The following is a 258,775-nucleotide window of genomic DNA, read 5'->3' as shown; positions in this document are numbered from 1 at the left end:
TGTGATATAGCGTTCTTCTTGGGTTTTGAGTGATGTCATGGTTAAAAGTATCAACTACACCAGCAATATCTATGTCACTCCGGCTCCCTTTGGGAATCGATCTCCTCAGATAAGAGAGGAAACTAGTTTGCACACTGTTTCCTAGTCTATCTGCCTAACTAGTCTCAATAGGGTGTGCCATCCAATTATACCAGAGGTTATATTTACTTAGACCCAACAGACATGGTGATTCAGCAAACTGATTAAAGTTCATTTAAAATTAAAAGTAGATGCAACAGAAGCCAGGAGAATCTTGTTATCACTTTATAAAGAGTGAATTAATATTAATTAGACAAGAGTCAGTTCTCAGCAGTTCATGCGGACTCTAACCCTCTTGCTGTTAATTCATTTTCACTTTGGGGCTGGAAGAAGATATAATATTGCTCTTCAAGCAAATTGTGACCTTCTACTATTTAATGGCATTTCATGGATCTCAGTAAAATACTATTATTTCAGCACTTGGACCAACTGCAGGTAATAATTTTTTTTTAATCCAGTATAAGTCCAACCCAACTTTTACTGACAGTATGCCAATCTGCCAAGGGGACTTATTCATTTTCATGGGAAAATGCATTTCATGGGATTTTTGAGCGAAACTGAATTTGTACCAAGACTGTTTTAAGTATATGTAAGTAAACTCAAATGCTTGTGTAATTCACACATTTCTATTTACCTTCCATTTTGGGAATTTCTGTGAGTTTTTCTGTCCCATGACACTCCATTCAGCTATCCCAGACATGGAAACTTTCTAAAATTACCGTTTCCCTCTGCTTATTGGCTTCCTCAGGAAGCTTTTGGCAACCTGCCAAAATAATAGCTAAACACAAATATTCAAAGGTCAGGTTTACACCTGTCTAAATTTGAGACTATTCATGGAACCCTGTCTTCAAGCACCCTCTAAAACCATTTCTCTGGTCAGAGAGAATGGTCTTGGACACTGAGCTGTCTCCTTATCCTTATCCTTTCAGATGGAGGGCTGAAGCTGATTAGCCAGTCAAAATTCAAAAGCTCACACTGACTCTGCATATTTTTTCCATTCAGCAAATTTCTATAACCACTGTATTCAAAAGAGAAAATTGAAATCTGACTCAGAATCTAATACGTTATGGGGCTTCTGTTGGAGATTACTTGTAATTCATTCATCTTTCCCCAATGCCATTTTTGAGAAAGATGCTACAACCATAAGTATTTTGGGCAAGTATGAAGATATCACTTTCTCTGTCAAGTGCAGGAATAATAGGGAATGCCTTGCAACTGTTATCCCTGGTTTTAGGTTGCGATTTCACAGTAAACTAAGATACCTTTCCCCACACCCAGAAAGCAGTAAAAGCATCTTACTAATGTGCATAAACCAGGAGACAGGGAAACATGATCCTTCTTGGTCTGTTTTCTTAAAGACACTATACTAGCTAAAGGGTTACAAGAATTTAAAAAATGAAGGCAGATCCATATCAAAAGACAAAATAGTGGACAATAGCACATATAAAATAATGCAGTATTTAAAGCACAGAAATACCACACAATGCAGTTGGCCTTCAAACAGCAATTTGGTCCCCAAATGTGATCCTCTGTCTTCTTCACAAGGATTAAAGAAAAAAAAAAAACTCAACATTTTATCACTTGCTTGGAAAGAGACATGGCAAAAGCTGAACTCATTCCATCTGCAGGAGTGCTATAATCCAAATGTTTTAGGACCATTGTGGCTAAAATATTTTGCCAAAACCAGACTGCCTATGGGCCTTTTTTCACTCAAGGCAGGAGAAGACCAAGGTTTTATTTCAGGGGAAAACAGATTTGGGCTAATTTTACATAAGAGATGATCAAAAGAGACTAAGAGAATCAGATGTCCTATCCTCATTGATAATGAATAACACTTGGGTGCTTAACTTATGTAGGCGCTCTTAACATTTCCACCCTAAAATCAAGGACTATAACCCAAGGGCACGTAATTATTTCAGCTGGAGGGCCACTTATCAAGTTTTGGCAAACTGTCGAGGGCTGCATGGATAGCCTCACCCCTTAAAAGTACTCTGCCCCTGGTTGCCATCTTGGGACCGTAAGTCCTGCCCCCTAACCCCTGACTTTTGCCACCAGAAGTTCCTCCCCTCGTACCTAGAAGTACTCCTTTCAGCAAGGGGGTTTGCCATCTCAGAACCAGAAAAATATCAAATTATATTCTAAAATCAGACATCTACTACAACATTCATTAGCTTGATTTCAAAAAATATTTTTGTCCTGATCTACTTGTGTTTGTGTAGTGTACATTGAGGTGACTGTATAATAGCTTAAAATCAAGTCTTATTCTTGTATATTATGGGTGGGAATAGGTTTGTGAGGGGCTGTGGGTGTTTGAGTATGTGGGTATGTGGTATGTAGGGGAGCGTGTGGGCTGTGAGGGGTAGATAGGTGTGTGCAGTATGTGGGATTTGTGAGGGAGTGAATAGGTGTGGGAGTGTGGGGGTTTATGTGGTTTGGAGATATGTGGGTATTTATATGTGGGGTGGGGGAGCATATGGTGTATGTGTGGATATGTGGGGTGTGGGTGGGTATGGGGTTTGTGGGGAGAAGTGAGTGTGTGTGGGGAAGATGGCTGGGGGAGGATGTGGCATATGTGGAGGAGAAGGGTAGCTGGAGTGTGTGAGGGGGTGTGGGGTGTTCATGGGGGCAGCCCATCACCAGCGGCAGCAGAAAGCCATGAGGCCTCAGGACGCTCAGGGCCTGCTGCAGGCAGAGCCCCTACTAGAGCTCTTGCCAGCCTGGGCTCAGTACTCCTGCCACTTCTCTTCTCAAGTTTGTCAGACACTCTCTACTCCCCACCAAAATAAAATCTCTATCTCTGGAATGTGTGAGAACTGTCTTATTAGAAAGCTGCTCCCCTGGTATGCCATGAGAGCTTGATTTTTCTTTTTAGCACATGAATTAGCCACACTTACATTAAAAATATATTGAATAGTAAGCAATAAGCACTAAGTATAAAAATTTGAAATTTTAGCCATCACCTAAGACTATTCAATAATAGTGTCACTGCTGTGTAACACAAATACTAGAACAGTAGGCCTGTTTTTCCATTCCTCTATTAAGAAGGGGGGGTTGTGTCTTTGTATATAGGCTTGACTAGCATTTTCAGCTATAAAGGATACACATAAGCTTTTTATTTTTTGAGAAGTTTTCTCACCTCTATTGTTTGCAGCTGCCTTTAGACATTCAGCTAGGAGAAAGTCTTCAGGCCTTGGAAGTACTCTAAAATTCCATTCAGGTTTTCCAAAGATACAGTTAGATTGCCACTTCCCTTCTCTAACTTGCATTTCTTAGCATAGGCTCTTCCCACACCCCATGGCCAACTGTTTATGCGGTTTCTCTTAGGATGATTTATTCAAATTAATTATTTTGCATCCATTCTAACATCTTGCATACAAGCTCCTAGTTTTGTTTATGGACAAGAAATGCTCTAGCAAAAAAAATGGGCATCTGATTCTTTTCCATCTGAAGTAAAAGGATAAGACATATAGGTGGGGCCATGTTGAGCTTTCATATCACTCCTAACCAAAACCACTGATGACTCAATACACCTTCCTACCTACAGAGAAAGCAGGAGTAGAGTGACCACCCATCCCTAAATGGGTGGGACAGTCCCAAAATGTAAACTTCAAATCCTGGTCCTGGTCTGAATAACTCCAGGGCAGCATTTGCCCTGCATTCCCCTCAACACAGTTTCTATGTGTGACTCCCCCGCCCAAGCTCTGGGGCTCTGTCCTCCTGGCTCCATGTCACATTCAGAGATAGAATCACAGAAAGTTAGAGCTGGAAGGGACCTCAGGAGGTCATCTAGTTCAACCCCCTGCTCAAAGCAGGACCATCCCCAACTACATCATCCCAGCCAAAGCTTTGTCTGGCCAGGTTTTGAAAACCTCCAAGGATGAAACTTCCACAACCTCTCTGGGTAACCTGTTCCAGTGTTTTACTACCATGCTAGTGAGAAAATTCTTCCTACTATCTAACCTAAATTTCCCCTGCTGCAACTTGTGACCACTGCTCCTTGTTCTGTCATCTGCCACCACTGAGAACTGTCTAGTTCTAGCTCTATCCTCTTTTGAACTCCTCTTCAGGCAGTTAAAGGCTGCTATTAAATCCCCTCCCAGTCTTCTCTTCTCTAGACTAAATAAGCCCAGTTCCCTTAGCCTTTCCTCATAAGCCATGTCTCACAACCTCCTCACCATTTTTGTTGCCCTCCACTGGACTCTCTCCAATTTGTCCACATCCTTTCTGTAGTGATGTCACAAGGACCATGACCTCACCGCCCAGCATACTTCAGAAGGATGAACCCACCCTTAAAATGTCTCCCCCCAGGGAAAGCAGCACTCACCTCTCCCCACCATGCGTACATACACAGGGCTGGGGGGAGGACCCCTCCCACATTCCTCAAGCCACCCCCCCCACCAGTGCTCTATGCCATCCCCACTTCGCTTCTTGCTTTAGAGATCCTCTAGTGATGCTAGGGGTACAATACCTGCCTCGCCTGTTTTTTTTTTTAAATGGCATGTTTCCTACTTTACATTTTGAAAAGGTGGTCACCCTAAGTAGGAGAGATGTAAACATGTAAGTCAGAGCAGGCCAGGCCAACTTTCCCCAGATACCTGCATCTCCCCCACTCTATCACATTGCCAGATATTATAGTTAGTTCTCTACATGGTAGAATATTATTTAGATCACAGAGTAAGGCTGTCCTAAGTCAGGAATCTCCATATTTATGGTCGCCTGTGCAGCATGCATAGCACAGCCAAAGTGGGGGGCTACATCCCCCTTGCTCCATTTCTGGACTTGTAATGGAACCTAAATGCCAACACTTCTGAGCTCTGGGAAGTTTAGATCTATGTTCATAATCTGCAGTTCAGGTCACCTCTTCTCCAAAAGGATTTAGAGAGTTTATCTTACAAAACAGTGCAACAAAGTCTTCCCTCAACACCCTCCTCACACCCCCGTACCATTTGTTTAAAGAAAGAAAAAAATACAGTTTGGCAAAAAAATGCACCTCATTGTGAAGAAGGAATTATATCCTACTACCTCTCTCCTATTTTACTTATTCAGGTATTGAAAGACAAAGGCCTGGGGGATTTGTCCTTTGTGTGTCTACTTTTACTCAATTATATTAGAACTAAGGCTTCACATTTTGGCATTAATTGAAAAAGACTCACCCTTTCAAAGGCTTCAGGGCAGGCAGTTTTGCTGTTCTCCACATTCTTCATCTTTTTTATTTTATTTGACTTTACAGAAGAGAAATCAAATCCTTATCACAAGAGACCACAATGTGAAGAACAAACTCTTCATCAAGGATTATGTGCATTTAAGTGTGATAAAGAAAGAGAGCTATTTCTGAGTTGCATAATACATCTAGCTGCTGGAATAGCTCTGTACATTTTGTAGGGAGTATAAAGTAGCATATATGCAAGTATACTGGCAACTAATGAGTGTTTGTGTGTCTTGATTAACAATCACATGAGAAAAATTAATGAATAGTGAGGAACTGAGGGGGGAAAAAAAAACCAATTGCTTCACCACCATTCATCCAACCTATCTGAGGAAGACTTACAAATAAATAATGTGTACAGATTTGTGAAAAAGACACTAAAAAGAGCTAAATCTGTGATCAATATTATCCCCAGTAAACAGAGGTTAATTCTGTTATATAGTCACTGCTTGCACAGCTTTGCCTTCAGAAGCTTTAGGGGAAATGTAGGATATGGAGGCAGAACAGGGCTTTCTACTAGCTTTGCTCTTCCACCTCTACATACAATACTAAATCAACCAGAAAATGATTTCTTCTGGCAGCATGGCTGCATCCAAATGAAAAGGGGAAGAGGTTTACTGGCAGAGCTGGACTAGTGCAGAGTTTCCCAACCACCAGGCCGCAGCCTGGCACTAGGCCGTGGCAGATTGGTTGCTGGGTTGTGGCATGAGCCCCCCACTCAGACCCGCATTTCTCCACCCAGGCGAACAGCTTTCAGGGAAGCTGAGCTTCTAGGGTTAAAGCTGCATGGCAGGGCAGCCCTGGGAGGGAGGCAGCTAGCTCTGCATGCCCCATCCTGCTCCCATTGGGCCACAGTATAAGAAAGACTGGGAACCACTAGAGTAGTGGATGTGATCTCTCCATATCCTCCAGCTGAAATAGCTCTGACCTCAGAACTTGGTAGTGTAGACCAATCCTACCTTGATCAACACTCTTAATTCAAGCTAGTACTAACACGGATCAACATTTGGGCAGCTCATAGTGCAGCATGTAACAAGGCCCTTAATTTCACCTGTCCCTTCTAAAAAAAAATCTCAAAGGGTAAAAAAAGGGAAATGATTGAAGGATGAAGGAAAAAAAATTATGCTCCAACAATCCTATGTGCCATACTTATTACATCTGACTGAATCATATCCTCTCTTTTTGAAAAAGAATTTTGCCCTTGCTGGTACCCAAGAAATGCTCCAATGTCTCCACAGCCAATTTTTCCTAGGAAGAGTAAGATGCATCTTACACACTTTGATGATTTGTCAACATATAGTAAGCATCCTGCGGCAGTTGGACAGTGAGACAAGTTTCCTTCCATCTGTTTGCCAGGTCAGTTTATTCAAAACATCCAATCCTGTTTTGTTTCTCTCCAAAGTGTAATTTTTTAACACACTGTTTTTCTCAGTTAGCATTTCAAATGCAGAAAACTTCCTCCATCATTGTAACTCTTTGTCCAGTCATGAGGAATAATTTTGTAAATCCACATTGCTTTTATCTCCTCATGGGAGGTATATTTTTAGATGATAATGCCTCTCTCTCACTTGAGATTTGATACTTTTAAAAGAGTAGGTTGTGTTACACATATTTTAGTCTCTTGCAAGGAGCTTTAGTTAGAAATATATTGCCTAGGTTGCAACACCACATGCTATAATGAATTTGAGCTGACACAGATGTTTATACTGCACTGCATATTATTCTCTTTTTTCATTGACTGAAAGCTGGGCCAGTAAGGCTACAGTCTTCTGTAAAGACTGTATAATGAATTCAGAACAGAAATTCACAGATGCTGATGTAAAGAGAGATGTCTGGAAGCCAAATGTTCAAAGAAGCCAATAAAACTTCCCCAAGTTCCTCATGCTTTAAGTCAAAATGAATGAGGAGAAGCAAGATTTCCTTGCCCAACTGAGACACAGATTCCTAGCTAGACCTATCAAGCCAAAGGGTTTCTCCAGAAATAGCACTGAGGAAAGTTTCCTTAGTTTTGATGTTGAGGGAGTGAGCCATGACTGCAGAAACAAAAGGGAATCTGAACTTTCCTTTAAAAAATAGAAAAGAAATGAAAAGAATAAAGTAAGGACTTAGCCCTTATGGCTCCTGAAAAAAAAATCATGTAAAAAACTGGCCTATTAAAGCTCAAAAGTCAGAAGGCAAATAAAGAACTTCATGCTCATTTTAAAAATCTCGAGATATTTTCTTTTAACAAGTCATCATTTTTGAACATTTGGATTTCACTGTACTGGATTCCAGCCACTGCCTCTACTGGAATTGGAAATCAACTGAGGAGGAGGACAACACAGAAGGAGACACAGAAACAGGGAAATGTAAGTGAGCAGATAGCACTCCTCTGTAAAAGGGACCTTGTTCTTTCCCTGTCTTAGTCTGGAAGAACTCAATAGCTGATAAAGCAAGGACACAGCAGGAAGGGGACTCTGAACTTGGCAGTAGCCCCCTTGCTGATCCGAGCTCTGGACATCTGGGGCCTTTCCAGTCTTCCTGAGAAGTCCTACAAAGACATAATGGGCTTTTGCTGAGTTTAAAACCTCCTAAAGACAAGACTCAGCATTGGCCATTTCACAGTTTTTCACAAAAAGGCACTCTGGGCCATCACATCAATGCAATTTCTCCATATCGGTCCCCTTTTGATTTCCAAGTTTAGACTGAACGAACGTCATGGCTGAAAGTCATTGCTACTCGATGGTCTTTGCTAAATGAGTAAGCAACATTAGCGAGTGTTCCCAGGAGACAGCTGTTCACATGACAACTACTCGGTATCTTAGCAAAAAGCCCAGGGCTGATTGGGAGTTCAGACTGGAATATCCTTCTGTGTGAATACACCTATGCCACCATGACACCTCCAGTAGCTGTCCTCTGGCTACACAGAGATCCTGAGTTCCTAAGCAGTGTCATTTCAGCATCTTCTACTGAATTCATGCATAAAAAGCTATTTCTTTTTTTTAAAAGGAATTGTGTTTAACTAGCCACGTCTTCCTCATTTTCTCATCCATTTTCTTTAGCATACGTGTGCCAGCACAGCATTTCCATTCATATTTTACAACACCTACCTCAGTCAGACAATTTACATAAAGTTATTCAGTCAGAATCCACATATTCAGAGACAAAGAAGCAAATCTTTTCTTCAGAAGCAAGGGTGACTGGGGAAAAATGACAATACATACATAAAATCAGTCATATATATTTTTTCTATACAGTGAGTCCTACAGCCTTTTTTTGTCTTTTTTTTTTAAAGGGGAGGAGTCCGTGTAGTATTTGTAATCTGGTAAACCCTACAGCGTAACTGCTGTATCAGCATCAGAGCAAGAACAGCAGAATCTTGAATCAGTGATGCAGGGGGAATTGACAATGTGAAAGAAGAGATAAAATTAACATTTTGTTCAAGGCCTTAAAAAAAAACCCTACTATCATTAGAAAAGCAAACACATTAAAGCACTCACCAAAACAAACCATTCTTACGTCTGATCTCCACAGACATTGCTGTCAATTAGAAAAATGGAAAAAGACAAACCTGAATGTTTTGTTTTCCTCCTCCTCAATTATAGATAGACTGGTTGTCCAACCCTATTTTTTCTCAAAAGGCATAGTCAGGTCTGTGGCTCCCTCTAAGGGCTAGAATAAACTGTGCTTCAAAGCAATTTGCAACACTGCTTAACAGCACACTGAAGAATTTGCAGGAGGAATCAGAACCATAAATGTACATAAAATAATGAAAAGTAAAAATTTGGTTTAGACGTTTTGTCATTATTTTTTCCATAGGAATACTGGTATTTATGCAAGTCACCAGTCTTGAAACCAAGCAGATTTATGCAGGCTTTCTTTTTGTTCAGTGATTTCTTGTATATGTGTATGCTGGTGGTCCCTGTAAAATGCAGACAACTATGCTATCTCTTGTTCAGAAGAACTATGTAATATACAATAAAAAGGGGAAGTTTCAGAGTCCCATCAATGCCTTTGCTTGAAGAATCCACTAATTCTGCAGTGATTCCCCTGTTGGTATTCTGTCCTATTTTTCTCTGACTACTACAATTTAATAATTCACTGTGGGTGAACAAGACAATTGGTTTAAACTGTAGCAAAGCAGATTTACATTAAATCTGAGAGGGGAAAAATCCTTCTTAACTGTAAGAACAGTAAGACAATGAAGAAAAAGCTTCTTAAGCAAGCTGTAGGTTTTCCTTTGCTGAATGCTATGAAGAAGCTGGATAGCATGGATTTGACATGGTGTAGGAACAGCAAATCCTGCTTTGGTGCAGGTTGGTTAGACTAATTGACCCTTGAAGTCCCTGTCAATGCTGCGATCCTATGATTTATGATTCTATGAATTTGTTCAGACTATGCACTTAGTTCAGTTGTTTAATGCTGCAGTTCAGAAATCCTAAGTCAGTATTTCCAGAAGGGCCCCTTTCCTTGCTTTGGTGCCACGCCAGTTTATTAACAAAGGAAATTAAGTCTTTGTTATAGCTGTTTGGTTATGTAGTGCATTCTATCTTTCCCTGGATTGCACAGAAGATACTGTATAGTCTAGGACAGGGATGTCAAACTCATCCCAAATCTGGACTGTGAGGCTGTTCATGGGCCAGATCTGGCTTTGGTTACAGAGCAGATGCAGCAGAGGCAGTAGGGCCAGTGGCTGTCTACTATGGCTGTGCCAAGTGGCTGCACAGCTGCAAGGCATATGTCAGCACTTCCCTCGATCATCTTCCTGTTGCTGAGGCCCAGGTATACAGGGTGTAAAGGCTCCAAATTTATGCAGCAGGCCATGCCCCCAGATTCCCTTGCCCATGAGGCCAAATAACAGTTCCATAGGTCATAAGTGTAATGCCCCTGATCTAGGACACAGAAGCAATTGCTAACAATCCTTCACCTGGAAAAGAGGTCCTGTTACAACCAGCTGATGGTGACAGAAGGTAAATGTATTTGTTTGTGTTGAGGAAGGATTTCTGGTTAATATTTCTGAGTAGTTATAGGGACATTAGTCAGGTTGTAAAATCGTTTCGGGGAGAGACTAACTTTTTATTCTGTGTATTCCCCCTTGTACAATGGGGTCCTGGCCCAGACTGGCATCCTTTAGGCACTCTCACAATACAAAGAAACAACATAAAAGCTTCACAGAGCAAAATAGGTACCAAGTTGCACTTATTCAAAACCCTCTCATCCATAAATAAATGGAATCTGATATAATAAATTCAAATACATTGGTTAGTAAAGATGTATGGTACAAACTGTACACTGCTCTCATTTACATTGCTGTAATTCAGGAATTGTAGCCTGAGGACATGAATTTTAAAGTAGCCACCCTACTTTACAATAGCCAAGGAATGGGGTCAACAGAATTACACAGGTATAAAGCAGATGTACAATAGAAAAGTTGGTCCCTATGTTGGTATATTTAACAGAGGTACAAAATAAACTCTATAACACAATTCTGACACTCTGATTAAAAACTGAACCTTTGCATAACTGCAAAATACAATCCTGAAACCTGGCTGCTAAATTCATTTGGAAGAGCTCTGATACCAAGTTCAATGCATATATCACCACAACTAAAGACAACCTTTAAAATGTACTTTTCATTATTAATGCTTTGTAATTTTATAGGAACTTTCCCCCAAGCATTTCAAAGAACTTCAGACATAAAGCCACCCAATGACAACATGAAGCAGGCACAATTTATTTAGCCCATGGTACAAATTAGCAGACACACAAAAGTCAAAAGTTAAAAGACCTTCCCACCTCATTACAGATGTAGACATGGGAACAGGACCAAGGACCAGGCTAACACCAAACCACCACCTTTAAACTCTACATTCGAATTGATAAGAAAATAAATGCATTCCTTTTCCAGGGTGGAAGACAGGAGACAACCCAAACCTTCATCCCATATTTTTAACCCATAAAGGAAGTATCGGTATATCTGTGCAGTGGGAAAGCATCCAGATGGCAGTAGTAAAAGATGGGAAATTAATTGAACTGGAAGAGTCAACCACCTGACCGCATCCCAAAAATGGTTAATACACCAAAGTTATATTTATTTTTTTAATTCTTTCTAAAAAGATAGATAATATTGTTAGTAGGAAAAATAAACTTAACAGAATTCATTTTTTAAAAGGTTGGGGGGAGTTATTTAGAGTACAGGCTTGCAGACAATATTGTGATTTTTAATTATCTACTAAGATAACGGAAGATTTTAGGTTAATTTAGTGTAGCATTGCTTGCTTTTAAGGAAGAAATCTGGTCAGCAATAGTTTTACCTAGCAGCATGGCAATTCCACCATGCAAGATGCCTTTAGATCTTGTCCCTTTGTGTCCCCTGCCACTGCTGTTGTATATGATTACTTGGAGCCTGTAGACCTCTGCAGAGGTCAGCAACATTTGTCAAAGCTTTGACAACTTGGTCAGAAAGGGCAACACTCAAATTTCTGTTCCAACTGGTAGTGGGCATTTGAAATTCTGACCTACATTACGAACGGCTGAGGTTAATACAAGTTCATCAACTGTCCTAGCTGTAGTTTACAGAGTTGTTGTACTTTCCCTCCCTTTATAATATATAGGGAATCAGCCTGAACATTATACTCATTGTTCATGCAGTGCTATTTACTGTGCTCACTTGTACAAAGGCAAGGATACAGCTGCAGTTAACATTTTTCCAGGCATAATATTAAATGTATATTTTTACCTCCACTTATTTTATTGCAAGGGTAAAGGAAATTAAAAAACAAAAAATAAAAGACAAACAAACTCAAGTCATGACTGTACAAGAGAAGGAGTGCAGCACGTGGCCCTGCAGGCTGCCTCTGAATTGTATGTGGTATGACAGCTGACTTCAGCAGAATTCAAGAAACTTAAAGGCATGGTTCACATGGGAAAAAATGTCAACATGGTTTACTAGAACACAGCTCCCTTGTACCAGAGGGCTCTGAACCACTTTCTCCTCTAATTTATATTCTGTAATTCTGTTGATTTCTCTTCAGTTATTCCTCATTTACAAATGAGCAATTAAGCTCTTTGGACCAAATCCTCTGTTAAGTATATCAGTATAGCACTGCCACAGCAGGAAGCACCAGCTCCACCGCAGCCCAGGGACCACTCTCCCTGCCGACAGATCCCCCTCCCCTTGCCACCGCTGGAGAGGCAGTTAAGTCAGCAGGGTGTTTTCACGACAGGGGGGTTTAATGGGACCTAAACTGAAGCGCTGTTTTTAAAAACCCACCGCTTCAGTTTAGGGCCCCTGTTTTGCCTACACACACCCTTAGACAGCATGTGTATGCTGAAGCCTAATACTCTGCAATAACACTGGCCGGGACAAAATACAGCAGTTTAGCAAAAGAGGTCACTGTAGAGTAGGGTTAGGAAGCTAAATCAATATAACACTAAAGCAGAATGGCTTAACACTAGGGAGCCTTTTTTCTTCTCCCCTCATGTTTTCCCTTGAATGGAAATGTCAGTCAAGAAAAAAGCAGCATATAAAAACTGTTGCTCATTTTAGAATATCAGATCAGGAACCCCCAACATGAATTTGAAGACCCCAGGTGCCAGCTTAATCACAGTCTGTCCATCCCTGGAAATAATTCAGCCTTCTGCAGCTCTAAAAGAGGAGGATTTCTCCTTCAGAAGAGTTAATAGTTTTGTGCATCTGTGGAACCCAGGAGACCTTTGGAGTCCATGTAGTACTTACCAGAGAAGCAAATCCCTTTAGGATCAAATGCAGTTTCAGTGAAATTCACTGTTTTCTATTAATAACATTAATTTCCTTTTATTTATATATACTAGCTTAGTAAAATACTGAGTAAGTTCACTTTTTTCCATATCCCTGTAAATGTATCAAAATGTATCATGTGAAAGCTGATTTTCTTCAATATACTCCCTGGTACAATTTAGCTGAATTATGTATAATACAGCAGTCATATAATATTAACTTCACATCATATTAGAAATTGTATTATAGCACCTAAATTGATTATGGGTGTAATTGAAGGCCACCAACAGGAAAGTTGTTAATCAACAAAATGACTCATTGGTTTCATCCACAAAGTTCCTGGAATTAGTCACGTTGTACAGCTGATTCTTTTTTAGTGTATAGCATTTTTTCACCTAAACTACTCCTGTCCTTATCAGTGTACTGCAGAATGAAGTTCTACAGGCATGTCTGCACTGTCTCTATGCCAAGACTGAGAGCTCTGCCAAGAAACCCAGCCTTCCCAGTCACTCATGCTCAACACACGATAAATTTCAGAAATATGGCCTTTGTGTAAATCTCAGTCCCAGTTATGAATCTTACTGTTACTCTTAGGTTTTCTTTTGGGCATGCTCTCTCATGTGCTCACAGCTGCTCTAAGACAGCTATATTGCTGCATTTACAGGATTTCATGTGTGCTAAGCCAAAAAAAACAGATGGGGCACACTTCTTTGTGGGCTCCCAGGCTCAGCATATTTCTGCTGAGGGACATGCAAAGAATCACCCTCATCCTGACATCACTGAGCTGCTCAGAAGGCTTTCATTGCAAATTGGGCCTAATATGATTTTGAAACCAGGCACTTTGAGCCCACAGTGTTTTTAGGGCACACCTGCTGGCTCAGTGTCTTGCACTCTTCACAGAAAGAAAGGGTATGGAAAAAACAGATGCTGATAGAAAATGCTTATACATATTAGCCTAATGCTTAGCATTCTAACCCCAGGGATAACCAGTATGTGTTCTCAGTGGGCATCTCTCAATCTTTCCTGTTTCATTTTGCATAAAATTTTCATTGGAGCAAAGACTAAAGCCCAGGTCTCCCGGGTGAGTGCATTAACATGAGTTTATACTTTAATTTTTCTATGAATATCTATAAATATTCTACAGCAAAGGACAAAGCAATTCCATACTAAATGTATACAAGAGACAAGTCTGCATTCAAATCATTGCTCCAAACTGGACAAAGGTGAAGGTATCTGAATTTAGGATTTCCATATCATAGGTAACTGTTTTCCTGTTTGGTTTACTGGGTGCAAAGGATGGGGAGGGATCCATCACCACCACCCCTTCCATTTTTCATGAAAAAATATTGACCTGGCATAGGTACCTCACTCCAAGAGAAGGTTAACAGCTGTGCATTCCAAGTGGAGGGGCACACCTTCTTCCAACCCAGTTAGGTACCTGATTCTCCGAGGCACTCCCCTGAGTTCCTTGCTTTCTGGATTCTAGGAATCCTATTCTTTGGTGGCCTACTCTTCCCATGATTGGATATGGAGCTTAGGTGCCTAAGTTGAGGCTATGGAACCCACTAAGTAGCTGGGCTTCTAAAAAATTAGAGCTAGCAGCACTCACACTCATTTGATTACCCCCTCTCTTCACTCAAGTCCCTCCCAGACTAACCTGTTGCACACTCTAATCATACGTGGATAGGACTGTATTGGATTTTCTCCAACTGCAGTGAAAAGCAAGATGATCTCAAGCCACTGGTGTTTGTAACAGTGCCACTTTGCTTGCCAGCATAGAATATATTGTGGTCATAAAAGAATACATTTATTTCATCACAAACAGCAATTTTAAGAAGAAAAGGTCTAACCTTGGATTCCCATAAGCACATTCAAATATCCCACATACCTCCAATCCAAGAAAAAGAAAAGTGAGACTGATGTATAATTTTTATCATTTGGAAGATGATGGGAGTTTGCCACCTTCTCTACCTTTCCACAGTGTTCTCTCCCTCCTCCAGGATCTTTTCCTGGCTCCAGCTGTCCATCTGAGAGAAGCAGAGTGTGCCAGGGGCACAGGATAGGGAAGAAGGGAAGCCTTACCCAGAGGCAAAACCCCAACCAGGGAAAAGAAAGGGAAAAATAATGACTTACCTGTTCCAGGGGCTGAGAGGAGTGAAGAAGCTCGGGGTGGGAAACCGCCCATGTGGTTTGTAAGCTGCGCCCATATACAGCTGGGGCCAGGTGACGTCATGAGGAGATGCCACCCGGCAGAGATTAAAGGGGACCACGAATGCGCAGGAAGGCTGCCAAGGGCCAGAGAACCAGCAGGAACACACCAGTCAGGAGGGGACAAGCCACGGCGGATGGCAGACAGCAGCAGCAACAGCGAGAGCAGCAATGGCAGCTGTGGAAGCGACAGGGGATCCCTGACCTGGGAAAAACCGGCGGGGATCAAGGACGCCGGCTGAGAGGCTGGCAAAGGCAGCAGCAGCTGCGGTGGCGCCAGCAGCAGCAGCGAGAGTGGCAACAGCGACTGCAGAAGCAGCAGGGGATCCCTGACCTAGGGAAGACCAGTAGGGATCAAAGACACCAGCGGAGAGGCCAGCAAAGGCAGCAGCAGCAGAGACCACAGCGTCGGGAGCAGCAGGAGCGGTGGGAGATCCCCGAACCTAGGATCAGCAGGGATTGAAGACGTCAGCAAAGAAGCCAACACAGAAGCCGGCAGTGGTAGCCACAATGTCGGACGCAGGAGCGGCAGGGAACCCTGAGCTGGAGAAGCCCAGCAAGAGCTGAAGGAGCCAGCAGAGGGACCCATGGTAACTCCATGGAGAACCAGCAGCCAAGCCTAAATATAGGCACTGGGGCCATAGCCCTGAGTGGAAGCAGGGCCTGGAAAGGGAAGGAGAGGGACCCCAGCTGGGGCTAAGGCATGGGTCCTGACCCGTAGGTTGCCTAAGGCCTAGGGCATCGAGGGTGCTAAGGGTGTACAATGCTCACTGTGGATTTGTTCATTTGGTGTCACGACGGGTGTTTCAGGGAAGAGGGATTTGGGGTCCAGGCAGTGGTAGTGGTCCCCTGTAGGGCCCATTTATTGCCATCTCCTTTTGTGAGGGTAAGTGGGCGAAGTCGTCAGCACTAAGCGAGGCTGGCCAGGACCTTGTGAAAGAGAAGAGAGAGAGAGGCGGTGCAGGAACACACTGGGAGCAGGCGCTAAGGGCACCAGAGAAGACAGGCCCAAAAACCGAAGGTCTCCAGGCCCACCCACCGGAATTCGGCCGGGGCCCAGGCTGGCCACCATCGTGATGCGACATAGAGGCCACAGAAGACACCTGTGGGGGCTAACCACAAACTAGACTTGGAGGTCTGTCTCACACAGGTGGCACTTGGCCGGTGTGTAGGGGAGGTTGGAGCCCCGTGAGCACCTGCTGAGATGCGTGACGGCCCTGGAGGCAGCTCCAAAGGGGACCCCCTCCACTGAAGAGTCATTCAGAGTCAAGGCAGGTGAGTTAGGGGGTCTCCTGGAGAGCAACCAATGCATCCTCTGGGGGCCACACGTGGGACCCTGGCAAACAAGATTGACTGCCAGGGCTAAAGCGGCATGGGAGCGTACAGTAGAGCAGAGACGGGCACACAGAGTTCTATAGCCAATGCATACATTGACAGACTCAGTAGGTACCCTTGTTTCATCCCAGAATTTAGAGACGCTGGCCTTATACCCTGTCACTTATCAACCAGCACTCGAATACCAAGTGTGCAGACACCAAATAAGAATCTGAGGAATTCCATAATTTTGTAGCTTAGTTTATAAATGTGTGTGTGCTGTAGTATCAAAAGTTTTGCTTTGATCGCTATAAAAAATCTGAAACAGAGCAAGCAGCAGTTTCAGATACAGGTGACAGAAACAAATCCTCCAAAAACAGCTCATTTATCACTCTCAGTGAGAGCACAAGGCTAGAAAAAAATTGGAACACCATTCCCAGTTCACCTCTCTTCTACCCCACCAAAGTAAGACCTTGCCAGGCACTGACTCATCTTGTAGGCTCTGACTGTTTTCACCATCCTCCAGTTCCAACCCACAAAGCCTGAATTCAGCCTGCTGACTCACTGTCACAGTACCAGCCTTTTGCTACTTTGTCAAGCATAGACCCTAGTCAGTCTCCTAGGCTTCCATTTTCTCCAATCAAATTCTCAGATAAATCCTTTGACAAGCAGGAGATTAAGTGGCAGAAATACAATAGGAAAAAAGGGCCCACCGAGCCAGGTCAGAGTCCTGCAAGATAGACACTTTCTCCATCTCTATTACTGTTGACAGGAATGAGAGAAAAAAACCCTCTTCCTTCACTGCCCCACTTTCCCTTGCCAAATATAGCAGCATAATCCCTGTCCAAAATGTTATTGCTTGACCTCTTCCATTCCAACCCAAGAGACACCGTTATCTCCTAATATCTTCTCCTTTAACTGTAGCCCATTGTTGTGGCACTTCTTGAGGCAATCTGTTTTGATCTTATATATTTTTCGCCAAGAATTCCCATCTCCTTTAGAAGGGGACCATCTCCAGACTGTTTTCTCTTACCTCTACTCATTGCAATAGGGGGTGGTGACATCACTGTAGTACTATTCCCCTTCCTTTATCTTCCCTCTTGTTCTCAGATTCCACCCCCTTCTCCCCACACCACATATCCACCAACAAGACATGCTTTCTCCCTGTTCCCCCAGCTCCCATATTGTGAGCAACTGTGATACCATGACCACCACTATTTGACCAAAGTGCCTACATAAGTACAAACTGTACAAAAGGCAAATTGTACAAAAAGCAAATTAGTATGAAAAAACTACATTGGGCAAAAGGCAAATTAGTATGAAGCCCATGCTTATACTGAAGTAACTGTAGGAACCCTATTTTTCCACTACCACAAACAGGGCCAGGCAAATGCAAATCCAATGGTTGTACCTCTGAACTGCATTGTGAACATACATTCCCCTAGAAAAACCCTACTATACCCTAGTTTCTCTCACCAGAACCAAAACTGTCACATGTGTGTTTAGCCAATCTACAATGTGTTTGTCAGGTGGCTATACAACATAACACTGACTTCTTGATATCTGGTCTCAGCAACAAAACCATGACCACCTGTCAGTCTGCTTTTCTTCATATCTGGCACATGCTCTCCAGAAAGTTACTGTCTTTGACCAAAGTTTCTGGATCACTGCAAACAGGTCTACTGAAAACCCTTCAATGTCAGAGAACTCACCAATATATTATTAGTGATCACAGTTACATTCCACAATTGCATCATAAATTTCTCTGCCCATTTCTACCCTACATGTATCCTTTGTTTACTTCCAGTCTCTCTTGACTCTCTTATCTTCCACATCATTTCCAAATCCTGAACTTCCTAGGTAACCATCTCCTCTTGCATTGCCATTCACAGCAGATGCAAAAGAATACAAAACTATCAGCCAATGCTGGTTGACCTTCTAAGTTAGAAAGCACCGGTTTTGTCTTGTGCTGCCAGATGTGCAGCCAACAGGTTCTACTGTTTCTGAGGTTGTTGTCTAAGCAGCATCTCAGCGCTAGTGCTGGTACCAGTGAGGACTTCACATTCCCAGGAGATGTCTGTATCCCAGGAGATTCTTGTTTTGCATTGCAGGAAAGCTCATCTCCAAGCCTCTCCTACTGTATCCAATTTTCTGTTAGTTGACTCAAGCCACCCACTCTCCTCTCCTCATTCCTCATGCTCAAAGTTTCAAAATGTGAAGAAATAGCCTAAGGTTATCCATTCCCTGTCCTCATACTCCCATGCCATCTCTCAAGCACAGGAGCATGCACTAGGAGTCCCCCTTATTATTCCTTTCCACCTTGTGTAGGGAGGTTCTTCTACTCCTGTGTCAGAAACAGCTGGGCTCTTACCACTTCTTAATACTGACTTTCCTCAGGTTTTGGGAAATGGCTCTACATTGGTAAGAGGATGACTCAGTACTTTCTCTACCTCCTGTTCCATGTTAGCTGTCTTCACCAGACAGCTTGTAAGACCCATCACTCATCCAGAACCTCTCTCATCCTGAGATGAAACCAACTGGTACAAGCTCCAGCCTCACTAGAGGGTGGCCACTGTGGATGTTCTAGTTTCCATTTGCTCTACAGTCACTAATCCACATTATGTTATGGCTGTCTGTAGGGCTGCAGAGTTCTACCTCTGTACTACCCCTAGCATGGGTAATCCATTCACTACTTCTGGCTGAGCTTGTGGAGCTGAGGCTGAAAGTCACCTGCTTCTCGCGATAGCCAGTAAATGTCAGCTGAGTGAGTGAGGAAGTTTCTGCCTAACTTGGAACTTAGAACCAGGATTTAGGTTAGAATCGAGGGCATGGTCCTTGTCAGAACAGCATCCCTTTCTTTGAATGGTACTACAAAAAAGCCAGAGGCTTATGCAGGAGTCCAAGTCTCAGAAAAAGAACCAAAAAGGGAGCCAAGATTACTTGATGTGTAGGGGGCAGCAAAAGCCTTCAGAGGCAGAGGTCTTAGGAAGAACTAGTGGGCAGGACAGTTTACCTCACTTTGATTAATGAAAGTTTATACAGTTTACCCCATTTTGAGTGGCCTTTTGTTTGACCAATACAGGTAATGAAAAAATAATGCTGCTTCAGGTAGCCCACTAGATGGTGAGTCTACCTCCCAGCTTTGATTTATGGGAACAGAGGAAAACAGCAAAGCTTTGGGCTCTGACAGCAGCAGCTTCACAGGGCAGATGCTGCTTTTGGATAAATGATCTCAGCCCTTAAATGGTCAAGCAAAGGTACTGCTACATGGCCCTGTTCAGAGCTTGACTCTGCTACTGTGGAATCAGGAGAGCAGGAGATATTCTCATGGTGCTTTGCTGAGAATGAGAGACTTGGTTCACATATTCAGAATAAACTATATGTATTTATCACCTGAAACAAATGCCATGGGAACATTCAGACACACCTTTTCAGACGAGATAATTTGAGGTGGCTAACTGGCAAATTGGTTAAGGCTAGCTGTTAAGAGGGGGGAAGAAACCCCACTTTCTTCTCTTATAAGAAGCTCTTTCATTTAATCTCTCTCCTATATGTAAGTCTACAAATGACAGTAGCTCAGAGCAATCTTCTATTAAGACTCAGGGAGACAACTTACCCACTTCCAAGCCATATGTTAACTAGAATATCTCTCACACATATTGGTAGCCTCTTGCTAGGACTTGTGTGGAAGAGTAAGTATGGCTGCAGTGAAAGGACCTGGAGAATGCTGCTTCTAGAGTCGATGCCAAATAAGCCTAGAAGCTCTGAGATCGGAGTGCGGCAGCGGCAGCAGCGGCGGAAAGGGAGCCGCAACAAGAGAAAAGGAGAGAGGAAAGAGGAGAGAAAAAGAGAGGAAAGAGGATCCACAGGGGATCAGTAACTTACCTGAGGATCTCTCATGGCGTCAGCAGGAGAAACAAAGCTCTGGGAGCAAGCGGCAGATCCGGGAGTAGATAAACACCATGGGAAATGCGTATTGCACTGCCAACCTAGAAAGACAGCAAAGGAAAAGAAAAGAGAAATTGACACATGATTATTCAGCTGTGGAGGCAGTGTCTGAGTGCCCATCAAAAGGACCTGAGGCATCAGACACACGTTAAAAAAAAAGGAATAGACTTATCAGCCAGCGAAGTAAAGAGAGAGTATATAGTGGGGTTTGAAGATAAAAACCCATGAAAAGGACAGAAATGCAATATGGACAAATAAGAAGGAGACTTTGTTTATTAACACTAGGTTCTGGTCAGTCAAATTGATAGTAAGAGCATAAGAACAGTATATAAATAGAATCACCAAGTTGATATAAATAAATAAATAAATACGAGTTTTGATCTGAATCAGACTATGATTATCTATACCGTTGACTGTGTGTGAATATACAGAGGAGTGAAGGAGATAACTTACTGATAGTACCCATGAAACCCTAAGAGAGATACCAAAAAAAGAGAAAAAAACTTTTTAAACAACCCTCCTGACTAGTGACATCAAAAAATTCGAACATAAGATAATAACATCCAAGATGTGGCAGGCAGGAAAGTCAGGGTACCGATGGGTCATTGGGTGACTATAGAGAGTGGTAAAAGGAGACATCCTAAGTGCAACCACCACAACTTGAATCACAGAAGAGGTGGGTATTGAATGTGGCTGACATACAAGTGAAGTTTTCACAAATAAACTTGTCTTTGACTCTCATGGTTTTAAAGCATAGGGAACTTTCTATTACCGCGTGAATCAAACAGCATACAGATCTATAATAGTCAGATGGTGTCAAGCAGCATAAGTCCATCGACTTCAGTGACTTATCTAACTTCCAGCAGTTGTGAAACCAGCCCACTAAATGTGTCCAAGTATGTGTGTGTCCAAAAATAATTAAAATCAAAATTGGCTGGATTTTTTAAAGGTATGCTTCAGCTCAGTTAACATTTATTGAAGGGACATATCAATGGCAAAGTCTATACAAAATGTATTGTTTCTTAAGTATGATGTTTCCTTGTTTCTAATGGTTAAAGTGGCCTGCCAAAAATCAAATATACATAAAGTAAAATATTTATAACATTGTCCTTTTGCATGACATTTTAGACAAAAATGTGTGGAATACATCAATACTTTAAACTATTTTATTATTGCTAATTTCTGAATACCATGTGGCCCGTCATTCATTATAGAAGTATTGTTTTTAACCATACAACAAGCAAACAGGCACTACAGTAATTTGTCATTATAATAGGGTGGCCTTCTCATCAGGTCTTTGCCAGCCACCCTGCTCCTGGGGTAACCATCTGCTTCGCTCACCTGCCGTGCCTTGATGGAAAAATATGAGAGTTGTTACTAAGGAGGGAGGCTAGGCTACCCATTACTCACTCCACTGACAAGGGCCTTAATACCCACTTCAACCTCCCCTCCATAGGTCCCGTGCCTGACAGATGTTACTCTGGTATTACTTTTCTGGCCTATGGCTGGAACAAACTGGGCACACAGTTGTAGCTCTTTTATACATTGCCGGAGGGCCACTCACACGTGAGCCCTCTCTCACCAGAGTCCCACTCACTCCACTGGCTTTCACCCAGCCCCTTTCATACTACCCTCTCTCAGGGGCCACACTCATACCACCCAGCCTCACCTGGCTTCAGGCTTAAGTCTCCTGGCTTCGGTCAGTCCCAGTGCAGTCTGTTGAGTGATTCTCACTACCCTCTCCCAAACGTTGACTGAGCAATTCTACGACTGTAGGCCTATTTCGCTCCTAGCCCCTCACCAGGCCTCTATGCCTCCACTGGGCCTCCTCACTCACCCACACTCATGGGACCACTCTGTTCATCACCCCTCTTGCCCAGGGTTTCTCTTACTTATCACCCCTCTCGCTCAGGGTCTCTCTCGCACCCCAGGCTTTCCCCTGCTGCCTGGGTGCGGCCCTAGATCCCTCCTCTGGCCTGAGCTCTGTCTCAGGGCTCCTTAACAAGCCCTGGGATCCCCCTGCTCACTAAACACCACCAGGGATGTGGGGCTGGGGTTTAGACACCCAGACCCACCTTTCACTGGGGAAGCAACTGGCCTGCATTTCCTGGGGGCTCCCACACCACTAGGAGCCCCACCAAACCACGCTCCTCTGGCAGGGTGCAGTTTTACGTCTTACGCAGAACAAAGGGGTCACCTCCACGTGATAGCCCCTGCCCTTACCTCCTGACTTGCCAGAGCAGCCTCTCAGCCTGATGTTACCTCCTTCCTCCTGCAACAAACTGCAGCCCAGCTTATATCCCTGGTCCAAAATCACTGCCCTCATCAGGCTGCTGCCTGTTTCAGCTTTTAAAGTAATCAACCAACCTTTTAAGCAAACAGTCAAACCAATCTTTCCAGTACTTTAACTATCATCACCCCATCTATTGCTACTTATTAAATTTTCCCTGCAAATTATTTTCATTCAGAAAACTGGCTGAGTATCATGTTTGGCATTTCCTGAATGTTTCTATAAACTCCTGTTCCTTTCACCTGGGCACCTGGTTCATCTGTATCTTCCTGCTGAGTCTATCTTGTTCAAAGCTAAGAACACTACTGATTGTTTTGGGTCCCAGTTCCACAAAGCCATTAAGCTTGTGCTTAATTGCACTGAGCATTTGATTATGTGTTTTGATGAATCAGACCCTGAAGTCAGAGCTTTTAAGGAGCCACAGACACTTCAGGTTTGAAAAGTGTTATTTAAAATCAACAGTGCTTCCACAACATGTCAGATCTGAAGATATGTTTTCTGTTATTATATATAGCCCCAATTTTGCAAACAATTATGCCTGTGCACATGAGTAATCTTTCTGAAATCGGTATGACTTCAAGCTGGTTGCAGGTGTATTCAGTTTTATAAATCAGTATTTCAGAGATAATTGGATGAAAGGGTAAAGTCTGACATGTGATTCACAGGCAGATGACCTTATTGCTGTTTCTGGCCTTACACTCTGTGAATCTATAACATTAACTCATCCAGAAGTGAGACAGACTGTTCCCAAACAGATATGTCACTGAACAGCACACGGAGGCTGGTATTTAAACACGGTAACTGCCAGAAGGCATTGAGATAATGCAATAGTCTTGGGCTGGTAATTTTATTTAGTCTTCATTGTGATTCAACAAAATAATCTTTCTAACCATAACAACTGTTACAGAAATGAAATCAAAGCATCCTTTTATCTTTCTTTAGGATTGATTGGATTTGCTTGTAGATTTGTCATCTCCACTGAATTCAGGTCCTGCTGCAAAAGGACACCCAGCAATCCTAAGGCTTTTCTGACTTACACATGGGCCAGTCCACGATCGCAACAATAGAGGTCCTGCTACATACCCTTTGGCAGTATGGCACAGGCTCAGTCAAGGGAGCTTATTGCACATGCATAGTTGAAAGGGTTATGGCTGCCTACCTTTTGCTGGGATTCTGGATGTTGGTGAACTCTCAGGTCAGGTACAGACATTACACTTTTACTTGTATAAGCAATCAAAAACTGGTCTATACCCATAACAGAACAGAAGTTCAGCCCACATAGACAGGTTTAAAAATGGCAGAACCAGTTCTAAGATTTGTGCATCCCCCCCAGGACAAATATGTGTTCTGTTTGGTACCAATCTAAACTATGCCATTTATTAAAAAACACATCATTTAGATCGATTCTGCTTGGGGCTTTTTAAACGTCAGGACCTAGCCGCAGAGCTTACCAGCATGTCAGTGGATCTCCTGCTGGGAGCTTTGTAAGCTCACCAGCTACTCACCATGGGATCTTCCCAGAGTCCCTGCTTTCAAGCAGCTCCAGAGCCCAGGGGTGAGTGCTGCTACTGTTTGTTCATCCCCTTCCTCCTCCCCCCACACTGGAATTCAGCATCAGGGAAAAAGCAGGTGCCTCATGTTACAGCAGGCCCCTTGTCTCTTTTCCCCGGTACATGCTTACCATGCATACAGTGCATAGTCCAGTGGGGGACTGTTCTGCCACACCTGCTCTGCATCCATCGCTGGAACTGACCTAAGCTACTCCAGCTACAGCTGGAAAAGAATCTTAAAGTCAACTTTGCCTCTTCTCCCTCACTGCTCTAGTCCTGCAGCAAACACAGGTTGGCTTGACTAAAGACTGGCTAATCAGTTTCCATTTACTTTCCTTTCTCCTTCTTATTTTTTCTTCTTTTCATATTGTTGTTATATAAATATTCTGAGATCATATTTCTTGTGAGCAGCTTTATGCATGTTGTTCTGTTCCCCAAATACTACATTATAACCTTTTATTTTCTGAAAATAAAATCTGTTGCACAGCAAAATAAATAACGTTTGCATTTTCACAGAGAAATGCCACAGACATTAAGACTAAATAGACTCTGTCCCTAGAAACAATCTAACTGCAGGAGGATGCAGATGGTTGATTTGAAGTCTTTTTAAATTCAGAGCTACGTGTTCTTAAAAAATGGACAGATTGAAAAAAGTTGTTGAGGGAGGAAAATCTCATTGCTGAAAGTGAAACCCATCCTATTTCAATTCCAAATATTTCAGTATGGTACAAATAATTGCATAAGACGCAAATCATTCTTAGTTAATGTAAAACTAGTAGTTCTCAGCACAGCTACCTGGTAAGGGTTTCAAACCCGCCTTCATGGTACTGTCAGGTTTCTCTAGACCAGTAGTCTCCAAACTTTTTTGATCGTGCACCCCTATCAGTAAAAAATTTTTGAGCACGCACCCCCAATATATATATATTTGTTGGGGGTGCCACTGAGGGTGCCACTGTCAACCCCTCCACGTTGTGGACCTCCCACTCTTCCCTCAGGATACCTGGCGTACTGTAGTGACACGTGACCGTCGGATGTACGGACCAAGTGAGGGTGCCAGTGTCATTCTTATTTTTTTAGATAAAAATAAATATAAATAGAAGTTCTAATATTTTCTTCCTGCACCCCAATGGATCGTCTTGCACACCCCCTGGGGTGCGCGCACCCCACTTTGGAGACCACTGCTCTAGACCAGACACTTCATAGTCTTTGCATTTTTTTGTATCATGTGACTATGCTTGCATAACACACAGTCAAATTTTCTCCTGTCATTGCACATCCATAGCCATCATTAAAATCAATGGAAATGTGCAGCTATTATTTGAATTGAAAGTCAGTATTACACCTGATATTCATGTGATCTTCTGTGCTAGTGGTGCCCAAACTCTGAGACTTGTTGGCCAGATAAGAGGCGCAGGATCAACCTGCAGACTGGATTACATGCAGCCAGCTAGTCTATGGGTGGGGTCCAGCATCCTGACCCAGCCCTGCATGCCTGATCCAACCACATGCCATCCCAGCCTCATGCACTGTATCATACTGCATGCTGGCCTGACCCTGCATACTGGATCATGCCATGTCTCAGTCTGAGGCTACATGCCATATCATGCCACATGCCAGCCCAACCACATGTACCTGATCCAGCTACAGAGTGACCCCACATGCCAGCTCAACTGCACACTAGCACAATCTAACACTCAAGGCTATGTTTTCTGGCCCAGGAATCTAGAAATTTGGCAGGAGGGGAGAGGCAACTTACACTGTTACCACTCCTCTGCCACCAAATTTCCAGACCTGTAGGGAGCCCCATGGGCCAGATGATACATCTCTGTGGGACAGATCTGGCCTGTGTGACCCAGGGGTTGAGCATAACTATTCTGGGCCATTAATGTAATCTGCTTGACATAGAAATTAAGCTCCCATCTTGGGAAGCTTCAAAATTCAGAATCTACCTCTTGCTTTATCCTCTGACGCAAACAGCAGAGTAGAAGGAGTGTCATGAACAGATGGTATTAAAATATATTTTAAAGTAAAGCTTATTTCTAACTTCCCATTACACATTGGCTTATGGATGCATAAAGTGCAAAGTTATCAATCTTCATAAAGTCAAATGTTTCAAAAGTGTTTTCTCTCTCCATGTTTGTACCACCTAATGCATTTAAGTTGCCATTGCATACTGTATAGTTCTTGGCTATAGGACTTGTAGCACGCTCACCTTTCAGAGTTTGGGTTGAGTCCCAGGCTTGAGATCCTGCTGTTTTGATTGGTGGAGCCCATCCACCAATCAGGAGGCAGAAGGAGAAATCAAGTCACGCCCCTTTCCTGAGGGGAGGGAGAGAAGAGCTTCCCTGGACCTGATTGAAGATTGTAAATTGTCAGGTCCAGAAGATTTCAGGAGTGGAGCCCTGGAGCGTTTAAAAGGAGCTGCGTGCCCAGCACGAGGGGCAGATGCAGCAAGGGACTCAAAAGGAGTAGAATCAAGACAAGCTGGGGAGCTCTCCCACATCAGGCAAGAGGCCCAAGGTTCCTGAAGCTGCCACTAGAGAAGCAGCCTTGGTAGTGGTGTGAGAAAGCTTGGGCTGTTGATGGCGCACAGGGATGATGCATGGAGACCTGGCCCTGGAAGTCATGTGAGACTGCTCAGGCCCATCACGGTGCACAGTTCAATGCATGGAGCCCAGCCTTTGGGAGCCGCAAGTGGCAGCTCAAGCCTGCAACCCCAGCAGGGCCAGCGGGCCACACAGTGTGTGGGGCAGCGCATGGGGCAAAGGCCTGCAGTGAGGCAGCTCAGACCCCATCTCCCGGCAAGTGGCCAGGTCCCACAATGCGCAGAGCAGCACACAGGGCCTGAGCCTTGGGAGGCAGGGAGCATTGGAGGCTGCTTGGGTTAGCCACCCAGCATGAGGATGGACAGCCAGAGCCTGAAGGGCCTGTGCTAAGAGAGCCTTCAGTGCCAAGCCAGAGCACAGGGAAATGGTAGTGCTGCAGCATGAGGCCCAGCACCTGAGAGCCAGCAGCAGTGGTAGAGGAGCTGAGCCCTCAGTGCCTAAAGCGGGACATAGGGTGGGGAGGAGCCCATTAGTGCAGGACCTCTCCACCTCTGGAGAGGTGGTCCAGCAGAGGAGACCCCATTGAGCTGCACTCTGATCACAGCCACCTGAGGGAGTGTGAGTCATTGGGCCCTTGGGTCCCACAGGGGAAAGATGTCTGGGGTGGGCAAATCCAGAGAAGGGGCTGGGTGAGCAGCCCCCTGCCTAGTGAAGGTCCCTGGTGCTTTTTGGACAAGTGACCCCACTGGAAGGAGGGCTGTCTTGCCATGGGTCATGGACTATATTAAGGAATAGATGTTATTAAGATTGTTCATGTTTGTGCCTTATATTTTGTAATTGAAATGTTGTATTGTGATGTTGTAAATAGTGTTATTTAGGCTTTGACCTTGGTTATTGGTTAGTGTTCACTGTGTAAATGTATGTATATGCTATGTAGTTTTATGTTTAAGTATATTATAACTTAATAAATTGTATATAGTTAAGAACTTTGGGATTGGGCTAACTCTACAGGCAAAAGAAGGATCTGCTTGAAATTCTGGCATCCCCCTCACAGCACCCCCTCCTGCCTACCCATCCCATTCAGTTGAGAATAAGGCACACCCTTGGGTGTACCTGGGTTACAGGACTAATCCCCCTATGATCATCAGGAAAGTTGATATGCTAACGTACTTCTCAGTTAAAGCATAGAAAAATCTCACCCTTTAAATGAGAAAAATGCCTCAAACAAAGTAGTCCTTATCCCAAACCTTCATAAAAAGCTTGAACCAGCCCATAACTTAAAGATCTGAGAAGCTATTTTAAAAAGAAATAATATTTCATGTTTTTTTTCCATCTGCATGTTCCTGATGTAGGTGGAGCAGAGGCAGGAACCCAGGTGCTGGTTGCCGGGACAACCGGTTAAGGAGAGAATTGGCCGCACCTGCACCTGGTCAGCTGACCAGAAGAGGCAGGGCCTGGCTCCCACATAAATCCCAGGCCTGAGGTCAGGAGGGCAGTTCCCTGCTGGCAGCCAAGGGGGAAGGGAGCTCTGCCAGAGAAAGCAAAGGGCCACAGAGAGCCCAAGCACCAGTGAAGGCACAGTACCAGACAGAGCCGCAGAGATCCCAAGCACCAGGAAGGCACAGAGAAAAACAGAGCGAGATAGGGCTGTGGAAAGTCCAGGGAGGACAAGGGGAGGACCAAATTACAACAAGGCCCAGATCAAACCATGTCAGTATCATCTGAGAGGCTTGGGCTGCAGTGTAGGGGAGGAAAAGGAGCCACAGATAGTGCCCCCTGGCACTGGGGCAATAAATGGGCAGCTTCCCACTAATTAACATCCAGTAATTAATTAAGATCAAGGCATGGCAGGAGAGAAGGCAGGTGGTTGGCCCATAACAGGAGGACGGGGTCACCGACGGGCAGACTCCAGAAGAGGCACTCCTGTCACAGTTACATATCAAAACCATTTTAAGTGCCTGTAATCGTTCCATCAGTGTTGCCTCAGGAAGATCCTTCACCTTAGATGGGAAGCCCACTACACCAATGCCAGCATCCTCTCTGCAGCTAACGTAATCAGCATTGAGGCAAAGATCATGAAACATCAAATCCACTAGGGTGACCACTGTGTGCAGATGCCTGACACTCATCTCCCAAAGCAAGTCCTCTTCTTCCAACTTATTCATGGTAAGTGGACCTGTGGAGGACAGTGCATTACAAGAAAAGCATACTTTAAGAAGGCTTGCATCAACCCAAGAAATTAGGAAGTGCTGCCTGGTAACAGGTCTCAATGGCACCACACCAAGCTACAGCCCACTTCAAGCTACATCAAGCTACAGCCTACTTCATAGCAAACCTTCTTGCTCGGGAAGCCAAGAAACAACAGAGGAGGAAGGAAGATCTCGCTTAACTGAGACCCTATGGGTCAAGGTCCAAGGAGGGCAAGGGGAGAGGGATCTGGTGGTAGGAGTTTACTACAGGCCACCACATCAGGAGGAAGGGCTGGATCTGGAACTCTCCAGGCAGCTGGGGGGGGCCATGTATGCAAAGGATATTGTGGTCATGGGTGATGTGAATTACCCTGACATCAACTGGGAGGAGCAGTCAGCCAGGTCTGCCACCTTGTGCAGGACATACTCGTCCCCACTAGGGGAAATGCCATATTGGATCTGGTGTTAGCCTCTGGGGATGACCTGGTGGGGGAGGTGCTAGTACAAGAGAGGCTAGGGGACAGTGATCATGAAATAATCCAGTTTGCTATTCAGAGAAAGGGGGGGAGGGTAACTAGCACAGTGCAAATGCTTGACTTTAGGAAAGCCAACTTCGATGTGCTCAGGGCAGTAGTCAGGGAGGCACTCGGAGCCCAGGGGTACCTAGTATGGGGGTCCAGGAAAGGTGGTCCTTCCTCAAGGAGGCTATCCTTGGGGCGCAGGAAGGCAGGAAAAGGGTCCAAGAAAACTTCATGGCTGAGCATGGATATCCAGGCTGGCCTGAGGGCAAAGAAAAAGCATATTGGCGGTGGAAGCAGGGGACAGGGACAAAGGAGGAGTACACCTCCCTGACCCGAGCTTGTAGGGATTTGGTGAGGAAGGTGAAAGCAGCACTGGAGTTTAGATTAGCTTCTGGGATTAAGGATAACAAAAAGTCCTTTTTCAAGTATATAGGTAGCAAGAAGAAGTCTCGGGGTAACATTGGACACCTACGAGGCAGGGCACAGCAGTTGGTGACGGACGCTCAAGAGAAGGCAGAACTCTTCAACAAGTTCTTTGCCTCCATGTTCCTGTCCGCTGACAATGGGGTGCTCTTGGGTGATAGCGTAGAGAGGCCCGGGAAGGATGCGAGTCCCCTGACTGTTAGTTCAGACCTAGTTAAGGACTACCTGGAGGGCTTAGATGTGTCCAAGTCAGTGGGCCCAGATGACCTTCATCCGCGGATGCTGATGGCTGGTGTCATCACGGAGCCATTGGCACAGCTGTTCGAGGACTCCTGGTGCTCGGGCCAAGTCCGTGAGGACTGGAAAAGGGCCAATGTGGTCCCTATTTTCAAGAAGGGGAGGAAGGAACAGCCTGGCAACTACAGGCCAGTCAGCCTCACTTCTATCCTGGGGAAGGTCTTGGAAAAAATTATCAAGGGCCACATTTGTGAAAGCCCTGCAGGGGAAGTGATGTTGAGGGGTAACCAGCATGGGTTCGTGCAAAGCTGATCCTGCCTGACTAACCTGGTCTCTTTCTAAGACCACGTAACAAAGAGCTTAGATGGGAAGGAGGAAGTCGATGTCATCTTCTTGGACTTCTAGAAGGCGTTCGACACACTGTCCCACCCAATTCTGGTGGGCAAGCTGAGGGACTGCGGCACTGACAAATGCACGGTCACATGGGTGGCAAACTGGCTCCAGGGGCGAACCCAGAGGGTGGTGGTGGACGGGTTGATGTTGACCGGGGAGGGTGTGGGCAGCGGAGTCCCCCAGGGCTCGGTCCTTGGGCCGGTGCTGTTCAACATCTTCATTAGCAACCTGGATAAGGGTGTAGAGAGCACCCTGTTCAAGTTCACTGATGACACCAAGCTGTGGGGTAAAGTGAATACACCAGCAGCCAGGGACCACATCCAGGGAGACCTGGATAGGTTGGAGAAGTGGGCGGATCTGAACAGGATGCGGTTCAACAAGGGCAAGTGCAGGGTGCTGCACCTGGGGAGAGGGAACCAGCATTAAGGTTATAGGTTAGGGGCTGACCCTCTCGGCAGCACAAAGGCAGAGAGGGATCTTGGAGTCAGGATTGACTTCAGGATGAATATGAGTTGCCAATGAGATGAAGCAATAGGCAGAGCCAACCGCACCCTGTCATACATCAACAGGGGCATCACTAACAGATCCAGAGAGGTCTTGCTCCCCCTCTATGTGGCGCTGGTCAGGCCGCAGCTGGAGTACTGTGTCCAGTTCTGGGTGCCACACTTCAAGAAGGACGTGGAGAACCTGGAGAGGGTCCAGAGGAGGGCCATTTGTATGGTTGAGGGCCTCCATGGCCAGCCCTATGAGGAGAGGCTAAGGGACCTGAATCTCTTCAGTCTCCGCAAGAGGAGACTGAGGGGGGATCTTGTGGCTGCCTACAACTTTATCAGGGGCCACCAGCAGGGACTCGGGGAAAGTCTGTTCACCAGAGCCCCCCTTGGAGTGACCCAGAAGAATGGCCACAAGCTGAGGGAGGATAGGTTTAGGTTAGATATTAGAATATTACTTCATGGTAAGGGTGGCCAGAGCCTGGAATAGGCTTCCCAGAGAGGTGGTGCTCTCACCTTCCCTGGAGATCTCAAGAGGAGACTGGATAGGCACCTGGCTGGGGTCTTATGACCCCTGCCACCCCCAGTGCTTCTTCCTGCCCATGGTAGGGGGTCAGACTAGATGATCTGGCTAGGTTCCTTCTGACTCATTGATTCTATGATTCTATGAAAGCGCACAACATCCTGGCCAACAGCTGTGCCCTGCTCTGCCTTTCCTCCAGGCACCATCAGTCATATCTGTGGAAATACTTGAAGAGCATGGCTTGGACTCCTCAGCCACCTTAAAACTTACCCCCCCTCCCCCCAGCAGATAATATCCTCATATAGAGGGATAGCCAAAGGGAGGTTCTGGAGGCAAAACCCAATCTTCAACCAAAGGATGAATGGGTGTGGAAAACTCCACAGTGAGCTCCTTGGAGAGATTTGTTTTCCAAACACAACCTCCTTTGAGATCTGCCATTGGTTGAACCAATCCTCTCCAGCTGGAGAATAGGGCTGTGCGAAGCTTCGGTAGCCAATTCAATTCTGATGAGATTCAGCCTTATTCAGTGGCTGAATCTCTAAACCCAGATAGAATCAGGAGACCCATTAAAATGTTCAAATCAATTTGGAAGCCTCTGAATCAATTTGGAGAGTTTTCGAGGTTTGGCCATAGACTATACAGCCAGCAGTCCTTGATGACGCTGGACACAGCTGCCTCCAGCTAGTAAGTCTGTTGTGGTGGGTGGAGGGGGAGGAAAGGGGGCTGGTGGGGAGTCCTCCACAGAAAGGAGGGATTGGGGCTGGGGCTGGGGCTGGGGCTGAGACAAAATGCCCATCTGGGGTGGGGGGGCATGGGACTCACGGAAGCAGGATCCCACCACTATACATCACTGGTCCAGAAGTTCCTCTTCCAGTGGCTCCTCTGGTGGTTCTCACCACTGGTCTGGGAGGGCTATAGGACCGGGCTTGTGCCCCCAGATCTATGTGAGGCTGGGCTGGGCTGGGCTGGGCTGGGCTGTGCTCCAGATAGGCAGTAGCAGGCACTGGGAGTGGGGTCTATATGCCCTCCCACCACTCACCCAGCGAGGGCAGGGAGGTGCAAGACAGTACCACTGCGCTACCTTGGACAAGCGGTGCACAGCGACGGAAGCCAGTCCAAACTCCCTGCGCCTCCCGGATAAGCTGTGACTTCAACCTGCCCTGCCTCAGCTAAGCAAGCAGCTGCAGGGCATGGGATGGGTGTATGCACCTGGATATGGGAGGGGCTGGCAGCAGGGGCTATTGGGAGTTTTAGGGTGGCTGCAGCCCTACCATAGCCCCTACTCCACTGCACTGTGTGGGGCAGGTAGAGCCAGGCCTGCGCTCCAGGCAGCAAGTCTCCACTGCTGGACTGCGCCAGCCGCAGCCCAGAGCACAGCCCTGGCTCCACCCATCCCTCAAAGTGCAGCATGGCAGCAGGTGGCTGGGGCTAGCCTCCAAAAATGAAGTGTGGCCTAGCCTACCCTGCCCCAATCCAGGTGCACACACCACCCCCATGCTCTGCCACTGCTTGCCCAGCCAGGGCAGAGCAGGGTGAACCTGCATCTTGTCCAGGAGGCTGGGAGGTTTAAGTGGCTTCCAGCACTGAGCGCTGCCTGTCTGAGGCAGTGCAGTGGCACCATCCCATGCCTCCCCGCCACAGCTGGGTGAGCGGTGGGGAGGCATAGCCCCCGCTCCCAACACCTCCCTCTGCTCGTCCGGAGCACACCCTGGCCCAGTCCACCCTGTGCAGATCCTTGGGCACACCTCCACTCCCATGCCCTCCCAGACCAGCAGTGACAGCTGCCAGAGAAACCACCAGAAGAGCAGCTCCCAGACCAGTGGTACACAGAGGGAAGCCCCCCTCTCCATGTCCCATGCCCCACCACTCCAGCTGGGCAGCTTGTCCCAGCCCCAGCCCAAATCCCTCCCTAGCTGTGGCGGTATTGATCTACCCCCCTCACCATGCCCCTTCCTTCCCCCTCCACCCACCACAACAGACTTACCAACTGAAGGCAGCTGGATCCAGAGTCACTAAGGACTGCTGCCTGTAGTCTATGGCTGAATCTCCAAATCAGCACCAAGTGTCCGGATCCAAATTGGCCAAATCAAATCACCGGTGATTTGAACCACTGTCCTTCCAAATCGGCTGAATCTGAATCTGAAGTGAATAATTGCTCCTTCGCAGAGGCCTACTGGAGAACCTATATGCACGTGTAGATTCAGTATTATGAAAAAATGGGCACAGGAGAAGTGGTGCACCACTGTATAACATGTACACATTTTTTCTCCAGTTAAAAAGAAATTAGAAGCTTTACTAATATTCCATAGTCATAAGGACCCAAGCAAAAACAAAGACAAACGTAACTGGATTTTGCAGGAAGGGGACTACCAGCTCCAGGACAAAGCATCTCAAGGGAGTGCAGCTGTTACTCCCCAAGCCTGCCCATGGACAGAACTGCTGCCTCCACACTTGGGTCCCCCAGACATTCCACCATGGCCACAAAGTGCTCCCCATTGCCTTTCATGTATTACCCTTGCCTCCTCCAATATCCCTTGGCTGCACTCTGTTTCATCCCCATGATCAGCCCCATTCCACTGAGCTCCAACCTCCATCAGACCCTATCATCCCCCTCACATCCCACTGAGTCTTAGCCTGCCCCCCACACTGCACAGATCCACCCCCATCTCACCCCAGGACCCTAGCCCCTCACGATCCTCCTCACACTGTGCCACCACACAGCTCAGCCTGCTTTCAATATTACCCCTCACCATCTCTGATGTCTCTGATTTGTTGTGAATTTGCATCCACTAAGAACAAAGCTACCCAAGTACAGGTTCTTAGGTAGCACACCTTTACTGGATACGTTGGGAAGTGAGCAAAGAAACATTATCAAAAGTAGATAACAGATAGGATAAACCGCTGAAGTCACAGTTCCTTCAATACTTAGAGATCCAAGGACAAATGTGGTTAATTCATGCTCACAAACACTTTCACTGCTTTGCTACTATACCCTATCAAAATGAGGGTATGCGTGTATTAGTATACCTTCTTAAATCCTATGGGGTGCAAATATAAGAACAATAGATATGTTGGTGACAGTGTCTTGTCTTAAAAAAGAAATTCTTAAGAATTTAATAGTTTTGCAAAGGTTCAGTCATTACTAAGCTAGAAAAGGCCCATCATGGATTTGAAAAGGCATCTTGTTCTGTTCAGGACTGACAAGCCTCAACATCACAAATACCTGCAACCTTTTTTCTTTTTTTTTCTGTTTTGTTTTGTTTTGTTTTTTGTAAAGACCTTTATGACTTTTCAAATTGTGTTGAAATTATATCCCATTGTGACAAGAGCGATAAATATTTCTTCTGGCTTTAAAAAAAACTCCAGACACAGGTCTTTTAATACCTTTAAAAATCTTCAGTTTAAGCTATTTCTATTATTCTGTATGTGCTCTTTGAAAGCAAGAGCAAATAGAGTACAAATTTTCACGCAGGATTAAAATCCTATATGCAAAACACAGCCAATGTTTTTTATTAAGAAGACAAGTTAGCTGATTGCTTTGTGGTACAGAATTCTATCAGGTAAATAAACATAGATGTTCTTTGTTTCCTAGAGGAATCCGAATATTTCTTCACCTCACATGGTGAAGTTTGGGGTTTTCTTATCTGCCAACTTAGACCATTACTGATTCTCTACACCTTAGGACAGAGATTAGTTTAACCAAGCCACTTCTGACATGGCCATCTGTTTTCCTCCTATGATGCTAAAGCCATCATGATCACTTTGGGCAGACAGCCAGCATTTGGGGTCTGTTCATAAGTCCTGGGAAATCAACAGTGCTTCTCCTTTCTTCAGAGGTCTTTGCATCCACTCCTTGGACCCTCAGTATTAACAAGTAAAGGATAAGGACTGCTGCTGTTAAACACACTAAGGTTATTAATAACGTCAAGAAGGAGAGACACTAAACTGGAACTAAAGAAAAGATATGATACTAAAAAAATTGCTTTGGTAGTGCAAAACGCTGCTGATTTCCCTTTGAAAACAAAAAACCTGCATGAAGAGAACAGGCAGGATACTTTTTAAAATGTAATTAATAAATTACCTACAAGACACTAAATATCTTGGTAGCACTTTTCAAGTAATGCTGTAATAAATTGTATCTGACACTCAAACGCTTGGAATGTGACTCCACAGAACCTGATAGAGATAAATTGCAAACAATTGAATCTGATGCTCTCTTTTAAACCTTTCCCTAGAGCAATAAACATAGTAATTGTAGAAAGCAGGATGTTTCTTCTTTTTTTTCTGTGTTCTACATGCTGGCGCACAGAGATGTGATGAGAGCTGATCTGAACATCTTCACTAAATGAAATTTCATGGACCTGAAATGTTGCATGGGACTTACGGGTTTTGACAAAACTGTCATCAGGAAGGTTTGTGGACTGAAACTCATTTATATTCTTTAACCTGGTGATAGGGCAGCCAGGATGCGAGAGATATAGGTTCAAGTCCCTACTCTGTCTCATTCAAAGTGATTTCAGATGAAAATCTGCAGTGAATCAGGGAGAACAGGGACATAGGATCATAGAAAAGTAAGGCTAGAAGGGACCTTATGAGGTTATCTAGTCCAGTCCCCTGGACAAGGAGGGATCATCCCTGACTAAACAATCCTAGCCAAATATCTATCCAACCTGCTCTTATTTCTAGGTTAGACAGACCTTTGGCTGGAATGGTTTAGCTAGGGATGATCCTGCCTTGAGCAATGGGCTGGACTAGATGACCTCATAAGATCTCTTCCAGCCATATTTTCTTATGTCTCTGTTCTGTCTGATTCATAGCAGATTTTCATCTGAAATCACTCTGAATGAGGCAGAGTAGGGACTTGAATCTGGATATTTCACATCCTGGCTGCCCAATCACCAACCAAGTCTCTCTTACACCTTTACCCCAAACACAAGATGAGAAAGTGAGAAGGACCTTTTCAAATCAAAAACTAAAGTGTTGCTCCAAAAACCAGACATTTCAACACAATTCCATTTTTGTGAAAACATTGCAATAGAATCAAAATCTTTAAATGTGGGACAAAGCCAAATTTAATTATCTTGGGAGTTGCCATGGAGCAGAACTGGTATCCTCCAGCAAGCTTCAACTGTGATATAGCATATCTGGAAAATTATCCCTCCACTGAACCAGAAAGTAAGGTGCATGTAGTATACAGTGAATTTAATATCTATTCTATGCACACCACACACACAGTTATTTTCAAATGTAAATAGTGGTGCACCACTTTTACTGATAAAAGAGCTTGTACTATATGTTTCAGGAGTATCACTAATTGCAGGAACCAAATATTCCTGGTACAGAATATCTTAGAGAAGGAAACTGAAAAACTTGGTGAAATTCTTTCTGGGGAGTTTTGTTTGTTTGTTGTTTTGTTTTTGTTTTTTAAACATCCATTCAGGTGGAAAGCGTTTTCAAAACATTAATTTGGCAAAGAGGTGAAATCTTCCTACAAATCTATAGAAGGAAACATCTCTCCTGTTTTATTCAATAAAATACTGCAATGATTCCACACCCTAGAATTTTGCTGTTGACTGTTGTCAGTATGCTGGACTGCATGGCCACTAAAACCTTGCAACAGGAGTAGGGAATAGAAATGTGATCCTTTTGCATCATATAAAAGGAAACTATGACTTGAAATAAAGGAGAAACAGCTCTCTCAGTAGTTAATAATAAGGGACATGCAACATTCAAACAAGAAACATTTATTCACTGAGTAGAAACCCAGGCTAGTTCACACCCCTGTAGCAACTTTCATCTGATGATTTCCAAATGATCTGCATACTATAAACAATTAACTCCCCCAGTGATCCAGTGATGCAGGTAAGTATTGCTCCTATTATAAAAATGGGTAAGTCAAAGCACAGAGTAGGAAAATGCTTTTTTTCCAGGGTCATGCAACAAATCAAAGGAGGAGCTGAAAAAAGAAAGCACGTAATGAATATTCTTTTAATAAGCCTGAAGACATATATACTCTGCTCCTTCAAGAAAACTACCAAAGCCTTTATAATAAAAATGACTTAATAAAGGCTAATATTGCCATAATACTATACAGCTTCTTTCATTACACAACCTATTTTACAGGTTACATTCATATATGTGTGGCTTCTGGATTAAATACCCATTGTGGATTACAGATAGTGGATGATGTTCCATCTATACTACAATCATCTTCCCATGGACTTCCTCCAGCATCATATGGCTGGAACCATAGGAATCATTCTGACTCGAAATAATTTTATATCTAGTTCCATTACCAGGGCAAGGGCAGATCCAGAGGGTACATGATGGCACCCCCCATTCTGGACCACACTGCCAGAACAGCACCTGGGAACTTTTTTTAAGACACTTTCCCCAAATAAGCCTGTCTCCCCTTCAGTCCAGCTGGGGTGAGACAGGCATGGCTCTGGAGTTTCTTGCACCCTTCGTCATAAAGAATAGAGGTAGTGGCAGTGGCAGTGGCAGTGGCAGGTGCAGTGGCAGGTGAGGGAAGGCACATGACACTAAGCACAGAAGGAAGGATTTTACCTGATTTTGGGCCTTAAGAAAAGTTTCCAGCTTCTGCTTCTGGATGGGTGGTCTGCCCATCCCGGGTTGCTTGCGGGGGAGACAGATGGGAGAGGCTGGAGGGAAGATATAGCCCATACATGCAGCCCTGGGCACTGCTCCTGCACCTCCCTTTACAAAAGTCTGGATCTGCCTATGTATCAGGGCAACATAGTCTACTGTCAGAGGAATTTGGTCAGCATGCTGAGACTAATGATGCTTATGGCTTCACCAGAGCTGCTTTGAGCTCTTTTGCTGACATTGCTGGAGTACTATCCGATGCGCCTGGGAATAATGTTATGACAACTATGAGAAATGTTAGCATGTAAGCCTTGTAAAAATGATTCATGCAGGATAGGAGAATGGCACAGCTACCTCCAGCTTGGATATTCACGTAGAAGCTTCCTAATGAGAGCTAAAACCAAAATATTACACATTCCTATTAGTCAGTTATTTGCCTTCCAAGCTCTTTTTTTAGTGGTATGATGACGATTCTTCTTCTGCATCTTTTTTAAAAAAAGAACTTTCTTATTGGTCTAAAATATCATAGTTTTCAACTCCTCCAGACCTCTGCCTTTTGCCTTAAAATTCCAGGTAAGCTTCTTATGAATTTCTCTAACAGCTTATAAAAAGGGTGAGTCAAGGAATAGGGAGGATTGTTTCTGATGTTGAGGAAGCTAGATAGCAAACACTTTATTTTTCTTTTTTTTAAATACACTCACCCATTTTTCTTGGCATTTTTATTGTATGATAACAGTATCAAAATCAGTTTATGTACATTTTTATCAGAGTAGAAGTGCACTAAATTCATATGACAACTAAATAGGGAGGAAAATGTATTGTTTTAATGGCTGCAGTAAAGGAGATTGAAACACACAAACAGTTGGGGGGGAAAAGGCAGGGAAGTACATATTTTCAAGTGTTTTTCAAAGCTTACATGCAACCTCAATAGAGAAAAGATGGAACAGGAAACAAGGTACAGAGAAGTTAGGTACGGAGAGATGCCTTCATTAACATCATATAATAAGTAAGTGACAAAGTCTAGAGAAGGAATTAGGTTTTTTGACTCCCAATCGAATCCTATTGTCAATATACTCCAATGCCTTTTGTTGCTCTAGTCGACAGTTTCATTTGTGGCACATTCTCAAGATGTGCTTGATAATCCAGTCTCCTCTCTTTAAAAAGGCAGCTGGACTGGTTTATCATTCACCAACTGCTGATAAGGAGTTTTTCTTATGTAGCATCCTCCACTGTTTAATTTAATATAATTTGCTTGACCGTCTGTAGACATTATTCCATAGATGATGCATAAGGGGTGGGGGGCACTTCTCCGCACTCCCACTGCCACCCGCACTACTGCCAGGTGCTGGCCCTGTGCCCTGCCACTAGGACAGACATCTATGGAGGCACATGCCCCCATCCCCAATCCCTTCCCCTCACCCCCACATGTTGCCTATGCACTGTTCTAAACTGACTGCATTTGAACTGATTCAAAAGGGTACATGAATGCTCTTATTTCAGAGTAATACTGGTTTGTTTTTGCTTTAGTTTAAGTTAATTAACCATATAAGCGAAATGAAAATGATCCAATCTAACCAAAATAAGCGTTTACATAGGAGTTCAAATACCTTAATATCTAATTTTCATTAAACAGAACAATTTCATAATGTAAACAAACCAAGCTGTCCAAGATACCTTTTAGACCTGTGTTTTCTTCTCATCCTTTGTCTTGTGTATGGAGTACTTCAGGATAGGACTAGAGCAGTTCCTATGGAACAACATGAAACAAGCCCCCTTTTAATTTTACATGATTCGTATGTCTATATCCTTAAATAATAACCGGAACATTAGATCTGTAAGCACACAATTATGCTAATTTAGACTCTCAAGACATGTCTACACTTCCACTGGAGCATGCTAGGAAGTGGTTGCTACTTGCAAGCTAAACAGAGACCTTACTGCATCTTTGGGCACAGGCCAATAACCTTTGTCCTACACAGCCTCATTGGTGCACACGCAAAACTGCTGGGAGGCAGCTGCACTGCATTGGTTCCCAGGCTCAACACACCTGTACCATGCCTCACTGCAGCACTACCCACTGTGAGCCAGAGGTATCCCTAATCTAAATCAATGGAAATTCTACCACTGATTTCAGCAGAACCGAAAGTTCACTTCTAGTGTATCACCTTTTAATTCAATTTCCCTTTTAACTGAATCTATTTAAGCATTATCATGAGTCCTAGTTCTAGCCTCCATATTCTTACCTTCTGATCTAATTCCTCCACCTTCTCTTTGTTTTGATTTATTTTAAAACTCAAGGTACAGAGCAAGCTGACAATGGTTTCCTTTCATTTTCCCAAAAAACCCCTTTCATTTAAGTACTTCCATCTACTAGAGCCACAAACAAGATTTAAATATATTTTCATCCATATTCTAAGGAGAAAAATACATCATTTGAGGAGCTATTGTACCCTTCACAGTAGAAGAGACCTTATGTAACTTTCTTTCTTTCCTAGTTTTTACTTTTCATATTTAGACAGGTTCAAAGTTGATCTGAAATGGAGCCATTTTATTTATAATCATAAAATTGAAAATTTACCCTTTCCCTTTAAAAAAAAATCCTGAGGAGTAAACTAAACTGTAGGAGCTATTCCCAAAGCAAAATATTAGACTAATTTAAACATAACTAATCAAATTATTCTTCCAACTGGAAAAGAAAAACTGTTTTGCTGTGTACATCAAACAGTCCTTTATCTTCCTTTAATGGGAACACAGTCTCTATCTTGTTTGCTACTAGTAGTTTTAGATAATGGGCCATATTAGTGGACAATGTGGCCTAGTCAAAATGGTACTGAAGAGGAAGTCAGCATATTGAGTTTCATTCCTGATTCTTTGTGACAAGTCATTTCTGTTTATGCTTCTGTTTCACTTTGCACCCTTTGCCTCTAACTTAGCAGAGACGGTCTCTCACTTTGTTTATAGTGCCTCAGAAAATGGGGCTCTGATATCAGAGCCTTAAAGTTCTACTGGTATATGACATCTCCATGATGAAAAGCTTAGAAAAACTTGACAAATGGGTAATTCTGGATTCCCATCCTCTCTTATTTTTCAGCAATCTTTATAGCTGGTTAGCTTACATATAAAACGATCGTTCATCTGGCACAGGATTTCCATACCTGGCTGCTTTTCAGTGCTTAGCACAATATTATGAGCTGCCTGTTTTCCCATTGGTATTCACTGCACCTACATGATGTATGATACTGAAGATGAGTTCATTAGATGAGCTTTCCTCTTTGATTGCAGCTATGTTCCACATATCTTTCTTTGCTGCCTACATTCTTTTGCAAAAGTAATTCCTGTATTTTTGCACATATCCCTGGACCTGATACAATGATCTTTGAAGCCCATGAAAAGATGCCCACAGATTTCAGTGGACATTGGATCATGTCCCTTCCCCTCCTCCCCCAATATAGGCTGGATGTTTCTGGCTGCTTAGTGTCACAATAACACCACCTGCTCCTCTGTCTCTAAGCTCATTTGGTACATTGTATTTTGCCGGTCTTTGGACCATATCGTTTATTAAGTCTGCCTGCAAAATGCCAACATTTATCCCCTCCTGGATTTCTCCACACATGTTTACAGCATGTGGCAATTCTAGTTTGGACTCTCTTGGCATCCAAAATAGAATGACTGTGCCTTTGATGCCCAGTACTAACCAGTAGAAGTTCACATTTTAAGGTCATTGTGCAAACTCTTGAATTTGTGCATAGAAGTAGGCACTCTGCATTTTGTAAATACTTGTCTTTATACCTAATTTTCCCTAGTCTCTTTTAAAACACATGCCCTTTTTAAGTATATTCTTCCTGAAAACTTTTCTGCAGTGTTTTGATGTCTGTGAAACACACTGTTTTTTTCTATTCAGTGGTGCAGGCTGCTGATAACTATGTAAGAATCTTTCCATATTCTTGAATGTAATGAGGCAATCCTTACCTAAGGACTTTTATTTTCCAGTACATTTGCAGCTTCCCATGACTTAAACATAATATCCAGTTTAGAAGTTGACATGCTCTCACAAACCACAGGGAATGGAACAGAGGAGTTGACATTATAACCTTTTTTATTTATCGATTAAGCTGTCTTGCCTGCTGCTTGGGGGATAAAATATGTATTCTCAGTAGAAGCTAGGGATATATAAATAATGTAAACTTCACTCAGTGCACCTGATACCATGATTCAGTAAAAGTTTTAGAATATCAGCAAACAGCACAGTGCTAACTGCTTGTGCAATGGTGAACAAGAGCTTCTAAGCAACCTGTCATGAGCATTGATATGAAGAAGATCAGGTAAATCATAGAGAATGAAATTGGGTGAGATATTGCAGCTCTGTTTGCCTAGACATTTGTATCACAGTGCTTTCTAAGAGCCTATCTAATATATCACAGGTTCTACACAGGACCTATTCTAGCAACAACAGGTATAGCACTGAATCACAGAAAAGTGGGTTAGTCTAACCTGTTCTTAAAAACTTCCAATAACCACTACCGCTCTAGGCAATCTGCTCCAGGGTTTAACCACCCCCATTGTTAGTAAGTTCTTCCTAGTATCCAACCTAAATTTTCCTTGTTACAATTTAAGATCATTACTTCTTGTCCTGACCCCCAATTTGCTCTTCTGCAGAATAAATAATTCAGTAGCGATGAGTTCATACCTGCTACATTGCCATAGCAATGAGCTACACTGCTATAGCGATGAGCTATGGTGAGGTAATGTCTTGTATAGACGCATCCAGTGCTCTGTAGGAATACTCAACACTGAAAATACTGCAGTTATGTTAGTACGATACTACCTCAGCTCTCTCTCCCAGGACTACATTTTGTCATGTAATGTCTGCTCCTGGGTGGATCCAAGACTGCAGCAACTAGGGTGTGGTGCAAGTCCAGTGAAGAAAAGGAAAGTGCAGGGAAAAAAGGAGATGGAACAAGCAGAGCAGAGACGGGGAAATCTCTGGAGTTGCTCTTTCCCTCCTTTCCCTGCTGCTGGGAGGAAAGGGAAGAGCAAAGACCATCAGACTCCAGCCAGAGCCTGCGCCAACCAAAAGTGCTCTCTGCCTGAGCTGTGTTGAAGTACCAGTGAGCTTACCGTGCATGTGGCAGCACAACCAAAAGGGATCCACACAGCCCCTGGATCCACCCCTATATCTGTTAAGTAGCATCACACAGTGGAACCCAATCTACCATCTCCTGCAATTTTTTAAGAGCATCAACTGTCATACAATTATTCCTTATGGTTTTGTAGTTGATCACACCAGTCTAGTGACACAAATTAACAGTTAGATACTTGACCCTTGAAATAAAGGCAAGCCATTGAAAAAATGCAGTCCATGTGAAGTGTATTTTTCAAAGACAATTTAGAAGAAAAAATACATATTTTAAAGCATTTTTACAAATAAGAGAATAAAGGGAGTTTGTACCTAGCTTCAAGTTTTAAAACATTCATTATGAAAGAAAACCCTGTATTTTCTAGAGTGAATATGCAGGGGAAACTGAATAGAAGTCCCAGGCTTTCTAAAGAACTTAGTAGCCAACCATGTTTTCTCATTTGGCCACAAAGTACACTGGTCAGATTTTTTAAAGTTGCCCTTGGGGACTAATTATTATTTGAAACTGGCCCAAACATATAAGACCTATATAAGATCTGGACTCTTTTGAAAACTAGGCCCTTGTTTAGCTCAATAGCTACTAATCTAAGGACAGCAGAGGCAAATTCAATCGAAATTATTTTGAAGTTCGTAAAGGTGCTTCCTGGCATGATAATTACTGTGTTCCCATTTCTGTTAATGACATCTAAGAACTAGAAACACAAGCAGTGGTAGGAGATTAAGTAATTATGGAGTATTAGATACCTTTAAAGACCAGGGTCACAGAGAGAGAGGGAGCTGCCAGTTTGCCTATAAGCTAGAAAATATTCTCTTTATTCACAGCTTGGTAGCTGCAAAGGACAGAGCTTCACATTACGGATTGCCTATTCTTTCCTTTGTTTGTGGATCTGCAGCCTCATGGGTGAGTAATGCTAATGTTAAATATAAAGAGGAAGATATTTAATACATGATTAATTTCTTCTACTAGGAATAACAGAACTATTTGATTTTTTTTACCCACATAAATAATTATGTGAATATTACACACACACACACAAAATATTATTGCTTTAGGATTCTTCAGTTATGCATAACTAATTCTCCAGTACACGCATTACTATGATGACCTGAAATCTGTGTCTGTTTTCAAACATGCATGGATTAAAGTGTATCCCTAAAACCAAATGTAAATGATAAAATGTGCTTATAAATTTTTTTAAAGGTGTGAGAAGGGCAATATAAAATTCAAACTTTATATACACAAAGTCAACTAATGTGATTTGCAAGAACAAAAATGAAAATAAAAAGGTGACAACCACAGCACATACATTGAAGGAGATATTAATTGGATCATTGCCTATTGGATGAGGCAAAACATCTTACATACGGCTCTGGGCATTTACTGCACTTTGTCTAGGAAACAGAGTTATGAGAAAAAGCTGGGAGAACTGGGATTTCTTAGTCTAGAGAAGAGAAGACTGAGGGGTATTTGGTAACAGTCTTCAAATACATGAAGGGTGGTTATAGAATGGATGGTAATAAATCATTCTCTACCACTGCATTGAACAGGACAAATAATAACAATCTAAATGTGCAATAAAGGAAATACATAGGTTGGATATTAAGAAGAACTTTGTGTGAGGGTGCTTAGGCACAAAAAACACTACCCAATGAAACTGTGAAACCTTAATTTTTGGAAATTTTTAAGAGCAGATCAGACGCTTGTTTGTCTGGGATGATTTAGACAGGGATGATACTGCCTCAAGCATTCTAGTATCCTTCTGAGGTTCCTTCCAGCCTTATATTTTTTTAATTTAATTGTCAATAGCCACTAAAAAGAACAAAGCCAAATTTAAATGTTCTGTAGCCTTTGCATTTGATTCATCATGTCTCAAAAATTAAGCTAGGAAAGGATGGAGAGTCAGCTTTAACTGTGAATAGTTTTGTCTTATAAAATGGCTCACATTCATACTAGATCTGAAATACACTTATGAGATTTTAATTCTTAAAGATACCATGAAGGATCAATTATTAAGGGATAAATTCTGCCACCTTCATTTACATTATATCAGCCAATTCAAAAGTTAATTCCAATGACATGAAAAGTGACAGATCTCAGAAATACTCAAAATGCACAAAGGTGATATAATCTTTCCCTAAATGAGTCTGCCAACTGAGCAGCATTTATAACAATGTATATCATTAGCAAGTAAAAAATTTATATATATGGATATAATATAATTTAAAGCTTTTTTTTTACTAATGATATAATTTTGTGTGTGTGGGCGTGCAGACACACACACACACTTATATATGGGACACATTAAAATACAATTAAAAGCATAATGACCAGCATAAGATGCAGAAGCAATAAAATACTACATGCTGGCTAAACTACGGTTGCACAAGCTGTCGGAGGGCGGGGGGTGAACTGGATCTGGCCTAAAGGTAAAATGCCAGAGAAAGATTTTTTTTCTTTTGTTTTATTCATGATTCATGTGAACCAGTCCTGATTTCTGCATTCTGAATTCAGAAAATAGTCCAAAAGAAAAAGCTTTAAAATGATGCGTTGTTTGCAAAATGTTTACTTCCCTTCTTTCATAATTGTTATTCACAACCCACATTTATCTGCATGGCATTGTTTCCACTCTCCTATTATGAAACTTTGAACAAGAGAATAACAAATGACAAATGGCAAATAATGCATGTCTAAGATGGATTTGCAAGATTCCTTTTTGAAAGAAACATTTATCCTTGTGAAACAGTTTAATGTTCATATTACACCTCAGCAATATGAAAACTAACCTAAACAATATTGGGAATGCTTTGCATGTATGGTGCTCATATTCCACAGCTTCTTACAGTACACTGTTTAGTTCTTCAACAACATTACACATCCATACCGGAGGGAAATACAAAGGCTGCTGACTGGTACAAGATTTTTTCATAGATTTGAAAACAGTGTGTCAGTTGTACTTAATAAATTGGAGTCAAAAAAGCTTGTGGCTTGCTGATGTATAAGGGGAATTCATTCGGTCACTCTTGTTTTACAGAATTAGAACCACAGCTTACACACGAGTCAATAAAGCTTTGCTGACTTACACCAGCTAAGAATCTGACAAATAGGCCCGCAACATGTCATGGTTTAGAGGAACCCCGTACTTTCCTGCAAGCAACCTCACTTCCTACTAACCTCAGCAGCACGGTGCAAATGTGCAGCACCTTATAGGATTTGGCTTTTAGACCTGTGTAATTATATTTGTTAAGGATCCAGGCTCTCACTCCCTTGTTCTCATGCAATTTAATTTTTCAGTGGGTTATCTTGTATCACACGTTCACTGATAACAGCGGAAAAACCCTTATCTTTTCTGCTCTGTGCTGATCAAAGTTGTCTTCATCTTCCTTTCACATTAAATACAGTTCTTACACTTTACTCATGAGTGAATGGCAATTGTTTAAAAAAAAGAGAGCGAAACAGCGTGCTTCGTAGATATTCTTTATGGACCATGTTGCCTTAACTCTTTGCTGCTTAGAGAGACCCTAATATCAGGTAATATTTTAGATAGGCCCTTTAATAATGAGCAGCAAATTGCAAACTATATATTCCCATATGAATCACTTTATCCAGGAGCCAGCCAAACAAAACAGGTAAGCATGTGTTTAACTATAGACATGTGAATAGCCCTTTTGGTTTCAAGTAATTTGCTAGACTGCAGCACCACACTCAGTATATTATTTGGATTAAAAACACAAATTCTACTCAGCTAGATTGGTGTAAATCTCAATAAGCTCCATTCACATAACAAAAGACAGCTCATTTGACATAACCAGAAACGCAGCTATTGCAACAAAATAAGCATGTGTCAAAAAGCTTCAAGCATCAAGGACAATAAAAAGTCCTTTTTCAGATATGTGGGGAGCCAGAGGAAAAGCAAAGGCAACATTGGACCCCTGCTGAACCAGATGAGACAGCTGACAACTGATGCCCAGGAAAAAGCCAGCCTATTAAATGGGTACCTTGTGTTGCTTTTCCATCAGTCACATAGGATGCCCATGCCCACCATGGGACATCTGGGTGAGGGAGATCCCCTGCCCTCCATTAATGCTGACCTCGTGAAGGAACACCTTGAGAGGCTGGATATCTTCAAGTCAGCCAGACCTGACAATCTACACCCCAGGGTACTCAAGGAGTTGCCTAGCATTATAGACCACCCTCTGGCACAGTTCTTTGAAAACTCTTGGTGGTCTGGTATAGTGCCCGAAGACTGGAAGAAGGCCAATGTGGTGCCTATTTTCAAGAAAGGGAGAAAAGTGAATCCAGCTAACTATAGGCCCATCAGCCTGACTTCTATCCCAGGGAAGGTCTTTAAAAAGTTTATTAAAGAGGCCATCCTTAATAGACTTGAAGATGTTAACATCCTGAGGGATAGCCAGCATGGGTGTGTTGTGGGTAGGTCTTGCTTGACCAATCCCATTACCCTCTACGACCAGGTGACCTATCACCTGGACAAGGGAGAAGAGATTGATGTCATATATCTTGACTTCAAAAAAGCCTTCAATCTGGTATCCCATGATCACCTCTTGGCAAAACTGGCCAATTGTGGCCTTGGGTCCACCACGATCCACTGGCTGGAGAACTGGGTCCATGGTTGGACCCAGGGCGTGGTAATTGATCCAAGTCAGTCGTCATGGTGTCCTGTGACCAGTGGGGTCCCCCAAGGCTCTGTCCTTGGACCCATATTGTTCAACATCTTTATTAATGATGTGGACATTGGAGTCAGAAGGGGACTGGCCAAGTTCGCCGATTTTCATAGATTTTCATAGATTTCATAGACATTAGGGCTGGAAGGGACCTCGGGAGATCATCGAGTCCAGCCCCCTGCCCAAAGGGCAGGAAGTCAGCTGGGGTCATAGGATCCCAGCAAGATAAGCATCCAATTTACTCTTGAAGGTGTTCAATGTAGGTGCTTGAACCACCTCCGCTGGCAGATTGTTCCAGACCTTGGGGGCTCGGACAGTAAAGAAATTCTTCCTTATGTCCAGCCTGAAACGGTCTTGCAGGAGTTTGTGACCATTTGACCTCGTCATCCCTTGGGGCGCTCTGGTGAACAAACGTTCCCCCAGATCCTAGTGGTCACCCCTGATAAACTTATAGGTGGCCATCAGATCACCCCTGAGCCTACGCTTTTCCAGGTGATAAAACCAACCTTTGGGGCAAAGCATCCACACCAGAAGACAGGAGGGCGATCCAGGCTGACCTGGACAGGCTCAGCAAATTGGTGGACAAGAACCTGATGGTGTTTAACACTGAAAAATGCAAGGTTCTCCACCTTGGGAGGAAAAACCTGCAGCATATTTATAGGTTCATCAGTGCTACACTGGCTAGCACTATGGAAGAAAGACTTGGGGGTCATCATTGACCACAAGATGAACATGAGCCCGCAATGCAATGCTGCAGCTACTAAAGTGACCAAAATGCAGCCTTGCATCCATAGATGCTTCTCAGGCAAATCCTGGGACGTCATTCTCCCCTTGTACTCGGCCTTGGTGAGACCGCAGCTGGAGTACTGCATCCAGTTTTGGGCTCCATAATTCAAAAAGGATGTGGAGAAGCTTGAGAGAATCCAGCGAAGAGCCACGCGCATCATCAGAGCTCAGGAAAACAGACCTTATGATGACAGGCTGAGATCTATGGGGCTCTTTAGTCTGGAAAAGCACAGGCTCAGGGGTGATCTGATGGCCACCTATAAGTTTATCAGGGTGACCACCAGGATCTGGGGGAACATTTGTTCACCAGAGCGCCCCAAAGGATGATGAGATCGAATGGTCATAAACTACTGTGAGACCATTTCAGGCTGGACATAAGGAAGAATTTCTTTACTGTCCAAGCCCCCAAGGTCTGGAACAGCCTGCCATCAGAGGTCTTTCAAGCACCTACATTAAATACCTTCAAGAGCAAATTGGATGCTTATCTTGCTGGGATCCTGTGTCCCCAGCTGACTTCCTGCCCTTTGGGCAAGGGGCTGGACTCGATGATCTTCTGAGGTCCCTTCCAGCCCTAATGTCTATGAAATCTATGAAAAAGTGACGTATCTATTGTATCTATAGTGGATGTTAATACATAGTTCCTTTGGCTTTCACTAATGTAAGAGATTAGAAATTAACTGAGTTCTCATTTAGATAAATCTCAAAATGCGTTTTAAGTTGTTGAAAATAGCATGAATGCCAGAATCCCTTTTGTCTCCCTTCAGAATGCAAATGCTCAGGAAAGTATGTGGCAAATGTTTTACTGAACAGCGAAACATGTAACAGGTTATTTTATTTAAATACATAAAGCCAAAGAATCTAGTTTTTTTTATTTGTCTCATTGTATTCTATTGTTAAATATCATCTTTCCCTATTCTACTAAAAACTCCTACCAAATGCCAGATGTCCATTACGGCAAGTAATCCTTATTTACCAGAAAGACAGTTTCTGGACAACCGAAGAAAGGTGGCCTCAGAATCTCATGTATGCGATTGGTTAGTGCAACAGCTTTGCACAGCTTTATATAAAATATAGGTGTCTAAAAAGCTCCAGTCTTCTTATAAACAGAAAAAGGCTACATCAGTATTTACCTAAGAGAAATAAAATGAAAGAGAATCATGTGATCAATTGGGTAATTTCTGTCTTAAGTACTTTTACACAGGCTGGTACTCTTGTAGTTATTAATTGTACCTGAAAATATCCTACAGCCGAATGTGTATAAACTGTCTACCATGCAGAAATGAAACATTTTTCAATATAAGATATCTAGACCAGACGTTTAAAGGCATAGAGGCATCTACAGGCAAATGTAGGTACAGTTAAGAGACCCCCTACCTTTTTTAAAATCCTATTAGCGGTGTATTTGTATCTATAGACACCTAAATACCTTTGAAAATACTGTCTTACATGTTCTGTCAAGAATAACACAGTCAATGTACAGTAACTGACTGACAATAACATAGTCACTAAGCACTCTGGTAAATTAACGAGGCTTTGGTGTAAAATTCTGTTAGAGATGTCATATATTAGAGCAATAAAAAGTCAGCTGTACTATGCATGTAGATGTTTAAATGGAGTTCAGTAAATGTTTTTTAAAAGTCTCTCAAAATTAAGACAGTCAATTAGTAAGATCTTCAAAAGGATGACAGATGCAGTTAATTGTGTCAGTCTGAAGTCAGGCAAAAGGCAGTGTAGATTTGCACCTTTTATAAACTACCAAAATCAACGAAGTATAACATCAGCTTTCATAAGAAGAAGGCTTACTTCATCAGATGGTCATAGAAATACACAATATAATCAAATAATATAGCTGTATGCTAGAGCTTTTCTTCCATAACTTTTATTAGAGTAGTATGTACTCATTGGCCAGGTACAGATGTTACACTTTTACTAGTATAAGTGATTGGAAACCAGCCTATAACCATAACAGAATAGAAGCTTTGTACACAAAACTGGTCTATACCCAGAACTGAACAGAAGTTTGGCACTCAAACTGGTTTAAAAATGCTGTCATTTTTAACCTGGTCTAAGATTTGCTCCCCAACACACACATTAAAGGGCAAATGCATGTTCTGTTTGCTACTAATCTAAACTATTCCACTTAGAGAAAACCACTTCACTTAGATCAATTGTGCCTTGGACTTTTTGAATGTCTGTTCCTAGCCTCTGAGTTCACTATGGCTAAGTACAGGCATTCATAAAGCCTGAGGTGGGAGCACTCTAATTTTCAAGCTTTACTCTAAACACTCAAGGTTAAGTGGGCAGCAAGCAGAACACGTTAAATTTTTTTGTACACATGTACTCTTGCAGGATGCCTGGGTTCTGTGTGTGTGTGTGTGTGTGTCCCAGATGCCTGTATTCTGTGTGTGCCCATGTGTGGAGGAGGGGTGTATGTCCTAGATGTCTGTAATCCCCCGCCCCAGCCAATGTTGGTGGCTCAAGCCCTGAACATTGACAAGTAGTCCAGATCTGTGAAGCTCTGGTTTTTCATCCACATAAACTAGGAGCTCTTCCTGAATCAGTACAGCAGGAGGACTTTGAGTGCCCCCACCAGGCCATAGGTCTCCATCCATGGGGTCCTTTGGCCCTGCATCACAGGCACTGCTGCCCACAACCCAGGCTGGCCGGACACGATCCCCTTTCCCCTCTTCCTCCTTAATCCCTGCAGGGACACACAATGGAGAATGCAACCCTAGGAAGAGACTTGCCTCAGTTTAATCATATGTTGTAGTGGCCAAACTTTGAATGTTTATTAAACAAAACCTGTGGAATGTTGCCCGCTCCAGAAGTGGGAACCTTCTTAGTTAACAAGAGAGTGAGAAAAGAACCTAGCTGCACCAGGATGTTATGACATTGAGCGGGCAGAGAAGGTTCAACTTAACAAACACAAAATCTTGGGGCAGCAGGGGGCATGCCACATATAAAACTAATGCCTCTCAGTTTAATTAAATGTTGCAGCTGCCAAACTTTTCATGTGCATAATAAATAAAAACTTTGGAATATTGCCCACTCCAGCTCTTGGACCCGAGCCTAGGGACTGCCTATCCTCACAAAGGCTGCACCACTGTGGGATCTGGACCCAGAGTGGTCTGGTCCTGTAGGCTCCACTCCTCCCAGTTCTGAGGACTCCTGTGTCCTTCTGGGACTGACCTAGAACCTCTTTGGGACCTCATGCCTATGGCAGTGACAACCTGTGGCTGGGAGTAGCAAGTTGGCCCTAGAAGATCGGCTGAGTCACTGCTGGCCCTGGCATTGGGTCTCAGGCAGCCTGGTCCCCACTCCTCTCCGACACTGCTGCTCCCCAGAGTGGGCCCCACCAAATGACTTCCTGGCTCCTTGAACCATGGATCAGCAGTTCCCATGCATACTTTGGAGCATTCCCTCTTGGCTGTCAGTCAAGGCTTGCCATCCATGGGACCTCAATTCCTGTCACCCCAGGAAAAAATCCCTGGAGCAGGGCTCTCTATGCCAGGGAAGGCTGAGCAGCAGCCTGTTCAACCACTCCTGCCCAAGAGAGCTATGGTCTCTCTGTGGAGGGGAGAGAGGGGAGCACCACTCAGGGATGTCATAGCTAGATCCCAAGCAGTCTTTGATCCTATGCATAAACTCCTTAACCTGGCAGTGAGACTCTCTCTGCTCCATAGCAGCATGGGTGGCCTCCCTCAGACAGTGGGTAGCTATCTGTAGACCCCATTCTTGGACCTGCACAGCACATTCCTGGCCCTAGAAAGTTCATTCAAGTGCTGCAGCAGCAAGGGTATAAACAGTCACCAACCTGTCCATTCAAATTCCCACATCAAGGGTCCTATTTGGTCCTCATTTTGCTGGCCATCTAACCATGTGTCTCCAGTGCTCTGCAGGTGTCTGGCTAACTATCCTAGATCCAGTATCTTGGACTTCACAACCAGGCCTCCCACACACAGATGTGGAGTCTGAAGACAAGGGAGACAGAAGGATATATAGTATGTTCCCTGTGCAAACTCTCCTCTGCCTGGGGCAGGAAGCCATGCAGGTGCTCACCATGCAGCACACTGACCACACCATGAAAGTCTGCATTCCACCTCCCACCTGGAAAAACCCAGATGCCTGAGTCTATCTCCCTATCTCCCTCTTGTGGGAGCCGGGAGGGCTGGGATAAGCCTTCTTCAGTAGGAGAAGTAGGAAGGGGTGGGGGTTGCTGGGGGAAATTTTTCCTGTTTCCATTGTGCCTTACCTGTAGTAGTACTCATTTATAGCTGCTCTGCCAAATGTTACCTGAAGGCAGGCCAGCAAAAACCCACAGCTGCAATTGTTGGTTACACCTCAGCTGTGGGGCTCAAAATAGCTTTCAGTGTCTTTCAGGATGTGTTTGCTAGGGCTGTGAAAAATTTCAGCAGCCATTTCATTTCACAGGTGTTTTGGCTCATTTTGGTGCCTGAAACACCGAATCTGAAATAAAATGGAAGGCTCTGGAACATCTCCGAAATGAAACAAAACCATCCAAAATGTTTCAGATGTTTTGGTTCAGGGCTTGCAGGGAAACAGAAACTAAGAAGAGGGAGGGGCAAGAAGGGCAGAAGGACTACTCTGATATTGACATCTATAGCTGGCCAGTGTCTGCGAGCTGTCCCTGAGGTCTCGTCCAATCCCAGTGCTCTGGGGGAGGGATGGCAGCCTGCTGTCATCCTGCATGCAGATCTGGGGGCCCGCACCCCCCAGCAGGAGTCTGGCAGAGGCCCGCAGCCCTTCTGGGGGGGGGGTGCAGGCCACTGGATCTGCATGTAGGATGATAGCATGCTGCTGGCTGGGGCCAGTCCCAGCGCCCCACTCTGCTCAGCACAGCCCGCGCTGAGAACAGCTGGGAGAAAAACAGGAGAAACCCTTATGGCTGCCTGGCCCAGCCTCCTGGCACTTTGAAAAAAAAAAAAGACCCACACTCACTGGCTGCAGGAGGGGCTGTGGAGGCTCTGGAGCCTCCTGGAAAAGCCCCCCCACCATGCAGCCCCTTCCCCTCCACACCTCCCAGCCCCAGCATCCCAGCACTTTAAAAAGAAAAGAAGCCCCACATTCACTGGCTGCAGGAGTAGCAATTAGGGCCTCTGGGTGCTCTTGGCAAAGCCCCTCCATGCAGCAAGGGGCAAAGCAGGGCAGCAGGGATTCACCCTCCCCCCCCCGCTTGGCACCCATGCAGCAGCTGCCCCATGGTGCGGGTGCAACGTGCTTTGGCAGGGCATTGTGCACTGTCTGGGAGCTGGGGTGGCTCCAGCAGTCAGCCCAAGCCTGGCACTGCTTCAGTCCCAGTGGCCCCAGCTCCCAGACAGCATGCAGCACCCTGCCAAGCCACACTGTACTTGTGCCATGGGGAAGCTTCTGCACAGGTGCCAGGCAGGAGGTTGATCCCTGCTGCCCCCACTGCCCCACACTGCATAAGGAGGCTCTGCCATGAGCACCCAGAAGCCCCAATCGCCACTTCTGCAGCCAGTGAGTGTGGCACTTTTTCTTTTTTTTTTTTTTTTTAAAGTGCCAGGATTAGGCTAGGGCTGGAGCTGGGGCTGGGGCTGGGGCCAGGCAGGGCAGCTATGGGGGCTTCTCCCGCAGCTCCCCTTCCCAGAGCAGTGGCAGGAACAGCTGAAGGAGCTGCAGGAGAAGCCCCCATGGCTGTCTGGGAGCTGGAGTAGCCCCCACAGTCACCCAGATCCCAGCACCACTCAGCACCAGCAGTCCCACCTTCCAGACAATGTGCAGTGCCTTGCTGAGCCATGCTGCACCTGTGCCATGGGGCAACTGCCATACGGGTGGTAGATGGGGGCAGTGATCCCCACTGCCCTGTGCTGTGAGGCGGAGCTCTGTCATAAGCACCCAGAATCTCCAATCACTGCTTCTGCAGCTGGTGAGTGTATGTTTTTTTTTCTTTGTAAGTGCTGGGACAAGGCTGGGGTCATGTGGGGGATGGGGATGGGGATGGGTAGGGCAGCCATGGGGGCTTCTCCCATGGCTTCCCCTGCCTGGGGAGAGGCAGGCACAGCTGGAGGAGTTGCAGGAGAACATGCAGCCGCCCATCTGTGCCTGTCTCTCCCAGTCTGATCTGAATCTCAGAAACAGCATCAAAACTCCACAACAGATTCAGCTGAATCAAAATGGAGCAGTGATCCGAAACATCAAAACGAATCGCTGTCCTCCAAAATGGCCAAATCTGAAATCGAAAGGAGACATAGCCATTTCACACAGCCCTAGTGTTAGCATGCTGGTTTGCATTAGGCAGGTCAGTGTCAACTCAGGAAAGCAATGTGGCCATAAAGGATGGGGCAGCCAGTTGTCAAGTAACCAAATGTATGGTCCCACTCAATGTAACACAGACTGATAAGTCCCAACAACAGCTTTATTCCAGGCCAATGGCACAGGTGTTGGGCAGGTGGAAGGAGAAGGGGAATTTGAAAGGCAAGAGGTCGGTGGGGAGCATCAGTAAATCAGTACCATCAGTCTTCCACCTGCACGATCATCGAGCCAAGAGTATGCTGAATATCAGAGTAGGCAACCACATCCTTCCCCATAAGCATACCCAAACTTTACCAAGGGGTCACGTTAGACCATACCTATAAACTTACCATACCTCCCTCCCTCACCTATAAATGTCACATTCAGAAGGTTCAGCCGTACAATGTCTCCATATGTATCTGCCTTAAGATGTTTAGGCCAGCATGACATGGTGTGCCAACTTCAGAGTGCTCAGAACCACCACTCTTTTAACAGTATACACCCCAGCAAATTACTGTGCTCCTGTATGGTCCAGAAGTTTGACACTGTACTTAACAGTGCACAGAGATTCATAACAGGCTGCATAACTTGCACATACACTAATGTATTCGCTGCAGTCCAGGACATTAGGCCAACTGACATAAGAAAACAGACCCTAACCACTCCCCTGTTGCCAAATTTCTAGGGCCATGGAGAGCCTGGCAGGCTGGGTACTGTAGCTTTGTGTATTGCACTAAATTTAGGTAAGGGGCAGGGTAAATAGAAATTAAATGGTAATTCAGAATAGTCTGGTCTGAAATCTCTTCCTACAGTGTTTTATACTAATACCAAATGAGTCCTCCCATTGGGCACAACCTTGACAGAGGAGCATGGGTCAAGCTGAACAAACTGAGACCTGGATACAGACACATCAAAACAACACTGTACAAGGTGAACATCTTGGACAGCCCCCTGTGTGAGTGTGGTGGCTACAATCAGCACAGCACTTAATCAAAACCATCAATCTTTATAAATGCCAAGATGAAGTAGAATTAAATCTGCACACAGAGCGATAATACCAGACAGTGGCTCATAGCTGGCTGGAGAGAAAAAGGGTGGGGGAGCAGCTTTGGGAACAGGGGTTTTACTGCCTCGGGTCACTGAGGAAGAGATGAGATCTGGCCTAAGCTAGACAACCACCTCGTGAGGGGATAAGCCGGGTGCTGAAATGCTTCATGGGATGTCAATAGAATGTGGCCTACCATGAGTCATGATGGGATGTGGTACAGATGCTCTAACCTACAGCACTAAAGTCTGATACCACATTCACCCAGAGTTATCTTAGAGCAGGATGCACCATTTTTACAGCACACTATGTGCCCTGTCTGCTCAGTTACAGCTATAGAGAGCTTTCTGCTCATTTACCATGCTGGCCAATGTACTAGAAGAAAAATGATCAAATGATCAAAGTGCCATTGAAACGGTCACTGTCATTTCAAATCAGTAGTTGTCAGTAGTAACATACCATTACTGCAAATAGAAATGTAGAGGACAACAAGGGGAAAATATTCCAGAGGCTTCTGAAATGGTGAAAGTCTTACTTTTGTACTCATAATTGAATGTCCATATCAGTCAAATCCTCTAGTAGTGAAACAGAGAGAAATTCCATCAAAGAGGTAGGAGGTGCACTTTGCACCACAGCAAATTTGCCCAAGATTCCAACTTCAGTTTGGATGTGTGCTTCTAAAAAACTGTCTTCTATCCAAGGATCTTTCTATTCCTTGACCGACTGAAAATAAATCATAGAATCAAGTAACATATTAGAAACACAATTACAAATTAAAAATCACTTTCCATTAATATTGTTTAATATTTATTTGAAAATTGGTTATGTTAATGAACTTTCCTATCATTAGATTTGTGCAACAAATAATTTGCAGAAAGTCAATTTAAAAAGAGAGAAAAGGTTAAATTAAATGGTTTTGATAAAATGAGAATGAATGTTAATATTTTTTTTTACCAGATCTACTCAAGTCTCAATGTCCTAAGCCTCAGTTTGCTTAGTAATGAATGCCAACTGCAATTTTAGGGCCAGCCTGTAATTCCAGTTACCCTGAATAACACTTTACTTTACAAGTAGTAGACTTTAATAGATACAATGAGGTTGGGATTTTCCAAAAGAACCAATAGAAATTAAAAGTATCTAACTCTTATTGAAATGTAATGGAACTTGTATGTCTATTTTTCTTGCTTCTGGAAATCCTGCCCTTAATAAATGATAAATTACAATGCATTATCTTTCCAGAGAATGTGGCTATTATATTGATTAGTTATTCAAGTCTGTGTTAAAATTTCAAAATAGAATCATTTAACTTTAGCATATAACTTCCTGATGTAGGAACTAACATCACTCCTAGAAAAATACATTTTTATTGTTGTTTTAACAATAGCTACAAAGAGTAAGAGTGCATTTTTGTGGGGGGGTTGTTTGAGCTTTTTGTTAATGTTTTTGTTGTTTGGAGGGGAGGGAAGGGGAGGGTCCCCAGTCCTTTTGCTCACTCTATAGTACTTAGAAATACTCCTTTTTTGTCTAATATTTTTGTCACAGAGCTCCAAAGCAAGGTGTCAATTTTGAATTACTATTTTAAGAATCCAAAATACTGATAATGTGAAACCCAGCAGAATTTCAAAATTTATATTTAGTGCTTAAATATTATAAAATCACAGAGTACAGAATGCTAAATTACTTGCATATTTCTATTAAAAATAGATTTTGCTTATGATTTTAGTTTGATTCCTTGATGATGGAGTAGTGAATAAACACAGTGGCAAGTTTTCTGCCAGATGTAATACCATCACCCTCAATGAATAGGACTTTACTCTCTAAATAGCCCAACTGAAATTAATAGGATTATTCAAGGAGTAACAGACTGCTCAGCTTGAATAAGGTTACTACGGACTGGCTCTTAACAGAGAAAACAAATTCACTAGCCAAAAAGCCTTCATTGAAAGAATAAAAAGGTTATGATACAACCTTAGTAACTATTAAAGACTACAGGATTTCTAATTACACTCCAAAACTAGAACAGTGAGGAACCACTTGACCCTCTTGCCATAATATGCTTCACTGAATATTTGATAGCATGAAATGTATTTCAACATGAACTAATTTGTGTCCTTTTTCTATATATTGGCTTCATAATTTAACATGTTCCTACTTTTTCTTGGGAAAATTAAACTCAAATGTCATGTAAATAACCTGAGTTAAAAAAATTTAGGCATGTTAAATTAACAAGGATCAAACGCTGTGGTGTGTACAAATGCCCATGAAAATCTAGCAATACAGAGATGCAACTAGACAGTTGAGTTTCTCAAAACTGTGTGTGAACTCCAAAACAAAATCTTAAAAAGAAAGTGATTTTGTAAAAAGTTGTACCCCTCCAAGCTAATATACTGGACAAATCATAAATGAAGGAAGCCTAAAAGGTTTTAATTTATCAGTGCAGGATTATACTTTAAGTCCTGTCTTCTGTTTTGAGGGCAGTATCAGGAAGATGAACAGGAAGTTCTACAGTCACCATTCTCTGATGTTGTACAGCACGTCCATCCAGTTTCATCCTCCCTCCCCTGCCACTAATTTTCATTCTCTGTCATTCCACTTTCTTCACATGACATGGAACCTATTCTGAATGCAAAGCAAATAACAAACAATATAAGGTTGTGAACTCTCTCACAAAACCAAGAAAAATTCACTATCAGACTCAAGTCTCTTTGAAGTCCCCTCCCTGAAAGCATAGGTTATTAATGAAAACATAGACATGCAAAATGATAGACAGTAAAGCTACTCCCCTGGCCAAAACAAGCATCAATGGTTCTTTGAACCATTCTCTTCCCTGGAAAAAGATATACCCATTCATTTTGTGTAATGTGAATAGTGGGGCCCTCTATTTTACCTTACCAGGAAGAACATCCTGAGAACACATTGTAGTAGGCATTTTTAGTCATTTTAATTGGTAACCTTCCTCTCTTTTTCTTTGCTCTAACATGTTACATCATACAGTAGGGCAGACAAGCAGTTGAGCTGGCACTTCATGTCAGTATCAGGCATAAATTATCAGTTAGAAGATGCTCTAAGGAAGGCAATACATATCATCCTTCACTGAAGGTTGGCTGTTTTTTATCAAGTATAGTGACAGACCAGAATCAAAACATTCAGATTTTATATTCAGCCTCAAAATGAACTCTGAGCATGGAGCACTGGCATGAAAAGTTTCAGATATGTCCAGTAGAGAGAGATACAGGTCTCAAAATGTTGGGTCTACATCTGAGTCCAAACTGACCTAAATTTCAGATTTATACATTAATGTGATCTGATGGATTTCGTTTAGGAGAGGAGTTACTTTCTGATTAAGGAGTGAAACTGATTCAGTCTGTTACTTTCTGATTAAGAACATTTTAAATAAATGTTCCTGTGAGGTACAACTTTACATGTGACCAAGGTAGCAGATCACACACAAACCCACAAAAATATTGCAGTAGTCAAACACTTTATGACTTCTATCCTGCCTGTGTCCAGACTTCCTCAGCAGAACAAAAGGATTTAAGCATTTAAATTGAGCATGTAGATCCTCACCATGTCCATTAAACTGCAGCCTAAATCTGGAGCTGCCTGCCCATAAATACTTGGATTTTTAGAAACAGTAAAGTTCCTAAAACTTATGAAATTTTGTTCTGGGCATGTGCAGAATCAGCTCAAAGCTAGATCTGAGAATTGTGGCTTCAGACTTCTAGGCCCCTGATTACCATAGCAAAATCCACAGATTTGAGCTGGCTATCAGGGATCCTATAAAATGCATGGCAAAGTAAGGAAACTGAAAATGGGGTCTAGTTGGTCTGACAACCAAGCTAGCCAATAGGAAATGCCAAGAATACTACAGTGCTCCTCCATACTGAGGTGCAGTTCAAGTTCCATGTGCCAAGCTCCAATGTCTGCCATATTGCTTAGTATGTGTGCTAGTAGTTACTATGGTGGTTAGGGCTCCTCTGTTGGGCTTTCTGCTGGTTGTTGCCATAGATTTAACCTTGCCTTGGCTAATTTTGTAGCCCCAAGTCATGGCTGAATTTGGGCCTGCTCCTTCACCTCAATTATGTGATGCCGCTGAGCCAGCCAATGAGCCCCAGGGCTAACCAGGTGGTTTGCAACCAATCCCCTCTCCCCACCTGGGCTGGACAGTACTACCACTGAGGAATGAAACCCTTTTCCATCAGTGCAAAAACAGGAGAGCAGATAGAAAGTAGGATTAGTATTTCTTTTCAGTTGTCTAGCCAATCAGGGGTCTGTAGCCAGCCATCATCTCTGCCCACTACAAAGGCCATTTCACATTGCAGCCATGCTCATGTGCAATTTGGAATCCAAGCAAAGTTAAGTCTCAGTCGATATTGTATATCCATGGTACATCCCCACTCTATACAAACTGTTCAGTGTTGACATTTAGGGTCTGATGCACTAAGCTCAGAGAGAGGGTTTAGCTTTTTTTTTTTCCCCACAGCTGTTCTTTTACTTGACTGAACAAAACCCTTGCAGTAGTTGTCAGCCGAACAAAAATTAGTGATTTCTCTGCTATGGATTCTAATTAGTTTTTTCTCCACTGACAGCCATTCAAGTTAAATTTAAGGAACCAAGGAAATTAGATTGAAAGTTTCTTGGCTGAGTCTAGGGCTTGCCATCTAATGACCAAAGAGGGTTCCTTCATTTGACTCTACATAACAAGACTGGAATATCAGCAGATGCCAAGTCTACATCTAAAAGGCAGCTTTCTTAAAAAGTTTTACTGTTGACAATATTAACTTTACACAGACCAATGCTAAATATGAGAAATGCAAAAAGTAGGTCGTGGGCTAATGGAGATAGGTTACACATGGGCACTTCACTGATTTCCACAGATGTATGTCAGTCACAGCCCAGCTGTCACAATTCATGCCAGTTCTTATCAGTTCCCATTTACAGAGTTCTGGAACCAGCACATGAAGTTGCCAAATCTCCCAGTTTTATCATGAGTCTCATACTTAGTGTTATAATTAAAGTTTAATCTCCTGGAATCACATAAGTATAGAAGGATCTGGGTCCTTTTTCTTTTATTTTTTTAAAGCATCTACTAAGTTTCTTATGGATGGAAAAAAACCCTTGAAAATGTGGTCAAGATGTAACTAAAAAGAGAATATTTTTTTCCTTAGGTGCCTTTCTTTAAAATGTCTGATTCATGATTTTGGAGTATTTAAGGTTGGCATGTGTGACTATACATCTTTTGTAGCTATTCATGTAGGACTTTTGTTGTAAAACACCGTGCCCTCATTTGTATGCAAAATTATAGCAGTTGCACACACAAGCCAATATTTACACATACTACAAGAGAGGAACATGCACTTGTAAAAAAATGAATACAGATTTTGTACATAATGTTATGGTAATAGTACATACAAATTAGGTACACAGTTACACAAAAAAAGCAGTATTAGATGCACTTCTTTACATCAACAGCCTAAGTAGCTTTCCTATCCCAAGAGTAAACAGGATAAATTTAGTAATATAAGCCTTAGTGGCTTTTTATATCTGGGTTTATTCTCTTCATCACCTCAACACACGCGTTCTCTCTGACTCTGCACTCAGATGGCTTTCTTCTGACTTATCTTGCTGATCCGTTCCAGGTTATCCTAAGATAATCGTCTTTTTCCTCTTATTGGTTTTTGGTCAGGGCTCTACTTTTAGGCCCAGCTCTTTTTTTTCCTATGCTTGCACTCTTTCTGACATTATAAGACGTTGGGTGATACTACTTTCAGCGTCACAGAGTGCCTAGATAGACTGATCTCTGCTCACAGTTTACACTGCCTTTAAAAGCCTGGTGAGAACTGAATTTCTTTATGCCTTTCTTGTCCCACCCCAGACAATATATCTAGAATCTGTGTCTGCTTGTCTTGTCTCCATTGTCTCTCAAATGAAAGACATCTACCCTAAAAAAAACATGACCATGATGAAAAAGTTTTCTTCTGTCTATACTACAGTTCTCCTCCATGTCTTTTGCTGTCTGCTTTTCTTGCTATTTCCAGCAGACTCACTGGCACTGCCATAATTTTTGACCAGCAACATTTTTTTTTAATCTTTCAGCCCAAGCTTCTTCTCTTGTCAGTATCATCTTTTTTGCATCCTAATATGATACAGCTGGAGCCCTGATTCACACTCTTGCAATCTTGTACATCAGTCATTGCAGTGTACAACACTCCAAAATCCTTGGTTTTAGTCACGCCCAAGCTTTACAACACATCTTTGCTTTACCTTGTGATTCACATCTCCCTGCTCCTTTTCCACTTTGCTGGTTTCCTATGCCAGCTGAAATTATACCTAAGTTAATACCCTTTTGCTTTTAATGTTGTTACCTGATCCACCACTTGACATTTGGTTGCGGAGTCGTTTTGCCCCACACATCACATGGGGCTCATCCCCCGGCACACATCACATGTGATTAACTACTTAATCATGTCTTAAGTTGTTATGAGGCTAAACCACAAAGTTACTACAGAAAAAATGTGTAATAACTTTGAGTCTGGCTCGTATTACACCACTAACTGAATGTGTGTCGAAGCAGGAGCTCTCACAGCTGGAAGCCCCAGTAGCTGATGGGGCTTACAGCTGCAGGAGCTTGCTATTTGCCAGGGCAGGAGGAGCCCAGGATCATGATCCCAGACTTCCCCTGCACTGGCAATAAGGCATGATGGGATCTGATGCTCAGTCCTACAATCTCACCTCCTGCCATGCACATGAGGCATGACAAGAAGCGTGTTTGTGGAATCCCACACATCTTTACTTGCACGTCTGCCAGGGACTTAAGGATCATAGACTGGAAGGGTCTCCTGGTCCATCAAGTCCATCCCCCTGTTGGCAGGCAACAAGTATCCAAAAAGGCCCACAAGAATAAGCTTTTCACACCACCACCAAGTACACATTTAAAAAATCTATAATATTCTACAAGTAAGAAGCAGGGCGTGGGGAGGGGAGGGGAGGATATTGCCAATGCCTTGCCACACCAGTGGTAGGAAATTAGTTTTTTGAAAATATATTTAGACAGTCTTAGAACCACCCCCCTTCATGGTACAGAGGAAGTAAAAAACTGGTCCATGGCAATCCAGGGAAAACTAGCTTCCTGGCATGAATTTGGCAATCAGTTTCACACTGAATTTATAAGCTAGACCCATCAGATAGACCCTTGAAAAGTATATGTACCTCTAGGAGAGCAGCATACTCCAGCCAAACTTCCACTTCTAGCTCTGGCCAGTGTTCACAGCTTTTTTGCATTTGCAGACCCCCAAAAATGAATCAAGATGCAGACCCTTTTGAACTGTACAGGTGAGTATTAACATACATTTAATCAATTATAGTCATCTTTCAAGGACCCCTTCAACAGTCTGAGGACTCCCAGGGGTCCACAGGCCACAAATTGAAAACCACTGCTTTAGAGGAGGGCAAAATAAAAGAGGCCACTAATACCTCCATGGCGACAGAAGACAGGAGCATCTACTTAGTCCTTACAGGAAACCAACACAAGCCCTCAACTATGGGCTTTCCAGACACCTCCTACTGAGAGATTAAATTTCCTTTCAGCCCCTTTACAAGGCTACCAAATCCTCAAATGTTCTGTCTCTTTATTATGAAGCAACTTTCCTTCTCAGACTGAATCACATTTTAAGACTTCTTTTTCCTCCTTAAAGCACTACCCCTTTAAAAGCACCAACATTTGGTTTCCAAGAAGGTGACACATTTTCCTCTCTCATTTTATTGCTATGACTTTCTATTATCCTTCACCCAATGTTGTGGCTCAAAGGTTCTGTAAAAAAATATCACAGGCAAGCACCTCAGTCAGAGAAGCAAAATCTGTGACTGTCCTTGCTGATGTATGACAATTAAACAAATCTTGAATAGTGATTATAAGAGACTGTTCAAGGTTCTTTGCAGTTTATAGGGGACATTTTTGTATTTGCTAGTACCTGTGGCTTGAATTCCTGCTTCCATCATTCTCTCTCTCTTTGGCCAGCAAAACAGTTTTAGCTGCAGCTGCAAAGAAGTCGCATCCTCATGCTGTTGTCCTAACTGCCCCTTAATATCTAAAGATACACTGAGTGCACAGGAGCCCTCAGGAGTACAGAACTGTAGTATAATAGGAGAGCTTTCTGGCTCAGTGCACCTACTGAAAAAGTATGTTTTTTCTGGATCCCAAATATATAGTTCATTTCCCTTTGTTTTTATTATTCAAATACTGAGACTTCTTTTTTTTTTAGAAGGCTATTTATACTCTTATGGTCTATCACTGCTAAATGTAGAGAAAAATATGTGGAAGGCCCCTTTCACTACTTGTGCAGTGGATTTAAATTTTGACAGTAAAAAGTGAACTTAGCTAGTTTGTGGGCACCCAAGGGCCTTGCCTGCATATACTTATATCTGCCTCAGCAGATTGGCAGAAACTGCTTGTTTGTCAACTCACAAGAATATAAAGAAATCTGTAGCAGAGGCACAGCAAGTTCTTTCAGTGCCCAAGGCAGAGGTTGGAGTGGGAGGAATTATGCTGACCAGTAGAGAGCATGCAGGAAGAGGGGGGGGGAGAGGAGTCTTACCTCCCAAGCTCTCCTCAGTCCAGTAGAAGCTGCTACTGCTGGAGGACAGGCAGTAATGTGGGCTCACAGAGGGATGCTCCTGGTACGTCATTCTCTCCCTCCTTCAAGGTCCAGGGCTGTGCCTCTAGTGGCAAAGCCTCCTAGGGAGGTATCATTCCACAGCTGCCCCCCGATACATTACTTGTCATGGGACAGTGCCTGCCTGGCTCCTATAGTTGGGTCGCACAGAGCTGCCCCTACCACTGTAAAGATTTCTGGAGAGAGAGGGGCATACTAATGCCCCTCTAAGTCAGTATCTGGGGGCAGTGGCGAACCAATGGGAGGGGGGGAGGTAGGGGGCCATGGCCTCCAGGCACCGGCCTTGGGGGGGGCATCTGCGGGAGAGCCTCCCACATTTGCTGTGTGGCCTACCCACCCCCCCAGCAGGTTGTGGGCTTGCTCTGATGTTCCAGCTGGAAATTCTGGCCAGTGCCCCTCCCCCCCGGCGGCTGGTGTGCCACGCTGGTAATTCCCCCGCAGACGTGCCATGGGGCAGGAGGTGAAGCCCCGCAAGGGCTGATTTGTCTCAGCCCCACACACTGCTCAGATCATCCCAGGCAGAGAGGGGAGCACAAATGGAGACATTGGGCCCCAGGCACTGGGGACCCTCGGTATTCCACTGCCTGGGGCTGGTGCCCCATTTGCCCCCACCAGTTACACTACTGAAATGAAGTTAGTCAGTTTGAACCTACCCTACTTTTCTGGACAGAGAGCAGGAGAGGCCACATCCTAGCTTCATCCTCTTATGTTAGCCAATACTAGTCACCCACATCCACAGGCCTTTCCCTCAGAGGGCATTCCTGAGTGTATTTAGAGAGATAACACAACATGTCCAAGTAATTTCCATTTAGCAGTGTGGTCTCTAGTGGTCTGTTCAAGCTCAAGAACAGCCTCCAGTTTGACTGCCAGTCAGGCTTAGAATCAATGGAAAAGGGATCTGTCATTTTCCCTCCCTATCTAACCATCTGGGCATGCACTGACCTACCCAGGACCTTGATGAGCATATTTAGCTACAAGATTACAATTTAGGGACCCTATATCTTAAAGACAGTTACAATATTTTCTGAGTATTACAAATAAGTTTTTTAATAAGTTCATTAAATCCCACATATTAAATCTGTGCTAACCTTCAATACAATAGATCTCTCCAGGAAGACGGTAATTTTTTTAATGCCTTTAACTCTGAAACAAAGCAGTCACTCCTAAGGGGAAAAAAATCTTTTTCCACCTCTATTCGTTAACATGGATGATAAGAGAGAGAGTAGCAAGAATTTGCTTGCTTTGTATAATCCTGAAAATTTACTTCCATTTTCAATTTCTTTTATGGCTATAGATTAGACATGAGTAACCTGAAACACTTTTCACAGAAACTATAAAAAGAAAGATCTAGTGAAAAATTGTTTATAATTATGTGCCTGTGGTCTTTTGGATACCAATTTTAAATCCCTTCCTGAGTGCCTTGTTAATCTGCAGCTATTTTTTTTTAGAAATCTACTCACCCCTACATAAAACAGCAGAGACACAAGACATATTTTCTAACATGACTGTAAGTGGCTTTTCACAAAGACAGAAATAATGGCTTACCTGATTTATGGAACATTTTTTCTAGCTATGGCTTTGATAGTCTGAAGAGATGGAGAATTTGTTCCTTCTTTACTGTACTTTATGTGCCTAGATAAGAGACTTCTGTTGGAAACAATGTGTGTCAGCTAGTTCTGAGACATTCTAATGCCTCTGGGAAAAAAATGCGAGAGGCAAGGATTTCTTAGGGTGATATTTTTTATTGGACCAGCTGTTAAGCTGGGATAGAGTTAGACAAGCTTTTCAATGCAAGACATTCTTCATCAGGTCTAGTTTGCAAAAAAAGGAATGTAATCATTCACTGTAAGAGAAAGTCTAATACCTTTCCTCACGTTTACTTCTCAAATAGACCACTGAAGTCAAAGAGCAGATTCTGCCACCCTTGATTTCAATGGGACCATACAGAGAAGAATGATATTTGCCTTATCATGAGTAAAGCTTGGGGAATCTGGCCCTTACTGCACATATGCCCTTCATTCAGACCCTCATCCAGCTTCCTTCATATCAAACTAGTCCTTTCCCATTTCTTTACCAAATAAATACCTGAAATACCAAATAAATACCTCTTCTCTAGGGGAGAAGGACTGAACCATTGCAGTTCTTCTGTGAAGTTTTGAGACAGCTATTATGGAATTACAAAGGAGATTTAGGTGACTGCTAGTCATTTCTTAAGGAAATGTGTTTAGTTCCAAAATCCCCAAAATAATCCTAAGAGGTTAAAATTCATTTTTAACATGCTTTATTTTATTTTTCCTTATAGAAATGGTGCATTCCTATTTTCTGTGCTGGAAAGTTTGGTTACTTAAGGACTTACATATCTTCTGAATAATCCTGACCTCAAAAACTCCTGTAAAATGATCAGCAGAGAGTCTCTCCTCATGCCTTCCATGAAGCATGTTGTTTATATGAGCCACAGAGAGTCATGAATTCACAGTTTAAGTCACAAGGTAAATTTGGAGTAGATTTCTCCATAGGACAAGATGGGTAGGCAGGCCTTCAAAAAGAGATCTGGAAAAAGAATTCCCTAACTTGTGAATTTAGGAATAGTACTAATATTAATAGAAAATCTTTTCAGAAATAAATTACCAATGAACAAAAAGGGGGAGGAGGGAGGTTGTGTGTGTAAAATTACTAAAGAAAAAGGTCAGAAAGAGGCTAGCTAAATAAGGCTAAACTAGTGTAAATTGGTTTAAGTCTGTTGAAGCCAATGGGTCATGCCAATTGACATGAGCTGAGGATCCAACCAATTGACTTAAATGGCCAACGAAATATACTTGCAAAGTGTTCCTTACATTTACGGCATTTAAAATCCATGTCCTACTCATGTTTCCTGCAAGGCCTTACAAAATCAGTAAATTGAACCTGAAACTAGCAAAAAAAAAAATTGTTCATTTTAACAAGAATTAAAATATATATACAGGCAATCCTCGTCTTACAGTGTTTCGAGTTACAATATTTCACACCTACAACATTTATAAATTGACACCCTGTTTCAACTTTATGATGTCAGTTTCAACTTTACAACGCTTGATCTGATGTGATGCCACACCAGCAAACAGGTTTTCTGCATTACTCATCTCCCTGGAGAACATCTGTCCAAACTTCCTTGGATACTTTCTTTAAGAAAGCAGACAAGACTTCAGAAAAACCTGCAGCCAAGACTCCTGAAAAACTCCAGCCAAGAACCCTTCAAAAAGTCCAACCAAAAGCCTTTCAGAAAGTCCAGCAAAGTCACCTCAAACAAGTCCTTCCAAATCAATATGATTGCTATTTACAATATAAATACATTAATGTAGCTGTATTACTCATCTATAATTGATTACTAAATTCTGGGGTATTTTTGGTGATAATAGGGTATCGGGCCTTGATTCAGGAACCAGTCCCCCACTTATGACATTGTTTCTTATGAGAAAATTGGTTCAGCATTACAAGGTTTCACCTAAAGACGTGGTTTTCAGGAACCATAAGCCCGAGGACTGCCTGTATATTGGAATGATTTTAAGGGGTGTTGTGTTTTCTCCCTCACCTGAAGTCTTCATATCACGATTGGACATCTGTCTATGGGAAGAAACAGATAGTGCCTGATGTCATTTTTTGCCACCATAAAAATGTTTAAGGCAGCCTAATTGGCTGAGCAAATAGATATCCCTACCCCTAGTCACACCACATAAGTAGCTCAAAAGGTAATGTTAAATAGTGCTCCTTTACTATGGCAGACATCTATTGCTCTGTAGATGTACTACGTAGGTACTCTGGGGGCTGAGTGGCCCAGTCCTGTGCACTGGGGGAATTGCTGCACAGAACTGGGTCCCCCATACTGCTGAAACACATGTCCAGCAGGGAGATAAGGGGTAGAGTGGGACCCAGGGAATTTGGAATGTCTTGTGCCTCCATACTAGGATCTGCACTGACCCATGCCTTCATGTGAAGCATTGACCAGCATGGGCATCAGTCCCAGCAAGGAGGCACTGGGCAGCGGGGGATATGAGGCATTCCTAGGCAAGGGGGACAAATTGCCCACATCAGACATTGCCCAGTGTGGGACAATGGGTACATGGGGTTTGCCTCGTAAAAGGAGATCAGCTATGGTAGGATGCATCCCACCCTCACTTAATCCACTTCATTTGGCAGAGTCTGTTTTGGCCCTAAAACGTATGCTGCAGTTCAAAGAGAAGCTATAGGCTTGTTGCAGGAGACTCTCGATTACTGAAGCTAGGATGAACTACACATTGCACTAACACAGTGTGGGTTCTTGTTCCCATTCTACTGATGGCTAAAAGTGTCTTTGTTCAGCCAGGGGAGACTCCCACCATTACAGAGGTCCCAAGTTCAATCCCTATATATCAGTCCTGATAGAGTTAATCAGAGCTTTCTCCCATAACCTATTTATCCCCATGTGCAGTCAGAATGAGCTGGGCAAACATTTTCTGTCACAACCATTTTTGATCAGAAAACATTGATCCAACAGAGTCAAAACATTCAGTAGGAACATGTCTTTTCAGTTGCAACTTTCAACAGGAAGCAGGTGGGTACACGGGCTTGCTAACTGGCCAGTCTGACTGACTTTCTGCCAACCTAGCCCCAACCTGGTTGATGAGCAGGCCATCGGCCAGCTGCCAAGTCCCTGGCTTCCACACTGGCAGACAGGTGTGCAGGTTTGTGAATGCCAAAACAAATAGTTCCATTTTTTGCCATAAATATCACAATGTTAACCTTTTGTTCATATGTAGAGCAATCTGCCAACAACCTTCAATTCCATACAATACAGAAATTTCCTCTTTAGAACAACTCCACTCATAGGCTGTATTTGTGCCATTGTGATCGCTGACTGCAGTGTTATAAACTCAGCCTCCCGACTGCTTCAAGATCTCACTCTGGAAAGTGATACCATTCAGGGACCAGTTTTATGTTGTTTAAGTTTTGGTATGTAGCAAACAGTGAAGAAAAATGGATGCTGGACAAAAGCATCCAAGAAAAGCATTCAAAGCTTTAAGATGGATTTATTTGTAATATTGCTTTTGTAAGTCTTTCTTGAACCTAGCTTTTTATTCAATCACTTATTTATTATCCTCCTTGTAGCATTTGATTTAATTCTGTAACACAATAGACTCCGACTAGATTGAATATTTTCAAGGACTTTGACTGTCATTATGCATATGGTGTTATTCCACTGATCTAGTCTCTAGAGGAATAACAAAGCACCTGGATTTTTAATTACCTGAATACCAATCTAATGAGTGACCCAGGGTAATGTTGATTCTTCTCCCTGCTATTTGTAAAACAACCTTCTCTGAGTCAGAAGGTTTTTCTGCCTGTTTTGCTGCCGTTTTCTCCTCTAAACATTAGATATTTAGTTTAGAAAGTCCTAATATGGTTAAGATGTTATTGCTGTAACTCAAGAGTAGAGAACTACAGATGAAACACAGTGCCATATGCTGACAGTTCTGGGGTCTGGTAATATTGAATGTGTCCAACCATTCACTCTTACTGAACCCCAGTCTCTATATCGCTCTATAACTTTTTAGCTATGGAGCACTTCCTGTTAGCTCCAATTTTTTAAAAAAAAATAAGACTCTCCAGGGCTGCTCTTTTGGCATTCTTGAAGGAAACTGTATTTAAGATTCACTTAACCTAAACTTTTGTTAGTTATGTCACCATGACCCTACAGAAACAGAAGTTTGTGATTCAAAATGCTTTTATTACAGAAAGTCTGACACAGTGACTCTTCTTACATGCTTCTCTATTTCAACAGTTCTTGCCATGTTGAAAATTTTAAAACAGCTACAAATTGCTTCTCTTCACCTATTAGTTGTGTGTCCACTTGTCCTTGGCCTGCAATTCTGTGGAAGCTAGAAAGGTAGACAAACATTATAAGACTTTTAGCTACAAAGCCTCTCCAAAATAGATCAATACCCACAGCCTCAGTTTCTTACTCAGAATAGATTAGGAATATTGAACAGAAACACTAATTCCGGAGGGATTTCTTCCCCGATGAGCCAGGCCGTTTTTCATAGCATGTCAATTACTATAACAAGAGCAATGATTGTCACTGTTCATAATCAGCTGGTTTGATTTTTTTTTTCATTTCAGTCAAAAGATAATCCCCATCTCCCTACTCTCCCCTGTCCCATTCCTCCCAAGCATAACAGCTTTTAAAACTACCCCACTCCTTTTTTTATAACCCAGCTCACCACTCCTGTTCTTCTACTGTAGAAAACAGCTCCTGTACAGCAGAGAATATTTGAAAACCATCACTTACCAAAATCTCAGCTGAATTAGACAGAAAATAGTGAAAATGTCATGCATTTGTTGACAACAAAATGGAAATGAGTTAGCATTTTTAGGAAAATTCTGAGGAAATTCAGGGGCCAAAACTATCAGAGATTTTTGTTTTTTAATGAACATCTCAAGGTTTGTGGTGAATGGCTTGTGGTGGAAAAAACTAGAATTTACTGCAGCTTTGGCAACACTGGCTTTGCACATTCCAGCATAAGTTCTCTGGCTCAGTCTACCATCTACAAAGCAAGTACCATTAGGGCTTAGCTGAATTCCCACCAATATTATCTGTGTGTTGTGACTGTGTACCAGTGCCCATCCTTTTCCAGATAAGGTGTAGTCCTAATGGACTCTGCACAATCCAGGACCTGCTCCTTCACTTGCAGTTTCCCCACCTGAAGCATCCAGGCTGAGGAGTCCTATAGCTCTCAGCCTCTCATCATTGGGTCTGTTTTCCTGCCCTCTGATCATGTGTGTGGCTCGCCTCTGGACTCTCTCAAGGTTCTCCATATCCTTTTTAAATTGTGGAGCCCAGAATTGGATTCAGTACTCCAGCTGCGGCCTCACTAGGGCCAAATACAGTGGGAGGATGACATCCTGGGATTCGCTAGAGAAGCATCTATGGATGCAAGCCAGAGTTTTGCTCACTTTGCTGGCTGCAATGTCACATTGGTGGCTCATATTCATCTTGTGGTCAGTCATGACCCCCAAGTCCCTTTCAGCTGTGGTACTAGCAAGTATAGCACTGCCAAGCCTATAAGCATGCTGTGGGTTTTTCTTCCAAAGGTGGAATACGTAGCATTTTTCAGTGTTGAAGGCCATCAGGTTTTTGTCCGCCCATTTTCTGAGCCTGTCAAGGTCAGCCTGGATCACCATCGTGTCCTCGGGTGTGGATGCTTTACCCCTAATTTTGGTGTCATCAGTGAACTTGGTCAGTTCACTTCTGACACCAATGTCCACATCATTAATGAAGATGTGAAGATGTTGAAAAGACCAGGCCCAAGGACAGAGCCTTGGGGGGCTCCACTGGTCACGGTGCACCACAATGATTGACTTCCATCAACTACCACTCTCTGGGTCTGACCACAGAGCCAATTCCCCAGCCAGCAGACTGTGATGTAGCCAAGGCTGCAGTCGGCCAGTTTTTCTATGAGATGATCATGGGAAACCAGATTGAAAGCTTTTTTAAAATCAAAATATATGAAGTCAAACTCTTCTCCCCTGTCCAGGTGATAATGAAGGGAGATCCTGGTGTTAATAAAATCTGTTTCTGGAAAAAGCAGGGTGGTGCACGTGGTGGTAGCATGCACCGCCAAAAACTGGAGCCTGGCTGACTGGAGCTGCTGGCCAGGATCCACACACTGGATCACAGCTGCTGGAGCACCAGGATGCCCCAAGGATCCCAGAAGCCAGCCCAGGTACTGGCTCTAGCCTCCCCATAACCCCCTGGGGCAACTTGCTGTCTGCCACAGCATGCACGCATAAACATTCCCAGGGGACAACTATGTGTTGCTGCTGTTTGTCCCGAGGGAAATGTATGTGCGTCCTCATCTGATCACGCCCCTTGTGTACAGTCTCCTATCGCTTCTTAACAGCCAGCTTCCCCTTGCAATGTCACTTTGGGTTTTTTATCAGTCCTCTCTGGACTTGTTCCATTCCCTCACCCCCACTCAGTCTCTGCTGTGTCCTTCCCAGCACCAGCCTTTCCCTTAGGCTCTTTCCAATCCTTTTCATAAGCTTTCACTTGTTCCAGTTTCCCTTCTGGCCCACATGGTGTTAATCCAGTTTCTTTCCATTTTGGTTTTTCCTGCAGCCTGCTTATGGTGTCTACATCCAGGATCCAATCTCCTGCTGCAGGAACTGAACTCTGCTCCTCTCTGCCACTGGAATGCTTGTACCCTTTGCTGCCAGGTCCCTCTTTTCATATTCTGTATCCCAGTGGACACATCAACACAAGATGTTTACTGTGGAGCTGTCTACTTAGCTCTGCAGTAAAATGTCACCGTCTACACATGTGGCACTACTGGGACAGAGCAAACTAATTAACCCCACGGTAGGTTAGTATTTGTAAACCCAAGTGCTATCCTATGGCAGAGTTTACTCCTCAGCACAGCACATGTAGATACTGATGTAGCTGGCTGGAGCATAAGGGTGATTCAGTGCCGGGGTTGCCTGTTGTCTCGCCCCACAATGAAACACAGGTTTGCTACACTCAGCCCCTCCACCGTACTTTGAACTAGATTGGGGCAGCCCTGGGCCTGCAGGCTGACTACCTGGGCCGCCTGCCAGCTGAGGCTACTCTGACCCAGCTCAACGTGCTACAGTCCCAGGCGCACACTCAAACATGGTGCCTGGGAGCAATAAACTCCAGTGCAAACTGCACTGAAGCTTATTGATGCAAATGAATAGCACATGTAGATGCATCCACTCTGTGATGCCTCTCTAAAAAGGCTTTTTTCTTTGTAATGGGGACCAGAGAAGGCTCTGCTATAATGTGGCATAAGTTCTTTAGGAACTGGTGAGACTAGAGATCAGGCTTATTCATTGCATTCATAGATAAACAGGTCTAAATGAAGTTGACAAAAACAAATCCTCACAAATCAAAATGTGACACCTGCCTTTTGGACCAAATGAGTTATTCAGTGAAAGTGTTTATTAAATTGGAATATCTGGTCTTCCCATGATATGGAGGCCTAGAAATATGTCAATTTGAGCTGAAGATAAGCACCAGAGCAGCTCTATTTTTTTTCTCCCCCATGCAGGCCCAGATTTACATTTGTGCATGAACACTGTTTCCCTTGATGTTTTCTTTTTTCAAACAGAGTCCCTAAAAAAACACCTGGAATGCCTCAAACTCTGTGGAGATGAAACTGAATCTCACAATCAAATCCTTGAAAGCCTGAATGGGGTTCTGCTGGCTCTTGCTGAAGACAGTTAAGTATCCAAACCATTTTCTGACTTCCCAAATCAAGGCAACCTTTCGCTAACAGAAGGCTGAATTAACACAGCTCAGTCTTAAGGCAGGATAGAGGCAGTGGTTGCTAGATATTCTGCCAGATAGTGCCAGATACTCTGTTGGATGGTGCATTCCAGTGCAAAATTTACACAAAGCTTTGCAAAGTTACATAAACTTCCATTTTTGTGTGCTTGGTGGGCCAGATAAAATATCTGTAGGTTTCCCTCCCTTGGCCTAGAACACCAAACAATTCCTTGGAGAACAGGTTACATATTCTTTTGGAGTACATAGTCATCATGATCCCTCTGGTCTTTGTTTTGCTCTTATGCTGCATTAAATTTAAATAAAATTGAACTGTGGTACTCCAGCAGATTGAGGGAGGCAGTATGAAAACACTATATGCCTCCTCAGTAATGGGGTGATAAATTCAATCCTAAAGGTCTGCAGATATCCTTCCTTTCTGATGCCAACCCACATTCACCAGTAGAAATCCAGCAGATGGGTTTCAGTGGGGTTCTGAAGGAGTTGAGTGAACAGGTATTCCAGGCTTACTGCTGAGACAGGTTATGGGAGGGGATGCTCCAGGTTTGAGCTTCCTAGTGGAGATTTCCTACCAGAGCTTGAAACTAAAATAAATAAATAAAAATCAGGCTAATTCCTTAAAATGAGGCTGCCTCACAGTTTTAGTAATAGCTATTTTGGAAGTTAGTACCTACATGAAGGTGATTAATGATGCTTTTAAAGTTCACATAACTCATAACTTTTTGACAGCACATGGGGTGGAATAGAAACTAAATGCCTGAAAATACCACCAGCCCCTTCCAAAAGTTAGCAGACCAGGATGTGCTTCTAATCTTTTTGCTTCTTGGTCAGCAGGAGCTGGAAGCTCTTCAGGGTGCTTTATCGACATTGACCTCTTAAGCCAATCAACTAGTCAACTATAAGCATTGATGGGATTTACTTCCATTTCCATTTACTTCCAGGTTGTCATAGGATAAAAAAAAAAAGGGATGGGGGTAGAAGATGATGACAACTGAATGACTTTTAGAATAAATGAAAACGAAAGAGATGCCTAACACGGCAGAAATTGGGGCACCCTTAATTTCAAACTACTGTATTACTCCTAGGAAGAGTTAAGGGTAAAGTGATCATATCTAAGTGGGTTGCTTAGCCTGATGGCTTTGGCAAGCAGGTTTGCTCCCAAAGGAACTCTTCAGCCACTACTCCCAAACATGGTCTATAAAGTTCAAACATAGAGGCAAATAAGCAAACAAAAAACAAACCCTGATGTTCTGTCACAGGCACTTGGAGGGATACCCCCTGGGCTCTGGCCCTCAGCATCGCAGCCCAGCCCCTCCATGTAGAGCTGCTCTATTCACAGCTAGCTCCTACCTTCCAAACTGTTTCCTCACACCATTTGCCCCTTTCCGCTCTCCTATCTAGATTTTAAGCTCCCAGTGAGTCATTCCCTTATCTCTCCCACAGTTGCAGCTATGCAACAAGCCTGTATGCCCCATCCTCAGGGGATAGACCACCCTATTATAATCTGCTAGTACAGACCTATAGAAATCAGCAATAGGCACCATGGGAAAAAAGTCCTTGCATTTAAGCTGCTGCCATCCTCACTATTCCATGAAATAAAAATATCAGCTCTGAATAAGTTCTGTGATCCAGAAATACAGAAGCAGATGGAGCTATGTCAAAATTTAAAATGTAAGGGTATCCTCAGACTGATTATGAGCAGATGAATTTCATGATCACAAAAATCTGGAGTTGTAAAAAAGCCTTTAGATTCAATTTTATCCTTATTAAAAATACACCTGAATCCTAGCAGCTGGTTTTATTAGCAGCTAGCTGTAATCAAGTACTCAGCTAAGTTGTAGGTTAGATATCAATTAAAATACTAGGATATAATTTGAGGTGTATGACTGAAAATTAAATAAAGCCTTTAATATTAAAACTGAAAAAAACCTGTCCTTGTACTAATATAGGGAAGAAATTGTCTCCCCCAAATTTCTGATCCTTAAAATGATAGTATAGCAGTATTAAGTTTTATTTTAAGAAAACACACAATTTTTTATCATTTCACATGGGGAGGGCAACCTTAGATCTTTAAAAATTGTCATTGTTTTATTACTGGAAAAATATTCAGCTTATAGTTTGTTCACTTTATCATTATTAATTGATCATTGTATGCAATTGGTCACAAGATGTTGTTTCTACTCCTTGTTTGGATGACTGAACTATTTAAACAGGAAAATAATACATAACAAGATTTTGGTAGGAATTTTCACATGAATATACTCGTGCTAAAATTCTTGAAACATCTTCAGGAATACATTATGCTCACCCAAACTCTTGAGCATATAACCCCAAAAAACTTTCAACACAGCCAACTTGCTGTTTTAAATTTAAAAAGCCAATAATTTTCCTATTTGACTGCTCTGCCAATACCATAACAATAATATTCTTACATCTCATCTGCATTCCTCTGTCCACTCCCTTTGCAGGCCCCTGCAAAAGGAGAAGATGATTATCTATGTGGTAAATAAACCTGTGCTTATAAAGATTAGTATGAGAGAAGAGTTATAAAATCTTTCATATTTGAACCAACTTTTCAGCAGGAAACAAACTTTTCAGCCCTCTCACCCATTTATCATAAAGGGATCAAATTTATACTCACTTGACCAGGGGCTTAAATATTAAAGCCAGTGACGGTGACAGCCATCTGTACCTCACAAACTAGACCTTGCTTTCCATTCACCAAATCATTGTCAGTCCATTCGTGTTATTCCCAGGCAGACTGACAAATCTGGCAGCCCTATTTTTTGCCAAAGCATTTTTACCTTTTCCAAACATGTTTCCTACAACATCATCTAAACTAAAATCAAGTACCTTGAGGGCTGAGTAGGAGCCCTGACTTACAGCTAATTGCTTGTTAATTGTAGCTTCAGTTGTGCTTTATCAAGGTGGGATGTTTTACCTGTCAGCAGTGACTTGGCAGCAGTTCAGAACATGGAGATTTATCCAGTTGCTATAGCAATGTGGTCAGTGCTTGAAGGTTAGACATGTGCTTTATATAATATGCCCATCCTTAACAGCTCTTGAAATTCACAGATTCATAGATTGTCAGGCCAGATAGGACCTCGGAAGATCATCGGGTCTAGCACCCTGCACCAAACAGGGAAGATAAGTAGGGGTCAGGTGACCTCAGCAAGGTGACTGTCCAGTCTCCTCTTGAAGATTTCCAGGGCAGGTGATTGCACCACCTTTGAAGGGAGCTTATTCCACAGTCTGGACACCCTGACTGTGAAGAAGTTTTTCCTAATGTTGAGCCTGAATTGATCTTCTAGGAGTTTGTGGCCATTACTCCTGGTTTCCCCCTCAGGTGCCCTGGTGAACAGTTGCTCACCAAGCCCTTGATGTACTTTCCTTAGTGTAGCGGTAAGCTGCTACCAGGTCCCCTCTCCGCCTTCTTTTCCTCAGGCTAAAGAGTCCCAGATCCCTCAACCATTCTTTGTATGGCTTGCTGTGTGAGACTCTGATCATATGGGTGGCTCTTCTTTGGACTCTCTCAAGCTTGTCCATGTCCTTGTTAAAGTGTGGTGCCCAGTGCTGAGCAGAGCAGAAGAATCACCTCCTGCTGGAGGTGGTTTTGCTGGAGATGCATCAATCGATGCCTGCCAGAGTATTATTTGCCCTACTGGCTACGGCATTGCAGTAAAACCACTAATCATGTTTAAAACCGTCAAAATGCTGTAAAACCACTAATCACAAATAAAACCACTAATCACATTTTCCAAACTTTATCCTACCACCTTATTTCATTAATTTAGATTCGGGCACTTGCAGAACTGTAAGAAGAGATATTTCAAGTGGCTTTAAGAAATGCCTTAGGCCTTTCCTCTTCACATCAGCCATGCTTCTTAAGATACCCAGGCCGGATGACCTAACAGCTCTTATGACTGTTCACTGACATCCAAGAATGTTATACCAAAGGGAACTTTACTGCAAACCATATGTTCTGCCTGCTCACAAGTAAAACATATAAGTATGCTTATACTCAGGGATGTCCCTAGGGTATGGTGAATCAAGGTGAGTGCCCACAGCCCCTCCCGGCTGGAGCTGGTGGCTTAGCCCTGCACTGTGGAAGAAGCATAGAGACCTCCCCCCCCCCACACACACACACACAAACCTTTGCGAGGGTACCACGACCCTGTGCAGTGTTAAGCATGCCACGCACAGGCTGATTTGCCCCAGACCCCACTCCCCACTAGGGTCAGCGCTGCTTATACTTATAAAATCCGTGAGAGATTTTTGGAAGACTTTCCTGCATAGAAAAGGCATTGTACAGTCACATCACATTTGTTATTTTCTATAGATTGGAGCTTTAGGACAAAAAAAAATAGAAGATAACCGATTTAAAGGTTCAAGTATATTGGGAAAATTGCACTGGGAAGACTCCAATCTAAAAGTATTAGCTTAACTTTTAGTGAGTGATTAGGTACTGAAAGTGTTACCCAAAGACTGATTAACATGTAGTCATGTATATTAGCAAGAGTTCAACCTCTTGTTATAAATCTTATTTTTAATTCCTAAGAAAAAATCTTTAGTTCTGTTCGAAATTCTATATGTGCTATAATAGTTAGCAAATATTATTGGCCATTTTTAACCAAAATTTTACACTTAATGCAGGCTATTATTTATTGAGGTTCATTAGAAGGAGTTGCACTTTTAACAAATGCATGTATAAAATTCAGATTTGTTTCTCAGCAAATCAACAGGTGTATCATTCAAAAACTTTAAAGCAAATAGAAACATCTGTTGGACGCAAAAGAGGTTAATCTTATAATCATAATGACTAGTGGAATACTGTATTAATATCCCTGTAGTTGCTGCACTAATTACACTTGGGTTGTCTAACAAGATTTTGTTCAGTCTTTGAATGGAACTGTTATACGATAACAGCCTCTTTGCTGTGAATCTGAACAAAGCAAAACATAGCTTGGTGGTCAAGACATGAAGACTGTTGGGTTTTGGGTGACCGGTTGTTTTGTTGCTCCCTGATCTATATGGAATGCTGGAATTGATCCAGGATTGATCAAGAAAATAGGTTTAGTGTTTGCAGGATGAAAGTGTGTGTGATTGGCCATAAAGAAAAGCAACCAGTCACTGTAGGAAAAAATAGTCTTTATAATGAGTTTAGTCCTTTCTTTGCTGTCAAAGGTTTAGCTTCCTACAGCCAGCAAAGTACAAAAAAAGCATCAGCCAAAGATTAAAACAGAAACACGCGTTTCTTGAATTCAAATTCCCTGATCAAAAGCTTTACTCCAAGCTCCCCACACATTCTGCCCTAGCTGACACCAATCTGTGTTTGTTTCACCATCTTCCAAGATACTCATAAGCCTGATGCCAATTAAGTACAATGAGGCAGTAGGAATTTCTTTGAGGAAGACTACTGCCACTCCTAATTACTAGGGCCACTGTAGGGCTACCTAAGGATTTTGACCAAATCTTAACCTTTGACTTGCCAGGAATTTTCAGGATTTGTTCCTCACAGATGGAAGTGTTTCCCTTTTGGCTCTTACACCTGGCCCCAGTTTAGTAAGGCACTTAAGACACTGCTTGACCTAAGCAAATGAATAGTCCAGCTTAGATGTTTGCTTAGTTAGGCAGATTTGTTACTCCATTACTCATTCAGGATCTTGGATTCCAACCCTGGCTAGACCTCCACAGAAACTTTTAAAATGAATGCAGGAAATAAAGCAAATTCAAATTCATTGCTATTATTGCTAATGCTATCATTGTAGTGCACAGATGTTCCAGCCTACTCAGAGACAGTGGGATTTTCCCAGCTTTGGCTAGAATTCTGGAACGCAATCCAAGATGCGCAGTGAAGGCAGCCCAAGTACTTGCTGAAATAGCTAAAAATGGTATGTAGTCCATACTGTATAATTTACAAGTAATGTTACTGCTTGTATGTTTCTATTCTATTGATCTGTCTTACAGACACTAATTATGGGCCCTGAAAATTATAATAGTTTTATTTTAACAAGCTCATAATCCCCACTCCTCTGTGTTTGCAGAGGAAATGAAGAAGCTATGTATCGAAGCAGATTTGGTTTTCATCTTGGTAGCTCAGCTGAAAAGCACAGATGAAGAGATGTTGCTTCATACTGGAAGAGCCATTGGCCGCATCTGTTATGAAAAAAGTAAGAGTTATTCAGTAAACACTAAAGGAATTCTATGCTTCCTGGCTAATGTTACAATTTTTGTTCCTCCACCTTTCTATTTAGATTGAGCCAAAAGTGCTTTACATACAGCGCTTTGTAGTAAACTAGATTTAATAGTTTCATCTTCATTTATTTCTGCAATTTGCATATGTTAGAGTTATCAGGCTAAAAGTACCTCTAACACCTCCTCTCTCCAAGAACACCTTGCCTAGGTCTCAGACTTCAGAGTAACCCCTTTTTTTGAAACTCAATTCCCCACTCTCTCAGATCTGATGGTGGATAGTGGTGCACTCATATCTCAGTAGGAATCCCTTTAGCAGGTCTGGATTCAGTCCAGACTTTGAAATTACATTCCCTCAATGACAGTGACAGGAGTAATTAATAACAAAAGAGCTTCCATTGCTTATTCAGAAGAAAAAGTGTTTGTGTTAAAACACAATAAAGAACACTACACATATGTCTGATTCTTCCCTAAGGATCAATCTCTTAATCTAGAAGACCTGTTCCCTTGAGTCTTCTCCACAAGTCTGTCTCCATTGCCTCAGATAGACTTTGGTATCTTTCTCTCTCTCGCTCTTTCTTTTTTAATCTTCAGTTCTCAGCATGGCAAAACAAGGTTTTTGACAGCCGGTCATAGGCAAAAAGATGGATCTTTAAAGTAAGCAGATTATTTCCCTGGTTCTTCTAGTGTATACCTAGGTATTCTTGTCTGGAAAGTGATTGCATTGTCTTCCAACCATTCCAAAAAATACAAGCATTATAATAAATACTCCAATAACTCCAGTACATACACACATAAATTCAATTATAAAAAAATAAACCTCTCTTTACTGACTAGGTCACATGAAGTGCTCATACTATTACTGCATGTCAATAGCCCTAGATTAATACATAGCTAGGAAAGGTATTAAGGGATGAATTGTGTAGGAATAGCCATTGCACTTTTCTTCCAGTACCATATACACCATAGTATTTGCCAAAAGGAGAAAATAATTAAAGCAGGGGTGATTTTAGCAATGATGAGCCAAACTATTAAAGCTCCACTAAACGTGAGCTGCTACCTGTGACCCAGCTGCCACCACAGCTTTCCCTGCTCCTTCCCCAGCTACCTCCACTTTTGCCTGCCACCAATTTCCCCGCAGCTACCAAATTGCAATCAATATCTGAGCTTTGTTGGCCAGATAAAACCGCTTGGTGGGCCAAATCCAGTTAGCAGGCCACAGGTAAAAGCAACCCCTGGCTTAAAATGTAGATTTACTTTATTATAAATACAGTGGGTTGATGCCAACCACCAGCTAAATTTTCTTTGGTGCCTGCCACTTTAAGAGCAGCAAACAGGCAGGAGCCAGGTGCCTGATGAGAGGCAACCATTTTGGCCCAGGGATATAAGCTGGGCTGCAGTTTGCTGCAGGAAGGAAGAAAGAAAGAACTATCAGGTTGAGAGGCTACTCCAGCCAGAGTCAGCAGGGCAGGGGCTATGGGGAGGAGGTGACCCCTTTTCCTGGGTAAGATGTAAAACTGCACCCTGCTGGGAAAGGGTGGTCTGGTGGGGCTCCTAGTGGTGTGGGAGCCCCCAGGAAACACCCGGCCAGTTACCTCCCCAGTGAAAGGTAAGTCTGGGTGCCTTAATAACCCTAGCCCCACATCCCTAGTGGTGCTCTAGCGAGCAGGGGGAGCCCAGGGCTTGGTTAAAGAGCCCTGAGACAGAACTCAGGCTGGAGGAGGGATCTGGGGCTGCATCTAGGCAGCAGAGGAAAGCCTGGGCGTGTGAGTCAGTCCCTGTGTGAGAGGGGTGACAAACGGAGCAGCCCACGCATGAGCAAGTAAGGAGACCGAGTGGGGCATAGTGGTCTGGTGAGGGGCTAGGAGTAAAATAGGCCTACAGTCATACATTGCTCAGTCAACACTCAGGTGAGTGTAGCAGGAGATAGCCCCGGTGCAGCCTGTTGGGTGACTGAGACAAGGAGAGCTAAGCCCAAAGCTCGTGCTGGGCAGCATGTGTGTGGCTCCTGAGAGAGGGGAGTATGAAAGAGGCTGGGTGAGTGCCAGTGGAGTGAGTGGGACCCCGGTGAAGGAGGGGTAGCATGTGAGTGGCTCTCTGGGGCTCTAGAAAAGAGCTAGAACTGTGTGCTTGGTTTGCTATGGCCATAGACCAGAGCAGTAACATCTGCAAGTTATGGCAGACGAGTGAAGCGGGTGGTTACTCTAGGAGCAGGGCGGCCAGAAAAGACCTGATGAGGAGGCTACCCTGTTACATATAGCTTATATTAATAGCATGTTTTATTCAACTGTCCTAAACAACCCTAACTAAATTGCAACTCATATCTATATTACAGTCATGTCTAGAAATCCTTGCTGAGCTAAGCGTTGTACATACCTATAGAACCCAAAGAAGTTACAGCCCAAACAGAAGGGACAAAGGGTAGGAAGGGAAACCAAGGCAAACTACTTAAGTTCATGCAGGAAATCGATGTCAGCAAATGCAGGTCTCCTTTCTTCTAGTCTAGTGCCTCTTATGTAGAATTATAGTGTCACTCACAGGGCACTGACGGACATCTAGCTCCCTGCTCTATCTCATGGCACTTCACAGAAAATGTCATGAGTTGGAGCAACTCCCTCCCCTTCCCCATGACCCAAAAGTCATTTGCTGTTTGGTTGGGGGGGGGGGGTAGGGAAAAATCAAGCTCCGCTTTGGAGCCAATTCAGCTGAGGAGCTGCCTGCCTGCATGCTCTCCCCCAGACCCACCCCCCCAAATCAGCTCTGTTGAGGTCTGGGAACAGGGAAGGGAAGAGAGATGAGGGAGGAGCAGCACACTGTGAGCTGGGATTTGCTCAGAGTAGTGCAGGAGCCTATGTGTTTTCTGAAATCTTTACTCTCATGTAGGTATCTTAAAAACATAACCATGGTTATTTCAGAACACGAAAAGCCAAGGTCCTGCTGCAGCAGCACAAAGCCCACATAAAGAGCGGGTATACCTGGAACCAGATTGCAGCACACTGGTCCACTAATTCTTAACCCTGCTTTGTAGGAGAAGTTATCTGCACGAGGCATACATCCATCACAGCAGGTCAGCTACATTGACTGACTTTAGGGACTGAACCAAGATTCTACCTGTTGCCTACCTCTTTCATTCTTTCTCCATTCATTTGCACTGGGACAAGTAATGGTTCAGAGGAGTTTCTTCATGTTAACTAGCCACAATATGTGGAAGGAGGTAGAGCCTTATTTTCCTTTTCTGTAGAGCTTTTGACCATCCAGCCATAATATGGTAAGCATTCAATTTAAAATAACCCCCTCTAAGAACACAGAAACCCTACATCTTCTCTCAGTTTTCAGTGTATCTTCTCCTCTGCTAGGCTATTGTATCATCTCTGCAACGCATGCTAAATGGAATTACAAGTGCTTTATCAGGTCTATAATGGCCAAATTACTTAGCTTGCAAACCTCTTATGATGATTGTGATGTAGTGTTTAAGTATGTAACTCTCTTCCTGTAGTGAGCCAACAGTACTCCTGACTCCAGAACCTCTGTCTGACACACTAAATGAAATTTGCAAGACAAAAATCCTACCAGTTTGGAAAGCTTAAAGCAGTTGAAATCCACCTAGACTCTATTGCAGCAAGTTCTGTCTTCATACTTTCTTTAGGATTGCCTCCTCTGAATCATTGTAATTACTATGATAGTTCAAAGTTTCATGAGAGATTAATTTCTTCTTTCCTCTAATTCTTATGCTTGTTACTTCCAGGAGACCTTCAGGAAGAGCTGGTGAAATTAGGAGTGATCACATCACTGGTCCGTATATTAACTGAGTACCCAGAGAATGAGGCACTTATTCGTGTTGACCTGTTGGCCTTATGCAATCTCGCAGATCTAGGTGAGCAGGAGAACACTCCTAAATTTGCAATGGTACTATGTTCTTATCTCAGAGCAAATTGTCATGAGCTGTTGTCATTTGCCTGTTCTAAAGAAGTGTTACCGCAGTAGGTGTGGTTTCGCTAGGCAAATACTTTACCATTGGAAAAGTGACTGCAATTCTTTGTAGCAGTTGCTAGTTTTCTAGACAAAAAGCATTCAAATTCAATACATGTCCCAGCCTCTTTCAAGAAACAATAAATGGGACACGTCTCAGCTAGTGTAAATTTATGTAGCTCCACTGACTCCGACTACAGGTTATATAATACTACTTTTTATTTAGAATGTATTACTATTTCATTTAATTAGATATTGCATTATTTCATTTTGTTAAGTGTCTCTACAGGACAGGGGATAATAGAAGACGCTGATGTACGTTGTCTCTAACATTGATCCTTTTATCTGTCATAATAGAATGATTCAGTTCTCTTCTCAGATATACCATTTTTCAATGAGTGTAGCTCTATTGACTTCAATTGGCTTTTATTCCTGCTGTATACTGATATTGGTGAGAAAAGGATACAACTTGATATCTTTTTAATTTATCTTGGTATAGAAAGTTCCTCATACCTATAATCAGTTTAATTATCACTCTCAGAACTGCCAGCTCTCATAGTGTTATTGTGCATCTCATGCTACGAGTTGGGGCGTTGGGGAAAAAAATAGCTAATGTGTTTGACAACTTCAGCATCTATGTAGAAAAAATTAATTTCTAGTCTTATTCATTTCTGAAGAAGTCTGAAAGACTCATAAAACAGAAGACAAATAAAACTCAAGGAACTGAATATACTATAATGTAATATATTGTTCTCATTTAAAAAGGAAAAAAAATCAGAAATGTTAAGCCATGATTTCTCAGAAGCAGCTGAGTCTTGACACATGAATGCTTTCTGTACACATTGCTTTATTGCCAAAAACCCTCATCTACCTAGCCATGTGCTGTATTGCATGACATTCTTCTATATATTGTATAATCCAAGGGAAAGTTCTTGAAAGACTGAAGACGTAATTCTTACGAGAGCACCTCTGTAACAGGTGAGGTGCCTGAGGTTTCTGTGATGTCTCCAACTGGCTGTCTCAATCCTGACTGGCTTTTGTCCTCACCTCCCAGGATCCCCACCCTAGTTCCTTCCCTGCCGTGTTTGTTGTAAAGCTGCCCTCAGAGGCTGGTGAGCCTGGCGTGCGCGCTCTTGTCTCTCAGCCCTCACTCTCTTAGGCCCTTCTTGTCTTAAGGGCTAAATCCATGGCCTCCTTCCGCCCCTACAGCCACACCTATGCCTCACAGATATTACACAGTTCTGTCCATAGTAGAGGCCTAAGCCCTCTTGACTGTCCCTTCCTTTCTTCTGGCTACAGACTTCCAGTCCTTGTCTACTGATTTGGGCCCAGCTCTCTCACTCTGGGTCCCTAGCCCCTGTGTGTCTTGCTCTGGGCCCCCTGGGCTCAGCTGCTTGCCTCTCTAGCCCTTAGCCCTCTGACCCTTAGGCTAGGCTGCCTAATGCCACATGCCCTACCAATCACCCCTCCACAGCCTCCAGACCACCTCCACAGCCACAACCTGGTCCTCTAAAGCCTAATTAGCCACATAAACGCCCCTGTTTTACAACAAAGAAATCTACCCAGCTCTGAGTTATTGCCTCACTGCAGGGCCATCAGCTCTCTTTAGTTTCCTCTGGGCAGTTCCAGGGAACAATTCAGGTGCCTGCTAGTCCATCCACTGGAGGCATCTCCCTCAGAAGTTCCTTACCCTTCAGCTTGCAGGGCCAAACTGTCTGCGGTTCAGGCCGTGGGTTTACATGCCTGGAAGCCATGCCTGCTTTTGCTCACATACCTTCTCCAGCCTTGCACAGGGTTTTCTCTGTCAATCAAAGGTCCACCTGCCCTCCTGCATCTGTGGCCCTGCACAGCCATCTCAGCCTGCTGCATCTTCTCTCAGCTCCCTGCCACAATTCCCTCCCCTCCCCTTCCCTTCACCCAAGTAACAGGGTCTGGGTCCTCTGTTAGAACCTCCTTCAGAGGTTTCTCTGATGTTCATGTTGAGATCCTTTCTTTTGGGTATAAAATATTCTGCAGTGGCAAACTGGAGGATGTTTTCATACTACCTACTTGCTGAATTCATCCCTGATTATAAACCCATTAAATGAATTTAGACTAAGAAATAAACTTGACTGTTATTACCATAAAAGTGCAGATTTGGAGGATTTGCCTGAAACTGTGACAGATATTAAAAGAAAAATAAAAGAGTTTGCGGTGGGAGGTCATGGTTGGGCTCCATGTCATTGATGTGGTCAGAAATTAATTGTACAGAAACAATATAGCAAGGCAGCTAGAATCAAAGCAGCATCTATTCACTTAAGATTAATGAGAGAGATTTTAATTGCATCATATTTAATCAAATACATATAAAACCATGACACTGTCTTCTACCCAGATTCTGCTAAGGAAGCTTTAAGCAAGACAAATGTTGCTGAACTTCTGGTGAAACAGCTGAGAAGAGCAGAGAAACATGACAGACTTGAACTCATCATTGAGGTCCTACAAGCACTAGTGCAGAATGGTAAGGTCTTTTTATATGGAATAATGGTATTCCAATTAAAGTGATCCTGTGTTTTTGCTGGAATTTCAATACTGAATACAGAGATGCAAACCCTTTCTGGGTGAAATCCTGGTTCCTGATTTAAATCAATTGCAAAATTCCAAGCATCAGGATTTTACACCCTGTATTTGAAAAGGGAAATTTTGAGAACAGCAGACAAGTGGTGAGGGAAGAACATAAGCTTGATAAAAATGGATGGTGAAGGAATAGTGTCAAAAGATATCCCTTGCATAATACAAGCAGCCTACTTAGTGTATGGAAATGCAAAATTAACTATCATCTCGGAAAGGTAATCATCTTTTGTGCTCTCCATACTCAGGATTGAAGATGGGCAGTAGAGTGACTAGGAGCACCTGTAAACAAGTGTGGAGGCTGCTCCAAAATGCAGTAATTGCCACACTGACGCATCTTGTGATAGGGGTGCTTTATCTAATGAGCTTTAGTTCAAGCATCCCCCACTGCCATTTTGAAGCATAGGGATGCTGATACATAGATACTGTGGCACTTTAATTACAGCAGCTCTCAGAGCCACTCTAATTAAAGCACTACCTGCCCTAGGCATCAAGTTTGAGAGCATACCAGGATCCCACCTACTGGAAGCTTTTGCCACAGCTAGGGAGGCTCTGTTGCCTCTGCCCAGCCACAAGAGCTGGGTAGAGCAGCCCCACGCCAAACTATGCATGTGGGGATGGGGGGGGGCGGGGCAAGTGGGGTAAGCAGAATGGTGGTCTCGTCCTTGACCCAGGTGTTCTGTTCCATGAGTGCCCTGTACCACCTTTTCACAGAAAGACCCAGCAAATCCTGAAACAGGGCAGCTTTTCATTCCATCTTTCAAAATGTTTTTAAAAGCTTGTTTGACACCTGTTGTTATATTTGGAAGAACTTGTTACATGTTTCCCAGGAACCAAATCTAGCAAGAGGCATGTTTAAATATGGTGACTTGTGTTTGGAGTGAGCACAGTCTAGTTCCAAACTAACATAAAAAAATTCTCTCTCAAAAGAACTGTTAACTGTACCAGGAAAAAAATTTCCCACAGAATAACAGGGCCATAACTGCTGAACTGGAAGCTGGTGACACCAGCACAAACCTGTGAAAAAAGACATTTATATTTCACACTTCTTAATAAATCTCATTCTGAGAACATCCCATGACTGGATTCTGAAAGTAATGCTACTCGCTGCACCTAACAGAGTATTGAGATGGCAAATACAGTTTTTTAAAATATGAAACATCATAAACATCAACCCAAAAATTCTCCACTGACTAAAAAGATGTCATAATGGTCTTTGTTACTACAGTTTATTTTATTTTCCAGTGTCCACATACCTATTATTAACCATGGTCCTTTAAACTATTGCCTATGAAAAGATTCTGTCTTGAATTCAAGGATTTAACCTTTTTACTTTACCATTTTTGCAATGATTCATTAAAAAGCTGTTAATATGCATGTTATCCTCACCTCTGCAGATGCTCTGAAAATGCAGTTGGTAGAGACAGGTGTACATGAAGCACTGTCAGAGATCCTGCTGAGGCTCCAAGGCAGTTTGCGAGCTGAAGATACGCTCATTGTGAAGGCTGCATCAGATCTCATTGTCTCTCTGCTCCTTGGAGGTAAGAGAGCCCAGATGCTTGCAACAGCAGCAGCAAGTCCCATTAGCAGAGGGGATTGCCATCTGCTTCTGAGCTTTTATCTCTTTGTGACGCATCTGCAGCCTGTTTCAAAATAGCTAGAGGGAATTATTCTCACAAGACATCATGTTTCTTCTATTATAGTAGAATTGTAGTACTCTTGTTCCTTTGTTTTTTCTCTGTGTATGTGCATTTTGCCTCAGGCACCTAATGCCACTCTGGCTCCTGGACAGAGACTGGAAGTGCAATACCATAGCTTTAGGCTACCACCTTAATTGTGGATGTGTACATCAGCCTAGACTTGGGTTTTTTCCAGCTTTGACAGAATTAGAATTTGGAACAATTATTCCTCAGGAAATTCTGACGTTCTGCAGAAAAATTTTTGTGCAGATTTGAGCTGCATGGAGGAACAGAAAATGTTCTTCACTTTTGAAACCCAGAAATGTTTGTACATGATCAACATCTTTAATTGAATGGAACAGCCACCTGCTGCCATCTTTGGGAGCAGCCTGGGAAACACCTTAGAGTCAGGGTAATCTCCCACAACAGAATGAGTAGCCTGAAAACTTGAAAGTATGACTTTGCCAGTTCTGCATGGATGCAAAACTGGCCAGTACCACGCAATAGGGAGATGTCACCTTTTGGGCCATTTAACATGCACACTGAACAGCTATTTAAATACTGGCTTAAAAGAAGCGGTGTCTTTCTCCCAGCAGCAGAAAACCAATGGCTGCTGCTTCTGTACCACAAGCTATCACTGCTGGGTCAGAAGACAGTGGACAGAAGGGTGATACTCCCATCTACATCCATTCCAGTATTTTGCACCTCACCACCCCCTCATTAGGCAGTGGCCAGGACATGTGCCCCACTTGCCCATCTATGGCTCCTCAGAGCTACAGTAGTCCACCTATTCTTCAGGGCTCCTGGGAAGTTCTGCTCCTAAACATTCCCTGCTCACCCACTCCTGCTCTATATGTGCCAGTCCTAGAAATTAGGCCATGATGCTCCCTGCTTCTGCTCTCAAAATCTGCATGCTTGAAAATGGTGCCAGGGGCTCACCCTTAGATTAAATTCATTAAATTTCAAGGATTGGTGCCACATGGAATGGGAAAGGGCAGGAAGGGTGTGCTTGAGACCAGTTTTCCCAGGAGCAAACACTGTGGAAGAGGTACAGACATACTTGAGAGGCCTAGGTCACAGCCTCCAACCAATGGCCTCTCAGATGTTCCAGGCTTGTCACAGTGCTACACAGCAGGAACTTGAAAGCTCTGACATTGCCCATTCTGAGCCTGTCTGCAAGGCAGGGATGCCCTGGAGACGGAGACCCTGGAAGTTTGGATCATCAAGAAACCCAAAGGCAGTCTGACAAGAACTAAGGTAGGAGTTTCCATGTATCCTGTTGGATAAATTCTTAGCCTACAGTAATTACAACTGGGATCCTGTGGCCTAGGCAATAACATATTTTAGTCATCTTCCCAAACAAGAAAAACTTGGATGCTGGATCAGAGTGGTTTTCGGATTTGTTTCTAATGTGACATTGACTGAGCCTCAACTGGTATCATTCTGTGCATCTCTACTTTCTGGTCCATGATATAAAGTGAAGGACTGAGAATGTAAGAAAGTGTGGAGGGTATATGGACCTTGTACAGAGCTCTGCAGACACAGCTCTGTCCATTTGGTCTGAGTACTTTGTCTGCATATTTGTCATGGAGATCTTCCAAGGCATTTGGCAGGTCCTTTTTTCTAAGTAAACTGCCTTCTCTAATGTACCAAGCCAGGAACTTGACATTCTCAGTTTTCAATGTACAAAAGCACATACCCAACACATCTGACTCATACCCATATTTCTTCTCCATTCATTAATCAGAACTGTAGCCAGTGTTTCAACCACTTAGATTACTGACTGAGAGAAACAAGAATAAGGCTATAGGCAGACATAACAATTGTATTAATATCAAATTATGTTGATATAGGTTGTAGTGATACTGCTGCAACTTTCATCCTGTTTCATTCATGGTCCAAGTTACACTGAGATCCCAGGGTCAAGAGAACCTGTGCAAAAAACAAAATGAAAAGCAGGGCGGTGCATGTGGGGACAGCATATGCTGCCCAAAACTGGAGCCTGGCTGGCTCAAGCCAGGCTTCTGAGTGGCAGGATTGCCACTGCTACAGCCCCAGAATGGCCCCAGACCCCAAGGTAAAGCTGTTGGGGCCAGCCCAGCTCTGGCCCCAGCCTCCCTTCCCCAACCTGGGGTAACCTGCCATGCGCCAGAGGGCATGTGGCACAAGCGTTCCTTGGGAACATGTAGCAGCAGCACAAGGTATGCTCCTTGCCCTGGGAAAAACACATGACCACACTCATGTGGACGTGGCCGTATAGCTAACTTGTATCACTACAGGATTTTTCCAAGGTAACACTTTTATCATAATGGTTGATGCTATTTTATGATACAATACTATCATAATACCTGCAGCTCCTCCTACCTGTTAAGAGTATAGAAAAATATATCTTTTCACCACTTTAAAGTGTACTAAAAGCCATCTTTTCTGTAAGAAGAACACTGCCTTTCAAGGCTGGATATGTTGCTATCTTATCTTGCATTTCCCCAATCGTACTGAAACCAAAAGAGAAGGAAAGACCAGAGTCCAGCAGTAGTTCTCAAAAACAGAGAATGTAAAATGCAATAGAAACATCAGATTGCTGTCAGGGCTGTAATCTGATTCTGGTAGACTTGTGTTAGTGGTGATTTAATAGTATTTAGGGCTACATGAATTTAAGGATAGCTGCACAGAATCATGCACTTAATTGCATGCTTTGCAAAAATCCCAACATATTTTACAGTTTATATTGTTAAAATTATAAGCAGTGACAGATGTCTCTAAGTTAATCATGATACAGAATTTAAATTTCTCCATTTAAAAGCAAGTTTCCCTGAACTAGAGAATATAATTACAGTAATCTAAGATTTCCATTCTTTTAAGATTACACTTAACCTCGTCATACTCCAGTTGATAACAGACAGACAAAGTTATGGAGTGGATATATCGCCGTACCCTCAGTCTCCACATGAAAAATTCTTCTGAGGTATTCTACACACAGATTGCATGTATGTGTGCAGAAATCTGCTATAACCTAGACATAAGAATGTGACCACAATACTACTTGGCATTCCATTCTATGAGGTGCTAACTTCATTAGGAGTTTAGGGCATTCAGCAGTTTCAAGAACTACGATTTTTCACAGTACTGAGGCCTGTACAGAACAAACAGCTTTTTCTCCAAAACTTTAGGTACAGTTTCTATTATTCATGCTGCTTTTGATGTGACCCTCTGATAAACTAACATAAGACTGTCTATCCTTATTTTAGGAAGAGAATGATCCTTTTGAGGCATTACTGCAGAAAATAGCTAGGGGCATTTGTAGGAAATCCTGCATTAACACTGGTTTCCTACATTGAGTGGAGGATTACTGTTAGACATCTTGAACCATCCATTTGATGGCCACCACTTAAATATCAAACAAGTTCACAAAATCACAGTTGTCTGGCAACCTATCACAGGCACAACCTGAACATGGAAGGCTTAGGGTTCAGGGGTTAAAGTAACAAGCCTGGAAAGTCCAGGAGTCAAAGGAATCAAAGTCTAAATGCAGGCCATGCTAGGCAGAGGTTCAGGCAGAAGGAGAGACATCAAGGAGTAGACTGAGGAACAGGGAAGCAAGGAGCAGGAACCAGACTAGGTCACCCAGGCCCCCTCTATACATTACAGGTATCATGCAATTAACTGGTTAATTGTGCAATTAGATTAAGACCAGCTACATATGCAAAGTACATATCACATGATAAAAAGCTCCAATCAGTTATAAAGTTAGATCTTTAAAATATGTACTGATTTTTAGTTGGTTGCTATTGAGCTTTAACTTGCATGTGTAGTGGTAGGGTGGCCATGATAGAGGATAGTCCAGTGTCCTCTGTTGATATGAAACCGGACACCTTTTATATCCTGTATTTTCCTCTTGAAGAGAAAAATAGAAGACATAAAGGCATCGGGGTTTCATATCAACAGAGGACAGAGTAGCAGGATGATAGCCACACTAGTAGCTGGGCTATCCAGGCCAGGGACCAGGAATCGGGAACCATGACTAAAAGCATGGAATCGGGAGCTAACCAGAAGGTGAACACCGGACTATCCTCTATCATGGCCACCCTACCACTACACATGCAAGTTAAAGCTCAATAGCAACCAACTAAAAGTCAGTACATATTTTAAACAAGCTGTGGCTTGTCTGTCTGCCTGCCTGCCAGCCAAACAAGCTCTGGGTGCTCCCTGTCGGAAGTATCAGCATACTACTAACTTTTGAAACTTTCAACTCTATAAACAGCAGATCAAATGAATAAATAGAAAAAAGGAGCTTATATGTATTTTCTTGGCCTTGCCTTCATTTATTGTACTACAGATCAATCCATGCAGAAGCTGTTTGCTAATGGATATGGCATTATCTACCACAGGGGTCAGCAACCCCTAGCACATGTGCTGAGCGTGGCACATGAGCCCATTTTGCTTGGCACGCTGTGACCAGCCCCAGCTCCAGAAAGCTGCTGCCAGCGACAGAGCCCAGGCTGCTCCAAGCGGGGCTTGCAGTGTCCCAGCTGCTTGCTGGGAGCAGCGCAGGATCCCAGCTGGTAGCAGCTCCCCAGAGCCAGGGCGGCTGCAGCCAGGAGGCTCCAAACAGCTACGCTAGCCTCTGGCACCAGCTCCCCACCAGCGTGAGTAGGCACGTCTCAGAGCGGGGCCTGTAGCAGCGCAGCCCCAGTCTCTCCCCTGCTCCCCATGTGGAGGTGATGAGCCTGGCGCAGCCGTTTGTAGCCAACCCGGGCTCTACAAACAGCTGTGCTGGGCTCATCACCTCCTTGTGAGGAGCGGGGGAGAAACTGGGGCTGCGCTGCCTCAGGCCCTGGCCGCTCAAGGGTGCGCTGGTGCTGGAGCCCAGCACAGATGTTTGGAGCCTCCCGGCTGCAGCTGCCCCAGCTCTGGGAGGTGCTGCCAGCCAGGATCCCATGCTGCTCCCAGCAGGCAGCTGCAAGGCCTGCTCAGAGCAGCCCAGGCTCCAGCAGCTACCCAGAACTGGGGTCGTGCTGGGAGGCAAGGGGCAGCAGGGCTGGGGGGAAGGGGCAGTAGGACTGGGGGACAGGGGCTTTGGGTGGGAGGCAAGGGGCAGCAGGGTTGGGGGGCAGAGGCTTTGGGTGGGGACAAGGGACACAAGCAGGGGCATCCTGCCATGTATCTCTTGTCCTCATTTTGTGTTTCTGCCATGTCAGCACTCTGGCACCTTCCATGGTAGGCATTATGGTGTTTTTTGGCACTCTGGCAAAAAATGTTGCATACCCGTGATCTACCAGAATGTTGGTACCTGGCTTGCATCCAGACGCATGCAGCTACAGGAGCACTGGCTATTAGGGCTGTGCAAAGCTTTGGTTGCTGATTCAGTTCAATGGAGATTCAGCCCGATTTGGTGGCTGAATCTCCAAATTCTGATCAAATCAGGAGACCCACTAACCTCTCCAACTCGAATTGGAAGCCTCCAAATTTGAAGGGATTTAGCGATTCGGCCACAGACACAGCTTTATATGTTTTTCTACATACCTCAAGGTACCAGGTGTGGCTCATGAACACTGAGATGGTGGGACAGATGGAGTAACCTATGGGAGTGTTTGGGAGGGAGTGCGGGGGTGTCCCCTGCACACTTGGTGGCAGACCTGGAAGTGGACCAGAAGTACTTCCAGTCCACTTCCGGGTCTGCCAGCAAGCATGCGGGGGACCTCTTTGTGCTCCTGTGGGACACTCCATGTGCCTCACAATCTCAGCATTCGTGAGCCATGTCTGATACCTCAAGGTACATAGAAAAAATATATAAAGCTGTGTCTATGGCCAAATCGCTGGTTTTCCAAATAAGAATCAAATCTTCAGATTCGGCTTAATTGAATCAGGACAGTGATCCAAATCAGCAAATCAAATCAGTCCCCCAAATCGGGCTGAATTTGAATCAGAACTGAATACTGCCTGCTTTGCACACCCCTCCTGGCTATTACTAATTTTACCAGGAATGGTAAGAAAACTTACTCACTACACTGTCAAAGTGACCAATCTAGTAAGCACTGGTTTTGGTTTTTTACTACAGAATAGAGCAATACCCATAGATGTCCTGGCTCTATCAGATTGACATAAACATGTACTGTAAATAAAGAAGACTAATCATTTAGAAGTCATTTTATGAAATATTACTATTGTTATGAATCTGGGTAGCGAGCTATGAAAGCCATTTTACCTTCTCTATTCAAAGAACTACAGGATATTTTGAGGACTAGAAATGAATTCAAAGCACAGCAAGTTTGTTGGTTGGATATGTACATGAATAGCTGTACGGTAAGACTTTTGTAAGTGGCAGTTGACTTTGATTCTAAGTTATTTCTGGAAGCAAGATTTAGGCTCTCTGAAAAATGTTGTCTGTAGTCACAGCAGAAGAAAAACTAAAAATTTTGAAACAAAGGATGAACTTTTGAGGCAGACCATTGTCTCCTGCAGAAAGAAAGGATCAATAATACTAATTACTATAAGTAAAGACATGCAAGGAAGTATCATTTCATCTAGGATATCAATGCACTTACACAGAATGATTTAGAGGAATGACGAGTCAGTAAAAAGAAATTAGGCTTTGGCTGTTTCCCATCTATTCTGCTACCGCTAGTAGCTAGCTGTCAGGGTGGGTGCTGCAAACTCTCAGTTAATACCAGGCATGGATTTTGCAACCTACATTACACAGATGAATACTTTCATCTTTGTGGCTAGTCGCAATACAATATTTGGAAAGGTTAACAAAGCAGGTTAACTAGTTTCAACAAATATCTTTAACTTACTTCCTGTTTCCCACTCCAAGTGCACAGCTGCGCGCACACGTACGTACACACACACACACACACTTTCCTTTTAGACTTGAGTTCGTATACCTTCTTATCCTACCATCACCATGAAAACGATCCTCTGTGCCTTTAAAACTTCTTGCTAACTTAGATTTGATTTGTTTGGTTGAATGACTTTCTTTGTCATTTTCTCACTCTCCGTCTACCACCCCCACTCCTTGCATCAGACATTTCATGTGGAAGAAGTGAATAATCCCTTTCAGACCTCAGTCTATGCTGCTGATGTATGCACAGCCTTTAATCTAAGTAAAGAAATCCTGGGGAAAGCTAATCGTAGTGCCAAATGAGTTCTGAGGCAGTGAAAAGATGACAGGTTTTGTATCAAGGGAAAGTAGCTGTCCCTACTGGGTTGTGACTGTGAGCCTTTAAAATCAAAGACATATGCAAGGCTGCCACCTTTCAGGCAAAAAAAAAATCCATAGACAACCACTTTGGACTCTTGTGAGTCAAAGAAAGGTGTACACTAATGGATTCTTCTGTTTGCATGAACACACTCTCATTCTTTTGTGCTTCTCTTCCTCTCCCCTCCCCCTAAAGATAAATAAAAAAGAAGTCTGTTCTGAAAGTCTAAGACAATTTAAAAGCTTCGCATTAACTACTTTACCTATAAAATTCTAACAACCAAAACTAAATAATCTGTTTTCAGAAAGATGCAAACCTCTCAAAAAAGACTTATGACATTTTCCTTGTCCTCCAATCTCAAAAAAAAAAATAGTCAGGTCCAATTTGGGGAGTAGGCATGAGACAAAACCATCACCACTGAAATTTTTATTTTGAAGGGGAAATGAAAGAGCTGGCTTTAATAAAACTTGAAAAGTTGCAGAAAGTATCACTTTTTAGACAAAGCCCACATTTACATTCCAGCAGTATTCAAGCTTCTACACAGTAAAACGAAATAAGCATTTAGCTTAACTGAAATGAAACAGTAATGAGAAACATGACACCCTTTCATGAAAAGAATTGTACATTATTCAGCAGAGATTAGGAAGAGGAGCAATGTGGAATTGCCCTTCAAAACCGCCAGAGGTTTAGAAGCACTTAATTAAGGTCAGTCATGTACAGAGGTCATAAATATAAATCCTAAATAGAAATTTAGTTTTCACAGCAAAGGGGTCCTGAACCAACTAGATTCTCGGTTAGTAGAACTGTCTCTAGAGTTCCATTGGTATGAATTTATATACCAATTTGTACCAGCTGAGGATCTGGCACTTGGTATGCAGCATTCATTCTCTTTGCCATATTACAGCAAGTTTCACTTGCATCACAAGAGGATAAAGAAAAAAAGCACGGTCCTGACTACAGTCAAGTTCAGCCATTCTTCCCAAAAACAGTTTTTTTCATGTTCCAGTATTTGTACTTCAGAAAAGTATCTGCTTCTTGCCTCTATATTTACCCTAATGAACATATCACCGCCAGGCACTTTCAAGGTGGCTACCCAGGATATATAGGCATTAAGGGAATGGAGAAGTTAAGAAGAAATGAAGGAGAAGTCCCTATGAGAGGACTATATGATGTTTCCTTTCCATTAGAGGATGCACAGATCAGATAAGAGATTGCAAGCTGATGGAATTGTAAGATATGAAAGGTGTGATGCATGAAGACAAAAGGGACATGAGTTTCAAGATTCCTTCCCCCCCACACACTGTTTTTTAGTGATATAAGTATTATGGGGACAGCACAGTATAAAAGCAGGAACCTGAATGAATTATTGTCTTCTGATTCTCCCCAGTGTTAAATAGGTAATAACTCATTAAGTCAGCTGGCATTCCACCCCATACCAAGAGTACAAATTCAAAATTGGAACTCTTACATTTTGGAAATTAGTTACACAGAAGGGCCAACAGTTTCTCTGGTCTAAATTCAGAATTATAAAGCCATTGGGACAAATGAAAACTGTCACCATCCTGGAAGAAGTACTTGGATGAAGATGGAGGAAATGAGTCCAAAGACTTTGCTGATCCTTTCATCTAGTTTAAGTTAATTTGCAATAAAAGATGGTTCAGAGTAGATATAAAAGTGGCATATTAGGTACCTTTGGCATCTTTGCCTAATATAAGAGCAAGCTTTGTGCCATTGAAGCTTGTGGATGATGATTGTACCCTTGCTACTATTTTTATGCAACTTGGTTGAAATTTAAAACTTCAAAAGGCAACAATAGTGCTGTGTGTCTATTCCCAACCACTTGTTTTCTCTTCTTTCTTAAAGATGGTAATTGCATACGGATGGTGCAGCTAGGAATCGTACATCAGCTTTTGGACCTTCTAGAAAAACACATGGACAATGGGGATGTCTCTATTCAACATGCTGCACTCAGTGCACTTCGAAATTTTGCTATACCAGGTAAATGGCTTTAAAGTGATAAACCCTAAACAATTTGTATTTATGTAGGAACAGTCATAGCTTAATCAAAATCCCAGTTCTGGTGCCTTCAATTCTGCCAGGTACCTGAGGTTTTTTTCTACAGGCTTATGAATGCAAATAACTCAATGGGATTACATGTGTGCATAAAGGTAAAGAACCTAAAAGCATAAGCAGAGACTTGATAACCTGTACTGAAATGGTTTAATATTTCACACTAACACTATAACAATAAAGAATCACATATGTACCTTAAACTGTAGGAGAAAAATATTCTCTTGCACTGTCTCTTCAGGAGATTTTACAAAACTGCTCTCCCCTTTAAAACTAATGCTCATTTAGAACAAGTCAGAATTTGGTCTACATACTAAAGATCCAGGAATCTTTAATTCCTCTGCCTGAAAAGGGTGTTTGTACCTGAAAGCTTGCAAAAAAGAATTTTTCCAACTATTTTAGTTGATTTAATAAAAGATATTGGATTTATCCAAAGAACCTTGTTTGCCTATGTCCTTAGACCAACACAACTACAACCAACATCCTAGGAATCTTTAACAAACACATCAGGGCACTGGTTCTGGGCTTTCTCTCATGTCAGATTCATTCCAATAGAAGGATGAAGTTTGAACCAGGAATTAATTGAGCTGAACACATAACACAGTACAGTGCCCACCAACATCATTTTGAGTCACAGGTTTAGTATTGGCGCAGAGTGGAAAAAGCTCCCAGTACTACTTTCTGCAAGAGCAAGATTTTCTTGGAGGTCTCTTATGCAGGTACTAAAATAGGGCTGTTTATCTTCTGCATAGCTTAAATAATTGCTAAACCTGTGTTAAAATAAAGCCAATTGGTTCCATAGAATAACTGTGTACCTCTCCCATTACCTCTCCTCCACTCGCTCCTTTAAAACTTGGTAAACTGTCTGCCCTCTCTAAAGAGAACACGCATCATTCTAGAAATGTATTAATTTCTCTCAATCCCTCTGTTAACAGTTAGGTTTGTGCTAACATAACTTGTTGAATGAGAGCAAGTCACCATGAAAAAAAATTGTTTAAAGCTTTAATGCAACGTAATTCTCAACATGGATTCATAAAATAGAAGGGACCTATCACTTGTCCTTAAACTGTCAATAATTATTTCAGGTGAGAAAAGTTTTCTAAAACTCCCTTATGTAACTTGTGCAAAGACGAGCAAACTTCAGTCAGTGCACAGAGTCCTGTATAGGTGTTTCTGCATGCTAAGTATACATCATTGCCCATAATGGATTTAAGCCACCTTTTTCCCCCACTTAGGGAACATATGGCATTGCATGACAAATGTGGCTATTACTGAATAAAGCAGCTTTAGTTACAGGTGTCTAACGGGATTAAGTTGACAAGCTGTCCATGATATTACAGAGACAAATCCCAGATAATCCATATACAGCCCTACACAGGAACTACTGTGCTGTGATGCAGGCAAGAATCAGGAGCAGAGACACAAATATTTTATTAAGACAAAGGAAATGGCATGGTTAACAATAACCTGAAAGATAAAGGGGGGGCACCCTTAGAGACTTAAATGGTTAGTTTCTATGGTTCTACCCTGTCCTGTCTTCTGCCTGACTTCAGCCCAACATGACTGGCCACCTCTGTAATAGCCTGGCAGTGGCAGATAGTCAATACTACTTCTGGTTTTTGTGAGACCTACAACAATAATACTTACATTTTCTTCCAGACAAAAATCCTTGAGCTAATACTCATGCTTGTATGCAGTAACAATAAGCTATTCGATGAACAAAGCACAGATACCTTGGTCTCTGACCTAACCAACATTTTCTGCTTTCCAGTACCTGGATACCTAATGCTGACTCTCCACTAGTTCTCTGCCACAACCAGGCACCTGTTTTTCCTTAATATCCATTAGGTAGTCCTCAGGATCATTTGTGCCAGGCTCTGCTTCAGCACTGAGAGTACTTATCCTGAATCTGCTTTTTAGAAGAGATCTACCCCTTTCCTTTGTGCTGTACCTACCTACAGCAGCACAATGAGGACACTTAGCAGTCTGAGCATTGAATCTGTTACAGCCATCTCAGATAGGAAACAAGAGTGGCTGTTTAATACTGCACAACAACATTACTACACAGCAATAAGGCTGGAAGAGAAAGAAAGGGACACTCCCTTTATAGCTAAAGCCGTAAAGGTAACTTAAATGGGCAGGATATAGTTACCTGCTTTAGAATACAAGGCAAGAGGTTGAAAAGTTCCTAAAGGTGATTAAATATCCTGCTCCCATTGCCTTAACTTTGGTAATATGTGCCATAGGATCTTGAAAGATCACAAGTACTAAGGATATTTACTAGGTGCTACGATGGTACAGTTTCTGCTGACAGCTTGCTGGACAAATGGGTTGATACCAACTCAGGGGGAAGGCCATCCCCCATGGCTAAATACCAAGCCCAACTGGGTACCTGGGTGTTCCTTAGAGGTTTCTTATCCGAACAATGAATAATCCTGACTTGGTATAAAGAATCTAATGGATTAATAGAACAAGGAAATGTAGTGACAAAGCTGCAGTTTAATTCCCGTTTCATCCCCTGCTACGATAAACCAGCACATCTTAATGGCTTATGCAATTCTGCTTCAGTGTGCTGAATGATCAAATATTTCTATATTGATTGGGGTTTAATTTAATTTTGGTAATCTTTATTGTTCAAAAACTGATTACAAACAAACCCAGATTTTTTGAAGTGTGAGTTTCTTGCGGGAAACTAGCACACTGTGATCCAGAACATGAAAAGGGGGGTGGGAGGGAATCAAACATAGGGGTTTGATGAAATAAATATGTCAATTACTACAAGACATGGAAGGAATTTAATTAAACAAATTATTTTTTTTTAAAGAAAGCAACAGCCCAGATGTGATTTAAACATGGAAAAGAGGGCGCTTACAAGTTCTGTGAAATCCTCTTGCTAGCCGAGTTATCAGCTCTAAAACAAACATCAAAATAGGAAAATTATCAACAAAAACCTATAGTTAAACCACACTCCCCATCAGCTTTGATACCACACTGGCTATACCTGGAAGAGGAAATACAATAAACAAAAGCATACTGAAGGAAAGTCAAGCAGAACATTAAAGAGAAATCAATTAAATAGGTTCTAAACCTTATGGATGGGCACAAGAGGTGTCCTTAATTGATTCAAATGCAGAGTGGTGCCAAGGGGATTTTTCTTGTAAATTCTATTATGCTCAAGTGGCTGAGGTTTGAGTCTGTGCCACTGGAACTGAAGGAAATTACAAACAAGTTAATTAACAGTTAGTGTCTGTTTCTCAGTATGCCCAACAAGATAAAGGAGGAAAAAAGACAGAAAAAATCCTTGTCTAATTCAGTTACCCCAAGCAAGGAAAAGTGCAAAGCAGCTCAAGAGAAAATGACTATGGAGGAAACAGACTTTAGTTGCATGACTTAAGTAACATTGCAAAGGTCCTGTGCTTTCAGAACAAAAGGTTCTGTCAATTACTTCTACTGCATCCCATTTTGGATAGGGCTGAACAAACTGGAATTAGTCTTCTGAAGCTAGCCCCAGGTGGGTGGTAATCCTCCAAAAAAAGCAAATTTCTGCATTATGTTTTTCTCTTTTTATGCACCTTCTTCTGGCCAGGACTGAAACCAGAAGTATCCAAGTATTACGAGAATACGGGTCCCTATGAAGTTTCGAGTTTCGCATGACCCAAGAGTGTAGTAAAGGTTCTTGCCCTTAACATGCCAATTTAACCAACCTAGACTATTAGCAATTAACTTACTGTTAATATTTAGAAGCATAGATTCATAGATGCTAGGGTCAGAAGGGACCTCATCAGATCATCAAGTCCAACCCCCTGCCCTGGGCAGGAAAGAGTGCTGGGGTCAGATGACCCCAGGTACCTATCCAGCCTTCTCTTAAAGACCCCTAAGGTAGAGGAGAGCACCACCACCCTTGGAAGTCCATTCCAAATTTTGGCCACCCTTACTGCGAAGTTTTTCCTGATATCTAGCCTAAATCTGCTCTCTGTCTGTTTGTGACCATTGTTCCTTGTTACCCCAAGAGACACCCTGGTGAACAGAGCATCTCTGATCCCTTGCTGTGTCCCCTTAATGAATTTGTAGGCAGCCACAAGGTCACGTCTCAGCCTTCTCTTGTGGAGGCTGAAGAGGTCCAAGTCCCTCAGTCTCTCCTCATAGGGCTTGTTCTGTAAGCCACTGGCCATACGAGTGGCTCTCTTCTGGACCCTCATCATAGTACCTATTACACTGTCAAGTTGAAGTACTGACTCTCTCTCCTGGAAACTAACATGGTCCAAGCCTGGCCCAAGCCATTGTAATATCCAAGCCCCATGTTAAAGTTTTCCAAATGGCAGTTTAGTTTTTCTGACTTTTTTTTTTAGTGGCTAACAAGATTCAGATGCTGGAGCAAGGTGTAGCAGAGCGGATTAAGATGCTCTTGAGGTCAGAGATGCCTCCAGTGCAGTTTAAACTTCTTGGAACATTGCGTATGTTAACGGATGGACAAGGTATGGAACTACTTTTGTTGTCTTCCTTTTCACTAGTAATTTGAAAATTTTCTGTCAAAGCATCAGAAGACAATGGGCTAACTGCTTGTCTGATAGAACTCCACCTGATATAAGACAGGTTGGAGCACTGTTGTAGCCTTGGCGGTCCAGGAAATGTGAGAGAAACCTTCTCTCTCAGACGTGTGCCCAAGTTTGTCTAATATCTATCCCCACTGTATGGTTTGCCCAGTAAAAGATATCACCCATATAACCCCACTAACACAGAAATATCATACCAGCTGAGAATTTGGTACAGTTTGTCAAGAACTGTGTACCAAAAAAAACTAGAATCCCAAACAATAACTAAGACAGGGAGGCAAAAAGAAATGATATTTCAGTAGCCAAAGCAAGAACTGATGTAAGCCCCGCATAAGCATTTTCAGCTAAGATGCATTAGTGTTTTGGTGATGTAACAGAAGAGAGAATCAGGACAAAAAATAGTCTTCAATTCCTAAAAATGAATTAACAGAAGATTAGGAAATATAAGAGGGTAAAAGGGGCTCTAGTACTTGCCAAAAATCTCTGTACCGTCTTACAGGTTCATCCTACAATTCTGGCTCATAAATCACTTGGATTCTTGGGGAGCACTGTACTAAGACAATACTGTGTCAGAAGCCCAAATTGTGCTATTGTACACATAGGTAGGTTGGCGTGAAACAATGACATTTAATGCATCTAAGTGCCTTTTAAAAACCAAGATACAGGAGGGAGCTCAACTTAAGAACCTAAGTCTGAAAATTGTGTTCTTGGTTTACTGCAAGAAGATAATTCATCCTGACATGGACATATATAGTGTCCTGCCAGAATGTAATCATGCACAGAAGCAAACATAGTGCTGCTGCGATGATATATTCTTGTTACTTCAGTGCAGAGGAGCAGCTATCCTAGAACAATATTCACCATGAAACTTGTGCTTCAGATTTAAGGGAGGGGTACAAAAAAAGGAAACAAGATCAGAAAATAACAATTGGGTTTCTGTCTCAATACTGTCATGTATAGCTGGGCACACAGAATATTGGTTTAAGTAGCAAAAATTCATCAGTTATATCGGGGAAAGCAAAAGACTGATATTTCTTACTGCCATATACCCTACATGGTCATGAACATCTGCACAGGGTGAAGATTAAAATACTACAACTGATTTGGTAGAAATTTCAACAAATTTTTAATGAATAAACAAGGTGCAAGATTGTGGAAATCAGGTATAGAAACTGTGTTTTTGGCACAAAATTTAATGGAAGGTTTCCATTTGCATCTCACCACAGGACTGAATGATATCACTAAGTATAGGGGAGCCCATCATACAAAACCAGTTCTCTCTATAATGCTTTGGAGGACATTACTCAAACTTTAATTGTGTTACAGAGGTCATGCCTTCCGAAATAAGAATATGCTTTAGAGGATACTTCTTCTGAAACAGAAACATGAACATAAACCAACTCTGACTGCTTGGACCCAAAGCAAAACTAGACTCATACTGGTTTTCAACCAGAACAATTCCAGTAATTTCAGCTGAGTTGCTACAGGTTTACACTGGCCAAATGAAATCGGATTTTGGTCTCAGTGGAGACATCTAAATGTTCACTTTACTGCAGAGGTGACTAATTAGCTCTGTAGTAAAGCATCACCATCTACAGGTATGGCACTATTAGGCTGCAGTAAACTAGTTAACTTCACCATAAGATACTGCTAAGGCTGTCCCAGGTTGGGGGTGGGGCAAGTCAGAGTGACTGGCCCAAGCCCCATGCTTTGGGGGGCCCCACAGAGCCAGGTGGAGCGGTTATGGCAACTCCATGCTACTGCCGGCTTTATATCCGGCCACTCTCCCCCCCACCCCCAATGGAGCCCCACACAAGCTAATTTGCCCTGGGTCCTGTACCCTGCTCAGATCGTCTCTGGATACAGCTGCCCAACACAAATACTATCTTACAGCAGAGTTATTTAGTGCACTGAAACACACAGCTGTAGATGGTGGCTAGCACTGGGTAGGGCATGAAGGTGCTACAGAGTGGGAACTGCCGGCCAGCTAGCCCCACATTATAGCATCCTTGTGCCCCAGCCATCCCCTCAGCAGCTCATTGAGCCTCACGTTGCTAGCCTGACCCCCAAGACATCCTACCAGCTGGGGCTATGCCACCCCAGCTCAACGTGATGTGGTCCTGAGCAGTTATATAAATGCTGGTCCCAGAAGAAATAAACTCTGGCACAAACTGCACCAGAGTTTATTCAGGTGCATTAATAGCATGTGTAGATGCATCTAGTGAGATGTAATAATATCTAAAAAAGAATCTTCTCCCGAAATACTGTAGAATGTCTACTGTGAAATAGGAAACATCTAAAAGGCCATTTAAGTTTTAACTTCCCAAAGCAGAAAGCAAAAAGGCCTCCCATCTTTAATTGCCTTATGTTCTTTTTACCCATGAGCTAACATTGACCTTAATTAACTCAGCATGAAACACCCTCATGAACATGTGTCTACTAACAAGTCCCTACTAAATTAGTTAATTTTATTATCTAGTGTAAATTTATTACTCTGACAATTGCTGGGCACGCTGATGCCTGCAGAATTTAGAAGGCAAGGTTCTCTCTAATTATGGCAATCTGGATTTAGAGCTGTCAGCATCATTATATTGAAAAGGGGATGCAGTAACTATTGTTTCCCCAGTGTGCCACACCAGCAGACTTTTATACTTTCAAAAAAGGTCCTTTGGGTATGTGGCTAAACTGTAGCTAAACTTATGTTAAACCAGACACAATTTATTCAAGCCAAACATTTCATAAATTGAAGATATGAATGGTTCCTAATTAGATGTTTGTTGAAAGAGTTTCACTACTGGCAGAGAGCATACAAGTCCAATTGGACCACAACTTGAGTCAAGGTATGAGCAACTGGCAAGCTGAGCAAACCTTTTAAACTAGCTCATTTAACCAACATTGCATCACTTAGAGAAAAGCCTTCTGGACTCTTAACAGGATTATCGTGATCTCTTCAGAAAAGCACAGGATGTTCTAAGCTAGAAACAAAGCAGCTATTCTCTCATGACGTGACATGCCTGCCATTCTGCTGAGATAAGATATTCTCACTCAAAAGAGGAGCAAATAGATAATCTTTAGGCACAGCCACAAGCTCTGAGAACCAGATTACTCTGATTTATTTCCTGTGGATTCTTCAGTATTTTGTGGAAGAGAAATGGAAGACAAGAAACACATATGCACACAAATGCCCTCCTTCCCAAAGCAGAACAGGGATGGGATATGTATTGTGGGTTCCTGTAGATAAAACATGTCTTATGGCCTGTAGTGACAAGCTTCTGGTAGGCCATTGTGATGTTATTTGCCCTGTCTTAGTTGCCAAAGTTTCACTCTTTACAGCATATTACAGATCCCAATACAAAAACAAAAAACAGAGCATGGTCTGGGGCAGTGATTCTCAAACATGCCACAACATGCTTTAAGGGAAGCTGGGAGGTGCATGAGATATCCAGGAAGTGGCCTGGCATGGTCTGTCCCCCCTTATATTGGGGTGACATGGAGCTGCTTGTGGTAGAGAAAGGCCAGCAGAGCAGACAGTGCCTGAACCAGATAAATCTGGCAGCCCATGGAGGGACTCAGGGGAGGAAGAGTTGGTGTCAAACAAGCTGCAGCTCCTTGCAAGGAAGCAGTGCATGAAGCAGGACCTGTAGGGTATGCAAGGTGCAGGCCCTGCCTAGCAGCCATCACAGATCTGGAGCTGCTTCCATGCAGGATACATTGCTGCTTCCTGCTCTAGAGGGAGCCCAGAGCTCAGCCCACCACACACACAAGCTGGCACCTACAGATAAAGAAATGAAGTTGCTCATAAAGAATTGCAAATCTTGGTCCCCATCCTTTAGTCAGACCAGTGCACCTATGTACCTATGGGGCTGTGGCCTCAAAGTATTTTATTTTCTGACTTGTGCCCCATAACTTCAACTTGCCTTTGAAGTAGTGTTTCTGCTTTTCTTCCATGCTTTTAATTAAAAACACAGGACTTCTATAAAAACAACAACCATGGCTTCAGCCCAGAAGGCTGTTCTACAGGTGAATAAAGAGAAATTTGGAGAGATACACACAATAAATCAGTGGCTAGGCCAGGAAAAGGCGGCCAGGCCCCAGCTGGCATAAGTCACTGAGACAGATTTCCTGGGAAACCTGCCCAGATTTGCCCCAATTCCTTTTCTAATACCAAAGGAACATTTTAATTGCTTGGAATATTTATGCTTGACTTAGTTTCCCCTGTAGTCCTGATCTGCTTGTTTGCAGTGCATATTGCTAAGCAAACCCAATAACAGTTCCCTTGTATACAGCTGCAACAGGGGAGAACATGAACAGCAATAAGAATCTGTAAGGATTCTCTTTTCTGGTGCATCCTTCTGCTACCAGTTCAAACCACCTACTTGTCTTTTCAGCTGAAGCTGCTGAGATACTGGGGCAGGACACTACTCTGCTCAACAGGCTTGTGCAATGGTGCAACTCCAAAGACCAAGCTGGTGTTTGTGGAGAGGCAAACCGGCTACTGGCATCACTCTTGAGTCACAGTAGATCCCAGGTATGAAAAGCATTGGTTTAATTCTTTTTCTTTTTGTCATGTGTGTTCATAGCTAGCCTGGTATCCCTGGAGAGTTAGGTCCTCTACTTTACAAACAGGACATAGGGTTTTTCTACACTGCCCCTCCAGAAAGCCTCACTACCAGCCTGACTACCAGCTGACTGTCCCAGGGTAGAACACTTTCTAGAACTCTTCAGTCGTTGGCCTTTAAACTGAAACAACAAGGATGTTCAGTGCCATTTTTGCTGAAGTATGTAACACCTGTCAGCTGGACTGGAGTAAGTTGCATAAATTTCAGGTGTCTGTTGATAACAATTTTAAGTCACTAAACCACCTGGGCTGGATGGGTTTCAGCCAGCAACGTAGAGGTGGAACATTCAAATACTAGTTCCTGAGCCCTCCATGAAGCACTAGGCACAATCTTCTGTTTACATGAGCATATATCTACTCCTCAATCTACATTTTCACTGACTACCTGTCTTGTATGCATACCAGACCAGCCTCTGGCTGCTTTACTTTTCATTCTATCCAGGAAGAGCACACACCAATTGCTGAAACTTCCTTAGCCTGACAAAGGGTTTTTGAACCCAAAAGCTTGCGTAATAATTGTTTTCCAACTATTTAAGTTGGTCTAATAAAAGATATCAGATTCATATAAAGAACTTTGTCTGCCTATATACTACTATCACACTTGAAACAAATATTTTTTTTAAACTGAAAAAAACAAAGACTGTCTGTAGCAGGGCACCAAGATGTGCCTTCTGCTTTAAAGGGCAGAAGCAGCCTGGCCAGGATGCTCAGAAGGCTAAGCAGAGCCCCACAGCTGAGGGTTGCCTAAGCAATGGCCTAATAGGATAATTAGCCCTCACCTTCAATTGAAGGGGTGGGGGGGAGACAGGGCCTCAGGGGACATATAAGCCAATGTCTGTAACTAGCAGGAATACTCTCTCTCTTTAATAACTGCCAAGGAAAGGAGCCTCTGCCTAAGCGAGCTACCTGAGATTAGGTGCTGCCTACTTTGCTGTCTAGAAAAACAGTGAGGATTCAGGGGCTAAGAGATGTGTTGTCCTAAGGGTGCAAGTTTTACCCTCTTAAAGAGACACTGTCATCCTTAGTGTCATGTTGTAGCCCAGGGACTTGTATTTGTGTTATTGTTTATTCCAGTGGATTGGGACGAGGCTGTAAGGGGTGGTTTGGAGGCCTCATTAGTACTTGAAGAAAAGGGCACACAATCTGGGCAGAGCCCACTGATGGGTGCATAGATCCACGTGCCAGAAAAAAGAAAAGTGCCAAGCTAGGCACCAGAGAGAGAGGCTCCAGAGAGCAAGAGGTGCAGAGCCGGGTGCCAGAGCGAGAGGCACCGAGAGAGAAGTGCCAGAGCGAGAGGTGCTTAGCTCTGCTCCAGAGTGACAGGCACCAGAACAAGAGGCGCCAAGCCGGATGCCAGAGCGAGAGGCACTGAGAGAGAGGCACCAAGCCAGGCAGAGTGAGAGGTGGCGACCCAGGTCCCAGAGCGAGAGGCTCCAATAGAGAGGTGCCAAGCGAGAGGCACCGAGCCAGGCACTAGAGCAAGAGGCACTGAGAGAGAGAGGCGCTAAGCTGGGCACCAGAGAGAGGTGCCCAGCTGGGCACCAGAGACAGAAGCACAGAGAGCCAGATACCAGAAAAAGGCAGAGCCAGATGCCAAAGTACTCAGTGCCCAAGTGGTATAGAGACACAGGAGCCAGAGGGCTCAGTGCCAAGGGGGCATATAGAGTTGATAACAACAGTGTAACAGCTCCAAGGCTTGGGACACGATAAAGTAGGGACTGGAGTCATGTAGAATGTTCTGGGGATTAGGGCATTAAGAGGACAGCCTCTTGCCTAGAACCGTCTATTTATTTTCATTACAACAAGGCATGGCAGGAAAGGTGGATGAGACGATGTAGAGATTGGCCTCAGGATGGCCCTCTGTCACACTGTCTCATACCAATCTTTCAGAAATTCTAATGAGTTCACATGCAAAAGGAAAGGATGAATATTGTATTCCTGATTACCAAAACACTGTTAATGTATTACTTAAGGCCTTTATATCATTACCTGAAAATGAAGAAAAAGTTCAGAGGCTCCTGAACTTCTGTTTCCTTTTCAGGCAATGAAATAAGACAGAGTTATAATTTGCATAATATTAGATAAAGCAAATTGAATCTCTGCTTGTTCAAAAGCTGCAATAATGGAAACTTGAAACATAAAACACTAAATGTTAAATACATCTATATACAGATATAAATAAGAGAGCACGTGTGCACTGGTATTCCAAGTCAATGAATTTAAGCTGGCTTTCAAGCAGAGATACGTGACCAAAGGAGAAGAAACTCTGGGCATTTATACACGTGCTGTAGGAGGTAAGCACATGGAGCGTCAAGTGTATCAGCAGTCCCACAGTGAGAATTGGTGGTGGGGGTGCTTTAACTAAAGCTCTAACAAACTTTAGTTAAAGCACCCCCTCTGCCATTTTTCAGTGTAGGGACACTGACACACATGGTGCTGGAGTCTGCTGGAGAGTATTAATTACCACACTCCAGCAGACTCTATTAATAGTCTGCTTTGATTTGCTGTATTTATAGCACGTCAGAGCTGCCTTTCTGCATGTATGTAGGTGTCCTCACTGCACGTGTATAGCTGCCCATGTCCAGCAGCATAGATAAAATACAACACAAATATCTAGGTTAAAGTTTCTTCCATTGCAGGAAATTTATTTGGATCTATTTAGAGACATTCAGGAGTGAAATCTGATTTCCATTCATCACCCCAGTGTAGGGTGGATTACCATGCATCCAGGTTTTCCTGGACATGTCCTCTTTTTGTTTCTCTGTCCTCCATCCAGGCAGGTTTTTCAAATGTAAGCATCAGGGGTTTGGTTTGCCTCTTCTTTCCTGGGGCTTGCCCCAGCAAGGAGCCTCTTGGGCTTGGGGCAGGGGAAAGATGATTGGAGGCTGGGGGATCACATGCTGTATGTGCAGCCCCAGCAGCTGCAGATAGGAGAGTGGGCGGGGGCTGCAGATCAGGAATCAGGGGCATCAGCAAGGACAGGGGGGCTGCGGGTTGGGAGTGAGAGGCACCAGCATAGTCTGGGGGATGGGGTGCAATGGGTCAGGAGTGAGGAATAGCAGCAGAGCTGGGGGAGGGGTGGTGGCTTGGGAGTGAGGGGCAGGGGCGGGGCACAGACATATCGCTGCCCCCTACATAGTTGTGTACCCCTTCCCCTCCTACAAGTGTCCTCTTTTTTTAAATTGGAAATATGATAACCCTAGTCCAGTATTACTTATGGTTCTGATTTTATTCTGTGATATTTTTACCTGACCATTTTTATTTGTCTGTCAACAGGAAGTAGTCAAAGCCATCCAGCAGGCGCAAGGAGTGAAACACCTGGTTTCCATGACTACAAGCGAGCATGTTATCATGCAGAATGAAGCTCTGATTGCCTTGGCCATAGCATCTGCAATTAATTTAGGTACTCTCCCTCTCCCAAAGTGCTGATCTGACTGTTAACACAAAGTTGTCATATTGTCATGTTGTTAATTTTGCAGCAATTTACAGAGCGTATAATAAGGTATGTTTCTTGTCTAAATAAAACAGGCGAAGCAATTTCTAACTATTCTAGAGATAACAGATAAGAAAAAGGAAAGGACAAGGGATTTCTTCAGGATATTGGCTTTAGGATGGATTTGGGTGAAGATGACTGACAAATTGGGGCGGAAAACTATTCTGTGCATACTGAACAGCATGATAGACCACATGCAAGTAAAAGGGGGAATAGAGAGGGAAATAAGGTAAGATTGTGAAGAATAAGTAAAAGGATGTGAATAGGGAACAGAAAAGAAAATACAGGTAGAGACCAAATTATGCAAGGTTTCTTACTTAAGAATGAGGAGTAGGAATTGATTCAAGGAGAAAGTGATATAAGAAAGCATCATACAAGCACGTGACTAGTAAGTAGAAAAGAAGTAGACTAAAGAATCCTGCAGAAATTCTGAATGAAGCAAATTAAAATATTGTCCAATTTACAGTTGTGGGTTGGATTTTCAGCTCTCTGCTGAGCGTTCACAGCTCCCATTTGTTTCAGCTGGAACTTGGTTGTTCAACACCTTTGGAAAGCATCCTTCACAATTATAAGAGAAGAAAACACCATCTCAGAGATGTAATAGCATTTGCATTTGAAAGCATATTTTGTACACTATTAATAGAGGCACAAGACTACAAGAATCCAACATGAACAGCTAGCACCCTCGGTGGTGAAGGCTCAGAAATGAATCTCCTATTGAATTTGAATCAGTGATGGGAGTAATTGATTGCAAGTATAATAAAGATCTATGCAAGGTACATTATATAAATGCTCTGTAGCCTATATCCAAGACCATAAAAATGAGAAAAGGCCAGTAGAGTTGTCAGTACAGTCATTGGGAGTTGATGGCATTCAAAACATCACAAGATTAGGCTCTATCCAGGCAAAAAGACTAGTTGGACTTTTTTTTTAAATCTAGCCTGACAAACTCTTACATTTTCTTATGTGACCCATCCTAGGAATTTCACTTACAATCTTACTCGATTTACAGAAGTCCTTGAAGATTCATTTAAAGAGACAAAGCTGGTTCAAAACTTGCATAAACTTCTACAGGATGAGAGGACAGGTCCTGAGGTGAAATACAATTCAATGAGCCTACTGTACAATCTTCTTAATTCAGGTAATTTCACTTGGACAGCAAGAACCTACCCATTACTATAGAACCATAAACATTCTGTGACCAAAGTATTATCAAACCAGTCATGATGCTGTATCCAAGTAGCAAAACAACAGCAACAATATGCATATTTCTCATTCTTAGCAAAGGACCAAGGTCTCAGTCTTACTTTCTTTGAGTAAGCCTTTCTCTTTGAGAAGGTGGTTGAAATTTCTGGGACTACCTGTGGGTAAAAGCATGACAAGGCAAATCAGTATTGAATGAGCACAGCAAGGCTCATATTGGGTTAAAAGACTTAATCCTCTAAATTTCCCTCCTAGTCCAGATCTTCTTGGATACCAGGCCACCCAACAGTTGTCAGTATATGACACATTAAGTCCAATACAGAACTTGAACCAATGACTGAGATTAACAATATGAGCAGAGGTGAGTTTGGCCATAAGTCTGAAGTAAGCAGCAAAGATATCATTAAACTACCTTCCTGATGCTTCAGAATTGGAGCTATATGCATCAGTTGTCAACCCAGAGCAAGATAACTGTTTACAAAGTTGTTCCATTCATCTCAAGGAGCTGTTACAGCAACCATAATGCAGCCCAATATAATGGCTCCTTGAACTCAGTCCCCTTTTTCTTTACCATGCTCTCAACACTGATGCTGGGGTGTGGATGCCATCCTAGCACAGAAGGAAATACCATAAGAACATAACAAGTGCCATACTGGGTCAGACCAATGGTCCACCTAACCCAGTACATTGTCTCCAAAAGTGAAAAAAATGAATGCTATAGAGGGAAAAGAATTGAACCAGATTATCTCTAGTGGTTTATCTCCTATTCAATACCCTCCGTCCACCATCATTTGTTTAGAGATGCCGGAGAAAACAACTCCAACCGTTTGTGTTCAATAGCCATTAAAAGTTCTATCATCCATTAATTTGTCTGGCCCCATTTTGAACCTAGCTGTACTAACTGTCTCCACACCTCCTGTGGCAATGAATTCCACAAGTGAACTATGCATTGCATAAAAAGTACTTTCTCTTGTCAGTTTTAAACCTGCCACCTATACATTTCAGCAGGTGCTCTCTAGTTCTAGTATTTTGGGACTTGGTGAAAAACAGTACCGTGTTTACTTGGTCCACACCCTTCATGATTTTATAGACCTCTATGCTATTCCTCTCAGCCTTCTCCTTTCCAGCCTTAAGAGTCCTAGTCTTTTTATTCTCTCCCAATATGGCAAGAGCTCCATACCCGATCATTTTGGTTGTCCTTCTCTGTACCTTTTCTAGTTGTACTACCACCTTTTTAAGATGTGGGGACCAGAACTATACCTAGCATTCAAGATGTGGGCACACATCTTGAATACCAAGCAAACAAGACATAATGACTCTTGGGTGTCAATAGTGAATCTGCCCTTTCTCCTTTTTAAAAAATTAAACAGACAAAAGAAAAAATAAAGAAGGATGTAAAGTTGTTTTAATATTTTATTTTTGAAAACTAACTTTAAAAATCTACTACAGGTGTAGGCTTTGAGGTCTTTGTCCTAAGAGTCTTCATACCAATAGTTTGAGCTAAGTTGCTAAACTATAAAGCATGTGGATCAGATCTTCAGCCAGTATAAAAACCATTGTAGCTCTATTGATCTTGGCGGAGATATGCAGAATTGACAGTTATTGAAGGTCTGACCAGTGATATGTTTCATTAGCACTCCACTGACAGCTAATAAACCTTGATGCTGAGAATCTAGCCTTCCTGGTATGAAATACGAATTCAAATTGTACTGCATTAGGTGAAGGCAGGAGTGAATATCTTTCTGGTAACATTCTCAATACAATCAATATTTTAGACCTAATCAACTGGTTCTTCCTGGAAGTATATTAGAGAAGAGATAGTTAAATGGGTAATTATTTGGTTTACATTTGCAAAGGGTAAGTCATTCCCCAAGAAATAAATATTCTTTCTAATTGAGACTGAAGAAATTCTCATATTTAAAGAACATCTTTCATTTAAAAGTAGTTAGTCTGTGCTTATAACACCTCTTTTGGAACACATGAAGTCAGTGTTTGATCTCCCTCTAGGTGACTTGAGACAAGAAATAGAAGAGGACAACTTTAAAGAAACCTTGGAAACCCTTTGTAGCCACAGCAATGCATGTGTGGTCAATCAGGCTGTAATGACACTACAGATACTGAAAGATAAGACTCAAAACACCAGGCTCTCTTCTCCATAAATGCTTATGTGGCATCTGCTTTCTTCAACAGGTGTAGTATTACAATAAAATGCCAGCTTTTACCAATTACCTTGTGTTTATCATACTGCTGTCCAAATAAATGGTATTAACACAATGCAGGCTACAGTCCTCATTGTCATTTTAGAGTCTCACTTGCAATACTGCACATAAACTTGTCTACTTGTCTGCATACACATAGTCCTTTACTGCAGCCACACTGCGCATAGGAGGGTTTAGATTAAAGCAATCTAGGGCCAAATACAACCCACATCAAGGTGAGTTCAGGGACAAGCCTCCCTTTCTGTAGAAGCAGTAGAAAGAGGCCCCTGAGGTTCTTCATTCCCTCTGGGAGGGGTGCTATAGACAATATTTTTTTCTTATTATTTCTGGAAAAGTAGAGGTAGCAGCAGCAGAGGCTCAAACCTTACCGCAGTAGCTGGTACACATCTGCTTGAAGGGTGAATCAACCCCACTGCCATGCATAGAGCACTCTGCTTTGGGAAGAAGCCCAAAGAGATGGGGCGCTGTCTCAGAATTTCTGAGTCTTTAGTATGCCCTTGTTGTGAAGAAGGCTGACAGCATACTGGGCCACATTAGCAGGAGTGTTGCCATAGAGTGATTCTTCCCCTCTATTCAGGACTGGAGAGGCCACCTCTGGAGTATTGTGTCCAGTTTTGGGCCTCCCCAGTGGAGAAAGGATGTGGACAAATTGGAGAGAGTTCAACAGAGGGCAGCAAAACATATTCAAGGGCTGGAGAACATGACTTCTGAGGAGTGGCTGAAGGAACTGGATTATTTAGTCTGAAGAAGAGAAGACTGAGGGGGCATTTAATAGCTGCTTTCAACTACCTGAAGGGTGGTTACAAAGGGGATGGAGTATACTGTCCTTGGTGACAGATAATAGAACAAGGAGCAATATTCTCAAGTTGCAGCAAGAAAAGATTAGGTTACATATAAAGGAAAAACTCTCTCACTAGGAGAGTAGCAAAGAACAGGCAACCCAGAGAGGCTGTAGAATCTCCATCCTTAGAAGTTTTTAAGATGCAGCTAGACCAGGGGCAGGCAATTATTTTGGCTGAAGGGTTGCTTAACACGTTTTGGCGAGTGGTCAAGGGCTGCAGGGGTAACCTTGTCCCTTGACAGGTGCCCCGCCCTCTGGTCACCATCTTGGGACTGACCTTTGGTGCCCAAAGTCCCTCCTCTTTCCCTCAGAAGTATTCCTTTTCGGGAAGGGGTTTTGCCACCTTGGAACACACAAAAAACAATTATATACTAAAAACGAAACATTGACAATAGCTTATTTTAATTTTATTAAAAAAAATTTGTCCTGACTTGTGTGCGTTTTGTTGTGTATATAGAAGTAGATTTCATAGACATTAGGGCTGGAAGGGACCTCGGGAGATCATCGAGTCCAGCCCCCTGCCCAAAGGGCAAGAAGTCAGCTGGAGTCATAGGATCCCAGCAAGATAAGCATCCAATTTACTCTTGAAGGTGTTCAATGTAGGCGCTTGAACCACCTCCGCTGGCAGACTGTTCCAGACCTTGGGGGCTCGGACAGTAAAGAAATTCTTCCTTATGTCCAGCCTGAAACGGTCTTGCAGGAGTTTGTGACCGTTCGACCTCGTCATCCCTTGGGGCGCTCTGGTGAACAGACATTCCCCCAGATCCTGGTGGTCACCTCTGATAAACTTATAGGTGGCCATCAGATCACCCCTGAGCCTGCGCTTTTCCAGGCTAAAGAGTCCCATGGCTCTCAGCCTGTCATCGTAAGATCTGTTTTCCTGACCTCTGATCATGCACGTGGCTCTCCTCTGGACTCTCTTGAGATGCTCCTGTGGATGCATGACAAGGTCCAGTTAGCCCTGCCAACCGTGACCTCGCATTGTTGGCCCATGTTCATCTTGGAGTCAGTAATGACTCCAAGATCCCTTTCTGCCTCTGTGCTCTCAAGAAGGGAGTTACCCATTCTATAAGAGTGCTGCTGGTTACTACTGCCCAAGTGTAGCACCCTGCACTTCTCAGTATTGAAGCGCATCCTGTTTTTGTTTGCCCACCCCTGTAACCTATCCAGGTCTTGCAGTCTATGCAGGTCTATCCAGTACTCCAGCTGTGGCCTGACCAGCACCACATAGCATCGTTTATTATTTTGAGGGATGTTTCTGAAGGAAACTGTGTCCCCAAATAACCAAGTTATGGGAAGACCCTATTCCTAAGCCGTAGAGGTCCTGATTCAAACCTCAATAAGAGGAGATTCTGAAGAAGCAGAGAGCTAGGACATTTATATTTAATGAAATAAAAAAAAAAATTTCAGAAAATAAATCTATATGAGGCCAACAAAATCATTCAGAACTCATGGCCTGCATGCTTAATTAAGAATTAGCAGAGACATGGCTGCTGAAATGCCAAATTAGCAGTTTCTCAAACTATTTTTACAGTTATAGGCTTGTGTTTAAAATGAAATGACTCTCAGTTTAGGGCTGTGTGAAATAGCTGTCTCGTTTCAATTTTGGATTCAGCCGTTTCGGAGGACAGCAATTCATTTCAGTGTTTCGGATCACTCCTCTGTTTAAATTCGGCTGAATCTGCTTCAGAGATTCAGATCAGCTGGGGAGAGGCAGGCACAGCTGGGTGGCTGCAAGTTCCACTGTGCTTGCCAATCCCTGGATGGGGGAGCTGCAGAAGCCCCCATGGCTGCCCTGCATAGCCCCATCCCCTGCCTGCCACAGCCTAATCTCGGTACTTTTATTTTTTATAGCCTCGAACTCGCCAGCTGCAGGATTGGCAACTGGGGCCTCTTGGCACTTGTAGCAGAGCCCCCTGTGCAGCACGGGACAGTGGGATCACCCCCCTCCTCCACCTGGTACCTGCATGGCAGCTGCCACCTGGCATGGGTGCAGCATGGCTCGGCAGGGTGCCACATGGTGTCTGGAGTCCACTGGGACTGAGCAGTGCCAGGCTTTGGCCGACTGCTGGAAATGTTCCAGCTCCCTGACAGCGTGCAGCGCCCTGGCAAGCCATGCAGTGCCTAGGCCACGGGGCAGTTGCTGTGTGGGTGCCAGGCGGGGGGAAGATCCCCACTGCCCCACACTGTTGGGGGGCAGGGTTCTGCAATGAGCACCCAGAAGCCCCAATCGCTGCTCCTGTAGCCAGTGAGCACAGTTGTTTTTGTTTATTCGTTTTAATTAAAGTGCCAGGATGCTGGGGTCAGGTGGGGAGTGGGGATGGCAGGAAGGCATGGAGGATGGGGGGGTGCTCTGCCAGGAGGCCCCAGAGTCTCTGCTGCAGCTGGTGAGTGCAGGGCTATTTTTTTTTTTTTTTTTTTTTTTAAAGTGCCAGGAGGCTGGGCCGGGTGGGAGATGGGGTCAGGCAGGGCATCCACGGGGGCTTCTCCTGCAGCTCCCCTGGCTGTGCTCAGCATGGGCTGCGCCAAGCAGATGTGGGCGCTGGTGCTGGCCCCAGCTGGTAACAGCAACATGCTATCATCCTGCATGCAGATCTGGGAGCCTGAACCCCCTGGGGAAGCTGTGGGGCTGTGCCAGACTCCTCCCGGGGTGGCACAAGCCCCTGAATCTGTGTGCGGGATGACAGCAGGCTGCTGTCCCTCCCCCATAGCTCTGGAATTGAAAGAGACCTCAGGGACAGCCCGCAGACACCGGCCACCTACAGACGTCAATATCAGAGCAGCCCTTCCGTCCCTCTTCCCCCTCCTTCTTCTTAGTTCCTGTTTCCCTGCAAGCCCAGCTCCAAAACATTTGAAACATCTTAAAGATTTTCATAACATTTCAGATAGTTTTGTTTCATTTTGGATTTGGTATTTTGGGTGCTGAAATGGGTCAAAACACCTCCAAAACTAAACGAAATGATTGCCAAAATTTTACACAGCCCTATTTACTACCTCTGCTTCCAATAAAGTTTTCAAAATCTGTGACCTTTCCAAATGCAGTGGTCATTCCATTACATTTACAATTAATTCACATCTAACAAGCATCGCCGTAAGAGCCCTCATGAGAAGGGACACATTTCAAAGCCACTCCAAGCAAGTCATTCTGTAAGTGCAGTGTAAACTGTGTTTGAGTATAGCCATATGACCACTCAGTGGATGGTAGGAAAATAACAGCTTGCACACATTTACCAGCTGTATCACCCTCTACGTCAGAACAAACCTAATGGAAAAGAGCACTGGTTCTTAGCATAATCCTTTGCATAGGTGACTGGAAGGGAGGGGCACATCCCCTCCTGACAGGGCCACCCCACCACTGGCTTCTGTGGGTGCTAGCTAGCCCCGGCCCTGATGCCATCAGTGATTTCTGCAGGTGCTCACAAGACCCGTCCCCACTGCCAACACTGGCTTCTGCGAGTGCCCCCCCAGACTCAAGAGGCACCAGTTGCCTATGATCCTTTGTTTCTTTTGTTTTACTGGAACAGCCTACCTGAAGTTATTCTTGGCTATAAAAGAAAACAAAATAGGAAACATGAGAAGGCCAAAGAAAAACTAAAAATAAACACGGGCCATTTTTGGAAGCCCATTGCTATCACAGGTCACCTATTAACACAACTAGTCATATTTAAATCAATAGATTTATCTTTGGATAATGGTGAGGTCTACAAAAGTAAGACAGGAAGGGAGCCATGCAGGCCATGAAGTCCAGTCCTGTGTTCCCAGACAACCAATCATCAAAAAAGTATGTACAAGAACATCTACTCCAGTCTTTCTGGCACACCACAACCAGAACACCCTATAAGCCGTCTCCCCCATACATACGTCACAGCTAATGAACAGAAGAGACAAGGGTGCAGACAATGCCTTACTATGTTGTGCTGCTCATACATAACACAAACATAGACTGTGCAAGTGCTTTACAGCTGGACAGCCCAGACTGCAGCCACTAAGACTGCAGCCACTAAAATTAATCTAAATCAGGTGAGCAAGTAAACCCAGAGCACTCCTATTTGATATGCTAGCCATGATACTGACCCTCACCCAAAGCTCTCAATCAGCTTTGCAATGTACTTTGAGACAGTATTGGTGAGTAATTACCACAGATAAATCAGTCTCACATACCTGTGCTATGAGAAAACTTGCTGGTAGGTGGATAGATTCCTAGCTCAGAGAACATTGTGCCTATGCGTCTTGATTTTATGCTTTAAAAGGTTGAGCAGGTGCCCTTGTAGTTTTTGTAGAGGTAGCTCCCTGAATCTTCCCAGTTGTTTGTGAGCAAGCCCTTGTTAATGTTTCCCTTGTTCAGTGGGACATAGGAGAAGGGAAGTCTCCTGCAACCCTCTTATTTTTTGAGGGTGTGGTAGGGAGTATTGCTTAAGCCTTCCTGGCTCTTGCTCTGGAGCACTCCCTGGAGTCACACAAGGCTGTTCCTATAGGCCTCTGCAAGGATTCAGAGATGGTAACTTCAAGGGATATTACATCCCACTTACTGTTATAGCAGCATGAATGACCAGAACTGTTCTGTGACAACATGTGGAAGGAGACCCCTAGCAGACGCACTGTACAGCTGCAGTAACTGATCTTACACTCTCTAAGCAGCCCTGCCCCAAGGATTAAATCAAGGGCCAAAGTCTCTATATTCCATATCATTGAAGATTCTGGAAAAGCCCAAGAATAGTCCAAGGGAAGCTGATGTAAATTAAAGCGCCCTCTAGATTCAGTGTTAAAGTTAAGGCAAATATTTGTACCTGAAATACAAGTGTTTGGTGAATACAGTATCTAAACTAACCTTCTCAAAACACACTTGCTAATTAACTAGAATTCTCTATTAACTCATGCTACAACAGGCTGAAAACTCTAGCATACACTACACTAAGAGAATCAGGGCCACAAAAGTTTACTCCTGCAGCCGAACATAGCAAAACATGGCACGTTCGGTTAGTTTTCTGTCACTGGACTCTTGATTATGTGCACAAATATTTCTGTACAAATATATAAAGTGTTGGCCACATGACACCCTGAAAGCTAGCCATTCTAGATGCACTGATAAGGCATTGAGCAAAGGAAGATTATTACACTGGAATGGACTGTTAGTAGAAACTAGAACTGTGTCATAGCTTAAAAGAAGACTTTAAATTATAAAGAGGCTCAGCAAGGACATACTGCATAATAATGTGTGCATTCTATACTATACATAATATGCATGCTTACACAGCTTGCCTTTCAACAAGAGATGAAATAAAATGCCTTCTTAAGTTTCTGTTAGTGCTTCAAAACTTTTACTCCAAAGCATTTCTATTTTTAACTTTGACTTGTCCTCTATGGAATAAGGAATTTATTTCTTAGATGCATCAAAACTTAAAAATATTTGGATATAAAAATTATATTAAAAATTACAAGTATCCAGGTTTTAGGTAGCAGGTCTCAGAAGCCTAGACATATGCATTGTTATAAAGTTGTCTATTATAAAAGGGATTTGACATAGGAAGTTTAGGAAGCCGTAGTAACTGTAGCAAATAAATATGAATTTATTCACATCTTAAGGGTGACCAGATGTAGACTATCTAGGCCAGTGATTCTCAATCAGGGTGCTGTGAGATCCTTTCAGGGATGCCACAGGTTACCCCACAATGTTAGCACTGTAAGGTGCACAAACAAGATTCATAAAGACATACCCAAAGTTTTCTAATAGGAATTCACAGTGTCAAAAACTTTGTCTTGTGGTCTTTCTAGAGTTCTTTGCAACAGAAGGATTGCACTATTATTTTTCTGAAGTCAAAAAAATTAAAGAAAACCAAGAGCTAGCATTTTCCATAATGTACCCTGAGGCTAAGAGGGTTGAAAACCACTAGTCTGTACCTGCCTGCTCTGCCAGCAAAACTGGAGACAGCAACCACTACCAAACCAAACTGCCACAGCATGCGCAGACCAATATTTTATAACTTCATGTTGTTCTACTCAGCACCATTGTTATAAGAACATTTGGGAAGACACCAGATGCTTAAGGACCTGGCAGCTAGCTGAAGGAACTGGAGCATCAACACATGGCTCCAGCTGGTTGCCAGACAGTCATAGAAGCTGCCTTCTTCACAGAGGGAAACAAGCTCTGCCAGCTAAAAGGTGGGTTTTTCTAACACAGCATGTCAGCAGTGTAGCCTAAACTTTGTAGTGAAGACAAGGTCCATCTCACCATTTCTATATAATGCATCCTGGAGCAGGGCTGTCCAACTAGCAGCCACGCAGCCCAAAAGCACTTAACATGCTGCTGCTGGGGCCCACAGGTTGCCTTTTCCACTGCCATGTGGCAGAGGAGGCCCCAGGGGGCCACTGGCATAGTCGGGGTTGCCAACTCAAGACTTTATTTAATTTTTTTTTTTTTACTGATGATCTGCTCAGGTTTTACTGAGGACCAAACATTTTTTTTACTGACGTGTGTACATAATGTAAATGGAACCCTTCTGCCAGACCCTGGAGAACTGCCAGTGTCAAACCATAGTACAAAGGTTGCAGATCATTGGTTTTAAAAATAATAATAATAAAAGGCAGCTTGGATTGGTAACCTTGCTTGACTGCTGTAATAGTTTTACACCATGCTGTTCCCTCAGTGGTCCCCTACTCACCCCACCTTGGTGCCCCCAAATGCACCCTATACTGTGCCGTCTTCTGCAATATGGAGCCCCCCCAAAGCTTTACCCCTGCACTTGCCAGCCAGAACAGACCCCCACAGACAGACCACTGTCTAACACTACTGGGTGTCAGGTAAGCACAGTCAGACAGGAGGCAGCAGCATTGGGAGCAGCACCAGTACTACAGAGCCCTCAGAAAAGCTGCCCTTCAGGGTGCTGTATTCTCAACTCAACCACCAGGCAGCACTGCTATGCTCCAACTGCTTTAATAATGCAACCACCTTGTTTTCCAACCATGGAGCTTCACTGAGATCTGTGCTTTCACGGAGCTGATTTTGCAAAGCTGTTTTTTGCTTCCTGATTTACCGATAGTACAAATTTGTTACGGAATTTACAGACAGGTGTTTTCAGCCTGGTTAGTTACAGAGTTCCTGTACATTTACAGAACAGATGACAACCCTGGGTACAGCTCACATGGCAGGTAAGGTATGTGCTACCAGTGGGGGGACCACCCTTGCAATGTGTAGTCTAGGGGCAGCATGCCAATGCTGTCTACATGTCCCAGCCACACAGAAATCAAGTTACCCTGTTCTGGAGTTCTTCATGAAGGCTTTCAACTTAGTCTTTCATACTAGTATATCATGCAGAAGGCCTGGGTGATAAGTCATGTATAACACCCAGCAATCTAAGAACTCAGAACATCTAAAGATAAATTTATCCAGGGCACCTGCATCAAAAGGCACCTCCCCAGTTATTTGTGCTGGTCAATACATCTCAGTAATAAAAATAAACTCAAATTACTAGTAATTGGACCCAATAAGTCTTAGCTCTGAAAAGAAAAAAAAAGACTGCAGTGATTTAAAAAATGGAAGTTTTATTTATTTAAGATAGATTTATTTTAAGACTTAAACCAAAAAAATGTTAGAAAAGAAAAATTGGCTGTGGTACAGAGCTTGATCCACCCATGGACTAAAAACACATTGTTAAAAGATGCATACATCTTTACGGAAACCCCTTAGTCTTGTTTCTTACTCAGTGTGGGGCTTAGAGGAATCTATTCTCATCTTAAACTACAGGCAGGGTGTGGCTGTTTAAATCCAAGCACATTAAGATGAGATCCAAAGTCCAATATCACTGCAAAAAGTTAAATAAATAGACCACTTTATAGAAATAAAAGCAACTGATACCTTCCAAAAATGAAATGCTCTTTTTGAAATTCCACTCCCCTCCTTAGTCTGGATCCTTCACATTTGCATTCACATTTGACATTGCTTTGAAAACACTCCAACTTGTTTCCACTGTAGTGTTGTAGAGATGGTCTGAATACCACCATTGACATCTGAACTTCAAAACTTCACAAAATCATTTTGCCAATGCTTGGTGGTGGAATTAATTTTTTAGTTGCTCTTCATTAGGAGCTTTAGAGATGTTAGTTTAGTCAGGAACACAAGCTGTCATACTCAGGGGCCAAACTGTTATCAGTGAAGACGCTGAAAGTTCATAAAGGAAGCAATAATACACCTTTAAATAGAAATCAGTAGGAAAAAGTCCTTCTGTGTCAACTTATATCTGCCTTTCGCTACCTATGTTAACCACTATTACAACAACTGCTCTTTAAAATGGCTTGAGGGGAAAAAAAAATTAAGTTGTATTCAATGGGTCCCCAAGAAGGATCCCTGGAACCAGAAAGAAGTGAAAAGATCGACCCCCCCCACCCCCAAAAAAACCTCCCCATATACCCTGAAATGGAGCTGAACTATTCACTGCTTTCTTGAGGAATGAGGTATTTACAAGATCACTGAAGGACTGTTGCAATTAGTTGGTGGTAACAGTAGCAAAAGCAACAGAACACTTTAATCATGAAAAGCTACACTGCAAACAAATTATGTTTTGTTCAGAGGATATAAAAAAAAAAGAGGGACCAGGCACTAACTTTAAATTGAGCATACAGGGGAGACCTACAGATATACAGATACCATGAACATGTCTTACACTGATGCAGACCTTCAACTGGTATCATGCACGTAACTTCATTGGAGTTGCGTTGATTTTCACTAGCTGGTATTATTAGCCTTTCAGGTCAGTGCCTTACAAGTTGTTTTCACTTGTCTTCACAAGTTCACTATGCCAGTTGTCCAATTTCCCAGACACCACCACTCTCTTATGAATACGAAGCACTCTTTTCAAACTGTATGTCCCCAGATAGATTACTATAGGTCACAACAATAAACTAGCTGATGTGGCTTTTAGGTTTCAGATTTTGGAACTTGCAAACCAGTGTTTTCAGTACAAGAGCTGAAAGCAATAATTACAGATGCCACACTGCTGCTTGCTAAATGCAGATGTCAGCAAGTCTGAAGCTGTTCCTACATTAGATACAGTAAACATGTGGCACAGACTTGAGTTTCAGAGCTCTGTTGAAACTGCTTCCCTTGACTTCTCTCCAGCTTTCTTCTCCTACCTCCTGCTGTTCTTCTTGTGACAAAGTAAAAATCACAGTGTATGCCTGGGGATTTTACCTTCAAGTGTTGGAAAAGAGTAGTAGTAGACACTGTATTTTTGTCATTCTTTTGTCATGAGCAAATTAGCCACTGTTAGATAGGCCTCCTTTTCATAGACATAGACATCAGGGCTGGAAGGGACCTCGAGAGATCCTCGAGTCCAGCCCCCAGAGATCCTCGAGTCCTGTTGTGTCTCAGTTATTGGCCAGAAAAAGAATCTTCAAAAGCTCAACTGAAAGCCACACGCAAAATATAGGATACTGTGTCCGTGAAATGCTTCACAGGATGTCAAAACAGCCATATTTATCTTCCATAAATAAAGGCTGACTACAGTTGCTTACTGTTAGCTCTGTTTGGTGGTGAAATGCTCATTAATACTTGGGTAATAGAAACATTTTAAGATATTCATTCAGAGATATTCAAAAGCTTGGCATCCTAAGAAAGCAACACACCATAGAAACAGCATTAAATCCTTCTGGCAGCTTAGATTATAAGTAGCAAAATATAATTACAAAAATATAAAATTTTCTAGAATGTACACTAGGTTAGGCACTGTAAATAAGTCTGCTTTCCCTGAAAAATAGGGCATCTTTACAAGCAATAAACAATTTGTTAGTAAATGGCCCGTGGTAAAAACTGACAACTACAACTATTTCAAGGGGGTTTTAGCCACATACTTCATCTTTTAAACTCAGAAGTTGAACAGAACAAGTTAAGAAAACAGAAGAACAATTGTAGCAAGCACTGTGGCAGTCCTGTGCCAAAGCTTTCTGAAGTTTAGGGGTGCAGCAATATTTTCTTGGCTGACACTGATAGCCAATTATTCCCCAGGCATATCAGTTGATACTGATCTAATCACCAGTTTACAGGAATGCAGCTGGGGAGCGTGGAAAGAAATGCCCTACAGCTAAGTCTGTGGAGGGGAAGGGATGTGGCAGCTCGAGGCCCTGAAGACAAGGGAGTGGGGTAGGGGCAGGGCAGGGGTTGGAGGCGCTGCCCGGCCAGGGTGGTAAATGGGACCCGGGGGCCAGGGCGGGGACCTCAGAGCTGAGGGCAGCTCATCCACAGCATCAGCATTCCAGCGCTTAAAAATGGCAGCAGAAGTCTTTTCATTTGAGCTCAGTGGGCTTTGCAGTATTTTCAAGAAATTAAGGCCTTAACTGATTCTGGATAGAAGCAGGAGCATCACTGTCTTAAGAGTTAAGTTCGCTTTGGGGCAGGCTCCATGTCTAAAGATGTAGTTCTTAGCACCACATCTCTGGGACTGAATTTAGCATTTATATAGCTCAGGCAGTGCGTTTCACTGAAGAAATAAATTCATTCAAAGGTTTTTAAAAAATTACACTAATTCTACCAAGTCCAGTGCCCTAGCAGATTTGCATGCAATGCATAAGCTCTTGACTAGCCAGAAATACCATGAATCACAGGGTTACATGCATGGGTTTTTTAGCTCTACCATTAGCAATCAGGAGTCACAGAAAATGGGTGAAGGGGATTTTAAAAATGACAATGCGCAGTGTATTGGGTCTGGGAGATATTAGATCCGAGGCTAAATCTGGACTATAGCATCTCTAGCTATCTCTGGGACTTAACAGCATTTTGATTTGTCCTCAGCCCAGCAGACAGCACCCTTTTAAAAGTTAAAAAGGTGTAAGCAATTCAGAAAGTCCCCCCCATAAATAAAAAATATTTACAAGCTTCCAAGAAGGAGAAACAGAGACTCTAACCCCTCCAAATCCTGAAAGAAAAGGTTTCCAACATATAATGCTATCGATGTACAATTACAATTTCTTCTTTTCTTGAGGAATACATGTAGATAAGCAATTTCAAAATGGCTTCGGTCATTCAGTTCCTGGTTTCAAGCACAAGTTCCTGCAACTGAAATATCTGTGTTACCTCTGGTCATCTGAAATATTCCCTGCTTCTGCACAGTCAATGTTTTATTACACATTTAGTGATTTTTCAAATTTTCTAACAAGACTATCATGACTACTAATTATCTTACCACATAACTGCATTGACCTATTCAAATAGGATACAATGAAATGCTCAATGCCTCCAGAACAGGTTGCAATATTTTGACAATACCATCTTTTCCTATTTTACCAGTCTCATCTTCATAGATCTTTATGACACCTGCTTCTAGGACTATAGCAAACAATGCAAGAGATGAAGTTATCACTCAAGCTGCGAACGTAACATTTCTAACCTCTTATAGGGGTAACAGGAAGTCAAGACAGAATGGCCCCTATAGTAACAAAGTTGGTTATGAGAAGAGTTTACAACAGTTTCCATTTCTGCTTGCTAAAGTCTAAGTCTGTGTCTCATTCTTGGAATCTTGCCTCTTCAGTAATAAAAAAAGATGTAATTTTAGTGCTTGAGTCTTCTGCTGGAAAATAAGAAATACAGATATGGTGCTGGGTGATCTCTTTCTGCACCAACTTGAGGCAGAAAAGCAGAAGCAGGATAAGAGCCGGATGATACAGAAAAAAGGCTTTTAAACCAGGAGTACTTCAAGGCCTGCACGTGTCTGTCTTTTTGACCTTTATTTCCAATTAATAGCAGTGAAATATACTTGTCTTCACAGTGGGTGCCTGCTTTCATCTTCAGAAATTATTCCCTGCCTTCACAGCTTCAATATCAGAAATCAGCGTCCTGGCCAGGAAAATCCCAAAAATCTAAAAACACAGAAAGCAGCTTTCAGCTTGGGAAAGTAAGCAGACTAATAGTAGTAGTAATTCATTCACAGCTTTCACCAAAACAGTACAATAAAAATAATATATTAATAAAATGACAGTATTTAGATTAATAGATATGATCAGTTTATAAGAGACGGCTGACAAGGAAAAAGCCAGAGTTTGTCACCCATTCTGCCAACATTTATAGTTATAAGTAACATTACTGAAATATTTTGTCTCTCTGATTTCAATAGTACTGTGCACAATGGCAATGAGTTGACAAAGTATGTAATAAATCAGAGTTGCTGTCCTATGCGAAAGTGTCAGAGACAGGACAGGACAGGACACACAGAAGACATGCACTGATATCTTGATCATGTATCAGACTGGCACTGATAACATAAAAATTAACAGTATTGGTTATTGGCTTTTTTGGGCTGAAAATATCACCGATAAATGAAGCATGCATTCGCACAGCCACAACATGCATGTGGCCAGGAATAAAGCCCAGCAGCTTGGAGAGCAGCATCCTGCTGGTAAGTCTGTGGGAGGAACGGGCATGAGGGAGGGAAGGGGCATGGTGGGGCAGATCGAGGCTCCCATGGTGAGAGAAGGAGTGGGACAAGGACAGGTGCTGCAGAGCCAGGGAGGTGAATGCAACCCTGGGCCTGGGAGCAGGATGGGGGAGGCTTGTCCAGGGGGTGTGAAGCACATGCCACCCATGCTTTCCTCAGTGGTGCACATAATGGCAGAGACCCCCCCCCCCCCAACTCCTGTGGATGAGCCACTTAAAGGTCGATCCCACTCCAGGCCCCAGGATCCTGTTCACCACCCTGGCTGGGCAGCGCCTGCCCCTGCCCCACTCCCTCCCTCACCATGGGGACCTTGATCTGCCCCACCACACCCCTTCCCTCAGCCCCCCCCATGCCTCTTCCTCCCACAGACTTACCAGCAGGATGTTGCTGTCCAAGCTGTCAGGCTGCATTCCTGCGAAGCAGTTACTGGATTGGTATTGGCCGATAAGGCTGGTTAATAATTGGCTATTGGTACTGGCCAAGAAAATCTTTAAATCAGTGCACCCCTAACACAGTTCCAACATCAAGGTGAAGGTGCACAGGTTCCAAAAGGGAGTGTGGAGGGACAAGATCCAAGAGCAGGGCCAGGAGCTTGGGGCAGTATTCTTACCCAAACTGGGAACTCCACTGTCCTATCTAAGCTGTTGCTACCAGTTTGCATGCTTTCCACCCCACTAACCTTCTTTGCTCTTAAAGCACCAGCTGCTGGGGGACTGTTTTGGTGCTCCCAGCATTGCAATGCTGCCATGGCATAGAATTCACAGAGACTGGGCAATTCCAATACTTCTCCTTACTTAGCACCTGAGACGGGTGTCACTCTCACCCATCCCTAGTTATGCTACTGGACAGAAAGAAGACATTATTACTACAAGCTTCACACCAGCACAGCGAGCACCAACTTTTTTGCGAGATGCGCCACAAGTTGGCCCCACACTTTCCCTGAATGCCATTTGCATTCCTTTTCCCTATACAATCTATTGCTCTGCTTTCTAACCAAGATGCTGCTCTGCTTTCTGCTTCCCATCTTATACTCCCTGCCTGATCTGCTGCTCTGCCCCCTGCCCTATCTATTTTATGCAGGCTCAGGCTCGGGGGTGATCTGGTGGCTGCCTATAAGTTTACAAGGAGTGCTCACCAGCATCTGGGGGAACATCTGTTCACCAGAGCACCCCAAGGGATGACAAGGTCGAACAGTTACAAACTCCTCCATGACCATTTCAGGCTGGACATAAGGAAGAGTTTCTTTACTGTTCAAGCCCCCAAGGTCTGGAATAGACTGCCTCCAGAGGTGGTTGAAGCACCTACTTTGAACACCTTCAAGAGACATTAGGATGCTTATCTTGATGGGATCCTATGACCTCTGCTGACCTCCTGCCCCTGGGTCAGGGGGCTGGACTCTTAAGATCTTCCAAGGTCCCTTCCAACCCTAATGTCTATGAAATCTATTAAATTTGTCACTGTGTTGTTTGTCCCCTCCCTAATCTGCCATGTGTTACACATGAAAGCAATCTGTTCCACTTGTGGCACATGTGTTGCAGATTGGCCAGTCCTGCCCTAGCAGGTGCTATTTAGTTTAGGTAAGACATTACTAGAAAAAACCCCAACAAATTCAAAGGAATTTGGCATAATGTAACAAAAAATGATCTGGGGTTTCAAAGACTGGTTTAAGAGATATGATTAAGAACTAAATATTCAAAGATTACTTTGTCAACTCTTACATGCAATGCATAGAAGCCCTCAATCAATTGAACAAATATAAAATACCATGCACAGAGGATTTAGAACCCTGGAAAAAAGGTTAACAAAGAGAAATATATATATAAAGTAAGTAATATTCTCCTGACAGAGCAATATTTCCCAACACAGGCTGCTGACAGACATGGGGTGGGGAAATCGAAATGACAAACCCTGCTCCCCCCCACAAAAAAACCCAGCACTTTACCAGAAGAGGAAGTGCGTTAAGTTTGACCCAGCTCCTCAGAATCTGTATAAATTGGATACTTCAGCAGGGCTTTTTGGCATTTTTATCTAAAGCCAATTCCATCAGTTTAGATAAAAACACCAAAAAGCCCTGCTGAAGTGTGCGATCTATATAGACATCGGACAAGCCAGGTCAAACTAATGCAGTGCCTCTTCAGGGCATGTGCTGCACTTGGCATGTGGGCACACCAAGCTTAAAGTGCTGGGGGGGTTTCACATCTCTAAGCAGCCACAGTGCCTACCAACAGAAACAAATGGAAGCCTTGTTTCACACTACAAAACTAGCACAAAAGATCCACGGGGGGAGGGGGCAATGTCAATGTCAAGCAGAGAAATTGGCTAATGGGTCATTCCCATTCCCTATCTAGTATTCTGTGAGGTTCCTTGACAGTTAATGAAGCTACTAGTCCAGTTAAAAACTTCTTCATTTTTTTCTTATACATTTTCATTTAGTATATTTAGCTTTTCCGCTTATTTTGCCAAAAATATTGAGAGAGAGGGTATATCAACAGGCAAATAAAACTGTATGTGCAAACAAACAAACACACCAAAAAAAATCAGTGGAACTACAACTGGAGCAAGGTCCACAAGGGAAAGAGTTTGGGTCAATAAAGCAAGATATTTTACTTTGGATTTTGGTTGTTTTCATGCAGTAACAGACTTAGGCATGGTGCTGGCAGAAGCCCAGCAATTTTCCTTCCCAGAACTCTGCTGAGACTACATCTTCATCCTGATCAGAAACATCACTCTGCTATTTGTGTCTTGGTTTCGCTTGAAAAGAGATTGCCAGTTTGGTTTATGTGTGCCACATGGCATGCCACTGTCATGGTCCCAAGAGAGGAACATGTAAACTCCAAGAAAGAAAAAAGCATTTTTGCCTGTGACAAAGATAGGCATAAACATAGGTCTACAGCAAAAAGATTCTCTGACTGAGAAATTAAAATGAAATTGGATGCAATTTCACCCTACAGAAGCCTTCAATCTTGGATTTTTGCCATGTTGTTCTCATGAAACAGAGCCAAGATATGAAAGTTTCTATTTTATTTTTTTTGCAAATGTTTTTCCTGTTCTCAATCCCTGTGTCTTAGGTAAAGATCCCGAACCTGAAGCTTATTTAGCAGTAGTAAAATAACTGACCTGTAGCAATGAGATTGCTATGAATACTCCTGCAACAATGTAGATGTTTCTTGGTAGCCAGGCTTCAAGAGCAGGGATGCAACCCTTGGTGAAAATTAAGTTATCCCATTTATTTTTACTCTGAGCAGGAAAGACAAAGAGACCATGTTACATTTTTGCTTACATTTACCCTAACAGCACATTGTTTCTGTAAGGCTAAAACTGATAGATCTAGTGTTTTTTAAAGGAATCCAAAAGAGCTTAAGTCAGAGGCTGTAAACCATCATGCACTGTCTCAAGCTTTATGAATCTGTCCATTTTTTTAATGTTAAAGTGGGTATGTAAAAGCTTCAGATATGTATTCAAAAGTTTCAATATTTGTCTGAGATGAGTATCTTTCTTCCACCAGCACCACCTCACCTTACTTACTCATCCTATGAAACAGACCCCACTCTCCCCCTGCTTCCTCCTCCAACTCCTTTATATAGTTATCATTCCTTAGCAATTTATAACTGTTACAGATATCTGCATACACATCTTTTAATTTCTCAGATTAAAAAAAGATAAGCTACACGCTTTTTTGAAAAATAACAGCCAATAATTAGAACCATGAATGCTGTCGGCAGGAGATGCTCACCTGCATTCTGATGTCATATCCACACTGTGTATTCACAACCTTTTGCTGGAAAATAAGAAAGTTAAAACATTTATTCAATTCTATCAGCTCAAGTTCCCAGTAAGATTTTTTTTCCAGATGACACACCCAAACTAAAAATCAATACCAAGTAAAGGGAAACTTTTAAAGAATTTTATAAAAATAGCAAAGAATTGTCAGAAGATCAGCACGATCCTGACATGTGAAGTGTACAGATATGACTCCATTTCCTTTTAGGCTTCTTACAACCTTACAAACCTGTTGCTTGTGTCCCTCAGCATTAATCAAGGCTACTCAGCACCAGAGAACAATGCACTTGTACTGCCATTCTTCAAATACTACTTAAAAGCCGTACACCATGCGTGAACAAGCATCCAACTCCTCAAACACTATTTTCACATAAGCTTCCTGATTTCTGCTTTATGAGATGCTACATGGTGTTTCAGCTTATAACATTTGAATATCGTGGGCAACAAAAAACAAAATGAATTTATTTATATATACATATATATAAGCCTGGCTTTTGGCTGCAGGGGCTGCCTGTCCTTTTTTCAGGCTCTGGGGCCCGGGAGCATGGCCACCTCCCCGTGTGGGGTCTGCGGCACACCAGTTGGAGGAGCTCCAGGCCACAGTCCAGAGACTACATGCCATCAGGGACTGTGAGCACAAGATTGACTCCTACTGCCAGGCCCTTCTCCCCCAGGAAGGAGAGGGTAGACCACCGTCTCCCTCCAGGACAAAGGAGGACTATGGGACCTCCCACTCTGTCCAGTCAGGGGCATGGACCAAGGTGGTCAAGGGCCCTAAGGCCCGCTGCACCAAGGCCCCTGCCCCGCCAGAGCTTAGCAACAGGTACGCACCTCTTGCAGCTCCAGCAGAGCCTGCTGAGTTGCTAGCTCCCACAGGCAACACAGACTTACTTGCAGCTACTGCTCCCGCTCTCCCCAAGACAAAACATAAGGTGTTCGTTGTGGGAGACTCCATCCTCAGGGGGACTGTGGGGGCAATCTGCCGCTCCAACCCCTTAGCCAGGGAAGTCTGCTGCTTCCCAGGGGCCTGCATCCGGGACATTGCAGAGAAGATCCCAAAGCTCCTCCAGCCCACAGACCACTATCCTATGCTCCTTATTCATGTGGGCACCAATGACACAGCTCGGAGTGCTCCCAGCAGGGTCATGAGGCACTACAGGGATTTGTGAGCTGGGCTAAAGGGTCTGGGAGCACAGGTGGTGTTTTCTTCGATCCTCCCAGTCTTGGGGTATGGGCTGAGGAGGGAGAGGAGGATCCACGTAGTCAAACAAAGACTGTGGTGCTGGTGTCACCAGGAAGGCTTTGGCTTCCATGACCACAGCCCGCTCTTTGGTAAGAGAGGCAGCGAGCTGCTGGGAAGAGATGGCCTCCACCTCTCTCCGCTGGGAGGAGGCTCTTCTCAGCCAGATTGGCTGACCTGCTCCACCGGGCTTTAAACTAAGCCTGTTGGGGGACGGGGGGACTACTGCCACTGCTGGCCCGCTGAGCAACCCTTGCAAAGCCAGCAGACCAAGGCACTTAAGGGAGCCCACCCTTGCCCCATCCCTGGTACAATCTGTGGGCAAGGCAAGAGCCCCCAAGGGCACACTTGCCTGCCTGTACACTAATGCCAGGAGCTTGGGGAACAAGCAGAAAGAACTCGTCCTCCTGCTCAATGCAAAGAATTTTGATGTCACAGGGATAACGGAGCCCTGGTGGGACTCCACCCATGACGGACCACAGGTATAGATGGCTATATCCTGTACAGGAGGGATCGTGTAGATAAAAGGGGTGGGGGTGTAGCTCTCTACATTATGGAAAGCTACACATCCCTGCAAGCCAATGTTGGTGACCAGGGTGGGCAGCTAGAGACCCTCTGGGTAAAAATTCGTTGGGAACATGGCACAGGGTACACAACGATGGGAGTCTACTACAGACCTCCCACCCAAAGTCCTGAGCTTGACCAGGAGTTCGCCTAGGAGCTGACTGAGGCCGCTTACTCCAGGACCTTGGTTGTCATGGGTGACTTCAATTACCCGGACATCTCATGGGAGGATCACTCAGCAAAATCCGAGGGGTCGCAAAGCTTCCTCTCGTGCGTGGATGACCTCTACCTGACTCAAGAAGTCTATGGGCCAACGACAGGCAAAGCACTGCTCGACCTGGTACTGACTACAGGGGATGACCTAATTGGCGACCTAGTGATCAATGGGAAGCTGGGTGACAGCGACCACGAGTTGATCACCTTCACCATCCACCATAAAGCTGGCAAGTCAGTCAGCAACACAGAAGTCCTTGACTTCAGAAAAGCTGACTTTGACAAGCTCAGGAGGCTTGTCAGTCTGGCCCTAAGGGACCATGACCCCAGGGAGATGGGAGTTCAAGAAGAGTGGTTGCTCCTCAAGGCAGCGATCCTCAATGCACAAGCTAAGCCTATTCCATCTTGAAGGAAAGGAAGCAAAAGGGCACAGCAACCTCCCTGGCTTTCCAGGGATCTAGCAGGCCTCCTAAGGCTAAAAAGAAAAGCCTACAAAGGATGGAGGATGGGATTAATCTCCAAGGAGGATTATTCTGCGCTGGTCTGGTCTTGCAGGGAGCAAACCAGGAAAGCCAAGGCTGCAACTGAACTCCAACTAGCTTCGGGCATCAAGGACAACAAGAAGTCCTTTTTCAGATATGTGGGGAGCCAGAGGAAAAGCAAGGGCAACATTAGACCCCTGCTGAACCAGATGGGGCAACTGATAACTGACACCCAGGAAAAAGCCAACCTATTAAATGCGTACTTTGTGTCAGTCTTTCACCAGTCCCATGGGACGCCCATGCCCACTACGGGACAGGGAGGTCTGGGTGGGGGAGATCCCCTGCCCTCCATAAATGCTGATCTTGTGAAGGAACATCATGAGAAGCTGGATACCTTCAAGTCAGACGGCCCTGACAATCTACACCCCATGGTACTCAAGGAGCTGGCGAGCGTCATAGCCCAGCCCCTGGCACGGATCTTTAAAAACTCCTGGCGCTCTGGTGTAGTGCCCAAAGACTGGAAGAAGGCCAATGTGGTGCCCATCTTCAAGAAAGGGAGAAAAGTGAATCCAGCTAACTATAGGCCCATCAGCCTGACTTCTATCCCAGGGAAGATCTTTAAAAAGTTTATTAAAGAGGCCATCCTTAATGGACTGGCCGAGGCCAACATCCTAAGGGATGGCCAGCACGGGTTTGTTGTGGACAGGTCTTGCTTGACCAGTCTCATTTCCTTCTACAACCAGGTGACCTATCACCTGGACAAGGGAGATGAGATTGATGTCATATATCTTGACTTCAAAAAAGCCTTCAATCTGGTATCCCATGATCACCTCTTGGCAAAACTGGCCAATTGTGGCCTTGGGTCCACCACAATCCGCTGGCTCGGAAATTGGCTCCGTGGTCAGACCCAGAGGGTTGTGATTGATGGCAGTCACTCATCATGGTGCCCTGTGACCAGTGGGGTCCCTCAAGGTTCTGTCCTTGGAACCATATTGTTCAACATCTTCATTAATGATGTGGACACTGGAGTCAGGAGCGGACTGGCCAAGTTCGCCGATGATACCAAACTTTGGGGCAAAGCATCCACTCCAGAAGACAGTTGGATGATCCAGGCTGACCTGGACAGGCTCAGCAAATGGGCGGACAAGAACCTGATGGGGTTTAACACCAAAAAATGCAAGGTTCTCCACCTTGAATAAAAACCTGCAGCATCCTTATAGGCTCGGCAGTGCTACACTGGCTAGCACTACGGAAGAAAGAGACTTGGGGGTCATCATTGACCACAAGATAAACATGAGCCTGCAATGTGATGCTGCGGCTAGTAAAGCAACCAAACGCTGGCTTGCATCCATAGATGCTTCTCAAGCAAATCCCGGGATGTCATTCTCCCCTTTTACTCAGCCTTGGTGAGGCCGCAGCTGGAGTACTGGGTCCAGTTTTGGGTCCCACAATTCAAAAAGGATGTGGAGAAGCTTGAGAGAGTCCAGAGGAGAGCCACACGCATAAGAGGTCAGGAAAACAGACCATACGACGACAGGTACGGGGCTCTTTAGCCTGGAAAAGCGCAGGCTCAGGGGTGATCTGATAGCCACCAGTTTATTAGGGGTGAGCACCAGGATCTGGGGGAATGTTTGTTCAACAGAGCGCCCCAAGGGATGACGAGGTCGAACGGTCAAACTACTGCGAGACCGTTTCAGGCTGGACATAAGGAAGAATTTCTTTACTGTCCGAACCCCCAAGGTCTGGAACAGCCTGCCATCAGAGGTGGTTCAAGCACCTACATTGAACACCTTCAAAAGCAAATTGGATGCTTATCTTGCTGGGATCCTATGACCCCAGCTGATTTCCTGCCCTTTGGGTGGGGCGCTGGACTCGATGATCTTCCGAGGTCCCTTCTAGCCCTAATGTCTATGAAATATGGAAAGGAAAATGATACCTTGAAAGTCAATTGTTCTGATCAACTAAGACTAGATATTTTTAAAAGGATCATAAATTGTTTGACCTGGCTTACTTTATAGTTCCTTGAGCTCAGAATAGCAAGTAAGCAAGGTTTAAAAGTCTATAATAAGGTGAACACAGATGTGATGAGTCTGGAAAGTATAAAGAGCTGTCTTGCAAATTACAGGCTTCCCCACTCAAATGATGTGCAGTCTCAATGGATAAAAAAGGTACTTGTATCTTACATATAAAGCCATTTCTCAACTTTTTTTTTTTTTGCTCTCCTTACAAAACCATAACAATAACCTGCAAGCTCTGCAATTATAGTTATCAACTCCTCACAATTCGTGGTTACGTAAATTAAATATCAAAAACATAATGAGGGGTTTTAAACTAGGGAATGCCAGAAAGAGCAACAGCTTCACAGTAGAATCAAGTTGATAAATCAGACAACTGTCGGGTAATAAAACCTTACAGATACTTTGCTTATCAAATCTATTCTGAAGCACTCAGATTCTACTGCTTTTCATGCTTTATGGATTAACCCAAGGCCAGGTTGTAGTCAGGGAACTAGACTAGACAGACTTCTGGGCCCTAATCCAGTACCACACAGAGCCAGACACAAAACAGGATTTAGGTAGGCTGTGGATGCCAGAGTCCAGAAGTGCCATGCTAAAACTACCTGTTCCATGGATCCTCAACAAGCACCTAGAACTCATGAGGTGCCCCCTTTTTTGGCCTGAAAGTTCCTTAGTTTCTTGCAGTTCTGCTTTCGGAGTAATGTAAATTGCTCCAACTTGAGCAGCTGGGCTCCGTGAGCATTTTTACATGTGCACCGAGGAAGGGGGTTGGGAGGGGAAGGGGCACTTTAATTAGAGCAGCTCCAAGAGATGTTCTAATTAAAGCACCTACGGCGTCTTGTGTATCAGTGTCCCCACACTTCAAATGGCAGTGGGGGCACTTGAACTAAAGCTCAAATGAACTGTAAATCAAGCGCCTCTGCTGCCATTTTAAAGCGTGGGGATGCTGATACACAAGACAGAAGCTAGCTCGAACATACCAATTAGCACGTTCCAGAAGAAGAAACAATTAATCAAGTCTACTCCAACGTGCTGTAATTACAGTGCATTGAAGTAGCCTCCTGGCACGTCTACAGGTACCCCTAGGCCCCGCGTAAACTCAAGTATGATTCAGAAACTAGGCCCCTGAGGGCCTCATCTGGTAGACATGCGGAGACACCTGAACAAGGTTTCCCCTAAGCTGCGTACATGCATATTTCACAGTTTCATAGTTGGTACAGTCGTTAAGGACCCAGGCAGATCATCAAGTCTGACCCCTGCTGTGGGCAGGAAAGAAAGCTGGGGTCAAATGACGCCGGCTGGGTGACTGTCTAGCCTCCTTCTGAAGACCCCCAGGGTAGGAGTGAGCACCACTTCCCTTGGAAGTTGGTTCCAGATCCTAGCCACGCTGACTGTGAAGTAGTGCCTCCTGATGTCTAGCCTGAACCTACTCTCACTCAACTTGTGGCCGTTATTCCTAGTTACTCCTGGTGGTACTCGGGGGAACAGGGATTCTCCCATTCCCTGCTGGTCCCCCTTGGTAAGTTTATAGATGGCCACCAGGTCCCCTCTCAGCCTCCTCTTGTGGAGGCTGAACAGGTGCAGTCCCTTAGCCTTTCCTCGTAGGGCCTGCCCTGCTGCCCCCTGACCATGCAAGTGGCTCTCCTCTGGACCCTCTTGATGCTGTCCACATCCCTCCTGAACTGCGGCACCCAGAACTGGATGCAGTACTCCAACTGTGGCCTGACCAATGTAGCACAGAGGGGGAGGATCACCTCCTTGGACCTGTTCGTGATGCATGACAAGGTGGGGTTAGCCTCGCTGACCGCGTCCTCACATTGGCAGCCCATGTTCATCCTGCAATCAATAATGACACCAAGATCCTTTACTGCCTCTGTGCTGACAAGAAGCGAGTTCCCCGCCTGTAGGTATGCTGCTGGTTCTTCCTCCCTAGGTGCAGTACCTTGCACCTATTTCATCCTATTCTCATCCACCCACCCCTGTAACTTGTCTAAATCTAGTTGTAGCCTGCCCCTCCCTTCTATTGTGCCCACTTCTCCCCACATCTTAGTGTCATCCATGAATTTGAACAAGGTGCTTTTCACCCCCTTGTCTAAGGCGCTAATGAAGATGTTGAACAGTGCGGGCCCAAGGACCAAGCCCTGGGGGACCCCACTGCCCACTTCCCTCCAAGTAAAAAATGACCCGTCCACCACCACTCTCTGAGCATGGCTCTCCAGCCAATTTGCGACCCATCTGACTGTGTAGGCCTAATTTTTCAATAAGCATGGGGTGAGAGACAGTGTCGAAGGCCTTCCTAAAGTCCAGAAAGACTGCGTCCACCGCAAGACCATCATCTATGATTTTGCGACCTAGTCATAGAAGGAAACCAGGTTGGTCTGACAGAACCTGCTTCTAATGAACCCATGTTGGTTGCCCCTAAGCATAACTTCCCCTGCTGGTCCCTCGCAGATGTGCTCCTGGATAATTTTCTCAAAGAGCTTCCCAATACCGAGGTAAGACTAATGGGTCCTCCTTCCTCCCTTTTTTGAAAATGGGAACCACACCAACCCTGGCCAGAGCACCACGACTGCTTGTAAAGCCATGCCATGGGTCTCGCAATGACCTCTGCCAATTCCCTCATCACCCTGGGGTGGAGATCATTTGGACCTGCTGTTTTGAACATGTCCAGCCCCACCAGAAGTTCCCTAAAAAGGTCTTCTCTGACCCTAGGCCTGGTGGTGCCTCTTGAGTCTGTCCAGAATCCCGGGGGTGGGATGTCCCAGTCCCTGATCAGAAAAATGGAGGCAAAAAATTTGTTAAAGAGGTCAGCTTTAGCATCTGGTGCAACCACCAGATTGTCAAGCGTGTCCTGCAGGGGCCCCATGTTACCCGGTGCCTTCTTTTTACTCCCTATGTATTTAAAAAATGATTTCTTGTTATCCTTGATCCTGGTCGCTAGTCTTAGTTCTGTCTCCGCCTTAGCCTTCCTAACAGCCCCCCTACAGTCTTGAGCAACAGAGGTATAATCCTCCTTGGTGATGGCCCCTCCCTTTCATTGGATGTATGCCTCCTTTTTAGCTTTCAGATGTTCCTGAATGCTTTCAGTGAGCCATGGGGGCTTTTGAGCACTCTTGCCCCCTTTGATTCGCGTTGGGACTGTCACCCTTTGGGCTCGGAGAATCGTCTCCTTAAGGAATGACCACTTGTCTTGGACTCCCAACTCCCCTACCCTTCGGGACCTCAGTCCATGCACAAGAAAAAATCTTGCCACACACCAACTTTTTAATGCCACGCACTTGCCCCAACCCGGCCACAGGCTGCTGCAGAATTGCCTGACAAGAATGTCAGGCACACTGAGATACCTGTGCACCCCAGTCAGGATTGCCAGCTTGAAAGTGCCTGATATTATTGGGGGGGGGGGCGGGGGGAGTGGTGATGGGATAAGGGTGATGGTTATGGATTTCTGACAGTCCCAGTGGGGAACTGAGAGTCCTCTTGGCAGGGCTTGGTTCAGGGGACTGCCCAGCTGCTCCAGATGGAGCAAGACAGGAGCCTAAGCAGCCTGTGCCAAGCGGACCATGATAGCAGAGGCCTGGCCACGTGCAGCTGGTCCCAGGGAGGTGGGAGGCAGCTCTCTGGGGACAGAGTTATGTTTTACCAAGGCTCACATTAACGTTGCCTCAGAGGTGCACAGAGCCCACCTGGCTGACTAGCCAGGTCCTGTAAAGTTCATCATCAGCTCCAGAGTCTCTCTGGGAGGGGAGAGGAGGGGAATCTTTGAAGCCACTTTCTCTCTGATGCTGTGCTGGAGAGAGAGAAACCTGCCTGAGGATGGGAAGTAGCCAGACAAAAGGTTCCCCAGCTTCACAGGCTGTTACACATTTTCTTCCTCCTTCTACCTGTGCCTAATCCTGGGAGCCCAGGAAAGCAACCACAAGGTGACTGGAAGGCAGCAACAGTGCATACAGCCAGGCTCCCGAGCTGTAAGTCCCATCTCTTAGGAGCAGAAGCCCAGAAGCCGACATCCTGGATGTGCCTAGCTCTGGGGCCTCCAGCAAACACAGCAGGCATCATCAGTGTTCCCTCTAAGCTGCTCATGGACCACCAGACCTTAGAGGGACCATTGCACCTGAGCCCACTGAAACCCAAATCAGAAGCAGCAATAAACACTGTGGAATTGCAGTATTTTTTTTTCCTTAATAAAATAAAAGAAAATATTGATGGTGTTACTACCCATGACACCTAGTAGTTTAAGCACTTAGCTAGGATCAAGTTCCTTCCTCAGACTGAGAAGCAGGTGAGGGGAAGGAAGGAAACCCCTTTCTGGAAGACTGTCCTAACTTCCAGGCTTTAAAAAGTAGGCTGGCAGGGAAGGGGACTTCTTCTCCCTTCCTTTTCCACAGTGCAGAAGAGCATGAAAGATTTGAATGAAAGCAAGTATGGCAGAAGACCAGCTTGGCTTAGCTCAGTAAAGAGTTCTTTGCTAACACACAAAAAGAAAGCTTACAAGAAGAGGAAAACCGAACAAATGATAAGGGAGGAATATAAGAGTATTGCTAGGGCATGAAATCAAAAATGCCTAACCAAGTTTTTTGTGCAACTGGGAGTTGCAGCTAGCAAAGGATGTGAAAAGTAACAAGAAAGATTTCTACAAGTATATCAGGTGTAGCAGGACACTAAGGTACCTGCTACTCTTGGAGTAGAGATAAGAACCCAAGTGCAGATTGCCAGGATAACTAGTTAATGAGGGGAGTGGCAGCACCTGCATCTGGTCAGCTGGCCAGAGAAGGCAGGGCTCTAGGCCCACATAAACCCAGGGCTGGGACCAGGGAAGGGAGACCCCTGTCAGCAGCCTAGGGGGAAGGAGCTCTCCCACAGCAAGCAGAGGGGAGAGGCCGGACTTCAGGCATAGCCCCAAGATGGGTAAAAGATGGAACACCCCTGAGGTGGCTGGAATAATGTTATAGCCAGGCAGCTAGAGTTTATGTTATAGCCCAGGGGCTTGTGGTTTTTTTGTTTGCTGTTTTGAACTGGTGGCATGGGTGAGGCTATTAGGGGTTGGAGGAGGCCTCAAAGGGGACTCATGGCAGCATGGGGACCCCGATGCCAGAGAGGGCGCAGCATTGGGGATGCACGGACCCCAGCACCAGTGAGGTGCAGAGCGAGACAGGGCTGTGGACAGCCCGAGTGCCAGTGAGGCGCAAAGCAAGACAGGGCTACGGAGAGCCTGAGTGCCAGTGAGGCACACAGCAAGACCAAAGAACATCAGTTTCAACAGCAAGGCTTGGGGCATGGTAAAGGGGTAGTTGGAGCCACGCATAGCTCATAAGGCTAGGGTGCCTCGAAACACCCAATACAGGGGCCCACAAGGGATTCAGGAGCCCCGGGGCCAGTGTACAGCAAGAAACTGTGCTCAAGATGTTGGAAAGGCAGCCTCCCTATTACATATTTTCCATCAAAGATGTGGCGGGCAAGAATTGAAGGTGCCTTTTAGGCCAGATTGGCACAGTAAGGGGGAGACACAGGGAAGATCAGATTGACAGAGTTAGGGGAGATCATGGCAACCCCAAGGACCGCAGCCTGTTACAATCAACAATATGAGAAAGATCAGGGAAAGCATAGGTCCCTTACTAAAAGCGGTAGGCAACCTAGTGACAGAGGATGCAGATAGGGATGAAGTACTTATGCCTTTTTCACCTCAGTTTTCACAGGCAAGGTCAGCTCTCAGATTACTGCACCTGCCAGCACAGTTTAGGGAAAAGGTGAGCAGCCAACAGTGGTGAAAGAACGGGTTACAGGCTATTTAGAAAAGTTAAACATGTACAAGTCCATGGGGCTGGATACTATACACCCAAAGGTGATGAGGGAGTTAGTCGATGCGACTGTAGAGCTGCTGGCCATTATCTCTGAAAACTCGTGGCAATTCAGAGGGGTCCTGGATGACTGGAAAAGGGCAAATACAGTGCCCATCTTCAAGAGGAAGATCTGGGGAACTACAGACCAATCAGCTTCACCTTTAGTCCTTGGAAGAAGTCATGAAGTACGTTTTCAAGGAAGCCATTTCTAAGCACCTGGAAAAGGTGATAAGGAACAGTCTGTATGAATTCACCAAAGTCAAGTTGTGCCTGACCAATCTGATTGCCTTCTACGATGAGATATTATAAAAGCCTTAGTCTGCCCATCTGTCCATAACACTTTATTCACACGCTGATCGTCTGACGGAAATAACCAGAGTACGAATACAGTGTTTGGACAGTAGGTGGAGGCGTGACAGAGTGCCACCATGATGTTGGGGACAGAGGGAATGGAGCTGATCTCATCCCCCCCCCCCCCGCTGGTTCTTGGAGGTGGCAGCAACAGAGTAGGGGGAGCAGGGTCAGGATGCCACCCCCCTGCTCCTTGCAGGTGATGAATATCTAACGGGTGGGCCCCCCAAGGCCAGCAGCCCCGTCTCTGTCACGCACTGCTCCCTCCCGATGTGGGGCAGGAGGAGAGGGCCCAGCCCCAAAACAGTGGCAGAGAGGGTGGGAGGGGGCATGCTGGGCCTAGCCCGGCTCCGAAATGGAGGGTGAGGAGGGAGCAGCACAGCCCGGCCCTAAAAAAGAGTCAGGGAAGGTAGGGGGGGCAGGCTCAGCGTTGGCCCCACAACAGCAGCTTGGGAGGGTGGGGGAGGGCACACCGGGCCCGGCCTGGCCCCAAAACAGAGGGTATGGGGGGCGCACTGAGCCCTGCAATGGTGGCAGGGAGGGTGGGGGGGCAGGCCCAACCTAGTGGCGGAGTGGGGGAAAGGGGGAGTGCGCCCCCCCCACTCCATGAAAGAGGCAGTGGTGCAAGGGTGGGGCGGCTCCAAACCCAAACTGCCAGGGGGGAAATGGGGCCATTCTTGTCAGGCAATTGGCTAGTGATGAGATAATGATAACTGTCTCTGTGGATGCAGGGAGAACACTAAACATGATATACCTTGACTTTAGAAAAGCTTTTGATACCGTCTCCTACAATATTATTGCAAGTAAGCTAAGAAAGTCTGAGTTGGATGAACTGACTGTAAGGTGGACAGAAAACTGTCTGGATGGTCAGGCTTGACAGGTAATAATCAATGGCTCAATATCTATTTGGCAGCGGGTATCAAGTGGAGTTCCCCAGGGGTCAGTCCTGGAGCTGGTTTTGTTCAGTATCTTCATCAATGACCTGGAAGGAGTGCACCCTCACTAAGTTTGCAGATGACATGAAGTTGGGAGGAGCAGAATTCAGAGAGACCTCAACGAATTGGAAGATTAGATCAAAATCAAATCTCATGAGGTTCTATAAGGAGAAATTCAAAAGTCAAGGATGAAACAATTCCATGCACTAGTACAGGCTGGGGACTGCCTAGCTAAGCAGCATGTCAGCAGAAAAAGACCTGGGGGTTACAGTTGAAAATAAGGTGAATATGAGCCAACAGAGTGCCCTTGTTATGAAGAAAGCTAACAGCATACTGGGTTACATCAGTAGGTGTACTGCGAGCAGACCAAGGAAAGTGATTCTTCCCTTCTATTTGGCATTGGTGAGACCACATCTGGAGTACTGTGTCCAGTTTTGGGCCCCCTACTACAGAAAGGGTGTAGACCAGTAGTCTCCAACCTTTTAAGTAGGAGATCACCTTTGGCATTTAAAAGCAACTCAAGATCTACTATGCATTGCCGCCACCCCCAACCCCACCCAAAAGGTAAGTCTGTGGGAGGGGAAGGGGTGTGGGAGAAGATCGAGGCAGAGGGAGAAAAAATTATTTGGGGGTGCACCTCCCCAGCAGGTAGAGTTGCACCTAGCTGGGGCCCCACTCAACTTACCCCTGCTCCTGCCTCTGTGCCACTGTCTCTCACTGTGGGGGCCTCAATCTAGATTGCACCCCTTCCCTCCCCCATGGACTGACCTGCTGGGCTGGGGTGCATGCATGCATACACACGGGCACTCAGCCCCTCACCCCAGCCTTGGATCAACTCCAAGAGGCTTCAAAATCTACCAGTGGATCGAGACCCGCTGGTTGGTGACCACTGATGTAGACAAATTGGAGAAAGTCCAGCAGAGAGCAACAAAACTGGTTAGGGGGCCAGGGCACATGACTTCTGAGGAGAGGCTGGGCAAACTAAGCATATTTAGTCTGGAGAAGAAAAGACTGAGGGGGATTTAATAGCAGCCTTCAACTATCTGAAAGGAGGGGTTCAGAAAGGATGAAGTAGGCTGTTCTCATTGGCCACAGATAAAGCAAAGAGCAATTACAGCAAGGGAAGTTTAAGTTTAAATATGAGGAAAAACTCTAAGAGGGTAGCAAAGCACTGGAACAAGATACTCAGAGAAGAAGTGGAATCTCCACCCTTGGAGGTTTTTAAGACCTGGCTAGACAAAGCCTTGGCTAGGACAATCTAGTTGGGGATGCTGTGATAAGGGTTTGGACCTCCTGAGGTCTCTTCCAACCCTCATTTTCTATGATTTATGCTCCTTCCTTATGTGTACATGAGAAGGAGCCTAGACTACGTGGTAACTAGCTGGGCACCCAGCTGAGAAAGTGGAGTCCTGGGTTCCAGTCTCAGGCTATTAAACAGTTATTGAGCAAGAAATTAGGGCAAGAAATAATCGTGGTATCAGTGACTGAACCAAGTGCTTTCCTGCAACCCCGGACTCAGGCACCTAAGCTTCACAGAGGGCAGCATTTCTGAAACACTACTGTGCTTGCTGTTTCCTACCCAGCATATGGTGTTTTTGGATCATCCTGTAAAGCCACTCTTCCCATGCACTATACAGACAGCCTAGATATTTAACACTGGGTTTAAAATTTCACCTTCAGAAGTCAGGTGCCCCTGCACGTAATCTGTGGGTGTCCAAGCACACACAAGTCCCACTGAAGGTAATGTGACTACTCAAATGCATTACATTAATATGCATTTAATAATTTATTGCTTCAGGGAATTAGAAGGAAACAACAACTGCTGTCTCATCTAAGTGAGTCTAGAGCTGTTCTAAAATGGTTACCTTTCCCAAGGAACTGAGCACTGAGAACTCCCAAGTCTTCCCTCACTATGGGAACAAGAGACCAGGAACTCATTAAAAATCTACTGTTTCTTTTAAACAATACCTATAGCTGTACACCACAGGCTTAAGCAATACTAAAACAGTTTATCTGCTCTGACTCTATAACATTTCAGCAGCAGGATACAAGGTCCCTTTGGGTCTGCAACAGAAGTGCAAAGTAAGAGGATCTTCAGCAAGGGCAGAGCAGAAATAGGACATACTGAAATATTCAAACATCCTTTTAAGCCCAGGGCATTATATCCATTCAGGAAGCACTTCCCTTCAAAATTCTCCAGTAATAATACAAATACAAAGCCAGGAAACAACTCACAGCAGGATCAGGTACACAGCAGGAAAAGGGAACCCCACATTTCTCACGACTTTTGCTTTCACTGCTGCAGTTGAAGTAAATGTTAAGATCCCAATCTTCTGGACCCTGAGCACCACAGCAATGGTTCTGCAACAGAGAAACAACACACTTGATATCATTTGGGCAATACACAGAAAACAGCCCTGTAAGACATTTACCCATCTTCACTTTACAGAGATGATGCAGAAGCAAAGAGTTTGAGCAACTTGCCTATGACTACCCAGTGAATTAATGCCAAAGCCAGAACTGGAGCCATGTACTAAGGGCAAACGTATGTCACCAAATAAAGCGGATCACCTGTGCTGGAATGTATCCCACCACAGAAGATCTGCTACATTGAGCAAAATAGACACTGCCCATTGTCCCACAAGGTCAGGCCCCTGTTGCTCTGGAAACACCTCCAGAAACGGGAATCCAAGTAGGCACTCCCAAGGCTTCAGAGGCCTAATCCTGTGTGCCCCAGGAGTAGCATTCCTGGGTGCGCAAAATCAGGCCCCTGAAGTTCTTAGAGTGATTACCCTTAGAGCAAACAGATGCCTGCCACAAAGTAGCAGCACAATGTATCACTTGCATCATAGCCACAGATTTTTGGAATTTGTGGTGCAGCAAGGGACATGAATATCTTTTTGTCTGGTCTTTGCGCTGCCACAAACATTTTTATGGCAGTACAAAGGTGACTTCTGTTTCTAGCCTAAAAAAAATTTCAGAACTCTCAGTTGCTTTCACTAAACCAAAGTATCTGATAAAATGTGAATTAGCATACGGGACTAATGCAATCATGTTGATGGAGGTAAATGTCACATGTCACTACAGCTATCACTCTAAATAGTAGTATCTAACCAGAAGCCATCTTGGCCTTGCAAAATTATATTTAAAAATTTCCCTACCAGGCGTACCATTGATCACACCAGATTCTGGAATACAGCTATTGAAAAACATGGAGAACCTTGCAATACTGTCCACTCATGCTGTACTGATTTCATAAATAAAAGGACTGCAGTCTCATGTTAATCAAGACAGTCACATCTGCAAAATTTTAATCATTACTGGCGTAGATTTTTGTTCTTCCATCTCTAAAACAGTTACACAAGTCTCACATTTAACAAATATGGCAATATCAGAGACTGAGACCTGGGAAAAATTAAGGTGTTACTTGATGCATGGTAAGTATATATTTAACCATAGGTGACTGGTATGGGGGACATGGGTTGAGGGGACATGTGACCCCCCGACAGGTCTGCCCCTGCCACTGGCAGCGTCTACAGGTGCTCGCCAGCTCTGCCCCTGCAGAAAAGGCACCAGTCACCCAGGTACTTAACCACAAATCAACAAGCAATTTCTCCTCCTAATTTTTCTATGAAGTTACACTTTTAAAAAATATTCATATTTTATTGTATTTTTATTAGCCAATTTGGGACTATTTTTCCAACATCTTAATATATGTAAACACAGTGATTTCAACTAAGATGACTGTATCCAATCAACCAAGCAATATCTCGAAAATAAGGCACACAAATTTCTTGATCAAGCAAAATTAAATTGTCTCCAATCTGATTCAAGTAATTTTAAAATGTTCAAATCACATGTATTTCACTGAAGTGAAAAATAATAAAACAATATCTTCATTAAGACTAGCATCTAACAATAACACTAAAGGAGAAATTGTTTTAGAAGGCACACTACTCTAAGAGGTTGTGAAATTCAGGTAAAAAGCATCAACTTTCAAGGAGAAAAGGCTTAAGGTACTGGCTAGAATAAAAGTGAAATTGCCAAGAACTGGTCCTAGGGCAGTACCTTCAACCTTCTGATTTATATTTGGAGGAAGCTAATAAAAACTGGGCTTCCTGCTTCTTTCCCTCTCCCCCACATTGAGTAACTGTTAAAAAAAATAAAAAAGGTATGATTCTCACTTAAGGATGACAATCAAACTGTGTATGGGCTACAGAAAAGAAGCTGTATTCACACTAAGCCAAGTGGAATTAACTTTCCGTTAGTCAGTGCAATGAGCTGCATACAAAAGGCTGTCCCAGAGGTATATCCTGAAGGTTCTGCAATTTGGCCCATACCTCATTAGAAGATTCATTTCAGTGCATCGTTGGAAAAGTACAACAGTACCTTGAGGAAGGGTTTTTTCGATGTTACATGGCTACATTTACTGATCTACATCAAGTTGTTTCCCTGTTCCACTAGTGCTTTATCTGCTATGGCAGACTTATTCAGAGATGCTTTGTGTCTTTGTTGTTTCCACATGGCTTGTTAATTTGTCAGTTGAAATCTTTTTTTGGGAAGTTTAGCCTTTTACTTTTATTGAGAGTATTTGAAATCAGGGTTCAACACTAAATCATTCCAAGCTCTACTAGAAATTAGTCACCACTGAATTGTCTGTCAGGTAGAATGGGTTGCATTAGACCTGCATCGTACCACGTGCAGTAGGGGTGTGCGAAGCGGACCCTACTCGAGTCTGATTCGGGCCGAATCAGGGACAGTGATTCAATTCGTTGATTCAGATCACTGTCCTCCATTCAATTCAGCCAAATCCAAATCTGAAGATCCAATGCTGATTCGGAGAATCAATGATTCCGACATAGACACAACTTTAAATGTTTTTTCTACGTACCTTGAGGTACCAGCGTGGCTCGTGAACGCTGTGATGCTGAGGCGGGTGGGAGCGTCCCACAGGAGAGTGGGGGATTCCTCACATGCTCAGCGGTGAACCCAGAAGTGGACTGGAAGTACTTTTGGTCCATTTCTGGGTCCACTGAGGAGATCGCAGGGCCCCTTCCCCACCCCTCCACATCCCCCCCGACTCAGTGATTGGCCACAGGGGGACCCCAGGTGCCCCCCCCCCAGACCCAAGAATCACCAGTTGCCAAGCTGGGAGGTGCAGGGCCCCACCCCTGCATGCTCCTTGGTAGACCTGCAAGTGGACTGTGGGTCTGCTGCTGAGTGTGCTGGGAAGTCCCCCATGATCCTGTGGGATACTCCCTGAGCCCCAGCAGTGCAACATTCACAAGCTGCCTGCTACCTAGAGGTATGTAGAAAAAACATTTAAAGCTGTGTCCATGTCCAAATCACCGAATCTCTCTGAATTGATTTGGAGACATTAAACGGTCCTCCGATTCGATTCAGATTTGGAGATTCAGCCACTGAAATCGGACTGAATCTCTGCCAAACTGAATCAGGAACTGAAGCTTCGACAGCCCTAATATGCAGATACTATGGTTTTTTCAGGCCAACTGCAAAAAAAATTACTGCCCAGTTATTTACTTTAGAGTTGACAATATCCTGGTACATGGGTATATACCACGGTCTTCTACTTCATGAAGTATTAACACTACACACACAAGCCCTTCCATAAATGTTCAACTGGCAATTAACAAAAGAACCTCCACTGTTTCAAATGGCTGAAGTCTATTTGAGACAGAAAGACCCTGTACTGGATCCCTATGTGTATCAGGAAAAACTGCCAAAACACAGCATTCATATTAGTCAACAACCATGTACTTTATTTGGATGCAGAATTCTTTCAGCACATTCAAAGCGCTCTTCTTTTTCCTAACGGAACACTGTTCTTAACACTAATATGTAAAGCCTAACAAGAAGGCTCAAAGTAGGACAGAAACAGACATGACTACCAAGGCCTCTGACAGACTTCTCTTGCTTCTCAAAATGTGTCATCTAAAGTCCTGGCACCTGACACACCTGAAGTCATAGCTGCTAGAACCAGTGAGACAAACCCTCAGTTTCTAATGCAGCACCATCACCTGCTGGGAAAGACAGAACTTATAAAAGCCATACAGATACGGGCCTTGTAAAGGAAGTGCTAACCCTGTAGTTGGGAATCCTTAAAGAGTATGCTTCTTCTTGAGACACTAAAGAGAAATAAATCAAATTAAAGAGATGATGACTTACAATCTTCTGCAGTGAATCGATGAGGTTCTGAAGGTCAATATCATCCCTGTACGATTTAATGTTGATCTCAAAGAATTCTTTGAACTTCTCCCTCACCCAGTCCTGGAACAAGAAAGCTAGTACTGCCACAGTCAGCTCCAACAGAAAGATGAACACAATTGTTCCACAGAACTGCAAAACAGAGCAACAGGACCATTTACAAAGATATTCACCAATTTTGAACATGACTAGGTCCTGACTCAATTACAGAGCAGGCACAAGAACTACAGGTAGAGTGTTCATAGAGTACATATGTCACTGAAATAGTAATGTGAGAAAATGTAATTAAAAACAGCATAAAAAGACATACCCATGTTGAAGCTATCTTTGTTTGGTTGTCTCAAGTTGACAGCGAACATAGGCATTACATCCTAGTTTACTTGCTAGCATCTAATCACAATCAGTTGTGATCTATGAGAGCTCAGGCCTCTGAACCAACTTCCATCCTGCCCTACCTTCTCCCTGATTTCAGACTAACGTGACTTACCGTATTTTTCGGACCATAAGACGCACCGGACCATAAGACGCACCCCTCCTGGAGCCTCAGTCTCCGCGGCAGCGAGTCCCTCCTTCGGACTCCTGCCCCGTCTGTTCCGGCCGGCCATTTTTATTGCCGGCTCCCGGCCACCGGCACGGGCGCCGGCTTCCGGTTTAAACAAGCGGCGGATATCCCGCTCGGGCTCCGCCGCCTCCGCGGGCAAGCTCCGCCCCGTCTCCCCGGGACACGGCATAAACAAGCGGCGGGTGTCCTGCTCGGGCTCCGCCGCCTCCGCGGGCAAGCTCCACCCCGTCTCCCCGGGACACACACCTTCGGACCATAAGACGCACCCTCGTTTTCCCCCCACTTTTGGGGGGAAAAAAGTGCGTCTTATGGTCCGAAAAATACGGTACTGCTTCTCTCCTAATTTAATGTAATGTAAACGACAATTATTTTTCCAAGCCTTTCCTTCCAAATTAGCTGTTAACTCCTACATCAATAAAAAGGGAACCCCAAACATTAAAATGAAAACTATGTAATGTATCAGTTTTCTGTTGTGGAGTCCAGTAGTTCTTCCCACTAAGCCTCTAGGAAAAAATTAACTTAAGAAAAGTCTGATTTTTTTCTTTTGCATATCGCTCTTGGTGTTTTCCGAATTCACTTAAGACAGGGGTTTTCAACCTTTTTTGGTTCATGTACCCCAGTGGCCAGTCGAGAAGCAGGGACCTGGCTGGTTGACGGGGTTGGGAGGGGGGGCGGTCCCCCTGCAGCAAAGCCATTAATTAGATATACAATGAGCTGCAGTGAGACTTCTAGCATCAATTTATTTTGGAAAATATCTTCACAAGAACCTAAACAGCATTAGGAACATTTCACAGAGAAAGAAAAAAAAGTGCATGTGTACTACTATTCTGAATATCATTCTCTAGTCAGGTTAGTGGAAACATTTACCACATACACCTGGGCTCAATTCAACTTCTGTTTTTGCCTAGCAGTTTTACAAGTCATCTCTTCTTTCCCTGAACACCGACCCACCTCGAACCACCTTTATGTTACTTACAAACTTCAGAAGGCAGATGTTCTCTCTCAGTGCTCCTACACAGCCAGCAAATCCCAGGGTGAACATCACTACTCCAACAATCAAAACAAGCACTACTGGATCAAAGCCGTGGAGACGGGTTACATTTGTTATATCAGACAGTACACCCTAAAGACAGAACAATTGCAAAAAAGGGGGAAAGGTGAGCATAAGGACATGAAGCATCTCAGTAATAGAAAAAAAAATTCTTGTTTGCTTTGTCATTATCTTATACTAGAAGCGAGTGAGGTTCTCAGCAGAGGGCACATAAGGGCACTAGGAAAAATACAAATGGCATTCTGACATCATACAAACGATTTGGAACAAAAATATTATTAATATTAACTGTTGTTTTGATTACATACATAATATCTTTATCTAGCAGAATAAGTTGGTTGAATGGGTTTGCAGTACGAAAATTAATTCTAGAAGGAAACTGCAGGACCCCTGACTCTGAAGGAGAGTTAATTTTCAAAGATCTTCAACCAATAGGCTTCCACAAGATGGTGCTAAAAGCCTAATACTATCACAGGAGATTCACCTAGCTTTAAGCTAGTGAATCTGAACTAGTGAGAGGTACAAAGGACAATTTGAATGAAAAGCATGGTGGAGAATACAGGGGATTTAAGTGTTTTTAAAGAAGTTACCCAACCTTCACCACCATAGTGTCCCCAAGCAATGTCAACAGGGACAAAGTAACCAACTGAACATGATGGAACTGTGGGGGGACTCTTTTGGGGAGGGGGAAAGGTAGGGTTACCATATTTCCAGGTCCAAAAAAGAAGCCACCTGTCACACATGGGGGGGAGCGGAATATGACAGTGGGGGGCAGTGACATGCCGGTGCCCTGCCCCTGTTGTTGTCCCTCACTGCTGAGCCGCAGACCCCCTCCCACCCCCAGCTCTACTGCTGCCCCTCACTCCCAACCCACTAACTCCAGTCCTGCCAGTGGCCCTCACTCTCAGATTGCAGTACCCTGCCACCCTGGGCTGCCCTCCCCAACACTGATGCCCCTCACTCCCGCTCTTCAACTCCCCACCCCCATCCCTGCTGGTGCCCCTCACCCCCCCCACCCCTGCCAGAGGAGCCTCAGCTGTCTCTGTCCTGACCGGGCCAGAGCACAGTGGCTCTGATTCATGCAGGCAGCAGCAGAGCGCACCTGGCCCTGGCATGGGCTGGAGAGAAGAGGAAGGGAGGCTTGTGGTATCCCCATAGCCCCCTCCTTTCCCCCTCCCGCTCCCCTCAGCAGCCACTCACCCCCTGTGAGAACAGACACCAGCCCCTGTGCTACCAGCCCAGCCAGAGTTCCCTGATGCCTTCAAAGGTTCCCTACACCTTTCCCCCGCTGGAGGGGCAGGTAACCCGCCCTGTCGCAACCCCCACCCCTGCCCACCTTCCCTGACCAAGTGTCTGGGCTTTTGCTTTGCTCCGGGAGTGAGAGCAGGGGGAGGGTGAACACAGGCAGCAGGGAGCACCACATGGGTCTGCATGGACCTCTGCAGCTGTGGGCAGGTATGTCTGTGCTCCCTGCTGCTTCTGATTGCCCACCCCATGCTCCCACCAGCAGAGCAAAGCAAAATCCCAGACATTTCGTCAGATTGAAAAAAACCCCACCCAGATGGAGATCAGAGGGCTCAACAAAAGGACTTGTCCAGGAAAACCCAGATGTATGGTAACCCTAGGAAATCTTTGTGGTATTTTGCTGTATCCTTTAATTAGGTCCCTTTTGACACCAACATGGCTTGAAATGCATCTCCTCATACAATCTGCTAAATTCAGAGGGAATTTACAGTATAAAATACATTCAGTGTTACAAGGAACATTTAAGGACACATTAATATGACTACATAACTATTCCTTATCCATTTGGAAACTGTTTAATTTAGCAAGGCTTACCTCCCAACACCAAATACAATATTGTTTTGGCTTTTCATTGCTTTTTTAAACTTCCATCTTTATAATAATCTTGTCTAATTTACCTTGTTTGCCCAAATCCAGCTCATCAGAATTCCAATGCACCGGGGCAGACTTGATTAATCAAATCTGCTGGAGCATGGCAATTGCAGGCAGCCCCCACACTGAAGCACCCTTGTGCCCCAGCCAGCTGCATCAGCATCTACACAGGTGGTGCTGCGATGTAAAAAACTCTGCAGCAGGATTAGTGCTTGTAATTTACAACTATTACTGTGCTACACAGGTAATTAGTTTCCTGTGGCTTAATAGGGCTGCATGTGTAGATCCAGGATGTTTACTGTGGAGCTAATTAGTCTGCTCCGTGTAGTGAATCTCATATAGGTATGCCCCCTCTTTCCTTTATCCACACTGTGGCTGCAATGACAGTGTCCCCATCCCATGCATTCCCATCGTCCCTGCAAAAAAACCCCCCCCAAAACAAAAAACAACCCCCCCCCAAAAAAACCAAACAAACAAAAAACAAACTGAAGGAGGTGAACACTTCAGGAACAAATTGGGACTTGTCTGGTTTCTAGATGCTTTTCCATCACCTTGGGCAAGTCGTTTAATGTCTGTTACAATTTAATATCTCTTAATGGAGGTGCAGTATTTTCCACAGTTACTGGGAGGCTACGGGGATATACTATGATAAAATTGGTAGAAAACTTATAAATAATACAGTTGCTGTACGCATAGTAACTGGCATATTTAAAGAGCTCTATAAACACTAGTTCTCATGATCCATTACGATTACCAGAATAGTATCTAATCCCATTTCCAAAAGGGCACAGTGCAAACTATACAGGTTGTTTTTCATTTTAAAACTCTGCCCCAGACTCACTGTTACATTAATGAGTCTCTATCAAGCTCCATTTCCAATATGTGCATACCTATTAAAATGAATGAGGTGGCAATAACAGCTTTGCTGCTGGTGATGAGGGGTAAAGAAAGTCAGGAAAGCTGCTGCTTAAGGTATGTGGAACAGAAACAGGATAGTTGAAGATGCAGCCAACTCCATAAATTCATTTGAACAGGGGCCAGTCTAATGCTTAGTCTTTAGCCCTGTCTTCATGAACTTATAGCCTGAAGGAGGGTGAGAGAAGTGTCATAAAGCCACAGTATACTCCTAACATAGTGCACTGCACAAACAGAAACAGTAACATAGAAAAGAGATATTCTGCTCATATCTCCCATCTCTCCTTTCATATCCTTCCTTTTTGAGTATGCATGGTGTAGTTTTAAGATATCTTTGGCATGCATAAGTACACCCCCTCCTTTTACCTCCTCCCCTACCTTTTATAGTCACAAATGGTGGAAACCAGTTATAATGGAAATAAGCACCAGAGCCCAACTACTACTTGATTTTCCCTGAAACAACTTTTGTTTATGTAAAAGCCTCTCCAGGTAGATCTACTGAAGCAGATGAAATTGGAAAAACATGAGGTCAGAGTGAACAAGAGATGAGTGGAAACAATTGTAAAAGCTTTGTCAGTGTGATAACACTCTGCTCCCCTGATGGTTTCCACAGCTCTGTGGTTGTGTAGAAGCACCCTTTTTCACAATGTCTCGGTGCTCTTCCCTATGTGTGGGTTCTGGTGAATCTGGGTTTTGTCTGCTGGGCTATTGCTTACAAGGGTGATACAAGAGATAACTGTAGTTTTTACAGCTTCAGCAGTTACAGAAAACACATCACTGATGAAACAAGCCAGGGGCCTCTGCATCATCTAGAAAGAACAGTTTATTATATTTTCCTAACCCTCAGAAATCTATACATTCTTGACAATCCTTTATGGAGAATGCCTGAAAAAGAGTGGTTCACTGTGGACTATAGTATAATTGTTCATTACTTCATTGTACTTTGGAAAAGTATAGCTAAAACAAATTTCTGTTCGCACATTGCTGCCAACATAGCACGAGGAGAAAGGCTTAATCATTCTTATGTCATTGAAAGTGCTTTTACTTCAGTGTGCTTTCCTCTACACAGCTTGCAGCTGCTCTTAACTGCAGTATGTCCCTAAGGTAGCATTATTGCTTATTAACGGACAGCGTAGATTCTCCCTTGCCATTCTTTTGTCATGTGTATTTTTATATCTATTCCAGCACAGATGTTGGTCAGAATAGCAAGATGGCAACATACGGTTCTTTGACAGAAGTAGGCTGCTGCTCTGAATTTATATTTCTGCATTCTCTCGGGTGTCTTTTTTACTATTGGATTTAGTTAGGCTGAGAAAACCACACATCTTCATTTCATGGTCTGTTTGCTGGTAGTGGTTTGTAAATGGGGCTCCTAAGTTGATCTCTATCCCCCTTTTTTCCATTATGGAGAGAAAGACTTAGATCTTTTCCTAATTAGAATGCTGCTTGCATTTGTATTACTGATAACTTGTCTGAAACCTACAGGCTCTTGCAAAGGTGATAGCCACAGAGATAAAGCTCTTTCTTATTTAAATCGCCTCTCTTTAGTGCCTGCCTCTTAAACTAATAATAAAACACAGTTCTACTCTTTTTAAAACTTCCTTAGATGCTCCCCTGTTCTATTTCTGTATTTAAAAATTGGTCACCTTGGGCTCCTCTTTAATTTCATCCTTATACACAGATCACCTTTTGTATTCTAACATACCAACAAACCTCACTTGTATCCTACAAGTACTTGATGTGCTGGTTTTATGGCATTGTGTTTTATAAAGAGGCTATTTTTTGTTTTATGCTCAAGTTTCCAAGGCACTATCACAATTCTGAGGGATAATTTTATTTATTCCTATACAAATTTGTAAGATAGGACTGTTCTCTAGACCTTACAATCTAAGGGCACTTTCACATGTGCTCCAGAGGTGGGAGGAGCTCTGAAAGCCACTCTAAAGTGCCACCATGTCTCATGCATCAGCCTCCCCGTGCTTAAAAATGGCAGCGGCAGCGCTTGAACTAAAACACATTCAATGCCCCACCTGCCATTTTTAAGTGTGGTGATACTTATATATGAGACTCAGGAGCTAGCCCTGCACTACAGCACCCTTGTGCCCTGGCCAGCCTGTCGACAGCACGCTGAGATATGTCGGAGCAGTCCCGGGCTGGCAGACTGACACCCCGGTCCTCCCACCATCCAGGGCTGCTCTGACGCAGCTCAGCATGCTGCAGTCCTGGGCACACATGTAAACACAGCACCCAGGAGCAATAAGTGCCACAGATTCTTGCTTTGCCTTAATAACATGAAGATGAAGCCAGTGTGCACATCTACATGAGATACTATATCACCATAGCGATGAACTACAGCAACGTAGCACTGTCAGGCACGAACTGTGATGCCGCTGTTACCACACAGCAGCAACGAGCTACCACACAGTAGGGTCAGAAACGATCCGTATGGCGCTGGGACTGTGCAGTACCAGAAGTTACAACTGTGCAATCGGGCACACGTGGACACACCCAGTGAGTACCAAATTCAGTCCCTCTGCAGAAAGAATGCAATATATTGGTAGTATTTTTGAGCAAGTCACAAGCCTATTCATTTTCAACAAAAGGAGAGTATTGTCCCAGACAGAGCAGACAGAAATTAATTCAGTTAACAGAAATCCCTGCTGAGGAGTCAAGTTGGATTAATCCTGATTGGCAAGGGGAACATAAAGAATTCAAAATTATGGAGAACTCCAACATGCTTGGATAAGACAGATTGTTTACATTAGCTCAGGGTTCAGAAAGTATCCTTGACTAGTCAAAATCGCCTTCCATTTCTACTTAACTCTGATAAGCTTCCTATAAATTCACCTCCTTAGGACATTCATTCTCACTCTTCTTAGACTGCAGGCAACCCTGAGTAAACATCACCTTGTTTCACTTGTTTTTTTACTATAGAAAAATAGAGTAATTCTTCAGTTGCAAAGAACTCAAAAAGACCACAACTGTGTTCCTATTTGAATTCTCTAGGTTTATTTTGTGAATTGCTGGAGAGTTAGCACACTTAATATTACTGTGTACCACCTGGCAACACCCCTAGAATTTCACAGTACCCTGGTTGAGTATCAGTACCCTAGTACATAACAACATCAGAGCCTACAGAGTTTAGAGGCAATGTATTTACTGTCCATTGAGATTTCTATCTCCACATAAAAGACAGGGCAGATCTAAAAGATTCCCTCCACCAATTAAGGAAGCTAGCTAGTTTTTAATACTAGTTGGTTATTTTCACAATAGCTCATGTTACTGATATTCCCTAACAAGGGGGCAGAGAACACCATAGAAATGCCTCACGTAATACCTTTCAGTTACGCAACAGAAAAAACCTACTCCCAGATGATAATATGAGAATAAATTTAGCAAAGTTTCCCCTCCATAAGCAAATCCAGCATACTATAAAAAACATCTAGCAGATGCAAGTTGTAAATTCACTTTCTCCCATTGCAAATTCTGTGAAGTCCTTTTAAACTGTGGATATCCCTAGAGGAGCTTAATTAAATATAAAAGGAGGAAAAAAAGGAGAGAGGGAACTTTCAAATTTTACAAAGAGAATAGTATTATTACATTAAAAAAAAATCTAGCAGCAGTGAGGAAAAAAATTAATTTTAGCTAAGGAAGTTTTCCTAACTACTTATTTTTACAATTATCACATAATAATAAATAGTAGGAAGTAGCTTTCTATTATACCAAAAGCCAGGCTATCTATTTTAGTGATTAATACAAAATCTTGTCCATTCTAATAAATTAGTATACACGTTCTCCATTTTCCAAAACAATGAAAGGAAAATAGATCCTTTCTGAACATGGCATCTTCTAGTCCCTGAATAGTGTAGATGGATTAATAAAGTCAATATGTAATGCTGTATTCCATGTCTCTCTATTTAAAATGAGCCTATAAAGCAGGATAGTTGTTTACAAAGAGTGTTAACAAATTAATGAAAAACTTAAATAAGGAGATAGAGTAGAAAATGCCACTGAAGCTTATTGTGTACAGAAGGCCTTGGGCAAATAAGAAAGAGGGATTAACAAAAAGCTCTTAAGCGTATTTGACATGTTTAGCTAATTAAAACAAAAAAGCTTTTGTCTTACCTTCTGAAAGCTAACTGCACTTGCATTGCTGACAAAATAGTTTCTCTTCCTCCTCAAAATACTGCTTCTTAATTTTGCTAATTCTAAGCCCTGGTCTTTCGTTTACTTAGCAATTCCTCAGCAGCACAGAGTAAAATAGAAACAAGATCTGTGGGTTATCTAACAATCTTACAGTAATCAAGAGAAAACAGGGAGAGGGAAATATTTAGACTATAAGGTTGGTCTTTGGAACCACCTCAAGTGAAAGGTAGGGGATGTTGCACTTCTTGGCACATTTAAAACCTGATTAGCTAAAACCCTCCTGACTAGATAATCCCACAGCTACTTTGCATCTCCAGACTAGATTCTAAAACTGAGACTCAAAAGTTTAAATGGCCTTTGGTTATCTCTTTGACAAAACTGGAAGTACAAATAAGTTAATTCCACAGCATCTCAATCTCAGATCAACTCGCAGGCCTTGAGCTTTTCTCCAGGCCAGCAGAGAATAATATGAGAGTAAGCTAGTGGTCACCTTGCATCCTTAAACATCAAACATTGTTATTTAAATGAGAAGTAGCATTGCTGAATTATTTACCTAGCCCTGCAAAGACAAGGGACAGAACAAAAGCAATGCCTTTGAAAAGGATGGAGAGAATGTTAAACTAGGGAATATTAAAAAATCATGCCAGTTACATGGGCACTTCAAAACCAAGATCCTTTTATTGAAACTTAGAATTAAGTTAGATCACATTTAAAATTTGTATTATTTCTTAAGGAGGGGGAAAACCAACCCAGCACTGTTTTTAGCTTGTAGATAATGCAACACCCCCATCACACACTTACCTTTTCACTCCATGCCCAAAGCCCAGCTGCAAGGAAGGCAACTCCAGCTAGCTATTGGAAAAAAAAAAAGATTACATAATCAGAAGGAGATCACTACTTCCCATCATATTTGCCCCCACCCAGAAACAAATATCTGCAGCAAAGCAAACGGAGAATCCATTTATGATTTGCTGTTTGCACACAAGTGAAAAGCACCTGATCTCTCTTAAAACTTTAAGTTAGCCACATGACCACAGAGCAGTAGAGTAAATTCTCTTCATCCTCCCACCAGTATCTCACACAAATGCACTGAATCGCTCAAATTCCTCATAAACATCACTGGGGAACACTTTACATTTTTCACAATCAGGCCTAAATATCAGCCCTGACTAGGTCCTGAAAGGGTGCTACAGTGAAGGCTGATGAATAGATCAAATTCTGCAAGATGCTTGTGCCTTCACTTTCAAGATCCTTTGCATCTGCTTCCTCTCCCCATCATTTCACATTTGTTATCACATGTTCTAGCCTTGAATCCAATTGGCACATCACTAGAGCTAGTGAGAAAATTTTCCAACAGCATTTTCTGAAGAAAAACATTTTGATTAATCACATCCAAAAGTTCATAGGAACACATCAGTTCTGATCGTTTGATTAGGAACTCGTCCTTAGCTCCATAACTACATTTCTACTCTAGTGATTCTCAACCTTCTCGGACTCAAGTTACCCCTCAGACTCAGTGCCCTGCTTCTTTGAAATGGGACACTGGCACCACTGGACCCAAGGCACCTCTCATAAATGCTCTTAGCTTTCACTCATTTTTTTGGCTACAGAAAAATAGTGGCTATTCTGTTGCAAAAAACTCAGAAAGACCTCAACAGGTCAAAATGTTTTTGACAGTGGTTTTTCAGTTGAAACCTCTGGCCGCATCCAGACAAGCACAGACATGTGGAATATGGTGCTGCACACTGCACATGCAGGCATTCCCCACACTTCTACCTTGCAGCATAGGGTGTTGGGGGGCGGGTTGACCATGGGATCTCCCAGGGTCAAAATAAACCCCCGTTGAAAAAAAACAAAACAAAACAGGGTGGCACATGTGACGACAGTGCATGTTGCCCCAAACTAGGGGCCAGAGCCAAATGCTGGCTGCCCACCAGGCTTCCTGCCATGGCTGCAGCCCCAGTAGGCCCCCAGGTTTCCAGGTAAGGCTATGGGAGCCAGCACAGTTGCTGGTCCCAGCCTTTCCTACCCCACCCTACCCAAGGTATCCTGCCATGCACCAAAGCAAGCGTAACACAGGCATTCCCTAGAGACAAGCAGCAGCGGCAAGAGGTGTGCACTTGCAACTTGACCCCGGGGAAACAGAATGAGCTAGTCTGGACATGCCCTTTGAGTTTTTTTTGTGAACCATGTGCAAGTGTTTGAAGGCCTAACAGTGCTAATATTGCATGACACCCTTAAATAAATCTCAAAGCACTGTAGTTTGAACAAAAACAGTGATTGTCAACCAGAGGGAAAACATCACCCCAGAAGAGCCAGTAATTCTAGGTAAGTGCCCCAACCATTGAGATACGAAACACTGAAGTTAGATTTCTAATATGTCTAACCAGAGATGAGCGCCCTTACCACTGGGCTATTGGCATTTCTGTTGCGAGTCTCTCTCCTCCTCATTCTATTTCCTTTCCCCACAAAACACCCTGAAAAGTCTCAGTCTAAGCCCAATAACGACCAGAAAGAAATTTTAAAAATCCCAAAGTTTTTCATAGAATTGGACAGTTTCTTATTACACTCCATTCATAACAATATTTAAGAAGGCTGGTGCAAAGTTTCCCCTCCCCTCCTCTCCCCCTGCAAAAAAGCATTTGTGTCCTATCCTACATGATAGAAATTTTCAATAAATCTATTTTGTTTTGCTTCTTTAAGTCCATTTAAAACTTCCCCTTTGCTGTTGTGATACCTATGAACACTTGGCAAGAGTTGGGGTCTTGATGTGCCATACCCACTATCTGTCAAGACAAGAAATAATATGTCTGTTTCCTTGCATTTCCTTTTCAGACCCCCTCCCAAACTACCTCTTGTCTTATACTTTGTTTACAAGCTCTCTTGGTCTTATTTTCCTCTGAGATCATATGACACCTATCAACACAGTCCTGCTCCATGACTAAGACCACTAAGCTGATTTTCCAAAGGCACAGACTAAGATGATGACAAATCCAGGGGGAAAAAAAGAAACATCTCCCAGCTTACAATGCTGTGTCTGATCTGTTGAACACAGGTCTCTTCTAATCAACAGTGGTAACAATTGCACTGTTAAGTATATGATTCTACAGCAGTAGAGCTATATCTTCCTCCCTCCAAATAAAGTGTGCTCCTTTTAAAATCTTGATACAAGATGCCCATATTGCCACCTTAACACTTTATTTGATATATTCCTATGCAAAGAAAATTGTCCCTAGGCTGGCTGATGTTTTTTCCAGCTACACTTTGATGAAGATTGCAGATTTCATGCACTACTTCCCGCAACTCATTTCCCTGTTTAGCAATTTTATAGTGCAATACCAGACTAAGTGTAACTACCGTTCTTTTTGCATGGTTTTTCAGTATCAAGGCTTATTACCTAGATCTTTCTTCCTATTCCATTAGATGCATCATTTCTTTCCCACCTACTCCTAACCTGTTTAAGCTACTTTGAATTAAGCAGAAGTGATGGTTGCCCCACTCCTTCTTAGTAAACAGCAAGTTTGACAGACACTGAGACAACTTCTGCACTTAATGCTATGCAACCTCGCTGACTATTTATACATCTTTTTTAACTCTATTAATTTAGATTAAGCAAAAATTATTCCGATCTCTTGATCTCCCTCTCTCTTCTCCCACATTCAAGTCACAGGCTGCTTTTGTTTTCAATTCCCGATTTGGATATTCCAGCTAAGGCTACCTTTTCTACCTCCAATCAGGGCTGGCCCAAAACTTTTTGGGGCCCCCTGCAAGAAATAGTTTTGGGCCCCCCTGCCCCAAACAAGCTGGTAACAGCAATGGGGGTGGGGGGGTAGCAAGTAGCCAGATGTAAAGCCCGCAGCGGTGAGCAGCTGGACACAGGGGCATAAGTGGAGGAAGGACACAAAATTTGGTGGGGGGGGCTAAACATATGTGTGCATATGAGCGCACACATGCCGCACCCCCACAGGAAAGTCTGAAAGGGAAGGGTCAAGGGGGAGAGAGTGTCATTGCCCGGCATCACACTGCCTCAGCCACCTCCCAGCCCTGGCCGCTTCCCAGCCCTGACCATGCCAGCCCTGGATGCCACACTGGCCACAGCTGCCTCCTGGCCCTGGCCGCATACTGCCTGGGGGGGCCAGAGCCAGGGCCTGGAGTGGGTCCAGCCTTGGCTGCACTGCTGGGCTGGAGGGGATGGAGCCCCCAGGATCCCCAGCCCCATCCCCATCCTGCCCCGCTATGCGTTGTCCCCAGGAAGAGCCCAACAGCTTTTCCAGAGGCACGGCAATGGGCAGCTGGGGGTGAGGGGGTGCACAGGCAAGGGCAGGCCACAGCTGCAAGCTGGGCTCAGCCTCTGCTCTGTGTCTCCGCACCTCACCGCCACCACTTTGAAAGTGGCAGACACCACCATGTGCATCCTGCCACTGGACAGGCCGGGCAGTGAAGCACATGGTAGCGCCCACCTCTTCTGAAGTGATGGCGAGGCACAGGGACACGGAGCAGAGGCTGAGCCCAGCTTACAGCTGCAGCCCGCCCTCACCTGTGTAAAGATCAGGGGGGCCATGTACCCTCCCCCACCCTTGGTTACCTGTCACTGCACCTCTGGAGGAGCCACTAGGTTCTGATTATGTAATGACCGGGCTGGGCCGGGGCCCAGTCACAGTGAATGGGGGCCAGACTGGGTCGCATAACAATCCCCACAGTGCAGAAGAGAGCAGGCCAGGGGCAGAGATGAATGGTTCGCCCTTTCCCTACCCCACTCTCTTCTGCACTATATAAAATTAATTTTTGAAATTGGTTGCCACTCAAATGACAGAAGTTATGGAGGGATGCCCCGAGTTCATTGAGGTTGATAACCACTGATCTTTGACTTAACCAGCACTCAAGAAGCAGTTTTTCACTTCCCCATAACATAGCTATTAATTTTGCAGGTTACCTCATGTTTCTGTGCAAAGAGCCTTTCTTTAGCACTAAAGGGAGATGTTCCCTTTCCTGTTCCTTGAAGGCCTTGAGTAAATGAAAATGTATGGATAAACAAGAGAGGTCACCATCTGAAGTTTAGGAAGCTTGCATTCTGCATGCTAGTTAGAAATAAAAAAGCCCGCCAGAAATGGGCTGCCCTAGCATGGCAGATAATGTTCTCAGAGAGACAGGCTGTGTCACACAAGCGATCGTTACTGATAGCTAAAAGACAGTGCATCAGCAGCAATTCTAATTCACAATTCTGGGGATCATAACCAAAGAGTTCCACCTAGAACTTTCATAGATTTCATAGACATCAGGGCTGGAAGGGACCTCGGGAGATCATTGAGTCCAGCCCCCTGCCCAAAGGGCAGGAAGTCAGCTGGGGTCATAGGATCCCAGCAAGATAAGCATCCAATTTACTCTTGAAGGTGTTTAATGTAGGTGCTTGAACCACCTCTGATGGCAGGCTGTTCCAGACCTTGGGGGCTCGGACAGTAAAGAAATTCTTCCTTATGTCCAGCCTGAAACGGTCTTGCAGGAGTTTATGACCATTCGACCTAGTCATCCCTTGGGGCGCTCTGGTGAACAAACGTTCCCCCAGATCCTGGTGCTCACCCCGATAAACTTATAGGTGGCCATCAGATCACCCCTGAGCCTATGCTTTTCCAGGCTAAAGAGTCCCATGTCTCAGCCTATCATCATAAGATCTGTTTTCCTGACCTCTGATCATGCGCGTGGCTCTCCTCTGGACTCTCTCAAGCTTCTCCACATCCTTTTGGCATTGTGGAGCCCAAAACTGGACGCAGTACTCCAGCTGCGGCCTCACCAAGGCCGAGTACAAGGGGAGAATGACGTCCCGGGATTTGCTCGAGAAGCATCTATGGATGCAAGCCAGCGTTTTGGTCACTTTACTAGCTGCAGCATCGCACTGCAGGCTCATGTTCATCTTGTGGTCAATGATGACCCCCAAGTCTCTTTCTTCTTTGCAGTTTCAGAATTAAGTTTTTTAGTAATCTCAAATCAGATCTCTGCTAGGATTTCTATTTTGCGAATTCTCTGTAACCAGCCACTCTCAGAGATGGTAAGCATCCTACACTGTCATTTTTAAATTTACCTAATAACAGGTATCCCTAGATAGGTTCTCCCTCCAGTGTTCTTTATGGCTTGTTCCCAAAAAAGGAGTATTTTTTATTTTCTCTGATGAGCAATTCCTCTGAGACTTCAGAGGAAGCATTTGCTTTCTGGTGGATTTTCCACCATTCCCATCAACAGCACATAAATGCTGTCTTGCTTATTTCAAAGTGTTGAGCAGCTGCCAATATGTCTTTCTTACCTGCATAAAACACTAACTTGACCACAAACAGAATATACCTAACATTTCTCAATGAAATGTTGGGCTTCCCAATGTCCCTTCCATTGATCAGCAGAGTTTGTATTTTCATAATTTCATAGTTAGTAGGGTCAGAAGGGACCTGAGCAGATCATCGAGTCCAAACCCTGCCATGGCAGGAAAGACTACTGGGGTCAAATGACCCCAGCAAGGTATACATCTAACTTCCTCTTAAAGACCCCAGGGTAGGAGCCAGCACCACTTCTCTTGGAAGTTGGTTCCAGACCCTAGTCGCCCTGACTGTGAAGTAGCACCTCCTAAGTAGCCTAAATCTACCCTCTGCCAGCTTGTGACCATTATTCCTGGTCACTCCTGGTAGTGGTCGGGGGAACAGGGACTCCCCCAATGCCTGCTGATCCCCTCTGACTAATTTGTAACAGACCACTAGATCCCCCCTCAGCCTTCTCTTGTGGAGGCTGAACAGGTTCAGGTCCCTTAGCTCTCTCCTCATAAGGCCTGCCCTGCTGTCCCCTGATCATGCAAGTGGCCCTCCTCTGGACCCTCTCCATGCTGTCCACATCCCTCTTGAAGTGTGGCGCCCAGAACTGGATGCAGTACTCCAGCTGCGGCATAACTAGTGCCGCATAGAGGGGGAAGATCACCTCCTTGGACCTGCTCGAGATGCATCTGTGGAAGCATGACAAGGTGTGGTTGGCCTTCCTGACTGCCTCCCCACACTGCCAGCCCATGTTCATCTTGGCATCAATGACGACTCCAAGATCCTTTTCCGCCTCTGTACTGATGAGAAGGGAGTTCCCCACCCTGTAGGTATGGTGCTGGTTGTTCCTCCCCAGGTGCATCACCTTGCACTTGTCGGTGTTGAATCCCATCCTACTCTCATCTACCCACCCCTGTAACCTGTCTATGCCTGATTGCAGCTTATTTCTCCTTTCTAGTGTGCCCACATCCCCCACATCTTAGTGTCATCAGCAAATTTGAACAGGGTGCTATTTACCCCCTCGTCCAAGTCACTGATGGAGATGTTGAACAGTGCGGGCCCGAGGACCGAGCCCTGCAGAACCCCACTGCCCACATCCCTCCGGGTCAAAAATGACCTAATTCACTACCACTCTCTGGGTGCGGCCCTCTAGCCAGCTGGCAACACATTGACTATGTGGGTGTTGACACCACAGTCCCCCAGTTTCTTAATGAGAATGGGATGAGAAACGGTGTCAAAGGCCTTCCGAAAGTCCACAGAGACTATGTCCACTGCTACCCCTGCATCTAAGGATTTGGTGATCTGGTTGTAGAAGGCCACCAGGTTGGTCTGACAGGACCTGCCTCTAATGAACCCATATTGGTTGCCCCTAAGCATAATTTCCCCTGCTGGACCCTCGTGGACATGTGCCAGAATAATTCTCTCAAAAAGCTTGCCCAGGATTGAGGTAAGACTAACTGGCCTATAGTTTCCCGGGTCCTCCTTCTTCCCTTTTTCTTTCCCTTCCCACATTGGCCCTCTTCCAGTCCTCTGGCACCACACCAGAGCACCACGAATGCTCGTAAAGCCATGCCAGGGATCCCGCAATGACCTCAGCTAATTCCCTTAGTACTCTGGGGTGGAGATTGTCCGGACCAGCTGATTTGAATACATCCAGTCCCTCCAGAAGTTCCCAAACTAGTTCCTCACTAACCCTTGGCCTAGGTGCACCTCCCCTGGGGTCTAAGGGGGGCCCAGAGGGGGGGGGTGGCTCTTCCAGTCCCTGCTCAGGAAAACGGAGGCAAAGAAATCATTAAATATGTTACCTTTGTCATCTGGTGTGACAACCAAATTTCCTAGTGTGTCCTGCAGGGGCCCGACGTTACCCGGAACCTTCTTTTTGCCCCCTATTGTATTTAAAAAAGGATTTCTTGTAGTCCTTGATCCAGGAAGCTAGTCCCAGTTCTATCTCTGCCTTGGCCTTCCTGACTGCCCTCTGTATCCCCAAGCAACTGCAGTATAATCCTCCCTGGTGATGGCCCCTCCATTCCATCGGGTCCGCACCTCCCTTTAGCTAGGAGACATTCCTGGCTGCTTTTGGTGAGCCATGGGAGCTTTTGCGCCCTCCTGCCCCCTTTGATCCGTGTTGGGATTACCTCCCTTTAGGCATGGAGGATCGTCTTCTTAAGGAGCGACCACTCTTCTTGGCCACCTGGCTCCCCCCCACTCCTCAGTGCTTCCTCGACTATTCTCCTTAGCTCATTGAAGTCCGCCCTTCTGAAATCTAGGGCTGCTGCCTTGCTGCAGGCCTTTGCCACCTTGCGCTGGATGGTGAATTCCAGCAGGCGATGATCACTGTCACCCGGGTGGTCGAGCACCCGCAGACCCCTCACCAGGTCGTAGCCAGTGGCCAGCACCAGGTCCAACAAGGCGTCTCCCCTGGTGGGGCTGTGCACTTCCTGGGTTAGGTGGAGGTCCTGCATTCTGGCCAGGAACCTACATGAGCGGTCAGACCTGGCTGACTGGTCTTCCCAGCAGATGTCTGGAAAGTTCAGGTCCCCCATGATGACCACATCCTTTGACCTAACTACCTCTGTCAGCTGACTTAAGAATTCGTGGTCTAGCTCTTCCCTTTGGTTGGGTGGTCTGTAGTAGACCCCCACCGTTAAATCTCTTTCCCCTCGACTGCCCTGTATTCTAACCCAGAACACTTCAGAGTGCCCCACCTCTGATTCCTTGCTAATTGACAAGGATGTGTATTCCTCCTTAATGTAGAGTGTCACGCCCTCACCTTTCCTCCCTGTCCTATCCCTCCTCTACAGCCTATAGCCCTTGATATTCACCGCCCAGTCATGTGTTGGGTCCCACCACATTTCAGTGAGCCCCACTATGTCCAGGTTGGTGTCAGCTAGCAGAAGGGTAAGTTCCTTTTGCTCATTTCCCATACTATGAACGTTTGTGTAGAGGCATTTGAGGCCTCCTGTGGACATGTGCACTGGCCCCCTAATCACAGCATTGCCCTGGCCCCTGTTGCTTACTTGTATATGTTCTGCTCATTGGTCTAGGCTGGGCTTTACTTCTGGGTGTTGCTTGGTTTGGCAGTCCAAGGCTTCCTCCACCGTCATCTTTCCCTTCCCCCAATGAGCCTAGTTTCATTTTGAGATCATTTTAAATCAGGGTGGTTTGATTTAAATCAAAGAGATTCGACTCATGATTTAAATCACGATTCAACTCGCTAGTCAGGAAACGTCAATTTAATCATTGTTTTCTATAAAAAATGCATTCTTGTTGTTTGATACCCTTTATTCATTTAATTTTTGCAGCTTTGCATTTTTAGAGAAAAGGTAAGAGCTTGACTGTGTACACAAACTTACAGAGAGATAAGAAGGCTGATGGGTGGGTAATCAGGTCTGTTATCTCTCATCTCCATATACTGCTGTTAACACAATTGTTCTCTCACAAATCCACAGTCTGAGAACTGAAACTAAGCATTACAGAGATGCTTAATGGTATCTTCTAGACTGAGCACTGAGTCCCATTAGTGATCTTTACTAATCCATAGAGGATGCTCTGGAAACCCCATAAGATTGGACCCCTAATATAGTCCATGGCCTGTTGTGACCTATTTGTAAAACTTTTCTAAAAGGTTACATTATCTCAAATAATATACAATTAGAAGCCGTAATCCTTATTCCATGATGATATCTTTGAGGTTCAACATATCTTAAATTAAAGCTATCTTTATATAGGTTTATTTTTATTTTTAAAAAAGCATCGTTAAAAATGTGATTAAACCAAAAAAACCTGACTTAAACAAAAAATTTGATTCTTTAATTTATTTTTAATCATTGATTTTTATTCCCCTTGTTTTAAATGGTGTTCTATTCAGATACTTCCATTATCTGTGTATTGGTACTTCAAATACTACTACTAGAAAGGACTTTGTTTCTCCTTAGCCTGCAATCGGCTTTTCCAACCTCATTTTGCACAGCTACTGCAAGGTAGGGTCCAATACCTGAAATGTGTCTCCGAAACACATCCTTTTCTCTAGGGAAAAAAAAAAGCAAAGAGTTACCACCTTTAGTGAGTTCATTCTATCTGGTAGAGCCAAGAGGAAGAAGCAGGACACCGATTTATCACTTTAAGAAGGGATCAGGGGTTTGATGCATCATTGCTTTTATTGCCACAAGCACTATGTTGCATTCAGAGAGCTCATCTACACTGTGAAGCTTCAGCCACTACAACTCTGCTAACAGAGCTGTCAACAGAGCCCCCAAATGGAGATACAACATACTCTGATTAAAAATGGTTTTTCTGCTTCTGTAGCTACACCTGCCCCAATTACATAAACAACGCTGACAAAAGACTGCATAGCTGCACCCCCACCGGGGATTTTGTTGGCAGAGGTACGTCAGTTGGGTAATCTTTTCATGCCTGTCACTAAGGTATCCAACCCAGCAAACTTAGTGTTGGCCTGCCCAGAGTTCTTTATAAAGCGTTCCTCATTTACTCTACAGATTATATAACTGAGAAATGTGTATGAGTTACTCTGCATGCAGAGTTTCAAAACAGGTCAGACAAATCTGCAGGCATGCCACACCAGGTTTCGGGCTCATGCACAGACATAAGCCAAGCCATCACCCCTGCATGACACCGCCAGAAGTAAGCAAAGTGGTGTATAAAAAAAACTTACACTTCCAAATACTGGTAAAGGAACAACACAGTTAAGACTCACCACAGTCATGCTGAAGCAGCCTGTCACTGAAACTGAAAGTAGTGTTTAAATCTAATTTTAATAAACTTGCGATGAAGAGAAGACGCATTCAAAAGCAGTGACTCAAATCATGCCTAAACAATGACTTTTCAGATATGGAAAAGAAGTCACCCACTGGAAACCACAAACAAAATTCCAATTAGTGCTATCATGATTCTGTTTAGCAGTAATATGCTCTGTCCATTTCCTTCTGGACTAGTCATTAAACTATTGTTACGTAGGTAAAACAACTGCTAAAACAAGCTGTGCTTACTACCAGCTAGAGCTTGAGTGGAAATGACCACATTGCAATGAAGTGGCTCCCCATTTGGGACACTATTTCCTGCTCTGCAAGTGCCAGTACTCCAAGGGAGTAGACAGCAAAATCCTAGATGACTTGTATTTTACTAATTTGCTGAAATAGGAAATTAGACCCGGGAAATTCAGCCTTAGCCACAAGATCCATAGAAGTGAACTGACCAGAAGCAGATTTATATGCCTGCTAAACTGCAGCTACTTCAATGTAACTTAGTCTAAGGGTGTGTGTAGACAAAACGGGGCCCCTAAATTGAAGCAGTGGGTTTTTAAAAACACCACTTCAATTCAGGACCCTTTAAACCCAGTATCATGCACATGCCCAAACTTACAAGCCTCTCGAGTGGCAGGAATGGGAAGGCAAGCTGCCAGTGGGCAGAGCGATCCCTGGACTGCAGGGGAGGGGAGCTGGTGCTTCCCTCTGTGGCAGTGGCAGCCCCTCCTAGGCAGCACCTGCCCGCAGGCACCCTGGCTCAGGCAGTCACGCGGGGAGGGGGGGCACCACAACCACAGAGGAAAGCCCCCACACAGCTCCAGGAAAAAAACCCAGTCTGCTTTTCTGGGCTGGTGCCAGGCTGCCTGCAGAGCCCTGAGCTGCACGGAGCCCTGAGCTTCGCTCTGCAGCTGTAGGGCAGCAAACTAAAACTCCTTAGAGTCATTTAAGGTGCATTATGCCACAAAATTTGCTACAGCGGCTGGAATTACTGTGCAATACGCCACTGACATGCAAATACCAACAACATTAAAGCGGTACAAAAGCACTTAACCCACTTTAAAGTGTCGTGTGCACGTGCCCCTTGTTTAGTCTACACAAGGCCTAAAATACTTTAGAGATTTTTGTGCCCCAACTGATGCAATAAATTAACCTTAAATATTCTGAGAACCTCCTTTCTCCTGTAACTCACATATTTTAAGTAACTGCAGACTGACACGAGGTGCGCAATGTAAAAGACGTTAGACAGAAACATGCACAATTCAATTATCCCTCTCCAGTGAGCAACCGAATGTTTTCTGTGAGAGGGCTTAAAGATCTATAAAACTGTCAGGTTGCTTTTTACCTTCTCTTCTGAAAAAATAAATTCCATTTTGGACATTTTTTTCTCCCAAAAGCATTAAATTATTTTAATATTATAAAAGCCTAAGTCTGTCCATCTGTCACACTTTATTCACACTCCAATTGGCTGACGGAAACAGCCAATCAGAGTGCTCCAAGCATGGGGGAGTGCCACCATGATTCCAAAGTCACACCAAGGACCAGACAGGGGGTAGGAGAGCCGGGCCCAGCAGCACTGGTCTCGAGTCCCCCACCCCACCCCTTGTAAGAGGCAGAACAGCAGCAGCATGTGGTGTTAGGTGGGGGCACTCCATCCCAGCACCCCCCGCATCATTCTTGATGGACAATTGGCAAGTATAGATATAAAACAACTAACTGATCAATGAATAGACAGAATCTCTCTCTCTCTCTCATATATATATAAATAAAAATAAAAAACCCATTTACTTATATTTTAGTAAGACTTTGACAATCGAGTCTGATTTATTACTCACCACATAGCGTGCTCACAGCATTCAACCACAGCCCTGCAGTGGTAACAGGGCACAATATACTGCTTCAGAAGCATTCTTGGCCTCAGTATGTGTTCTAAACCAGCCCTCAAAGGGGCACACAAATGCCTTTTGTTGGTTTTCAAGGCAATTAGAGAAACAACAGTAATTTGCTGTTCCCCTTCCAGAGATGCAGATTTTCTCTGTCCATGAGAGGAGCTAGCTTTGCTGACCAAAAATATTTTTAGATACATGTGGTTTGAAGGAAAAATAAATATTGTTACACACTTCCATACTATTTCCTGCTTAGAGGAATAGAAAGAGGAAGAGTGGAGAGAGACTACGTCCAAAAGTGATGGAATCAGGAGTCCTGTGTTTCTTACTAAAATCACTCAACCTACATAAGCCACCTGCCACTCTTAACAACCATTAACTGAAGAAACCATGGTTTACAGAGTATTTCTGCTTCTCAGCCTCTTGTCGGCTAAGATCAACCGTAGTCACTGCACTGGTCTGATACCCGAGACAAATGGATTTAAATGGCAGTGAGTAGTGGAGGGTGCACCCCAGTCTAAATGTAGACAGAACTCCGTACAGGAGCCTCATAGTTAGCTTCCCACCGGCCAATTTCCAGTGGGAAGATCTTGGCTACATGCCTGCTTTATGGAAACTGGGGACTCCTCCCTAGCTTGCACCTGTGGCCATTGGCTGAAGGCAAGCAACACTTGGGGGTATCTGAACCTCAAGAATCCAGGCTAGGGCCTAGACACAGGATACCTGCCAATGGATTTGGAAGTATCCAAAGCCCCACGCTAAGAAGTCTGGGGTGAAGGATACTTGCTGGTTGCAGCGCCACATACGGTGTTTGAATGATTGAGCTTTGTTTAAAATCAAAAGGATTCAGACCTGATCTGGCTAGTCTGGCCTGGAACACGTTTTTGTGTTTTTTTGGAAAAATCTATGGTTACATTCTAGGCCTGCCAGTATTAAAATTGTAGTTGTTTTAAAAAGAAATCGTACTTGTATTACATTGTTCAAATGCAGTCCATATGTATCAAAAAATACTGAATGATAAACAATCAGAAGCACAGAATCAATACAAAGAAAAGGGCAAGACCTAGTTAAAGGGTCTATAGCTAATATTTAAAAAACAAAAAACTGAAACAGAAAACACCATGCAAAAAACTGATCTCATTTTCTGAATAGCCACAGACACCAGACAAAGCATTGGCAGGAAATGTTGACAGTGTGGTATTTTTGATACGTGTGAAAGTAAAACGTGCATGTTTAGGTGCGAGCTGAAAGAGTCTCTGCACAACTCTGCATACTACCGCCTGGCTGCTTCTACTAGGGGACAGGAGAGAGGAAAAAGGAGAGTAGTGCTAAGGATTCCCTACCCCTCTCCCCCTTTCTTCATCACAGGCTTCTGAGTCATCTTGGAAATCTTGAGAAATTTAATGCAGAAATTCTGGACGTGTTCCCAAAAGGGGGAAGAGAACACTCTTTCATGCAAGTTTATGACTGCCATTTAGTTTTCAAGGGCATATTTGAAAACAAAAAACATTTCCTATAAAGAGTTAAAGTTACCTTACTGTTTTAAACTTGACAAGCTTTAACTTCTATAGATATGGATTCCACCAGTGCATGCATGACAGACATTTTAATTTTCTCCTTTATCACCCATTCTTGTTAGGCATGTGCAGTTAATTCTGCATTAAAAGTGTCATTGATTGGTGGCAGTTGAAAGGATTCTTGAGTCATGGCAGCTGAAGTCAATGTCTGAACAATATAGAAGCAGGTAGCATGAAGACTCACCTCAAGCACACACACAGGACAAGAATATCAGGCAGCTAATACAGATGCATGAAATGTTGCTTGTTCCGTTCCCAGGCTTCTTGCTACCACCAGCAGCGCACAAGAGAGGCAGACCCTGCACATGCCCTTCCAACATACAACCCTCAAGCTCATAAAATAACTGAACTCCTCTTACAGTATTAAGATCACTTCATCTCAGAAAAATGCATCAGAAATTAGGGAACTCTTCTGGTGAGTAGGAAACCTCAGTGTAAATCCCTGTTCTGAATGAGGAAGACAAGTACCTCATGGGAGAGAGTGCCCTAATCACCAAGGTAAAAAGGAAGCATCACTATTGATTCCTCCTTCCTTAATGGTTCCCAGAACCCACAGAAACACAATATTTTCCTTTACTAAACAAACAACAACAAAAAAATGCATGAACTCAAAGTTAGTGTTTCACTTAACCCATAATAGATTTTTTTCCAATTAACCAAAAAGGTGGGGGAGAGAACACAAGAGAGAGATTCAGTTTCAGGCTGACCCAGACACAACCAAAAAAGTCTAGTTATGCACAAATACAGTCACAGCTTGCCTTATATTAAAGAGGCTGTTGTAAAACAAGTAGATGTCTTCTCAAGAGGGATCTAGCTATAGATATGGTTTGTGTTACCAAAACAGTCTATTAGCTTTCAATTCAAGTTTTAAAAAAATTAAGAAATCTATTCTCTCTTTAAAATGACAACCTATAATTAATATGAACTTTCATTTCTACCCAGGAGAACTTTTACAATCTCTTCTCCAATGCCTGATGAAGGGCGTTTGTGCCCAAAAGCTTGCAATTAAAGATTTTTTATTTTTTTTTTTTACAAAAATCTTGTTGGTCTAATAAATAATATTATCTCTACTATGAGCCCTGATTGCTTCTTCCTTTAGACCAATATGGCTACAACCTTGATACCTGACACATGGAAGATATTGAATTTTAGCCAGTTTTTAAAGTGAAACCTTCATATTTTCCCAGGCAGGAAGCAATTGATTACCTGAAACCTGAGACACTGCTCCTGCCTTTGTTTCAAGGTAATTTGCTCCATACCAGCTATGAACCCACTGCCCAGAGGAGTTTTCCATCTACTGACTCTTCTGTGAAATCCTATGAAGTATGAACTTTCATTTTTACCCAGGAGAACTTATACAGTCTTTTCTCCAATGCCTGATGAAGGCTGTCTGTGCCTGAAAGCTTTCAATTAAAAAAATATTTCTGCAAAAATCTTGTTGATTAGACCAAAGATTAGACCAAGCCCTGAGACTTATTAACGAACTTACTGGAAATGCAAGTAGTAACCCTGCAAAGACCAATCATGGAAGTTCAAACCCCCCTTTCTCCACTATTCTTCATTAAACTTCATCTTGAGATATATCAAAATACCAGATCTGTTTCTAAAACAAATCCAGAAGTTCTAAAATTTCTATCACAGACTGATGAGGTTAATCTAAAAATCCATTTAGCTCCAGTAGTTTCAATGGAAATATGATAATTTATGTGTGGTACCTAATGCCATGTTATCAACTTTAAACAAAATAAGCTGTCTCTTTCCCTGCAAAAATTCAATACTTAAGTTTGATCCAGTGAAACTCTGCTCAGTCACAACACTGAATAAAACCATTATACCAGTTACAGGAATAATTTTAATGATACCTATGCAAGGAAAAGTTCAATGGGGTTATACCAAGCGTTTATTTCAGTGACTGATGGACTTAAGTTTTTCCATATACAATGGCACAAATAGTCACGGCATTCCTTTTTCATCATCTCCAAGGTCATCAACACATACCTAATACCATATAGATCAGCAATTCCTGCCTATTTTGAGGTTCTCTAGGAAAACTTCAAGTGATATCCTCACAACTTGCAACCGTAGGTGTTTTAAGGGGCATGCCTTATCTTAATATAAATGTAGCACAGTACAACAATAAGGGTTTGATGCCATCTTCTGTGTCCTTCTACGGGCCTTGTTTGAATTAGCATCAGGCAAGTCAGTCTACATTATCTGAAAAACAAATGAACTGAGACTAAGTTAGCTGACTTTCTTCATACTGAAAAGCTGAAGAAAGCTTCAATAATTTCTATATACTAAGTATTTACCATTCCTGCACAGTAAGTTTAATGGTTCCAGCCTAGAGCAGTAGTAAACACAGCAGCATGTTGAGAAAAGACTATTCAGCTATCCAGCCCAATTTTGCAGATTAAACTACCAAAGCAGGAGAAGTCCATAGGTCTAGTTTTTTTTCTATTGCGACTCATCTGTAGATAAGATATCTGAGGTTTAGAGACTAGACAGTATGCTGATTTACTGTGTGACCAAACATGTAAGTTCCCTTGAACAAAAATGTTGTTTCTCTCCAATTTGTATCAGGATGGCTACATTATGACAAAGCAAATCAGCAATAATGAAACATCTGGACAGCTTCCTGCTACCAGTGTAAAATCTGAAATATAGAAAATATGGTTGGGCATAGTACAAAATTCCATACCAACCACTGTCTGTAACTAGCATGTACATGGCCAGGCTAAAGACCTTGCATTACAGAAGGATAAGATTTGTCTTGAACTCACCCAGAAGATTATGTTGTAACTGAAGAGGAGGTATTTGTACCAACAGCTGACTTCTGCATTAGAGTATCGGTAATAGTGCATCTTCTATAGAGCAATGCCTGCAAAGAAGGGAAGAACAGGTAAAGTCAGGTCAGTTTAAAAAAAGGCTCAATTATCACACTGGCTTCTACATCCGCTGGCAAACTACTTGTGGTCTTAGCATTATGTTTTTATTATTATTCTTTCTTTCATATGGCAAAAGACCACCCCCCAAACAAGAAAAATGTTTGATCAGATTTGAATCTGGAACACCTGCATCAATGGAGAACCAATTCTGCACCAAAAGTCACCACCTCTTTCACATTTTCATCTGTCCCCAGGCACAAGCAGCACTTGTACTTTGTATACTCATGATTTATTATTTTCCTACCCCAATCAGTTTTACAAGGTTTTAAGAATATGTTCAGAAAAAACAGTGCAGGGAGGTCCATTGTTCAGCTGTGCCATCTGTTCTATCACTGTCAAGTTTTACATTTCTCTATTTTATCAAGTTTGCATAATTATTTTTATTTTGGTCAGGACAACAGTCATGCAGTTATGAAAGCTTTGATTTGCATTGCAAGGTTCCTTTTTCTGGGCTGCTACTTGTTGTACTCTACAGAGTCAACTTTGTCCCCAGTTGTTTCTCAGTGTTGCAGCACCAGGCTTAACCCAACGGTCTGAGCAAACACTGAACATTCTGGAGTAAGCAATGTGATACCAAACCCACCAAACCCAGTTTCACTATAAAAGCTGTTAAATTGGAAAAGTGCCCTCAAGAGCTTAAAATGTGGGAAAGATTACAGTAGCAAACACCAGTCAGTCCTAAAACTGAGTGGGAAAAGGGTTAACAGCACTTGTCCATTCAACCCTCTAATCACTTGTTTAAAGGATTTCCTCCCTACAAAAGTTTAATGAAGGTTCAGAAAGTGAAGGGGGTGGAGACATTTTTCAAATGGTCTTACCTCAAGTGTGGAAGTGAGGCAATGTTAGCAAAATAGTGTTACAAGGAAAAGCCGGAGGAAGGCAGACACTCATCTTACTGCTGATAGGACTAGCATGCAACTCTACAGACTAGCCCAAAAAGGTAGAAGCACATGTCTGCTGCCAGAGCAGTGTGGCTATAGGGCCAGACTGATTCAGTTACAATTCCTCCTCTTGATCTGGAGAAGGAGGGGGTTACTTCACCCCTGCTCACAGCATCTTACTCCTGCATTATGCCTGAGCATAAAGAAACAAAACTTCAGGGCAAGGCAGAACTTTTCTTTCTTCACCTACCATACTCTAGTTACTTAGATGGGAAGAGAGAATTTAAAGCAAGCAAATCCTTCTCCTACCTTGGCCACCATTCCCCATAGCTGGAGTTACAATATGAGCAAGACCAAAGCCCCTTTGATTCTCTGGCACATCTGAAGAAAGGCTACAGTACCTTAGCTGCAAGTCAAAGGGTGGAGAAAATATAGCCCACAGGCCATATCTCGCCCACCAGCCACCACTGGGATCCTAGGGAGGGAGGATTGTGCCTTGCACTGCTCTGCTCTGCCACAGCCAGGGCCAGGTTGTGCAGCACTCATCTGCTTGGAAAGGGGCATGAGACAGCATGGTGAGTAGCTGTCCCACCCACCGCAACGAGTCGCTGCTTCTGTGGCACCACTAGGAAATGAGCCCATGCTGACTGCAGGAGCACTTGACCCGGGGTGGCTGCCCTGACCTTCACAGTGATGCACGGTGGCAGCACCTCACCACAGCAGGTAAGCACAATGGCTACTTGGAGCACTGCATCGCACCTGACCCATGCAGCCCTGACTGCTGGCAGTTGCAGTGCCAGGACTGCACACCGCCAACAGGAACCTGAGCAGGGGGGTGGGAGGGGATGTATTTGAGGGAGTGGAGGAGTGCGACCCAGCCTGGTTCCAGCTGTGGCAGAGCAGAGCAACATGGGGGTCAGCCCTCCTTCCTCAGGCTCCTGGTGGTAGCTGGTGGGCCGTATAAGATCAATTGGCATCTTCTCACCTGGTCTCCCCTCCCTCCCCCGCCCTTAACAGCTCACCAAAAAACTCGTTAACAGCTCAAATAATTGCCCACCCAGGTCTTAGCCCAACACAACATGGTCTAACATAAGGTTGTTACTTAAATTTTGTCTTGCAATTTGGGATGGAGGTTTATCACATGCTGTCATTACCACACACACACTCACCCCCACACCGACCATTTTCCACCGCAGATACAAAAATTTCCCTTTGGATGTAGAGAGAAAAGAAGAGTCCATTTTAAGAAAAACCTATTTTAAAAAGCATTACTAAATTATTTCCAGTAACGTATTGGAACTTAAATCAGGGTTGTATTAAATTACAAAGCCAAAACCTTGTTCTATGTCAAGATTCAAATTCGTGACAAATCTAGGTCCAACTTTTTGAAGTGGAAGCAGGAAAGCAATGGCAAATCAAGTCCCACTGGAGCAGTTAAATAGTAGGATAAAACAAAGCTATCCTTGTCCTAAGGGACCAAATGAGTGCACCACTGGATATCCTCTCTGGGAAGGAGATCAAGTTGCCGCACACAGACCAGGGTCTGACTTCCCGTCTGGTGTCTGGAAATTGCCTAGTGGGCATTTGGCAGAAGGGGAGGGAGGGAGGGGAGAGGAAGGTCAGCATTTCTGTATTTTTCTAAGAGAAGGGCTGCATATGGTTGTCTGTGCCCTCTCTTTGGCAATCTCTGATCATTTAGCAAACAGAGAATAAAGAATCTTGTCATACACTTACCATCTGGCCATGCAATGTCCCAACACCCCTTTGTAATGTGAGTCTCACAATGTTTGAAAATTCTAATAATTACGATTTTCACTTTACTTAGGAGTTTCATTAACTATCTTGTTTCCAGAATCTGGACTAGGTAAAGATTTATGCATTCCTTGTGGAGGCAGTTTGTAACTGGGCATTTTATTGTGGTATAGTGTCCTGCATCCATAGTTCGTTTCAAACTAGCTTTACACCAAATGTGGATTCTAAGAGATTTTGAAAAGTGGATTGCACCCGTTTTTATATACAGTACTAAGCCGAAGCATGACATGCAATAGCAATACCTTTAAACATTTACATCCTAGTAAATAAGATCATTTTACCCAGAGAAGCTTCTACCCAAAACACAAAAAAACTAGGTGCAGATTTCACAGACAGAGGCTTATTTTAGAGGCTATAAAAACTTATTGACAGAGAAATTACAGCCTATAACCTCCTCAAGGTGTGTATAGATCTTCCAAAATAGAAACAATGCTGAAGAATGGCTGCTACTGTTGCAACCCAAAACGGAATCCCATCTGCTAATCTGACAAAGGAAAATGTTTAAAAAAATCTTCTGTTTTAAGAAATGCCACTGGATTCATTTTTCCTAATGAATTTTTTTAACTTGTGTTCAGAAATGAAGGGTGAATGCATCCACAAAGCACTTAGAAGCCTGAATCAATACCACATAAATACATGTGCATGTCAATTTTCTTTTTCAAAATAAACAGGAGCTCTACTTTGTGACCATTCAACCTATTATGACAATTTGCCTCTCCGTCTGCCAAGCTCATGCAACAGAGAAAAAAAAAAAACACGCATAAAAAAACATTTGGAGAGGGAAAGAAAACACAGTCAAATTACCAGCTTCATAGATTGTATTACTAAGGCCAACAAAACAAGAATTTTTGAAACAGGGAGGAAAAACGTCCATATAATGCTCCCACTCTGTCAGAGGCAGGCTCTGTAGAGTGTATGAAGCAACTAGGCCTCTCCAAGTTCATGAAAAGAAGGGTAAGATACTTAGGGCAATACTTCTCAAAATATTTGGGGCAGTATAGCCCTTTAGAGTCTGTTCTATTGCAGTGTACCCCTTGATTCCGTGTTACAGATAACAGCTGTTCTGTCCTTTTTCATTTCCTTGTGACAAGTTATTTAGCAGCATTTGCAATTCGTTGGAATCCAACAGGGCAATGCTGTGAGCTTGCAACCTCTGGGATATCAACTGTGCATCTTAGCACCGGCACCACCCCAGCTCCTGATAACAGAAGTAACACACAGTCACTACCACCACACTAACCCAGTGGTTCAACACGGATGCTATAAGACCCTTTCAAGGATGCCATGGTGGTGGTACCACTGCCGTGCCAAATACCAACCTGAAGAAACAAAGGAAACACACAGATAAATCTCCTGGCTGTCACTACAGGGAAATGTCCCACAGGCCTTTCGTGCCAAGAGGAGCATGCAGGGCCAGGTCCTGAAGGGGTGCATCAGTTATTCAGTCCCTACCCACAGTTATAACATGTGGGTAGTAGGGACACCAGCTTCTGCCACAGTCATTTCCTGGTCAGGCTCTGCACATGTGGGGCACTTTCATTTGGCTGCAGCAACAGGAGAACTCCAGTAGAGAACCACTGAGAAGCTGAGGCAGCACAACAGTGGATATGAATTTAGTGGCACCCCAGCTGAGAAAAGCTGCAGAGCGGTGCCTTGAATCTAAAAAGGTTGAGAACCACTACTGTAATCTCTCTAATCATTTAAGAAATATTCTAGAAAGTTGATTTCTCACACATCTCTTTTTCTTATTTGTCTTCCCTAGGTATTTCCCCTTTTTTTCTTCTGCTTTTTCATTCCTCCCTCTCATGTCCCCTCTAGAGGTTCAGAAACACCCATGAGAGTTGAGAAACACTACCTTAAGCCAAGATCCTACTTGAATCTTAACAGTAGGAATACAACAGCATCAAAAATGTTTTGTTTTAAGAAAGCTGCCTGGTCACCACAGTACCACTGACTGGACTGCAGGTGCAGAGCATAGCTGGACCTACTGAGAACCTAGTGTTGGTATCCAGGGGCCCAAGACTCAAGTCTAAAAGTAGGAGAATTGCAGGACTGTATCCCAAGGCAAGCAAAAGCAAGAAGCCCAACATTAAAGGGAGAATGTGTGCAGAGGGTGCAAAGGGGCTACAGGTGTTTCTAACTCTGCAACTGACAATCAGCATCAGCTAACAAACTTCCACACCATCTGACTATTTTAAAGCAAACTAAGAGTGCTATAAAGGGTTACAGGAAACTTCTTGTGCCCCCACACATTGCAATTCAGTTTACTTTGTAGCTAGTTTTGGTACTTTGACAGAGAACTGCACTTCACAGGTTGTCTCCTGCCTTACATCTAGCATCAAGCCCGCTTTGACGCTTCTTGCGTAGTGCAATAATTCTTAAGCATTATTTTGAAAGAGGTCACAAGCACACCCTTTCCCACATCCCCTTAAAAAGGATGTTTACAGGCAACTGCAAAACTGAAACTGAGTGTTCAGACACATACTCAGACTCTTCGAGAAAGATGATTTGGTGATATTAGGGTTCCCAGAAGAACCTTTTGAAGACAAGTGGTGCAGAAAAGCATTATGTATATTCTTTAAAAGGACATTGTGTTAATGACTCAGGAGACTTGGGCATCTCTAATTTAATCATATTTCCTTACTGTCCACTCACTCCATCCATCTTGGCTTGGAATGCATTCTCTCAGCTATTGACTGCTCTTACTGAATCTGTGGCAATTTGTTAAACTGGTTCCTGAAAGTCAGTACAGAGATGCAGGTATGCCTGGGAGAGCCCTGTGAATTTTGAGAGTGCTCTGTTGTCAAAAGTTAAAATACCTTCTATTTTAGGATAGTGTTAATGTGATGTTGTAGCAGTGATGATCCAGGGATTACACAAGAGACTAGGATTTTGGGTGGGGAGTGGGTGATCTCTTTTATTGGACCAACTGTGGGATTGGAATAAAAGTTAGCCAAGTTTTCAAATGTACAACATTCTTTGGAGAATACATGGAGAAGCATCCAAACCAAACTTCTGAGCCTTTAGATGGACGATTCATCACTAGTTCCAATTCTCATGGAAGTATATGGGGGGTGAAGTCTAATTTTGGTTAAAATAAGGGAATTGATTTTACTTATTTTAAAATAAGGGAATTGATTTTATTCTATTTCTATCTAATTACACACACACACACACACACACACACAACAGAAAAGTTTCCCCAAACTGATCTAGTTAGAACAGCATAGCTCAATCTTCTGGCCCTGTGGGTCAGTTAAGTGGCATGGGGCTGGTCCGTGGACCAAATGGGGACACCCCAGCAAATTCAGGCCAGAACGAGTGACCCCAACCACTGGAGCATGGGCCCTGTCATCTGGCCCACAGGGCTCCTCATGGGTCCAGAAATTTCACAACATGGAAGCAAAGGCAGGATCCCACCTGCAGCCCAAGGAGCAGTGTCACTATTGATTTCCAGGGCTCCCAGAGCCATGACAATTAATGTCGCCGCTGCTCTCAAATTTCCAGACCTTTGTGGAGACTTACAGGCTGGATCACAGGCCCACATGTTGGATTTGGCCCGTGGGCTGGAGGTTGAATCAGGGGTATAGGTTGTAGTCATGTTGGTCTAAGGACATAGGCAGACAAGGTTCTTTGGGTGAATCTGATATCTTGTTTTAGACTAACTTAAATTCATCCAAAGAATCTAGTCTGAGTCAGAATCATAAACTTTTCAGATGAATTCCTAAACTCAGTTGCTGCTTCTTTCTGATGCTCCTGGACTTCAGTGTATTAAAAAATGGTCTTTTGACTCCACCCTACTCCAGGAATGATGCTAAATTTTCAGACAGTGAACAAAAACTCTTTAACTGCAAGAAACTGTGTGAAGCTTGCTCAGCTGTTGTTCCCATGTAGAACTTCACGACCGAGATACTGCAATAGGGAGAATCAGCCCTTTGTTGATGATAAAAGTGAACTGGAGAAGAAATTTTGAGTGTTTAAATATTGAAGTGTAAAAACAGACATTTAGTGATATAACCGAGATATCCAGATTTGCCTGTGCCAGTAGATCTATACCATATAAAGAAAAATAGCAGCCTTAAGCAAAATGGAGACAAAAAGGCAAGCTATACATTAATAAAAGTGAATAAAATAAAGACACAGATACTTTCTGCAGATCTTCCTCCTCCCTGTTTTTCAGACCACCCTACGATTGTTCAGCCTTCAGCTTCACTGAAAAAAGTTTCCACAGGGAATACCAGCTGCTCTCCTATCCTTACTGATAAGCAGTTTCCAGCTACCTAATCATTTTAACCTTTCCATGACTTGCAACACATTTCTCCCACACTTCCCTTTTCATTGGGCAGCTGCCGATTACTAACCAGCTGCCTGACCTGAAGGAGTGTCACTGTATGACAAAAGGGGAATAAAGTTCTACAGCAGAGACAGAGCACACTACCTAAAACACAGGCTGCTTCAAAGCATCTCTTCATCTTGAGGATCCACCCACCTCTTATCAGCCTGCTACAAGGTTTAAAGGGTCAGCAGAGCTATCAGGGCAGCTCCATTTCTAAGTCAGCCTGCCTGACAACTATATTCTTCCACATAAGCATTTAAGGCACAAGTAAGACAGCAGACTTCCCAGCCCCTAAGGAACTTGCTCTGACATGCCACTCCCTGCTTCTCCAGAACTGCAAATCTCAACTGCCATACGCACCAGCCCGTCCCATTCCCCTCCCCTCCCCTCCCCTCCCCTCTCCCCCTGCCCAATGCAACATTGGCAGCAGTGTGCCCTTGTTGCCAAGGGGGCTAATGGCATATTGGGCTGCATTGGTATACGCGTTGTCCGTAGGTCAACGGAAGCGATTATATCCCTCTATCCAGCACTGGTGAGGCCACATCTAGAGTACTGTGTTCAGTTTTGGCCCCCCACTACGGAAAGGTTGTGGACAAATTAGAGCAGGTGTGGGCAAAATGTGGCCTGCCAAGTCATTCTATTCAGCCTATGGGGCCCTTAAAAACTTAGAAAATTAATATTTATCGCCCCTGGCTGCCTGTTATGCAGCCCTCCATGGCTTTACAAATCTCATTAAGTGTTCCTCCACCCAAAATAACTGCCTACCTCTGAACTGGAGAGAGTCCAGCAGAAGGCAACAAACACAGTGAGGGAGGTGGCTGGGGGACATGACTTATGAGCAGGGATCAGGGTTCTTGGTTTCCCACAGAAAGACAGAGAAAACCACTGATTTCCTGGTTTTATCAGAGAAAACGTGGATTTTCCCTTTTAGCAGAGAAACCCGCAGATTTCCTGCTTTTGCAAAGAGCTCTGCAGGCAAGTGGAGTTCCAACCTGCAAGAGCTGTTTGCAAAAGGGGCGGGAAACCCCCAGCAAAGCCTGGAGGGGGAGGGAGAAGGGGAAGGGCAGGGCCTGAGGAGCTCACTCTCCCAGGGCTTGCTTGCCTCAAGCTCACTCTTCAGTCTTAGAGCCTGTGTGGTGGTAAGTGGGGGATGGGGGGCTGCAGGGAACAGCTGCGAACTTCCATCCCCCATTACTCGGTGTGGCAGGGGACAACGGAGCCATGTGGGGATCGCCGCACCCCATATTGCCCTGGAGACGCACCTCATGCATACGGGGCTACAGTGAGGGTAGCTGCGCCCCTCAAAGCAGGGGCAGGAGATGTGTTGCTAGGGCGGGGGGGTGGGGAATGCAACAGCGGTGAGGTCCCCATGTGGCCCCGCTGTCCCCAGCTGTGCCGGGTCGTGCCTGCCAGGCTAGGGAGGCCCCAGAGGAGGGAATCAGGCCTGCAATGAACAGGGGCTCTGCTGCTCCCTGCCTCCCTCCCCTGGGGTCTCTGGAGCCTAATGGGTGCAACCCAGCACAGCTGGGGACAGGAGGGCTGCGTGGGGATCTCGCCACTGCTCAGCCTCTCTGCTGCCCCAGTGACGTGCCTCCAGCACCTGCCTCTGAGGGGCACAGCCTCACGCTGCTACGCTCACTGCAGCCCCATATGCAGGACTTGCAGGGCAGTAGAGTGGCGAGAAGCAGCAATGAGGTTCTTCTGTGTGGCTCTTCTGCTCCCTGCCACGCCGGACCACAGGGGAAGGAAACAAGGCAGCAGGGAACAGCACACCCCCTCCTTACCACTGCTCCCTGCCACCCTGATTCCCTCCTCCAGGGCCTCTAGAGCTCAGTGGGCACAACTCGGCACAGCAGATAGCAGGGGAGCCACTGGGGATCTCCTTGCCACTGCTTCCCCTCCTCCCCCCACAGCCTTGGTGATGTGCCTCCTGTGCACAGGGCTGCAATGAGGGCAGCAGTGCAGGGGTGCACCCCTCAAGTCAGTGGTAGGCACTGGAGACATGTTGCCAAAGCTGCAGGGGGCAGGGGAAGCAGTGGCCAGGAGATCTGGAGCAGCTCCGTTGGTACTTGCTACGCCAGGTCATTCCCACCAGGCTCCGCTTGACCACGTGCAACCAATCCTGGCTCCAGCTTTGCAGTGGCCAACCATTCCTTGTGCCACCACTGCTGCTGTGGCTCTGGCCACACTCAGCCTGGCTGCCACCTCCCCACCACGCAAAGCAACATGCTCCCTCCCCAACAGCAACAAGCACTGGAGGGGCGTCACCAAGGCAGGAGGAAGCAGGGGTGAGGAGAGGCAAGGAGATCCCCTGCAGCTAGCTCTGCTCTGCTGCGCTGGGTCATGCCCACTGAGCTCCGGAGGTCCTGGGGGACGGAAGCAGGGCGGGAGTCTGAGTCCACAGCCTGTACCTGCCCAACGTACAGATCTGGGGAGTGTGCATCCCCCCTGCCCCCAGGGAGTGCGCACGGCAGCGGGGAACCAACCCTTCCTCTCCCACAGAGGAGCCACCCATGACCCTGTCCTGCTCCCCGCTAGGGTCCCACAGCCGCGCACTGGGGCTCCAGGCCCCAAGCTCCACCCAGCTGGGCAGCAGCCTCAGCCTACACCTACCCCAGGTACAGATAAGGGGGGCATGGGTCCCCCCCATCCCTTGGGAGTGCATGCAGCAATGGGGTGCTGTCCCACCCAAGCCCACAGAAGTTGGGGGCGGGGTTGGAGGGCTGCTGATCCGGGTCCGTAGGTAGCCCTGGAAGCTGTGGGACCTCTCTGGTGGGGCTGGGGAAGCATAGTCTGTGGGTGGGGGGGGCAAGGGGTACCAGCAGAGCTGTGGAAGGACCTTTAGTTTTAATCATGGATTTTGGGTTTTTTAGCAGATAATTTGGTATTTTTTTATCAGGGAAAACCAGGATCCCTGCTTATGAGGACATGCTGAGATAACTGGGTTTATTTAGTCTAAAGAAGAGAAGACTGAGAGGGGACTTAATAGCAGCCTTCAACTACCTGAAAGGTGTTTCCAAAGAGGATGGAGCTGGACTATTCTCAGTGGTGACAGATGATAGAACAAGGAACAACAGTCTCAAGTTGCAGCAAAGGAAGTTTAGGTTAGATATTAGGAAGAATTTTCTCACTAGGAGGGTAGTAAAGCACTGGAACAGGTTACCCAGGGAGGTGGTAGAACCTCCATCCCTGGAGGTTTTCAAGACCCGGCTAGACAAAGCTTTGGCTGGGATGATCTAGTTGAGGATGGTCCTGCTGTGAGCAGGGTGTTGGACTAGATGACGTCCTGAAGTCCTTTCAAACCCTAATTTTCTATGATTTCTATGATTCCCAAAAGCAACATGCCAGCAGTGGACCTTCAAAGTAAGATCCCACATTTCTGTTAATCAAACTGTCCTGGAACCCTCAAATTAGGTGAAGCCCTTATTCCTGCCCAAATGAGAGTCAGGATTCAATCTACTGTCTTTTGGGGTGACAAGAAGAGTTAGCATCAAAACTCATTCCAGCAGCTTAAGTCCCAGCTCCCAGTTTTAATTTCCACAGGTGCAAATAGATGAGCTATGTAGCCTTGAGTGGGTCACGTACCCAGTTTCTTTTGTACTGGAAAAGGACTAAATATCATACCTGAGAAGATAATGAGAATTGTCATTTTTCAATGGGGTGTAGGCATAAGTTTCCACCATGCAAAAGAGGGGAGGATATAATACAATGCGAAAATTACAAACTTGGAGGGGGGGTTGCAGTATTTGTGCATTTTTAGTATTACGTGGAGTTACACTGACTCAGCTGAGAGCTGCCTCCAACCTGTTGCAACAGGAATTTCTTCCCAAGAACTACAGAGAACATATGGCTAGCCTGCTAGGATGTAAAATTTCAGTTCAAAACTTAAGCTGCAATGAAAAAAAGTAATGTAAAACTATTTAGCTAAAGAATGCTGCAGTTTCCAGTAACAGCCAGTTCCACACCCTCAATTCCACTGTTATCTACAAAATCCCAGAATCCAAGGCTTTTTATAGTCATTCTCTGGTCAAAGATTTTAACCCCCTCAGCACAAAATACAGGTCAAACAGGACTGGCTTCCTTCCCCAGTCTAGTTTCTATAGTGACATGGGTCTCACAAGAGACAAGGGGAAAACTATGATGTTACAAACTTCCAAATACTTGGGAGGGAAGGAAAGAGAGAAACAAGGGAGGGTGGAACAGCACTGAATAAACTGAGCCAGAATCTCAGCTGATATGAACATACCAATTGGATGTTAATATATGTCAATTCACTTCACTAGTTTTTAAAAAAATCGTTTAATCAACTCTTGGCAAATGCAAAGTCAATGTGGAAATAAATAAAAAGAGTGTAGGCACAGCAAGGTAGCAAGAATTAGGGTAAAGAGAGAAAAGTCTAATTTTAGGAACACTGTAAGGAAGATAGGAGATAGAAACTGAACTACCTTCTTCCTCCATCCAGTATGAATGAACACGTGTGTTATGGTGGCATTTTTACTGATGACAAAAGAAGGGGTTAAAAACAGAAAGAAAGAAAAAAAGCTTGACAGAAGAAATCAGGAATTCACCTATAACCTCAACAATAAAGCTTTCAGGAGTAACCTGGGGGATCTTTTGCATGCAACAAAAGTCTTCTATTGAATACACACTCACGCATAACCCAGCTGAGGACAAAATACCGCCTACCGTCTAATCAAATAGCAACATAGAAATCAAATGAAGCCATTTTTAAAATAAATTATTAACCTGTATTCCAATTCATTGTTTACATTGTAGTCAAAACATAGGTAACACACTTGCAGTTTCTATTGACTGATTTCTAACTTCAAAGCAAACAAACCCAAAAAAGTAGGCATCCCAGAAAATAAAGAGTTATATTATGCAATAGAAGTCCTCAAAAGGTTACTTCCCAATGGAGAAAATTAAGGAGCAACACCAATGAGCTCCTAATGGAATTCCCTTCATTTCCTTCTGGCAAAAAAACCCCAAACAAAACAAAACAACCTCCCACTACCAGCCTTCAAGAAATTACTCTTTTACCAGTGGTCCAAGGATTTATAAGCGCTCTATTCCAACACTGCCTCACCACCCACCTGAAAAATAATATAGTGACAGGCTCCTTAAAGAAAATGCGGTATGATAAAGATACTGAGCTTTGAAGCCTTTTTTAAAATTACCATATTTACCTGAATCCAAGATGAGCCCCACCCCCTTGAATATTGGTGGGGGAAGCCCCTCATCTTGAATTTGAGTAGAAGGTGCAGGGGAAGGGGACCAGGCAGCTGCTGCAGCTCTGGCTCCACCCCTCACCCAGCTGCTAGTGCTGCTACCAGGCCAGGCTGGGGCCAGAGCAAACATGTTCGATGCCATGCGCTTGAGCAAGGCCAGAGCTAGGCAAGAGCCAAAGCAAAGGTAGCACAGGCTGAGTGAGGGGAGGGAGAGGCAGACAGCAGGGGAAACAAATGACAGGGGGCAAGGTGCTCAACTTCCCCACAGCCTGCCCCCTTCCCCACAGCCTGCCCCCTTCCCCCCCCCGCCCAACACTGCCTGCCCCCATGCCTTCCCTGCTGGAGGAATGATGGAGGAATTTCAGATGACCCGCCAAAGACCAGATTCTATACGTGGAAAATTATAACAAGTTTATCAATTCCTGTAAAGAATCTAATTATTGGGGGGGGGGTCATCTTAATTTCAGAGTTATTTTGGATTTGAGTAATTATGTTAACATTACATAGGAATGAAGGAAAAAATAAACCAAAGCAATATCCTGTTGTGGGACTCAGTTTGTACCCATAAGTTTTCTACTCCACAATATATAATGTGCCATTCAGGAGGTGTTATCTTACAGAGACTGAAGAGCAGTTCAATTAAAGGTTAATCTGAAAAAACTTTGTCATCCTCCGCCCCAGAACTGATTTGTTTTATAGACAAACTGAGCAGCTGTCCAAGGCAGTGTTACTTATGCTTATTGGCAATCAGTAGCTTCCAAATGGCCAGTGGTTAGTTGTGCCAGTGGCTCTCAATCTTGTTAGACTCAAAAAATGTCAACTAAGTAACTCACTTTTTGACTACAGAATATAGTAAAACAATTCTTCTATGCAAAAAACACACAAAATACCCATAACAGGTTAAAAGAATGGTCACCAACCAGGCAATCTCAACTGCCTGGTCGATCATGGAGCCTCTGACAGCCTATCAGAGGCTCCACAATTGAGAGCAGCAGGATGCATGTGGCTGGGCTGAGCCATGCCTCCTGCCACCCAGGCCTGGTTAAGCATGGTCAGAATCTGGGTGGCTTGTCCAGGAGTGGGGCATTAGATCCCGGGGTCCCCTTTAAACTTACAAAAAAGGTTGGAGACCACTGGTTTAAAATGTTTTTAACCTTATGAATCAGGGGGGATAAAAATCAATGATATTTCTTTCAAATTAAAAAAAAAAGACCAAAAAAAAAAAATCAGATTTTTTTAATTTAATCATATTTAAGATGCTTTTTAAAAATCATAGAATCATAGAAGAGGGTCAGAAGGGGCCCTGTAGATCTTCAAGTCCAACCCCCTGCCTGCGCAGGACAAAAACTGGGCTCAAATGACTCCAGCCAGGTAGGCATCAAGCCTCTTCTTAAAGACCCCCAGGGTAGGAGCCAGAACCACTTCCCTTGGAAGTTGATTCCAGATCCTAGCTGCCCTGACTGTGAAGTAGTTCTTACGGATGTCTAATCTAAACCTATTCTCCAACTACTTGTGGCCATTATTCCTTGTTAAGCCAGGAGGCGCTAGGGAAAACAAGGTCTCTCCCAAACCCTTCTGGTCCCCCCTAGTGAGTTTATAGATGATCACCAGGTCCCCCCTCAGCCTTCTCTTGTGAAGGTTGAACAGGTTCAGGTCCTGCAGTCTCTCATTGTAGGGTCTGCCCTGTTGTCCTCAGATTATGCGGGTGGCCCTCCTCTGGACCCTCTCAGCATTGTCCACATCCCTCCTGAAGTGGGGCGCACAGAACTGGACATAGTACTCCAACTGTGGCCTGACCAGTGTTGTGTAGAGGGGGAGGATCACCTCCTTGGCCCTACTTGAGAAGCATCAGTGGATGCATGACAAGGTCCGGTTAGCCCTGCCAACCGTGACCTCGCATTGTCGGCCCATGTTCATCCTGGAGTCAGTAATGACTCCAAGATCCCTTTCTGCCTCCATGCTCTCAAGAAGGGAGTTTCCCATCTTATAAATGTGCTGCTGGTTACTACTGCCCAAGTGCAGCACCCTGCACTTGTCAGTATTGAAACTCATCCTGTTTTTGTTAGCCCACCCCTGTAACCTATCCAGGTCTTGCTGCAGTCTTTCCCTCCCTACTAGTGTGCTCACTTCACCCCAAATCTTGGTATCATCAGCAAATTTAAACAGGTTGCTTTTCACTCCATCGTCCAAATTGCTGAAAAGGAAATAGAACAGCGCGGGCCCAAGGACTGAGCCCTGGGGGACTCCACTGCCCACTTCTCCCCAAGTCGAATATGACCTGTCCACCACCACCTGCTGAGCATGACCCTTTAGCCAATCTGCAATCCATCTGACTGTGTAGGCATCAATGCCACAATCACCTAGTTTTTTAATGAGGATGGGGTGGGAGACGGTGTCAAAGGCCTTGCTGAAGTCCAGAAAAACTACGTCCACGGCGACACCTGCATCCAATGCTTTTGTGACCTGATCATAAAAGGCAATCAGGTTGGTCTGACATGACCTGCCCCTAACGAAGCAGTGCTGGTTGCCCTTGAGCATCATCCCTGAACCTGGCCCATCACAGATGTGTTCCTTGATGATCTCCTCAAAGAGTTTCCCTAGGATTGAGGTAAGACTGACGGGCCTATAGTTGCCCGGGTCCTTCCTCCTCCCTTTTTTAAAAGATGGGGGCCACGTTGGCTATCTTCCAATCATCTGGCACCTGGCCCAAGCACCACGAGCACTCGTAAAGCTATGCCAAGGGCCCTGCAATAACCCCTGCTAGCTCCCTCAACATCCTGGGGTGGAGAGCATCTGGACCCGCTGATTTGAACACGTCCATCCCCTCCAGAAGCTCTCTAAGCTGGTCCTCCCCAAAAAAATAGTTTTAATTTAAGGTATGTTAAAGCTCAAAGATATCATCATGGAATAGGGATTGCAGCTTCTAATTATACCTTATTTGAGACAATACATTCAGGTTTATAAATAGGTCACAACAGGCCATGGACTATATTAGGGGTCTAATCTTATGGAGTTTCCAGAGTGTCCTCTATGGATCAGTAAAGATTAAAGAAACCACTCTACCCGAAGGGACTCAGTGCTCAATCTAGAAGATCCCATTAAGCATCTCTGTGATGCTTAGTTTCAGTTCTCAGACTGTAGATTTGCATCTCCATAGATAATATCCATGTTAACAGCAGTATATGCAGAGGAGAGAACGGACCTGATTTTATTCAATCCACCCTCTTGTCTCTGCAAATTTGTATACATAGAGTCAAGCCCTTAACTCTCCCTAAAAGTGCAAAGTTTCAAGAAGATGAATGAATAAAGGATATAAAAAAAAAAACCAAGAATGCACTTTTTGTAGAAAACAATGATTAAATCAAGGCTTCCTGACAAATGATTTAAATCCATTTGGTTTCAATCAAATCTATGCTGCTATGAATTCCTATTTGAAATCTCAGGGATCTGTGTTGTAGCCATGTTGGTCTGAGACAAAAAGGAATACAGAGCTCTAAAACTCTTGGTTCAGAGGTGATATTTTTTATTAGACCAACTAAAAACAGCAAAAAGTTATCTTTCTTTGCCTTCTTTGAGGCACACGTGCCCTTCTTCATGCTGAGGGGAAATCAAAGATTGTGAAGGATTGTATAAATCTGTAGGTTTATCATGTAAATTATGTTTGCACACCTAACAGTGCTAACATTGCATGGCACCCTGTGGCATCCTTGAAATGATCTCAAGGCACCCCTGGATGCTGCATCAAGCTAGTTGAGAATCACTGAGCTATGAGACTATAGGGGCAGAAGAGTGAAGTGAACTGGATGGCGTAAAACTCTTTTTTCCAGGATTGTAAAACAGCTAGGGCAAATCCTCTTCATACCCCAAAATAGCATAAGTGTTGCACTTTTCTCCACCACCACAGCTCTTCCATAGATCCAAGGAAGAAATATAATCTTCAAAGAATTTTAGGAAAACTTTTCTCTCTTACATTTAAAACTGAAACTTTGATACATAAAGTTGCACACAGGTTGATACTGTACAATCATTTAAGTATAGAAAAAAAAGTGACATCCTCAAGGACTGAGCACAGAGGAAAGTATACTAGTTTTTAGCTGAAACTTTCTGCTGTTAAAGTTTCAGTGGACAGCTAAGGCCATAATTAAGTTCCAGATTCTGCAAATAAACACTTATGTCTATGAAGTGATTTTCTAAGTCAAGTCCCTTGGGAACAAATCATGTGGCTAAGGTTGCCAGCTCTGACACACCCAAGGTCAAGGTCCACATTGCAAGTACATACATAATATCCACAGATTTAACAACATTATTGTCTCCACTTTCAGGACGTTCGGGAGAGGGAAAGTAGAACTGAAAATTAAATTACAGATTGGATCTATAAACATTCAGGCAGCTTTACAGCATGCACAGAAAAGCTTGGTTTATGTTCTACATGAAGAGCCTAATAAGGACTCTAATGCTTTTTCTTGAAGGCCAAGCTATCTTTACTAAGAACTGGCTTTACTCCAAAGATCACACTATGGTTGATAAACAAAAATTTGGGGAGAATTTTCATAAGAGTTCTTGCACGGGTGAGATCACTACAAATAAAATCTCCAGGTTAAAGAGCATCAGACCATAGATTTGAACCCAGCGTGTACAAGTTGTGAATATGTTCTTTAGACTGTCCACCTACTGACCCTTAGCAATATTCACTTTGAAAATATTTTACAACTGCAGTTAATATTTGGAAGACCAAAAAACAGGTTCTGTACAGTGCATAGAAACACTTACAAACTGAGAAGGTCAGGTGTGTTTTGTATCTTGAACCTAGTTTTGTTAAATGCAATCAATTTGTCTGCAGATGGAAGTAAAGGAAAGAATTTGGAAACACAACAGTCACATGAGATTTACAAGTTAGATGCAGGGAGGAGTGGGGGGCAGAGGGATGCAGAACAAAACTTAAGGAAAAGTTGACACACTGTTATTAATAGCCATAGCTCTTACTAACCAAACAGGAGACATGTTGATGTAGACCAGAAGAAATATTTAAAATCAGCATTAAGTGGCAGCAGCCCACAATGATTTTGAAAAAAGACAAAAATATTTTTTTTGCCCAGTACATAACCAGTGACATAATATACTCCACTAGTGACACACAGAACATACATAAAATAAAACAATCCAGTTTCCCAATATGAAAGGTAATCTATTTCAAAACAACTCCCCTGTCAAAACCTCCATCAAAACAGATGGGAACTATGAAAAAAGCGGTTTGTTTTCCCGTGCAAAGATTTCAGACCCACTTTAGTTTCAGCTGCCATTCACAGGTATACTGCCAGTGTAATCTGGTGGTGGATCTGAGGGCCACCACATGAAAAAAAGTAACAAGAAAATGTTGCCCCAGGTTCATATACATGTTGGGAGGCCATTAACATGTTCTTTCACGGTGCTTATTTTTACAGAAATACAACACCACCACAACTGAACCTCATTAAATAAACAAGGCTAAACATGGATTGATCCAGGGCATCCAACTATTAACCATCAATTAAAGTATCATTTTTCCAGGAAGAGTCAGTTTTCGATGCTTCAAAGAAAGGCAAAAAATATTCCAGTCGATGTAGTAATCCTATACAACAGTGGCTCTCAGCATTTTTAGATTCAAGGCACCTCTCGTTAGACTCAAGACATGCCCTGGAAAATATGCCAACTCTTAGTTTCCACTTGTGTTCTGACTATAGAAAAATAATGCAGCAATATTTCTGTTGCAGCAAACTCAGAAAGACCACAACAGGGCAGAACATTTTTTTTAACACTATGGATTCCTATTTGAAACTTCTGGGTTTATCTTGTGAATCAAGTTTCCACACCTAACAGTGCCAACAATTCATGAAACCCCACACCACCCTTGAAAGGATCGCAAGGCACATCAGTGTGCCAGAGCACTCCACTGAGAATTACAGTTAAATTATCAGATAACATCCTGAAGCACGTAGTAGAGTTGCAATTATCTTAGCTTACACAATATTATCAAGTGTTGCCAGGTCTAACATATTTATGATAGCATTATAGGAGTTTCCTGGCGTTTCAAGATTTGTTTGAGTCTCATTAATGATTCAGAGGGTTCAAGAACTATTTCTTTAAAAAACCTCCAATGCAAATAATCCAAAAATGCAAATTTTAACTTGCTAGATAACAACATTATCTAACATCTTTGAATTGAATTAAACATCTTCTATGATCATAGAGCCTTCAAGAGGGGAGAGTGCATTTTGCTATCGCTATCAAATATGGCTTTCTTGTTCTACTTCTTTCCTAATAGAGAAATATTTACTGAATATACTACTTTTTCGGTATCTTATTGATATTTTTACAACCATTATCTAAAACCAGGTCTGTACCATGGCTAGGACTTGGTTGGTCCTTGGTATAATTAAATGATTTCCTCGTTCTAGACCTTATTCCAAGAGAACATAGGACTTCTAATCAGATATATATAGCTGATATATAGAAAATACCTTTAGCTTTTCCTAACTTTATTTAATTTATACTCTTCTAACTCATTTGCTACTCTTTACCCCACAATTCTTTCATGGGTATCAAATTGTGCATTTTAGGCACCTAGCAGAACAACTTTCTTATTGAAGAATATTTCACTTTCAGCTGAGTTGTGCTTGTAATTGCTTATCTTTGGGAAGTAGGCCTTTTAATGGTTTTATATTTATGTATTACTGGACATATTATTTCATTTGCTCTATGCAGAGTAGACTAAGTGCAAGGGATTGCAGATCTTATTGCACATATCACTTCATCTTTATCTGTAGGTCTAACAGAATTACTCAAAGTTGGTTGCAGTGTTGTGTGTTGAGAATATATTATCTATCATTCTAAGAAACTCAAAAGGATGCATTAGTAGCGGCAGCCTAAAACCTCCAGTAAATTCCCAGATGTTTTATTAGAGAGGATTTAAAATGTCTTTTGTGCACAACAGAAATAGATATTTACAGATCATGCTTTTTTCTCATTTTATTTGGTGACCTACACCTAAATGCCACTACTCCTGAAGTTTACTCCTGAAGCACTTTAATCCATATTTATGTGCACCAGCTTCTCTCTCAGGACTTTCAGCAGCTCACAAGCTGGTAATGGTTTCTCCTTCCCTGCTGCTGACTTCTTTTGATAAACTATGGGCACATCTATCTACATTTCACCTTATGGCAATGTAGCAATGTGCTACTTGTGTCTACACTTGATGGCCAGCTATGTCACCATAGTGGTGTGGTCCCTGTGTATAGCAGGCCCCTATGGTGACACAGCGGTGAAATCTACTCATGTGCCACACACCCAGTGCAGATGCACCTTATATCTAGCAACATTCCAGCCCTGTGAATCATTTCACTAACAGTAACAGACACAGAAAATTTTAGCACACAAAATAAGAATCTAGCAATACATTTATCGCCTAGGTTTCCACCATTGCCATGTGAACATTTGAAGACTTTCTTCTCTTTAAAAACCTGGATTATTTACATTATATTTAGTCTGACTTTTAAATGCATGTTTTGTTTACCTTTTTCCTTGTCCTTAAATATTCATTTAAACCTTAGATAGGCTGCTATCTGGAAGATTGCACTAACTTCACAGACAAAGAAGTATATATGGCTTGGACTGCTTCCATCTAAAAAAATGGAAACAAATGTTCCAGAAAACTAAAGCAATTTAGTTTATACTATGGAACTAGCAACAATTTGCCTCAAATATCTTCTTTTGGGATGAGAAGGATTTCAGAGCACCTGTTTCCCTCTCCTTTCCAACTCACTTGAAACTGTTGATTGTTTGCCAAATGCCCTCCTAGGCAGTGAGAGGCAAGGATTTCTTAGGACAGTACCTTTTCTTGGACCAACTATGTAGTTAGCATAGAGGTAAATAAGCTTTTGAATGGAAGACATTCCTCCTAAGGTCTCTAGAGATTCTCCATTCAAAAGCTTGCCTATCTTTACCCCAACTATATACCTTTGATCTAATCAAAGGTATCACCCTAAGAACTCCTTGCCCCTTGAATAATTTCTGGACTGTCACAGCTACAACACCACTCTTACACCCCTAGGCAGTGTCATACATACCAATAAGGTATCTTAGATAGTGGATCTTTGCCCAGTCTTCAGATACCTAGCAATACCAATTATTCCCATTCCAGAAAGACACAGTCCTACTGCGATAGTAGATAAGTAGGATCTTCCTTGCAGAAGATAGTATACATTTTCCTTAACACTGAACCCCTGCAGAGAGTCATTTGTCTTTGGATTGTTTAATCTTCTTTTGAACCTGTGATGGACTACAAATTTTACTGTGATATTTCCTGTGCTAAGGATGTTCACATTGTTATAATATTGCACAACTCAATTTACATCCTTAGCTTGTGCACAGTAAAGAAGGGGTTAAGTGCCAGGGCAGACCTTTAGCATGAGCAGTCTTGAATGACTTTGTTGACATATTAATAAAAGGTTAGAAGGCTAGGGGGTCTGGAAAGGAGAGAAACACAACAAAATAGGGAGCAGACTGGGGAAAAAACAGCCTGGCATGTCTGGGGGCAGAAGAGTCTTGGGACTGAGACAAGTAGAGAACATCTTAGGAGCTGGAAAGACTGGGAAGGGAACAGTTGAGTATCTTGGGTAGTGCTCAGGGCAGTGCAGGTTGGATTGGGGTCATAGGGACTGCCTAACCTCTTTGAATGGGACAGAAAACTTCTGGCTGGCTGGCCTTTGCATCAATAAATGCCTTTACTGAAGAGACGGTCTGCTTTGCTGTTTGGAGGTCAGTTGTGCTAGGTCCCCCCCGCAGAAGGTGAAGCCCCTCTCTCAGGAGTGGAACTGAATACTTGTTCCATGTGCCAGGGCCATGGAGGAGAACCAGAGAAAGTGAAAGTGAGAGGCTGTAAGGTCAGGGTCTTACAGAGGGAGACCTGGGCTCCCCCCTGGTTCTAAAAGCCAAGCTTGGGCTGACTTCAGGGGACTCTCTCAGACCAAACAAGGCTACAGTAGTCCCAAGCAAGCACCCCCCATAGCAGGGACGGGCTGGATCCAGTCAGCAATGGACTCCATTTTCCAGCCACCTCTGCGCATGGCGGGGGCTGGTCTCCATGGAGATCCCAGCCACAGCTGTGAACCTGAAGGCTGGGGTTGCCGTGGAGACCAGCCTGAGCTGCTCTGGCAGGGTGGGTGGCACAGCAGAGCAAGGGGCTGCTTGGGAGCTGCTGGGATCTGGTGATGGGGACAGCTTGCTCCGGAGCCAGGGCAGGGCCCCAATCTGTAGCCTGCACGCTCCAGACAGGGACATGCAGGCAGTGAATCATGGCTCTGCCCTGGGGGCTCCTTGCAGCAGTGACAGCCTGGTCTGGAGCAGGGGCAGAGCTGTGATCCCCTGCCCGAGATCCCCTGCCCAGATCTGAATATCTGGCAGGCTAGAGATCACGGCTGCCCTGGATCTGAAGCAAACTGTCCCCATCGCAAAATCCCAACGGCTCTGAAGCAGTGCCCTGGCTCTGCTGCGCACCCTACGAGTGCAGCTCTGGGTCTATTAAGGAAGCCTAGTTTTTCCAATAAGATCCATCAATTTCAGGAAGAAGAAGGAGGAGTCTTTTATTTATTTGTGGTATTATTTTAAATTAAGTACATTTTTAATTATTTTATTTTTTTCTATTTAGTACTCCTGCTCCCTGCTAATCCACTTGACAAAGTAGCCTGCTGCCTATGAAAGCTTATGCCTTTTTGAATGAGTTAGAAGAATGCAAAACAACTCTGTGGACACAGACTTAGGTTAAAGGAACACTGATAGAAGATAAAAGATCTGTATTATATATACACCTGATAGGATGCAACTTCAATTTGTTATTTTATAAGCTAGATTCATTAATAACATTTTAAAAAAATCTTTAATATATTAGAATGTAATTTTTAAAAAGGGAGACAAGACAAAGCAAGCAGCTTCCTTTGCAGCCATGGACAACTTAAAATACTTTTAGACATACCTTCCTCTATCATTAAAGGTCATCACATCTTTAGTTCCAAGTTTACCTAATTCTGTCCAAATGTAAGTGTTCCTACACTTCTTATTTCTAACATAACTGATTTTAATAAGAAGATTACTGTATCCAGGTTCCTTTACAATTCTTCTTTCTTAAAAAAAAATATGGAGAAAAAAAATCTTCAATTGCAATCTTTAGTTAAAAATCAATTACTTACTTTTTGGCCTTGGAGGCTGAGAATATGCTCAAGGCAGAAAATTTCCTTCTATTTTTGCAACTTCAAAAAAAAAACCAAAACCAAAAAACCAACAAAACCAAAACAATAGTGTTACTTTAAGAAGCAGGAAAAAAAAGAATTCCAACACTGTCGGCTGTCCAAAAGTAGCAAATATCAGGAAACAAGTGCATTTTTCCGTGCAATACCAACTAAGTTATTCATATTTGTTTCACATAATGATGTTCCCCCCATCCTCCCTGCATCATGGAGGTGTGACATGAGGCTGAATTCTTAAGATTTTGATGGCTGTCTTCTTGATAATAGAACAGCTGTTTCCAAATACAGGAAGGTCTCTTATTTTTCAGGTCATATTCAATCACCATAGAACATATCTTCCTTTTGGGCAAATAATATCAAGCTTGCAGAACATTCAAAGTTTATTTCAGAGGTGGCTGCAAAAGAATGTAGGCTGGCTTCATTCAAATGCAGACGTTAATTAGCGGCAGCCTGAAGTTAGGCAGCAGGCAGGGTAGATTTGCATGTTAGACTAACTAAATAAAATATATAGAGAGCATAAGCTTTCATGAACTCAAGCTCACTTCACCAGATGCTGTGAAAGGACAAGCAGAGACATCAGTGTAGAGTTTTGTGATGTAAATACGTAAGGTGGAAAGAAAGGAGAGAAGGGACACTGCTAGCAGAAGAACCCATAGGAACAAAGGGGTCATGAAAAATAATCCAGGTAGTGGGATAAGAATATATTTGTGTCACCTGCTTACAGTGCCTGTCTGCTGTCAGACAAATGGGGTCCATGTTTTGCCCTTTCACAGCATCCAATTAAATGAGCTTGTTTGTGAAAGTTTATGCTCTACGTATACAAATGCATACTCTACAAAAGGTGCATCTCTACCCTGCCTTTGTTCAAAGATGCAGACAGGACCCTATTTTCCATGCAGTTCCCCAGAGCAGTGGTCTCCAAAGTGGGGTGCGCAACATGATTCATTGAGGTGCGAGAAGAAAATATTAGAACTTTTCTTTCTTATTTTTTAGATAAAAAATAAATATAAATAGATTAAGCTTTACTAATATTTAATATACGGATTGACACTGGTGCCCTCACTCAGTCCATGTCAGATGGTCACATGTCACATATGGTACGCGAGTAGTACATGTATATAATTAATAAATAAACATACATACATATATGGGGTGGTACTCAAAATTTTTTTTACTGATAGGAGTGCATGACTGAAAAAGTTTGGAGACCACTGCCCTAGAGTGTCACAAATGCATGGGTCACAAGGGAAGGGGAGGAGGGGCGGAAATGGCTTTGCGGCCGCAAAACCAGCTCAACCTCTCCTCGTGATTATTATTCCACCTGCTAACAGAACCTTTCAGACAGAGGTAGACTTGAGCAGCTTTCAAGAAAGACCTAGCATGTAGAACCACAAAGATGCAGGGAATGCAAGAAAAAGAAAGTCACTCCAGGGGAACTTCATTTTCAGCATCTCACCAGCCTGTGCAGCTGTGATAAAAGCTAATGCCAGGATTTTTGTGCAAAAGTGTTCCCCGCTTCTCCCAAGAGATAAAAATAAACCAGCATAAAACCACCAGGAAATCCCCACACACCTCCCCAGGAACCGGTGTGGTGCAGCCCAATTTAATCAAGGCTCATGCTGCTACAGAAAAACAACAAAGGAAACCAGGCTGCTGCAGCTGACTGCCAACATCTCTTTCCCCAGCCCTCCCCCACCACACACAAGGCAGGGAAGGGGTCATGAGAAACCCTCAATTGTGTTTCACTAGAAGACTCTGTATTCTCCCTAGGGAAAGTGGGAGGGGGGCTTGGCCTCCCACCTCTTGTGAAGAACACCAGAAAATAACATGGTGTAAAGAACAGATCAAGGCAGCAAAGGAATGCCTGTATTAAAAGAGCTGACATTCACACAGACTCAGCTGCCCTACTTAACACCAATTATGAGAGTAGCCCTCCTAATTTAAAAAATCTTTTAAAAGACAAAGGGTGAATTACAAAAACTTTCCAGTCAGTGCCTTGAGCAAAGAGATCATTGCTAGCTGTTCAGCATCTTGAAGTGAGACAAGAAACTGCCATCAACAGGCTGGCAGCAGCACTGGTTACAAAGGAAGTACAACCCAGATGTGAAAACAAGAGGAAGGACATTTTCCAACCTTATTTATAGCTGGTGGGTGACTGCTTTAAAATTCAAAGTGCCTGCAGAGCTGCCAGAACATCAAGATCTGTCTTTAAATAAATAAACAAATAAATAAATAGTGCCTTCCTGCCCCCATCCTCTGGTATGGAGAAGGCCCTTACCACAATACCCCTGCTCAGAACATCCTGGGGTGTGGTAAACCATAGGCAGAGGGGAGCCAGCATAGGGCTGTGGAAAGCTTTGGTCCCCGATTTGATTTTGTGGAGATTCAGCCCAATTTGGTAGCTGAATCTCCAAATCCGAATCAAAATCAGAGGACCCTTTAATCTCTCCAAATTGAATCAGAACCCTCCGAATCAATTCGGAGATTCGGACATAGACACGGCTTTAAACGTTTTTTCACATACCTCTAGGGAGCAGGTGGCTCGTGAATGCTGTGATGCTGGGGTGCATGGAGTGTCCCACAGAAGCATGGGGGGCTCCCCAGCGTGCTCAGCAGCAGACCCGGAAGTGAACCAGAAGCACTTCCAGTCCACTTCTGGGTCCAGTGGGGGTCCCCCCGGCTCAGTGACTGGTGCCTCCTGGGTCTGGGGGGCACCCAGGGTCCCCCCGTGGCCAACCAAGCTGGAGAGCTGCAGGAGGGGCCCCACATGCTCCCCAGTGGACCCAGAAGTGGACCAGAAGCACTTCCAGTCCACTTCCAGGATTGCTGCCAAGCACATGGAGGGGCCCCCTGCACTCTTGTGGGACACTCCATCCGCCCCAACATCAGTGTTCACAAGCCGCACTGGTATCTTGAAGTACGTAGAAAAAACATTTAAAGTTGTGTCTATGGCTGAATCACTGCTTCTCTAAATAAGCATCAAATCTTCAGATTCGGATTCAGCTGAATCGCATCAGAAACAGTGACCCAAATAAACAAACTGAACCACTGCCTCTGATTCGGACCAAATCTGAATCGAATAGGGCCCGCTTAACACACCTCTGCTAGCTGGCCACTTCCCCAAGACCTGGCTGCGTTTCAGTGGTGTAAGCACTGCTCTTACAGGAGACCATTATGTGCAATTTCTGTCCCTAGCCCTAAACTGGTATAAACAATTGGAAACCAGTTCATATCTGTAACACAACAGAAGTTCAGTGCACATAAACCACTTTCAAAATGGCTGAAGCCAGTTTAAGACAAACCTGGATGGATATAGTATGAGACTTCATTGATTTAACTTAAACTGGTTTACTGAACTTCTGTCCCTGATCCCACCCCCCTACCCCCAAAATCAAGCTGTCTGCTCCATCAGGGAAGGAAGGAATGCTCTAGCACCCCTCTGGCTTCTGGCCCGGGCTACCGAAGGGATGTGACTGCATTTCTGGAATCAAAAGTGAATGTCTGTTTACTTACTTATCAGTTCAGATTAAACTAACCTACCAAGACTGAATCCATCCAGCCTCAGGCTTTTTGACTGTCTGTACTTAGCCCAAGTGGTGGAACCACCTCTTTGGGACCTTCTCCTTCCACTACAGTTCAGTTTTTAATTTCACTTAGGTAAGAAAGAACGACTTCCACAAAACCTGCCTGCCTCTTTCTTGTCCTGCCTGAAGGTTAAGTGCTTTCTCTACTAGAGTTTAGCAGCAAATTGTCTGAGGGGAAATAAAGAGTGGGCATGAAGAGAATCAGTTTTTTAACTTAGCCATCAGAGAAACCTGCTGTCACACTAGAGACTGAAGTTCAACACCTTGTGCACTTCATCAGGTGTAAAGTAATTCACCACATCTTCCCCAGAGATATCAGCCTGTGCCTTTTACCACAGGCTCCTCCCCTTGCCTGCCCCTAAGGCAAAAAGCAGCCAAAAAAAAAAAAAGTCATGCCCTTTCTGCAATAATAAAATTCATAGTTCTCAGCCATCGGATGCCTCACACCACAGCATGTCATTTTGCTTCCTATTGCTGGCCCTGCTGCAGCAACAGGAAGCTGCCTTTCTATCTCTATGCTACATGTATTATTGAGAGAAAACACCTTTTCAAAGCAAACAGGATATTAAATATTTAAACTGGCACAGAAACTGAGACAGCTTTTTAAAACAGGAAGGGTGGCCTGTTAAAAGGACTGTTAGATGACAAGCTCCATTGTAAAAACCTTACTAGTCAACTCACTGAAGATAAACCACACACTACCCCTACCAACTGATACCATTACAGTGTCACCTACAGCCTAAGCCAGAGTCCATTAAAAAACAATGAAAGAACTAACCAGGTGTAAGTATGTGAGCCCAAGTCCATTATTACACAGAATTTCATCACTATTAGTTATTTATGTGTATTCTTATTCATAACACCAGACAAAGTGGAAAAATTCAGTTAAATATGCATACAGAGGCTGGAAAAATGATTTGGAAATACCCAAGGCAAAGAAACAGAGGAACTGTGAGCCACAGGCTTCCTTAAAGGCTTCTAAGTTCATGATTAAGTTATAAGAACAGCATTTCCAAAGATTTCTGCTCCTGGTATTCAGAGGACAAGGACCTAACATAGCAATTCTCCAAGGAGAGTGAATGTTTGCTTGCAGAGATAAGCAAAACTAAGAATTTGCTTTAAGAAAAAAAAAAAAAAAAAAAAAGAACAAGAAGAGAGATACCTCCTTTGTTGGTTGGTTGGTTTGGGTTTTTTTTTTGGGGGGGGGGTAAGGGGGAAAATGAGGGGCGCTGCTTTGCTTCTGAAAGAGGAAGAGATTCAGGAAACCCAGAAGACAAACCAGTGTCAGACATGTTCTCCAGCTGGATTCTAGTGAGGTCAGAAGAAAGTGGACAAAGAGAGCCTCATTTCTGCAGCCTGACAGGAAAACAAATTTTGGATGCATTTCATCTTGGGTGCTGCATTTGAATTTTAGTTTCCAACAACATAATATTTTGATGCTGGGCTTCAGTGCTGGATTCAGGAAATAAACAGCATAGCAAAAGTGCTCACATGGTAGACCTGTCAGATTGTAACAAATCTGTTAAATACCTGTCATCAGCAATCTCAGACAAAACAAGAAGAGAATGACAAAATGAACAAGCCAAGCAGAACACAGCCATTATTTGTCAAAATGGCAATATCATATATAATGTCAGCAAAAGCAAGCAATTAGAATGTAATTACAGTAAAAACTAAAACTTCTAGAAAATAGGGTACTATAGGAAATGAGAAAATGAGGGTTTCTAACATCAAGACCAAAATTCCCATCTGCAAACCTGATCATGAAGGAGAACTGTACCAATAACTGAGGACTTGAAAATTAAATTCAGAAAAGTGAAAGCTTCTCTTCAAGTTCATTCAGATCCCAAATTTGGATTTGTTAAACAAAATGATTAGGATTAGAAAAAGGATTAGCTGTGGGATTTAACCAAATATTGTTTTTAGATTTTAACTGTGTTGCATTCAAGCTTCTTTTTTGGCAATTCTTAATATGAAAAACTCATTCAGAATACGTTTTAGCTTTGTTTTTCGTTCAACCCTTCGGAAGCAATTTTTCTGAAATTTTCACCCTAAATTTTTCAGCCAAACCAACTTACTAGATTCAGACTAAATTCATGAAAAGTTTTGGTTCCTCCAAAATTTCACATATCTCAGCAAATAAATGATGCACCAACATGAAAAAAGAACTGCCCACCTCTAAGCTAAGCCTGGAATTTCTTCAGTGAGAACAATACTTCTTCCAAGTATCAATGGACTGCCAAGGTCAACAGGAGACAAGAGGCTGGAAGTCTATCCAGGTTATGTATGGTACTGGTGGCAGGCACTTTCCTGGGGGACCTGGTTTCTCTACCACTGCAGTTTCATACAGCTAAACTGCATACATAACTCCATTTCTTTCTTCCACCTGTAAGAGAGTAGGGCCAAACATGTATCCTTCCATAATAAAGCATGTGCATCAGTTGCACTGAACTGCTTTTCTGTGAAATAGCTTTTTTAAAATCGCCCATCACAAGGAGGGGAGCATTATTCGTGACTTATATCCTGATACTATTCTTAAAAGACAGCATTGATGCCAACATAAAACAGGACAGTAGTACTATTCTCTCTCATTCTCAAGTTAGAACATATTGATCCAGAAGATCGCAGCATACAGAACAATGACATGAAAACAAACCTGTGCGTAGAAACATTTTAGCTGTCTAAGGTAAAGTATGAGCACAAAAAAACTTGTTTGTAACAGACGTAACATATATAAACAACATCTATAGTCTACAGTTATCAAAATGCAGCTTATTAACAGCAGAATTCAGTATGAAACTATTGTAGGAGGGATCTGTATAAACTACTCAGGCAGCAATTTCATGAACTTTGCAGAGTTCATATTATAAAGTATCTGCTAACTAAAACAAAATAAAAGAAAATCATTACCTGATTACCCTCAAATCTGTTCAAACTTTGCAACCAAGGTTGTACAAGCAACCAGACAGCTGGATAGAAACTTTTGTCACAAGAATTCACCAAATCCTTCACTGCTGAAATGTGAAATCTCCATTAACTATGCTTAACTACCCTTGAAAAGTGAGACATCCACTTTGAAACATACTGAGCTAATTGCTTAAGGAATCATTTATCACCCAACTGCCTATTTAATACAATTTTGGTTTTTCACTGCCTTTATCCCAGTTATCAATGTAGCATTATGTATCAGACTAATGTTTGCCTACCATGCCTCAGGCTTTATATCAAAAACAGATTTTTACCTTTACTTCCAGAGGGAAATGCTATAATTAGTGTGTTAATGCATAATGTGTAATCCATAGGCTCAGCCTGCTTTTCTATTTTAGGCAACTCTCACAGTGTTAAATGGTCTTAAAATTGGTAAAAACTGTCCCAAGAGCACCTCCCTTGATGGAACTGGCCTAAGGGCCCTGTTTTCCCATTACAGTTCAGGAGGTAAATTCAGATTACCCTGTACTATAACTATTCTGTGGTTCTTGGAAATAATGGAAAACAGAGCAGGGAGTCGGAACAATCTCAAATGTATTCCTATTTATACTAGCAGTTAGGCAAGATACTTCATAGTCCCAAAGCATGGGTTCTGCCAAGGGTACTTAAACATACTCACGTCCCAAGCACAGAAATAGCAATGGCTCAGAAATCAGGCTGCTGGATCAGAAAACGTTTCAGTGATTGAGTCACTACGATTTTGGAGAAACTGCTTAAAACAGCAACCAAAAATGGGTCACAACCCAAAAATGGGTCACAAGAATATGACGGGTTGCAAACAAACTTTAAAAATGGATTCTCCTTTAAATGAGAAACAGGTGGCAAACAGGGGCTTTCCCCATGTAGGCTGCCAGAGTTCTAGTCTGCAAGGGGCTGCTTGGGACCCCTCCACTCCCCACACACCCATCCTCTACCCCAGATCCTAGGGGGCTGGGGGGCGATGGGCCGGGGCTGAGGGGCACTGGGTCAGGACTGGCCATCGGTGTTTACAGATGGGTCCTGGTACAAAGAAGGTTGACAACCACTGGCTTAAAAGGTCTGTAACTGTCTCCTCATCTGAAAGGATGGGTCCAGATGTAAACACTTGCTTCAGTGGAAGCACTCACAAAGGAAAGGCCCAGTCAACATGGGTAACATGCATGACGGTACCCAGAACAATAATTTGATTCTCCTGTGATGTTTCAGTGAATATCACAGTGCTGCTATAAAAATATTTGTGTGCGCGCATGTGCGTAAGAAAAGAATTCTTTCCCAAAAATTGCTATTTCAAAGACAGACAAGTTTTGCTTTCCTAGAAAAACCATGCATTCAGCATACAAGTTATTCCAAAAAAATAACTGCCCTTTTGTTTAATATTATAAATAAACCAACGCCATATCTCTCAGTGTTAATAATCCAGTGCTCAACACCACCAGTCCTGAGCCAAGCCTGCCCTTGGCATGTGTTCTCAAGAAAACAGAGAAGTTACAAAGCAAAAAACAAACAAACAAGCAAGCAAGCAAAAATACCCCAAAACACCCACAAACATCAAAAGCAGCAAGATTTTTCCTCCCCTGCAGCCTAACTACATTTTTAGCAGTCCGAAATGAATAGATTACATTTCCTACACAATCTCTCCCAAATAAAAATCCTGCATCATGCAAATATCCATTCACAAGAATTTAAAGCTATTTGCATGATCTTAGCTATTTAATGCCAGTATTGCCAGGAACACTAGAAATGTCATGAGGATTCAGAACTGAGGAGGATAACCTGAGACTGTCGTTCTAACTGTCAAATCAATCTTAAAATCGGACACTTACTCTACAGAAGTACCCTGTGACTTCATTATTTTTCCTTAGCAATTTAATTTCCTTATGTTCTCTTCCACATCTAAGTCACCAGATTCAATCATTTAAACCAAAATTACTTATTATCTAAATATTCCAGTATTTAAATACCTTAGAACAGTAGTTGATGAACTCAGAACGAGGGCATGTGTACCCCCAAGCACACACTGTGCTTTACCAAGGGATACTTGCCTATTCTAATACGATAAAAGCCTAAGTCTGACAAACAGCCAATCAGAGTGCAAAGAAGCATTTGGACTAGTGGCAACCCACAGCCATAATGGTGGGGACACAGGGGACGGAGCAGGAGTGGGGGGGCAGCAGCATCTTCCCCCCCTGCCCTGCTCCCTGCAGGTGGCAACGGAGCAGAGGGGAGGAGGGCGAGGACAGCAGGGCCGAAGGGCCATGGGGGGCGAGGCCACTGGTGCCAGCCCCTCCCCCCTTCTGTCATTGCCACCTGCAAGGCCAACCATGGTGGCAGGGAAGGAAGAAGCGGGCCTGTGCACGCCCCTGCCCTACCCCTGCTGCTGCGGCAGGGAATGAGGGAGTGGGCCTGAACCCCAAGTGGAAGTGGGGAGTGGGTGGGGGAGCAGCAGGACCAGCCCAATGTAGCAGCGGCGGGGGAGGTGCAGGGGGAGGAGAGGAGTGGGCCTTATGTGGAGGGAGGAGAACCGAGCCAAGGGACAAGTGGGCGCTGTGGGGGGGGGGGGAGCAGCGGGCCCAGCCCGAAGTAGCCCAATGCAGCAGCAGAGCGAGCTCCTTCCCTCTCCCCTCCCCCCCGCCCACTCCTCCTCTCCCCACACTGGCTCCAAGCTCACTCCTCCTGTTCCTCCCCCACTGCCAGGTCAGCCTGAGCCTGCCGCTCCCGCCACCACAGCAGGCTGGCTTCTCCCCACCCCCCTACATCGGCCCTAGGCCCACTCCTCCCACAGGCCCGGACCCCAAGCAGCAGTAAGTAAAGGTGGAATGGGTCCAGACATGGTGGGGGCATGGGGCTGCATCCCTGCCCACTCCCCTCACCCCCATCATCCCAGACAGGCAATTGCTTAGTATTTTAATAATAGCAGTGGAGTGGCTAACTGGTCAGCATGTGGTAAGTGTTGCTACTGTTAATGTTAGTGTCAGGCCTCTTCCTTATGGACTGAGCATGCTCCTACCTGGTGGCTGTAGGCAGCTATGAGCAGCAGTATTTTGCAAATAAAGCAGTACACAGCCGAAGAAGTCTGAAAACCATTGCTTTAGAAATTCACATAAAATCCCTGCCCACCACATCCCACACAGGCCTTACTGGAGATAAAAAGAAGACAAAACAAAAATAATAAATAGTACTAACAAACCAAAGCACAAAGATTACCGTATCTTACATTTCAGATCCTTCATCCTGAAAATTCTGGATGGGATCACTTTAATAAGTCAAGTCCCAATACAACTTAAGCAAGTGCTGAAGTATCCTGTTAATTAAAGCCTTCATTTGTGCACTGAGCTTCCAGATATAAAGCTCCAGTGCCTTGTCCATGCACAAAGGTTTACCAGTTATACAAATGCTGTAGTTATATAGGGACAGCACCCCACTGTGTAGACATGGATTACAGCATAAAAGTGGCTTTTTCTATTTATCTTAAATCCCTTCCCAAGAGACAAAAACTAAATCAAAGAAGCCACCAACTACAATGAGCTTCTCCTAGCAGCAACGGTTTACACCAAGACTTCTCTCATGTAAACAAGACCTAATAGATATGACTCAGCCCCCCTCTTGGGGGCTGAACCTTGGCTGCTATTAAGCACTCTTTGGTAGCATTAGTTGAGGGCATGAAGAGGAAAACCCTATTTGAAACCACATGGGCAATTTAATTAGGCAAAATAAACCAGATTAGACTGAAACTGATCCTGAACACAACTGTCCTATTTGCAAAAAGCACCTTTAATTACTTTAGTCAGCTGGACCTCCACTTTACAGTTATAGGCAGGAGAGCCCAGTCACAGCTACCTTCATAGTATCATAGTACTTAGGGTCAGAAGGGAACTAAACCCATCATCAGGTCCAACCTTGCTAGTGTCTCACTACTGTGTCTCAGTACTGAATCAGAGGGAAGAGTATTACCACTCCCTACAGCACCTTTCCTCTCCCACATACTCACCGACTTGGGTGTGTTCAGTGCATCAAAACTAAGATTACAGTCAGAGCTGTAGGGCTGTACAGCTACAGGACATCCTATCCCATTCTTAGTGCTTTAAGAGAGCCCCAAAAGTCCACTGTGGTTTCCATGAGGCTCAGCACCCACACAAGAGTCTACTGGAGGATCAGAGATAAAGGCACTGGGGAAACTGTTCTTCAAATGATTTTCAACAAGGCTGTAATTCCCTAACATTTATAATTTTAGTGCAGCTAAAAGGTTAGCATGGGTTAGCTTTGGGAAAACAAAATCCTAAGAAGCCCTGCTAAACACTGCACCTCTTAAATTGGGACATTACCCACAAGCACCTTACACCAAGTCAAATGGCTTGTAGCTGTCAAAAGAAATGGTTCAAAGGGCATCGGAAGTTATAAGTGGATTCATTTTTTTTACAAGGGTGGGGTGAGAGAAAGTTTCTTCCATGCATTGTTAACCACACCCCAGGTCAGTGCACTGACTGTGTCTCATGCACCAGAGTCGAGCAAGATGGGGGCAGGCGAACAACAAGGGCCCGGGGCCTGCCTGGATGCAGGTATCCAAAGCCCCGAGCAGTGGGTCTGGGCAGGAAGGGACTTGGCCGCAGCGCAGCCACGCAGACCTGAGGATGGAGTTCTGCTCAGCCCAGCTCTGAAACCGGGCTCTCGGGCTTTGCCCAAGTGAAGCGAGAACAGATCTGGCCTTGAGAAAGATGGGGGGAAAAAATAGCCCTCCCCCTCCGGTCAAACCCAACTGCCCCGATTCTCCTCCCTTCCAACCGGGGAGGGAGGAGCGCGCGGGGCTGACGCTGGCGGGGCACCGGGCATGAGGGCAGCGGAGCCCGGGGCTCTGTCCCCGGCCCGTGACAGTGAAGCGGCGCCGCCCAGGATCTCCCGCGCCGGGCGCTGGGTCCGCGCAAGCCCGCGGAGCGGCCGGGGGCCGGCGCAGCCCCACGACAGCGCTCCGGGAGGAGCCCGGGACAAAGAGGCGCGGAGCGGAAAAAGAGAGGATCCGGATGCGGCCCCCGCCCCGCGCCGTGCCCGGCTCACCCCGCAGCAGCCTGGGGCCCGCCTGGGACTCGCAGCAATTCGGGCGGGTGGGCGTGCTGCCTGCGCTGTCCCGGCCGCGGTCACTCCATGCGGGGCGCGCGTCGCGGCCGCCGGCTGCGCTCGCTCCGGGCAGCACAGGAAGTGCCGCCTGCCTCGCCCCGCCTGCCCCTGCGCGCAGGCTCCAGCGCCACAAAGGCGCTTCCAGGAAGCGCTCGTGCCTGCCGGGCTGCCTTGCCGCCGGTACCCTCCCTTCCCTGCGAAGGCTCCGGATTTGCTGCGGGGTCCCAGCACTTAGCTATGAGATACCCCTGCCCCCAGCGGTTCGAGTCACGTCCAATTTATGAAGGAGTCCATCAGTTCTTTCCTCAGGCAGCTCACACGCACGCACACACACTGGCATTACACACGCGCACGCGCACGGGCTTCTGACCCTTCTGTTATTCTGCAGCCTGCATCTGTGTCACAACCGCCGGAGGACAGTGGGCTGCCAGAGAGGAAGCAGGGCTCACAGCCTTCTCCAGAGCCTCCGGGACAAAGGTTTATAATTAACCCCTGCCAGACCTCCCAAGTCTGTAGCTGTTTATACCAAGTGTTAAAACATCTCCCACGCTGTTACCAGCCTTGAGCAGAAAGAATGTGAGCTAGGAGCAGCTGAGAGGGTCCGAGACTGGAAAACAAAAGGAAAAGCTCTGTTGTTGGAAGCAAACAAAACAATGCACCCTCGGGGTTTCTTGCTGGAAAGAGTAACTCCTACTTTAACCTTGTGGGAGGCGACAACACTCCTGGGGGGAGAGGTCATTTCTCTTGGTTGCCAGGGTCTCTAAGATGAAAAGATTCCCCAGCCTTCTGGCTGAGTTTATGGGAGGTGATCTTACCAGTCTGGGATAAATCTGCTCAACTTTGCAGGTTCTCCCTTTCTGGTATTGCACTGCACTGTATGGTCAGTGGAGCTTCTGGCCAGCAAGAGATGCTACCTGCTAGCAACCTCATAGCTCTTCCAGGAGGAGATGAAACTTGGTGAGAGATGCTGCACTTGTATTCTTTCCTTTTTACCAGTTTTTCTCTCTGGACAACCACCCAGCTTCCTTGTCTCTCTGATGGTTTTCCCCATGTGCTCTCATCGCTTATTATTTTCCATTAACATCTTCTCTTTCTAGTCTTGTTTTTGACCTTTGTCTTGAAAGGATTGTCTCCTTTCTCAACCTTAGTATGACTTAAGGAAACTTGTTTCTTCACTCTCCAGGCTGGTCAGCAGCCTGAAGAACTGACTTTTATACAGCAAGGCAAGATGGGAGCAACCTGGGGCCTTAGGTCTGCCATGACATGAGCCTAGCCTCTCACACTTATATACAGGTGGCAGCAGCAGGAGCATTTCCCAGCTATTTTACCAAATGAGAAGCATTTGCTTAGGTGAATAGGCTGGAGTGAATACATTTTTAACAGATTTCATATACATTAAGGACTGGAAGAGACCTCTCAAAATTGAGTCCAACCCCCCTGCTTTAGGCAGGAAGTCTGCTGGGGTCAAATGATCCAAGATAAGCATCCAAATGCCTTTTGAATGAATCCAGAGTAGGTACTTTCACCACCTCTGGGGGGAGTCTGTTTCAGACCCTGGACACACTGACTGTAAAGAAGTTTTTCCTTATACTCAAGTCTGAATCGGCCTTCCAGAAGTTTGTGGCCATTGGTCCTTGTTATCCTTTGGGGAGCCCTAGTGAACAACTGTTCTCCCAGATCCTGGTGTACCTGGCTTATCTACTTATAGGCTGCCACCAAGCCCCCCTGAGCATTCTTTTCTCCATGCTGAAGAGCCCCCTTCTTCAGTTTTACCAGAAGGAGGCTGGTATTGTGGCTGAATTAATCCAACAGCTAACTCGCACCCTGTAACTGGGATTAGCTATTTTGCATTTGCCCATACTTTTCCATTTTTCTTGGGCCATCTTCCTCCTGCCTTCCTATGGGAATGTTGACTCTACTAATCATAGAAAACCATAGTATCATAGAAAATTAAGGTTGGAAGAGACCTCAGGAGGCTGTCTAGTCCAATGCCCTAATCCAGTCCACTAAATTAACCTATGGTCCAGGTAGTCTGTTAAAGGAAACAGGGCTATCCAAAACAATGATTGATAAAACATTAGTAGGGCTTACATAGTCTGTTGTCCCAAATCAGCCTGATCGTAACTCTCCATTGAAATTAAATTATTAATTTCCTCCCAGGCCCATTTCATAAGGGTATGTATAACATGGACAAGCTGTACCATTCACACCAACAGCTCTGCTTTTAAGAATAAATAAGGACAGGAATATTCACTTTTCATTGGCTCCTGCACATCTTCTAACCTAGCAGGAATACATTGTGTTCCATTTCCAGAATGCTTATATGCAAATATTTTACTGCGGAAAAAAGTTAGGTTCTGTGTTAACCTCCCTTGCGGCTGGGGAACTAGTGACACCCAGTGGCCCAAAAATATGAGTAAGGCAAGCACAGTAGATTTCCTTTTATTGCTTGTGCTCCCTTGTTTTACTGGAAATAAATCAGAGAAAAGGCAAGGAACCTTTAGCACACTTGTCTCAGGTATCTGCAAATGGTACTAGTTGTAGGCTGTGTCACAGCAATGGGACTATTTTACTGGCAAAGTGAAACAAAAGTAGAAAATGGAAAGCAAAAAACAAAGCAAAAAAACCCCATCCTTTGCTCTTGACAGTGTATCCAGATGAATTAAAAGAACAGTGCAAACTGGAAATCTAATCAATATTTTTTAAAAGAATGACGTAAAAGGAGTTTCAGCTACTACATCTGCTTTCAGTGATTTCACAACCTTATCCTGTTTAAAATGTGTTTTCTTACCCCTGTTTTCGTGTAGGAAAAGAAACACACTTTTGCAAACAAACAAAGGGAAATCGATTAGACCAAAGCTGACTTCAAAGTACTTTTTGCCCCCAAAGAACAGAGTAAACAAACAGAAAAGCTAGAATTTACCTTCTAATCTCATGAAGTTATAAACATTTGCCATGGGTGTTATTTATAAACCAGGTTAGAAAGCAATTTCAGACTGCAGTGTGATTTAAAAATCAAGGGTGTGCTTTTAAAGGAGTTACCAAATCATGTGAGTCTATATTATGAAAATATAAAGAAATAAATGGGACAAATGGAAATAAAGATTAGAAGGTAGACCAGCAGAGGTCACTGTTGTTGCGTGGCAACCATCAACACAAGCTATTCAAATAGTAATACTAAAGTATTAAATGTAATGTTTTACATTGGTATTTAGGTAAAGAGCATATTAAGAAAGAAGTTAATTCACACCCTTCACGCAACCATGCCCTGTCCAGTGAGGCATCTACACTCAGTTATCTTTCTAAATTCATTTTATTTTTCTTCCATACTCCCGAGGTCATTTTCAGTTCCTTGCAACTGGCCTCTTCAAACAGATTCCTATAAACGTTCTTGGATAGCTTTCTTGGATATGTGTGCGTATGTACATTTTTTCTCTCTTTGGAGTTCAGAGTTTAAAGTTCATGACTAAAACCACTAGAGTTAAAAATTACCAATATGGCTAGGGACAGATGTTACACATGAACCAGCTCAAGTGATCAAAAACTGCTTTAACCTGTAATAAAACAGAAGTTCAGTGCACATAAACCAGTTTCAAAATGGCTGAAACTGGTTTAAGATAAACCTGGTTGAATGTAGTATCAGACTTAACTGGAAAAGCGCAGGCTCTGGGGTGATCTGATGGCCACCTATACGTTTATCAGGGGTGTTCACCAGGATCTGGGGGAATGTGTTTACCAGAGCGCCCCAAGGGATGATGAGGTCAAACAGTCACAAACTCTGCCGTGACCAATTCAGACTGGACATAAGGACGAACTTATTTACTGTCCGAGCTCCCAAGGTTTGGAATAGACTGCCACCGGAGGTGGTTCAAGCACCCACTTTGAACGCCTTCAAGACACAATTGGATGTTTATCTTGCTGGGATCCTATGATACCTGCTGACTTCCTGCCCCTGGGGCAGGGGGCTGGACTCGATGATCTTTCGGGGTCCCTTTTAGCCCCAATGTCTATGAAATCTATGATTTAGGTCAAACCAGTTTATGAAACTGCTGTCCCAGACTGCTTCCTGGTTCAAGCTAAATCATAGTTCCCCAGCATCCCGGGATGCTTTGCAGCCTGGGGATGTGCTGTTCTGTCTGCTCCAGACAGCAGGGATGACCCCACCCCCCTGCTCCCTAGCCAGAGTAATGAGGGCTGGCTGACAAGGTTGAGACAGCTGGAGAACACATCCAGGCCTGTCCCGTGTGGGGGCAGCCCCTGTCAGACTTTTCCCCACTACAGCAGAGGGGGCAGGACGTGGGCTAGTGCAGACTCAGGTAGAGAGGAGGGAGGGGGGTTTAAAAACCCTCTGCCACCAGCACGGGACCCTAGCTGGGGTCTGCTTGGCAGAAGCATAGCAATCCCTGCCAGGCTATTGCCTGCTCGCTACAGGAGCAGAAGGAGCAGGATCATGTGGAGGTGGGGGGAAGCCTGGGAGGGACTGACCCCCAGGCAAACCTTGGCTGGGGTCTGGGGCCAGGGAGGAGGTTTAAACCCCCTTCCCTCGCTCAGTGCACTGGCCTTGGTCCAGGACATAGCCATACCCCCTGCTCTCTGCTCAAGCAGGGAGCAGGGGACTTGTGGGACGGGGAGGGGCAACAGCCTGAGAGGGACTGCCTCCATAAGCAAACTTCCTCCCTGGCCTCCAATCCCAGCCAGGATTTGCCTGGGGGACAGTCTCTCCCAGGCTTTCTCCCCCATCCTGTCCCGTGCCCCTTCCACTTTAGCAGCAAGTGAGGAATAACCTGTCAGGGGCTGCCCTCCTCCCCTTCTTGAGCAGGGAGTGAAGGGGCTACGCACTGTTCCCCTGCCCAGGCAAACTCAAGCTGGGGTCTCATGCAGGCAATGGTGGGGGGGGTTAAGTGCCCCATCCCCTGGCATCAGTATGCTAGTCCCAGGCTGGGGCCTGGCCATGCCACTTCCACTTGAGCAGGGAGGAGGGAAAGGCCTTGGAGCCTCAGTCCCTTACCTTTGGCAGTGGCTAGCAGGCTGGGAGGCATGCCCTAGTGCCCCCCAGCTTCTGGTTTGAGCCACTGCAGGCATGTGGCTGCATTACCTGAAACAACAGTGAATGTCTGTTCACTTGCTTCTCAGTTTAATCTTTGCAGTTTAGACTAACCTGCAAAGACTGAATCAATTCAGCCTTGGGCTTTTTGACTGTCTGTACTTAGCCTATGAAATTTAGGGGTTTGTATTCAGGACTTTAAGGTTGAGGGCTTTAACGAAAACACTGTATATCCTGAGTTGGAAATAGAGCTCTTGGGTCTGTTCATGTCAGCTGATGCTCATAACCCATGTGGTCAGGGACTCAGGTGGCAGCATGGGAGCTGAACACTATGGGGCTGCATCAGGCTGGTCCTGCTTGCTGCTCCCACATGTGGCCAGGGACTCAGATGTTAGTGTAGGAGCTGCACACTTTGGGGCCACATACTGCCACTACTTGCGGCTAGGGACTTGGGCAGGAGAGTGGGAGCTGTGCACTATGGAGCTTGGTTAAGCTGGTCGTGCTCACTGCTGCCACATGTGGCCAGGGACACAGGCAGGAATGTGGGAGCTGTGTGCTATGGGGCGGGGGGGTGGCCCCACATGCTGCTGCCACATGTGGCCATGCACTTGGGTAGGATTGAGGGAGCTGCATACTATGGGGCTGGGTTGGGCTGGTCCCTCTTGCTGCCACCATGTGCAGCTAAGGACTAAGACAGGAGCACAGGACTAAGGTGTTCTTTGGGACCAGCAGGGCTGGCCTGGCATGCTGCCACCACGTGCAGCCAGGGAAATGGACAGGAGCATGGGAGCTGTGCACTATGGGGTTGGGTCAGGCTGGTCCCACTTGGTGCCACCACATATGGCCAGGGACTGGGTCAGGAGCATGGGAGCTGTGCGCTATGGAGCCAGGTGGACTGGCTCCACTCATTGCCACCACTGCAGCTCTTGGAACTCACACGCACCCTCCCACACCCCCATGTATCCCCCACTCCAGCCACATATCCCAGACCCACATCCTACACATACACCCATACCCACCACACTCCACCACACACACGCCCAGCTATACAGTTCCCCAACCACACACCCCACACATACACCCCCTTACTCCCCACACACAATATACAAAAGTAACACTGTATTTTGAGCTATTATGCAATGGCCTCTGGATACACTATGCAAACACACATACATCAGCACACATGTTTTTTAATAAAATTAAAATATGTTATAGTAGATGTTTAATTTTTTAGAATGATTTTTTTCTGGTTTCTAGAGGGCAGCTCCCCCCCAGAAGGAGTACTTCTTGGGGAAAGGGAGGGATTTCATGTGGCAAAGATCGGGGGGTCAGGGATAGGACCTCTGGTCCCAAGATGGTGAGCAGGGAGTAGGACCTGTCAAGGGGTGTGGCTACCCTTGTGGTCCTCAACAGCTCAACAAAACTCATTAAGGAGCCCTCCAGCTAAAATAATTGCCCACCTGTGTTGTAACTCATGGTGCTTTCTGTGAAATACCATGAGTTAGAGCAGGGACCTGCATGTCTGTCTGCACCCCATGGGTCAGCAGCAGGATTTAAACCTGTAACCCACAGCTCTAAAACCATCATTTTCTGCCACCAAAATTATAGGATTTAGGTCACAACCAAAAAACAAACAAACAAACAAACAAAAAACACATTAGGCAGAATTTAAGCATCTGATTCCAAAATTGCATTTCCAAAATCCCCTGCTTCAATTATGTAGTCTTGGTGGTACCCAAACTCCATAATACTTTATGTTTTGACCTCAAAGTTTTTTGGAGGGGAGAGATCTGTCCCTGATGCAAGGACTGTTATTTTTTAACCACTGACTGTTTCTTATAAGATGCATAAACAGTCCTTCATAGAATAAGATTGCACTGGTCCGGTCCTGCAGAGAGCAAACCAGAAAAGCCAAGGCTGCAACGGAATGCCAACTAGCTTTGAGTATCAAGGACAATAAAAAGTCCTTTTTCAGATATGTGGGGAGCTGGAGGAAAAGCAAGGGCAACATTGGACCCCTACTAAACCAGATGGGACATCTGACAACTGACTCCCAGGAAAAAGCCAACCTATTAAATGGGTACTTTGCGTCAGTCTTTCATCAGTCCCATGGGACACCCATGCCCATTATGGGACAGGGAGGTCTGGATGAAGATGATTCTCTGCTTTCCATCAATGCTGACCTCCTGAAGGAACACCTTGAGAGGCTGGATACCTTCAAGTCAGATGGTCCTGACAATCTATACCCCAGGGTACTCAAGAAGCTGGCGAGCATCATAGCCCAGCCTCTGACATGGATCTTTGAGAACTGGGGCTCTAGTGAAGTGCCCGAAGACTGGAAGAAGGCCAATGTGGTGCCTATCTTCAAGAAAGGGAGGAAAGTCGATCCAGCAAACTACAGGCCCATCAACCTGACCTCTATTCTGGGGAAGGTCTTAGAAAAGCTTATTAAAGAGGCCATCCTTAATGGACTGGCTGATGCAAACATCCTGAGGGATAGCCAGCATGGGTTTGTTATGGGTAGGTCTTGCTTAACCAATCTCATTTCCTTTTACGACCAGGTGACCTATCACCTGGACAAGGGAGAAGAGATTGATGTCATATATCTTAAAAAAGCCTTTGGTCTGGTATCCCACGATCACCTCTTGGCAAAACTGGCCAACTGTGGCCTTGGGTACACCATGATCCGCTGGCTGGAGAACTGGCTCCATGGTCAGACCCAGAGGGTGGTAATAGACGGAAGTCAATTGTCATGGTGCCCTGTGACCAGTGGGGTCCCTCAAGGCTCTGTCCTTGGACCCATATTGTTCAACATATTCATTAATGATGTGGACATTGGAGTCAGAAGCGGACTGGCCAAGTTTACCAATGACACCAAACTCTGGGGCAAAGCATCCATACCCAAAGACAGGAGGGCGATCCAGGCTGACCTGGACAGGTTCAGGAAATGGGTAGACAAGAACCTGATGGTGTTTAAACACCAAAAAATGCAAGCTTCTCCACCTTGGGAGGAAAAAACTGCAGCATCCTTATAGGTTCATCAGTGCTACACTGGCTAGCACTACAGAAGAAAGAGACTTGGGGTCATCATTGACCACAAGATGAACATGAGCCTTCAGTGTGATACTGCGGCTAGTAAAGCAAGCAAAACGCTGGCTTGCATCCATAGATGCTTCTCAAGCAAATTCCAGGACGTCATACTCCCCTTGTACTTGGCCTTGGTGAGGCCGCATCTGGAGTACTGCGTCCAGTTTTGGGCCCCACAATTCAAAAGGGATGTGGAGAAGCTTGAGAGAGTCCAGCGAAGAGCCACGTGCATGGTCAAAGGTCAGGAAAACAGACTTTATGATGACAAGCTGAGAGCCATGGGGCTCTTTAGCTTGGAAAAGCACAGGCTTAGGGGTGATCTGATGGCCACCTATAAGTTTATCAGGGGTGACCACCAGGATCTGGGGAAACGTTTGTTCACCAGAGTGTCCCAAGGGATGATGAGGTTGAACAGTCATAAAGTACTACAAGAACATTTCAGGCTGGACATAAGGAAGAATTTCTTTACTGTCTGAGCCCCCAAGGTCTGGAACAACCTGCCACTGAAGGTGGTTCAAGCACCTACATTGAACACCTTCAAGAGAAATTTGGATGCTTATCTTGCTGGGATCCCATGACCCCAGCTGATTTCATGCCCCTCGGGCAGGGAGCTGGACTCAGTGATCTTCCAAGGTCCCTTCCAGCCCTAATGTCTATGAAATCTATGAAAGACTGATACAGCTGTGGAAGTTCAGAATTATGTGAGAGACAAGGATTTCTTGGGGTGATATCTTTTATTGGACCAACTATGTAGTTAGGATACAGTTAGATAAAGTTTTTGAATGTTAAATCTTTCAGGAAAAGGAGGAAACATTAGTCACAACTCTTATATCCTGCATCCTGAGTGCTGTATTGCCAACCCCACTGTATCAAAAATCATGAGATAAACTCTTAAAAATCAAGAGATTTGGAATGTAAATCATGAGATGCTATTTTTAAGTGTGTGGGGAGGGGAGTTATTTATTAAGGTGCAGAGAGCTGTGTGGGGGGGGATTTGGAGCCCAGGGAGGGGGTGGTCCCCACACACCCTGGCAGGATGCGAGGTACTGTGAGTCAGGAGTGAGGGGCAGCAGCAGGGCTGGCAGGGGGTGGGGGCAGGGCTGTGACTTAGGAGAGAGGGGCAGACACAGACAAACACATACACATACATAGACACATAGACAGACAGCCGCCCACAACTCTGTTGTATAACTTGCCCAGGCCCTGTGGCCCCATTCCCCCGAGCCCCTGCTCCACTCCCTCCCTCACTGGGAGGGCCTCGATCTGCCTGCCCCCCACACCCTTCCCTTTCCCTCTGCCCCTTCCCCTCCACACTTATCAGCTTGGTGCTCTCTACCAGATGAAAAAATCCGGAGATTTGATCTATCAGGAGTCAGAGTTAATCTGACTTGGAAATCAGGAGTCCTTGTAATTTTTTTCATGAGAGTTGACATTACTGTGAGTGCTGTAAACTAGCCCATTGTACGAAAAGGGGGCAGTAGTCCCTTTTTGTCCCCCACATATGTTTTTTTAAAGAAAACAATGATCCTGTTTAGTTTTTGAAAGACAACATGCTTACCTTCAGCACAGGACTCCAGGTGATGGATCTCAAGAGTATGCAGACACTTCTCTGTAGTGCTAAAGTGCTTCAGAGTGGTAGAATTCAAGAATCACCCCTGCACAGTTTTTCCTTTGAGCTAACAACTATATGCAACTTCCCACCCAGCATGCTGGCATTGTGGCTCATTTCAGTATGTCTCCCACTGCAGTATATAGGAAGCCTCAGCACTTAATGCAATAATGCAGGGGCCTAAGTAGGCTGCATTCCTCATTGTGGTGGAATCTAGTGTTACAACCTCCACTATGATGTGGGGAGTTTGTGGGATTTCATGTATGTTTTCTTGAGTTTGTTTTACTGATAGTGATAAGGTATGTGTAGTCTCTACAGATAGGTAGCATCAAGCTGTATTTAGCTTTATGGCCCTTAAGTTTAATATGCATTGTGGTATTTGATGTACAATGTATTTCTTATCTATTATACCAGGGCAATTACGGGACTCCTGATCTCCAAGTCAAATTAACTCTGACTCCTGATATCCTGATAGAGAGATCAAATCTTGGGGGGTTTTTTTATCTCCACCTTACCCCTATGTAGTTGTTGGCTTTACAATGTAGTATACAATTGCTGAGGTGGGGAATAGTCAAAAGTGACAAACAGTGAGTTTCTTTGGCACGTGGGGGAGGATCAAAGTCTAAATGGCTTAAGAGAAGTAATTGCTGAGAATTAGAATCTGACAGGAGTTTTTTTTAGGCCGGTGATTCCCAAAGGGTGTGCCTTGACACACTAGCCTGCCATGAGAGAACAGAAGTATGCTGTGGAAAGAGGTAAATGCTCTCCTTCTAGAGATGTAAATACTGATTAAAAATATCCATTTAACCTGTTGTAATTACAATTGTTAAATGATTAATTAGTATGACCCTGGTCTGGCCAACATGGGGCTGCTCCAGCTTGATGGGCAGGTCACCCCTCCCTGGCTTGGCAGGAGTGGGGCACTTCCAGCCTCCTAAGGTGCCGCCGGAACTCACCAGCTCCCTGGCTTCCCAGGGCTACATCTCACACTGAGCTGGGCAGTCCTCTCCCAGCCTGGGTGCAGACAGGGCAGGCAGGCAAATTGTGCTGTGAGGCTGAGCTGCAGGCCTGGAGGAGCCACCCCATGCCCCCTTATCCACCTTACCCCTGTGTAGTTGTTGGCTTTACAATGTAGTGTACAATTGTTGGGGTGGGGAATAGTCAAAAGAATCAGCAGTCTTTACAAGACTATGGTATGGATTGGGGATGATCAGTCCATTCCCCCTCTTCACTTCCTCCTATAGTGTTTGCCTTTGGCCACTGGGTTCCTGCGATGGGGTACTCACTCAGACCTCCATGCCCCTGGGGTTATGTCCTTGAGTCAGCATTCAGCAGAGACTGGTGGGATGGCAAACAGCTTTAACTTTATTAGGAACAGGATTCAGCAACACGCACACTCACAGCTTGCAGAGAGAACAACAACCCACCACCAACAAACTGCAGCCACTGGGCATCAGGGCAAGACTGGAACGTTCCACTGCAGGCCCCTTACAGGTACATTCTGTATACCACATCCCCCCTCTTTACTCTGGGAGCTCCCTCTTAAGTAGCTGAATGTTCATCAGTAGCTGCTTTAACTCCGAATATTTTGGGATCATGGAGCCAGAGGTTGCTAGCACTTGGCTCACCAAAGGGGTCTAGCCTTTACCCCTATCCCATTACACAGTCCTTGTACTTCACAGGCAACTTCACCACATGCCCACTCTTAGTTTGTGTGGTGCCATCGGGTGTCTCTGTAGGTACAGGTGGATCCTCTGAAATGTAATGAAACTCTTACTCTTAGTAGTCTGGCTTTACTTCTGATGCTTGTTCTGCTGCTGTCTCTTGAGGTGCACCAACTTGTTCTGCTGGTACTGATGAGTAATCTTTCCTTCACTGTCTTCTGTTTCTCTTGTAGACATTACCGCTGGAGTTTTTTTACCATGTAGGAATGCGGTTCATCCCTTTTTGCCATAATGGACACTAGTATCCAACCCATGAATGACTGGTACCTCCCGAGACTGAGGGGGCACCATGGCGGTGAGTGGCAAGCAGGGCCTGCCCACAGCCACTGCCGTTGGTGTTGGCGGTGTCGAGCAGGGACTGCCCACAGACACCAGCAGCGGTGTGGGGGAAAGGGAGCAGCAAGCAGGGACTGCCCACAGATGCCGCCAGCTGCATTGGTGGCAAGGGGAGAAGCAGGTGACAAGCAGCGACCCCCTGCTGAAGCCGGTGGCAGCCAATCTCGGGGGGGGGGGGCATGTGCCCTCCTGTGCCCTGCCCCCCACACGTCACCTTGGGAGGAAAAACCTGCAGCACCCTTATAGGCTTGGCAGTGCTACGTTGGTTAGCACTACAGAAGAAAAAGACTTGGGGTCATCATTGACCACAAGATGAACATGAGCCTCCAATGCGATGCTGCGGCTAGTAAAGCGACCAAAATGCTGGCGTGCATCCATAGATGCTTCTCGAGCAAATCCCAGGACGTCATTCTCCCCTTGTACTCGGCCTTGGTGAGGCCGCAGCTGGAGTACTGCGTCCAGTTTTGGGCTCCACAATTCAAAAAGGATGTGGAGAAGCTTGAGAGAGTCCAGAGGAGAGCCACGCGCATGATCAGAGGTCAGGAAAACAGATCTTACGATGACAGGCTGAGAGCCATGGGACTCTTTAGCCTGGAAAAGCGCAGGCTCAGGGGTGATCTGATGGCCACCTATAAGTTTATCAGGGGTGACCACCAGGACTGGGGGAACGTCTGTTCACCAGAGCGCCCCAAGGGATGACAAGGTCGAACGGTCACAAACTCCTGCAAGACCGTTTCAGGCTGGACATAAGGAAGAATTTCTTTACTGTCCGAGCCCCCAAGGTCTGGAACAGCCTGCCAGCGGAGGTGGTTCAAGCACCTACATTGAACACCTTCAAGAGTAAATTGGATGCTTATCTTGCTGGGATCCTATGACCCCAGCTGACTTCCTGCCCTTTGGGCAGGGGGCTGGACTCGATGATCTCCCGAGGTCCCTTCCAGCCCTAAAGTCTATGAAATCTATGAAATCTATGAAACCTATAGTCCAACCTGTACTTGTTTGCATCTTCACTTTCTCGCCCTCTCGTAGAGGTGGCAAGAATGCAGACATGTGGGCATAGTGCGTCCTTGGTGCCTTTAAAGGTTCCACATCTTCTGGGAGGTAGTCTTGGAGTTAGCACCACCATTGTAGCAGGGAGAGTACTGTGCAAAAGTTTCCATCTCAGAAGCTGTGCTGGAGCATACTCAAGACTGGTAATGGGTGTTTTCCTCAGATTGAGTAAAGCCAAGTATAGATCTGAGCCAACCTGCAAAATCTTCTTAAACATTGATTTGATAGTCTGAACCATGCGTTCAACCTGACCATTGGATTGTGGATAACCTGGACTAGAATGGGTGATGGTTATGCCTCAGTCAGTTGCAAATTGTTTCATCATATGACTTGCAAATGGCACATGATCACAAACAATTTCTTTAGGTATGCCATGGTGAGCAAATAGACTTGATTTTGGCTATTACCATGCTGGCTGTCCTGTCAGGCAAGTGCAAAACTTCAGGGTACTTGGAGTAATAGTCAATTATTATCAAATAAGACTGTCCCTGTACGTAAAAAATGTCCACTGCCAGTTTTAGCCAAGGCAGGTTTGGGATCTTATGTGAGATCATGGGCTCTCTCTGAGTACTGGGTTGGAGCTCTTGACAAGGTGTGCAATTTGCAATCCATTGCTTGATGTGGGCATTCAGCTGAGGCCAATACATTTGTCGAGCTCACACTTTTGACCTTTGTTTGCCTTGATGGGGCAAGTGAAACAATGTCAACATGTTGGTCCTCACACCAGATGGGATGATTATTTTCTTGGCAGCTGTGCTGGAGCCTTTCCTATGGGCTTCGCAAAAATCGCTTCCAGGGGTTTGTGGTCTGACTGGACCCTTACCTGGGTGCCATATACATATTTTTTTAATTTTTGTGGGGGCCATCCCTGCACCCCTTGGCTCGGCAACTAGTGTCTCCTGGTTCGGGGGGAGGGGAAGGGCACCCAGAGTCCCCCCGTGGCTGATCGCTGAGCTGGGGGTGCTCAGCAGTGGACCTGGAAGTGGACCAGAAGTACTTCTGGTCCACTTCCGGGTTTGCCGCCGAGCATGCGGCGGGTACTCATGATTCTACTGTTGGAATACTTCACTAGCTGACTTAATACCAAAGGGAAGACAACTGAAGTGGAACCATCCCCCAGCTCTGCCGATTCCTTGTCCAGTTTGATTTGCCAGCAGCCATCCTTTTCATCAATAATGGTGAACAGCTTTTACCTGACAAATTCTTTCGCACATCCTCTTGTTGAGGTCTTGTGGGTCTAAACAAAGCCATAGCGAACCATCCTTCTTTTGTGTTATCACAACGGCTGGTGACCCAGGGTGTGGTCTTAGTCACCTTCGTAATGACTCTCATAGCTTCCAGCATTTCAAGGGCAGTCTTCAATTTGCCTAAGGTTGCATAGGGAATTTTACTACACCCATGCACCATTGGTGGTACCGCTGGGTCAACATAGATGTAGTGGGTAGCAGAAAATTGGCCCAACCCTTCGAAAACGTCCAGGTATAGTTTAAGAAGGTTCAGCTTGGCTGCACGTGTTGTCAGGGCCATTCCATGGACTCTTCTGATGAGGTCTGAGATAGTGCATGCCACCCTACCAACTACTGGTGGGTCACTGTTGTCGGCTATGTAAACATTTAAATCACATTCATTTGCACCAGATTTGGAGTGTGCAATGATTGCACCTTTTAGTTTGATGCATGCACTGCCAAACGCAAGTAATGGAACATGAGTTTGAGTCTTACTTACTTTTCCTTGCAAAGCCTTTGCTACATCTACTGGAATAGTGTTTGCTTCTGCTCAAGTATCTAACTTAAAATAAACTGGCAAGCCAGCAATCATAACTGTGCTATACCAGGCATTCTGGTTATCAAAGGTTTGTGAGAGCTGCTTTGAAGACATTGTGCCCATATATAGGGTACTGACTCATTTTGCAGACTTTGGAGCCTCTCCCTTTAATTTCCACATTTTTGCAAAGTGGTTCACTCCAGAGCATTTGTAACAAGTTTCTCCAAAAGCTGGGCAGGCTCTAGGCTTGTGTGCGCTTCCACACCGTTTGCAAACTTCGCCCTTTGCAGCTTGATGGCCCTCCTATGGAGCAAACTTCATTTGTGGTTCGCTTTGCTTTTGCAAAGTGCTATGGCAGTTTTGCTTTTGCTCCACTGTATGTAAACTTGCTTCAGCTGACGTAACTGGAGCCTGAGCACATGTGAGAGCCACCCCCTACACATTACCACTGGTCTCAGCTGCCTCTCCTCATGCTGGTGATGGCCAGTAATATGTTTGACATAGATATCCCTTGATCACCTGATAATGTCAGGTAACGAGGGTGGATTTTTAATCCATACATGTTTAATTAATGAAATTTCATTCATTAAGACTCCTCCCCTGTTCAACACCCTGCATCTGCTCCAGCTATTCCAGTGGCACCTCTGACTGCTCCTCTGGGGACCATCACTACTGCTTCTGCCTTCCCCATCCCCAGGTAGCACCTGTGCTAGCCCCCCTCATGCTTCCAATAGCAGGCTCTGTGGCAAGCACGTTGCAGCCTGGCTCCTTTCCTCCACACTCAGAGGCTCCTACGGCTCAGTCTGATTCAAAAGTGAACGTAGCCACACCAATGCATCCTGTCGGGATCCACCCATTCCCAAGCATCCAATGGGTGATGCATGTAAATGGCCAGATAGGAACTTAAGCTTCACCTTCACAGCAACTCTTTATCTAAAGCTTCCTGTGGATAAGGGGCTTTGGTGCCTCAGCTAATGAGCTGAGTACAAGCTGCGTTCTTGGCTTTAAGATGCAGGGTATTGTTCTGATTTCTTTTTCTTGTTTGTACCTCAGCATATGGCTACTAATTTCTTATGATAACAAAAATGTTATGAAAACAAGAGTAATCTTTTAGCATCAGATTAAGTGCGATTTCAAAGCACCTGACCAAACAAGCACACCTCTTCTAGAAAGGAGGGAACCGTCTTTTCTGTGCATGTGACCAGACAAGGCTGTGATTTTTCCAGCTGGAAAAAAAATCTCCTCTACTAAAAACTGGAAAGACCAAAGTGAGGCAGGGAAAGTTGAGGCAGCATAGGTCAGAAATGTGACCTTTTTAGCATGTCAGTCTGTCCTCAGTGCTCAAGCAGCAGGTGGCAGAAAGGGATGTGGGGTTAAAGGGCACCCCAGGAGATGTGAAAACATCTGTGGTCCTGAAAGCACTTCTGGCTGAAACTGGGGCCAGGATGTGTCATACTAAGTCCCTTTTTGGATGCAGATTTTCTGAGGCAGCAGCAGAGTCAAAACTCTTTTGTGGCAAAACCATTAGAGGAGTCTATGTTCTCACAGTAGAGCCTGTCCCCCTGCCTCCTCCTCCCCCCACCAAATGCAGCTTGTGTAAATGTTCTCTACACTAGAGAACTTGTTCCACTTGAATATGGGCAACTGTACTGCTTATACAATTTGCTCCTGTAAATTATGGGTGCAGACAGAACTGCAGCTCCAAGCTGTAACTCAGAAAGGTTTTTGCAAAGAAGGTCACTGTTGGTTCAGGGGAAAGGGAAACCTAGCTGGGCTGGGAGCCTGCAGCCAGGTTCCCGTGGCAATGGCCAGGCTCTCTGCCAGCGCTCCATTTTCAGAATGGAAGAGGGAAAAGGCAAGGGAGGGAGCTCTGGTAATAAAGGGTGGGGTGGGTGAATTGAAGCCACCCCCACCGCAGGGAGGGGGTTGCAATTCACCTGTCCCCCATGCTTTGATGGGGAGGAGTGAAAACCCCCCAGACTGAACTCCCTTGCTCCCTTTCTTTCCTCCCATTTTGAAAATAGACTGGGGGCTCAGCAGACACAAGTTACAAAAGATGTATTTTGTAACATCTTTATCTGATACCTCATGCAATGAAGGGTCAGGTTTTCACCCAATCAGCCATTTTTAAGCTGTTGGCACCCATGTGTTTGTGTTTGGTCATAGCTATAAACTGCTTTCTGTGGCCAGATCAGACGAAAATTGTAACTTCTGTCTGTCTGCACCCTATGCAAAGTAATTTACGCTGGTTTCACTGTGCCCACACCATTGTTCAGTAAAAACAGACACAATCAGGAAAAGGCAAGTTCCTGAATTAGCTGACTCCTTGAAAGAAACATGAGCTTCTGCAGGCTACAAAAGTACATGCCTTTCTGAATGAGTTCATTGATAGTGAACAGAAGACATGTTAGCCTCTTGGGGGAGCAAATCTTAGTCTGGGTTCTGCCATTTTTAAACCAGTCTGTGCGCCAAATTTCTGTTCTGTTATAGATTTAAACTAGTTTTGTATGCCCAATTTCTGTTCTGTTATGGGTATAAACCAATTTCCAATCACTTATACTGGTAAAACTGTAATGTCTGTACCTGGCCCAAGTTGCCACTCTGACCTGCCTTCACACTATGAGGACTAACTACACTCTGAATTAGCTAAATTGGTACAACATCGGAGCTTAGACCAGGATTAATACACCAGAGGAGCTAGGTTCTTGATACAAGAGGGACTGATGAGTGTTTGACTTGTTCAACTTGAGGCAGAACAGGGCTACAAGCAATTTGCATTAGGGCATTCTAACAGACAACAGGCATTTTAATGCAGCTAAGAGCTGTGATTGGCTTTATTCAAACAGTATCTTTAACTACTACTGTCTTCAACATTCATACTTGCTTTAATTGGAGAAACCACCTAAAAACAGTACCAGAAAATACTGATTGTAAGAGTAAGAGCAAATGCAACCACGAGTTGATGGAGATGTTACATTTGGTGATAGGTTATCCTGGATGGGGTAGGAGAAGTTGCTGGCCCCAACAACCTTACCTGGGGAGGGTAAGGGAGCTGCAGCCGCAGCAGGAAGACCGGCTGGCAGTCAGAATGTGCCTCCGGCCAGCCAGGTTCTGGTTTTGGGTGGCTTTGGGAGGCACATGCTGCCATCTCATGTGCCAACCCCCTTTTTTCAGCGTGGGTTTTTTCAATCCTGAGATCTGCCAGGGTCAAAAAACCATCAAGGTAGTAGTGCAGGGAATGCCTACATGTGTGTTTGGTGCCACAGATGGGTCTTCAGCACCACATACCACATATCTATGCTCATCTGGATGTGACCTAAGTGTCCACACCAGGCGTTAGCACTCTGCTAGTACTCTGTAAAAAAACCACACAACCCCCCCCCACCTTCTAGCTTACTGTGTACCAATGTTACCCTTTAGAAAAGGTAGAATACAAAGCAAATTTCAAACAGTGGCAGAGAACAGGAGATGGACTTGAACACAGTATTCCAAGTAATACCACCATAAACACTGTGAGCATCAGAATATGAATTTCTTGGAATCATAGCTGCTTATAATGGCACGGATGCTCTTCATAAGCAGATAGAAAAGTAGAAACAAAAACCAGAAGTTTTGACTAGATTATTTTCTATCCTTGGACATAAGTATTAAAAGAAAAAAAAAATAGTATCAGGCCCAAATAGGGTCAAGGAGAAAAATGGACAAACCATAGAATTTCACTCTAATTCTCACATTAGCCCAGTAATTTGTGGTTAGGTTAGAGCTTCTTTTAAGGAAGAGACAGAGATACCTAGTCTTTATCTGAAAGACTCCGTTAGAAGTAATGAAGAATTTGCCACATCCTTTCACAATTTAATGATCAGTTATTCTTAGTGTTTAATAAGTGTATAAAGCCCATAAAGCTAATAGCTAAGCCATCATTTGAAAGGCGTAAGATTAGACCTAATGTGTAAATATGTTAGCAAATCAACAGCATATCTAACCAGCATGGGCAACTGGTGCCTCCTAAGTCTGGGGAGAACACCAGGTGGGACGGGGGAGGGGGAGGAGGTTCCCCAGCGGTCAATTGCCGAGCCAGCAGCAAAACTGGAAGTGTACTTCCAGTTTCGCGGCTGATGCTTCCAGGGGCGCATGGCTGGGATGCACATGCACCTTTTGCATCGCCAATGCTAACCAGCCTCAATGTAATCAAAAGGGCTCAGTACATTTTCTTCCCTTAGCAATACAGATGCTTCAAAATATTTTGAACAAAGAAAAATAAAGACAGGGAAATATTTAAATGTATTTTAATTATTTTTTAAAATCTCTGACTTAAGTATTCTCCCCAGGTAGCCAGATATTTCATTTGCCTTTCTATCTCTAACCGGGCACATCTAGGCTATGTCAAAATTTTAGACCCAGCCTTTCATTAATACGGTAAGAGATCAAAGACTAGTAGAAACACTGAGTATCCAAGGGGCTACAAAGCAAAAGGAGGTCAGCTATAATCAGAACTTTTTTTTTAATACATTGCTTAGAACTTTCTAACTCTGAGTAGCAAGCCATATTAGAAAGCAATTAAACTGGGAGTTCATGAAGCAGATATGTTGTAAATCTTCCAGGTGAGGTTGAAATCACACATGAGACTGTTCTTCAGCTTATGAAGCTTGTGGTTTTATCTTCTCAACAGCTTCCAGGACAGATGGAAGGCTCACTTTGTCCCCAAATTCTCTCTCACGATGCTCTAAGAGGACACCCTGGTTAGAATAAAGAGGACAAATGTATAATGAATCCTTTGTGTGGTGATATGTTTGAATTTTCACATGTAGGAATGGAAGTCACTTATTGCTTTCCATGTGAAGAAACAGGGGAGAGGTTTCATGGTCTCTAAGAAAAAATATAGTCCAGCTCCTCAGATACAGGAATATCAAGAGACAAACCACATTATGTTTTCTTCTTGTAATTAGTAATGTAGTTCTATATGAGTACGTAGTATGGCATTTTCCTATTAAACTAGATAGAAGTGAACAACTTTAAGTTTCCAAGATTACAGGAGCTTCATTGGTTCTAATCTAGGCTATTTGACTAAACATGGTATTGTTAATTTACATATCAAACATTTTGCTAAAACAGAATTAGGAACAGAGAAATAAAAGGGGCCTTCCAGGCCACCATGTCCAGTCCTCTGCGTTAGTAAACAATTTGCTGCCTACTTTATTAAATTAATAATTTATATTCCAGCAGCACCCATTTCTAGGCAATTTCCAGAGAGCTAGATATAGACTGACATGCTCCCAGCTGCAAATATGGGTGTGGATGTTCACGTGTCTGCATACTGCATACACACCCTATTCCAAATCTCGCTTTTAAGATCTATGTGATTTCTGAACAAGCAACTGTTTCTTGGCAGCAACCACCATCAAAGGGTACGTGTCAAAAAGTGTACTCCAGAAAGCATTAGTCACAAATTGGACGTGCTTTAAAACAGCTTTTTTTCCCCTTCCAAATAAAGTCCTGACCTCTCATCTGAAAATGAATTAGGTTCCCTTCAATGTTGTCTCAAGTTGGACATACAAAGAAAGGAAGAGTAACTGGTCACTATTCATAATTTAGGCAACAGGCTTTTGCTTTAAACAAAACCAAAAGCTTTGCAAAGAGTCTATTCTACATTTTTTTCTCTCTGCTCTTTATTTTTGTCAAACTGTTTAATAAAACTTAAAATTGAAGGCTTTATGATGCTATAGTTAAAAGCTGGATCAAGTTAGAAAGCTGGACCTAAAGTCTACTTTTCCCCAAGTTTGCTGATGTTTGCATTCACACCCGTATGCTGACATTACAGACATGAAATGGTCAAGAAGATGCATCACACATTTGATTTAAGGGGTACAGGGGTTCAGAAATAATTAAATGCTGTGAAGGAGTATCTACTTGTTCATTTGTGTTTTTAAACAATACCAGGTTAGGACTGAGATTCCATATCTTCTCCCTCCCACCCCTCTTCCCACACCGATAATGTGTAAAGCTCACTTATTTGGTATAAATCAAGTGCTTCTACACCAAAATTAAAAGTAAGTCATGATCAAGTTCATCACCAGCAGTATACTGGTAAGTTGTGTGTAAATCAAGTGTATTTAAAGAAGCTGAGAGCTCATCAATCAAAAAGAAAACCTCTTACAGGTTAAAATGTCTGGAAGTAAATGTAAGACTATTTAAATAATATTTTGTTTCATAATGGCAGGGAGCTGAACAAAGTGTGCATCAGGGAATGCGAGTGGAAGGTATTTTGTCAACATCCGACAAAGAAAAAAAATTCTCAAAAGAACATAATGCAAGGCAGATACCTGACATTTCCGGCTGTCATACAACTTTAAGAGTGACCAAGGCAGAAAGCCTTTCAGCTCAGGAAACATTCAGTTGGTGGAAAACCATGACAAAGCCCTTAAAGACCCCTTCAGTACCTGTTTCCCAGCACCCATCACATAGACTCCTCCCAAAATGACCCCTTCTCCTTCCAGGTTACCACTGAACCCATTTTTCCAAGCACGAAGGAAGTTCTGCCAGACTCCTATGCGGATAAGACCCATGAACAGCATTTTTCGTTTGTGAGGACCATAGAATTTTTTCTGCAGAAGGAGAGAATGGAAAAAAAAAACTTAAAAAGAAAAGCAGCAGCAGCAGAGAATCTAACAATTACAGGGGGAATTAAGGTATCCTGCCAGAAGCTACATCCAGGATGGTGTCTCACTAGCAATATTTGGATACAACAGAACTGAATGCCAACTTTTTTATCTAATCAGGACAGAAGTTTCTTTACAACTCTAAAAGGCCACCTACTTTCAAGAGTCAGAAATATACAAGTTCCTCCCTTGCCAGGTCTCCAACCCCACAAATTACTTGCATTCAAGATTTAGGAGACTGAACACTATGCTACATTTGCACCATGAATACTTTGACTACTGACTTTAGCAATGATTCTGAAATAAAACAGGTTTGTTTTGAACAGCACAGCACATTCAAGTGCTTGAGGGAGTGTGGGGTTGCCAACTCCTGTGAACTGAAATCACAAGTCTTATATTTGCTTTTCCTAAAGCCTCTGCAATCATGCACTTTAGAAATCTCAGGTCTCATTTAAGAGGAGGCAAAAATAAAAAGGAAAGTTTCTAGAAGTCATGGTTGCACAGAAAAGACAATAGTTAATAAACAGAATACCTCAGTATAAGAAAAGATTAAGTAGCACAAGGAGCAAAAACAGTTACCAGCTTACTGTGTTAGGGTGCAGGGGGGAAAAGCATGCAAGAACATGTCAACAGTACACAGCTGGAAGACAGATTATAAACTGAGTATATATAAAAAGCAGATGAACTTTTTAAGCTGCAATGCCATTAAGTCAATTGCCACATTCAGACCACATTCTATTCTGGCAGTTGAATTGGTGGCTATTCTCTACAAGTTTCTTCAAGCAGAGGGCTGCATGCCTCTTGCAAAATACAAAGTAAATAAATCTCTTCATACCTTTTCATCCAAAAAGATTTCCCCTTTGAAATAATGCTGAAAATCCTCCACTTCAGAACCAATCTTCTCTTTCACAACAGCGTAAAGGGGGACACCCAGCTGGTCAAGCTGAGGTTTGAGAGAGGAAAGCTCAGAAGCCTCCTAAAAAGACACAGAAAGCATTTCAGCCTTTGAATGGAAGTCTGAAAGAGCTTCACTCAGGGAAAGACATATCTTTGCCAATATGTTAATATAAGGGCAGGCAAGGCTAAACTAAACTAGTGTTTTATTTAAGAATGCAACTTGTTTTTGGGAGGACATAGTCATTGCATGGTTGTGTGCAAGTCCACACAAGGTTTAAGGGAAGTTACAGTCTCACTTTCAGCTTGCACAGCTGAATCCAATCAGCATTTCCTCTATGAACACCTGCAAGACACCAAAGTTATGTTGCTTTGTCTCTTCCTCTGTTTGAGGACAGCAGCAACATTCCATTTATGGATTTTCACCGCAGGAGACCTGTATACAAAAGTTGGGAGGGAAGAAAGGGGAAGTTTTCCCAGTTTCTTCTGGCTTCTTCTGCCATCTCCAACAGGAAATAGATGTGGAAAGAGAACAACTGAAGGGCTTCTATCGTCTCTTTTGAAGTTAAGGAATAATCTGCCTCTACTGTGCCAAAGAACTCTTACAGAAATCTTACTGCTTAAACACCTCTATCTAAATACACCACTTATGAGGCTGAAGCAGCTTGAAGCGCCTTGACTCTGTAAGAACAACGTTCTATAGTATCTGTATAATTTAAAGCAGGAGTTCCAAACAGAATTACTCGGGGAGAGAGAGAGGGGAGGATTCATAAATGAATAGAGAGACATCAATAAGCAAAAGCAAGTACGGGTAATGATAATCACTGTGTTGCAATCTACTACTGCCAGTCCTATATCAGGAAGCTCAGAGAAGACAATGAATAAGGATGAATAAGCATTGTGATAATCTGTGAGTAGCAAATGGGAGACATTTCATACTCCCATGTTTCAGAGATAATAGTTAATACCCTGTAGTCCTATTTACAATGTGCTATTAAATTTTTCCTATTTTTCTAGGTCAAAATTCTAAAATAATTTAAAAATCCACAAGGAGCATGCTAACCACCAGGAGCCACATAGAACTCATTTGTTCTATGATAAATAGCCAAAAAGTCTAACACACAATGCTTTGGGCCTTTACCATGCCAGTGTCTCTAAAAACTAACACCCCTCCAATAATCAGGAACCTTTCTAACCCTCATTAGACCTTGGTAGAAGAGAAACCCTACCATTTGGTTGGAACTGTCTTTTGACGGATAGAGATTAAGGGTCAGAACATCCTTTGTCATATGTGCCTTTGCAAGAGAATATGGTGGCATCAAATGCCCCCTTAACTTTCTTATGCAGGATATGTACACCGTGGACATGAATGGTAGTGCCCAGTCTGCACAGCTCCAATTATCCCTCTTATGAAGGCAGGCACACAAAGGATGGATACCACCTTCGCTCTGTTCTTCCCTCCAAGCCAGAGAATCTCTTAAACCAAAAGCATACATCAAAACTAGATTACTTCTTCCTGCACCAGACAAGAGGGAGCCAGAGGGAAGAGGTATAGGCCCCTTCCCGGTCTGTTCCCCAAAGAGTGTAGCATTATACCACCTCTTAATCTACAGCAGGGTGTTCAACCTCCAGCCCTCAGGCCAGATGCAGCCTATAGTACTGTGTCATCTAGACCACGAGGCTCCACAAAGGTCTCAAAATTTTGCAGTGGGATTGTGGGGGTACTGCTCCCTTGCTGTCAAATCTCTGGACCCACAGGAAGCCCCAGGCCCTGCATGCTGGATACAGTACTCTATCCCAGAAGGCAGGGGCAGTACCAGGCCCCCAGGACCCAATCCCAGCACAAAGGGTATGGGAAGGGCAGTGCCAGCCCCATAGGATCCAATCCTGATGGAAGACAATGGGAAGTGGTGGCTCTAGCGCCCAAGAACCCAATCCAACACCTGGGAGGTGGCAGTGCCCCAGAGGCCTATTCAGCCTGCAGATCTAGCCTGTACCACTCACCTGGCCTGCAGACCCAGAAAGTTGAACACCACTGGTCTAGACTAGTGATTCTCAACCAGGATGCCATGACACTCTGGGGTGCCTCAAGATCCCTTCAAGGGTGCACCATGAGGTTTGTTAACATGATTCACAAAGTACACCAAGAGAGTTCAAATAGGAATTCAATGTTAAAATGTTGTGTCCTGTTATTTTTCCAGGTTCTTTACATCAGAAGAATTGTTCTATTATGTTTCTGTAGCCAAAAAATGAAAGAAAACTAAGAGCTGGCATTTTCCAAGCGGTGCCTTGAGCCTAAAAAAATTTAAGAACCGCCAGTCTAAAGAGTATAAATTTACCATTTCTAGAATACCTAAGACATACTGTACATGCAGTTTGGCAAAACAATGGTTAATACCAACTTCATTTTTCCCCCCATACCCACTGCAAAATGCAAATCCCTCCCTATTGCCCTTTCTTTCTGGTTCTGATAAGCAAAATTAGGGATTGGTCCCAGACTATATTTTTATCTCCACACCACATACCCAAACTTCATCTTAATTATACCTACATTTCATTACGATAAGTTCCTTATTGTAGAGGGATGGAATAGCTTCAGAAGACAGATAAAATATAGTTCCTATCACCTCTAACTCACTGGCTCAAATCTACTCCAAATGCACAAGTTCTGGTTCTCAGAGGTGCTAAGTAAGACTTCAGTTAGATTTATGGCAACTCTAGGATTAAATGGTATTGCAGCTTTGTACCTATGTAAAGTAAAGAAGGGGCAGTCTTGGTCTCAAGTTTCCCAGACAAAAATGTACCCAGTATGAAAACCCATCACATTGCAACTGAGACCCCTGTCATCCACAGTGAAATCAGGGCAAAGATTAAAGGGGAATTTTTTTCTGTTGCATAATTCAGTGATTACCCTTTGGGTTTGGAAAAAACACCCCTTCTCTCAAGTAAATCATCCTTTGAACAACATCAAGATGGTTGTTAACACTGAGAAGTATTAAGTGCTCCATCTGGGGAGGAAAAATCCACAACAAGCTTACAGGCTGGGTGGTGCTAGACTAGCTAGCACAACATTTGAAAGGGACCTGGGGGTTATAATTGACCATAAAATGAATATGAGCCATCAGTATGATGCTACGGTTAGCAGATTAAACAATACACTGGCATGCATCAACTGATGCATCTCAAGCAAGACTGAGGAAGTTATTCTCCCGCTCTACTCGGCATTGATGAGGCCGCAGCTGAAGTACTGTGTCCAGTTCTGGGTGCTGCCACACTTCAAGAAGGATGTAGAGAAGCTTGAGAGAGTCCACAGAAGAGCCACCCATATGATCCAAGGCCTGAAGAGCAAGCCATTTGTTGCCGGTCAGCCATCTACACATGCCATACTGCGCAGTAATTACTCCCAAGTAAAATGTGCCACTTGTATTTACAGGCAGCAAATGTATGCATGATTAGAGCAAATTACTGCACAGTAAGTATCTACATGTGTAGACAATGATGCTTACTGCACAGTAATTTGCTCTAATCTCAAGTAAAGTGCCACGTGTAGACGTGCTCTGTTTAATTGAGCAATGAGTAATAATATAATTGCTATGGGGCATGGAAAGTGGCCAAAATGCAAGTGATAACTGTTCCCAGGCAGGTCTTGTATCAAAAACAGTATCTTTCCTTAGATGTTTCTCTCTCTCTGTCAAGCTTCCCTCAAAATGTGATTCATCAAGAATACTGACATAAAGGGCACCATTCTATATGCCAAGATTCATCTCACTGAACATTAAAAAAAACACGAGAGTGAACAGCAAATATATAAACTGGGTTTGTCCTCCTACTCTGCAGTGGGGCTAAAGAAGAATCTTGCCCATAATATGGCAAAGTGGGGATCAGGATAATAAAGATCCCCGTCAGCTGGGACAGAAACACAATCAGAGTTAGAGAGACTATTTTCAGATATGCAGAGCTTGATGCATTCTTTGAAATCATCCCCCACACCCACCCACAATACCTCTCTGCACAAGAATCATCCAGGTCTCCGCACAGCCATGATGACTGAACCATTCTTCTTCCATAGACCACCAGCTTTGAAAGTCTCTTGTTCTGTTCATATTAGGGAAAAGACCAGCATAAACAACAGCATCTGTTCCAGACTGTTTACATGAACATGGCTTCTAAAGAACAACACTAAGAATAATGGAAAATTCCAGGTTCAATATTTAAAAAAGAAAAGAAAGCCTGAAAGGCACAAAAGGAAGATAGAAGCTGACTATCTTTGTGCCCTAGTGATTTTTAAAGTGTAGAAAAGAAGTCCATTAAAAATATTGCTGATATCAAAAATGCCTTGAATATTTATCACCTTTTCTTTAACCAATACCATCTTCCCCTTATTTTCTTCATTAAAAAGAATCAGCTACTTCCCACAACAGTTGGCGAGTCACGGAAATCCCAGGAAAGAGTTGTTTGCTTTCCCCCCTTACTTTCTAGCAAATGGAATAATGAGTCTGTGAAAATGAAGTCTTCAAACGCTCCACTTTTCTTCAAACAGTTATTTAGTTCCAACCCTGGCCTTGCAGTTTGAACTAATGGAAAACCTCTTTACCATAGAATCTCTGCTCAGGTTTCCTGAATTAAAATTTCTTACCTGGACCTAGAGTTTTTAACTCTATTTCCTCTAAAAACTCCACTGTAGCCTTCTCTGGTTTGGACAGAAGTAAGTCAGTGTTAGCAAGGATTATTCCCGTCACAGCTGCACCGAGAGCCCCAAGGCCAATGGACCATATCCCCATGGCAAAGAGCCCAAAGTCAGGCACACTAGACATCTCTGGAAATAAAGAAGGAAGAAAAAAATATTTCAACTCTTTGATAAATTTCAATGACAGAGGGAGAGAGTGCGTCTGGAGGCAGGGGTGGAGGGGAAGAGGGAGGCTGGTCATAAGAAAATGACTTTAAACCCTGTTTTGACATGGATAGATAGACTGGTTAGTGATAAAGGCACTGAACTGGGTTCAATTATTAGGCTAATTTCTGCAATGCATCACTATTGATAATGAGGGATTCTTAGCTTTTTGCCTCAGAGATGTGATAGGAATGAAGCTATATTAAAACCCTTGAAGCACTCCGTATGGTTGTGAGTGGCATAAAACTGTCTGTATAGGACAATTGCTAAAGGAGACACTTAATCTCTTTGTTACTAGAGTTAAAGTTAGTACAACTCGGTCATCAAACCATTACTGTAAAATACAGTAATTGTTTAAAATAAAAGATGGTTGATAGGACAAAAATGAGATGGCCTGTATGTCTGTTAACACACAGAGGATTTTGCCTACACTCTTCAGCAAATAAATAAAAGAAAGAACAAAAAGAATCAAAATGCACTATAGCGTTTTTTTCAGGTTAGCAATAAAACCAAAAACACAGAGGGAGGTTGTGTAAAAGCAGTAGAAAACCACTCTTTTAGCTAGAAGCAGTGCTGCAAAAATATTAAAACCTTTAAACATACTATCACACTATGACCCAGCACCCCAGACAGCGCTGGACGATTGCTAAGGCTTTAGGATTTTAGCCAAAGCAGTCATATATCTTTATCTCACACTGACTTTATATCAGAAACAAACAACTTAACTTTAGTTTGTTGGCCAAAATAAAACTGCATTAGAAACCAATGCGTTTGCTCAGTTCTGTTTAAGATGTTCTGCCAATCTCTCTACCTAGAGCAGTTTTATTAGCAGCTAGACATAGCCTCCCTACAGGCACCCCAAACCCTTTTTGAGCCTTGTCAGTCAAGGAATCAAAATGTCTTCTAAATGTTCCATTCAGAGAGGAGTTATGAAATCTGCAAAGCAGCACGCACAACGGTGAAATCTCGCCAGTGAACTACAAATGGTAAGAGAAAAAAAGGTTTATTGGACTTTTTTCAGGGAGAGATTGCTAAACACTTTCACCATAATGACTTTGTCCTTAATTCCAAAGAACTTCAGTCACAGAACAAATACTTGAATTCTGTCTACATCCATCTGCAAGCCGTGTTTCTGGATTGGCTTTTCTATTGCTATGTTAAAGTTTATTCATGCAAACAATAACGTCTCTGTTGAACAAAAGAAAAAAATACAACTAAGCTTTTTGAGATTTTCTTAGTCTCTCTCTTCCTTCTCCCCCCAAAAAACGTGCTGATGAGTAGTATCTAAAAAGTTCACCAAATAATTATTTCTGTATTCTGCATTTCTGAAAACCTGTTACACTTTGGACAGAAGCCTTTTTATAGAAATGGAACTTTTCCTGCCTCCCTTTACAGCCAACCCCAAACTCCCGATTCTGTAATTGCCAATCCTTTTGCAAATCCGTAAAAAGAGCCTGCTAGAACTCTAAAATATTGTTTTGTTCTTTTTGTGACATTCAGTATCAAGGAAGACTAGCCTTAGCTATCTCACATTTTTAGATACTGAGTGGAAGACAAGGCCAGTTTAAACAAACTTAACTACAGATAAATGAGAAAGATCTAGCCAGTGTTTTTCTTCTTTTGTATGTAGTAAAATCTTGGCTTATTGCTAATCTTACTTCTCCAACACTGTTTTCAGACATGATGACTTCCTAATCAAAGGCCACAGGACAACAGAATTTTTTTAAATTCAGTGCTCTCCTGCTTAAACTGGCCCAATGAGCTGATTTAGTTTATTGAGACTGCCTGGACCATTTTAGAGGGGGAAAAAAAGTCTGTGAGCCCAAAAAAGAAGCCTAGCAGAGTCAATGATCTCTTCAAACTTGACTTTGGAAGCTGTCAAATCTTTTCTGCTGGATACAATAAACACTGAGGTGCATGTTAAAAAATTTGTTTTTTCTATGGATACACAGCTGTGCTCCCTTGAACTTGTCCCTACCATAACTGGTTAAGAATTATACTCTTTGGGTAGAAATGGTGTGTTTTTGCCTCTCTTTTTCCCAATCTATTAGTATTTTACCTGCGTGCAGTTGGTGAAAGCAAATATTAAGCCCTACCTGTTCCAAGCAGGAGACTTTACGACACCTGCACCTCTCCCGTCTAATATGAATTTTCATTTCTACCTAAAAGTTTTAGAATCTTTATAATCTCCTGTGCCTGAAAGCTTAAAATTAAAGAATTTTATTTTTGCAAATATCTACTTGGTCTAATAAAAGATATCACCTCTGCCATAAGTTTTGATTCCTTATGCCCTATCAGCACTTATCTGTCTATGCAAAGAGATATATTTCACAATTCTTGATTTCTTGGCTGATTAGTGTCAGGTGCTGACCCAAGTTATTGCATTAAAATCTGCTCCTGAAATTTTCCCACAAACTGACATCAATCTTTTTTCACATCATACCTACAAACTGACATATATTCATCTGCATGTCATCGCCACTTCAAAAAGACAGGATCAGATCCTGTGAATGCAACTATGCTGATTTATACCTGCTGGATATCTGAGCAGCAGGACATAAGTCTGCAATAAATTTGTTTTGGTTATGATGGAAAACAAAGCTTTCAGCCTGACTTAAAAGATGTTTTCAGCTCAGAGGACTTTATTCTACTCCCTCTCTTTGCTACCTAGCAGATTTACCACCCCACCCTTGGTAAACTGGCTTTCTAAGAGTGGCCTCTCACACAACTAAACAATCCAAGGCACAGATAAAATAGTTCCCTAAGTCCTGGCAGTCAGTAGAGCATGCTAAATGCCTATGGCTTGATTACTAAAAACACTTGTTAACAGCAGAGATGGAGTTTTAAAACATCTGCTCCACTGAACATCAAGTCAGAGATAGCAAGATCATGAAAAGAAAAACTACCTATGCACGGTAGCACTGTTTCTTCTATTCTCACGTATTGTCTTCATCTGCTTTAATGAACAGCATTCAACAGAACTCTATATGTGCACAAACTCATGGATCTGGATCAAAAACTTAGTATTCTGAAAGTGCTGTATATATTTCCAGAATAATACACTCACCAGCACTTATGCGTTCGACTTCCACACTCTCATCACCAGCTTTAAACCTGAACTCCAAGTTGAAATTGAATACAAGCAATCCAGGAGCAACAACAGATATGCAAGCTTATGCTGACACTGAAAATGATTCTTCAGCCTGCCTCCTTTTTGAAGGAAGAGTCAATGTGGGAAGGACTGGGCAGGATTCCAGAAAGGAAACCATTATGCAACTGCTAATGAGATGAACACATTTTTGAGCACTACTCATTATATCAAGGGGAGCAGCTACCAGCAGACAACTGTTCCTTGAAGAGACAAGATGACTTAAAGTTACTCAGTCTATAACCTTCCAGCTACTTTCCTCCCACCCCCTTCCTTTTTAAATGTTACAGCTGGTGAGGAGTCTGGTATTACAAGTAGCCTGTGGGAACATCCTATGAATTTGCTACCAGGGATAGACTTGAACAAAGGGTTCTGGGCCCCTAGGAAAAATATTTGAGGTAGATGTGTTCATATTCTCTCTCAGTTACCCTCCTCACTGCATGGTAAAGCAACACTGAAAGTAGTCAGCAGATAGCAATGTTAGAAAGAACCAAATTTTTTTTTTTCTGTTTTTTTTTTCGCACCGGTCCTGGAAGCACTGCAATACCAGGTCAATGCATGGAGTGGATGGAACAAGCTCCGGATCCACCACCCAACACCAAAAAGAATCTGCTCAATATAGACCTCCGATGGAGGACATATCAGAGACAATCACCTGCCCTGGGGAGCCCACCTACATGGTCACGGTGCTTCTCTCCCCTATCATATAAGCATGCTTAACATGCAAGACCAAATTTGCCAAACCAATTGCCTAAATTAACCTATTAGGAGACATCAATTCTACTGACAGTGGCCTTTAAATCCCAGTTCATGGGTTTGCGCCATTATATAACTTGAAGATATTACCATGTTTTATAAGCTCAGGGACATAAAAAACACTTCTCTTTAAAGGTATAGGTTGTAGCTGTGTTGGTCTAAGGACATATACAAACAAGGTTCTTTGGGTAAATCCAATATCTTTTATTAAACCAACTCAACTTTTCGTTAACGTTTGGGTCAATCAACAATTTCACTTTTTTGTTATGCAGGGCAGGAGACTGACTGGTTCAGAGAGGCATCTCTCATTAATACTGTCCTGCAGCGGAGTATTTTACGTTCTGTCTACACTGCATACCTTTAATGAACTTGAGCTCAGGTAATGCAATGATTAAATTGCCAACTGATTACTGGATAACATGGTTAGGGATTAAGTTAAGAGAAAGACTAAAGGAACAAACTTTTTTAGGCTGCAAGTTGGGTCAGAGGCAGCACAGTAAGAAGTGCCCACAATCGAAGTCTACTGAAGCCCCATGTCTGCACACTGGATCCAGCGGCTAACTCCCAGACTAAAACATTAGTCTCAAAAATGTCTCTCCCCTGACTTCCCCCTCCCATACGGACTGAAGACAACAATACAAAGGACTTTCAATTAGGTCACAATCATCTTTGATATAGTAATATAAACAGGATCTAAAGGGCATTCACTATGGTAGAATCCAAAGCAGATGAGGTGCCAGCTTCTGAGTGGGGGGTGGTAAGAGCCAGAGAAGCATATGGTTTTAGAGTTACAAAACCAGTCATTTAAAAGCTTCATTCTCTCCCTTTTTCTCACTGAGCCAGAGGCTTAGGATTACTTCAGATGGTAGAAAAGAATTGAGATTAAATAGTCTGAACTGCCAAACCAAGCTGCCTCTGGCACCATCCTAAAGATACACACTGGAAAACATCCTGTATCATGATTAAGGATCTACTGAAATTGTGAATTCATGAAATCTGGCATTGCCCACAAAATTGGCCAAGAGACAGAAGACAGGGGAACAAACAAAAATAACTTACTGAAAACATTACTGAAAACAAAATGCAGTCTCCAAAGAGGGAGCCAGTCAGGGCACTGTGGTAGCCCACCAGGGCAAGGGGGGCATGGATCTGCCTGCTTGAGGGGCTGCTGGGGTGGGGGTGGGGTATTGCACCCCACAAAATGACAGAAGGGCTCCATGTTTTGCCTGCAAAATCAGCGGACAGCTGTCCCAAATTCAGTAGGTCCCGACTCATATCAGGATGGGTTGGTACCAGAGTCTGCAGGACAAGAACTGCAAACTCCAGTTGGGAATGTAACAAAATAATTATTCACCTGGGAGGGCTGAGGCTCCACTGAAAGGGATTAAGTGGTCAAAAATATTTAGTGTATGAACCTTTGTATTCATTGAGTGCCTCTGCAAAATTCAAGCAAGCAGCATAAATTCCAGGACTTCTGCAGAGGCATTCAAAGAACACACAGTGCATACACTAATAATTTTTTACCACTTAATCCTTTTAGGCAAGTCCCAGCCTTCCTAGGTATGTACGAGTTGAAACTGGCACTTGCAAAGGTTTACTTATAACCAAAACATCTCAGGAATGGATTTGCACTGATGATTCTTTGATCAATCTGTATCTAATTTACAACCCCACTAATCTAATCAACTGGTTGCTGGCCATCATAAAGCCTAGCAGGCTCTATTTAAGCTTCTGCTCTATGTGCATGTGTGCTTAGCTGTACTAAAAGGATCACTAGGAGCCTGTCTAATCAACACTTTTCTAAAACGACTGTTAGGCTAAAGTCTAGAGGTTAAAGTCTGTCTACACCAGAAGCTTGCATCAGATCAAGTTAAGCCTTTTAGACCCTGGTCTGGCTAGTCCTTGGCCTCTGGCTCAGTGTACAAAAGGGAAGCTACAAAACCAAAAATTTTAAATTATTGGTTTTGTAATCTAAAAGCTACCTGCTTCTCTGGCTCTTACCCCGACTTAGATTCCACCATAATGAATGCTCCAGATCCTGCTTATGTTACTATATTAAAGGTAATAGTGACGCAATTGAATACAATTAGTATTGGGGTTTTTCTGTTCTGGGAAGGGTACAGACTTTGGATCACACTTTCCCCCCTACATATGAAAAATATTTTCTAGAAAAATAAATTTTGACACTGTTGATGGAAATGCACCAGTTTTGTCAGTTTTAATAAGATATTTTCAGTGATTTTTTTCCATGAAAAAGATTTTACTGACTGATAAATTGTGTCAATCAATTATATAAACTTGTCAAGTTTAGACTGCATGCAACTATCATGTTACTAAATTAATTCTTGCTGAATGCTTCCAGATCTACTATGGTTTACAACCTCAATTAAAATAAATATTATAAAATAATGCGCCCCTCCACACACACAAACTCTGCTTTTTAGCAAGAGTCTTATGCATGCTAAGAGAAGTGTTAAAAGTATGAGGCTCTTAAATGTAATTAATAAGGTCATTTACTATAGCAGACATCTAAACTAATCAGCTAAATTCTTACACTGCACTCCTAAACCCAGCACCTAATCCCTGGCAGCTCTAGCATCAAACAAGCAACGAACTGTTCCACCATTCTTTCAAAGAAACAGGGAGCTTGGGGTCATGTCACGTGGTCTAACAGCAGATTCTGTGGACCAAATCCCTGCTTCCAGCTTCCCTCCAGAATAGCCCCACTTCCACTTATTCTTTGTTTCCAAATCCCATATACAGAATTCAAAACAGAAAGAAAGCTAAGTTAGATACTGTGCTAGGGTGAATACAGAGTCAAAACAGAAACGTTCATTAATCGCTGTGTCTGTAGGTGAACTAGAGAGAAAAAAGTGGCAGACTATCCCTCTTTTGGGATTTTACAAGCAAGATTCCACCAAAAACTGCAGAGCTGAAATTCTGTGAAAGTTTGGAGGGGGGGGAGAAAAGTTTGAGACACAATCTTCTCCCCAAATCCTGGTAATAGTTACTATTAGTACAAGTTTAAACCAAGCATTACATCAAGGTGGATGAAAAAAAAAGATTACTTAAATTGGATTTCTACTTTTTTACGTGTAAATTATAAATAAGTGTAACCCTTTTGCCAGACACTGGCAGGCGGGGAGGCTTCACCTATGCCCAGGCAGTCTGGGACTTGGGGTTTAAAGTTTTCCTCTTAATCAATTAATTTAAAAAAAAAGCCAATTAGGCTAGGGGTCGAATGCCTCCTGCTTAGTACACTGCACTTTTATTTACACTAAACAACAGGGGTAACCCCAGACAGTAGGCCCAACAAAAGCCACAGGTATCTGCCCAGGTGCAGTACATCCTGTCCCTTTCCAGCTTACCCAAGCAGGGGACAGAAAACAAGACTGCACCCGCCGGGCCTTGATCATCTGGTCCCTCGCCGCTCGGCTCTGGATCTTGATGATGGTCTTCCGCTCTGTCCCAAAGGTATTAGGGCCACGAGTGCTCACCTCGGGCAGTCTTATCCCCTCCTAATCCCGCCTGCCATGACTTTGATGATCCTATCAGTGGTGGAGGGGTCCAACCGTCCGGGTTCGGTTACCTCAGGCCGAGGGGTGATGGTCTTCACGAGGCTCCAACCTCCCCTGTACCTCACCCTATATCTAGCCACGACAGTGTGCTGATGCTGTTTTCCACAGCCAGCCCTCTCTATGCGAGAACGTATTCCTGGGTCTCACTTGAGCCAGGGTTGTATGGCCGAGTCAAACTAGGCCCTCTAAATCTTTGGCCTTTCGTAGCCCTTTGCCTTACTTGTACCTTGGCAGCCCGGGGAATACAAAATTAACAAATAAAAAGAAAAGATGCTAGCACCAAACTCCCTACCACCTCTCAATAATCCAATAGATTACTATCCTGGAGCATCTAAGTTACAGCGTGCCCCCCTCCACTGGCTGCCCCCTTAGTGCTACCTATTCCCTACCCTTAGCGTACCCTACGTGTATCCAACCCTTGACGTCCCTTCCGCCTCAGAGAAGTAACCTTCCTCTGACGGACTCTCCTGGGTCTTCCGTCTAGGACATGATGGTCTTAGCTAGCCCCTTGACCGTTCACCTCTCTCCTGGGCGATTCACTGGAACCAGCCTCTGCCGGTAAGGATCCTCCTGCAGGCTCTCCTCGTGGCTTCAGGATGATATGCAGCCTGGATACCTCCATCCTTCTAAGCCTGGTAATACGACTTTATACTGATGCTTGTCCCGGCGTTCTCCTGCCCTATGGGCAGCACTCTCCAGCTCCCCCTCCTCCTCAGTGGGTCTAGGAGCTACTTTCTCTTCACTCTTTCTCCACCTCTCCTCCCCTTCCATCTTGCTGTCTCCCCTTCTTATCCTTCCGTGCCGGCTCTCCTCCCCCTTCTCTCCAGCTGCTTTCACTTTAAAAAAAACCACGGCTAACTAGCCGCGCAGGTCCCGCCGCGGTTCCTGCAGCAGGTAGGGCGTTTTTGCTTGTTTTTCCTTCTCTTATGTTGCCCCCCCCCCAGAGTCCCTCCTTGACCCTTTGGGGTCCATGTCCTCCCCTTGCCCCGGGACAAAGACACTCAGATATAGAAGACATGGGTACATATAGCACAGCTGAAAACACACACACAGCTAAAACCATATACAACACACACACTTTACAATACAAAACAGCTTGTACATTTGGTGCAGGTTACATAAAGTTTTCCTTTTTAAAAATAAACCAGCCTAAGAGGAAATTTGAAATTAATACAATACAAATTAAGGTATACATTCAGTATAATCCATTAAAATAATTTAAATAAAATAATATGTTGAGTCAATGGGTCTCTACTAAAAACTCTGGAGTTAAAGGGTGATTTTCTTTTATATAAGAACGAGGAGAGAAAACATTTAACTTCATCCGAGGCCCAGCTTTAAAAATATGGCACAGTATTTCAGGTATTAAGGGCCTGACCCTACAAAAGATACAGAGTCTCTACTACTGGATGCAAAGGATCAGCTAAGTCTTCACAGGTGTTAGAATCTGCCCTCTGACTCCAGCAAATACCAGTGTAAGTGCTACTTCGTACCCACTGAGCCCACCTGAATGGTATCAAACTCCTCCTCTATTTTTTCAACTTGTGCTCCGATTAAGTCAGCTCTCAAATTAGAAATATTTGCTATTTTTCACCCATAATGGAAGCTTATTTTCCAGTTTATGCGAATATAAATCACCTACCAACCCCTTGCTCCTGTGTACTTCAGTTAAATGGCCTTTCTCGGTCCCTTTCCATATGTATAAAGATGCACACATTAACTTCAAGTGCTCTCAGTGTTTCTCAACCTGTGGGTCCCAAGAATATATGAAAGGTTCACAAACAAACTTTAAAAATGGATTCTCCTTTAAAGGAGAAAAATGTGGGAAACCATTCCAGCCTGCTACTCACACACCCCTGCCCCACACACCCACCCACTGACCCACAGACTGGGGGGCTGGGGCTTGGGTGCAGGGTGCAGCAGGTCAGGAGTGAAGAGCACTGGACTGGCACTGGCCATTGATAGTTACAAATGGGTCCGGGTACAAAAAAAGTTGAGAACCACTGGTAATCCATTTCTCTAAAGTAACATACTACAGCACACAAAGACAGAGGGTTACAATAGCAGAAATGATGGATTGTTAGGGTGGAGTGATTTTCGGGGGGGAGGGAGGAGGGTGAAGAGTGTGGTGGGTTATGTGACAAAGAGAAGGAGTCTTGTTTTTCTGTTAATTTCTTGTGTGAAGGAGAGAGGGGAACAGAGTGAGTGCGTGCAAGAAAAAGGACCAACACAGGGCTTAAGACACTGGGTTTGGAAAAATTAGATCATTTAAACACTGGCAAAAAAACCCATCTGCTGTAGGAAGGCTTTTATTTACAATCTCTCTTCCCTTTTTTAAAATAATATAATGAGTAATCCTCAGTGTGACTTACTTTTAACCATTTGGTTTCAGGGTCTAGCTGAGACATAAGAAATCATGAACGGCTATCTTGTGCAAAGCCTGCAACTTTAGAATAATTTACTGGTACCACTAGCATTATTGCAACTAAGCATACCTCAGACTGTGAATTAATAGTACCTAAAAAGAGACTGTATTCATTATCAATTAAAATTATGGATGAGTTCATACTCAGGACCAGCAAAATTCAGCAAAATAACATAATGAAATGACTGCTCCATTCATTTATGCAACAAATTCTCACTTTTGTCTTTTTCAGAACCAACATTTCACTAACATGGTGCAATCATTTCTGCTGGGTAGAGTGTAACCTGGTTGTCCAGATACTGCTAGAAGGCTTCTGGGTACAGTGTACAAGAATGAAATTGAACAGTGTGCAAAAAATATTGAAGGGGAAAAGTGTTAATCTGAGTTTTGATGGATGGAGCAATATACACAGTGATCCAGTACGATGTGCTTGTATGACAACAGAAGGCAGAATTGTTTGTTTTTCTCAGAGAAACAACTGATATGTCAGGAAATGCCCATACTGCAGAATATTTAGAAGCAGCAGTGAAAGCTGCAAGAAACTGTGAGCAACAATTCAAGTGTCATATGCAAAGCTTTGTCTCAGATAATGCTGAAAATGTAGCAAAGATGAGAAGGCAATGAAGCAAACCTGTTCCAACATATGGATACAGTGCTCATTTGGTGCATCTTTTAGCCAAAGATTTAAGTACACCAGGAATAAAGGAAAATGTTGTTGAAATAATTCCCTAACAACCAGTTTGCTTTAGTTTCACTGAAGAGAGCTGGCTGATCCAAGCTAATTCTCCCCCAAGGCGTATGACTGAATAAAGTGGTTGACTGCTTTGAGCTATGCATTAAGGACTTGGCCTATTCTCGTGACCAGCTATAAAGAAAATAGTGACAAAAATGATGGAAGTATCACAGGCAGAGTAGTCAATGGAGAAGATATGCTGAATACACTAAAACTTATTTCCATGGTGTGGTGGGCTCACTGCTTTTGCCTGGCAAGCCCAGGTTGGAGACAGACACTTCAAATGGTGGAACATTTCCACTAATCTGGTAACAGGTGGGAGGGGCTTGCCTCACCCCTGCTCCAAGGTGGGGGGATGTGAGGAGCCCCTCGACCTAACTGAAGACTATTCTTTGCAGGTGTAAATAAAAGGCAGATGCAGCGAGGGATGGCGAGGAGAGAGGAGCTCCAGAGAAGACTGTCATCTGGACTGCCCCCCCCAAGCTGTGATCTCAAGTGGGCTATTAACGACAACTTCAGGGACTATCTGTATGGCATCAAGTTGCAAATGTAGATGGATAACAATCCCCTGACATATATCTTGACCAGTGCTAAATTGGATGCTACCAGATATAGAAGGGTTGCAGCCCTGGCAGATTACTCCCTCAGTCTCCACTACCGGGCCGGGCGAAAGAACACTGACGCAGATGCCTTGTTACCCTTGGCCACCCCCGCGCCTTTGAATGTACTGCCGCCAGATGCTGTTAGAGCTCTCTGTGACCTCCCTATGAGAGACCCCACCCCCAAAGGGTTCAACAATGTTTGCATGGCAGAGATCCTGGGGGTTCCTCCCAAAGGGATTCCCTAGGCCTGGAGGCATTATACTGCATTAACCCCTTCAGCACTCCCCCAGATAACTGCAAGAGAGTGGCACGCTGCCCAATACTGCAACCCTGTAATTTGAGATGTTTTATGGGCTCAGCAAAGGGGGCCCATTAATGCAGTGGGCAACCCGATACGCAGACTTCTTTTAAAGGAACGGGAAAAGATGTGGTTAATGGATGGGGTACTCATTGGGAGGTACACCATGTGGAAGGGAAGGGTTGGCCATATTGCAGTTGGTCCTCCCACGAGAACACCGTGCTCTGGCTCTCTGGGCCTTCCATGATGAATTTGGTCACATGGGAGTGGGATGTACCCGGGCTCTGACCCGGGAGAGGTTCTTTTGGCCCTGGAATGATGCTACTGGGACACACCTGTACCTGTTCATGTTTGGGCGACAACCCTGGTTACCTTATGTTGACTTATGCTTCGGGATCAAAAAGGCATATGGGCAGCAACAAACCCATGGACAGTATGCTCAACAGCTCAGGGATTATCTCCGTCGAGCCTACTGTAGTAGTAGATTTAATCGGGCTTCTGGCCTGCTTGACTAGAAAAACAGACAGCAACCAGAAGTGCTGATACTGCTTATTTCAGTTACATATTCTGAGATAAGGAATCCTGCATGCCTTGTTACCCTGTGCACAGGTGTTTCATTTAAGTAAATTGCCTGCATGTCTGTGTGTAATTTATTATCATTTTGGTTTCTCCAAGGTCGTATTTTTTTTCTCTTTCTCTGTCTTAAGTATAAATATGCTTGTAAACTTATAGAGTTTTGCAAGGATTGCTTTGAAACAGACAAGTGGGTGATTCCCCTTGCTGTAAGAAATTCTCCCCGTGATCACAGTATAGCCCTAAATAAAGAAAAGCTGGCTCTGTCAGTTCTGATTCAACCACAACGCGAAGGTAGTGTGGAAGAAATTAAACATCTCACTGGGGATTTAGCAGGCCGCAACAAACAGCATCGAAAGAGACATTGTGACACCCGAATCAGAGAACAAGGGTTGAGCCCCGGAAACCAGGTATTGCTGAGGAACCTTGGACTGAGGGGGAAGCACAAGATCGTTGACTGATGGAGGGTGGATGCATATTCCATAGTCAAGAGGATGGGGGACCTACCCATTTATAAGACTGTCCCTGAAGAGGGATCTAGGCAATGCTGCATCATACACAGAAATCTCCTTCTACCCGTCAGAGAGCTACAAGGGCCTCGTTTGCCAGAGGGGAGAATACCCCTTAACAGGCCACGGCCTCTCTAACCCATCTGGCCAACGGAAGAAAGGGGACCCCCTCCTCCACTTCCGCAAGACTGATTCTGAGTCCAACTATGAGGGATAGTACCCCTCTCAATTCTACCACTCTGGGACCCACTGCATTGGAAGAGAATGACAGAGAGGGCAATGACCCAGCTGGGCTGCCCCTTGAGAGCACCAACACGAGGCCTGTGCCTCCCACTTAGGGGGACAGAACCCCCATGTCTGGGGCTGCCCCTGCCTCTCCCAGAATTTCCTGGAGCACCAAGCAAGATCATACTCCCTGGCCATCTTTCCTGGAGCCCCAATGCAAGATCGAACTCCCTGGCCTCAGCGGGAACAAAGACCTGTTAACATGTTCACTTACGATGCCCTTTGGGTACCTGGGGAGGTACCCATCACTGTCCCTTGGACCCAGTGAATCCAGAGGAATACACTCTTCACTGGGGATGGTGAAGGGTTCTGGGGGGAGAGCGTGGCAGGCTCACTGCTTTTGCCTGGCAAGCCTGGCTTGGAGATCCATTCTCTTGCCCTCTGCCGTTTGAGGCACATAGGCTTTTATCTGGATCTTAGCTTTCATGCAGATCACAATGGTCACCATGGGAAGTGCAACTGCATCTGTTGTATGAGGGAAATAAGCATCTGTTCATTTTGTTCTTCTATTTTTGTTTTCAGGATTTTCGCATCTAGGTACACAAATTAGGGCCTCAATGTGCTAGGCTTAGAACCAATAAGCTGCAAAAGAGCAGAATCTCATCATAACCTAGGACCTACGTTATGATGCAAAATGACAAGTCAAGGAGATGCACAAACTCAGTGGAAAGGATGCAGCAACAGTAAGTGGTGTAACAACAAGACATCATAATGAGCTGGCACTGACATTCACAGAGAAGAGTTCAAGCAGTTTTTAAGTTTGTGTCAAATACAAATCTAAAATCTAAGATTTTAGCACTACAAATCATTGACGCTAATATCTTGGAACCTCTGTTTTCCCCTTTTCCTAGCCTAGACCTTAAGTGGCAATTTATTATGGTCTAATTTAAAGGAGCAATATAAAAATAAAATGATTCTTCATATTTAATCTCCACAGCAGGAATAAATACAATATTGCAATAAATATAGCCAGGCTAAGCATCACCATCACAATCCAAAACCACTGTGAGATTAGATTGTTGCAGGTCACAGGATTACAGCACTATAAGTAGTTCAAATCAACAGCTTAGATAACCTATTTCATACAATGCTATTCCAGCACCACCCCAAGCAGAGAGAGCAATTTCACAATCAGTTTGAAGTGGTTTTTAAAATACCAGACTGTATTTTCAGTAACACTTTCAGGAACAGATATCCTTTAGAAAAGAAAGTCCCTGCTGAGTTGCATATTATGCCACATGAATCTCTGGAGCTATACAAGTGTGTTAATAATCAAACTTTTGCCCGTTCCCCCCTTCATGCACTATTCCATCTGAGAACAATGCCAACAGATTTATAAATCAGTAAGGAGCCGGGGGATGTCACAGACACACAGACGCCCTTTGCTTTCAACCTCTCCCCTCCAGTTCAACAATTTAAAAGCCTCTGTAGATGTAATTTCAATGCCAATTTAGAAGATGCAGATAATTTTTCCTTGATGATTCAGCCTTAAATCCTGTAAGTCCCTCACTTGAGCCACCCCAAGAGGTGCCCAGCAACCACGGTAATGCAAAGAAAAGCTATGGGTACATCAGAGTTGTAGATGTCAAGGTTTCAAGGGCAAGGCAAGATGCCATCTTGTGGACTACACACTTGGCAGCAGTCATCTCCATGCACACGTGGTTTCATTAGGCCAAACGCAAATGAAGTCCTGTGACCTGTGCAGAAGGGGAAGGCAGTGGGTTTCTTCCAGGATCTGACCTGAAATCATCGCCCCACTCAGTGAAGGGGGAAGGGTGTACCCAGCACTGACTCGGGCCTGGGAAGACGCCCGGGGCTGCAGCCCCCGACAGCCAGCCAGGCCCTGGTTACACCTGACATACAGCACGCAACACACTGGCCAGTCGCGCAATAAATGCAGACTTGCCACACGTACAAAGCCAAGTGCGGAGCCGGGGGATGCAGGAGGCCGAGCCGCCCCCAACGAGTCATGAAGACCCCAGTAAAATGAGCCTCCAAGAGCCGCCAGCGCCGAAGCGGGGTGAGAGAGAAGGTGGAGGTGGAGCCGGGCCCGAGTCCGAGCCCGGGCTGGCGGGAGCCCAGCAGGCTGCGAGCCCCAGGTCCGGCTCCGCGCGGCGGCAGCCGGGTCCCAGCCGCCCGGGCGCGAAGGACTCGGGGCCCCGCCGCAGCGGATCGCGCCAGTAGCGCCCCCCCCCCCCGCCAATAACCCCCGGCCCGGAGCCCGCGGGGCGCCCGGACCGTCTACTCACAGCGGCGGCCGCAGGCGCCGCTCGTCTCCAGCAGCCCGGGCAGGAGCGCACGTGCGGCGCCCGAGCCCCGCCCCGCCCCCGCGGAGGTCGTGCGGCAGCCCAGCCTGCCAATCCGGGAGCAGAGCCGAGCCGAGCCCCCGCGGCTCCGCCCCGCCAGGCTGCGTAGTCGCTGCAGCGCCCTCGATTGCAAGACGAAGGGAGGAAGGCTCTGTGGTGCTGCGAGCGCGGCTTCAAGCGGAGCTCCTCGCCGGCTGCAGTGACTGCGGTGCAGCTGTGGGCGCAAACCCAGCCCGGCCCTGCTTGGCGGCTGTCCAACGCATGGCCCCGGGGGGCCTGCCCTGCCCTGCCCTGCCGGGGAAACGCGCTGCTGCTTCGGGGAATAAGGAGTGCGTGGGTCTGGCTGCGTGGTCAACCCAGCTACTGGCTCAGCCTGCGTCCTACTGGGATGACAAAGAGCTTCCTGGACACCGGATTAGCTCTGGTGTGAGAGCCAGGGCGGGTAGACACCCCTCCACTGCAAATAAAAGCCTTTCTCTTCACCTGGGCTTGGGGAGGTGAGGGCAGGCAGTGTGAGCAGAAATAAAATATGTGTGTGTGTGTCTGTCTATATATATATATATATATATATATATATATATATGGATCTCTACGCATATGCAAAAGGACCAAGAAATGCCATTTAACTGAAGTACCCAAAAGCAAAGGATTGGTAGATTTGGTAGATGGTTATTTTCCCTTAAACCGGAGAATAAGCTTCCATTTCACATACATACATGTATCTATGTATATATCTATGTGTGTGTGAGTGTTTGTATCCATATACGTGTGTGTATATAAAAATGTCAAATTGGTGAATAGTGGCTCTATTCAGAGGGGATAATTCACTGATTAAAAACCAGGGATAATGCAGCATGTTATTAGGACAGTTGATACAGTGACACATGGTGGAGAAATGCTGGTGGATTAACTTAATTCAAGAACATACTTGCTCAGATAGATCAGTAAATGTGTCACAAACACCAGTTAGTAAGACACTGAATGCCCATGAAGAGAGACTGCTCTCAAAGTCAGATAGGAGGCAGAGCAGGGTAGCACCTTAAAGACTAATGTAGTAACATGAAGTACAGGTATAGCGGCCTCATTAATTTGACTCCTATGAAGATGCACATAACTGATTCATTCAAATGGGAGTACAAGCCCTGGAACAAGCTACCCAGAGAGGTTGTGGAATCTCCATTCTTAAAGGTTTTTAAGACCCAGGTAGACAAAGCCTTGGTTGGGATGATCTAGTTGGGGGTTGGACTAGCCTGAGGTCCCTTCCAACCCACATCTTCTATGATTCTATGATATAAGATATATCTCAAGTAAGCTGTCTTCTAAATTACTTTCCTTGATGTAGACACTGGTGCCACAAAAATTCAACTGAGGGATGCCAATCCTCCTATGCCTTTCTACGTCCTCCCAAAACTCCCTTCCCTGTCACCTTTTCTTGCTATCTACCTAGTCTGTTTCCAGAAGGGAAGTTGCATACATCTGCCTAGGCTTTGTCTTTTACCTTTTACATTTTCCAACATCAAAAAATGCACACTTACAAGCCTTTTTTGAGAATTTCCTTACAAGAACAGAGCTCAGCAAGCTGACAACTGACATATATGTCAGCTGAGATTGACAAAAATACTGATGGGTTTTTGATATGTCCACACTTTAAAGATTTGAAAGCTGTTAGTTGGGCCCACGATATAGCATTGTGTCATACATTTTACCAAGCTAGGCCTTAGCACAGGGGTGGGCAATTATTTCAGGCTGAGGGCCGTTTACACAGTTTTGGCAGGCTGTTGAAGGCCGCATGGGTAGCACCTCCCCTTGACAGGTGTCCTGCACCCTGGTCGCTATCTTGGGATGAATGTCCCAATGTCTTGGGACCAATGTCCCAGGGCCAGCACGGTGGGCCCCAAAGCTTGGCACAGGCTGGCAGGGGTCTGTGGAGCCAGGCTGGGCTGCACCAGCAGGGAGAGAGGGAGCTGGCTCAGCTCCATACAGCTCCTGCCACCCTGCTCTGAGCCCTACAAGCATTGGCCCCAGGACGCTGGTGCGGGCCCCATGCTCCCACTGGCTCCCTATCTGCTCACTCCCAGTGCCCCCCAACCCCGTGGTACAGGCAAAGGGCAGTGCACAGCCCCAACCCCCTGCTCGCAGACAGGGAAGAAACTGGTGCTGAGCATGGGGAAAAGCAGCCCTCGCCTGTCCTATGCCCGGGGCTCCCTGCTGCAGCCACTCACAGCCCACACGGGGCTGTCTGGAGCAGCCACAGGCAGCCCCATGTGGACTGTGAGCAGCTACAGCATGGGGTGCTGGGCATGGGGTGAGCTAAGGGCCGCTTTTCCCCATGCTCAGCACCAGCTTGTAACCCACCCCTGCTGCCAGCCTGGGCCCTGCACGGCTCTGGGCTCGTCCATCAGGGCTGCGCACAGCAACAGCAGCTGCAGCCCTGCCAGTGCTTGCCATGCCAGGCAGTGCTGGCTGCTGCTGCCCACACGGACCACGTGCGCTGGGCAGCCCAGAGGCAGTGGTGGCAAACACTGCCCAGCACAATAAGCGGGGGAGCTGCAGCTGCTGTTGCCACGTGCAGCCCTGATGGGTGAGCCCGGAGCCGGCAGGGCCCGGGGCTGGCAGCGGGGCGGGTTAGAAGCTGGTGCTGTGCCTTGCAGGGAGGAGCCCCTCCCCCACCCCGTGGTCAGCACTCCCTGATGCAGCCATCCACAGCCCACACAGGGCTGTCCAGAGCAGTCACAGGCAGCCCCAGGTGGGCTGTGAGCAGCTCAGTACGGGACGCCGGACACGGGGTGGGGGAAGGGCCGCTTTTCCCTTCCTGTGCTCAGCTTTTCCCTGGGCCCAAGCTCCCTTTCCCCAAGCTCCTTCCCAGCCTGGGGACCTCCCCTCCCCTTCCCCTTTACCTACACTTCCAGTGTGGGGCAGCCATGCTGTTTCAGACCAGAAGCCCCTGCTGGGACTTCCAGTTGAGGGGGCGGGGCGGGGCAGGCCCAGGCAGGCCCTGTTGTTGTGGGAGCCCGCTGGGCTTCCCCTGGGTCCTACTGCCCTTATTTCCTGTCATTTTTGATAGGAACCAAGGGGAGATAAATATTAATTTTCTAATTTTTTTAGGGCCCCCGCGAGCCAGACAGAATAGCCTCACAGGCCACATCCGGCCCACGGGCCATATTTTGCCCACCCCTGCCTTAGCAGTACAACATACTTAAACCATGATAAACATGAAGTATTTTTTAAAAGGTCATTATACTACTGCTACTGAACTGCACTTTCACAAGCCACTAATTTGCATCATACCTTTTTAAAATTTTGGATGATATATGTCATGTTGGCTTTCCTGAAGTCCCTATCTTTGTAACAAACACCAACATAGTGCAGACTTGTTTTTTACCAACTGTATTCTAGACCCTCAAAATTACCAGAATGCCTCTCTGAACTAGGGAAGGAAGACTACTTAAGAACAATGTAGCTGTCTCAGAAAAATACAAGTGTTAGTAATTTTTGAAATTCAAGTTTATGCTTCCCTCAGAATTTTTAGAAGTGCCCAGTTAACATTCATTCAGTCTTAAATATTATCCACATATTTTTGCCTCAATTACTCAAAATAGAGACAGGAGCCAGTTATTGCACACCCTCAAGAGTGGCTGAATATTGAAAATGAGTTTGCTTGCTTTTTTTTATTTAAATGATTATGATTACAGTAGTGGTGAAGATTAAAGCTGGTCCAAAAAATGACTATATTTGTTCTAGCTTCAACTGAAAAACTGCATAACAGTTTAAAGAAAGCAGTCAGACTTTTACATCACTTTACCAAATTTTGGGACAATCATTTATGATAGTACCCCCAAAGTATATGGATCTTTTAATATAAAAGTCTGCCATATTGTGATTCTTTAGTATGTGCATGAGACATATATTTTGTGACACAAGGTTTTGAGGGCCAGGTGGGTGATTATCAGATTTTATATATTATAGATACCTATATAAAAATCCAGAAACAAAATTTGGTTACAGTTATTTCTACAAATTGAATTTTAATATGATGTCACACTTAATATGAATTTCAGTAAGTACAGAATAATGGAAAAATAGAGCTGGAAGTGATCTCAGGAGGTCACTATCCAACTCTGCTTAAGGCATGATCATCTGTAGCTATCCCATCTCATCCAAGTATTTATCCAAGTTTTAAAAACTTCCAATGATGGAGACTCCATCTCTTTCTGGGTAATCTATATTTCAGTACTTAATCAGCCTCACAGCTGGAACATTCTTCCTAATCTAATATCCACCCTTGATTTCCCTTCCTGCAATTTAAGACTGTTACTTCTTGTCCTTTCCTATGCAGACAGAAACAATAGTCTATCACTATCGTCTTTATGACCACTCTTCATGCATTTAAAGATTGTTATTACATCCAATATTGGTCTTTTCCAAACTAAATAAACCTAGTTCTTCCACCCACTTTTATACATTTTCCAGCTGTTTCCCAAATCTCTAATGTCTCTGTTCACATCCTGTGGATCTTTTATTCAGCACTGACTTGTCATGTACATGAACAATTATTGCTTGCTTGATAAGTTATGTTATCATAAATTTGTATGATCATTGCTTCTTGTATGGATTTCAACCTAAAGGTACAATCTGCCTTACTACTGCTAAGGCAGTTTTCAGTAGGGCCGTGCAAAACAGCACTATTTCATTTCAACTTCTGTTTCACCATTTCAATGGGACAGTGTTTCATTTTGAGTTTCATTTTATTTCAAAAGCACTGTTTCATTTAGTTGAAACTGTTTCGCTGTTTCAGTATTTCACTCATTGGCTATAATGGGGAAGCACAAAACTACCTCTAACTTCTTCCCATTTCTTGCTTATTTCAGATTAAACTTGCAGGGATGGTAGCTCCTTCTGAGGCCATGAAGCCTGCCAATTGTCAAGCAAGTAGGTGCAGAGGTTTCTGGGAAACTGCACCTTAAAGTCTTAACAAAACTCTTGTCACATGTACGTGTTAAGGTACAGCACGGTGAAAACTGAAGGGATGGTAGCCCCTGCTGAGGCCATGAAGCCTGACGGGTTTCAAGGAGACAGGTGCAGGGGTTTCTGGGAATCTGTACCTCAAACTGTTCAGAGCAAAACTTGTGTCACTTGTAAGTGTGAAGGCACAGAGAAAGCTCAGTTCAAACAATGCTTTTTATGCTGTTTTTCCATTCCTCCCCCAGAGCACTGGGATTGGAAAGGATGTCAGGAAAGGATGACAGTTGCGGGCCAGCTACACATGTCAATATCAGAGCAGTCCTTCCCCCTTCTTCCCCCTCCCTCTCCTTAGTTTCTGTTCCCCTGCAAGCAAGCCCAGCTTCAAAACTCCAAACGTTTTGAAATGTTTGAAACATTTTGACTGCCCTTGTTTCATTTTGATGGTGTTTTGAAGCCTTTTGTTTAGTTCCAATTTCACTGTTTCGAGTTTGAAACGAGTCAAAACAGCATCAAAACAAAACAGATGGTGAAATTTTGCACAGCCCTACCTTTCAGTCACATGATTAGTCTGTGTCCTTTTAGCTGACTCCTATGCCTCTTGACTGTCCTTTTAGCTGACTCCTATGTCTTTTGAGGACTCACCAGCACTGAAGAAAATGGAAGAATCACTCCCTGTGATATGCATACAACACCCCTATTCAAACAAACTAGTCTGTTACTAGCTTTTTGTGCTTCACATTGATGATTCTTAAGCTTTTGATCCATAATAAGCCCCAGAATCTTTTATGCAGTACTAGTCTAACCAGACATTCCTCATTTTGTATTTGTGCATTTGATTTCTCTTTCTTAACTACAGTATTTTATAATTGCCTTTAGTGAATTTCATCCCATCCATTTCAGATCATTTTTCAAATTTATCAAGGTTGCCTTGACTTCTAATTCTGTCCTTTAAAGCAGTGATTCTCAACTGGGATGCCATGAGATCCTTTTAAGGGTGTCATGCAATATTAGCATTGTTAGGTATGCAAACACCTAAATATGATTCACAAAATAAACAGGGAGATTTAAAATAGGAATTCATAGTATCAAAAAAATTCTGACCTGTTGTGGTCATTCTAAGTTCTATGCAACAAAAGAATTGCTGTATTATTTTGACATAGTAAAAAATAAGTGAAAGTTTAAAGTGATCATTTCTTGCTTCTATAAGAGAAGGCAGTAGCATTAGCAAGTTTCTTATCATCTCCAGACAATCTATTTGGGACAATTTAGCTAAGCTCAGCTCTTCTTGTACAATGGGAAGGTCTTAGAAAAGATTATCAAAGAGGTCATCCTATACAGGCTAGCTGATGGCAATATCCTGAGGGATACCCAGCACGGGTTTGTTGTAGGTAGGTCTTGCTTGACCAATCTCATTTCCTTTTATGACCACGTGACCTATCACCTGTACAAAGGAGAAGAGATTGATGTCATATATCTTAACTTTAAAAAAGCGTTCGATCTGATATGCCATGATCACTTCTTGGCAAAACTTGTTAACTGCAGCTTTGACCTCACCGCAATCTGCTGGCTGGGGAATTGGCTCTGCAGCAGGGTCCAGAGGGTGGTGGTTGATGGAAGTCAATTGTCATGGTGCCCTGTGACCAGTGGGGTCACTCAAGGCTCTGTCCTAGGGCCTATACTCTTTAACATCTTCATCAATTATGTTGACATTGGTATCAGGAGCGGGCTGGCCAGGTTCACCGATGACACCAAACTTTGGGGTAAAGCAGCCACTCCTGAGGACAGGAGGGTGATTCAGGCAGATCTTGACAGGCTCATGAAATGAGCAGACGAGAACCTGATGGTGTTAACACCGAAAAATGCAAAGTTCTCCACCTTGGGAGGAAAAACCTGCAGCATGCTTATAGGCTTGGCAGTGCTATGCTGGCTAGCACCACAGATGAAAGGGACTTGGGGGTCATGATTGACCACAAGATGATCATGAGCCCTCAGTGAGATACTGCAGCTGGTAAAGTGAGCAAAACTCTGGCTTGCATCCAAAGCAAATCCTGGGACATCATTCTCTGGTTGTACTCAGCCTTGGTGAGGCCACAGCTGGAGTACTCATCCAGTTTTGGGCCCCACAATTCAAAAAGGATGTGGAGAAGCTTAAGAGAGTGCAGAAGAGAGCCACGCACATGATCAGAGGTCAGGAAAACAAACCTTATGACAAGAGGCTGAGGGCCATGGGACTCTTCAGCCCTGAAAAGCGCAGGCTCAGAGGCAATCTGGTGGCCACCTATAAGTTTATTAGGGCTGTTCACCAGGACCTGGGGGAATGTCTGTTCACCAGAGCACCCCAAGGGATGACAAGATCAAATGGTCACAAGCTCCTCTGTGACAGTCTTAGGCTGGACATAAGGACAAATTTCTTTACTGTCCAAGCCCCCATGGTTTGGAATAG

At 44.0% G+C, this 258,775-nt stretch overlaps 3 protein-coding genes across 6 annotated transcripts; 1 reads left to right on the top strand and 2 right to left on the bottom strand.

The window, feature by feature from the left end:
- Positions 1–79,810: 79,810 nt before the first annotated feature.
- Positions 79,811–115,317, top strand: LOC149859687 (rap1 GTPase-GDP dissociation stimulator 1-like). Its single transcript, XM_090057346.1, has 10 exons — positions 79,811–80,340; positions 84,108–84,236; positions 86,706–86,831; positions 88,339–88,482; positions 97,683–97,817; positions 102,239–102,364; positions 106,831–106,970; positions 110,337–110,463; positions 111,566–111,694; positions 113,764–115,317. Exons 1-10 carry the CDS (start codon positions 80,220–80,222, stop codon positions 113,913–113,915), a joined length of 1,329 nt encoding a protein of 442 aa, XP_089913472.1. The 5' UTR covers positions 79,811–80,219; the 3' UTR covers positions 113,916–115,317.
- A 7,021-nt stretch (positions 115,318–122,338) lies between these two features.
- Positions 122,339–209,443, bottom strand: TSPAN14 (tetraspanin 14). 4 transcript variants are annotated; one of them, XM_090057781.1, is made up of 10 exons: positions 209,043–209,443; positions 174,744–174,841; positions 158,252–158,302; positions 150,419–150,565; positions 148,842–149,012; positions 144,891–145,016; positions 130,969–131,013; positions 130,353–130,472; positions 127,610–127,647; positions 122,339–126,660 (listed from the first exon to the last, which is right to left on the bottom strand). In XM_090057781.1, coding segments are annotated over exons 2-10 (780 nt in total). In that variant the 5' UTR covers positions 174,825–174,841; positions 209,043–209,443; the 3' UTR covers positions 122,339–126,659. The 4 variants fall into 4 exon arrangements, with proteins under 4 accessions (XP_089913907.1, XP_089913905.1, XP_089913904.1 ...); XM_090057779.1 differs by lacking the exon at positions 127,610–127,647 and adding an exon at positions 203,203–203,412 and having other exon boundaries at positions 209,043–209,440; XM_090057778.1 differs by lacking the exon at positions 127,610–127,647 and having other exon boundaries at positions 209,043–209,438.
- An 18,543-nt stretch (positions 209,444–227,986) lies between these two features.
- PRXL2A (peroxiredoxin like 2A) lies at positions 227,987–251,461 on the bottom strand. The gene is made up of 6 exons (XM_090058369.1): positions 251,314–251,461; positions 235,903–236,082; positions 235,270–235,361; positions 231,208–231,348; positions 230,154–230,318; positions 227,987–228,452 (listed from the first exon to the last, which is right to left on the bottom strand). Exons 2-6 carry the CDS (start codon positions 236,078–236,080, stop codon positions 228,354–228,356), a joined length of 675 nt encoding a protein of 224 aa, XP_089914495.1. The 5' UTR covers positions 236,081–236,082; positions 251,314–251,461; the 3' UTR covers positions 227,987–228,353.
- Positions 251,462–258,775: the final 7,314 nt, after the last annotated feature.

The sequence above is a fragment of the Crocodylus siamensis genome, chromosome 7, assembly GCF_052110815.1.
Source record: "Crocodylus siamensis isolate JL-2025a chromosome 7, ASM5211081v1, whole genome shotgun sequence".
In the NCBI taxonomy this organism is placed as follows: domain Eukaryota; kingdom Metazoa; phylum Chordata; order Crocodylia; family Crocodylidae; genus Crocodylus; species Crocodylus siamensis.
The sequence above is the reverse complement of the archived record's forward strand: the minus strand, read 5'-3'. Positions and strand labels throughout refer to the sequence as shown.

Excerpts from the sequence above, each read along its gene's own strand:
- LOC149859687 (XM_090057346.1), top strand. The coding sequence starts at position 80,220 with ATGAAGAAGCTATGTATCGAAGCAGATTTGGTTTTCATCTTGGTAGCT. Across the intron at positions 86,832-88,338 it reads ACAAGCACTAGTGCAGAATG|ATGCTCTGAAAATGCAGTTG; the intron begins GTAAGGTCTTTT and ends TCACCTCTGCAG. Across the intron at positions 106,971-110,336 it reads TGAGTCACAGTAGATCCCAG|GAAGTAGTCAAAGCCATCCA; the intron begins GTATGAAAAGCA and ends GTCTGTCAACAG.
- TSPAN14 (XM_090057779.1), bottom strand. The coding sequence starts at position 174,824 with ATGCACTATTACCGATACTCTAATGCAGAAGTCAGCTGTTGGTACAAA. Across the intron at positions 158,303-174,743 it reads GTTACAACATAATCTTCTGG|CTAGCTGGAGTTGCCTTCCT; the intron begins GTGAGTTCAAGA and ends TTTTTCCAATAG. Across the intron at positions 126,661-130,352 it reads TAGCAATCTCATTGCTACAG|ATTTTTGGGATTTTCCTGGC; the intron begins GTCAGTTATTTT and ends CTGTGTTTTTAG.